This window comes from Manacus candei, unplaced genomic scaffold (genome assembly GCF_025592945.1).
Source record: "Manacus candei isolate 608988 ecotype Guabito, Panama unplaced genomic scaffold, ASM2559294v1 h1tg000043l, whole genome shotgun sequence".
In the NCBI taxonomy this organism is placed as follows: domain Eukaryota; kingdom Metazoa; phylum Chordata; class Aves; order Passeriformes; family Pipridae; genus Manacus; species Manacus candei.
The window spans coordinates 4581239-4842801 of record NW_026138091.1 but is presented as its reverse complement, the minus strand read 5'-3'; the positions used below and the strand labels follow the sequence as shown (position 1 = coordinate 4842801).

Here is a 261563-nt window from a genome sequence, read left to right as displayed (position 1 = left end):
TTTTTTCCTATTATTAAAGAAAACTTTCCTCGACTTGAAAGAAGAGGATAATTATAATCCATATGATGGCTAACACAGCTGAAAAAAGGTGGTGGCTTTTTCTGTTTCTCAAACTAAGGCAGATTCAAACATATCTTTGATTATTCAAACATAAATTTATGAATTTTCAAAAGGATAATTTTCCAAAAGCGTCTTGTTCCCTCCACAGTTAATGTTACGTTTTTTATTGTTGGATGTCCACTGTGACCTTTGGGGTTTTTTTTTCCTTAAGGATTCCTGAAGTGGTGTTTGCGTCTTCAGATCAAATGTGATTATTTTTTATTATATGGGTTTGCGGGTTTTTTAATGTGATGTGGAAATAAACAACATATGGGAAAGGGAGCAAAATAAGTTACATTAAAATACTAAGTATCTATGGTACTTTAAAAACAATTAAACTGAAACTGTGAACCTAAGTTATCAAAAAATTTATTTGATGATACAGTTGTATTCAACTCCCCGATCTTTCAAAAGTGTGAGATTCATGATTTTAGGATACTTCTCACCTATGAGCAAGGAACTGCTGCTTTGCTTCTTCCAAGGGGAAGAACAGTCTGGCTTTTTTTATTGATTCAGTAAGCATATATGGAGACTTTAAAACTTAAGACTTAATTTCATATTACACTCTGGGTTGAAGCAAGAGAAAGAGGTTTAAACAGGAAAAAAGGTGTAAAATTGGAACCATTTTTAGCTGATATCGTATTAATTTAAAAAATTGGAAAAAACCCGATACTACTTTTTTTCCCAAAAGGAAAAAACCTCAGCCCTCATTTATACACTCACACATGTAGCAAATGGGCAACTGAATTGACCAAGAGATTTCCAAACCAACAATTAAGGTCTGAGGCTTGTTTAATATGTTTTTACATTCCACTAGCACTATGAATAGGCAGATAATAGTATGCAGTTCTAAAAATACCTTTATTTAAGGTGGGTGTTTTTCCCCATAAACAACGTGCAAGGTAAGTTCTGAGTAGTAAACTGGGTGCTTGCAGCTACCACTGCCAATAGAGGCTCACAACAGCTTTGGATTTGGAAAACCCTTCTTTAGGATACTGATACTTACTATATCTTACTTTGTACAACAACGTGCAAGGTAAGTTCTGAGTAGTAAACTGGGTGCTTTTGGAAACAAGAAGTATTCCTGTTTCTGGTTTGTTCAACATACACTCACAGTCATTGCTCCATGTTGCGTGTTGTTTATGAATCTTTATTGAGTAGTTGGCTCCAGTTTCTCTGCAAATCCACTACCCTCAATTTCCAGGATTAAAATGGGTTTCACCAACTCGATTACCCCTACTGTTGCAAAAAAACACTTCTTATTTTAAATTATTGCTCAAACCACCCTGCTTGTGGAAAAATCAAGGGTACCAAAGAGTCATGGAGGAAGGAGTTAAGGATACTCCACTGAGGTGTTAAAAACTGAACAAACAAAAAAGCCACCCAGAACTCAAATCTCTTCCACCTTAATACCTGGTGCCACAAATACTTAAGCACGTGAGAACCTTCATGGGCTTGATTAACCTAATTGAAGACCCAAGTAATCCAGGGAAGCCTGCAGATACTCATATGGGTAAAAATATTTTTCATTTGATTGTGACTTGCAATGAAGTGTTGACTGTACGTGTGTTGGGATTCACGACCACACCACTCCCTCATGATATGACCTCTATGCAGTACATAACACATGTGCAGTTTAATCATATCACTTTGCTCCTTGTCATGTCTGAAATCCTCTCTGTCCCCAAGACAGTATTTTTTGTACTTGTCTGTTTCCATTTTACAGTTTCCATGAAAAAAATTACCAAGAATGTACCCAAAATAAGAACTTGCGCAAAAATTTTTGCAGAGTGTTAAGAGACTCTTTCTGTTGACCATGAAGAGACTAGAAAGCAGTCTTTGGCACAACCTAGGCAGCACTGGGAGACATAGAGGTCTGTGAGGCCGTCGCTTGATTCTGAGTGGCTTGTAGGTGGCCACTGCTATGGGAGAAGCTGTACAGTGTCTAAGTAATATTGTTTAAAGATACTTGTCACCTAGAAGGACCTTTTTTGTTTGAGGGATTTTTTTCTGATTGAAAATACTTCCATAGCTGGATATTAAGTGAAACGAAAGAGTAAATTTGATTGCTATCTGTCACACTCAAAAAAAGCTTCTAAATGCACAATTGTCATCCTAAGCATGAGGTAGCTTTTGGTTTAGGATCCTAAATGTAACAATTGCTTCTATTAAAGCAAAATGTCTGAGCATTCTTAGTTTTCAAATACCCTTTCATTTGTCATGACCCATAATTTATGCTAGTAGAAGTTGAATTCTGGTAAAGAATGCAGATTGGACTAAGCAGTTAGTCTGGGTTGACAGCTGATGCTTTTATTTTCATATATTATATGAGAACTGAAAAGGTGTAGCTGCTTTTGTTTCTCTTACGAGCATGCATTCTGTCATTTCCATAAATCTGAAAGCTTCCAGTACATTGAAAAGACCTGAGGAAATGCAGCTGGATAACTTATCTTGAAATTGTGGCTTTAATTGCTTCAGTAGGTTTACCTCTTAAAACCACTTTACTGTTAGAGGCAAACTTTTTTTTTTTGAAAGTAATGTTAAAGCACATTGAACGATAGTTTTGAATATTGATGATTCTGGATCAGCAGTGCTAACCAAGTTTGTGTATTATTTTTCTAGACTTCAGTTTATCGTTTGCATTTCATATTCTCTTGTTGGTATTAATGTGCCAATATTGGATGTGGGTATATGTCAGGTTTTTCCTGCTGATACTGCCAAAATACTTTTCTGCAAAATCACTTGTTTGAACTCCTTGTGGTGTAACAAACAATCCAGAGAAGTAGTCAGTTTTCATGGTTGGACCATCCTGCATCGCCTGTAAACAGTCCTGATGAGAAGAGAAAGCAAGGCAGGCGTCCTGAAGCCGCTGTGATGCAGACGTCGATGACCCTCTGTGGAAACCCTTCAGCGTTCTCTACATCTCTTCTGGACAGAAGGGCTGGTTTGGTTGTTCCAAATGATCTCCCTCCCTTGGAAGGCCCATTTACTTTGTGGTGGGCATCACAACATTGGTTTCAAAAAGGCGTTTTGTTATTGTACACAAAGACATTTGCTGTTGGATAGGCAGTTCATTTCTGGCACTTTGATGGAAGAGGTGTGATCGATGTCATGAGAAGCACTGCTAGGCTTCTGCAAGGAAACGGAGATGTGAGCCCAGTCCCAGCAACGGGCCGTGTGGGTGTGTGGTGGCAGAGTCCCAGCGCGGGCTGGGTACATGACCACGGTAGAGGCATTCTCAGCACCAACTGTACCAGGTGAGTCATCTGCAGTTGGCCACAGGTAAGACTGTCCCTTGGTTGTGGGGCAAGGAAGGGCCAAAAAAGCAGATAGCAACCTATTTTCCTGCTGTTGAGAATTTCATGCAGACATTTAACTTCGTATGGCAGCTTTTTCAGCCCTGGCAGCTCGTTATGCCCATGGTCCTGGAGCCAGCATCCTGACTCTTGTCCTCAGCAGGTGACAGTAGAGCTAAAATCTTTACAACAGGCCCCTACTACCCAGCTTTACTCTCTTACAAATCAGGCATTGGTGATCATTTTTCACTTCCAGTGGATCCAAATAGACTTTGAGACCTGACTGAGTCATTTATGTAGAACTTCAAAATCTATGAAATCACCTGGTGAATATTCAGCACCATTCCCAGTTAAAATATAGACTCAGCATCTCCTCCAGCTGTAGATGATGTAGGGGTTGGATGCACACAGGAGGACTAACTCAAGATTGCTGTGTCACCCAGTGATCTGTTGCCTTCATTTTCATCTGACAGTGCTTTATGTACTTCGGATCACAGGGAGCTGAATGGAGTACTGAAGGCCAGCTGCTCAGAAGGTAAGACAGACAAGAAGCCACAGTCCATCTACACTGGGAAAGCAAGGCTGGAGCTTCCTTTTTCAGGTGGTGACAAATCGACCCCATTAAAATTTTATTTTTTATACTATGAAAGCTATATGCAACAAGCCCCATCATTAGAGACTGCTGTCACCACAAGTGCTGGCAGCAAAGCCTGACTTATGGGAATGGATGAACAGAGCCCAGAACTAATCAAGATGAGTTCAGTTTCTAGTATAAACGCCTCCTGTAGGTTTAAGTAAAAAAAAAAACAAAACCAAAAAAACCACAGGCTAAGAGCTGGCATAGTATTTCAGAAACCCATTGATATCAGGGCAGGCTGCTTACAAAGCAGCTGGCCTGAGAGCAATGTGGTAGTGCACTGGTGCAAGCAAGGACAATATTTACATCCATTTATATTCATGTCACAGCATGGATTCTTAATAGCCTTCCTGCCAAACCTTGCTCAATAGTCCATTTGGAGAACCTATGGATCAACTTTATTTATAAAAATTTGACATTGCACTCTGCAGTAGGAAAGTGATTGAAAAAGGTGGCCAACAGAAAGTGCTATTTCCCGTATTTTTTCTGTATTTTTGTACCTTGTTGTCTGCTGTGTCATCGAGTTCAGCTGTCACCTCTGAAACTGTCACATTTTGTTCTAGCTAATTGCCTGTGATAAAGGCTACAGAATACAAATACAACTATTGCTTATGGTCCTTTGGCACCAAAGAGCTTGTTGTATTGCCACAGTGGGAAATGCTGGGTTATAACCAAACTTCATTTGCAAAACAAATGTGTTTTCTTGGATTGACTACTTTTCTTGCAGACGGCTTGGAAGGAAGCATTTCCTGGGGTGAACCTTCGAAGGTCAATACCTTCCTGTTGAAAGCAATTCCTGTGTGTGACAGCTATCATCTTGCTTCCCTATTAACTTCAAATAATGGTGGAAGAGACTGGGTCTGTCTCTGCTTGCAGATGCTGGGTTTGGGGCTGGCTGGAGTAGAGCACTTAACCCTGCAACCCCAAAAAGTCATGTTGAGGCAGGATGACATTTGGCCAACTCCCATTATGTCCCTTCTCGGTCAATAAGGTGAAAATAGCAGCTGCTTCCTCATTTGCACATATTTAATTTCTTTAATTTCAGATGAGATTCCTCATGTAGATGTAGAGACCTTGCAAATTTTTATGCAGGGGGGCTACTAAGCAGGATTTCACACAGGGTCTTCAGGACTTAAGCAAGCCACTAGCAAGATATTGGCTTAGAGAGAGTGGGTGGGTGGGGGCCTGCAACGCACCCAAAGGGCCTTGCCCCCCACCCCCTTCTAGATATTGTACCTTGCATGATGGTACCCAATATTAATCCGGACTAGCCCTCCCCAAGCAAATCTCCAGGGGTAGATAATCCCGTTGCAAGCTGTCCCTTTCCACCCCTGGAGGGCCCTGAATTAGGTCAGACTGGATTAAGTTTGCATTTTATTTATCTAATTTTTTTTTCGTGCTCGTTACACGCACACTCAGGCTCGGAGGAGGCGGGGAGGGAGGCGGGGAGCGGCGGGAGCTTTAGCCGATGGCAGTGTCTGATGCCCGGCGGCGGATGCCAGCGGCAGCCGGGCCATGGCGAGGAGCCGGGCGGCTTACGAGTACACGGAGGCGGAGGACAAGAGCATGCGGCTGGGTTTCCTCCTCATCGCCGCCGGCTTGCTTTCCCTCTTGGGTTTGGGTTGTTGCTGGCTTCGCCCGGCGCTGCAGGAGCGGGGCGGCGGCGGCTCCGCCAACTGCACGGTGCTGGCGGTGCGGCAGCTGGGGGAGCGCTTCGCCTGCACCTTCTCTTGCGGGGCCGCCTGCCGCGGCACCGCCCGCTACCCCTGCCTCCAGGTCCTGGTCCGCACCTCCCGCTCCTCCGCACCCGCCCTGCTCCACGAGGACGAGCGGCAGCTCCGCACCAACCCCAAGGTGAGACCTGCGAACGCCCTCCTCTCCCAAAATGCGGGGTGGTGGGTCCCGCCGCGGCGATGGTGCCCTTTCCGTGGCCCCGGTGCCCGCCTTGGGCGTCCCGGTCCGCGGCAATTGCCCTCTGTTCGGTGCGGGTTTTAATCTGAGAGGGGGGGGAGTGGATGAAGTCCCGGAGCATCCCTCCAAAATACCACTCTACTGTTGCTCAGCAAAACGTAGTATATCTCTATAGTGTGTGTATATATATATATATGTATATGTGTATATATATATATATGTATATACGTACTCTACAGAGTGCATCTATATTTATGTGTTGTGTGCATATACATATCTAGCATGTCAGGGGTGGTTTAGGCTCGATGTTAGGGAAAGGTTCTTCACCCAGAGGATGGCACTTACAGGCTCTCCGGGAATGTGGTCACAGAAACAAGCCTGCCAGAGTTCAAAAAGTGTTTGTACAATACTCTCAGGCACATGGTGTGATTCTCGGGGATGGTCTTGTACGGGGCCAGGAGTTGGACCCGATGATCCCCGTGGGTCCCTTCCAGCTCAGGATATTCTGTGATTCTATATGATATTCTATATGATATTCTATAGTATAACATACTATCAATGTATAATGTATAGTATACTACATACTATACTACACTATACTATACACTATCCTAAGTACAGTATAATGCTATATACACACACAGACTATATAAATACGCACACACACTATATAAATACACATAAATACACACACACGCACTTCGCGATCAGCCCCATTCATTTCCAGCCCAGCCCTCCCCCGTCCGGAGCGCAGCCCTCGGGCGGAGCGCAGCGGGAGCAGCGGAGGCTCAGCTGCCGTTCCCCGTCCCGCTGAAGCCCCGGGACGCCGGCGGGGAGCCGGGGAGAAATTCCTGCTGCCGGTGAGGAGATCTGTCTGCTCGGGCAGTGCCCGATGCCGCTGCGTGATCCAGAGGGTGGGGGGCTTCCTACGGCAACTCCCCGAAGCGCAAGGGGAAGTGTTAACGGAGCCACTGCTGGCGGGGCGTCGGGGAGAGGGCTGCGCCGAAGCAGAAGTTTCCTCCATGCTGTTTTGATTCTTAGACTTCTCCATCACCCACATGAAAAAGGACCGAGTGGAGGAGTCCTAAAAATTGCATCTTACAGCAAACTGGGGTAGTCTGAAGGCAACGTGTGACTTGTGCTTTCTCTTTCTTTAAAGGCAGTTATTCTGCCTTCTCCTTTTTCTTTTCATATTGGGTAAAGATGGCCTTGACAGAATGCTGCCTGAATGAAGGAGATTTTATTAAGTAGTTTCCAGAAGAAAAAAAAAATGTGATGGAATCCCCCTACCCGTGAAAGGACTTCAAGTCTTTCTGAATGTATTGGAGTGTATTCTGAGTGTATTGGAGAAGGAAATGTCGGCTTTTTGACTGAGATGTGGATGCAGCACAATGTCAAGGGGCATGTTAAGCACGATGCAGGGGTCTGCTTGCAGGGGCCAGATAGCAGGCTTGAGTGTCCAGTTGGTATGTGCAGCCTCACATCTCCTCAGTCATACTTGCACTGATCTGGCTCTGTCCCTTGGAAGGTGGATTAAATTGCAAGCTTAGGGTTTGAGGGTTGCTTTTTTCCCCTTGACAGCTTGTGGCCTTGGAAGGGTGGTTGGGGCAAAAATCAGCAGAGTAAGAAGCAGGATGGTAAATCTGCAAGGATTTGGATTAAATTTTTGGCACTGCTCAGAAATGATGAGTGATGAAGCTGCAGTGCTGGATGGTGCCCCATAGCAGCTTGTGAGGGAGCTTTGCAAATTTCACCTTTCCCTGGGAATGCTGCTGCCAAGCTCCCTGTGGTTACAGAGATGGGCTGTGAGTGCCTCAGCTGTCTGAGCTCCAGAACTTCTCTAAATATCTCTCAATTTTCAGGTGGGCAAGGGGTAGTTGGTAAAATGCAGGAGAAAAAGCCACCCTTTCGATGTGGGGCAAAGATGACATGGTGCTGCAGAGGGTGCAGTGTGGCTCTCCCTGAACACAGCCCAATGGCCCTGTTGTGGCCACGTCCAGCAGGGATGGGAGGTGGAAGATGGGAGGTAGGTGCTGAGCCATGCCACCAGAATGACTGGGCTCAGCAACTCCGCCAGCTTCTGCAGTTTCAGCAGAGGCTTTCAAATTAGACTGCGACCACAGTAACTTTCTGAGTGGTCCAAGTGTTTTGTTTTTACTTCTTGGTCCTGTTTTCTTCTACCGTTCTGGAAGTCTGGTGGGAAGAGAAGGATTACACCTGCCTGGGGGCTGGATTGCAATTCTGCAGGGAAGCACCCAGAGCTTCAGAAGTAATGCCTGCAAATGTCACTCAGAAACCTATTTTTATTTAACAATTAATTTTATACTAACAATTGATAAAGAAACAGGGCTCTGTGTTGGCAGTGTGGTACTTGCATGCTCTTACAAATATAATCTGTTTTCTTTACCTTCCTCCTTGCATCTCTAGATGTGGGCTGTTTACGCTGGCTATTGATTGTTGAGGATTAAATCTGATTTACCAGATGAGCCCAAGCTGAAAGGATGCTTTTTTTTTGATGTAACTGCATTCTCTAGTAGTAATTGAATTTAACTAAATGGAAAACTACATAGGAAAAAAAGAAGAAAAGTTGTTTAGGTGTCATCAGGAAAACATACTGTCGTAAGGAACTGAAGTCTGTATTTGTTGCTTTGGTTTTCCCTTTTTTCTGCTAGTTCAATGTCTGTGGAGCCAAACAGTTATACTCTCCTTTTAATTTTTGTTTTAAAATCTCACCTTCTTTAAAAGCTTTCAGGATTTTATGTTGAAATATATTAAGCAACAGAGTAGGAATCTGCTGAATCTAATGCTCAGGATCCAGTATGTATTTATGAATGAACACTTAGGGATTCATTAACCCTTCCTGTTCCCATCACCTTCTTGCAGTATGCTTCCTTGTGTTCATGCAATTTGACATACGACATGTTAAGCAGTTCCAACTATCTGCAAGGGGAAAAACTGACCAATTTTACTTTGAACAGTCTTTAAATTTTATGTTCTGTTTAGCTACTTCTCTTTGTAGGGTAGCAATTTTCCCCTGTAAATCAATAGTGTGGAAAAGGCATAGTTCAGGCTCCTTACAACACACAGTGCTGAATTAGTTGGCAGCTTCACACTCCCAAAAATCCCCAGTGCATTGAACTAAAAACCTTCTATTTTCTGTAGTAGAGTGGGCTGGCACTTCAGCATATTGCAGCTATGAATCTGTCTGTTCTAGCGAGGAGAAAACTGTTCTAGATGCAGGAACAATAATTTTTTTCCTCTCTTGCTTTCTAAGATAATCACATCATTGGACAGCCCAGGATTCATTTTAGCTCTTAAAAGATTATATAGCTGGGTCAGAGTTAATCCAGGAATGTATATAATAAAGCACCGGACATGATTACATTTGTGTTTAGTCCGAGAGATTTGTGATTTCTTTTTTTTCTTTTTTTTTTCTTCTTTTGATTGCTGTCTCAGAGGAAGAAATTTCATTGGAGTGACAGTAGCCTTTCTTCAGCTGCCTTGGTAGCAATAACAATCTCTGAAATAAGGCTTAAGGGGGATTAATTCCAAAGTCAAGTTGTCGCTATCACTCTCTGACCATCAAGTAAGTCGGCAAGTGCATACAGCCAGTGCAGGGACCAGGCTATAAGTTTGGTTCGGAAAAATGACAGGGGAGTGTGTCAGCTGCTAAAACAGTTTACTTTCTGGCTTTTTAGACTTTTCCCTTTCTATATTTGAAGTTAAAAGTAGGGTCAGAAGAACTTGCCCACTGTTTTGCCAAAGAAACTTTTATGGGAGTGACTGATAAGGCAGATGTTAGCAGCTCTGCAGCAGGACCTGGTTTCCCCATCCTTGTCCTTGAGCAGGGTAGCAGAGCAACCAACTACTGCTCCTTGTCTGCATTCCACATCTGCCCATGCTGCTGTCATGCTTCTTTCTGTATCTGCTCCACCTGACAAGATGATGTGCAATTATCTCTTCTGTGCACTTGTAAATAGAACTGGGATTGATTTTTGGACTCCCTTAAATATGACCCATGACAGAGGAGGTTCCATAACAAAATATGCCCAACTTTACAGTAATTATGGGAGGGTCTGGTGCATCTGGTGAAGCATCAGATCTGTATTTGGGCTGATACCTGTGATGGGCAAACTATGCAGATGCTGCCTAGCAATTCCTCTGGAAACAGCCCCAGGGGCCATGGATAAACCTCACCACCCACTTATCTCACCTGGGGCACTACTCACTGCCTCAAGCCTCTGTGATGAGTTGTGGGTTTGGTCACTCCTGGTGGGTTGTGCTGATGAAGCAAGGTGATCATCTGTGCTGACAGATGCAGGTGAAAATGAGACATGGTGCTCAGTTCTAGCTCCCTCAGGACACCCAGATGGAAGGGGGCAATTTTTTTGTATTAATGGAGTGAGTCCACCTGCTCATCTCCTTCTCCAATAGGATGGTTGTGGCAGCACTTCTTCCCTTCCATACCATGAAGCTCCCCCAGCAATGCATGGAGACACACAAAAATTTAGGAGCTCATATATGGTTTGGGGGGGGGGGGGTTGACCATGGCTGGACTTCAGGACAAGACACTTTATCACTCCCCTCCTCAAGTGGACAGGTGAAAGAAAATATAAGAAAAGGCTTATGGATCAAGATAAGGACAGGGGGAGATCACTCACCAATTACTGTCATGGGTAAAACAGACTCAACTCAGGAATATTAATTTATTGCCAATTAGATAAGGGTATTGTGTAGAAAAAATCAAATCTAAAAACACCTTCCCCCAACCCTTCCCTTCTTTTGGGCTTAACTTCACTCCTGATTTTCACTACCTCCTGCTCCCCAGGAGTGCAGAAGACAGGGAATGTGGGATATGGTCAGTTCGTCACACATTGTTGCTCCTTCCACCTTCTTCTTCTGCTCCAGCATGGGGTCCCTCCCACAGGAGACAGTCCTTCACAAACTTCTCCAACATGTGTCCTTCCCATGGACTATAGTTCTTCACTAATTGCTCCAATGCAAGTCCCTCATGGGGTCACAAGTCCTGCCAGCAAACCTGCTCCAGCGTGGGCTCCTCTCTCCACAGGACCACAGGTCCTGCCTAGACTCTGCACCAGCACAAGCTTTCCACGGGGTCACAACCTTCTTTAAGCAGCCACCTGCTCTGGTGTGGGGTCCACCACAGGTTGCAGGTGGGTATGTGCTCCACTGTGGATCTCCCTGGACTGCAAGAGAACAGTCTTGTCACCGTGGTCTTCACTGTGGCCTGCAGGGGAATCTCTGCTCTGACACCTGGAGCACCTCCTCCCCTCCTTCTTCGCTAACCTCTGTGTTTGCAGGGTTGCTTCTTTCAGATATTCTCACTCCTCTCTCCTGGCTACTACTGTGCAGCAGTTTTCCTTCTTCTTAAATACGTTGTCCCAGAGGCTTTAGCACTGTTGTTGATTGGAGTCCAGCAATGGGTCTGTCCCGGACCCATCTGGCATTGGCTCTGTCAGACATGGGAGAAACTTTTTGCAGCTTCTCACAGAAGCCACTTTTGTAGCCCCTCCACTACAAAAACCTTGCCAAGCAAACCCAATACACCTGAAGATCAGGTGCTGGCTTTAGTGGTGTGTTGTACTTTTGCAGAGATACTTACCTACAGCATCCTTACCACTTCATTTCATCACAAAGCTTCACAAACTGTGTGGCATATGATGTGGAGCTTTGCCAGCCAAACAAATGGTACGTGCTCTGTCCCATAGTTCACCAGCAGCCAGGAGGATGGCCTTCAACAAGTCACCTGGCAAGTGAGTTTGGAGACTTGCTCCTTGGTGACATTGGTTTGTGTGCTGTTGAACTGACTTACTTCTACTTATGTTTATTTGCATTTAAGACTTTCTTGGTCTTGCCTTGTGGACTGTGTCTTCTGGGCTTGAGACAGCTTCCCTCAGAACCTACCAAGTCTGTCTCCTTTTTCTTAAAAATGTAACTGAGTTAGGCAAGAATTAGTCTTTGAAAAGCATGAAATGCTACCTGGAAGTTAAACCATCATCAAGAGTTCAAGCCTCTGTTCTTTCTCTGTGATGTGGAAGAACATCTGCTCTGATGAAGGATCAGAAGGACCTTCCCACACATCTGCAGAGACACTGAAGTGGGAGCATCCTGCAGCAAACACAGACACAAATCTTACAAAACCTTGGGTAAAGATCTATTAGCAGTTCACTGACATTTTTATTGAATTGAATCCTGAGCCATCTAGCCAAACACTGGCTTTGACTGAAGAGGGAATATTATCAGCCTGATACTGATTTTGAGCTCTGTAATTGAAACTGTATTGGAATTCCATAATAATTTTATTGTTGCTATGGCATAGTGTAGGAGGTGCAATTACAGTTCCACGTATCAAAAGATGTGCCAAAAAGGAGTCTGCTCCATCAGATTTGTTCTGACTGTCTAACCTTAAGTGCTATTCTCCAACTTCATTGTCACTTATTAAAGAAAAAAAAATCAAAGCAATATAGCGTGGGATACTTTCACTGAAAATGGATGTTTCTGTGTGAGCTGCAATTGAGCATCAGGTGTCCTAGCTTGTTTTCAAACGGTTGGCATTTGTTTGTATTTTGATGGCAGTATTTCATGCCATGTCTTGTGAGGGAGGACTGTGTAATTAACGTTTCAGAAACTGCCTGTTGCTAAAGTGAAAGTTACAATCCCCTTTTATCTGACTGCTGACTATACTTCCGAGTGTGACACAGTTGCTCAAATAAAATCTCCAAGAAGTGTGCTTGGGAGGCTGAGTAAAGACAGATCCATCTCTTATGTGGATCCGAAGGAGACAAAATGTATGTTGGATTGGTGGGGACTATGCTGGCAACCCAGGGAGGCAAACAAGCTCCAGTATTTGTGCAGCAGGTGGTAAGTTCACATTAGAATTGGACCTTGGGTGTTCATTGTGGCTCAAGGCCTTCATCACTTTGAGTTGATGTTTCAGAGTGACCTCTGGGATTCATATTTGGACAGAGACCACTTCTCCCTTCAAGGTTGTTAATCCTCAACAGTCTCGAGCAGTGAGGTCATATCAATTTATGGTAAGACCCAGAGTGTCCCCTTGTGTTTTCTACATGAAGATAAAGAGGTGGAAATGTATCCAGCATGCTTTATGTCAGCTGTCATTGGGACTACTTGTGCAGAGAATAGTGTGAAGTTTGAGTTGCAGAGATCATTCACTGTTGTCCCTTTCCTGTAGGTACTGGCAATACTCCCACACACTGTCTTGCTTTGGTATGGGGAAGACAGAAGTGTTGAAGAGAGAAGTTGTCTGTGAGCCCCTTTACGTCTTCCAAACCAAGAAAAATCCCTGCCCTGAAAACCTCAATGTTTAATAACTTCATACTGAGCTAAAAGTGTGGGAACTGATAGCAAAAATTGTGAAGTAATCTGTGATGTAACTGTCCTGGGAGACTATTATAGCTTGATACTTTTCTGTTCAAATGGGCGTCTCTTGAGAAAAGGAACCTCTGCAGTTGTTTCTAAGCCTGAAACTCAGGATGGGGCTAAATAACAGTTCACCAGGTCATGAACTTCGTGAAGGATTCATGCAATATTTTGTAGGGGTGGAAGGTCTCTGAGGGACCCAGAGAAAGTTTAGCCAGGAGTGGTGGGGAGGGTGCACTTTCGTAGCAGAGAATAGCAGTAAGCTGTAGACACAAGAAAGAAACATTTCAGAGGAGAGAGGGAATATGCATATGTAACCAGTACCACAGGAATAGTGGTTTTTGAGACAGCTGAGGAAATTTAGGCAGAAGAATGTACATTGGTACTTAGTTGTTTTGTCTAGTTCTGCATTTTGTGTGCTGGCTAAATAGTGGTTGGTTTGGGGGGCTCTTTTTAGAGACCCCAGAAGCTGGGGGCTACCTACAAGCTGGGGGCTTGGGGAAGAGCAGGATGGTGACTCCAGTCAGGCATAGGCAGTCAGTGTACAATTGGTGGGAGGTTGGGTGTGCTAGACCCCAGGCCAAACAGGGAAGAGGGGACCAGCTGGCATGGTTGAAGTATGTTGGGGCTGTCATGGGGGCAGAGCAGAGCATTGCACTCAGGTGTCTTCGTGCCAAATTTGCTGACCCATCTAGCTGCTGCACAGATGTGTTAATGCACTGGGGGCATGCAGGAGAGAGGGGGGGTGCCTGCTGCTTCCAAAGTACGCAATCAAAAAAAACCACTGCTGACCAGGGAGTATTATCTAAGATGGCAATAACTGTATGCGATAAATCCTGCATTCTGGTTTCTGAAGTAGAATGGCGTTGCTGCTTGTTTCTGTCCTCTGTCATCAGCAGTGGAACAATCCTTGTTTAGGGTCATTTGAACAGGGAACTAAAGAGAGCTTTGTGCCATGGCAACACCAGATGTGGGTTCATGTGAAAATGGGAATCCTTGCACATGAAAAAGGCAAGTTCCAGTTTGGAAGCAGAATGGAAGACCTTGCAGATTTTTCCACTCTTAAGCATGGAAGACACTGACAACAATTGTACGTGCTGACAGAAGTGGCCAGATTTTACATCATCAGGGGAATAAAATCCTGAAATTTCTCCCTTCTCCCCGGAATGGCAAAGCTTCAAGCTGTTGTCTGGTGGAGATGGACTTGTAGGTCTGTACAGTTTGAGCATAGTGTGCAGCTGGAAGCAAGGTAGGCCCCCTGGGACACTTCACCAGAAGGAGAGGAAGCACTCACTCAGCACAGTGAGTCATGATCATCTTTATTGTCATGTTAGAGAGGGTATCTCTCTACTTGTTGTTACTGCCTTCAGGATACTGTGAAGAAATTAATGTTGTGACCATATGTGGGCATCCCTTTAGGGGCTTCCCACAGCCTACACCTCCCTCTTCCTCATCGTACCCAAGTAGGAGGCTTTTTAGCTACCTTCACAGTCACAGTTTTTTCTATTTGCAGCTTCCAGTTTTAAAGGAATTGGAATTCTCTGTGTGCACCTGAAGCCTTGGTGTCCATCTGTCCTGCAGGGCGAAAAGCCTTTGTGTTATCTGAGGATCAGTTAAGCTGTGTTACTCAGTGTGGTTCAACATCTCCTGTAATGATCTCCATGGACGCCCAGTACAAATAAGAGAGATTGTTCTTGGAGATCCTGATACTGCCGATATTTGATTCTGTGGACTGTTTGTTTTCTGTTGTTTAACTGGCTGTGGCTAGGAGGTAAGGGTGGTGTGTCAAAGACAAGACTTAGAAACCAAGATATGTGTGTGTGTGTGTGTGACCCGAAGCAGAGCCTCTGAAAGCCCGGTCCCAAGTGCACCAAGCTGTGGGAGGAACTTCCCTTGAGTTCTTTAGGTTTCGAAGCAGATGTGTGAGGGTGAGATCTGCAGATAGCTCAGCTGCATGTTCAACTCTTATTGACTTCTGTACAGCAGAAGCAGATGCTGAAACTTTCCGCTGAAGAGAGGCTTTGAACTTGGTTGCTTGTTTCTCTCTGTTGTAAGAGTGGAAGAACACCTTCTTTTACCAGTGGATTTCAGCCAGATATCAGATATCCCATCATCTGGGAAAGCTTGCTGGACTCTTTGAGTTATTTATTAGCATGATACTAAACAAAACTTGTGATTACGTGCCTCACTGAAAATAGGAAGTTATTAAAATCCAATCCTTGCGGCTGGCTAAGAATTCATCAAAATGAAACAAAATGAAACAATTATTTTCCCATTAATCATGCAAACCCCCAAGGTGTTATGAGGCAGTTTGGTTTGAAAATGGAACAAAATATGACAAAGCCTTTATTTTGTTTCTGAATACTGGCATATTCTTTTCCAGTACCTTCATGGAGTAACTAACAATTGAAGTAAATTTCAGCTAACTTTTCTTTTTTGTTTCTGTGGAGCTTGTTCTTATTATTCTCTGTCCATTTCAGTCATGCTGGCGTTATGGAAAATGCAGAGAAGTGATGCCCTGTGTTCCTGAGCACAGAAGTAACTCTGTTTTGCAACGTGTCTTGGCAGTGTTCATACATCCCTCCCTGTGCAAGAGATGATCAGGAGAACTCTGAGAACGTCACGTACAAGCAGAAATACTGGAAAGAGAAAGTGGGTTCTCAACCATTTACATGCTATTTTAACCAGCACTTGAGGTGAGTAATCTTCATTTGGCTAGGCAGAAGTGCTTATGCATCTGTTTAACAGCTGTCCATTGGTTCTGTTTGAAAATATATATAAGTGTATGCACATGTATACGCACATCCGCCCCCCCAAGTGATGTGGTTTATCACACAGAGCTCAGCACAGATCTCTGCAAGATAATTCTGTTGATGAAAAGCTATACAGAAAGCACAGGAGTGTTTTTATCACTTGAAGTAAAAATACAAAACTCTGAGGAAAGTTTTCCTTAAACCATGCAATTTTTATGACAAAATCATCTTGGCTTTTAACACTCAAATGGCAAATTTCTGGTTTGGAAATTAACATTCCTTCCCTCCACTGAGAAGAAACCCTTTTGTATTTGTGGAAGAAAAGGGAAGATCAGTAAATACTACAAACCAACTCAGGAATTGTGTTCACAGAGGATTAATGAATCAGGTATGTGTAATAAGCATTCATAGAACTGCCAGATTTCATAAATGCTTGCAGAACAGAAAGTAGTAAGCTAAAGCATCTCCCCTTCTGTTTCAATTCTTACTTTTACTGCTGATATTGATGTGACTTACAGGTGTATGAGGGTGACGTGGTTTCCTTCCTTCCATAAACAGACAGGGGAAGGAGTCCTTTTGCCTCTCTCTTTCTGATGGTGATATGCCAGGAAATAGAAGGTGATGTGGCAGCAGGAAGGGGTTAGTCCTACCCCACAAACACTTGGAAGTTAAACAGATAAGGGAGACCTAGGAGGGAATAGCTTGGGGCTTGCAGGTGTGATTCGGGGCTCAGTGTGGGAATGTTGGCACCGGATATTCAAGTTCGTTTAGACAAACAGGAGGAAAAGGGATGCCTGTGTGCTAGGACCTCGGACGAACTGGGGAGCTGGAGCAGGGTGGCAGGTGGAGAAATGCCTAACTCTCCTGTGGGTGGCTCACTGAGTGCCTTGGGGGCTTCAGGTTTATCCTAGGCTGGCTATAATTATTACCCCCTCCCTGGAGAGACATGCCCAGGATGACAGTCTGTTGCCCTGGTTAACTCTTTGTGGAGGGATCCCACCAGCGCTTTGTAGCAAAAATTGTTGTTCCTTATAGAGGGGAAAGAAGAACTGCTTACAGCACACGTAGGTAGGGCATCCTATGTGGTGACATCAGACCTGTCAGGGACCTTCTCAGGGGGTCCTTTGGTCCACAGGGTGCCAATGTTTGGGTCTGCTAATCACAAGCCCAGTTATAATTTTGGCTTCTCTGAACAGGCATGTGCTTCCAGTTCACCACACTGCTGAGACCTGGGACCTGCAACAGCCACTGCCTGAGTGAGCAGGAGAATCAGAAACATGGATTGTCTGCAGGAGAAGTCATGGCTAGGATTCATCTGAACTAGTGTGGACAGGATGCTGTGAAAATTAGCTTTTCTAGTCAGCGGAGAGAAACAGGAACCTTTTACCTTACCCCCAGATAAATGCCTAATATTGGTCAGATGCCAAGAGGTGTTTATTTATCTCCTGTAAATGAGCATAGGGTGGTAGGTGTCCAGAGCTATGTGATCTGGTTCTCACACTTAGGTGAAGCACAGACAAAATTTTTCTGAGGCTGCATACCATGTAGCATCTGCCATTCATGTAAGTTGACATTGAGGAATTGAGCAGCACTCAGGCAAGGTTTTTTCCTTAAAGATGCTGAATCCTATACTGCTGAATGTTCTTGCCAGTGCAATGGTTGACTTGAAATGCTGCGTTTTGCTGATCATGCAACAATTCATGTACAGCAGAAGACAGGCTCACTGCCAGAGATACTTGAAGATAGTCTAAGCCAAAATGTGTACACCATTTATTTTCTACTGGAGATAGGAATGAACTTTGGGAGATAAGTTTTGCTGACTAGGAATGTGCATGTTAGGTATACTTTTAGAGCAACAATGACTAAGCAGCTTGTGAAGCAGTAAAAAAAGCCATAATAAACTGAGGGAAAAGTCTGTTCACTTCAAAATAGAAATGGGCATATTTTTCTCACTCTATGGATAAGCTAGTCTTCTGTGTCAGTCTATATAAAACATACAGAAAATAGCTCCTTAGAGAGAGTACTATTTGCAGTATTAATAATCTCCCTTTTGAAAAGGCAGAATAAAATTCTAAGTAAATATATAGGCAATGAGTTAACATCATCTATTCTTCATCAAACTTAATTCAGCTTCATTGTCAGAATTGTTGCTGCATGCAGAGTGTACTATTAGGTAACATCTCCCTTCAGTTTGGTGGTGCACATTTCAACAGGCTACTGTGAAAAGAAAAAAAAAGATACAATTCTTACAGTTCAAAAGGGATGAGAAGCAGACTTGCCAATTTCAATCATTCTTGGTTAATATAAATTGAGATGCCCAGCAAAACTAGCTCTCTGACGTTTATCTTAGGGAAACTAAGAGCAGCTTAGCTTGGAGCTCAGCGCTTTACTGAAAATTGAGGTCTTGCTTTGCCACTGTAGGCACTTACTTTTAGTGTGCCACTCTTCTCTGGCTGGCAAGTTGCAAGTTGCATGGGAAAGTTGCTTTTCTGGACCTTTGGTGAAGGTGCCTGTGTGTTGGCATGATGATATTCCAATCTGAAGGAAGCCTTGCCCAGCAGAAGAAAAAATATTTTATATTTCAGAGCATAAAATAAAGGACAAATTCAGATAAAGTTCTCAGGCTGTTGCCAAAGGTTTGAGAAGACACTGAGCTCTAGTGCTTCAGTGTTCTGGATTTCACACCAAGTGTTCAAGGGGATCTGTTGGCAGGACCACATGCAAACAAGTGTCACAGCTGCATGTCCTAAAATGGGATGTCTGGGGAAACAGGTGGGATGGGGAAGATCCTGTCGCTTTATTTCTTCATGTTCCAGGTCTCACTGACATTCACAACAAGAACAAAAAATAAGATACCAAGGTTTCTGTCAACTCAGACCACTCTATCTCAGAGACTTGAAGGGCAAACGCTGTCCAGTGATTAGCAACAATCTGTATGTTGTTGGGGTACCCTGCAGGGTCCTTATTTATTGGGGAATAATTATGTGTAGAAGCCCAGAGTGCTCAGGTAGTAGGGCTGCTCATCTGTAAGTGCTGGAACATAAATCTTGACTTGCCTGTTACTTCACACTTTTCTAAATTAATTCTACCCAGTCAGAAGATGCTGTTGTTATTTCCTGTCCTTTCTTTTATTTTATCACCTGTGCAGCAGTGCTTGGGCTGGCAGGAAAGGACTTTGCTGTTCGTAAGACACAGCACTGCCCCTGCATGCAGCCATCTAGGTGAGGATCTCTGCATCTTGCAACAATAAGGGAAAAAATGACTGCTTGTCAGAGCGACGGGATGTGAACAACGGTGGGCAAAATAAGTGTATTGCAAACATCTTAATTCCAGATTGTTTGAATACAAAAAATATTTGTAAGATTACCCTATCCCATGCCCCCACTTTTGTCAGCTTTTGTTGTGTAACATAAGTTGCACAGTGTGGTTCATAAATGATGACTGAAATGTTTATGGGCCTGTAACTTTTTGGTCCTACATGACTTTTTGGTAATTCCTGCACTGCAATTCTTCCCATGATGTTCCATAATGGCTCTGAAGGTTCTAATGGAGGCCTGCTTTATCTGGTGTCTGTTTGAACTGCTTGGCAACACCTAACAGGGGTGTGTTGTATAATGAAACAACTAATCCAATCAACCTGGCTCAGAGCTCCACAAGGGTCTAGCCCTGAGCACAAAGTCCTGCTAAAAATAAGTCCTGGTCTCACCTTTTAGCAACGAAAACAAAATCCCTTCCTCGTTTTCTGTTCAGTGAAAGGGAAAGCTGTATTTTTGGGGTTGAAATAGAGACTTCTTCAGGGATATTTTTTAGTTTGTTCATTCATTTTTCACTCCAGGGCTGCTGCTGAGCAGTGATGGTGGTGCTGCACAATGGCCATCACTGTTTGCAGCAGAACAAGGTCCCAATGTCTAAGCAGGGTTTGCAAGTATTGTGGGTTTTTTCCCCCTTGGTCTCTTTCTTGTCTCTGCCACTGTTTTGTGCACAGATAACTGGTGTCAGGAGTTTGAGTGCATCCCCTCAAGAGGCTTTGCATTTACTGGAGACCTGAATGGCAGCATCGCTAGAAACAAGAGATTGCCCATAATGGACCTTGGGGGAATATGTGCAACCCCTCTGCCAACATCTTTGAACTGAAATGTTGTATGAAAGTCACAGAGCAAAGATAGGTTTACTAAATGCACTACACTTACAGGGACAAGGCGATATATTTAATTATATCTGCTGATTTTTACAAGGAAAATAAATAAGTTTCCAGGCATGACATACCTCGTTTGGGTTCAACATAAGTGCCTCAGCACCAGGAGAGTGATGCTGTGGGGGCTTCCAGCAAAGACATGAGGAGGTTTCCCCCAGGGACACAGCACTTTTCCTTTTCTGTTTCCAAACCAAACAACAAGCCTTCAGATTCTGGGAACAGGCACATCATCTTTAAAAAAGCAGCAAGAAAAAGTCAAAACTGCAGATTCAGTACATGCTAGCCTCACCATGCAAAACCAAAACAGTTACATTACTGTGTTTAGAGTGTCACGGAATCCCAGAATATTCTGTTGGAAGGCATCCACAAGGATCATCAAGTCCAACTCTTGGCACTGCACAGGACCACCCCAAGAAACACATCATGTTCCTGAGAGCATTGTCTGAATGCTTCTTGAACTCTGACAGGCTTGGTACTGTGACCACTTCTCTGGGAAGCCTGTTCCAGTTTCCAACCACCCTCTGGGTGAAGAACCTTTTCCTAATATCCAACCTAAACCCTCCCCTGACACAACTTCAGGCCATTCCCTTGGGTTCTGTCACTGGTCACCACAGAGAAGAGAGAAGCTTTGCTGAAATCCAAAAAGATTACATCACCTGGCTTCCCTTGGTCAACTAGTTGGGTTACCTTGTCATAAAAGGAAATTTAGATTGACAAGCAGGAATTTACCCTCATGAAGCCATTCTGGCTCTGACCAATGACTGTGTTGTCCTTCAGGTGTTTTTCAATTACTCCCAGAATAATTTCCATAATTTTGCCAATCACTGAAATGAAACTGAGAGGTCTGTTGTTTCCAGGGTCATCCTTTTTGCCCTTTTTGAAAACTGGGACAACGTCAGGCAGCTTCCAGTCAACTGGGATCTCTCCAGATTCCCAGGACCATGGGAATTGATCCAAATTTGTCCCACTATTTTTTTATGCCAAGAGTCAGTACCAAAAGGCTACATCCCAGAGGGTTCCGGAGTTTTCCTGGGTGTCAGATCACCATCCAAAAGTGCTGCTCCCTCCTCTTGACTAAAGAAGGGCATTTAATATCTTAATTGTGGTGCCAGTAGCCATTTATTGAAGTATTTTTGGAGGACTCAGTCATGTCTTGATGCATTGTCTGCAAAGATGCTGTGTGCAGTCGACAGTGAGTCACCGCCATATAAAAATTGCACAGGGACTCTTGCTGAAGCTAAGAATAGCAATAATACCCACCTGAACCAAAACCTCATCTTGAGGCTTAATTAAAGGCCTCTGTCTTTGACTCTTTTCCAAAAGGGAAATTCTTTTAAGTTACTAAGTTACAGTCACACCTACAATGAGTGTTTGGCATCCATTGCTGCTAGCTTTGGTACATGTTTTCGAAAACATTTAGGAATTTGTCAAAAAGATACCTTGCTTTCCCCAATCACACTTTCTTTCCTTTAACTGAATGCAATTTTCTAGGTTTTCTTCTTGCCCCTTATTTTTGAAATCTTTGATGAGTATCTGCTTAAAAAAAACAAACTTAAAATTCAATGTCACTTGTAAGCTGAAAGTTGTGAAGATTGAGTGCTCTCTACTTATGGCCTCATTGCCAACTAGCACTCTGTTATGCACAGATGATGATACAGTAAATATGAGGGAAGCAGTATTATACTTCTTGTGAAAGGATTTTTCTGTTCAGGTGTTGTCATTCTTATGGCATAGGCTGGTGAGTTTGTGCCTATAAAGTTATTACTACTTCATTCAATTTATAGTCTCCACCTGTGCCTGCCTATATATATTTAAGATTTTGGTTAAGCAGACTTCATGCACTCCACTATTGAATACACCTGGGGTTCTTTTGACAATTTTTTATGTTGCTGAATTTCAACTTCTTTATAGCTGAGCTGCTCATAATCAATCTTATTCTGCTTCTTACTACACAAACAAAGAGAGATGCATGGTGTCAGCCTTGGGGACTTGCAGGCTGGCACAGTGCAGAGGATCCTTCACATAGCAATTTTGGGTGAGAGATCCCCAAATGGAAATCCAGGTGCAATTAAATCTGGGATAAGTTGTAGCTTGACAGTCTAGCTCCATTAACTCCGTAAGGATGGATTAAACTCCATAGATTTGCAAACATCTCCATAAATTAACTTCTCAGTGAAAGAAAAAGAGGTTCTTCTTTCATCTATGGAGAATGCTTTCTTGGTGCTGCTTTCTGAGCAGGATAAAACTATTGTGGGAGAGACAGCACAGTCATTGAGCAGGTATCTGCTTCCATGTGCCACTGTGTTAGAAGAGCTTAATTCCCAGGGCCTGGCTGGATGAGCCTGGGTTGGCAGGGTTTTAGGCTGCGGGGTTTGTTGCTCTAAGGAGTGTCAGATTGCATTGACAAAGCAACACGTGATGGGAGAGTTCAATGTAAATGAGGACCAACATGAGTCAAGGCTATAGATATTTTCCTAATTAGAGAAAGTCTGTTTCTTTCCTTTGTAGGTAATTTTCCAGGGACTGCATGTGTCTGGCTTTAGATGAAAAAGCAGCAACAAAATGCAAATGCCATGAGACTGATTTAGTAACTGTTAAACTGCAAGGAGAGCAGAAAGAGCCAGAGCTGAGGAAAACCTGGCATCGGATTTCCCAACCGACTTCCCAGACTTGGAAGAGGCGGATGGACAACTGATGTTTCAGACACGTGGCACAGCTAAATTTCTGAATATCTTAAGATGCTTCCTCCTTGCTATTAGCCTTTTCCCTTGGAAATGCATAAACCTGTTACAGACCCAACCATGACTGTGTGTTAGATGCTGTTGATGGAGGCATGGAGGTTCAAATGTTTGGGGCAGGCTCCCCAAAGTGTCCCTGTAGTAGCCTACTTGGATGCTGCTGTTTGCAGCACCAAATCACAGCTTATTGTTGAAATAGCCATTGCTGGGAAGGGGCTGAGTTGGGAGCCTTGGCCACACGGGGCCAGGCTGTCGTCCTCCTGGGGATAGACTCTGTGCAGACTCCTGCCTGCCAGTGCAGCTGGGCTAGCCTGGGCCACCAGCAGTTCAGGGCTGAGGACAGGGACCGGCTCTGCACCCAAACCACAGCCAGGACTTACTTCACTAGGAGCCTTCATGAACACATCAGTGCTCCAAGCTAAAAGGGAAGCTTTGATTACACTTAACCCATTGCACAGGGCTTGATGACATCTGAGCTAGACATGTATAAATGCTGCCTGGTATTATGTTTTTGCTAAAGTGGTTTTTCCAATCCACAGTCAGTGTGATACTGTATCTCTCACAGCTCTTTGTGATGACCATGACCCCTGGAAGACCTGAAGTACCAACCCCCCCTCCTTTTTTTTTTATCCAGACAAACTTGTTAACCTGTAAACACTGCAAGTGGAAAGCTCTTACAGCCCACCACGAGTGCTGGTGATAAAATGGCAAACAAAAGCAGTGAATGAAATGGTCCACTTAATCATTTTCTAACACTGTAGCAAATAAAACACCTTTACTCTTTCCATGGTGGATGATTTCCACTAATGATGAGCTGATGATATTGAGTTGATTTATATTTTCTACATTTTCTGTTCCTGCTCTTCACAGGCCAGATGATGTGATGCTGAAGCGCACCCATGATGAGACTGTCCTCTTACACTGCTTCCTCTGGCCTGTGGTGACATTCCTGGTTGGAGTCCTCATCGTGGTCCTGACCATCTGTGCCAAGAGCTTGGCTGTCAAGGCAGAGGCAATACAAAAGAAGAAGCATTTGTGAGTGGCAAGGCTGCTGATGGAAAAGAAAAATCTGCAAGAAGATCTCAAGTGGGGAAACTTGACACACCTGCAGGTCTGCGGGGCACCCTTCGTCTCCTACCAGGGTCTGATCTGATGGTGGAGTTGCTCTTGCCTCAGGATTTTTCTTAGAAGACTACCCCATGAAATGCCAGCTAATTGCTTCTTCTGCTATGACAGTAAATAAGTATATTCTACCAAAAAAAAAATAATCTACACTGCACCAAATATGCTGTGTGCTGTTAGTGCTGAACTGCAGCTACCCAAGTCCTAGTGGAATTGAGACAGTTTATAAAACTCCCTGATGATGCTCATTTCATCTCTACAAAGCGATCTTTGCTAATGTTTAATATTAAATATTTAAAATATTTACTTTAGATAGACCTTATTTTCAAAATAATAAAATTTCATTGTTTTGGGTTTTTTAACCTTTGGAATTTTTTTTTATTTAAAAGGAAAAGCTTTAAGACAAACATAACAAACATAACACTGTGCTGAATTGTTTTTTTTTTCCCACTGTGTAGAACTTAATTTTAAAATTCAAACTTTAACTTCTGTCTAGACTAAGTCTTTCATCATCACCTGTTCATTTTGATGAAATGTAGAAATCTCTCAAAAGTAGTTATCAAAAAAATGAAACTATTATTGGAAAGATGATTAAATGCTGGATCTAATTTTATTGCCTCAGTGGTATTCAGTCCCTACAGTTGTTCTTGTCCCCTCTCAGATACACTCTTCATGAATGCTCTCAGACTGTAAGCAGCAGGAATTTTACATTAGTAGTTTTACATGAATATATTTTACTAGCATCTTCCCTCAAAAATGGAGTGCCTGTGCACTTGCTGAGGAGAGCCTGTGAGCAATGGTGTGATCCATCTCACCAGAATCCAGGAATAGCCAGGGAAGACAGAAGCTCCTTGTAGGGCTCTAGGTGTTTGCTGCTAAACTGCCCATCCCAGTCACACCAGCTCCATGAAGGCTCCCACGCAGGGGACGCTCCAGAAAATGCAAGGCAATTCGGGCACGGAATCTTGCTGAGTCTCCTTTCTCTGCTTGCTCCAGGTCCTCACTGTGTATGACTGGAGTACTAGCTCTCGTCCACTTGCTCATTGCAGAGATTTCCATATTTCTGGCAGTTTCCCTGGGTACATTTTTTGCATAGCATAGTCAGGGGCTGAGGCCAGAGTAGCTTCATGGCACATGTCCATCCCCCCACAGGGCTGGACCCCCCTGGGACCAGCTGTGCAGCTTTGCAAGGCTGAAGTGCAGCAGAGAAGAAAAGCTGTGTGGCTCAGTCAGGAAAATGAGTGATTACTGGCAAAGCATTTTAATTTACATTAACAATTCTGCAATTCTAAACATACTGTGCATTGTACTAATCTCTGATAGTATTACGTTTAAATACCTTGTGTTTCGTTGTGATTTTAACACTTAACAGAAGTATTTCCTGAGGATGAGAAAAGTGCTAGATTTGAAAGCCTGAAAGCTTAGTTGGCACAGTGACAAATCTGCTTGTATTGCCCAGTGTCCTCTTCAGATTAATTGTATTGTGTGTTTTCCAACTGATTTCCATCAGGCTTCTTGTACACATTGTGGTTTCCAGTGATAAGGGTGATATACGGCAGGGGCAGCAGGTGACTGGAGGTCATTCCCAGCCCCCCTTCTTACTTGCTATGTGACTTTTGGAGAGTACTCTGGTCCGGGTTCACACTGGGATAGCTGTTCCTTCAAAGGAATTTAAGGAAATATGTCTGTGGAGGTAGGAACTTGATGCTTCTTGGCATGTTACTCCACATGAAAGATCCAGTTCGTGTTGGTTGCACATGTTTAAGCACCTCCAGTCCCATGGATGAAAAGCAGTTCTTGTGAGAAGAATTTCCAGTTCTCTGTGTTAAACATCACCCCTTTGGAGATGCCTGTTGCCAGGCTCAAACAGATAACCTCTGTCTCAGCCTGCTGAGAAATATAGTGCTGGATATACAGGGTGAAGAGAGGCTATGAGCTCAGCCTGTTAGAGGAAAGCCTGCCAACTTCTGGAGGGGCTGTTCTGCAGAGGGCACTCTTTCATTTCACTTGTATCTTCAAGTTCACTTGCAAGCAAGGCCACTGCTTGCATCCTCTGCTATTCTCTTGCCTCAGCAACCCACAGAAACATTGCATCATGTGTCTGATTCAGGGGGTTAGTTACTATTATTTATACATATATATTACTTTTCCACACTATGCAAACCACAGAAAGCTGCCATTGTGGGGTGGTTTGGTTACCTGGCTAAGGTGATGGCAAGTTCTTTTTGTCTCTTTCCGCACGATAGCTTCTTACAGTTAAGGAGAATAACTCTGATTTTCTGCATATATCCATCCTTTGTTTTCCCAAGGCAGAAGGAAATACAGAGTGACACAGATTCATCATGAAATTTTAAGCCAGTACCTTGGGACTCGCAAATCCAGATTAACAAAATCCGCTCTAGCTTTGCTCCAGAAGCTTTTGTGACTGAATTGTACAGCTGGTTCTCTGAGCAAAAAGCAAGAAGCAAATTGAGCTGATGCAACTCACTTGATTGGCAATCATATATCTAAATCTGCTGGAAATGTCATTTGCAAAGGCCTCTGGAAGAAAGTAATTGTTGCAGAGATGATATTAAATTATTTTGCTGAAAGATTAACATCCCAAGTTAAACATCTAAATTAGTATGCAAAGACAGGCAGTATGCAAAGACTGGCATGGCAGTGTGTGATACTAAGGGGAAAAAAAAATCCTAAAATTCACTTTTCTGTCCCAGCCCGCCCCTCATTGATTTAGAAACATATTTGTAATCCCTGTACTTGGTTGTGGAAGCTGGGGATTTCCTTTTAGTGGATTATTCACTGATTTTCTCCTTGGCTTTGCAGATTTTCACTTTTGGTGGTGTATTCTCTGAAACATATTTGCAGCCAGAGTGGCTACTTTTCCCAGAGCCATCTGCAGAGTCAGTTTTTGCATTTTATTCAATATTTGTATGCCACTGCATTGAGGAATTTTCTTCTGTCATGCTGTCTACTGCTCTGCTTTAGTAAGACCTGCCTTCTCTTTCATGCAGTGCAATTACATACATTTTTTTATGTGGTATCTTTTCCTGTCAGCTTCTTAGGCTCATTTTAAAAGTCAAAGTAATAAGAGCATTTTTTTGTTGCACTTCCCCTGCTTTTTGTTGTTTTGGTGTTGCCAGTAATAGACAAGATTTCACAATATGTTAGAAAATTTAGCTACTGAATGAAGAGCTTAATTCAATGCTCAGAGTAGATGAGGGATGTCATGGGAGTATCCAGGGACATTTTAAAAGATCATTACCCACAATTTCTGCTATAAATGTAACCCTATGATGGAGGTCCAGCACAGAGTGCTGGATTTTAAGGACATTTATAAACTGAATCTTCAGTAGGTGCCGGAGAACGAAAGTTGGAAAGTGCAGTGGAAAGGTAGCCCAGGTCCCAGTTTCCAGACTTGTGCTTCCAGGTGGGTTTTAAGGGATTTGTCCTAGAACAGAACAGAGATGTCTGTGAGGCATGAGAGTGCAGGGTTCTCCATGGATCGGCCGCCTTGGCTCAGCCTGCCCCTGACCACCCTAGCCCTGGTGATGGTGTCCGTGGGATTTCCCTGCCTACAATTTGCTTCTGGGAGCTCTCATTCCTGAGCCAGGGCTGCAGTGTCATGCCCACAGGAGCAGGTGTGTCTACAGAGGGCTATCATGCATCTGAGCTCATTTCACACACTACATGAAAGAATCAGTCAAGCATGTGTTATCCAGTCAGAGTCCATCTGGGAAATGTGAAAGAGGAAACATTGGTCAATGTTTAAAACCCTTTAATAAATAAGGTTGTAGGGCTTAAGTGTCCTTGAGGAAGTGTATAATGCAGTTGCTAGGGGTTTGGGCCTTACTCAAAAAATTAAACCTATTTAAGACTCGCAGTGGGTCTAGTCCAATGGCAGGACCATGTGGATTGCCTGTGAACAGAAGGAATGTGCTGTGCAAGCCTCTTTGCTCAGCACTGCAAATATGGGAGCTACCTGCTGAATTGGGTTTCTGCAAACTTAAGCCTAAATGGCCAAAGTATTTTAAAGCCAAGAACAAACATGTGGAAGAGGAGACATCCACAAGAGTGTCTATTAAGAAAAGAAAAACACTCAGGCCATGGCTTATGTTTAGATAATCAAATGAAAGGAACTGCAGCTGAATTCCTAATTATGGCACCTATAGTATCATGCAAATATGGTCTTAATCCTGGGCAGAAATCTTATAGCCAGAGCTATTGAAAAATCAACTGATTTCTGTGTGTGGGTTCTCTGAGAATCAAAGGCTATTTGTTTTGGGTTTTTTTCCCTCGGCAGAGGACAGCTGCTATTCCTCCATTATCTTTCAATAAGAAACCAACCTCTTCCCTTTCTGGCATCTTAAGAGGCTGCTATGCTGATCTGTCAAGTTAACAGTCTTTGCTGCAGAGAGCATGAGCAGGAAAACCTCCAAGGGAATATGCGTGCAATTAATCATACTGCCTTGTCAGGTCACAGAACCACTGAATGAATCAACCCTGAAGTTTGATATTTGAGAGTCTGTGCAATTCTTGTTCTGGTTTGATATGCTGGTGCGAATGCTGCCATTGCTTGCACTATGTTTAATTCACAGCTCTTTGGTGGTTTAATGGTTTGAAGCATCATAAGCTGAAAAATCACTTTGCATGCCTTGGATGCATGGCTGGAGATGCTATACATATTTAAAAAAAAAAAAAAAAGAATAGTCAATTACAGTACATAGCTGTAATTTGTATGTAAAATTTTATTATAAAATACTTTTGGCATAGCTGTAAAATTTCATACACACCTACAATACAAAATCTCCAAACAGCACATACAGAAATCCACTGGAAATGTCTCCCAGAAATGCAGTAGTTTTGATATTGCATTAAAAAAAAAAAAAAAGCCATTTCTCTGTGATTTAATTTAATGAGTTAATGGAGTGTCAAACATTACTTTTCATAACATAACTACTTCGTAACTTTTCAGCTAGCATAAGGTTTATCTCTTATTTGCATGCCAATTGTCATTCACCAAAAGCTGTTGGAAAAAATCAACCAGTAAGCTCTTTCATATAACTGCTTGTTCTACAACCGAGAGTTTCTGGACAAAATACTTCAACTATTTGGATCCCATACAGCAGGATCAATTTAAAAAGAGATGTGAGCAGCTAACGTTTTGTTTCAAAAGCCCCAAAGAGCCAACTTTTAGGCCATTTTCATTCCCTCAATATAGGATTAGGGCAAATTCAGACTTCAGACAAAGAGCAATTTCTGATCATGCCTATCAGAACAATATTGAAGTCTGTCTTTTCATTGTTTGCAAGGCTGCATTTCAATTCAATATATTTCCATGCAAGATTGCATTTTCAATGCGTTTCAGTCCAAGAAACACAGATCCCTATACTGAAGGCTTGCAGAGCTGCTACTTGACTTGTTCAGGTCAACTGCTTTCAGCAGAGCATCAACCCTTCTCCACTTGGCAGGACAGCAGCTCTCCCCTAGCCCTTTCCCCTCTGGCAGTAAGTCAGTTTGTCTTGTGGTACCCACAGGAGAGGGGACAAAGCAGCCACCTGCTCTCTGTTGCCGTGCCCATTGAGGTCGGAAGAAGCAGCATCTCTAGAGTGTAATATTTGGCATTTGCCAGGGGCCTGGATATCAGGAACGCTGCCTGGATGTGGGGCTATGGGGAAGGAGCATGACTGAGGGTCATCAGGGAGAGAGCTCTCACCTAACGGCAAATGCAAAACATTGGAAGGGGTATGGGTTTGGCAAAGAGTGAAATCTTTTGTGGAATTCAAAGGACTGAGCTATCTTTACCTGCACTGTTCTTCTGAAGAAAATGTTTGAGATTATTAAAAAATTACCTGTGAAATTTTCAGGAAATTTGTTCTTAGGTAGGGGCAGATTAGTTTGGAAGGACTGAATATACAACAGTCAGTACATCTAAACAGCATAGATCCCTACTATTGTTTTCTGAAAAATCATCAAGAACAGGTCTGATACCAAAGGAAAAAAAAAAAAAAAAACGGAAAATGTGGAGTTAGCTAGTGTCTCTTGCTTTTGATGGATCAATTTTCAATTCTTATCAAAAATATAGATCATATGCTATGAATCAACAAGTATCTGGACAAATGAATCGTAGGCAGGAAATGATTCTGGTGTAAAAGCAAAAAATGTCCTGTGAACTTTGCTGCTTTTGTACAGCCAAACTGAAGATGAGTGGAGACACACATGGGAAGCAATACACCATAGGGAACATTTTAAGTACTGTCTCAAGATCTTACTGAAAAAATTAATTTAGATCAGGCTGGCAACAAGTGAGAAGAGATTGAAAATGGGCTGAAGAATTGCCAACACAAAGCAATAATGAACAGTGACATACCAAGCACACGTGTGGGACGAGTTGTCTCGATAGCTTTATTCATGATATGAAATGGCAAGGTAAAGTGCAAATTAATGGAATTATTTTAAATATGCCAGATCAAGAGATTTATGAGCTCCAGTCTGATGGGCAGGTGATTCAACAACAAATATAAAGAGGTAAGAATACCAGCAGAAGAATAAAATGTCTTATCTATTCCTGGAAAATATAAGGTAAAAATAAGAGGGACAGATCAAATATAATTTTTGATGGGAGGAAAAACCTAAGCAAGCAAAAATGTCACTGTAAAGCCTTCAGATAGCTGCTAAAAAAGCACACTGGTGCAATTGCTCCTACCAACCCTGGGTTTTGATGGCATTTAGCTGATGTCTTGGGCTGAAACTGTGACTTCTTGGGAGAATGTGGGGGTACCATGTTTTATTAAACTGTTTTCAGCGTATTTTTTCACCTGTTTTGCTCAGAGCAATGTATTTCCCATTCTTTTTTGTTGAAATTTCTGGCAAGTGTTGCATGGGAATTTTTTAGAGCAATTTGGGCTGTTTCTGGTGCCTGAGGAAGGAGCTGGAGCAGGCAGAGCCCAGTAGCAATAGCCCCATCCTGTCCTGGTCCAGGGAAAGCAGCGTAGCAAGTTTTTCTGCCAGCTTCAGGCTCTGCCATTGCAGCAGCTGAACCATCACACTGATTTTTCTTTCCAAAAAGCAACACATTTCTTCTACAAACCCATGCAGAACCACTGCCTAAACTCTTCCCAGGGGAAAGAAGTTTGCACAACTGGATGCAGCAAGCAGGACATTGCTGGGGCTGAACATCTCACTATTCACTGGTGTCCATGTCAATAGATTCAGGATGAGGTGGGGTTTTCCTCCAGGGTTATTTTGGGCATAAAACATATATTCATGCATGCAAATTACTTGACAGTAACTTGTCTTCCTCACTGACAGGACATGCATGTGTGCCCATAGAGTTCTTGCTGTGCCAAGTGAGCAAAATAAAAGAAGGTTTTGGCAAAACTCCATATTTCAAATCAGTTTTTTATTACCTTCTGTTTAAATTACATCTTGACCTATCTTGAAACTTTTTGGGAATTATTTCTTTTTTGTTTATAATACCTCTACAGATATACAGCCCGTTTTGTAGCAATAGGACAACTAATGTGTGGCTGCATAATGGAAGCTTGTTGTGGCATTAACTGTGCCTCAAAGTAAAATGGATGGGAAGTTCTTCCTCCTTTCCATCCTGCTATTGGAGTGATGCACATATGCTTAGATTTCCCTCTGTTGCTTCCTTCCTAAGCACCGTCTCTTCAGGTACACAAATACATATGTATTGTGTGGTAAAGGTTTACCAAACTCATCTTTATTCTGTATTCATGCATACTGAGTTGTCTTTCTTGATAATTAGCTTTGTAATGATCAAAGACATTCTGTACTGACTTGCATTCCTCCTCATTTTATTGTTCTTCTATCACTCCTCTCTAGCTCTTCTTGTGTTGCATTTTCAAGGTTGCTTTTATTGATAGCCAAAACAAAAAGGCAAAATAAAAGTGAAAAGCAAATTGATTAATTTTAAATTTATTTTGCAAAGACATACTAAAATTGCCTTTTTATTTTATTTGTTGTACATTCTGTGCTTTGCTAAATAACCTTGAAGACTGTGCTGCCAAGTCAAGCATTGCTATTAGCAATAGTCATTATGTAGCTCAAAAGCATTCTGATAATTTGGCCCTCTTCATTTAAACACTACCTATTATACCTTATGAAATCTGAGAAAAAAAGGCATAAGCAGTGCTGCAGTCTTGTTGAAAAAGAAGGATTTTCTTTGTCTTTCAAAAGAGTAAATTTCTGGCACAAGTATCATATTAAAATCTGCTCCATCGTTGGATGAGGAAGAAGAGGGCTGGCAGCAGAGTTATTAATTGGAGTTAGGTCTCCTCACATCCATGGGAAGGAAAAAGTTCTTTTACAGAAAGCTGAACTGCTACCTGCAGAGGTTAGATATGTGAAAGGTTGGACAGTGAAATAGCGTCAGATATGAAATGCAGGGGTCCTGGTTCCTCAGTCCCTATCCCAACAACTAGCCCAGTTCTTGTCCTTTACTGGAAACATCTGCAGGAAGACGCAGGGTTTGTGTTGACATTCAGCATTTCTGCACATCAGCAGCCCCATTAAATGCTATCAGTGCTCTGGGGAAACTGGCTCTGCAGGCTAGGGTGTGAGACTGAGTGGTGGTACTTGCTTCTGCTTCCACTGTAAACTTCAGATTGCTATTTGATGATTAAGGTGTGTTTCTCCATGCTAGCTGGGGCTGGTTCTCATGCATCTGAGGAAAGTGAGACAGGTTTCCCTCTCCTTTTCTCCCTCCTGCTGTCACTTTATCCCTTACTGTTCCTCTGAACAATGTCCTCACAGTTTGAACTAATTTTCTTTGAACTGCAGGCACTGCATAACTCATAGTTTTGCCTATTATTCCATCCCTAAACAGCTGCCATTGTTTATCTGGATGGTTTAAACTCTTTATGTTCAATTTATTAGTTTTTCTGAGAATTACCTCCAACCTTGTGTGGAAATATGCTCAGTGGTGGAAACAGCTGTCAGCTGTGGGGCTCCCCTAGCTCCTCTTGTGACGGTTTCCATTGCAAGGCAACCTCTGCCATTTCAGAGTGTGGGATTTCATGACCATGCCATTTTGCTAGAAAGAGGCAGCCCCATCCAACACAAGCCAGTGTAATTTCTTTTACTGCCTGGGTTTTGAATGTGGACATTTTTAATGCTGATCCAGAGGCAAATGTCATTGGCAAACACCTTTCCTCAGTTAGGTTGGTGAAAAAGCTTCCCTTCTTTCCTGCTGGATGTGCAGCAGCTGGGAGGCAGCAGTGGGCTCCTGCCACTCGATGCTCCTCCAGCAGGTCTGGGGACATGGCATTTCTGCTGCCAGCAGCTGTGGCACCTTGTCCTTACCAGTCCTGCCCCATCAAGCTCATGATGTGGTCTTAAATGCAAGGAAGACAGTGGGAGAATGGGCTTAGAGCCTCACACAGATTAATGATCTGTTATTTTTGGTGTCTTTTCCCCTTACATTTCAGACCAGTGCTAGGCTAAACTGTTTGCTTCAGGGTTCCATCTTGCCCAGAGCCCATATTTCATATCATTGACAGTTACCAAGAACTTGGTTAGGTCACACCAATTTCTGTGGCAAATCAGACCAGCCACAGCATTCTTGATTGTAAGTATCAAGTTGTAGGTTAGAGGGCCATTCATCCCTTCTTGTTAAAGGTCATTGCACAAGCAGCCCTTGAAGTTCAATTACTTCAAGGCCCATATACCACCCAAATCTGTGTCTCTGCTGTAAGATTTAAAATGCACCACTATTTTCTATAGCATCTTGCATGCCATCTGTTTTCCAAATCAGTTTCCTCAGCTGCATATTTAATTACTGAGATAAGAGCTAGAGGGGGGAGGATATGGAGTTGGAGGTAAGAGAAATTTGTTTGTGAAGCATCTGCACTCAATTCTCCCTTTCATTGTGAGAAGATGTGGGGTGGCATTTCAGGAGCAAAGGGGATCTGGTCACACTAACAAGATCCTCAGCTTCCCCATCTCTCTGGAGGGGGTCGATGCAGGGAACAGTCTCACCATGCTGGGCTTTCACGTACTTGACATAACACAGGGCATGAACCAACATCCATCCTCCTCCTGCTATCCAAAGCTCTTCTTTCCCTTTCTCTATTCCCTTTTTCTTTGAGGCCGGCACTCAGCCATTGGTCATACTTGCACCTATGGGAAAGTCAGTGTCAGACTTAACTTTTTTCAAACCCATTATTCCTGTTCCTCACAGACATAGGTGGTAGACTGGGGGCTGAGCTCTGATGGAGTCTCATTTTCTTGGGGCAGCCTGGAGGGACTTGAGAGGGGCAGGTTATGTTTGGTCAGAGCAGCTAGACTAAGGCAGTGGAAAAAAGGTCTGAGAAGCAAAAAGGGTGATGTTAAATAACTCATGCCCTGTTAGCTCATAGCTGCATAAAAAGTCAGACTCTCTCATGGAACTGACTGGGAAGATTAAAAATAGCTCTTTGTTTTTGTTGATGACAAGGTAATTTTAACACAGATCACTCCCTGATCTGCTGTGTTGAGTGGCAACAAGCAGAGAGATGTGGGAATAAGTGGGTGGCACAGGGGCCAGAAAGCAGGAGGTGGAAGAGAGTCACCTCCTTGGGAACAGCAGTATCTAATACAGAAAATTCAAGCGTGGCTTCCCTTTGCAAGGCTGAGTGAGGAAGGAGAAATGGGCTTCCCCTTGGTGCAAGGACCTTCTAGGCAAGGTGTGTGTGCTCCTACTTTCACTGCACGATCTCAGCAGCTCAGCCTCCTGCTCAGAGCATGACAGAGTTCTCTCCCCATGATCACACCACATGGTCCTTCGCAGGCTTTTTTTCATCTGGTCTCTGACAGTGTGTTGGATAGAGAAGAGAAATTAAGTAAAAGAAGTCACTATAATGCTGGTGGAGGTTTCTGGTGGCTTTATCCTTCTTCCTAGCTGCCTTCCCATCCCAGCATGGATGTATGTGCATTTCCCCCCACTGAAATGGATGCATCTTCCCTAGACAAGAGCAGTAGAAATTCACCCACAATATTTTCTATCTTTTCTTGTTTTCCTCTAATGGTCTCAGTACAACATATTTAGGTCTAATCCCACCAAAACAAACAGAAATTCATGCTGGACAACACTGCCAAGTCAAGAATCTGAAATGTTCTTACCTGCCCTGGTTCAACAACCACGACATACTTGACACCAGCACTTCCTTTTGCTTTTTTCCTCCTCCATTTTTGTCATTGAAACTTCTGGCATTGTAGAGGCAAGATTTTAGCTACCCTGGGAACTACTGGAGGGTGCTGAGGGGACTTGTTCATTCACCAGAAAGTTTACAGCAAATTTGTCACAGCCTGACCAGATCTAATTGGTGCAATGTGTAAAGAAACAGGCTCATTGGATATTTTTAGTGCTCTGTAACCTTTCTAGCACAGAATTGTTAGGTATTAATTAATTCCAGCTGTCTGCCAGTTAATTTTTTTGAAGTTGGATTCTCACAAATAATTTGGCTCCAGGTGTCTTTTAGATCCAATGGTAAGACAACAGGATGCTGGCATTTATCATGTGCAGTGTCTTGAGCATATCTTTTCTGACCTGTTTGATATTTTGGACATTATATACTTCTTTATCTCTTTATTGCCTTTGCAAGTATCTGTTTTTTTCTCCTAGTGGTTTCATTACTGCTAGTCATTGATAGGCAGAAGAAATGCCCCCAATTAACACATGGACCTTTCTGTAGCTGTCATTTGTTTGCATAACATTTTCTTCCTTAGCTAAGCTGCATGGAGCATTCTGAACACCTTCGCTTTGCTTTCTGCATCCAATTATTTTTACTCTGTGTTTTTACAGTGTAGCTCCATTCATACAAAATCTATTTGGGTAGCTTTACTACATGCCATATGGTCTGTATTTGATTTTCCAGGAAGTTTGGGTGTTCTTATCCATAATGCCCTTAGTCTCTTTTTAAATTTCAAGATTCTTTAGTCTTTGTGGTACGGAAAACAGAATTGGAGGGTCTTCTTCCTGTGCTACAGCCTCAGACCTGGTCTGGGCATAAACCAGATGCATTCATCCCATGTATCCAACAAGAGTGGGAGAGATCAGGTGATTATAGTGGGAACACATAATTTTTAACATTTCTATTATTAAGCTTCCAAAGTGAAAATTATTTACATAACTTTGCATCATGTGCTAATGTAAACAAATGGATTTGAAATATGTTCCTATTCCTATTGACATATATGTGTATCACTGCCAAGGACAGGGAGAATTTGCAAAGGAGTGTGATACCAGTGCTAATTCCTTCATGCTTGCAGACTGATGCAGGGATCTAGTGTTAGTGTCCTGTGGAGCCACCCAACGTGGATGCTTCCCTCTCTGAAGATGTCTTGCACTATTTTCCCCCAACACTTTGCTACATTGATGATTAATGGAGGTACTTCTGCTGAAAATCTCTTGTGCTTACCAGCTGTAGTCCTGGGGAAGAAGCCGAACTAGTGTAAGAACTGGGCTTGGGTTTTTGTTCAGCAACAGATCTCTGAGTGTGACTCCAAAAGGCATCGCTTAAATTCAGTTTTATTTTGAAAATACAGAGCAGTTTCTGAAACCTCTGAGGTGCGCACCACCTCCACTGAGCAGGGTGAAGATGCCCAACTCCTAGTCCATCCCCCAATGCAACAGGGTACAGGAATAGTAATCAGTTCATTTAAACCATGGATGTCTACATTAGGCACTGTAGAACTCTACTAAGATGATTGCTTTGTCAATATGTCCACCTTCTCTGCCTTTGATACCTCTGGGGTATGGTACTTCCAAACCCCTTTGGCTGCTTGGGGATAAGCAGTCATAAGGGCAGGCTGGGATGATTAACCTGGATAGACATCTGGGCTGGAAATGTTTCTGAGTAATCAGATAGAAACACTCTTGGTGTTTGCTCTTTCTTCTCAGTCAGTGAGCTTCTCCAGAAGATAGTTCAGACCTGAGCTGACAGAGGCAATCACCACACGTTTGAGGAACTGGAGGGAGCCAGGGTTAGGCAGTGGCTTGGTCAGTGTCTCTTAAGTGCAGCCTGTATACTGTGTGTGTATAACTCAATACTACTTTGGTGCCTGGCTCCCACATCCCAGGGACAAACCAATCATTTCTGAGCTGATGGAAATGCTACAGCTCCACTAAAAGTGGAGACAAGGACTTAGAGATAAGAAGGAAGTACCAGATCAAAGCCAAATTTATGCTCCTGATAACCCACTAAAGGGTTTTTATGCATTTTTTATTTTTTATTGGCCCAATCATCAGCTTTCTTCTGCTCAGGTTTTGGACCTATGCATGAGGATGCATGTGGGCATTGCTCAGCAAAGCATGTATAGTTTTAAGGCTTGGTGCAAACCAGCACAGCCAAGATGGATACATAGAACAAGGATACATACAAAAAAAAAAGAGATTCATCCTATGAAACAAGGCTGCTGGGAGACACATACCCCCAGGAGGGGCTCACTCAGCTCAGCCCTTTATGCCTGCCCTGTCCTTTAGAAAGAAGAGTTCCTCTTCTTGAGTAATGGATTAAGATTTATAAGGGCAGAAATACCTGCTTCGAGGCCCCTTCTTGTCCTGAGGTGACTCAAATTGCAGGTCTCAGGTGGCACCTGCTAACCAGGTTGTGTGGCATCACCACCAGGCTGTGGGGATGATGGGAAACCTCTGCATTTATCCTTGGTAAGAAGCAGCTGCTCCAGCTGCTCTCTGCTATTTGTTTGGCACATCAGCACACCTGGGAACTTCACCACCAAAGACACGCAAGGACAGGGCATGTAGTTTGGGAGAGATTTTGGCATGCGTGTGCAGAAGGTTGTGTAAAAAAGTGTCTGGCCCAGCCACCATAGCACTTTCCAGCAATGCTTTGTGCCTGGCATTTGGCAGCTGCATGAGGCTGTGGTTGTTGCCCTCTCGGCCCGGATCTTGACAGTGGTCTCATGCCCTTTGGAACGTGCACATCACCACAAGCCTCAGGATGGGGGCACTGGTAGAGACAGTGTGTCCCCATCATGTGCCTCTGCAGTCCCCGCCATGTGCCAGAGCCCCCCAGCTCAGGGATGGAAGGCCTCAGCATGGAGGGAGGAACCACACCAGTGCTGAGAAGCAGCTAGGCTGCCTCAGTTTCCTCTCTCCTTGAATCCTGAAGGTGTGTGCACCCACCTGGAGCATCCTCTGGGGGCTAGGGCATGCTTCTGCCACCCTTTCCAGTTGGGAATTTGGTTAAGGAGGGGTGGGGAGGGCCCTTGCAACTAGGCTTGGAGTGGACTCTCCCTGTGCTGATGGAGGGCACCCTGCCTGGTCAGTGAGAGCCATTAGGGGGACTTTAGCCTCTTTTGGGGGCCCTAGGACCTCTGCTAAAGCAAACCTGTGGGTGTTAAAATGATGTTTTCCCTGGAAACTTAAAGGCTCTGAGGTCTGCAAAAAGCTTTGCCCTCTTGGATCATGGTGCCTCTGTGCCTGCTTGGTACTGCTGACTACTACTGCAGATCTCAGGGAGCTGGGACCATCTCTTATCCCACACAAGGCTGCCTGTCGCAGCGAGGTTTCGCATGATGCAACTGACAGTAACCACCCACCTGGGGTATAGAACGGACGTCAGGCCCCTGCAGGAGCCAGCAGCTGCTGCATGATGAGCACCACCAGCAGCTCATTGCAGAGGGGTGGCCACCAGTGGCTCAGTGATCAGTACAGCCCACGGCACCGCTGCCCTCCTGGCGCCCTCCTGACACACGGCCTGGGGCACCCGCTGCAGAGCACACCCCCAGCCCCACAGAGCATTCACCCTGCCAACAGCAGAAGGGGTCCTTGCTTTTGCAGTGTCTCCATGAATTAACTGGAATGTAGTATTTTTCCTCTTTTTCTGCTGGTTTTTTTTTTGCACAGGTTGGGACTGGTATTGTACCAGAGCAATGTGCAAAACCTTGGCTACTAATATTTGAAATTTTCACCTGTGATATTTTCTGACACACTGGTATTGCCTGACACACGTCCTGCCTGCCGTAAGATGTCTGACACACACAATTATTTCTAATGAACGCCTAATAAAGCAAATCACAGTGAAGACAGGCACTGGCAGGAAATTGAAATTATGGTATGGCAAATAACTTACCAGACAAAACTGCCAGCTGGTAGGTATGAAGCCCAGATACAAATCCATTTTATAAAAATATAAAAAGTATATAAAGTCCATTTTATAAAGTCCATTTTATAAAAATAACAAGGTTAAAATCTAGATTCTGGTGATATTTTAACAGGAATCACCTACCGTGTTCTTTCTGAACTAGAAGATACTCTTTGTGTTTCAGTTTCTTTGCTGGACCATGTAAAAACATTCATATCTATCTTTGTCTGTAATGGTGGCCTTGTTTCTCCTGTGTGGAGATATTAACTGTACATTATTTTATCATTATCACTGCTCTTTTGTGTCTACATTGGCTTCAGGACAGAAGAGAGCTCAGAGATAAACTTTTATATCACAAACTAAAAATCTAACAATTCCCTCAGCCTTCACTACATATCCCCTCAGCAAACACTTCACAGTACAAAATAGAAGCCAATAAATCATTCTTTCTTTTAAATAAACAGAATTACTTGTCTTAAACACTTCTGATGACCAATTAAGAATAACTGAGACACTGAACATACTGCCAAGCACCCTGACCCCACAAGAATGTTAATAGTTTTTAAGAACTGTGGAGGGCAGGAGGAGAAGAAATACATTTGTTAAAAAGCATGGTTCAGATCCTCGACTGGTAGGCAGAGACGGACCTCCAGTGTGGTGCTAACTGGTACAATTGCCTGGTGAATGTCTCTAAAATAACAGGCACTCAAGTTCAAGATCCACTGTGGTTTCAAATATCCATCGCGTAACTCAGACAGTATCTGGTTTAATAAAGGAGGAGGGTGGAGAAGCAGAGAGGAGAAAGGAACAATGGTATCTTTCCACATGGGCACTAATATGGCCAGTGGGCAACAGCAGAGCCCCCTTCCCCCCAACAGGCTGAGGCTTCTGATGAATTTAATGTTCTCTGAAGACTATCTCAACTGAAATCAAACTGACTTATGACCTTTTCTCTGAGCAGCAGGACAACAACATCCATAATGCAAAGGCAGTCAAACAGAAGATGAGAATGTGATTTTTTAAAAATGAATGTTTTATTCATGAACTATTTATAAAATTGTGTAAAATATACTCAAATATATTTGTTTTGTTGACTGTAGTTAAAAATATAAAAATATACTTAAATGCATAAATTAAATTGACAATAGTAGCACAGTTCTGTGTTCATCCAGTGTTTGTTAGGAAAAGTCATTATAAGTAATTATATTGCATATGAGAACGGAATATGTGCTGAAGACGTTTTTCAGACACTTTACTCCAGGAAAGAATTTATGGCTAGACACATTTCAAAATTGTGGGTTTTTTCTTTGGCCATAGTGGTGCTACCAACAGCTGAGGAGTCTGTCTCTATCAGCCTGAGAGGGATAGTTGGAGGCACAGGGTCTACAGTGAGTTGCCGCTGGAACTATAGGTCCCAAATCTCGCAGCTCCAGAGCCCACACATCTGTGACAGGGCCATCATGGGAGTGGTAGTCATTCTATAATGCATTTTATTCACACAAACTGTATGTCTGAAGTATGGAAAGAAATCTGAATAAATGTTAAACACTTGCTAAGCCACTCCTTGGTCATGAAGCTGTGGCTGCAGTATGCAGTATTTCTGAATGTCAGATGCATTTCTCTAACCTGCAGCCCTGGGAGGAGATGCTAATATAGTGATTAGATGGTTACTATCCCATATACTAAATCCCAGGCTGAGGAGCTTGGCTAAGTGCTCATGTACTCCTCTGTGTCTTGTATTTAACTTCTGGTTTCAAAGTTAAAGCGTAAATAACCATATACAATACATAATATAAACTTAAAGCTCACACATTTTCTTTTCTCTGTTCTACAACTGAAAGGAAATTCATAGTATATCATGGCACAAAATAATATTTCTGGCAATTTTAGGCATTATTTATTGCTAAATAACTATAGCAGCAGAGAAAAATGTATAAAGTTGCACTTTTATGACATCTTCACAGTATGCCTACTTCTCTCACCCACTTTTGTGTTCCATTAGTAACAAAAAATATCATTTATCAACTCCAGCTATGTAAAATCATTTTTTCCCTACATTCGGTAGTGGATCTTGTAATTGTATTGCACAGATTAATAAACTCATTTATTACAATTTTTTCATTATTAAATAACTTTTAATACAAAAATTTGAATTAACCTAAAAGCCCAACTCTGCAAGTGCTTCAGAAGTGGAATGGTATTTTCTTCAGGCAAGCATTCTGGTTGACTTTCGTGAAAGTACTCAGGTAGCTTTGTGGACAATCCAGAGATTCGCAGGACTGGGCTCCAAGTGTGCAAATCGTAGCTTATGGATCTGCTACAACACTAGCCTTGCTTTATAACATTATTATTGGGAAACATCAAGAAGGGAATTCTGAGCATTATCCATGGACATTCAAAAGATATCTTTTCCCTTAAGACCTGTCTCTGTTCAGTACAGTCTCCTTCAAATCCATTCTTGTTACATTAACAATTTCCCATCAGTCCTGTTATTCAGCTTAGAGGCACAGTAAATATAATTAATTATACTGCTATGTAGGTGTTTTATATTAATAAAATGCTACATAGATACTTTTAACTTTTTCTCACTGGATTTACACTGGTTTCATATGAGCAGAATTGGTTAGAGAGCAGAACCAGAGCAATAATGTGTGTGTACTGTCTTATGTGTGACCTAGTTGGGCAGAGATGTAAAGCTGCTTGTGAGCACTCTGCCAGAGCACTTAAGGTCATCTGTCACATTAATAAGTGATGAAGAGGAAGATGCTTATGAACTGTGTCCATTATTAGCTGAGAGAAAAGATGAAACTAGTTGTCTGCTATGACATTATTGTTTTGGGTACACACGTGTGAACTCTGTAGATGCGGACAAGGGAGCTGAGAACGATAAAATAAAGAGTAGAATGATGTGCGTCTTTCTGAAAATGATGCACAACGTGCATACATGGTGTGCAATCAGACTTTTGCTCTCAGATCATATGTTACTGAGTGAGTTCCATTTCCCTCAGCACTAAAAAAATCACACAGTGATATATAGTGTGAAGTAATTTATAGGGTACATTTGGTATGTCTTCACAGTGTAATTAACATGTGCTGGTAACTAACATGGTGACCTTCGCTCCTCAGCTATCCCTGAAAAAAGAAAGGACTAAATGCAGCACATGTAACACAACAGCAGTTTTTATGATGCCTTAAGTCCAGTGGTTATTAGCAGAGTCAACAGTTGATGTAAAGCTGCCATGCTTGTTTGTCCTTGCTTGCTAACCTAGTTAATCTAGCAAAGGAAACAGAGAAAAAAAGGACTCTGCACATTTCTTTGTGGTTTTGCTTAGATCTCCCCTGTGAAAATGTCTTCCACTCTAATGCTAGTTCCTTTCTTTTTCAGTTCCAATTAAGGGTGGTGGATTTTGGGGTTTGTGTGGTGCCAAAGAGGATGTACAGGAGGAATGAGCAGTATTTTCACACAGAAACACCTAAAAGACAGACCAAGCTTCCATGTTTTGAGCAGCTGTGAAAGCTGATATGAAGGGTGGTTTCTGAGGTATATGAGGATATTTGGTCAAGAAAGGATGAGACTCCAGATGAGTAGGAAGGAAGAGTGACTATCGGGCTGTTTCCTTCTCTCTAAGAAGACCATAGTCCTACTGGTTCTGCTTTGGAATGATTTCTTAAGAAAACTATGTCAGAGCTGCCTGGTAGATTTCTTCAGCCACTGTCAGGCAGATATTCCTACAGCAAGGAGCATGCAGCTCCAGTAAGGCATGTGGCACAGGGCCACAGCAGTTCCTCAGTTAGGCACTTAGCCACTTATTGACTGGTTCTCAGAAGGCCTTCAAAAGTATTTATTTATCTCCAAAACAGAAGTTGAATTTAGGCAATTGTCTTCAGTAACAAGCTAAGTTTTCTCTAGGGAAAGTATAGGTAGATATATGAAAGAAGAATTACCAAGCCTCTCCTTTTTGTGATGGAGAATAACTATGTACTGCCTCTTCTCTATTTGTTTGAAGAACACTAAAAAGGCAAAGAATAGCTGAACAGCGTTTAGACCCTTGAGTGAGAAGCCTCTGCAGAGGAGAGAGGCTGTACATAGTCCACTTGGCTGGACAGGATACCTGCTGAGTGCTCTTTGATTTTACTTCTTCCTAGTCAGTAAATGTTTTGAGTAATGAGTCCCTGCCTGGGGCACGGGGAGTTAGAACTAGATAGTCTTTAAGGTCTCTTCCAAACCAAACCATCTGATGATTCTATGATTAGCACAGCCCTGCCAGCCTACATTCCCCGGCTTACCGACGAGCCTTTTTCCGTTCCAACTGCCCTGGTTGGTGGGCATCAGGCAACATTCATGTGGAGGATTCTTTCTATGCAGACATGCTGGGGCCAAACTTTGTGAGAGCAAGCAGCATAAAGCCAGTTGTGTTAATTGTTGGAGATATACATGTTTGCAATCTATCTACTTTTTTGGCTCTCATGGTACAACACTATTTCTAATGAGTTAAGGAAGTTGTCAGACTTCACATCCTCACAGGTCTGTTAACACAAATGTCTGAGGCATTTTTTGAACATTTTTCTTAATTATAATTATTCACACATGAAAACGTACAGACAGGTTGTGGTCTGATTCTGCTCTCTTAAACCAGTGTAAAGAAATCAGAATGTGACCTGTCTCCCCTCAAAGTATGTGGTGGGAGATAGGTCTGTTAGACTTCACTGCAGCATATGTTGTTCAATATTTTTCTACTATGTCACATTAGACTGAAACTGTTGCTTCCGGTGAGGTGAACCCTGTTTTGCTCAGTTGTTACTGAGTTCTGTAAAAGGTATGCCATTGTGTTACAGGTTATACCCATTTTTCTCAGATGAAAAGCAGTAAGTTTAAAGTGTAGAGTAGCATTGTAACTCCTATACAGGACTACTGTTCCCTTGCTTAATAGTAGCTTATTTCATCTCACAAACACTGAACTAGTTAAAAAAAATGAGGTTCTCCTTAAAGGATTTTTCCTGTGTCATGCCAATACTGCCCTAGATGCAGTAGTCCTGTTAGCCATTGAATTTAAAATAGTTTATGTAGAACAGTTTATAAAAACTGCGATAAGAAAAAAAATAGTATTATCTGAAGCATAATATTAATATAAACAATATAGAAAAAAATACATATTTACATAATGCCAAAATACAATTATATACATTAATACCTATTATATTTAAATTATATATCTTTTTAAAAAATCACCAGACCAATAAATTATACAGTCTCAGCAGAAAGGTCTGGCACCTTTCTGGTGCATGAAATACACATACAAAAAACCCCAAACAAACCCCCGAGTTAACAAGTGTGGTCACAAAAGTAGATATCTCTAACATTCTTAGTGCCTTGAATAAACAGCATCTGAAAGCAAGGAAAACTGATATTAGAAAAAGGAAAACAACACAGGTGGCTTCATGTTCAACTCTGCCAGCTGACTACAGTGCTCTGAGAGGAGGTTACGTGGCAGCAGCGCTGGCTGGTGACTGATGTGACAGCAAAAAGCAAATCCCACCTCTGCTTTTGCTAGGACTCTCAACTTATAGAAACCTGGCTATTTGAGTCCTTGGCCTCCTCCAAGCCTGTTCCACCTACTGATGACAACTCTGATTTCTACAAGCTAGATCAGGAAAATTGTTTTAATCTCTCATTATATAATCTCAGTTCCTAATGTCCAAATTTCTGGAGCTATTGAGATCCTGCTGTTTGACCCTAAAAACTTCTACAGACCTTAAGAATCAGCTCTACCAATGCACACAAACCACCTCTGCTTACAGCTTCTTCAAACTGGCTGTCTGGCCACGGGAACAGGAGGTGAAGGGCAGTGATAGTGCCAGGTTTGCTACTCCTGCAAACCTGATCAGTGAGGGACTGGATACAGGCTAGGAAAAAGAGCACAGCCTACAACCCCTACATTTTCCAGTCAAGGCAGATGGGAAGTCTCTTAAGGCTGCCTATATAGTCAACAGCAAATGAGGGTGATGCAGGACAAAAACTGAACTCCATGAAGGACAGAAGAGCGCAGTGAGCACAGCCAATGGCCTCAGCATACTTAAGGGTGGATGGTGTAAAGACTGGTGAGGTAAAAGCCAATACCCTGATAGGAAAGTGGTTCAGTTCCCCCAACAGCATAGGAACCATGAAATGTGAGACAGGGTAAGGTAGGAGCAGGAAGTGATATTATAATGACTAATAATGAAGGAAATAAAGACACAACTGCAAGAGTGACAAGAGCAGAGGAGTGCAGAAATGAAGGTCCAGGAAGAGAACAAGTATCAATGGTAAGGGATAACACAATTCCCCCTCAATTACATTTGAAACATTTTACAATTTGATAAACTTGCAGTTACCTCTGGGATACTCTGGATTCACATTTTCATATATTGGAAATAAGGGATTTTCTTGTTCACTGCGAAGTTTTCTGGCTCTTAACACGTCCCTCACACATTGATGTAGATACACATATTGACACTGCAAAAGATTTGTATTTAGGACACTCTGAGAAATTTTGTAATTTAATTTTCTGTATAGTGAAAAATCATTACAAGCGAACTCCCTCACACATAATCAAGGGTGGTGTTAAAAATGAAAATATACTTCTAAAATTACTCTCCTTTTCACACTAGTAATATAGTAAACTTTTGTGATCACCTGTTCTTAGAAATAATACCAGTCAAATATAAAGGAACATAATATCTTTTGACGGATCATGCCATAAGTGAAAGCTCTAGCAACTGCAAAGCATAATTTGACATGGTGCTGTGTTGGATAGCTACTATTTCTGAATGCTTTGGTATAACATATGTGTAAAAGAATTAATAGGTACAGGGAAGCAGGTAGAAGAGACAAACAATTTCCTGTTTGTTTTTTTTTTTCTGAAAAGAAATATTTTCCACAGAATTTTATTATAATATATAAATATTTCACAGAACTTTAACAAACCCAAATTTTCTGGCAAAATCAGTATTTTTTTGATCCAATATAAGTTATAAGATTGCTTCTTACTATGCAGCAAATAAGTTTTCTGAAGAGTGCCTTTCACAGAAGGGAACTAAGATGACATTCACAACCAAAGTAAGGAAGGTCAGCAATATTATTGACTACTGACTATTCATCAAACTACCTTAATAGAACAGACTGTTAAACTCCCATGCTCTGCTACTTTTTGTGGTTTATGATTAGTGTAACATGGTACCCATAAGTAGGCCGAGCATCTTTATATATCAAGGTATACGTTTTTAATATTACTTTTCTCTCAAAACCATCATTTCTCCAGTAAGTATATGCATTTTCTCTCCTCACATCTTTACTTATTTCCCACAAGAAATTCAGCCACTGCTCTGTGCCTTTTTCTCAGTGCTCTGGCTTTGGGAAAGTGAGAATGTCTGCTTTTATGCACATACAGCTGCTGTCTCTGTGGAGCAGAGCCCTGCATCCCACTCACCAACATGACGGAAAGTTGGCCAAGGCATGGAGACTTTCTTTGACAGAGACCATTTGCGACTGAAATGGTCTGTGTTACAGCTACTGTGCTGAGCACACTGCCTTTTAAGCTGATGCACACAGTGTTCTGTTACTCCTTGCATTTCTCCAGCTGCAGTCTCTTGTCTTAAACAGCTTTCAGCCAAGTCTGAAGCAAGGGCATTGTTTTGTTGTTGCTGTTTTTCTATGGATGAATAATGCCAAGTATGATGGTGCTGTGACCTTGGGCTGGAGCATCTCATTGCAAACAGTACTGTCTGCTGGCCTGTGCTCCACAGTGGGATTTGGCTTTTACTGTATTGACAGAAGGGGAACTATCTTTTATTCCAACCCCTAAACACATTGTGGAAGCCAAGACATGGACACCAGGAACTAGTGTCTTCACACACATCAAATGGAGTTTGTGGAGCAGATTTGTTCTTCCCCATCTCCCCACCTCCTTTACTGTTTCTTAAAAGATAATTCACTGCTCATTGCAAACTCTGAATCATCATAAAACTCAAGGATAAATTTACTTCATTTTTTGCAGGAGGATGAGAGACTGTATTGCTTGTGCTCCAAGCCACCTCGATAAAACACAGTTCCAAGTCAGAAACCATAAACAGGATGCAACTGAGAGTTCATATTAATAAGACTTGCTGAGAATACAGCAGCTCAGTGACTGTGCACTGACACAGCTACATGGTCAGTTTACAAGCATGTTACAGCTCATGTGTGAGCCGTAAAAGCTTTCAATTAGTCTGTCTCTGGGATGCTGATTGCTAATTCTTCCAGGGGCAGGACTGGTTACAAGAGGGATCTGGGTTCAACTTGAGTCACAGATGGTTTGGGGCAGAAGGGCATATAGTGCTGGTAGTGTGAAGGCTCAGCTACTCACTGTTGCTGTAGACATTTTTTGTGGGTCTGGCTGCCTTTTGTCTTAGACATCATTTCAAGTTCATGCCAAAGGTAGGCTTTGTATCACACAACTTTAGTTGTCTCTAAGTCTGGTGTCAAATTTAGGCTCTTGAGGTAGTTGCTTCCTTTTTCCAGCTAGGGAAAAAGAGCCACCCTCCTGAGATGCCTGTCCACCTTTGCAGACTATGGATACTGGAAATGTAGAAGGTGAGATGGATCTGTTTCTGAGGATGCCCAGACCAGGCAGAGAATCTGTCTCCCCTCCAACGAAGGTCTTCTGTGCTTAAGATACTTCCAGGAATCCCTTTTTGTGTGTGTTTTCAGTTGGGCCTTTCTTTATACACATACGAGAGACATTTATATTATCAGAAAACACTGTCACTGACATTTTTGTTTCCAAATTGCAGCAAAGAGCTCTATTATTATCAAGCTACAGGCAGACCCATCAAACTTGTTCTGATTCTTCTATTAATGTTTCAGGGAAAAATGTAAAGACTGCCTCCACAACTTGTCTTTATTAAATCAGTTCCTAAGTGTTTAGCTGGTATTAGTGTAATATGATTTTCTTGCAGTTTTAAAAACACAGAAGGAAATACAAAACATTTACCTTCTTTGCACTTTGAGAATAAATGTACTTGCTTTTACATAGTATGTTAGGAGAATGCTAATCAACTTTCCAATACCATTTTAATTGACAGAGCAGCTCAATAAAAAATAAACCACAAAACCACAAGGTCACAGTGGTACATCTAATTTTCTCTGCCCTCCATTTCTTTTCCCTATCACATCAACCTATCTGTCTGGTTTAGGCTTGTTTTCTAGACTCATCCATGAAGGACCTATCTCTCCTCAAAGATCATTTACTGGACACTGCCGTAAAGCAACAATGTGCTGTTACGCTTCTGCTGCATAATGCTGCTGGGACAATCGTGGGCCAGGGGAAGAAAAAAAAAAGAGAAGTCTAGAGGAAGCATAGCTTGTTATTCTTGGTCCTCACTTGTTATGATTTGGACCCACTGTATGAGAGCCAACGTAAAAAACCCTGAACTAGAAATTCTCACAGAGCTAAAATACATCTAAGTAGTATTTCACAGTGGAGTAAGTGCAAAGTGCTTTGAGAGCCTTTATGATGAGAGACAGATTGTTAGATACCGTAGCTGGTGTTGCTGCATAGAAGGCTATCCAAAACTTACCTCTGTCTGAACCATGTGAACACGGTGAAGCCTTAGATCATGTACTGCTGCATAAATGTCAACAGTGTCCTTTGAATCCAGCTGTTGCAGAATTCGGTCTAGTGCAATGAATGTGCCAGTCCTGCCAACACCAGCACTGGAAAAGAAAACAAGCCAAAAGACTGAAAAGCAGATGGATAAAAGCATTCAATATATTCATAGGATATTTTTGTAAAGTTCAGATCTCCAGGGTGAGAAGCAAATTGTTCAAATGGCACCTCTGAGACTTTATAACACTTTATAGTGGAATTTACTTAGGAAGGAGGAAGGGATAGTGATGGTAGAGGTACCTCTCCTACTGCCTGCACTGCTTTCTGCTTTGGATTAACTCAGTCATTGAGATACACTGAAAGACTGCATCGGACTCTCGAAAGAGTTTTTAAACCTCTTCTCTCCAGGAATACAGCTGTGGTCTTGTTTTCTAAAAGATCTGTAGGCCGTTGCCTTGTGGAAGGGCAAAGTAAGGAAAAGTATCAGTTCCCAGTAGCTGAACTGCCGGGAGGTGGGGTCTGGAGGCAGGAGGTTGGAAAAAGAAAAGCTGACTTGCTGATAACAGTAGAAATCTGACATGCTGCAGCACATGCTGTGTACAGGTGGGGTCATGTAAGATACATCCCTCAGCCCATGTAATGTGTGGAGGGGTCAGATACTACAATCAGGTGGTACCAGTGAACATATGGCTTTATCAGAAGATATAGTACCGCACTGCACTCACTGTCTCTCTGTGTAACCCTAAAGTCTGCTGCAACTGGCCAGTGGATTACGGATCAGGCAGTCCAGTTTTGTCTTTTTCGTATACATGTGTAGGGGTGGACTACAGATCAGAGGAAAAACTGCAGCCCTATGACTGCCAGAGATGACAAAAGAGCAGAACAGCATGAAAAGGCAGTAAAGAGAGGGAGTCTCAGTCAGAATGGGGGAAAGGATAGACCTGTCAGCTGATCTCAACATCCATATGTAGTCAGATTCACCCCAGGCATATCTTACCTTTTTAGAACACCCCTTAGTGATTCAAATGTTGGACCAAAAGACCAGCACATGGGAAATTTAAGAATGCAAAAGCTTATGAGCAGTGGTAGCTATTGGCATCTGTAGTTCTCTCCAGTGGTCCCACAGAGACATGGTGGTTCCCTAAGAATCATTTTCAAGGCTTCTCCAAAGTAAGGCTGTGGGTTAGTGCATGTGCCTTGGTATGACTGCTCTGATGTATCTGGACACTTAAGCTCATCAGCTATTTCTCAGGTTCTCTGGCTGCCCAAGGTCTAACAGGGATGAACATTTGGGAACTTCCCAAGGGTACGCACAAGAGCTCTGTGCCACTGACCTTTTGCTGCTGCACATACCTGCAGTGTACAATAGCTGGTCCTGTGTCTGGGGTCCTGTTGATATAATCTCTTACAGTTCTGACAAACTGAATCAGGGACTGGGTGGTCTCTGGTACACCATGATCTGGCCATACAGTGTAGTGGAAGTGACGAATGAGCCTTGTTGAGTCAAGCTGCTCTTCCTGTTGGGATTCAAAAGTGTGGGTCATCAGGACCAGAGAGGAAGGGACATATACAACATGCACCTTCAGAACAAATGCTATAGCTGCCACCAGAGGTGAGCTGGGCATGATGCAACTGTGTTACAGCAGAAGAAATTTATCCTCCCTAATTTAGCCTTGCAGGTGTTTTAAGCCAATTCATTAGGAAAAAAAGAATGTAAACATACACTGCAGATTTTAAACTCTCTTATTGTCCATTCTGGGAGCACTGATTCAGACAACATCTCAACGATCAGGTCTCCATAGTACAAGGAATCCTGATCGAGGGGCCAGTAGTGATCACACTTTACCTGCAGGGACACAGACAAAGACAGACTTAGTGTTAGAAACAGCTGTAAACAATGCCTCTCTTCAGCACTGGTAGAAGCAGACTTCAGACCTCCCATGTCTGAGGAGGAAGGAACAAAGGCAGCATCTGAATTCAGAGAGAGATGCCACTCCCTGCCATGTCAACAAACAGTGCCTGGGATGGGAATGGACTAGCATGGGAAGTTCTCATAATTGATGTTTGGGATGAAGGGAATGGGAAGCACTTCACTGATGCCCTCTCCTGGGGCACATTTTCCACATCAAGTCTTCTCAGACCTCTGCTTGGATAAGAGGTCAATTCCAGTGCCTGCTTCCTCACCTCTTGCTGAGATTTGACTGTAGGGTGCCACTTGGAGCCAGTGAGGTGCAGAAGGACACAGGTCCTAGTCTGCATTGGCTTTCACCCTCTCTTCAGGAAAAAATGGTAAACTGAAAGAAACTGACTGCTATGTGCCACCAGGTGATTGTTACTTTTTTGTTTAATCTTCTTATAGACCTATTCCCTGTCTTACAAAGGAGGCAGAACGTGGTCATACCTAGGGAGGTATGCTCCACTTGCACTCAGTAAGAGTGTGAAGTGCATGAATGGTCTCTTTGTTAGCCACATCAGGGCTTATATATAGAGATAATTTGATCTATTTATTGATCAACATTTGCTCTCCAGAGCTTATATTTAAAGTTGATCAGAGCTGATGTGATCAACAAGCATTTTTTGTTGTTGGTTGTACTGCATGCTTAAGGGAATTGTATTAGTGTTAGAGGACAAAGTCCTGGATTAGAGACCAGTAGCAGTGAGCTCTGTTCCTAACTCTTAACTTTGACATGCTGCATGATCTTGGGATAGTCTCTGCATCCTCACTTCACAGCCTTAATCTCTCTCCAGTCTTTATACTATACCCCTTATCTCTTACTGTGTATCTCCTTTTTGGCATTAGTGTGATGCAAATACTAGGTAAAAACTTTTAATAGATATTAGAACAGTAATTAATAATAAAGAAGAGTCACTGCTCACCCGGCCCTTCTCAACACACTGGGTTACCATGACAATATTGTGAACATTTTGCTCCCATGCCATCTTCCAGAACTCATCTTTCGTGCCAGGCAAAGGGCCCTGAGTTGCTATGTATTCCCTGCGGAAATTATTGCCCTGCAAATAAAGAGAACTCCATTAGTTTCCAAAAAGGCAGAAAAAAATATCTTCTAGCAACTGAACAAGACATGGGGTTGCAGCTAGAGCTCTGCAGGAACAATGCTCTTGCTGGGACAATAGTTTTGAGAACTAAATTTTTGCCTTGAACCTGGAAGCAAATGATTGGTTGGAACAGAGAGAAGAAGGAGACTGTAGCAGTATATCTAAATACTGTTCCTTTTGCGGTAGACAAAGCTTTTTATTTTTCTACTGTGCACAGCACAGTCTCAAGCAATTTTGAAACTGCAAGGAGCTTTTGCTTTATTTACTGTTTTTAATAAATTAGCTGAGTTCTGGCTTGAAATCTGGATTGCTAAAGCCACTGCTATTATCAATCATAACTCTTTGTCAAAGGGCATTATTTTAATTTCAGCCAGTTTCACCACCCTGCAAGGTGCCAATGCTGTCAGGATGAGCTACAGCTCCACAGTGAGGACACCACCTGCAGCGATAGCCACAGTTGACACCGTATAAAAGCAGCAACCTTTAAAAATGTGTCCTTGGCCAATTAGACTTGCTATCTTACATAACTATAGCAATCCAAGAAAGTGCCCTTAAGTGCTGGGTAAATCACTCACACTTAATTTAATGGCAGTCAGACACAGTCTTTCAGCACACCCACAAAATAAGTTTTAAGATTTTTAGCTAAAGTGAATCAATGAAGGGGGAAAGTAGCCCTAACTATCAAGCTTTATATTCAGTTTTAGATGAAGGACAAATTACCACTGGAGGAGGACTGTAAAACACCACCCTTGAGTCACTTACTGGTATGTAGCTTGCATTAATGTAGTCTGAGCAAGGGTCATCATCCACATTGGAAAGCTTCACTCTTGATGTATCATCTAGGAAGAAATCCATAACAAGTGGCTTAGGGCTAGGTCTTGATTTTCAGTTCTTCTCTCACTTAAAAAATGCATTTCTGAAAGGACTGGCAGCACTCTTACAAGATTTTATATGAAGAGCTAATTTAAAGGGAATAACTGTTTATGTTTTTATTGCCTCTTTCATTCACTCCAATGCTGTGGAGAGTTCTAAAGACTAGGAGATGGTTGGTAAGAAGGAAGCAATAAATATCCCAAATTTCCTCTGTTGAGCTGCACAGGATTTGTTATGACAACAAAAGGGCCACAGTAGCATCCCCCTTTGATCCTAACACCAGTGTGCTGTACTGAAAAGCAGTGCCCAGTTCTGTCCTTGAAAGAACAGTTGGGCTTTAGTGGTCCTCTGAGCTAACATGTGGAGCAGGCCAAACATCTCCCCTAGGTAAACTGCCTTCTGTACAGAAATAGAAAGTGTCTAAGCCACCGGATCACTGATTCATGAGATAATGCCACCTTGGATCTTAGTCAGGTGTCATTTCTTGTACAATGCAGGCATGCTGTCCAGCCTGGCAAGGTAGGCAGAACAGGGGATGGTATGAGGCTGTGCTGTAAGCACATACCACGTCCATTAGTGGGGACGTGGAGCAGTGAGTCATGTGGTGTTCTTCCTCAATGTTTTACCTCCAAAAGTGCCATGTAGGAGATTAAAGGGGGAAACTCTCAATGACAGACAAGTCTAGGCCTTGCCTTGGGAGAAGAGGGTTAACCTCACACATGTGTCTTACCATGCAGAATCACACTAGCTCTACACTGTACAGGAGGTTTGCTACATACTCTGAAGAACAAAGATTTGGCAAGGCTGTCAAAGAGCACTGAATGGATGATACTCCATATGTAAACAACCCTATGTTATTTCTATTATCCTTGTTACCAGCAGGATAATGACTGAATGTCCCTAATAGCTGGAGCTTTTTCTCCCTGGGCTGAATGCTGGTCATTACACCTCCAGTGTGAAACTAAATTACTGGTCTGTGTGAAGCCAGACCCCTCAAAGCACCAGAACCTGAGGTGGTAGAGATATTTCATCTCTGACAGAAGGGAGAGAAGGGATTGGTTGCACTCTCTTTTCCACTAGACTTGCTGAAACAAAGTGAAAAATAGCTGGTGTGATGCAATATTACACGACCAAACCTAAAACTCACAGGGTAATATATTATTGTATCGATTTTTCCCTCTGTTCTCTGGCAAAAGTGCTATGTCACACGTCTGGTTTCGACCCACATCTTTCAAGTCCTGAAAAAAAAGAAAAATAATAAAATGTGAGGTGAAAATAACTCAAGGACGTGACAACACAGGGGGAAACAGTGCTTATCAGCTCTCAAAGGCCATGACAGAGAGCGGTTGTTTTTTTAAAAAACAAATTGAAATTACATAGGTAATCATATTGTTTTAAACCAAGTACATGGCTGGCAGGTAATTTCCATGCTTTATCACACATATGCTGCCATGCAAATCTGATCTCAGCCAGATAGGTATCAGGCAGAGGCTGCCAACAAGAAGATGCTATGCCAAATGAAGAGCTGGTTTCTGCACTTGGACAGGTGGAGTTCAGCTGAAACACTCCAACTTATCTGGATTTGTGCGAATAAGACAAATGCAGACCTTCCTAATGCATTAACCTGTTGCTTCAGTCAGCCCACCCCTTCATAAAGCAAGTCCTTTGCCTAGGTTAGGATCGCACCTCATACTCCTTGGACAGAAGGTAGTTGGAGTCTGCTTGAAGTTTGGTGAAGTGTGCTTCAAAGTGACTGACTTTGATCGGACTAAAATATTCAACAGGAGGAAGAAAATCACAGGATGAATCACAGTCATAATTTATCCAGTTGGTTACCAAGAAGCTTTTTTAGATATTATTTTTTTCTTTTTACCTGGAAGTTTTTCGGTTCCTAGAAATGATTTCAAAAGAAAAAGAAACACTTCATCAGTGAGTGACCAGATGGATCTGTTCAACCACAATGCCATGTTAAAAAAAAATAAATCTGACTTTACCCTTTTTGCCCCAAGTTCAGATGGACTGACAGTGACCTCTCCCTGCGAATGCTCAGCCTTGCTGTAGATCTCTCATGGTCACTGCTGGAATAAAAAGGAAGGTATTCTGTTGTATCTGTTCTGATACTGATAAGAGTTGGTAATAACATAACTTACACTGGAAAACAGTAAATTGGAAAAAAAGGAATTTAAGAAAGTATGTTTTGATTCGTGGCTCTGATCGTGTGGCATTGCTCTTAAATGGGACACAGAGTTTTCTTGTATTTTAGCTTGGCAATAGTGATGTGGAGTGTATGTATGGCACAGGCAGTAAGACTATTTACTAGTTCTGAAACACTCACAGCCCAGTCTATCATTAAGGAGGGTGTCCTTTGCTAAGATGGGCTCTAAATCAGTTGATCCTCTACAGGCATAGAGGAACATATAGGGAGATTTTCAGAGCTGTAAAAGCTCTACAGCTTCCACCACATGTACTCTGCAGACCAGGCCAGCAGATGCCCAAGTTCATAGCAGGAGTAAGTGGCAGAACCACAGCAGGCTTTGGAAAAGCCACTGAAGTGGTACTTACTCCATACAGTTAGTGATGCCTTTCATCCTTTTGCTGCCATCTCCTCAAGACTCCTCCCTTAGAGAACACTTTCTCCTTTTGTATGATGTGGGAAAACCCTACTGGTGTAATTGCCATCCTGCTGGCTATATAACTTACAACAAGAAACCACATTCTATATGAAGTTTATCCATTTTGGCTAAAAGCTATGACTAGTCAGAAAACAGTTTTCTTTCAATCTGAAATTCTGGCACATGAAAAGTAAATTCAAAAAATACAGACTTTATTTAGTATCAGTAAAAGAACTGAATTTTAGATTTTCAGTGTTTCCCTTGTAATGGAAATGCTGAGGTTTTTTTTAAATTTCAGAAACCATATGGAATTTCACATCTCTCAGTCATGCAAAATGATTTAAACGGATAAAGCCTTTTTCAAAGTTGAGATAGAGTATTTTTCTTTTTAAAAACATATTTTAAAATATGAACTATTTAAAGTTCACTATTTAAGATTCATCTATAATGTAAAATACACAACTATAATTGAAAAAAAATGAGAAGTAAAGTTTAAACTAATCTTCTGGACACTGAGGAAATGCCATACTCAATATTTTTGAATTGAAATGATAATATCTAAATGAACAGTTTCAATAGCTTTCCATCTACAATGCAGATGCAATTAATTGGAAACATTTCATTTTTTTGACAAAACATTCAGTCTGAATGATAAACCAGTTTTTCAGATATATTCAGACTCCTAATGAAAACTAAGTTACAAGAATCCTCTATGACATAATTATGGCATCATTTGAATAAAAAATATATAGATTTCTTAATATGTAAGTTCTACACTTAGTGTGCAGAAGATGTTGGGGGACACAGATTTTGTCTGTTGAATAGTTCTGTGCATTCCTCCAATTTTACAGTTACACTTTATCTATTGTATTACTTAAATAAATATAAATTGACATTACTTCAGTAACAGAGACTGATAAAGGGAGTCAACTTACCCAACTTTCTGTCTGCAGACAAATAAAGCAGTAACAGCCACCAACATCACAATCAGAAACAAGCCAGCACTCACACCTTCAATAACTCCGAACAGAGGCTCTGGAAACAAAACAGTGTACTTATATATCTTGAGGAAAAGATCAGAAGACTTGGAGAATCGATAACTCTCAAGGGATCTGTTATTATCAGCTAAAGAAAATGGCTAAATAGAAGGAAGTGTAAGGCAGTTAAACACCTAGCTAAAACCTGGCCTTGATTTTCTGTCCTTATTTTTTCCAAACATTTCGCAAAATTTTTCACTCCCAAACACAGCAAAAGAAAGCACAATTATATGGGAGTTTGGTTCTTTTGCACTTTGAAGCTTTCTTGGTGATAGTTCACTGAGCATTCATCCTCTTCTCTACTGTCAGCAGCTCTGCAAGCAGTCCTCTGAATTTTCAACAGAAGCCAGATAAACCATGGCTCCAGCCTCATCTCAGAGCAGCCTTCAGGACATGCACAGCAATCCATTTTTGTTCCATTCCTTACAAATAGTTCTAGATACCAGAGTGTTCTTAGGCGCAATATATAATTGCATGGTACAGTCACTGATAACAAGCCTAAAAACTAACCTGCCTCTGTAGTGATGGGCAAAGAGAAGAAGGTATCTGCAAAGAGTGGTTTAGGAAGTTCCTTCGGGTCTTCACTGAAAAGCTGGGTAAAAGCTCGTATGCTGATCCTAAAAAAGCAGTATTGTTACACTTATGACTCATTAGACGTTCAGAACCAACAGGAGACAAGTAAGAACTTATTTGCCCCTTAGAGATAATTAAAACCTTTACACTCCCACAGACAATTCTTAAAACAGGCACCTGAGTTAAATACTAATTAATCAGTATTCTACTTAATTAATCATACTGATCCCTGAGTTAAATATTGGGGAACCCAGCTACTACAGGTGGAGGGCTCTGAGGTACCCTGGCAGAGGTAGCATATGGGCTCTGGCAGCTGGCACATAGCCTGCCTATGCCTGAGGGCAGACCTAGCAGAAGCTGCAGAGGGGAGAGGACTCAGAAATGCTTCTTGGTGGAGACACATTTTCTCTTCACTTGGTTGGGTATGGCTGTGCTAATGGAGATTTGCTATAGTCCTCTTGGTTCTCCGTGTAATGTGGGTATTTCCCAGACTGAGTTTTTGGGAAACGTGCCCTAATGAGAGCAGACTATAGTAGGGTAGCACTGTCTTGATGATGAAGCAGCTAAGAGGTATGATGTACACTCCTTGGCATGTGCCTTCTGTCCACGTGTCTTTTCAGTGAGAATACTGCAGATCTCTTGGGAGAGTATTTGCCTCTCCCAAGTGGTAGGGGCATGGCTGAGCCCCACTGGAGCTCATATTTGGTCTCACAGCCTGCGTAACTGCTGAACCTGGTCTTGGCAGTCACCGTCTTCTACACCCTACACTAACCCGGGCCTAGCTCTGGAGCCTACGGATGGTGCCACAGGACAGAATAACCTCCAGGTTTTTCTAGCTTGTTCCAAACGACTGGTGTGGGGCAGTGCTGCCGTACAGACTGAGTGAAGCGTGTTTGCCTTCTCCTGTTAAGTACTATTCTGACTTAGCAGATGGTATTAAGTCTTTCCAAAGAAATATTTAGCAGCTATAGGAGAGCTTCCCATCAAGTTGAGGCACATAAATAAACCTATTCACTGCACAGAGTTTTGTGCATAATTAATCATATAATATCCAAACTAGCGAAGGACTGGTTGTTACCTATGGAATGGGGGCATGGAGAAAGCTTTTATAAATTTACATTGAAATACAAAGAACATTACTAATCTACAGAAGCTCAAATGGATCAGGCATACAGACAGTACCATGCCTAATAATGTGACAAGAGCACAGCTACCAACATAAATCTAACCTATAAGCAGTTTGAGGCTTTAGAGGTCCATCACAGAATTTGTGGTGATCTGGATCACACTTTCCTCCCAGATTTTCCATTTCTCCTCCAAGCTTAATGTCAAAGGTTTTATAGTCGCTGTCCGGATTTTCAGCACATCTACTGGCAAAATAATTTGTCTGGTAGATGCGTATAGAGTCGTTGTGTTTGTACTCCAGGTAGGAAGGTAATGGGTGCTGCTCATCAGGCTTTGGTCCTTCACTACCTGCGCCATGTGCAGAGAAAGACAGAAGGTTCAGATGCCACAGCCATTAATGTGATGCAGTTTGTAGGCTCAACCTCTTGACAGACATTCTTATCCAATTTTCTATTTCCTGGAGGCTACCTCATGAATACAAAGCTACAGTGGTTAGGGTACCTTGTTTCTAGTATCAACCTTTCTATTATTTCTTTAGGCAGATTTCCTTGGAAGACCTCAGTGTAACTTTCCCAGATACAATGCTGATATAGGCATGCATAGGTCAAATTCAATGCTATGACATTTTTTCCTGTGCTGCTGGTGGGAGTTTCTGAGATTCAGATTCCTGGATCCTACTACTAGCTATTTCGAAAAGCAAGTAAAGAAAAACCACACACAGTCAAGTCTACTCTATATAGTGAAAAACAACTATAGGAAATGACAGGGGTTCCCTGAACATAAATTCACAATAATGGTTAAAGGAGTCAGGTAGGCAAAGCCATGGCAATGAGCAGTCCCTTTCCCAAAGACCTTCATGGCACAAGCATGGCAGAGCAGAGAGTGGAAATATTATCTCTGCTTTTTTTCCTAAGGGCTGATGGACAGAGAGATTAAGGAACTTTCATAAGGGTCACAAATACGTCCTGGCATGCCAGTAAATGAAGCCACTTCTAAAAACAAGGTATTAATTGTTGAAACATGCATCTCATTTCTCTCATATAGGTCAATTGTAGAAAGGGAGGTTTACATGCATGCCACAAGGACAATTTCTGTTCTGTTTTACAGTGCTGCATGCAAAGTAATTTTCTTCAGTAAGCAAACTTGGCAGACCTTTGACTTCTCAGCGTGGCTTACTAAGACTCTCCAGAAGAGTTGCCTTAGTGTTTCTGCTTAACATTTAAACTACCTTTTGAGATCTGTTCACAGCAAGGCAGTTTCTCCTGTGTCCACTGCCAATGGCATCCAACAAAAGTCTTCTACTATGGAAACTGTCTGAGCATACATGAGAATGCAACCTAGAGTATAGAAGCTAACTACTCCTTCTGTCTGAGCTCAGCAGTTGATACTCACTCTCTGAGGATAGGACTGAGTTCAGTTCCTACATCCCCAGGCTAGGGAACAAGTATAGATCCAAAACCTGTATGATACTCAGCACTAGGCAAGGAGAAACCCCTTTGCTGTGCGGTGATAGGGATGTACCTCCCCATGCAACTCCTATAGGCTGTAGAGAGAATAGTATTAAACCATAACACTTACCATCAGCCTCTCTCACAACCACAGTAAAGTACTTCACAGCTCCATTAGTATCACTAAACCAGCTGCAGTTAAAAGTAAAGTTGATGGAGGATTTGGTAATCAGTACCTCTCTTTTGTTCACTCGTATGTCTGGAGGTGGCTGAGGGGGACCTGAGTAATTTAAATAAATAATAAATAAATAAAAAATAGAGAGAAAGCATTATCTATGTACTTGCTGTGAGCTAGATCTAGTAAGGGAAATGTAATTTGTAATAAATTTCAGCTGCCTGGACCCAAGTCTGATTCTATTCTCTTTGCAAACAAGGAAGTGTCTTCACCTCCCACAGGGAAACTACCAAAAGATGAAACAAGCCAGCAGTGAGTTCACCATAATAACAGTGAACTCACTGTTCACTCATAATAACAGTGATCCTCAGTGGGAATTCCCGCAGAAGCACACATGGAAATGTATTAAAATCTTGTTAAGTCTATGAAATCAGAAATTGTAGCTACTGAAAATGATACAGGTTTAAGACAGACATTTGGAGGCCACTTAGCACACTCACTACAGGAATTTACCTATTTTAAGCATCTATACTCCTGCTTCCTTTTCCAGAGGAACAGTCAGCCAGACACAGCATTCAACTACAGAGTACCATTTTCCAGACTGACTGCAGAATTTCCATAGGAAATGTTCTTTGTATGACACAAAGGTATACCTTGAACAGTGACACAGCAGAAGTACTTCGCTGAAAAGCGAAGTACGCAGGGAAGAAAGTGCAGCAAAAGTGGGGAATTTAAGGATCTACATTGCTGAATCTTTTAACAATCTGTATTACTGAAACTATATTGCACACATGGGAAACATCAAATACGTAAAAAGGTGGCTAAATTTCAAAAGAACCAATAATTCACATATTTATATGTACTTCAGCTAAACCTCTTAGTTTAGCTAAACCTCTACAAAGCCTAGCTGCAATTTTTTGTATTCCCTTGAGGTAGGGTCTCCAGTGTTAACCAGGGTCTGGGAGAGCAGCAGTGTTCAAAACAAGTAAGTGACAACAAACACAGGTGAAGCACAAAACAATAACAAACGTGAAACAGCTAACCTTCCAATAGGACTCAGTCTCACTTCTTGTGACACAAATAGCTAGTTTTTACTACATCTGGATTTGCAGCATTCTTTGTGGTAGAGGAAGGAGACTACAAGGTTGCAATTAAAAGGCAATTGATGGCGGAATGGAGGTGAGTTGGTGACTGAACTCTGTAGCTTAGCTCAATAGCTCCCAAAGCAAACATTACTTTTATGATCTAGCATTTCAAAAAAATATGGCTTTTAATAAGCAGTTATAGAGGCATCCCTGAATATAGGCTTCCTGGCCATCCTGTAATTTTTGAGAAATTTAGCCCTAGAACAGTTCAAGCCTTTGCACTGAATGTGCCATTGAATCCTGAGGTGGTGCAAAAACTGGAGCAGCTCTAGGTCAGTGATGGCAGGCTGTTGATTGCAGTGATGCCTGGTAGTTCAGAGGCACCAGCAGATGCTACTGCTACCCTCTACTCAGCAGCCTACAGGTGGAGAAACTGAAGAAACTGGTTCAAAACATATGCTATGGATATCTGTGATCCTCCCTCAGCTAAAATTCCTGCAGGTGATTTGGTCAAGTAGCACCTCAGAAGAGTGTACAGAAACCCAAAGAGAACACAGTACCACAATCCAGTGTGCTTATTGATGCATATTTGTGCTGAGGATGGTTTCCATCCTCCAATCCGTGAGAGGAAATGGCAGACACAGGAAGCCAAGCAATAACCATGAAGACAATTGAAGGCATGTGACGATGAGGACAGGGATAACTGTTTATGTTTCTCAGGCTATATTTCATGAATGAGCCAAATAATTGGGTCTGGTAATGTAATGAGAGGCAATATAGCCAAAATCCTGCACTGTCTGTCACAGCAGGGACCAAAGGACAGGTTCAGTCTACTTCAGCCACAAGATTGTAAGTGCCACACACTGGCAATTGTGGAGTTCAGAACTCCTTTTGCTGTCTAACCAACACAAGCAACTGCTTATTGCTGCTCACTGCCTCTCTTCAGGGCAACCCAGAATTCCACTTACGATCAATCATTGTGATGGTGCTGTCTTCAACTACTTCACTCGTCATGTCTGCAGAATGCACCTTGATGGACACCAGGTATCGTCTATGGGGAACGAGGGTCATGATATTAAGTAGAGATTTGTCTTTTTCTATCCGTTTAGAAAATTCCACTTCACGAGTGTCCATTTTTTTGCATTCAATGCTATACCCATCAAAGTCAGAATCAGGAGGAGTCCAGGAACATGCGATGGCAGTAGAGGTTTGGGGCCGACAGTGAAGACTTTGTATCTTGTCTGGTTCTAGAGAAATGTTGAGAAGTTTAAGCTCAGTGAGAAAAGGGACAGGCATCGTACATTCTCTGCTCACATTACAGCTCCTAGATCAGGAGGCTGGGATTCAGAATTCCCATCTCTCCTGCAAATGTGTGTTGTCTGATTATTATGCAAGGCCCTCTAACTCATTTTAGCCATCTGAAATCAGATCTAGTGACATCAGCCCCACTGGTTTGTGAAGCTTCAGTAATTAACTGTGAAAACAAGCCAAGAAAACCTACTCACTGAAGTCTTAACAAGAACAGCAACACTGCAAAGCAACGGATTTCTAGAACGCTGTTACAACTTATTTGGAGGTTACATGTGGTCATCAGTACCAGTCAGTATCGATACTGTCATCTCATGACTGATCTGGTTTCCTGGGTAGAACGTGGTGTGTCCATATTACTAAAACATACCACAGACGTATGCTTCATCCATGTAATATGGGAGCACCATTTATAGTATGTGACATATAACAGAAACAGGATATCCCTTTCAGATGGCAGACATTACATTTAAGTGATTAAATACAGGTGAAATTTTAATTAATATGCTGAATTAAATCTACAGAGCTATACAGCTTATTAAACACAGATATCAGTTGAGAGCTGAATCCTATCCCAAATGACATGAGGATTTGTCAAGGCTCAGTTATTTTTACAATTCCAGGTCACTTTTTCAAATCAGCCTGTTACTGAGGTTGCTAGAGATACTATAGATCCACAGACACAGACAGAAACGCAGAGCAGTGAAATACTGATGCCAGTTTCAAATCTAGTATGGCACAGTTTAATTCATCCTTCCTGTCTTATCATTCAGAAATATTTTATTTCAATATCCTACTGTCAAGAGAAGTTTGCATATTCAACCTTATTTTACCCCTGAAACTGATTGATTCAGGCTCTGCAACCAAACAGTCCCACTCTGGATGTGAGATGTATGTACATTTTCAATCTTTCAAACAGTTGACCTCGCACACAGCAAGGGCTCAGAATGTAGCTGAATTCACCACTGAATTCATGAATTAATTAACAGAGATTACTATGTAACAAATTGGTAAGATTTAACAGTTTTGCATCTTCTCCAGCTGAGTGTTAGGGTGCAATGGGAATTGTTACTTACTCGTTCTCACACTTGCAGACTGTGACTGACTGTATGTCTTCCAGTTGTCACCACTGACAGTTCTGACACTGAACTCATAGAGTCTTCCTGGTCGCAGGCCATAGATGATACGTACTTTAGATTTGCTGCTGCTGTAGGGATTGAACACTGTGAGGGGATCCTTTGGAAGCCACTGCAACTCAAAATCGTCATAGTCTGTCCAGTCTGGAGGACCCAGCCAGGTGACTGATAAAGAAGTGTTTGCAACATCAGTAAACGATACAGTGTTAGGGGGGCTGGGTGCTACACAGAAAGATGGGAAAAAAGGAAAGAAGAAAAAGAGATTCTTAACAAATTTTTACACAAGACAAATAAGATGAAACATGCATTATTTTCTTCATGCAGCACAAAGTAGTCTGTTATCCTGTGTACACAGCCAGCTACCACACCTGTGCTGATGATGGTCACTTTCATGGACATTACATATTCCTGAGCCTTTGGAAGAAAAACAGTGATGACTGTTTTTCTTTCACTCTCCATCAGTTTAACATACTTAAGGTTATTCTTTATCTTTTCACCTTCAATGACTTATGTAATAAATCCTTTCTCAGAATAGGTCTGTTGCATAGTTGTGAACTAATATGAATTCAGACAGATGGGACAAAAGAAGAAATCCCATACCTGTTCTTCCTTCAGCGTTTGCTGTGTTGATCAGGTCACCACTGTGAGTCACCACAACCAAAGTGTACTTTCTGCCAGGAGTGAGCCCCTGGAAATGCCACTCTTTCAGGTCTTTCCTTTGCCAGGTTTCTTTCTGTGTCCCATTTGGGTTGTAAAGATTCAGCTCATAGAAGTCAACATCTCCTGCTGCTGGACCCCAGGTGAACCACAGACTGTCTGTCATGTTTCGGTTGGAAGCCTTGAGACCAACGACTGGGGCAGGTACTGAAAAAAACAGGAACAAATATTTTTTTATGTAGAACATCCTTAGGGTGAGAAGAAGCAACCAGACCTTACACTTATCCTGTAACAACAGTCATGTAATAAAACTAGTAGCCACCACAGCTGGCCAAAAAGCCAGGAAGCACCAGGAAGCATCCTGGTAGCATCAGGAGCTGATTCTTAGTTTGAATGGCCACTGTTCCCAAGAGAGGTTGAAATGTTTATAATGGACAGTTTTTCAAGTGTTAAGCAGCTTTTTCCCAGTCAGTGTTTGGAAACATCCAATTCTGAGACAGTTGAAGAAAGTACACCACTGCACAGATACAGTCTTACGGAGGGGTTACTAAATGGTGCCTCACTAGAATAAAGAAAGGTTTCACAGGGTGCTAGAGTTGCTAGAGCTGTTTAGAAAACTCTGCTTCCCACATGTGGCTGAACAAACACAGAGCTGCAGCCAGAGCTCCCACTGGGAAAAAAGTTTTATTTCACTAGTAGATTGCTTATACCATTAACCTGACTTGGTTTGCCTTTTTGCCTTTTCCACTCATAAACCAATACTGCTTTCAGGATGGGAGGCAGCCATTTCCCCTTAAGGCTTAAGCAGCATACATTGATATGCTCTTTTCCTGACTTGAGTTCCTAGGAACTATTGTAAAGTTTTTTGCTTAATTTTTCCTGCTGTAACCATGTCATTCAGAATTTACCTTTTTATTTAGCTAATGCTTTTTAAACATAAGAGACAATTCTGATATTTCTAAAAGTTGCTTTAATCTAGTATGAGCATCAGACTCAGACCAGCTCACTAGTGTCCCCCATGAGCACAGGTGGTTTTCTTGGATGTTCTTGCCTGTTCTTCCAAAGATAGATGACTCATTAGTGAGGTCTCCACTGTGGGTAACAATCACCATTCGATACATCCTGCCTTGACGTAGGTTCTGGAATGAACACTGCTGGAGGTGCTGCTCTCCTGAAATCCTGTCATGAAGGGATTTGTCTGGGTTGTACAGGAAGATGTCATATGAATCAAGTTCCCCTTGCGAGGTGGTCCAGCTGAAGGACAGTCGGTCAGTGGTGTTCTCTGTGACTTTCAGATTTGTAACAGCTGCTGGAACTGCAAAGAAGGATAAATGTAAGAGTAAATACCAAAGAGTCTAGCCACTAAGCTGAACCTTTAGTAAAGTAACAACTCATGGCTGGAATACATCTCAATTAAGCCACAAGTAGCTAAAAAATATCAACAGCAACTGTCAGAAACAAGAAGAAAGCATTTATGATATGCCAGTGAATCTTCTCCAATACAATACTTGTATTTCCCAATGGGCCTGATTCTCCAGTCTGTACTCACACAGAATTGTCCATCAGTTTCAACAGGAATCTTCAAATGAGTAAAGACTGCAAGCAAGACGTGGCACTTGGCTCTGAGTTTAGAGGTGTACATTAACATCACATCCTACACTAAGAGCCTCGAGATTATGATTTAAAAACCTGATGACAATAAAGCATTCAGGTAGTTCCACAACAGACCAACCGAGGGAAGCATTCAGCACTTTGGTTTAACATCCTTATTATGAACCATGGTCGCATTATTATGATAACAAATTTCAGATTGACATACCAAGCACATATCAAGAAAAATGATGCATAAATATCTGGAGTTTGTTCCTTACTAGAATCTTTCCAGAATCAAGATATACAGATGATTCATGTATTTAATGATATCTGACTGAGGGAACTATAAATAAACCAAGATGTTCTAATTACCTGTTCGGCCAACAGTTTCTGCACGCTTACTGAAGAGCCCACCACTGACAGTCAAAACTTGTATTTTATACTTCTTGCCAGCCAATAAATCTTCAAATTTGTGCTGTTTGGCAGCAGCTGGCTCTGATTTGTTGCTCAGGAGGACTCCTTGTTCATTCAGGAGCAGAATGTCATATCTCTCAGCTACACCAGGAGCTTTCTGCCAGGTTACTAACAAGGAATGACTGCTGTAAGCATGATCAGCTAATAATTCCTGGACAGAGGCTGGAACTGGAAACAATTAAAGGCAGGACATTACCAGGTGAAATACAGACCATTCAATACACAAATATGAGTGAAGTAATTAATAGAACATAACTTCATACGCTTTCAAGTTCACTTGTGGGAAAAGCAATGTCTGCATATGTTGATCAAAACAAATAATTCCTAGACATAAATACAATCAGACAAATGTAAAGAGCATCATGGACATCTGAACTGGGCATGGAGAAGCAAGAGATATCTATAAACTATCATGAAAAGAGGGAGAAGGAGAGTGAGATGAACCGACCAAAACAGTTAATAAAGGTATATGAGAAAAAAATGAAAAATAAAGTGGTAAATTGGTGCAAAATAGTGGCACAGAAAAGAAAATGTTAGCCAGCAGCTGTTGCACAAGGCCACAGATAATTAATACATGTAGATGCTAAAGAGAGAGAATAGATTAAAAGCAAGCTGTTGCATTGTTTTATATGTTCTGACATGCAGGATACTGGAGCAATATCATGCAATGGGCTCTGCTAAAACATAAGAGGGATGGCACTGCACTCATCCTATGAAGGCAGACTTTGGGCTGGGGACTTGAATTCCATGCACATTCACCCAGGTAAAGCTACTCAAGTGACACATCTCACTGGTATTAACAGACCCATGCTAAGTGTTTGCAAGAGTCATGACTCTTTGATATAAAGTCCAATATGTCACTCATGAGTCTGGGTGTCCCCATACCCAACAGTACCTTCATAAACATTATTGAATAAGGGTCAGTTTCTGGGAAGACATAATGCAACTTGCTCCTTATCTCAAAAGAAACATACTTGTTCTCCCAAAAGCTGCTAAGCTGTTGTGCAAGGTGCCACTGTTAGACTGCACCACCACCCGGTACTGCTCCCCAGCTTCCAGCTTGTGAAATGTGTGCTCAGAAACATGTTTGGAGACACTCTGGGAATCAAGCTGATGGTTTTGCTGAAATATGGTCACCGTATAGGAATCAACATCTCCACCTCCAGGAGTCCAGCTCACTTTCAGGCTGTTTGTCATGCCATTAGGTGACACGTGAATGTTTCTGACCACGCTTGGAACTGAAAAAAAAAGGGAACAAAAAGGCACCTGCTCACAAATTTCCTGTTTGATCCAGACTTTCTACTTTCTACCTTTTAATGGCCACAGCAAATGATTCAAAGGACAAAGATCATTTACAGGAACGAGTAATTTCAGACACTGGTAAACACAAGTAAAGTTGAAGACATTTGTGTAGGATTACGCCATTTTAGAAAAGCAATTCTCTGTTTTCATAGGAGCAAAAGTAAAGAAAATACAACATAAACAAAAAAGTTTCTGCCTCCTTTTATTTGCATAACCTCCCTCTTGTCCAAATGATATTTTGAAAACATCTCAAAAAAATCAAAGCTCTTCATGTACCCTTAGTTAATTAGCCATTCTGCAGTTATTATCTCACCCATTCATTTCAGGTGGGTAACAGAGGTGTAAAATAGTGATTTAATACAGATACTGAGCAAACAACTGGTGTGCATGGGAATAACAGAAACCCAAACGCTGACATTTCAATACCATTCCCATGCAACAAATCAGACGATCTGCCAATAATCAAATATTGGTAACTGTGACATTTGTTTATTAAGCAACAGATCAATTTGTTTGTAGTACTAGTGTGATTTTCAATGAGATCTGATGTCTTTGAGCCAGTGTTACAGGAGCTCAAATAAGATCATGGTTCACCTTTGATTTTCAGTGCTTCATTCTAGAGAAGCCTCAACACATTTTAAATACTACATTATTTCTTACTTGTCAGGCCTTCTATGAAAGTAGCACGTTGTGCATCTCCACTGATGGTCAAGACAAGAATTTTGTACAGACGTCCTGGAGTCAGAGCTGTGAACCAATATTCCTCAATGGTGTTCCCAAGGAAAATGGGTGGGAAGATCTTCATATCATTGAAGAGGAGTTGAATCTCATATTTATCAACATCCCCCTCAGCCTTTGACCAAGTTACCTGCAGATCTTCTGTGGTCCTGTTACTAAGAGTCAGTTCCTTCACTGACTCTGGCACTGAAGAGGTAAGAAGAAAGATAGGACACGTCTCAGTACTTACTAACAGATCACAGCAAAAAGCTAACACCTCTGAAGCCACACTTCTGAGCTAAAACTTTTCATTCAGTTCCCTAGGAAAAGCAGTATATTGCAGTTATTTGGGTGGTTTGCACCCCATCTAACACTGGAAGGTCCCATTTCAGAACAGGAGTCCCCAGTCTATCAGCATATAAATAATAAATGAATAATAATGGAGCCTGCAGGGAGTTTGCCTAGCCAACAGAAACTGAGTAAGATCTCATGTACAACAAATATGGTGCAAAGAGGTCTGAGCTAGCGCCGAGCCAAGGCAATCCATCTGTGGGATGCAGCACCACAATGTGCAGTTTCCAGCTCCTGTCAGACACACGTCAGTTGTTTTTGCCCAGTGCTACATCTGTGTTAATAAACTCAGTTGTCTCAGCATGGCTCCTTAACTCACATGCAGTGCTAGGTGAAGACAGGTAGATTGCCTCCAGATCCCTGCTGTCTCACGACTAGCCACCTTACTAACCCCTGCTCCATGCTCTCCAATTCCAGTTCTTGGGGTAGTTTGAGTAGACTAAGGTCTAGTCTATCTTCTTCTTTATACATTTCCATGACCAGAAAAAAACCTGTCTTGTACATTCTGGCATAATTTAATTATAAATAGTAAGCTTACGTGGAAAACTGTACCAGTTTTCAGTGGTTCAAGATTTGCTTTCCAAAATCACAGCACAGGTCTCTTCATTCACTTTTTATATGTTTGTAACTTAAAAGCTGGTCATAAACTAAATACTACTTTCTGTATTTGGAATAATACACATTCGAAGAGACACAGCAACATTCTATGTTAAAATCATATCAGATTTTTGTGCCTGGGTATGGGAAATAAAAAAAAAAAACAAACCCAGAGGTGTCTCAGAATGTTTCCAGGGTGTTTACTTACTTGTTCTGCCATAGACCCTTTCACTAGTTTCGTATTTCCCACTTCTTGTGCTGACCGTGACACTGTACTGCCTCCCTGGGACCAGATTAGTGAACACACATTCATTTTCATCCTTTGGGACACTTTTTGTTTGGATGAAATCGTTGTTGTTCCTGATGATCACTTCATAATTATCAAAATACCCAGATGCATGTAACCAGGACACCTTCAAGTAGTCACTTCTGGCTGAATTGCTGACAGTAAGTCCCTGAACACTTGAAGGGACTGAAAGAAAAAAACACAGTTAAAGATTCATAAAGCAATAACTTTCTGAACTAACTGGAGTTGCGGTAGTGGACTATATTTGTGGTAATTACCAGGCTTTTGTAAGGAAGTTGCAAAAAGACCACAATGTGGATTTAAGCAATAAAAGAGTAACTGCGGTTTCCAGGCTGCTTTACATCACATGACAATGGTTTGCCTTTCCAATTTTTGGTCTTAAGGAACTTGGTCAGTTTTGCTTATAGTACTGAGTTCCACAGGTTCACACTAATCCTGAGTTTAGTCCTCCATATTTACAGGGCTGTTCCTTGAATTTTCACTTACATCATGAGAAGACTAAAATTCCTTTAACTTGATACTCTTTGTCATTTTAACATCCCTTACCATCTTTCTCTTATTCTACTGGTTTACCAAGTATAAAGTCTCAGTCTTTTCAATCCTTGAGAAAATTTTAAAAAGCTTCCCATCATTATTGCCATCCTTTTCTGAGATTTCTCTATTCCTGTTATAATATTCTGGAACTCGGCATGACCAAAACCATAGACACGTGTGTTACAACACTAAAACCAACTGACATGGATGTTAGTCGTTACTGTAATACCTTGCTAACATTGCACTAGTTAGCCTATCCTAACCTGTTCTTTCAGTGCTTGAGTAGCTTTCTGGGGAGACGCTCTGCCGGATATACTTGAAGAGCCAAGTAGAGGGGTTAAGGGCAGAACAACACATTTGAACCGAAACTGATACATGATTTCTGCTCACTCCTAAGGACCGACACGATTTTTATTCACACTAAAGAATTTCTGTAGGACATAAAGCAGTAACAAGGGTATAAGAATAAAACTAAGTCTATAAAGCTGTAATTTTATGGTTTGAGCCTCCAATCCCTATGTGTCTATCCCAGATTGATCAGATATTGATAAATCATTGAATGGCTATACAAAGTAGTTACAGTGATTGGATTTGTTCAGAGCCTCTCTTTACCTGTTCGTTCCTGGCTGAAGGTATAATTTTCATACTTCCCACTCTTTGTGGTTATCATCACTTTGTAAAGTGTTCCAGGAGTAAGGCTGCTGAAGGAGCATTCACTGAAGGATTTGGGAATGGTGAGAGTCTGAACAATCTGGTCATGGTGAGAGAGTGTTACCAAGTAACTGTCTACATCTCCAGAAGCTGGCAGCCAAGACACACTGAGGTAGTCACTGCGACCTGAGTTATTTACAGTTACTCCAGTCACGCTGGAAGGAACTGTGTAACAAAGAGGAAAAACAAAAAAAGCTTTAACTAGGCAATTTTTATTGTTGTAGGAATGCCTGGAATACTATCCCCTGCAAAATAAGCAGTCTGGGACTCCTGAAAAGTACTGCACTGATTCCCACTTGGCAACATTCAGCTGCTTTTTTGAATATAGTGAAGGAAATTGTCTTTGGTGGTGTGATCCCAGCGCTTCTAAAATCCCAGAAGTTGAGTTATCCTCTCAAATTGCCATTCCGCAGTAACAGCAATAACTACTGAGGCTGGTAGGACCTTGAGGCCCATAGCTGAATGCGTTTCATTTCCAGTGAGTTCTCTGACGCCTAGTGGCCAAAACATGAATGCCACTTGTTTTTCAAGGTGAGCTCTAAGGTTCCACATTGCCAGAACTACCATCACTCATGTACAAAACTCTTAGAGGTATTACATTGGCAGAGCTTAAAAATAATGAACTGCCACATTTTCACTGGACTCTGATGCACTGAACTGACTTACCTCTGTAGAGGGGCTGGCCATCAGCTGTCAGAGACAAAAAACTCAGATTTTACAAAATGTTTATGTACTTTAAGCCTTTTAGTATTATTCTTCTCCAGTTGTTTTTTCAGGTTTGTTTTTGTTTTTTCCCCTGAAAACAGTTGTTTTCAAGGAGAACATTGGAGCAAACTGCAGAATGCTTGGCCTTTGCCAAATTCACATAAAGGGTGAAATTGAACTGTGTTGTCAAAGTTTTCCTCTATCTAAATATCCAAACAACCGGTACTATATTTCATGAGTCTTTAAACTTAGAGAATTTGATGCAATAGTAAATCCTGTGCTATGCAGTACAGAAGAGTGTCATAATGAGTAATTAACCCTGGCGGACATTCTTTGATGGTGCATTAGAGAAAAAGAATGGGTCATGAGAAACTGAAACACAGATTCATCCCACTACCTTTAGGCAGACAGTTGGCACACCTAAGGAAGGAGCAATCACTCTACACCACCATGTAGTCAATGGAACAAGAAAGTCTCTTCCAAGGAGTGATTCACCACCACAGCTGTACATTACTCTCAGGGTATATTTTTGTCTTTATTACAGAGTGATCCTGCTGTATGGAATTCCTGTTGTAGGCAGAGCAGTTAGCTCCCTAAAGCCATGTTTACATGACTCTGGACCCACAGCATGCCTGAGGTCACATACAGGAATTATATAGATGAAAGTCCCATAATTCTGGATTCTCAGTGCAGTGGCTTAATCACAAGCCCATTCTCTTTAATAAATTCATCTTTTAAGAACTAAGAAAAGACATGCTGGAGTATTTTCCTTTTTACCTGTACTTCCCTCTGCAATCTTTTGCCTTGAAGATATCCCTCCGCTGACAGTGGTGACAACAACTGAATAGAGTCCTCCAGGTTTCAGAGCATAGAAGTGATATCTGTTGGTTTCACTGGGAACAGTGTCATTTTTAATGACAACATTCTCGTGAATCAATAGCACTTGGTATGAGTCTACATCTCCCGGAGCTCTTGTCCAGTTGGTGAATAAGCTGTTGGTTGATCCCTGACTTGCCACAATCAGATCAGTCACTTGGGCTGGCACTGAAAATAAAATTGTCTTAATATTACTGAGGAGAAACAAAACAAAACAGAATCCCCCAAAGAACCCAAGTTTAGTCACACTGAGGAAGTGCATCAAAAGAACATTCCAATTTGCAGCCAGACTCAACAGGACTAAAAATAATCTAACTGTGGACTGCTTCCTGTCTGTTGGGATGTGGTCTATGGGAAACTAAGTAAGTCACAGAAAGGTCTTTCAGGCTTTAGCACAGCTTTTCTCAGCCAGACCAAAATTATTCAAGATCAAGGAACTGGAAGAGATGGCATTTTATAAATATCATTAAACAAAACCCATAAATTTAGGAAATCACATGAGTTCTTTTGATGACTATTTCAAATACAGTATGTGTCTTTCATTCTCCCTTTCCTCTCCCATTTTCCATCTTTCATTCCTAATAAATGGCAAGCTTGTTTAAGGAATACCTCAGGCACAGTCATCTATGCTGTGTTAGACCCCTTAATTTTGGGCATAACTGAGTGGGATGGTTTTGGTTTTACTTTTTACATCAGAAGATCTGCAGGATATCAACTTTTATAGCATCAAAAGATGAACTGTTAAACAAACATAACATTTATCCAAGTATAACCTCGTTAATCTAGTCAGACCAAAAAGGATAAAGAAATAACAAAGGAATGTAATATGTTGCCCAAACTTTACTGCAAATCCTCTTTTTTTATTTAAGTTGACAATATTTGGCCAAAGCAAGGAAATACAGTTACTTCTTGCTAAGTATTTCTGATTACAGGACCAAGCACAACTGAAATACAGAAGATTCCAACTTTATAAAATATGATTGCACTCTTCATCTCCTTTTACGTCAACCTTTTTGCATACATAGTACTGGATTAGCAATCATTAACGAAAGCTATAAAATTAGGCATTATAAAACAGAAAGGATTTTTGATTCAGTTTTTTATCAACTTTACATTTTTTTTCAGCTATCATGACCCAGTAAGCTCCAACAAGACACTGAAGTGCCACATTTCTGCGCTAGACGCACTTTTAGTGGTACCTCAAGTTTCACTGGAAGCTGACCAATCTGGGATGCATGTAAGACCTACTACTTTTGACATATTCCCAGCAATATTTTTAAGCCTGCTGTTAGGAAGATTCAGAGGTTTGGAATGCTTATTCGAACCTATGCTCAAATTAACTGACGTTCATTCCTTTTAACTCATTTTCAATGTAATGTTGACACACTATCCCTGTCTGATGGGTTTTGGAGTATTGATTCATACTAGTGAAGTGGGACACCATAACCTTTATGCCTGAATAGGCCTCCTAAAGGGGCATAAGTCAGACGGAAGTGAAATTCCAGCTATCTAATCACATAGCAGAGAAATGAATGTGTAAGTTAAACTTACCAGGCCTTGGAAGGAGTAACAAAATTTAAGCAAGGACCACTATCAAGCCATTGGTATGATTAGATTCAGACACTAGCAGATTGATTTTCACTGTGCTGTGCCAGACCAGAGCTACATTTTAAAACTTTGTTTGCACTGGAGAACCCTTAAGTCAAGCAGAGTAAAGCATCACATATGGTTTAAAACTTGCACACCTGCACAAAATTAGCACCCTGCAGGGGGTGGGAATGGGACCTTTCTTGTGACACAGCAATCATGCCCATAACAGATACATATGCTGGAATCCAAAGAGTAGAAAGATTCAAAATACATCTTCAAGGTCACATATGTTTTGTGTCTGTCACCCTCAGAATGTTCCCCCTAAAGTAACATTTTCTGTATGGTGATGTTTGTTTTTTTCCCAGATGATGAATGCTTTGAATCAAGGAAGTGACCTTCCTGAAAGTACACAGTGAAAATTTTTCTTCTTATATGGAATATTGTGCTAATGTAGATTGATTAGACATGACATAATACCTCAGAAAACTGTTTTGCCAGGAATTACACATCCATTTCCCCAAAATATTAAATAAGTACTGCAAGATAACAGTCAGTCAGAAATCAGAGGCTCAGAAACACAACTTTTGAAACGAACATAAGATCAAGATGTTTGAGATTTAGACACCGAGTTAATTCATACAAAGCAAAGAAAATCATTAATAGTTAACAGAAGAAAAGATTAAAACAATTTGACAATACCTGTTCTTCCTTCCACTGAAGTCCAGTTGCTCAAAGTCCCGCTAATGGTAGTGATGGTAGCTGTATATTTTCTTCCTGGTACCAAGCCAGTGAAAGTGAATTCCTTAGCTTCTTTTTCAAGCTCTTTTTTTATGATAGTAAGATCACTGTCTCCCAGGGAAACCACATAGCTGTCCCATTCTGCAACAGGGGTCATCCACATGACACTAAGTGAAGATTCATTAGCATGCTTCACACGGAGCTGGAGAACAGGCTCTGGAGCTGTAAAGGTACACAAATATCACAAGGAGAACAGGACTTTGTAGTGAACACACTTGCCATGCCTCGAGCTGCTGTGAGGAATCTGTTCCCTAAGACAGATATGTGACAGCAAGAGAGTATTTGCAGTCAAGAGGAGAGTCTTTACCTTTCTCTAGGAAGCCATTCTTATAAATCTAGTATTTGTGTTACTCTTCCAGCAAAGGGCTGTAGCAACAGACTTCAGCAATGGCTTATGGCTTAGGTTTAAACTTACGTAAGGATATATATTTCAGTATAAATGGAAACACAGGGAAGTCAGTGAACTTCCTCTTGAACTCTGGGTGCTAGACAGGGATATAAGACATTTGTACCATAAAACAAATCTTCACTAATTTAGCTCTAACAAACAAGGATGCAAATTATAGGGTCAGAGTGACATTGATTTTGCAGTGGTTTATAGCTCAGTCAAGTTGAGAGACATTTCAAACTTACAGTGGTATAAAAGAAAGAATTCCATCAGTGAACTTCTGTGTGTTCATGTGTGTGTGTGTGTGCATGCATACACAGCAGGCATGTTACCTAATGTAGTCTCCAATTGATTCTGTCCCTCTCACGTTGAAATACAACTCACTTTCCAAGGCTGTGGGTTTATGTAAGAGAAAATTAAATTACAACAGGACCTAATTGCTATGCTTCATAAAAGATACACTGTGGACCTGACTGTGGGTCAAACACAGTTGTGATACACCCACTGCTGGGTATTATCTAATGGACTATGTCCTAATTACAGAATCATAGAATCACTTAGGTTGGAAAAGACCTCTAAGATCATTGAGTCCAACTATTAATGGCTTAGCTGACTCAATTAAAAGTAACACCATAAACTTAAATTATTTGCAACATATGTCAAGGTAAGGAAGGTGAGATTGTGCCTTGCTCTGACCAAATTTGCTAGAAGTTAGAGAAAGCTTCAGTTCTGTAGTTTCTACCAGTCTTGCTGTTGTGTGAACTTAACAAATTACGGTCTCAGGGAATGACAGGTAAGGGTATAGCAGGATAGAGTGGCCCTATCTAATCTCCCATTCTGCAGTGAGGTAAGGCTTAGGCTCGAGCCTTACCTCTTATTCCCCCTTTAGGTCTTCTTTCCTCTGAATTGCACTTATTCTGTATCCATAGAGCAGAAATTCTAGCAATTATATTACAATTATTTTTTAAATTTGAAGCAATCAGATGTGGCTTTCACTAACAAACTGCGAAAGAATTCCACTCTGTCCTTGAAGTATACATGGATTTCCTTTGGAAAGACTGACTTGAACCGACTAACCTCATTTTCTTTATGGAGCAAAGGAACAAGAACTGGTATGCTATGGAACAGCCACACTAATATACACCTCAGGAAGCTTTGGTTAACACTGCTGATATTCTTTATACAGACTGGCAAAGAAACATACTGATGAACAATACAGGAAGACCTGTGCTGCTCTCTTTAAGAACTTTATAGGGTGCCTCCAATCAGCTACAAAATATAACAGGTGAAGTGCAGATGTAATGTAATGCCCCAGTCATGACAGAATGGTGATATAGTTCCTAAAACTTTCACTAACAAAACAATTACCACAAAAATAACCCTGAAAATTTTCACAGAACTGCTAATACCAATTGTTTCTGTAGTTTACAAGGGAGCTCCTTTTTACTGTATTAATGTGAAATTCGTCTATGGATTCCCAAGTAGTCTTTGAGTATTCACAGCCCAGCTGAACATTTTGCACTCTCACACTGCCTGGATGAGCACACTGACCCGTTCTCCCCGTGCAACTAGTCTTGCTCTGCAAATCACCGCTCTCCACAACAACATCCACGCCGTACTCCCTCCCAGGGATGAGCCCCACGTCGCAGATGAGGTACTCGGTAGTGTTCTTCTCGAGGGTGGTGTTGAGCAGCAGGGCCGTGCGGTTCCAAAGGAGCAGGTGGTACCTCTCCCAGTCTCCCGCAGGGGGCAGCCAGGTCACTCGCAGAGACCTCAGCCAGCCACCAGAACCGGCCTGCAGCTCTGAAACGTTCTGGGGAACTGGAAGAACAGAGCAAAAAAGTAATACTGAAGTGGAGTACTTCTGGTGAGACATAACTGCACGCTGGAAAAACATGTCTTGCAGCATAGCTATTGTACAAGTACTTGGACCAGCTAGAGCAATGTGAGGTATCTTGTCGGAAAGGTTGGCTTTCATTTTAAAGAAAACTTTTACTCTTCCCCACACAAACCACTCACTTTTTTCCTGCTGGTTTCTGACCTCAGAAATGGGAAACCCTTCTCAGGGCAGGCAAAATCTCCCCTGTGTATTTCTTGGATGCATCTCTTGGTTTTCAGTTAGCTTCCCTGTTGCTTCCTGCACTTAAGTTCATGCAGAAACTGTCAATCAATTTTTCACACCTAAAGTCAAAACCTCAACCGCTATGGGTCAAATTCTAGTCTCAGCAGCAGAAATGCAAAGTCTGATGGCTTATTCCACAAAGATAGCTTCTTCCACCTTTGTATGCCCTAATTCCTCCCAGTTGTAAGGTACCAGTTAAAACTGAGGTCAATTAAAGCCTCTACTCCATCCTGTCCTGCACTTCAAGGGTCCTGAATTTACATGCTCAACCTTCTCACCCTACTGCTGGAGGTCACACTGGACCACTGAAGTTTTTCTGATTTTCATGAAATAATTAAATATTAACCATACCAAGCAGAGACTGGAAGACAGATGCAGACTCGTAGGTCAGGATACCTCTAGCTTAGTATTACAATATTCAGAGATCACCATTGGAGCCCTGAGATCATTAGCAAGTATTAACTGTAAACTACTAAGGCTAGAATCATGCTTTCATGTTTTATCTGGCTTAGTTAATACTTAATTGCTTAGTACCTAGCACAAGATTGCAAGATTTCTACCAGCACCACAAAATACTCACCAGTTTCACTTCCTATGGGTATCTAGGTATCAAATCTAGAACTCCCATATGCCAGTGAATATGTGAGATGTGTTTCAATCTCCGAGTGAATAAAAGCGCACTGTTTTGTTAGGAAGCACAGATGTACTTACATCATAACAGATAAAGTTCAGCCTTGTCAGGCTGGCTGGACATCCTTACACCTGTATGGTACAAAGTTTTAGTCTCTGAGATATCCATATTTCTCACCACAACATTCCTTGGCAGGTTCTGCTGTTGTAGGTACCCTCTCAATACACAGTAATGTGTATTATGTTCTTGGGCACCTGGCTCTCTGAGTTACAGAGGGATCCTAAGAGTATCTATAGACCTGACTGCCTGGATTCAGAAATTTATCCTTAGGCCACTAAGCTTCTGCTGAAGTGACTCTGTTTTCAAAGCTCTTGGTGTCTATGGCAGAGTCAAAGGAAGGAATTGCACATGATCAGCATCCTTGGAAATGGGACTTCTAATCTCCAGCTTTCAAAGCACTGGGTCTAGGTCACAAATCTGGAGATCAGTGGCATTGAGTGAGGCCTGAAGCTCTCCTTTTAGATGGAAATGGTAATGTTAAAGGACTTAAATGGTAGGCTAGACCAACAAAACAGACATGCATGTTACCAGTCCAGCTTTGTACTTACTGGACATGAAAGACTTTTCAGGGCTCTACCAGCCTGCACTGAGAATGGGATAGCAACTAGATATGTCAAGGATGTGCCTTTCACATGAGATGTTTAGTTGTAGACGAGAAATATTTTCTAAAATAAATATTCAGCTCTCTCACACACATACACATTTTCTATTTTTTGGCTCTGAGTCTACTAACAATGTATGTATGCGTTCTTCACCCACTTTTACATTTTTATCATCTAACTTCGAGTTGTGCTAGGCTGGTGTGGAGAATATGATGGATCTCTGTGTCCAGTAATGCTGTGGGAGAATTATGCCAGGATTTTTCAGGTTCAGAACTCATACAAGAGATACTTGAAAAAAAATTATTATTTCTGAAAGAAAATAAGAAACTCGTAACCCAGCTCTATCCAGGCTCCCACATGCCTTTGTTAATCCAAGCCGTATATAGTAAAGAAAGCTGAGACCTAATCTCTTCTGGTTTGCAGATTTGTGTCTGGAAAGAGCAATAAGACTGGACCTTGCAAAATTACTTTAAAACCTGTTAATAATTTGACTACATGCACACTTCCCCATAACGTAACTCCTTCTATATACTATGCTAAGTTGATTTCAAGATAACAAAGTTGGTCAGAAGTGCAGTTGTGTGCAACAGTTTTGTAACAAACTCACTTAACTATAAGGTCCAAAATGCACTACTGTTGCCTGCTTACAAGATATGCTGGAGTTGCTTTTGACTGACAGATTAACTATTGCCAGAGAGTCAGAAAGGGGTATTCCTGAAACAATATTGTGCTCTTTATCTTATTTTGCCTGGAATCCAAACCATTTTCTCTTGCAGTGATTTTCTACAAGGCCAATGTAGGCAAAAATAGCATTATTTACAATATTCTTAGTGAAGCAGAAGACTTACATGTCCTGCCAGTTGCCATCCCATCAGTAAACAGTTCACCACTGATTGTGCGGGCAGTAACCTGATAAAGACGTCCTGGAGTTAGCTTATCAAAGTGAGTCTCGGTGATTGGTGGCCGCACAATTTTGACTCCTTTAACTGATCCAAGATGAGACAGAGTGATATTATAGAAATCGAAGTTTCCCAAAGGCTTTCTCCACTTAACTTTTAAAGCATCTAAGCTGTCATCATTAGTCACTGTCAAATCTAAGACTTCAGCAGGGGCTAAAAAAAAGAAAGTAAGAAAGAGAATAAAATACATCCACCACAAAACATGTAAGACCTGTTGTCTCCAAACTTCCATAGTTGAGTTTTGCTGTTGAACAGTTACATGAGATGGAGTACGAACAATTTTGCCTGAACAGTAAAAGGGCAAAGTCTGGTCACAGGGAAACTGAACCCAGCCCTGTGTAAGACACTGTACTTCTGAGAGAGACATGTCTTATGATGACCGCTCTTACTTCATGGAACAGAAAATCTTTTAGCCATGGCTGCACTCACACTAGTCACTTTGACCATAAAACAGATCGTGCACACGCTCCTAACAGATGCCTGCATACATTTCGGTAAACATTATGGCATTACTGCACCTACGTCTGATTTACACCACTCTAAACGGGATTTGAATAAAACTCCTTTATTCAAATGCTCCACCAAAAGAAAAGCATAGCCACCTCCAGTATCTTAATTACTCAGGCCTGAAGCACAGTAGGTACTGAAATGGAGGACTGTGCTGCAAGCTAGATGGTGTGCGTTTACATTCCAACAATACCTGTGAGATTTAAAATTATTGCACCCCACAACAGGAAGAAATAAAAAAGTCTGAAGAAATAAAATGAAACAAGAGTAATCCCCAAAACAGCCCAGTTGACAACAGCGCTCATCTGTGTGTCTTAGACACGACAATATTGTTTATGTAAATTATGTCTACATGATGACATTTCTGTAGGAGAAACTGTACCTTGCTCTTCCCAGAAATTAAGGAAAGCAAAGGCTGTTTTTGCCTATGTAAGTGTTTTAACTATTGGACTCTAGTAGGATGTCATCTTATCTTTATCTTAATGACCACAGAACACTGTCCTGAAAAACCTTCCTAAAAAAAATCTAAAACTCAAGTTCTGTGGATCAGTATTTCTTTGTGAAAAGAAACAACCCACAAAACCCCAAATCAAACCAAGCCATCAAGCAAACAAAAACCCCAAACAACCAAACAACCCAAACCCACCAACATTCAATTTTAAAGTTCTTAAGCTGCTCCACATTTTTTTTCCACTTCCTTTTCAGGAGTGCAGCTATTTTGAAATTCAGAGAAAAAAAGCCACAGAAAATATTTTTTTAAAAAACTCACAAGCTCTATATCTCCCATTCAGGTCAGTATGAATCATGGAGTTAAACTGTCTTTAGTACTTTCACTTCAGTGAAATAACCAGACTACACACTGCCCCAATTCACTGAAGAAGTTGCTACAGGAGTCAGGGCACTGGGGCTCAGACTGTTAACACCTAACTTTACATGTTTAATGGAGCTGCCCACATTAAGCAGGGCAGCTAAATTAGCTGCAGACACACTACGAGCTAATTTACCTGCTAACTTTGTTGAGTGGTAACTTAAGGAGTTAAATAAGCTTACGGTGTTTCTAACTTGGAACACGAATCACTTTTTATTCTGAAATATGTCCTATAATATTATTTGATTATGGTCTTAGCTTCTTGTTTTGTTGTGATGAATTCCTGTGAAATCATGCCTGTCCGGACTGAAAACTGCTGCTCTCCCATCCCACAGCCTGGGTTATGATAGAGAGGTTATAAAGGTGGCCTGCTGTAAGTCCTGAAAAAGTGTAGGAGGTCGGAGAATCTTCCTGATGAATCTCATGAACTGGGACATGATTATCTAGTAACATCAGCCTGTAACAATTCACATGCCCAAAGCCAGGAGACCATGAAGCATGGATAGTGTCTGTCTTGACACTGACTTGGATATTTTTCACAGGGGATTGCACTGTTGGTATAGAAAAAACACATGCCTAAGTTCTAACCGTTATCTCCATGATCTCAGCAATTTTGAATAGATTTACTTTTGAAAGATGTTTGGTTTCTTTAGGGTTAGTGAAAACCCAGTCCCAAATACCAACACAATACCAACATGACTCCATTCCATTCTTAGCAAACAATTCTTTATGTTAGTCAGATATTCCTGTTTTATTTCTATTTATCATCAATAGGTACTTCCAAAAATATATATAAAGATCTTGCCATGTAGAAGAATTATATACATTTGCTAATTTCAACATGCAGAACTGCAGACTACTGTATGTGGTTTTAATCAGATGAATCACAGTAATAAAAGTCCTACCAGTATATCCACTTATGTGAAGTTCTGGGGTAGTCTTATTTCCAGCGACTGCACTGAGGACAATGTTGTATTTATTCCCAGGGATGAGATTAAAAAAAGTATTTTCTGTTTTTGAAATGCTTCCTGGTACGGAGACTTCTTGTATCTTTTTATTATCATCATCAAATAATATTAGGTTATAGAAGTCCACCTTTCCTGAGGAAGGATCCCATTGAACTTCCAAGCTTGTGAGTGTAGTCTTTTCCTTATTAATTTCCAAACGAGATGGCGGCAAGGGATCTGTAGTTAGGAAAAAAAGAGAAAACTTAAACCATTTCTTGCATTACAATTATCTGAAATTTTACACAACAGCACAAAAATTCTTCCAAAACTCTCCCTTTATCATCATCGTGCTGCCAATACTTTTCAAAATGTCTTTTTCTTTCGATTTATAAACACTGTGTCACTGAAACCTGTCTACAAGAGAGTCCTGCAGAATTCAGAAATGTTACTTTTCTGTATTGGTACACACTCATTGACACGTAGCAAAACACTTCCACTGTGGATGTTTATTACAAGCTTGGAAATCTGCTGATAGTAAAACTGTAACAGCTTTAATAAAAACCAGCAAATTACACTCAGTGCCTCAGTATAATGTAGCTTTATAGATACAATGGCAGCAGCAGCTTTAATTTCCTAGCACTCACACTAAACACCATCACTAAACACTTTATCACTAATGGGCGTGAACATTTACACAATTTTAAGGGCAACAATCCTTTGTTTTTAGTATTAGCTTCAACTACTTCAAACAGAGTCTGGTTGCTTTTATTCTTCAGGTGTATTACATCACTCACAAGACTTCATGCAAACTAAAAAGAAATGTATTACATCTTGGTGTACTAAGGTATTGACATTTATGTCTCCCAATAAGGTTAAGCAATTGCCTATTAAAAAGGTATCATAAAACAACCCAAAGCAGCAAAATCAAGCCTTCACAAGTTGGGAAGTTAAAGGATAAGGGTTCCCCATCAATTTAGGAACTAAATTTGCCTTCCACTCTGTGCTACTCTTCCCTAGCATCAGACAGGGAATGTATGGTGCATCCGGGCTGAGAACTGCAGTCTCTATATGACCAGCACCTTAAACACAGAACCTTAAACACAGAAGAACAAGACCATTTTTCCAATGCAGTCATTGCTGCTTGGTTCCCTGAACAAAGCAGACAAAAGGGTGTGAGATCACATAACTAAAAAATACACTGTAAGGGCTAAAATGACAAAGTCGAACCTACACCCACCCTACAAATACAGTGGCAGGAGAGCCTAGGACTCTTTAAGCTGCTTTTTCTTCAAAGCCTGGATGGTGTAGAGGGTGTAATTGCTTCATACAAAGCTGAGAACATTGTGGTGCCAGCTATTGGTGGTGGTATGCTTTATCAATCAAGTATATTAGGAATGTCAAAGAAGCACCTCGTTCTTTGGAGACATTAAAAAACTGACTGGATATAGTCCTGGGCAACTGGATCCAGGTGGCCCTGCTTGAGCAGGAGGCTTGGACCAGATGATCTCTAGAGGTCCTTTCCAACCTCAACCTTTCTGTGACTCCAAAAAATACTGTGTCCCTTTGAACCCAGGTCTCTGCTTAAATTCAAATTCTTTCTTTGGACAACAGAGATGTTAGTGCTCTTCAGAAAAAGAGATAAAAATTAAATAAAAAAATCAATCAATAAAATGAACTGTCTTTTCTTGACTGCATTCTTAAAGGCCAAATTAAATCTGCTTAAATCTGAAAAATAAAAAAAAATTAAATTAAAACTCAAGTCAAAGACTAAGCACATAAAACTTCGGGCCAAATAGATAAAACTTCACCCAACTACAGCAATTGAAACAGGAGGTTTTAATGAAAAGTGCCAGGAAATCTTAACAATAGGCTTGACTACCAGCTCCACCTATAATATATACTAAGCCACTAACGACTATTATGTTGGCAAAAGTGAAAAGGGGGGTTATAATCTCATTCCTTGAAGGCAATTGTTGTAATCAAAAAGGTCAAACTTTGGGAGTCAGAAATAAATTCCAGCACTAAATATGATCAGATCCACAGCCAGCTGAAAAGGGTTTTATTTGGCTGACGTTGAGAGAAAGTCATGATAACTGTCAAGAAGTTTACCCTCTTTCTGACAAAGTTAGAATAAGGTTGACTGTTCTTCAGTCCTGCATAAGTAATCAACATTGTAATCTGTATTATTTGCCAAATTTGACAAAAGAAGATATCTACATTTTTAGAAGCACTTATACTGTCCTGGGTAATCTGTCTTCTAAGGTGCATGAGCAAAGAAGAAAGTTGCGTGCCTAGAAGGTGAAGTTCAGAAATTCAGACTTTATCTAATCTATCTGGTCCAGAAAACAAAACACTCAGTGCTTTGTACATCCGCTAGAACAAAGGAACAATGAGACTGGGAAGTGCCTGGACTGAAAGAGCCCTGGATGGAAACAAACACTTAAAAAACCATTTACATTGTTATACAAGTCTCTGCTGGCAATGATACAACACTGATACATCACAGAAATGAAATACTTTCACAAAGATATTTTTATACCATTTGATAATATATGAATTAATGTCCCCTAGTCTACAAAGGCATCTTTCAGAAGACTTAATGGTGTTTGAATTATATTGCAACTCCATTTTCACTTTTTGGGAAGAGGATACGCTTTGTGTGCACAGCTGCTGCAGATCCAATTCACAGACATGATAGATATGGTTATGTCCAACCCCAATGACATGATTCCCAAGTACAGCCTGTAAGCACAGAAACACACCCGCACAACACAGGAGAAAAAATTACTGGGAGATATGAGCCCAGGACTGAGCAGTGGGGAATTCCTGCCAGTCTCAGCCATCTTCCTACCAAATTATCAATTTCTTTCCTAGTTTTCCCTCTTCATAAAACAGTAACCTACTTCATAAGGACTTTTCTGAAGATTAAGTAGAGGGCTGATTGCATCATCTTAAGTACAAATATCCATTTCTTTGGGATGATATGCAACCTCAAAAATCTTTAAAACATGGTTATTTATTTACTTCTTGTACTCTGTCTTTTGAAATTATGATCATAACCATTACATGATTATGGATGATAGAATTATACAGTCCATAGTTAGAGTTATGTCACATATGGCTCCTACAGATGGCTAATAAATCAGATTTGTCCCAAATAATTTGAAATTTACAGGAGTGAACACATGGCCAAGGCATGTCTCTGGCATTTACAGAGTTACATATTACAATGAAGAAACACTCTACCAGTCTGCACCCTAGAAGGCAGAATTTTAAGTTCTTTTCATTCAAATATTTAATGGTTTTTCTAATAAAAAGTTATTTACCTGTTAGTTCTCTCAGTACAGAAGGCTCGGATTAGGCAGTGACATAATATATCACGGTAATATTTTTGTAGAAAACAATTTTGAAATAGCATTTATAAGCCTACATTAGAAGACATATTTGAAAGCAGGGTAATTGCCAAGTTGTTTTTCACAGCTCTCAAGATGATATTTCAAATCTGAATTTCAATTCAGAAATTTAACTGTAATTTAGGATCTGTTCATATACTACTGTTTTTAACTAGAATTTTAATTAAAGACCTAGTCATTCACCAAAATACACAGTTACACTGGTGCACAGACATTCGGAGAGTTAAGAACTTAAAATGTATTTTATCTGAAATCAGGAAAGACAGAACTCTACCATCTTTTGTCATTGAGCAGCTCTCAGTGACAGAAATAGTTTTACTGAGAACAATAAAGGATATAACATGAAAGGACCAACAGTTGTGTGTGTTATCCCAATTTTACAATGTCAAGCATGCTGACTAGTTGTATGGTGTTATGTGATGCTTCATGTATATATGTATATAAAAAACCCCCGTAACAAATTGTAGTTGCAAATAATAATGTGAAACAAATATGCAAACTTGTGCCTACTAACATCTGTACTCTCAGATTTGCAGTGGAAAATTAGTCTGTAGCTCAGAGTTGATAAATGGCGTTATCAGCTTTTTCTTTCTTGCCTGTTCTACTAAAATATCAACTGTCCCCACTGTGTGTGTTTGCATGTCTGTGTATCCCTGGCTTATAAAGTGCATATGTGACTGTATTGTGCATCGTTTTGATCTATTTTACTTCTGCTCTACAGGATTAAATACTTGTTGTTTTGACAACCCATAAATCAAAATTTCTTGAGTAAAGAGAGTCCACTTTAGTGGTCTAATGTGGATTGTTGTACCAGTATTCCATACATTATTAGATTTCATGTCTCTGCATCCATAAGAGAAATAGAAGCTGCTTTTCTACTCAATGATTCACAAAGGTGAATCTGGTGTTACTTGAGAGTTTAAGCAATCTTGGTGAGCTGCACCATTATTCTACTAGAATATTAAACTTCCAAACAACACAGATTGTGATTTTAATGTGACATTACATACTCAAAAGGCCAAATGAAATTAGGAATTTGATACTCTCCAAGCCTTCACATTACCACTGCAACTACAGTATGCAGTATTCATCGCTTTCACCTTGAGTTCTTAATTGGAAAAGTTTACGTGCAAAATTTAACAAAATATTTTGAATGTTATGCACTTAACTACTCAAGCACTTTGTATAAGAAACTTGATGAAAACTGAACTCAGAACTGGCACATGAAAATTTTAACAGGATTGAATCTGAGCAAAAAGTTAGTTTTTGAAGTAGGTATATAAACGAATCTGAAACTTTTTCTGTCTGCATTTATTGTGTCAAGATGATACAGATGTTCAAATCTCATTTTGCAAAAGATAAACATATGAGATGGGATTCCTCTCCCTTCAATCAACTAAACTTCAGGTTCCTGGTTCAATCCAGCTTCCTTTGATAGTCAGTGGAAAAAGCTGGGCACCTTCAAAGTACAGCTTAGCCCATGTTCCTTAGTAAAAGAGCTCAGAAACGGAACCTCACTGAATACCAAGGTCAGAATCATATTTTTAGATGGCCCATGGCAGCTCAGTTCTGCTACCATTGAAATCAGTGGAAATTTTGTTTACAATATGGCTGAACATATGGCTTATACTTCCATATTCACAGGACGATTTCCAGAAACACCTGCCTATGGACACTCAGGCTCACAGTAGATCATAAACTAAAACTACTGACATCAGAGCTTGAAGAAAACTGGTTTATAATGCTGCCCCTAGTGGAAACTTACAGAGGATTGATCCTCTCTCATTCTTCATCAAAAAGCTTAGTCTGTACAGTACAATACAGGTTGTTGACAGGCATAACAAAACCATTCTTTAGAAAAAAATGACAAATTTTGGATTTTGTGCATTTTACTGCATCAAGCAATGCAACTTGTGATTGAATCAAGGGAAGCAAGGAACCACAGAGCATTATGAGTACTGCTTTTTGCAGGAAACCTTCATGGTTCTTCTATTCTTATTTCTTGCTTTTGACAGATCTCTGCTATCCAAAATCCAAACACAAATCTCACTTCAACTATGGTCCACTAATCTGCAGTATTTCAACTTAAATCAGACTTTTCACTTTGATGTCAGCTATGAAATATGACTCTAATCATCAGTTGCTATCAATCACTTTCATCTTACAGCCTTGCAAAATCTATTTAGTGATAAAAAATTAATAAATGGCATGTACAAGCTTCTGTCTAAACGATTATGCATTAATCAAAATACGTTCTAAAGCAGTATGTTTTTCTCTACTTCTGTGCAAGTGTTCAATAACAGAACTTTACTATACAGAAATGACGGTGATTTGTACCCATCACTTGATAGCAGTTGATCTATTCTTTCAATTTTCACATTACAAGTCATCAATATTAAAAACAGTTGGTATGATGCACAACACTGATTTAAATCACTGTCTGCAGAGAAATCATTTTTCATTTTTACCAAGTGACGTGACTTGTGCTTAATGTATAGCTATCACACCAGCAGACTTGTCACTAGACTTTTTTTAACTTACCAAAGCAAATTAATGGAGGGTATTTAGTACATTTGTACAGTTAATGCAGGGAAAAAGCTCTGACAGAAAGTGATATCTGTGAACAAGTAATTATTAAGTATTTGGCTACTGTAATCTTCAATACTAATACTGCAAAGTATCTCTCTGAAACTAACATTTCGGGAGCAAATCGGGGAGGCATTTAATGATGGACCTTCTTTACAGACATCTCTGTTTTGGGTCTTGAACTACCACCATTAAGAGGTTGGACAATATTATATTTCATCATCATAAAAAACCCCCCCACTGATACAGGTAGAAAGAGTTCAGTTCTGACACTGCAGCTGTTGGCCCTATGCTGTCCATTGCTTCACAGCTGAATTGTTCACATGCACACACAAACACAAATGCAGAAAGGGAGCCTTCCCTGGCAGCACTCTGTCAGACTACTGGCTCATTTTTTACAGTCAGTCATGGATGTGACACTATAAGTGCTCTGCACACAACTGTACATCATAACACCTCACTAGTGATATCCAAGGAAAAAACAGAAGCAAGAAGTTTCAGCCTTTCTGACTTTTAAACTGTGGTTGGACAAAATAAAAGTATGGAAATGGGATAAAACGGTAAGTTATCCTTGAAGAGGATTTACCTGCTATGAAATAGACTGTATTTTAAACACATTAAACAACCTGTCACTTGAGTAACTATGAAGACAATGGGGTTGCATGAGCACAAAGAATGTTATGGGCTACTACTTCTTAAAGCATTCTTCTGACCAAGTCTCCTCACAGCACCTTCTCCTTTCAAACCTGCTCGGCTAACTGTTGGCAGTGTTTTCTTCTGGCAGTGGGCTAAGGAGGACTTAAGCGCAGGGCTGCTATGTTCAGCAAACGCTGTCCGTTTGCCGCAGCTGTAAATGCATCGCCCTCCTCCTCTGGGAGCAGGGCGAAACAAGGGGACGGGAAGGAAAAGCCCGGCGTCCCTCCCCGTGCACCTGCGGCGCCCGCGCCCGTACCTGTCTGCACGGAGATGTTGAGAGCCTCCCCGCCGGAGAGCGGCTCGATGTGGAGGTGGTACCAGGTCCCGGCCTCCAGGCCCCGTAGGGTGCAGTCGTAGGTCCCGTTGCCCGCGTGGGCGGGCTGGCAGCCTGTCGCCTCCCCGTCCTCGGAGCGCCCGCTCAGGCTGAAGTTGCAGGCGCGGCCCGCGGCGCCCCAGCGCAGCCGGACGCTCTGCCCGAAGACGCGCCGCTCCGTCAGGTTGGCGCTGCATCCCGCCTGCCCCAGCGCGGCCTGCGGAGAGCGGGGAGAGCTCTGAGAGACCCGCCGGCGCCTCCCGGGCTCAGCCCCCAGCCCCGTCCCCGAGCTGTGCCGGTCCGGCGCGAACGCACCCGAGTGTCCCGAGCTGCGACCTGCGACGGGAGACCCTGCACCGCCCCCCTCCTCCCGGCCGCTCACCTTGGTCAGGGCCAGCGCCGTCCACAGGGCGAATCCCGCTCCATAGCTCAGCATCGCCGACAGTTTTTAACCCCGAAAACCCTCGCGGGGAGGGGAAGAGGAGAAGGGACGGAGGGGTGGGGTGGGGGGCTCTGAAGAAGTGAAGTGGCGGCGGCGGGCCCCGGGGGCCCCCGCTCCCCGCCGGGCTCCGAGCCCTGTGCCGGGCCGCCCGCCTGCTGCATGCGCTCGGGGCTGCCCCGGCCGCCGAGCCGCCTCCCTGACACCGGCCTGGGTGGGGGGGCTGCCCGCCCGTGGCTGAGGAGGAGCGGGGAGGCGGGGGAGGCGGCCGCCACTTCCCACGCTGCCATTCTGACCCGGGCTGACTCTGCCGGAGCCCTTCCCGCCGACTTCCGCAATCAAGAGGCGATTTCCTCGCGTCTCGCTGCGGGGGGTGAAGCGCGGCGATCCGGGACCTGCCGCCCACCGGGCAGGCGACCGGCCTCGGGGTGCCGCCCCTCGCTCCTTATGGATCCCACCTTCCTCCCGGCTCCTCTCCCACCCCACCTCTCTTCCTTCCTCAACGCTTCCTCTGCATGCCGGCTCTCCCCTGGGTCTTGTCTTCCCAAGCGTTCCTGCTGGTGCATGGGGGCCCCTCAGGCGGTGCCGTTGTTGCTGGGGGGCGGCACTCTCACCTCACGCTGGCTGCACCTCACTTGACGCTGCCTTGCCTTGTCTCATGGTTGCATTGCCTCACAGCCTCCTCACCTTGCATCTGCCTCGTCTCATGCCCATCTTGCCTTACAGCTGCCTTGCCTCATGTGCCTCCTCATCACACCTGCCACTCCTCATGGTCACCTCACCTCACACCTGCCTCGCTCCATGGCCACTTCATGTCGCATGCCTGCTCTCCTCATGCCTGCCACTCTTCACAGCCACCCCACCTCCTAGCCCTTCTCTTGGCCTCAGCCATCACTAACCCATCAATCCAGCTCCTGTATCCCAAACACTGATGTTTTAAGGGGTTAGCTATAGACCACCAAGGCCTCCATCCTCTCCCTGGCCCTATGGCATTGTGACCAGAGGTCTTGTGTTCAGGAGAGTCCCAGCAGAGCCTGACACTGAGCTGATGTCTGCAGCAGAAGAGTAGTCTGTCTGTGAGCAGTCATCTCAGCTTGTTTTGTTCTGCATCAACCTGTGTCCTTGAAACAATTCCTTCCCACATCCCCCAAATAACTCCCAAGCTAAAATTACACACACCATGGAAAGCAAGAAAGTTTCTCTGTTTTCACGTTGCACCAAAAAAGCTGTGCACAACTCCAAGTTGGCTGCTGTAAAAATGGAAACTTGCCATTTCTGCCATGCATGCCCATTTCCTCCTTGTTTAGGTTTCAGCCTCTTAAAAATCATGTATATGTGTATGTGGGGTGAGGGAAAAGAAATGTAGCCAGAAGTGTTTTGCACCTTCAGATATTCAAATAGCAGCCATGGAGTGAATTTAGGATTGCATAAAGGGGAAAGAATTTGACATTTACTTTCTTCAGTGGGAATGGCACAATTCTGCGTCTTTCTGTACTGCATGATGCATGTGGGATTTTAACTTTTAAAAGCAGTACCTCAAGCAAATTGAACACTGTATCACTTTTGCCCCATTTTAGGGAGAAAAAGGTTCTAGGTTTACAGATGCTAGTCTGCCTTTTAGGGGAGCTGCTGCTCTAGGATTTTTCTGGGCAATCAGCCTGTCAAACAAGATACAAATGTCTGAAAAACCTTAGCTCTCATTCTTCTGTTCTGAAACCAAAGGTCTGAGCACTCAAGGGTGTTACCCACACTTACAGAAAACTTCATTTGTCCCAGTGGAACTCTATGCCTGGTCCTAAGTACACTGTACTGAAAGTGCTGGGCTCTATTCTGCAAAGCTTAGGATGATTAATAACTTTATGAACATCACCTGAAGTGACAATATAAATATGTATTGATTATTATGCCATTCTCAAGTCCATCGCAGAACATGATCTCCCTCAGAAGAGATGTTTCACATACTTCAGACAGGAGGAGGGACCAAGCCCCAAAGAGCTAGCACAGGGGTAAACATACCATTGATGGGAAACACAAGGTGTGTTTCTTAGACCTAAACTGGGATTCAAATGATATAGATGTCTGGTAATCATTCAAGGTGAGAGAGTTTTACAGTGTGATTCCATCTTTAGATGATCATGGGTTTTGGACCTAATGGCATAAACCACACTAGTATTTTTCCAGCACTAGAGAAGCAGAGATCTGAAGGCTTATTGGGATGTTTGGATTACTTCAAATTCCTCTCTGTAAATTATAACATTGCAAGTAATTTGTGTTTTCTTCAAAAGCAGAGCTCACATCATTATAAGGAGTTTTGAAAACATCCATAATCTGAATTTGCAGGGAAGATATAATTCAGATATTTAGGTGTAAGTTATTTAAGCTGATGTAATATGTGAAAGGGAAAAAACATAATCAACACTGCAAACATAAAATTCAGGGAAAAAAGTGGAACCTACCACAAATAAAATTTAAAGAGTTTTGGAAAAAATATTTGTTTGTCTCTTCCAGATAATGTAAGATAATATGTGGAGAAAAATGATGCTATTGCTTCTCACAAGTGCTCATAATTTAGAAGTTCCTACTTTATTAGTCTTATTCTTGCTATCATAGAATCTTTATCTTTTTGCATTAATAGGGAAGAACTGGTTTATTACTGGTTTTGAGACTTCCTTCTGTATGTTATCCAGCAAAAGCTGCTGCAAGGGTAAGGTCTGACACAGATGCCTATGCCAGCACTGCAGTAAAACAGGAGGGTCCATCATTCACTGGTGGCAATATATTTATATAGAATAGCCAACATAATGCAAGTAATTATTTCCAGACTGGTATTGCATAAATGGGCTTTTAGTAGATCAGCAGTCACACAGCCTTTAACACTTACTGATCTGTGTGGCAAGCCAAGAAATTAATTAAAAAAGAAAAAAGAACTGTAAATGAGTTTTGGGAGTTGCCGGACGTGTCTCTAATAGCAGGCTCCAAAGTCCCTTTCAGACACTTTCCCAAGGTTTCCTGAGTTGGTTTTTTTTTTAACACTAGCCTCTCTGTCTCTCTAATCAAGAGGAAATGGGCTTTGCATAGCTTTTGTCATGGATTCAAAGTGCAAGCTGCAGTTTTACTTGAAATCCAAGGCAGCTCTAAATCAAACATTTTGTTCAATTGAAATGTCACTATTGTCCCCCCAAAACGGGTATGCGCACAGCCAAATAATATCAAGGCTTTACTTTTACAAACAAGAGGACCCAGCTTGGGCAAATGCAGTTCATAAAAGGTATTGTCTTCCTCACAACAATACTCAGCACTCAGTCTACGTGTTTTTGAAGTATCGTGTTAAATCCAGTTAATCCTCTAAACGTTCCTGCTAGTTTGACAAAAAATATTTTTTATTCCATTCTAAAGACTGGGAAACAGAGATGGAGGCCATAGATTTTAAGTTCGTGTGTTGGTATATCTAGATTGGTATATCTGATTGGTATATCTAGATTCAAATGTCCAGAACCAGCTAGAGGCTCCAAGGAAGAGCTATTAATTCTTTTTTCATTGATATGCATATCATCAGAATTATAGTTTGAAAGTTTTGACCTAAGCAATTGCTCAGTGCAAATGATGTCATCAGGAGGTGAAGTGGGGTAGGAACACAGGAGGCAGTAGTTTCTGCAGTTCAAATGGTACCATTCCTCTAGCTCTGGTTGTATTATTTAGTAGGAGTGCTGGAGGCAGTCTGGCTAATACCAGATTTTATAGGACATTTCCATTTGGAAGTAAGCAATATTTGGTGCAGGAGGTATGCTATGTGGACAGAAGGCATGAGGAAATAAGCTCAGCCTGCCTCCGGAATAATCATATTTTACAAGGACTGCTTACATCAGCTGGGAAATGGGGTACAGTGCTTCCATCATCAGCTCAGCCCCTTCCCACCATCAGCACTAGAACAGCAGTGTCAGGGTCCATAAACCATTGAGTTTACAGACCCTGACACTCTCCACAGCCTTCCCAAATACAAAACACATTTCTTAGTCTTATCCACAGCAACACATAGTAGTAACTGAAACATGTTTGCCTGACCCAATACATTGAGAGTAGTGTGGTCTCCTGGAAGAGAAGCCCCAGGGAATTTAGGGATTTTCAGTTCTAAACCACTATGTGATGATAGTGATACAGTGACCAATAATGTCCTGCATGCTTTAGCTCTAACTACCCATGCACATTTTGCCAGTGGTGATTCCAGGTTTGCTCTCAGATTACCGAACTAAGTCTTGCAGAAAAAGAAGACTGGAAATTGATTTGGAGGTATTGAATGCCTGTCATGTCTCCTCCTAGAGCTGGGGCTGGCAGCCCCATTCCCCTGCTCTGCCAGGGCGGTTTGTGGTTCAGCAGAGCAGAGATCAAGAAGCACCTGTCTGTCTCCACTCTGCCTGTCAGTCAGTAGATAGGCTGGCCATGGCCAAGGCCAGGATTCCTTTTAAGGCAAGTTAAAGTATACAGATTTCTCTTGCTTTGATCTGTAAACAATGTCTGTAATTTTAGGACCCAATTATCCATAAATAAAGTCATTGCATACTGTAATTCTTAGTTTGTTTGGTTTTGTTTTGGTGGTTTTGTTGTTGTTGTTGGGTTTTTTTGCGGTTGTTGTTTGTTTGTTTTTTAAGCCCACAAAACATCCACCTGTAATAGCTATCAGGGTGCACAGAGTGGAGGAGGCTTAATAAAAGTCAGTAATTCTTCTGTCTTACCTCTTCTGTAGTGCTGTAGTATTGAAGAGTGGTTGTTGGAATCCAGGCATTCTCTGTTACTGCAGATTTCAAGTCAAAGTAGAGCTTTTCAATGGAATTTTTACTGAATTGTTCAGTCACATTTCTGATTAACATCTCTGTGCTACTCTTCAGCATATTTTCAGGCCTAGAAGTAACAGCATTTGAAGAGGGGGATGTGGTTCTACTACTCCATACAGAAGTGTCTGCATCTTGGAGATCTAAGACAAACAAGGAAAAGTAATTAAAATCAGCTCGACATTTTTATAAACAATTCAGTAGATTCAATAAATGTGGCTGATACAACTTCTAAGTAGTTTAAGTGCACCTGTCAGTTCTATAGGGTGTTTTGTTTGTTTTCAGTGCAAACATGTATTTTTGCATCAATAACGAAGTCTGTGCCAAACAGAAAGAAAATAATTTCCCTGAACATTCCTACCATTCATTTTAAGGGTAGTCCATCAGTGATTCTGAAGTGAAGAAAGGTTGTACTTTTTCATTAACAGCACAATTTTTTCAGTCACAGCTTTTTCACTTGCTTGGACCTATTAAATGGCACACAGGATCAGCTTTATGTTGTCAACCCCCTCCCCTGCTTTCTAAGTGCACAGGCCAGATTCTCATCTGTCTTTTGTTGGTGTAAGTTTAAAACATGGCTTTGGTCAGGATAATCTTTCAAGATGATTTGTTTGAGATAATTTTTTTTTTGTTTGAGATATTTGCCCAAGATAAGTTCCTTGTGCCCACATTCCTTTTGCTTTTGAAAATCAGGCCTATGCAGAGACCATGCTACTCCCTGACTGCTGCCTTTCCGAGGCTCAGATAACAATCTATCACTTAACTGAAGTATCTGTAAATATGATGGTGGATTTGCTTTTTTAGTCACGTACCCTTCAGAGAAAGCCAAAGCTGCAATTAAAGCTCAGGAAAGATTTTACTACACATTTTTCCTCCACATTTTCATGGCTCTTCCTCCCCATTGGTATGTACTTAATATCCTTTCTTTGTGGCCGTGAGGGCAGGGTTCAAGCTGTGGTGGCCTCTACATCTGGTAGCATCACATTTCAACTAAGCAATTGGAATTACATAGCTGCCCTGCCATTGCTGTAGCACAGCGAGTGTGCATTGGCTCAACGCCCAAGACACTTTGTCAGTCCTTGAACTGGGGTCTCCAGCCTGACAGAACCTTGTTTGCTGCTGATCCACTGGGCTGGTTGCCATTTATAACAATTTTAGCTCACAAATCCTCTAAAAACAAAGAAACGATTGGGTTAAATTGCAGCAGAAGCTTCCAAATGCAATTACTTGGTGTGAAATTATGATGTCTTAGCAGGCCAGTGTGTGTTTAATTCTTACCCAAAGGATCAGTAGATGAGCGTCCATGAAATCAACATGATGGTTTTCTTGTATATGTGTAAATACATATGCTAACACATTTATATAGAGAAATTTGCAGCGCTCTCATTTGCACTGAGAAAGAAAACTGAGATTGTAAACCATAGTATGAGGCACTTTTCATGCAAGTGTTTCCTGTGCTTGATGTGTACCAGAGCATTTACCATGGTTCTGGATCTTTTTGAAAAGTGTTGGTTCGCTGGAATGGGTTGATACCCAGATTAAATGTTTACCCTCCTTTTGTCTAATTGTGCTCAAGCTCTCATCAGCTGCTGCAACAAACCCATTAGCTGACAAAAGCCCAGACTCAATCTAAATTCCATGTCAGTTGCTGTTTCTGGGAATCTCCTATTAGTCGTGGATCTCTGAAAGTCTGCAGTAGGCAACTAGAAATCCTAGCCCCGAGGACTTGGAAAGAATTAGGCCTGTGCCTCTGTGCCTCCCAGATATCTCTGAGTTCAGCAGGGAGTAGAACCTACTGACAGCCGAAGAAGTACCTGAGCAGTAAGCAATGGCTCAGGAAAAAGGGCCACAATTGGGTTCCTAAATATAGATTGACACACCCAACTTAAAAAAACATTAAAGAAAAAAATCTTGGCTTAATTTACAGACAAATAACTCTGATTCCAACAGGAAGGCTTTTGCATTCCAGGGCAATTGTGCTTTAGGAGAGCTGCTCCTCCATAAAAGGGAAGCTGGTGCTGCCAGCAATATTTATGGGACTCAGCAGCCAGGAATAACTGGCATTCTTGGTGCAGGAGACAAGGGGAGAGCTCGGCTGTCCTGGAAGTGAAACGCTTGGTCCTCAGGAAAGTTCCACCAGCCCAAGGAGGTACCAGGAACAAGCATCTGGTCACTGTACAACCCAACTCCTCTCATTAGAGCTTGGAGCTCTTCTGGGTTTCCAGATAAAGAATCTTTCCCAGCAAAGACTGACTACAATCTGTTACCTGTAACATATGGATGTGTATGGCACTATGCCATGCTGGAACTTCAGATGTATGTAACAGCATTTCCCACAGGTCCTACAGGATTGACTAACAGGGTTTATATCTGCTCTCACTTCAAGAAAGTCAGAATCCACGTTTATATTCTCTTTCTAAGTAAAACACTAGTGTGGTCCTAGCAGAAGGACCCTCATAGCCCTTCTTCAATAGCAGGCACTTTAAAAAAACCCTACATATTATAAGGCCCATGTAAGAAGATTTCTACACAATTTGAGTTCCAAATTTTTTAACCGGAAAAAACTCCCCTCTTGTCTGGACACTAGTAAAGTACACAGAAATCTCAACAGTGGGATTTTTCAGAAGTGTTTAGCATTGTTCTAGAAGTCTCTTTGGAAATCAGTCATAAAACTGTCTATGGGAACAGAACAGCAGCAGTGATACTGACGTTGATCACTAGTGGCTGAATGATATACAGCGTGTGAACATAACATTGAAATCATCAGTAGCACACCCAGGAGAAATTATGACATTCTGACTAAATGCATATTTCATCCATGGGGTGTGCTGCAAACTGCATCCGTCCGCACAGCAGCAGGCTGCTTACAAGAAAAGGAAGCCCGTATGTTTTTCATGCATGATTAGCAAGAGCACTGATTAGTTGTCAAGTACTGAGAACCCTACAGTGGTGCCTTCAGACTTAGCCAAGCTGGCACAGTGCACCTTTCTGAAATAGCTTGGTTTTTTCACCAATCTACCTACCTTATTAAAGCACAGTTTCAGAAAACTAAGGCTGAACGGCAAGCGAAACATAAATTAATCATATATCTCGTGCATAAGAAACAAAAATACTTCATAAGACTGCGTATAACTCACAGCAAGACTTGAAACTAGAAGGGGTTGCTTTAAGATACCTTTATCTTTTTAGCTAACTACTTGTAAATAGACTGCAAAAATAAAGACTATTTAAAAAACATAGTTCAGATTTCTGTTGTATGTAAGAATATGACAGAACAAAATCCACTAAATGTCCTTTCTTTGCCATTCAATGCAGACCTTTCAAAAACTGCAAAATCTGTGCTGCTTGAAAACTTTTTACCTTCTTTATTTGAATGTTGTAGAAGTTAGCAATATTTGTATCTCATGTCAGAGGTTAAATGTCTCCAAACTCCAGTCTAATCCTGAGCTGCTCTTTTACTTGCTTGTTTTTGAAACGCTGAAGTAGCCACTTAGAGGCTCTTTCAGCACCAGTGGTAGCAGAACATCTCAGATACATCTCTGATGATAACACCACTGCTGTACCAACCCAATTTCTGGCACTCTGGATAGTCCCAGCTGACGCTAAAGTGGATTTTTGGTCACTGAAGAGCATCCAGACTGCATTAACTCCATGGATTACATACACGTCTACTGAAGAGAGTTCAGAAAGTTACCTCTATGCAGATACCTAGGGCTTGGTTCAGTTGCCTAAATCTAGTGGAATATGAACTGCCCTCAGGCCCTCTGCTCAGGGCTCTCATAACACCTATGGGAGACCTATGTCTTTCTGGGCTGGCAGTCAGAGATCAGGTGGAATATCCTGGAGTGTCTCAAATGACAAAAAGCACCTATGTTGAGACAACTGAAATAAACCCTTCCTTCAGACACCTATATTTAGACACCTCAAACCCTCTCCAGCTTCTACAGAGAGGTCCACACAAAATAAAGGGAGAGAATGTAATAATGAAAAATACCAATAGGGTTGTCTGGAATTGACATCTTCATTTGCACTTCCAGGAGAAGATGAAATCATAAAGCAGGACTTGCCTTAATCCTGATTGCTCTGGGAAGCTGTTCCTAGTGTTCCATTTTTTCCCTATGAAGGTATCTGAGCTGATTTTGTTCTATATTTCTTGTGCTGTGTCTCACTGAGACTTTGAAAATTTACAAAACCCAGAGACCTAGGTACACTGTAGATTTCTCCATTTCTTTTTAAAAAATCTAAAACCACATTTATTTTGATTTATCTTATAATTTTTTTTAACGTTGAAATGTTAGGCGAAATGAACGTTTGTCAAATGAAAAAATGATGAAAAAAATTGGTGATAGCTTCTGTCAGTATGATATTGTATTGTGTACAAGATTTTCTAATTATGTCCAAGGATTTGATACTGAGGCCTCTCTTTGTCCAGATGGAACTCAGCAAAAGTGGTCAGCCATGTATTGCTTTGACCAAAGAAAGAAGGTTCAGTTAATATTTGATATTTCATGGGTTCACATAGATGTTAGCAAACTCTTTTATTTAAAAAATCCTATGAAATAATATTTCAGAGATATACAAATGGATTTGAATGAATTTTTTTAGGAAAAATGTTTTGGGTCAGCTCAAAGGTGGAATGAAAATATTGATTATCATTGTTCTAATTTATCCTGGAGAAATTTGTAAAAGATACACACACAAAAATCTAACCTCTAGTGAACCTATGGATGGATTATTGCAGTCACTACAAACACTAAAGGTGTGGAAAAATTGAAGTCTAAAGATATTTACATGATCTTAAAAACAGATAAGAGTTGCTGCCTTTTCTGTGATTCTGCCACCCTTCTTTGGTGTTCTTCCACCTTCCCAAGAGTCCCAAGAAAATGGATGTGTCTTCCCTTTCCACATTCTGCAGTTGCTACTGCTGCTCCAGTGGTTGGGAGTGTGCTTGGAGTGTACATTGCTCTGGTATCTGCTGTGCTCCATCTCAGCCACTGAAGCATCAGCAGTTCTGATTATGAAGTAGGTAAACTTAAAAGGAGTAAGGGAAAGAGAAAAGTCCACATGAAAAAGAAGATACTGGGCAAGAAACAAGGGTGGAAAAGGAGGAAGGAACAGTGTGAACGTCAGATCGCACATCAGACTTTGGCTCATATGTAATATCTGATATTTTGTCTATTTTAGAGTGAAAACAAAACAAGGGAGAGAAAGATGCTCTAGTTGTTATTTTAATTCCTTGTCCTACATGTTTTATATCTTTGTAGATCCCACTTTGGTTCTTAAGTCCTTGGCAGATAACAGTAAGTAATAAAACCTTTCTCCTCCACAAAATCAACTACTGTTTTGAATGTTTTGATATCCCCAGCTCTAGGGCTGTCCCTACCATGTACGATATGATAGAAGAGAAATGCAATGAAGAGCATCATATTACAAAACAATTTATGTCACCTTTTGCATCCAGACTGCTCTACAGCCCATGTGACAGTCTCTAGATCTCTGCATAACTGCAGTATACAGCTTGGCATTGTGTCTCCCTATTTGAAGTCATTCTCCACTTAGTGAATAATTTTTGGTCAGCAGTGGTTTTGAGGTGTGTTGGCAATATTTGAGGTGCCACGTAGCATTGCATCTGTTCTTTAATTGGATATTTTATTGAAATTAACCTACCCGGAACAAAAGAAGCTTGTAAGAATTGCTTACACAAGTCAGGAGTGACATCAGTGTAAGTGTGTCAGCATTAGTGGTGCTCTGGGTGCTTTCCAGATAAGAGAAGGCATTTGTTCTGCAAGTGTTATTTACCTGCAACAGTCTTCATCATCCTGCCATCTACCTCTTCACCTCCCCCATCTTTTCCTCCTCCCTGTTTCCATTCCTGTCCCTTCTCCTGGTTTCTGGGCTTAAAGAAGCTCTGAACCCAAAAGTGAGCTGGTGAAAAGAAGGCCTTAGCACTCCTGAGACTACTTCTCTCTCTGCCCAGAATCTCCTCATGAATTTGATGGGAAGTGAAGCCTTACTTTCTCAAGGGAGTTTGATATCTCATGGCCCTTCTTAATGTTAGCTGTTACAGCTGGAGGTCGGATTCAAACATGGGTTTGTGTGAGAAGGACTGTTTGCTGTCAGATTTAAAATCATCTCTGAGTGAACAGAGATGGGATACATCCCCAAACTGAACCTGATTTTCACAAATGGTCATTGAGGTCAGGACTCTTACAAAACATGTACATCCAGATACATCTAAGATGGTTGATTTGAAATCCAAATCCGAGCTCAGCCTTTCTCCACTCTCAGAAAAATCATGTTTGACACTGAGTAAGGTCCAGAATAAAAGGTAGTTACAGTTGTTGGGTTTGGAGCTTGTACTCTATCTGGGCTGATAAGATGTTTAGGATGCAATTCACTGAGTTACTCCTATGCCAAAATATAATTATTTTTATGAGTACTATGAAAACAGAGGGTAAATTATATCAAAATATGGTGTTAGTCATGAGTAGAAAAACAGCCATCTCAGCTCCAAAGATTTTGCTCAGTTTTCACTACCTTAGATAAATATAGACCAAATATATTATTTTAGGCTAATCCGCTGCTGCTTTTACTGAAAACAGATAGATGTTCTTGGAAGACTAATTTTGCACATTCAGCATTGAAAATTTTGACATGCACAAGGATATCAAGACCAGAACTGGGGGCATTAGATTTTGTTCTTGTAGTACTTATCATTATTTCAAAAACTAATATCTGTGCACTGTTTTCACTCTTTATGGGTTTCTTACATTCATGAAATTCTTAGTAGGTATTGAGGATTATAAAGTTCTGTTGATTTCTCAGTAGAGCTTCTCAGAGCTGTCAAAAATGAGATAAGTGACACACTTAAAGAGGATTTACAGGCCTATCTATGGAGAGAATTTTAGGAAAATTAAGGTAAATTCATTTAATGACCGAGCACAGTAAGTAGATGAGAGGGTGCTTTCATATCTCATGACAATTTTCTTAGTGCTTATTGGTCTTAAATTGCCTCTCCTCTGATGCATGATTAAGAAAACGATGCAAGGTTACTTTAGCTTTGTTAGGCCACACTTCATCCAGCTATCTAAAGGAAATAACACTGCCTGCATACCTCATCTGAACCGTTCAGTGTCTCTGACTAAGCTAGCCATACTTGCCACACAGGACTTCAAATGATTTTGCCTTTTTAATCTCTAACATGTATGGGAGGACTGGGATGGCATCTTGGCTGCTTTTCCATTCCCTGATTCTCTAAGTTGTCCTTTCAGACCTCCACTCAGGTGAATAGTCCTGATCCTTTGAGTAGAGTTCTGCAAGTGCAAATTTGCTGAAAGTAGTGACACCCTGCCTTACAACAACTAGGAGGTTAGAAAGAACGAAGATTTGATTTAGACCTTCTGAAAACTTGGCTACATGGAAAAGTATTGGGTCATAAAACTTTTTTTTTTAATCTTGTAAAGGCAAGAATAAACTGTGTGTTCCCCAATAAAAAGCTCAAGTCTGTAGGTTGTTCTTATTTACTATGAAGAACTGCTTAATAGTGTGCAAGAAGAATGTCAACAGGATTGCCAGGAAGGACTGACAACAGAACATTGGAGAAAGTGTTATTAAGCAGTATTCAAACCATTTTACCTTCCATTTTGCCATGGACACTCGCAACTACACAGGTATATAGATATGCATCTGTAATGTGCACAGACTCATGCATCTCAAGGTGCTATTACAAGAATTTCTGAGATTTTTGATTCAGTTCATTATTTTCAGTATTTTGAGTGTTCTCATATATATGGCATCTAAGGGCAAAATGACACTGAGTAAACATACAAATGTGTAAGCCATGGCTGTTCTAATGCATTTGGGTTACTCAGAGAAATAATTGTGCATGTGTTTGATTTTTGGATGTCTTCTTGCTCTTGACAGATTGAATCTGGATTTGTATGATAAAATGAATGGGGAGGAGAAGAACTTTCATACATCCACATTTTTTAAAAGGACTAGGAATTAGTACCCACAATTCTGTTTAGAAATGAAAAAAGGAAATGACACAATAATAGTGAGCTGAGCTTACACATAAGCACTTTGATCCAAAGATTGTGAGTTGAGAAAAGGAGAGACATCCTGAAAATATAAAGTAGCTTAAAAACTCCACCAGTTGTGACAAAGACAGCACTCATTTCAGCTGTTCTTTCGTAGTTCTCTAAATGATTTTCAACTATCAAAAGCATTTTTCTGTATGAATAAAACATCAGAATTTTTTACATTTGAGTTAGCATAACAGAGACATTTTTGTTGCCAAAACTTCCAGGATACCTCCTTGAAGGAGTAACTCACCTTGCTTTGAGCACAGATTTACATAAACAGGTTTTCCCGTCTCACTGGCTTCTAGCTGCATCCATGTATGAAGGTATTTTTTACTCTGCTTGGCCATTACCTTCTGACCTTGCTTTGTGAGAAAAAGAGAGCTGTTTGCCACCTTCAGGAGCCCGTCCTCGTGGCAAGTCCACCTGACTGCCTGGGGACAATCAACAATGATGCTGCGAGAGGACAGAGCAGAGCGCGTAGAGATGCTCAGGCACTGAGCAGATTTCACATGGAGGAGCCTGTCATCTGCTGTCCACTGCCACTTCTGGTTGAGGTTTGTCATATTGCACTTTTCCATAATGACTCCTCTCTTTTCTGAAAGACACTGCTGTTTCTGGACATGGATAATCAGAAACCCTTCTGGAAGAGCAAAATTCCAGAAAAATACAATAGATTACACATGGGTATTTAACAAAAAGCAAATTCTTGATGATTTAAAATACATCAGCAACTTAATCTCTCTTCCCATTTTCTATGTGTTGAACTTTTCATGCAACATTCTATAAGTTGAACCTATTTAAAAAAAAACCCCAAACACACTAGCCACACGATGCAAGTGCTAGTAATGTAAATTATGAGAGTACAAAAAGGAAACTTGTGGTAAGGTCATTATGGCCTTCATTATATATAAAAATGAAGAAAAAATTAAACCAGATATAAAAGAAATCCAAGAACTATTAACTTCAAATACCAATTCTAAATATCTCATTTCCTTTGCTTGAAAGCATACAGAGATCTACACAAGCTCTCAGTCTCTTTTTCAGTTTTACAACACAGACATTTTAAAATATAATTTACTGCCTGGGAGTTGTTTTAGTAAAATTCATAGTGTTTCTGAAGAAAACATATAAGAAACATATAAGAAAACATATTCACAAATCTGTGTGCTTCTCAGTGCCTGTGTCATTACAGGAACGGAGTTTCTTTACTGATAGGAAGTACATCTATGCTACTGGATTTACTCCAACGTCTCTAGCTGTTAGTTTTGTGACCATTCCAACCCATGCAAGATTAGCTCTCTGGGTCACCACGCTTAAAAGATCAACACTAGATACTCAAATGAAGAGAACTACAATGCATTCATCAAAACCCCACAAAGTTACAGAATATGGAACTGATTATTTCAAATGCAGCCTCCCTACCATATCATGTTTGGGTTTTTCTCTGTTTATAATCTCAGTTACTCAAACATTTCCAGCCTCATTAGTCACAAAGTGCTAAACCAAACATGTATTTATTTCCCTCAGTTGATATTTGTCAACCCCCTATTTTCACAGACCTCAGTATTTTCTGACTAATCATCACAGAAAGCTCCTGTCTCTGAAGTCACACAAAGTCTAAATAAATAGGAATGTCCCCTTTAAAGAGTTTGTCCCAAAACTCATCTCCTGGATTGTCTATCAGGAGATCTTCTTAAAAAAAGAAGACGTATCTCCAGCATAGAAGGAGACAGTTTGTTTTCCTTTGGAAAGAAATCTAAACAGAACGGGCTATGTTGGCCCTGCCCCCCATTCCTCTTGTACGAACCACAGCGAAGAGGTGACTCATTTTTTTTAAGTCACCGGCTATGCTGGAGGGCTCTACTCAGTGGCAGAAGGAGCAACACGGAGGAGGGGAAGGAGGGAGAGACACTTACCTGAGAATGTCAAGGCAAGACAGGTAGAAACCAGGACGTGAAATAAAGAATCCATTTTCCCTCTAGCAACTCCCCATGCTTCTCTTAAAAAAACCCACCTCAGATAAGTGAAGCGAAGGCTAGGAAGGAAATGTGCCTTCACAGGGGGAAAAAGTCAGTGACGAGCACTTCCTTCTATTCAATTGTTTTGGGGAGTTTTACAGCACTTTGTCCTTTTATACGATTCTTCAGAGTGTACTAATTGGTTTATTTTGGAAAAATACAAGCAACAGAGAGAAACGTTTTCAAACACCTGGGAAACTTAGAGATTATATTGAATCTCAGACTAAAAGAAAGGGATTATACTTTTGTGTAATTTGTTGCCTGTGAAATATTACAAGTTTGCAGGTCATCTGGATGTTGCAGGGTAAATATCTGCTGTAATATCCTGGGAACAAACACATATTTTTTGTAACTATACACAATCAAGCAAAATCTCAATATTGATACTTCTAACTCCACAAGTTCTAAAAGCCAAGTGGAGGGTGGGGGAGAAGGGGAAGAGGAGGAGGCAAACTTCTGGTATCTGTATCAGATCTTACAGAAACTCCCCATGAGGAATCAAATGATGGTGGGTTTGCCTTCCCATCAGGTGGTGCACCTTGCTCCATGTCAGTGGGATATTGCTATTGCATGTGTCCTCTGGATTGGTTCCCAAGTGCTATGAAGCCATGGTGGAGGCTAACCAAATTGTACTGGCTTGAACCTGTTTATGGGGGTACAAGAGTGTGTGGGGCATTAACTACTCTAGGCAAGAATAGAGACTTCAGTTAATATTTTATATCAAGTTTAATTTATTAGCAGTATGAAGCAAAGTCAACATCACTGCATTAAAAACTCAATATACCCTGTAAACAGACCTCCCAGTGCTGTAAGTCATAATGCCAACTTTGCATATCTCTTAAAAACAAACTCATACTGAACAGTAAAGGAAACAGTCATAGCAGCATTTTCTTTCTTGTATAACCTGTCATGGAACAGTCCATATCACTAAAGGCATCTATCTCTTACTGAAAGAGATAGAGCAGATAAACAACATATGCTAAAATTTCCATATTAATAAAAGACATACAAATATTTAAAATCCTTACCATTTAATATATCCTACAAAGTTTGTTTTAAAAGCAGAATGACTTACACAATTTACAAATACACTGGATTCAGGTCTGTAGCAGAAGCATGTTCTAAGACAATCAACAGTATAAGGTAAATACAAACACACTGAAGAACAAACATTGTGCTCTGTAAGACCCACAGTAAATACACATTTAATAGTTAACAGTATGAAGAACATATATTTCCATACAAATTATTAACTGTTTTTGAATATTTTCAAAAACAAGATGTTTAATTCTTTTTTTATTATCTCATCTTTTTTTAAATCCATAATTGAACACTTGCGATTTTAGCAGCAAGAATATTATGTGGCCAAGAAACAAGCTCACCACATAATCAGTAATAGCACTTTACATTACAGTTGACAGTCCATTCACAAGACAGTTTGCAAACGTCAAAGCATTTATACACTTGTTAAACGTATCTTCTGTAGAAGTCCCAATGTCCATCTGACGGCAGCAGTAGCACATACATACATTCCATATGGCAGATATCAGCATTACAGAATTAAACCCACCTTTAGATACATACACAAAATCCGTGTGTACTTTCAGGACAGAACCTTCTTTATAAATCATTTTTGGGAAGCTCACAATACATTCATATATAGTAAGGGTCCAGCAATCTCCATACTTTTGCCAAACCGTCCACAATCCTTTCAGAAGTTGGCCTCAAAGCTGTCTTTCCCACTGCAGTAAACTCCTTGAAGAAGCTGCTGCTAGGTAATGAAACAAATTACCTCAAGAGACTGACATTCAGTTTTACACTCCTTGGCTTCACTGGACAGCTTCTGCAGAAAGTCTGCTTTCATACAGACTCAGTGCATGGTGCACAAATTCATACTGCTCACTGGTCTGAACCATTCCACCCCTGGAAAGGAAACACACTGGGCTGAAATCTTATTGTTAAGAATGCAACAACTTCCAGCCTCTGACAGCCCCATGACCACCAGATAATACAAGCCCTTTTGTCAATTTTTGGCTTAGAGTTTGCTCAAGTAAGTGGGAGATTTGGCTAAGCAGAAGTACTTTCATCATAACTTACACCATCCAGCACATGCCCAGCAAGAAGAGTTCCTAGTTCCATCAGAGTAAGAACTAGAGAAGAAAACATCTGGTACCTACATTATAAAACATACATTTCAAATTCAATACATTCAAAGAGAATTTTTCTCAATCAGTTGGGCAAGGAAGGCCAGATACATGGATGCAGCATTACCACTGATGGAGCAAGGAAATAGTCAGAATCTGGCCTTTCATTTTTGTCCTTTACTAAAAATGTAACCTTTGGTGACCTGCAGATCGTCTGTGCAGAGAACAGCTCTTCCTGTCCTCTTTCTAACGCGTACGATGCATCCTGTCCAAACAGCAGCCTAAGACACTTTGCAGCAGTGAATCATTTCACCACCAACAATACAAAAGAGTTTAACTTGACCATAAAAAGGACTAGTTACAGCCAGCTTGGATTAAATGCCTACATTTTATACATTCACCTGATAACAATCCTTTTTCAGGTCTAAGTATGAGGATCAAGTCCCATATGTCAGTGCCAGTTGCAGTGTGGTAGGAAGGGGATGTCATACTGGAGGTAGGTGTGATATTTACTATAAGTGGTACCATTTAACTCTGAAATTAAACTGAGCCTCTTTCTGTCAGTACTGAGATATTCCAGGTCTCCCTTCTCACGGAGTATAGCCTCAAGTTTACTTAATTCCACTTGTGTTATCTCACCTGCCAGGGTATTCAAAGCTACCTACTCTGCTTCTAGAACAAGCCCCCGGTTCATCCTCAGTGTACCCTGGAGCAATGAGCTACCTTTGTGATGATGAAAGATTAAATGGCCTTAGCGGGAAGGAAGACATTAAGATATGTATCGTGTTTGGCTTCAATTATATCTTCATTGAAATATTCAAATTTGTGAGATATTTGGATCCAGAGCACTGCTGAAGCCAGATATCTTACAAGGACAGACTCCCATGAGCTCTCTAGCAACAAATACAGTACTGATATACCAAGCTACTTGAAAAATGGTAAAACTGCCTCAAAAAGTATCGTCCTTTAGTATTAGAGAACTTTATCTACAACAAAGCGTCCTTTTATTTTCCTCAGTGCTACTGGGTAAATGGCTGTGGCAGGCAAATCATAATTAAAATAATATCTACTTTTTTAAGCAAATGACCAGCTGTCTGTGTTCCCCCAATGAGCTCAGGCAAATGTCGAACATCTTTTAGTGAACTGCATGTCTATTATGATATGCTATTCCTAGGAACAAAATCACAGGCCCTTCAGTGGTTTCATCTGGCACAAAATATGGGAAGCCGCATGAGGAGCAGCTGAGGTCACTTGGTCTGTTCAGCCTGGAGAAGAGGAGACTGAGGGGAGACCTCATTGCAGTCTACCACTTCCTTGTGAGGGGAAGAGGAGAGGCAGCCACTGATCTCTTCTCTGTGGTGACCAGTGACAGGATCTGGGGCAATGGCCTGAAGTGGTGTCAAGGGAAGTTTAGGTTGGATGTTAGAAAGAGGTTCTTCACTCAGGTTGGGCACTGGAACAGGCTCCCCAGTGAAGTAGTCACAGCACAAAGCCTGACAGAGTTCAAGAAGCCTTTGGATGATGCTCTCAGGCACATGGTGTGACTCTTCAGGATGGTCCTGTGCAGGGCTAGGGATTGGACTCGATCCTTGTGGGTCCCTTCCAACTTGGCATATTCTGTGATTCTGTAAAAATGCAGCAGACTTTTAGCTTTGCCAACAAAGACACAGATTCATAACTCTTGGCTGCCTGTTGCCTTCAGCTGCTTGCCTCTTTGCTTGTCCCCTACCCAGAGATCCAGCCAGAGACTGAAGGTGATGGGAGGGCTTTGCTCTGGTCCTCTGTGCTGCCTAGTCTCCTTTCTTTCTCATCACTGCTGCATCCTGCTCTGCCCACACAACCCCTTTCCAACCAGCTTCCCTCTCTGTCTCCCCCATTGACGTTCCCGCAATATGTTCTCTAAGGGAGTGCACTTCCCAGGTTAGATCAGCTGTGTGGAATGGGTGGAGGAAGGAAACATATCCAGGCAGAAGGACTCAGCAGGAAGGGCAGGCTAAAACAAGTTTGACTGTACTAGGCTGTTTGAGGTGGTGATCCTTGCTCCTTCATCTTCCTTACTTCTGTTGAAGTACCTGACAAGAAGGCATGTATAAGACTGGCTTGGGCTGAGCCCAGCACTACCCCATTTGCTCTGTGTTAGCAAGCATAACCGAAATGTTATCATGCTTCTGAACCTTGTGTAGGCAAACCAATGCACACCTCTGTCAGCTTAAGGACACTTGAGTCTTATACAGAGGTTCAGACAACTTAGCCTTGTCAGTGCTGTTATACATGGGATTCATAGAACCATAGCATCACAGAATTGTTTGGGTTGGAAGGGACCTTAAAGACCACCTAGTTCCAAACCCCCAGCCATGGGCAGGGACACCTTCCACTAAGTCAGAAGGTTGCTCAGAGGCCCATCCAACCCAGCTTTGAATGCTAACCACAACTTCTCTGGGCACCCTCACAGTAAAGAATTTCTTCCTAATACCCAATGTAAATTTACTCTCTTTTAGTTTAAAACCTTTACCAGTCATCCTATCACTACAGACCATGGTAAAAAGGCTTTCTTTGTCTTTCTTATAAGCCCCCTTTCATACTGAAAGGCCGCAAAAATATGTCCCTGGATCCTGTTCTTCTCCAGGCTGAACAGCCCCATCTCTCTCAGATTTCCTTCATAGGAGAGGTGTTCTATCCCTCTGACCATTTTCATGGCCCTTCTCTGGATCCACTCTAGCAGTTCCATGCCTTTTTTTGTCCTAGGGACCCCAGAGCTGAATTTCTGGGCTGGAAGTGCACATTGCCAGCTCATGTCCAATTTTTCATCTACCACTATCCCCAGGTTCTTCTCTCCTTTGTTCTTGTGCAAGGCTCACATCTAATAGCAGGGAATTATCTGTGAGCCCCAGACATCAGTTTGTGCAAATAGCTGTGTGGAAGAGAACTTCAGGAGGAAATCTGCTCAAGGAGGGAGGTTTCCTCTCCCATGTCCCTAGTGCCCAGAAGGGATATACCAACAGCTACAGCACCTCCGGGTGTGCAGCCTTCATCCTTTTGCCAACCTGCACTGCCAGCTCCTCTGTGAGCTGTTGGGCTTTCAGTTTCTTGGGGACTATTTGGGATGGTGCTCAAAAGAAACAGTCTCTGGTATCCTGAGGGCTTGGGGACCAGGACCAGCTTTGCTTGGGTAGCAATGGGTTCATAAAGGGTCCTTTACCCTGCCCTCTGGTTTGCTGCTAGTGCAGCTGGATGCAGTCTGCTCCAGAATGAATGTGATATAGGGTTTGGGATTATTTTTTTTTAACCTGAAGCGATTGGTCAAAGCACTTCAACAATGAATTGACGCACACTGGAAACTCTTTTCATCCTGTCTGAGGAGCCAAGAACAAAGTTATCGGATGTCATTCCAAGAATGTGCCTTTAAGGTTAAGAATGTGCAAAGTTTCTCGATGTCACAGTAAGTCTTAAAGATGCCTCACATCAAACATTTCCTGTTTCTGTTGCGAAACATAAAAAATGAACTGGGAAAAAAAGCAAGCCGAGCAGACCTGTGGGTTTGTCTTTCTACAAATTCACATAGAGCATGGTCGTATTTCCATCCTGGGTCAAGATTTTGAGTGGGTGTTCCATTTCCTCATGTTAGCTCAGCACTGACCATTACTGTCAGATTTGTTCATCCCTTAACTTACACTGAACAGCTAAGAAGAAAGTGGTACCTGGACATACTTACCTAGGAACAGCTCTGTCCTGTCTCATTCCCTATTGGAGCCTTATTTAAAACTTTGTTTCCAGGGAGGGTAATTAATTAAACTATTTTGCAACATAACTTTTTTGCCACCATATGCGATTTGTCTGGATGCCTGTTTGGTTTTTACTGAATATCCTGGCAATAGAAATGTTTTGGTAAGTCACTACAGCATCACTGTGAGTCCCGCAAGCACAGCTCTTTCTCCTATTGCTTGGTTCTCTTTGGTAGAAATGTGGGCATGGAACCATGTGATAAAAAGATCACACAAGTGGATATGCCTGAGTATGCTCATTACATCAGTAACCTGAATTTGGATGGTGAAGCTCCGAGCACGAGCCAGCCTGTCCAGGAACCTAGTCGGGGTCAGATATCATGGATGAAATAGTCAGTGTACCTCTTAGCCAGGTTTCTGGATCCCAGGTGGTCAGATAAAACCACCCTTTTCTGCTGAACTTTCTTTTTTTTCTTTTTTATGAGGGCAGTCTGATGCACAAAGAATAAATTGGAGCTTAGCTGCTCACCAGCATAATGAGGAAGACAACCTCAGCACTGCTCCTGCTCTACTCCATTGCTAATGTTGGTCATGCTGGTACGTAAAGTGTAACACAGCTATGGATGGCCACAGCCAGCTCTTGCAGCCAAGTCTAGAGGGCTTTAGTTCATTTGCCAGCTTCATGACAGATGTAAACACTCTGTCTCATACACTGCCTGCCAATAACCACCATGTCAGGACTGGAACATCAGGGGAGGTTGGTCCCATGGAGCTTTGTCCATGCAACAGTGATATCTGGTCACTTTATGGACCTGCAGTCTGCTAGGGCTGGCAGTGGCTACTGTAGTGTTTAGGGGCCACTAAGCTTTGCCTTAGTAATCCTTGCTATAAACTGACTGCCACGTGAGTGAGATTCATTCTGCAATATGGTCAATTGGAAAAAAAAAAGAAAAAAGAGGTTTTGATTACTGAGTTTTACCCAGAAAAATGTCTTTAAAAATTACAATAGGGACATACTCTTCGTCTCAGGTAATGCTTGAGAATATAAAGCATTTTAAGCAAGATCTCTGGAGTCTATTTATATAATCTGAAACTTGAAAAATTACAGAAATCTGCAAAAATCCAATGCTTTATAACAAGCTTTGTGTCACGGAGATTGCTGTTATGAATGTTATATTTGGGTCAGATTTCCATTCTCTTTCTAAGTTTATCTAGGATACTAATATGTATAAGGAAGTTCTTTAGTCAGATCCACTCAGTGAAATTGTGTTGTCAGTTATAATGCTGAAAATTTGGCTTATTTTTTTATGTCTGAAATAATGACATTAAAATGATGCAGCTGAAACCAGAGTTTGCTTCCACTTCTCTACAATGGAGTGTAAAAGCAATAAGAAAAAGCTTATCTCATAATAGAAACACTAAAACAGAGGAGAACGCTACAGACCTTTTTCAATAACGTGAACAGATAATCAGAAAAGAGTGTTGGAAATTTGGAGTTGATAATTTAAAACAGACTAAGCATTTTTCCCTCACCATTTCCATCTCATTTTGTTGCTTTCTGATTTTTAGGTCAGTAACTTCCCTTGGAGAATTGTACACTCCAAGTGGCTCATGTTGCCCTGTAAAGATCGCATTACAATCTCTAGTACGATGAAGTCGCATGAGAGGGGAAGGCAGAGGAGGTGATCCATAAACACATTCAACTATATGGATTCCAGTCCTTCTGCAATTCATGGTTCCAGTACCTTTCAAGGCTCTTCAGAACACAAAAATTCTGTATTGCCCCTTTGACCTAAGCTCTTTTTCAGCATTTGCACTCATATGGATTTTTTCCATTTAAAGAAGAAATGCATGTCAGGAGCAGTTAAGATACTTGCAAGGTGAGTAGGAGAGGAGACTTCTCTGTTCTTAGTTCAATCCTGTTTATTTACTTTATAAAAAAAACTGTTTCCCTAGGCAGAATAAGAAAGAAACATACAATCAAACCAATAGTTTCCATTGTGCACAATACCCACATCCTCCTTTCCAACACAAATCTCTCTTCAGCCATGGTTTCACAAAACAAAGCACTCTGCAACAATGGTGCCTTACACTGTTCCTGCTCCCAAGCTGTGAATTCAGTCAGGGAATTGAACTGACTTAAGAAAACTGTGCAACAAATGCCTTGCTATTTTCTTAGGCTGAGGAAATCTGCCAGCTCAATTCAAAAGGACTCCCAGCACAGCTGAGGGAATAGCAACAGCACCAGATTTGCCTTTCTCCAGTGCTCAATGAAACTACACACTGAGTGAGCCTGGATGTCCCTGTCAATCCAGGCTTGAAGATAATCCTTTATTTCCAGACTGCCCCACATCTCTTGTGTCCTAGTGAGATCATGCATACAGCAGAATGCAAAGCAACATCCAACTGTGAAAAGGTTTTCAGAATTATTACTGAATCATTACTGATCATTACTAAATCGTTTCAGTGATGATTTCAGAATCATTTCAGAATGATCACTGATTTATGGTTCTTCTGGAACTCACCGATCCACTCGTAGTTGGCAGACAATGCTCAATGCATCTACAACTCCCTCTTCCTTCAACTGCTGACAACCAATGGCCGTGGCAATAAAACATCCAGTTCTGCCTATACCAGCACTGAAAAGAAGGCATATTTGATAGGGGAATGGAATTCACAGATCAAGGAGTTAAGTGCAAAACACTAAATAGATATGAAAACACTAAAAATATGAAACATGGAATTTCTAGAACCCACAGTTCCTGGGTGCATGACCAGCAAGGCTGGCTTCTCAGCTCACTTTGACTGAAATGAAAGTGTGCACTGTTCCAGCAATCCAGTTGTGGGTAATTGTGAGACATTTTTCCAGTTTGCATACAAGTGTATGGTAAGAAAAACAATCTTCATTAGCACCACAAAGTCCAAGTATTCTCTGGCCCAGTCCAAGCAAATGATGGAGATATGCACATCATTATGGTGGAAAAGCCCACCTAAAGGCAAAAGTCAGTGTGGCTTTATGTTTAAAGCCCTCAAAGTATACAGGGGTTCCACTAACCATATCTCTAACCATGAAGGCAAAAAGGACCTAGACCCGTGCTGATGAAGTTAACTCTCTCTCATGTGATTCTGCAGGAGGCAGAAGGATTTGGTGCTGTAGCTCTCCAGGTTTTCTTGATGCCTGCTGGGAAACAGGCATTTTGGCATTATTTTTATCCCTGAGCCTTCAACACTTTTGAGAATCTCTGCCCTACTCTGTTTCTTGCTTAAGTAATGTGGAACTTAGTGCAGCTCATCGCTGTCATGCTGAATGGCATGAAAATGTGAGGAAAATAGTTAAAACACGGAGTTGGCATCCCGATCTTCATAGCCCTCTCACTCAGATAGAAAATGGAGTGTGACTAGAGTCACACTGACTAGAAAATGGAGTGTGACTGAGTTTTGTAGATCATAGTGTAGTGAATATATATATTGCTGAGATGTCACTGAAGAACTATGAATTTTAATCACAACTGAGATGATATCTGTATTTAATCATTAATAAATTCCTGGTCATGATTACAGACGTTACTGTCATATCACACATGCCATTCTCCTGAAGACCTTCATTACTGAAGATCCTTACCAGAAAAATGGGACTTTCAGTAGCCATCCATGGACTTGTGCATTGTTCAGGGAAACTACAATTCCTGATAAAAACAGCTACATAAAATTTGGAAAAGCTGCTTATTCATCACATTCTAGCTTTGAAAATTTCAAAATGATGGGTGGTTCAAATCTGGCTTTCATTTCTCTAAATCTCCTAAATATGGAGTTGAAAAGAAATTCTTCAAGATTAGTTCTGCTAACTAGTTCTGCTCTAATGTACTTTTAGGAAAAAAAGGTACTATCCCAACTGTAAGAGATGTATCATCACAGTTAGGAGACAAAGCAAGTAAGGAAACACTGATTTTATTTTTACTTTCTATTTTGCTTCCTCTACTTCTTTCCACCAGTATAACAAATCCAGTGCTACTTCCTACTACTTAAATTGCAACATGGGGCAATGAATCAATATAAAGCAATAAAATAGAATTAAATTAGAATTATTAGAAGGACATTCTCTGGTGCATTACAATTTGTGTGAGTTACACTCTGCTCTTGAGTACTGAATAACATTTTGCCTTTGAATATCCAACCAATTACCTTTGTGAAAATGTTCTCAAATTGTAGTACTGATGTGTTTTGGTCTCCAAATTTGTACATGATGTTTGCTCTTAAAAATTGACTTGCTTTGCAATATTTTAGCCAACCTGTCACAGGGCACTGCATCTGAATTAGGTATGTAATCATGCAACAACACAAAAAAGTAAGCAAATCCTAAATAAGAAACAAAAGGAAAATAATTTTTCCAGCTGGTCTTTCAAAAGCAGAGTTCACTAGCAGAAGCAGGGAACAGTTCAGAACAATTTGCTAGCAACAGGGGAATTCTCTCCAAGACTCAAATCCTCAGATATGAACTGAAAAAGTCAATTAGCATGAGGAGGAACTGCAGAATTTTGCTCTTCCCCAAATACATTCTTTGCTTAGGAGGACTGTTTGATGTGATTTGCTGTGGCCTTGCTTTGGGCAGTTAATTACCTGCAGTGAACAATGACAGGCCCTCGGCCCGGTGATTCCACCCTGTCCTCTTCTACATCCAGCATGAGCTGCAGCAGAGGCTGAGCACTGTCAGGGGTTTTGTGGTCCGGCCAGGATGTGTACCAGTAGTGTTTCACACTCTGGGACTGACTCCCTTGCTGAAAATAACATGAAGATTGTATAGGAACATTGGTAGTGAGTAATTCCTTCTATTTCTTTCAACGTTATGGTAAAAAGACAGTAAAAATGTTAAGATGGATTTAACAATTTTTTTTTGTTAGACTTGGAGGATGCAATTGCAGGGAACAGATATGCTTCCAGGCACCCAATTGTGGGAAGGTTTTGTGCACCTCAAAACTTGTTTTTTAACAGTTGTGTAAGTTCTGCTTTGTCCATCTGACTAGTGACTTCATGACTGTATTTTCAACTGGGAATATTTGGAGGACTGTGTTATATCAGCAATAATACCTAGAGAGAATAGCTTGATCTAAGCTTCTGAATTTCTAAATTATTATATATTTCTACCTTTTAAGGTCATTATCTTAAGGGTCTGATATTAAAATTAAGAGTACTTAAGATAAAGATGCAGAAGAACTGCCCTTCTAGATTAATCAGACATCCCAGTGTGTCCAGTTATTCTCTCCAACAGAGGCTGCTACCACTTCCTTCAACAAGCAAAGGGGCTTGGGCAATTTGTATTGGACAATATGACTTCTGCTCACTTCTCAGTGCTGGGGCTGCAACACCAAATAAATTTTCCCAATCCATTACTTATTGTAATGCTATGTCAGGAGCAGCAGATCAGTTTGATAGCAGGTAAGTGTAATATGGAGAGTAACCCAGAATAGGAGCATCTACCTTATTTTGCACAATTAGTGTTTAGTCAGAATCATGAAAGCATGAAGATTTCCTTATATACTATTTGTATTTTTAGCTTCTCAAATGGGTTATAGATGCACTCAGGACACAACATCAGCAGTGTATCTTTTTTAGATACTAGTTCTTTCATTAACTAAAATCCCTTTACATTGCCTTGGCAATGCTAAAAGGGCCCCAAAACAAATGTAATTTATGAGAGTGAAACTTGCACTCTTTTTAAAGTCTTTTTTATTGCCAGAGAGATACAAAGTGGAAATACCGTAAGTATTCCAGTACTTTGGTCCCAACAATACCTTGCAGCTGTGAGCTTCATAGCTCAGTTACTCCTCCTGCAAAAATGTATGCCCTTTAAACAAATCAACATTTTAACATCATTTAACATTAAAAAAAATAAAGCATTATGAATGATGTCTCTCAGATGCAGATTGTTACCTTTATTGTAAGCTGACGGACAGTGTAGTTCTTGCATTCTTGTACACTGTTAACAAGGACTTCAACCTTCCCATAGATTCCTCTTTTTTCTGGCCAATAAAGCACACATTTCTGTAAAGCAAGCATCAATGTCATCAACAAACTGGATCCTGGAGCCACATTCATATCTAATTTTTACACAGAATGTATTTTTCTGGAAAGTCCTGATGAATTCAACTGAAGTATGAATTATGTCTGAAGTATTCCTAAATAAGATATTGCAGGGTTCTTAATTATGTGGGCCTGGTTTTCAGGATTTGAGTTTTTCAAATATAGATCTCTATCACTGAACACTTTGAACAGCTGTTTTTATTCTTAAAACCTCAATGAAGTTCAGTTAAAGGAATTATTTTCCACATTCAAACTTCCTAGAATATTCTTTAATTCATAAAATTAAACTTATAAAGTTTTCTCTTTCCAAATGGGATTTCCTTCTCAGTAAGAGATTCAGGATTTTTCCTCTCCTCATAGGACTTCTTATCCTCTTTACTCTCTTGGGCCCTGATACAAGAAAGCATGTAAATGTGCCCTTAGATCTTACTGAATTTAATGGGATTCAATATGCATGTTCAACTATTTTGAAGAATCTGAGTTGTTTACCATAGAACTTTCTGGAAATGAATGCTAAGAAAATCCATCAGTCTTGCTAGAGCTACACAAAACTGTATACAGAATTCTTAATGAATCAGTAGTGTTATACTATTTCAGCAATGGATCTGACAAGCCTCTACTAAAAAGAAGATGAAGAAATAGTATTTAGAATATGAACCACTTTATTTTTCCCCTGAAATAGTTTGCTTATCTTCAAGTCAACTGCAACTTCATTTCAATTAGAGTATCTCTATAGGCTATGTGAAAACATATCTCCCTGTTGTATAAATGTTTCTCTAAAAAATAGATGCTTATTTCCTTAAGAGTGTAAGATATTTGAAAGTAACATTTTCTGAAATAATGCTGGCCAGTCTGACTTGTTCATTAAATAAGAAAAACACTCCAACAATTAAAGAAAACATTCTGTTTTAATATCCAATGCACAGGTAAAAAAACCCACAAAAACAAACAAATCAAACAAAACACTAAGAGAACACTAAGAATCCCAGAAAGAACTTGTCTGTACTTCCTCACAAACTGTTGCTGAAGCAATTAGCATACATGTAGACAGCAGCTTACATTATGCATAAAAATTAACCAATCCCTTTAATATAATTAATTTCCATAAAGCATAACTCCCAGTAAGTCCTGCTAAAAATGATCCAGAAAAACAATCAGTGAAATGCAAGGCTTTACCACCAGGTGTAATATTTTAGCTACTACTCTACTGGATAACCCAATAGCAAATTGAACTGAATCACCTCTGTTGTATAAATACTTTTCTAAAAATAGATGCTCATTACCTTAATAGTGTAAGGTGTGTGAAAGCCACATTTTCTGAAATAATGCTGACCATTCTGACCGGTTTCGTTCAAATCCTGTCTTTTGCAGAATTACTCGAACATCCTAAATTTGCTGTCTCCCCGAAGAGATCAAGAATGGCAATAAAATACTCAGAAATCGGAATGAAAAAGAATGTTCACAAGTTCCACAGTCTACCCATGTGACATGTATAGCTACTATCATCTGCCAGATCTGCAGTTCGTGCCCCTCCCTGGGAGTGTAGTTTTCAGTGCTAATATGGGAAAAAGAAAAGTCTAAATACACAATTGTACCCTGACAATCAACAATAGTTGAGTAAACTCCTGAGACTTCTTGATAAATGTGAGCAGTGACTGCTCACTACAAAGCCTTCAGGCACTCCAGAAGAGTGTTTTTCTTGACTCTTTCCCAGAAATGGAATTGGCAACTTGTGCTGGGTGGACAATGAAATGTGGCTGTTCATTAAAATAACTTTCATTTAACAGTTCATCTACATTTAGTGAGATACAATGGATTATTTTTAACACTGTTGCTGTGCATCTTTTAAAAATACTGTTTGTTACTGCTTTCCAAAATAGCCTTGAAAACACAGGTTGGATAAACTGGTTCAGGCATTTCTAAGGAGATAGGTATTTGGGGGAATTAACATGTTTTTGAAAGTTCATTGCAAAAATGGGATAAAGATGGAGATGGGAGGGATAAAGTTATCATACATAAGGAAAATAATTTACAAAATCTCAAGACCATTGTCCAAAAAAAGTAAACTGCCTCACGTTGACACTTGAACATAAAAGAAAATTGCAAAGGTCTCCAGTAGGTATATTTAAAACCTGTTCAAAAGTTAGACACAGTGGATGAGAAGTCTGGTGTTCAGCCTCATGTCCACAATCAGTAAAAACTCATTGCATATCGTATATATCAAAAAAAAAAGGAAGAATTCACCTGTTCTTATACTCACACAGTCTTTCTTTGCTCTTTCTGCTGGTCCTGATTCTGTTCCTTGCTCTACTTTCAAACTGCAGTTTCCCTTTCAGCATATTGATTTATACAGCACTTTCTAACTAGGTAAATAGGTCACGTATTTTGTGAGTTGGGGTTGAGTGTACAATCCCCTCTGTAGTCAGCAAACAAATAACAGTTATGAGTAGGATTTCTTGAAAGATACTTTAGTTTAAATAAAAGGAAAAATCCTAACCAACTAGCAAGGCACCCTTGGGAATCTTCTTACTTTCATGTGGAAGTTTTCATCTTCCTGCCATCTTTCAAAGTTGTTAACTTTGTTGTAATAAATGATTACTTATTTCCGAACTAGTGCCTGACCTTTTTTTTTTAAATAAACCAAAATTCTCTGACAACCATAAAGTTTATACAAGAAACAGTATCCCACATGACTTTTAATTGATTTCAGCCTTTGTCCTTCCCTCTGTAACAGGGTTGCAGGTTTAGGCTCCCTGCATTCCCTGTCCTGTTTCCTGGCATGCTCTATCCCATGCTTGCTGGGCGCCAAGCTTCATGGGACCACTCCTGAAGTGGATCTCCATAACTGAGTGGGATCTGGCCCTGCCTTGATTTGGTCCTGGCACTTGCAATTTGCCACAATCTATTTTTAACCTGCCAGAAGTGCTCCTATTGCATCCTGGTCCCTAATTCTGTTGGATGGAGGAAGGCTCTCTCATGTGACACGACATTTACCTGCTTTACATTCCCTGGATGTGGACCCTGAACAAAATCAGTTTAACAATTCTTAAACGTGCAGTTGCTTTACTTCAACTCTGCTTCTTGTGTATTTTTTCATATAGCTATGCCTACAAGTTTACACATTAAATGTCCCAATAACCAGGACAACACACAACAGTAACAAATAATAACAACAAAGCTTCAATGCCGGAATCCTTTTTCACTCCTGCCCTCTATTTACTGTCATACTAACTCAAGCAGGAGAGGTATACTTCAAGAGGGATTGCAGGATTTGCCTTCATATACTAAAATCCTCAAAGTTAGGACCAAATCTTTTTAAGTTCTTCTAAAACCTAAGATATAGCTATGGTATCAATACTCAACTTAACTAATAAGTAATTTTCAAAGAGGCTTATGTGTAAAAGGTAGAAGGTAGGATTTCCAAGTTCCCAAATCTACTCAGCTATGTATGCCTATAGACAAACTGAGGGACAAAGTGTTACATGAAATATATGAGCTTTAAACAGTGAGTTAACAAGATCATCCTAGATAATTACTGACTGCTAAAAAAAAATTACATTATCTGAGTTGAATAAACATGCATCTGTCAGTATTAGTCCCTTCTACTTGCAGAATGCAGAATTGCACAGTATTCTTTATTTATGCTTCCCAAAATACATTTCCTGGTTAACAGGTAAAGTTGCTGGTAAGTTTTGAAGGCAGACTAAATGCATATTATTTATGGAGTACATAGCATAACTACAAAAACCAGCTGAGTTGTCTTGAATAAACTCAGTAATATATGAAGATTATATTTGCCTTGGGAGTAAAGCTTTGTAAGATTGTGTCTTAAAATATTACTACGGAATTAGAGATGGTCACCTTCAGTTAGTGATTTACCTTATCCTCTCAAGAGTGGGATGGATCACACTCTGAAGGTGACTACTGCTCTTCAGTGAGCAGGGGGGATACCTAGATTGCTAGAAGAGATGTGTTTTTCCCAGTATTAACCCTAAAATTACAGCTCCTTTGCTATGGACTCTCCTCGCACAGGTAGATCTTCATTTTGTTCAGACATTGTGTAGTTTTGAGGATAGGTTTTACAAATTCTGATTAAAATATCAGAGCACCCATAGTTCTTTCAGCATTATCCTTCCTTACAAATCAATCCTCTTTTTTTAATCAGACTTCAGAATGAAAAAGAAAGAAAATCCAATCATTTAATGCTGCATTTTTTCTTTGTACAGCTGAAATTAATATTTTGCTCAGCACTCTATATTCATATTATATTTTCATCCATCTTGCAAAAACTGTTACCACAGCAAATCTTAACCATTTTTTCATCCGATATATGGAAGTAAATCTACAGAAACCTTTATTCATCATCATTTCACACAATTCCCATGGTTAATGCAAATTTGTTACATCGATATATTGAACTAGGACACTAATGTCTAAAAATTTTACTTATGTAAAATAAATAAATTTATTGTTGAGATTAACGTTTCTCATGTGTCTCTCATTTGAGAGCTTCTTCATTATACATTAATTCATACATTACAGTACATTATAGCTCAAATGGAGGCTGACTGGTGTTCTACCAACTGAGGAATATGGCTTTTACACGAGAGTCAGGTATAGAGGTTTATTTGTTCAGGGGTGGATGTGGATGAATATGCTTTCAGATATGAAAGTATTTGTTTGTGTGTATACTGCAGATTTACCTTCCTGAAAATAATGGAAATAAAGCAGACCATGGAGAAGAAAAAAATATCAAGCGCTATCATGCTAAATAACATCTGTTCTTACCTTCTGTACAGAGAGCAATATTTTAACAGTGAAGATAATATGCTGAGCATGCCCAATAACTAAGCTGTTCTCTTTTCAATAGCAAGAAAAATTTCAGGGGGAACCTGCTAACAGTGGGAGAGTCCTTAGGTTTCTAGACAAGGCAGGACAGCTTGCACAAACACGGTCTCTCTATATAGCCTGGGAACGCCTTGAGATTCCTCACCCTTTCTATTAGGAGGAAATTACCATTGCCAGGCACAACAATGCCGATAAACACCAGTGCCTAGAGCCTGCGTAACTCAGGTAAACACAGGGCTTCCTGACATGATGAAAACCACTGGGCACTTCTTTCAAGTCATTCTTCTTACACAGTGTCAGATGTGAGTGTTTAAACAGTCAGCATTTCCTCACTGAAATACTTACTCTTTTGGTTGATTAGGCTGGGCTAAGTTTGCTATGCTTTCATGTTTAATCTTAAATGTAGACTTCTGGACAGTTGTTTGAACAGTCTAGTGCAAAATGGCACCTGGTTTGGAAATACATCCTGGGACATTTTACAGGACCAACCTACTTTTTACATACAGTTTCTTAAAATCCCCTGGATTTTAAGCTTGTGTTAGAAGTCCAAACTCACAGTGACAAACAGCACTGAAGAGTATGAGAAGAGTATGTCTACTGAGTCCACATTTAAATGGGGCAGTGAGTTTGAGCTCTGGGAACACACTTATACTCTTGGTCCCTTGATCACTCAGACTGGAAACTTTGCTTGAATAAACACTGTTGCTCTATCCTCACATGCACATGAGTTTGAAGAGCAGGGGTGTGAGTGTAGCAGGGTCAACACAGCCCTGGTGCTTACCTGGTAAAGTGCTGAGACTTGATTGAGGCACCTACCTAGAGCTGGGAATTGTTACCAAGTCTAGCATTTTGGACTCAAGAAAAAAGTCCAACTCCTTTATTTCTATCTTGCTCTTGTCCTCAAGCCCTGTAAATCACTCCTTTAACATTCAGTCTTCCAAAACAGAGTTTTGTGTTGGCCCTCTGCATGGGAGAGTGATTTTTGTTCCTAATGCTTGGTAGTCAGAAATATGGACTCTGTCACAAACAAGGAAAGCCTGACAAAAATTTACCTGAATATTAATTAAGGTTATAGAAGATGTAGTTCAGAATGGATGCAAAAGCCACAGAACGTATACCAGGCAGTTAGTTGGCCATTAGCCATTAAAATGCAATTGTCACCTCCAATTGGTACTAAAGTAAAGAGCCATGTATTTCCATTCTGGCTAAGCTCCTCCACAGTGTTGACATCTGGGAGCCCAAACTGTATTTCTGGGATGGTCCAGAAGATTTGTAACATTTGGAATGGATTAAAAACTTGCCATTATAGCAAAGTGCAAACTTCCACCACGTCAGGAAAACTCTAATCATAATATTAACCATCTAGTCTTTATATACAAGAAAGTAAAAAGAAGTACAGAAGTGACCAACAGGTAAATGAGGTGTTTCTTAGAAATTTACAAACCCAACAGCACAGATATAGAAAACAGAATTCCTTTTTGTGTTTTTTTAATACATCCCTTATGGTGTCTACATGATTGCACTTGGTGTATTTGGTTACCCCACCATAGACTATAAACAGACCCTTTAAGAGCTGCTAGCTTCCTTCCATATCTGCTAAGGTCCTTTATACAGTATGCAGCCGTAGGAATAATTTCTCAGTTTGGATAGTTGTCATACCTCATTTTTTTCTTTCAGCTTTGTGATCATAACAATGACAGGGCTGTCTTCTTGCCAAACCATCTGCCAGAAATCATTCACGGTATTAATCATGGGTCCCTGAGTTGCAATGAAAGCTTTCTCTTTACCTCCATATCCCTGGTTTAGAAACAAACAAAAAAGTATTTACTTTAAATTCATGTGGTCAATCAATATTGCAGGTGAATGTTCTAAAAGTGCAGAAAAATTAATCTGAAATAAAAAAGTTATTTGAACTGAAAGCAGTTATGACTAACAGTAGAGCAGATCAGAAATTTTTCAGTAGAACAGTTTTTCCTCTGGAAACTACTGATTTGATGAACTTAAATGGTCTTGAGAACACATTAATCCTCTAAAATTTCCCTGCTTACTTGGTTTCTTTTGGCTTACTCCATTCTCCAAGTTGTTGGGGCTTTCCATCATCTATCCCTTTAACCGATGATTTATATTGCAGCAGTGTTTACAAGATAGCTTATAGTCAACAAGATACAGGAAAGAAAACGAGAACTATAAAACTGGTTTCTACAAAGATTCACGACCGAAAAAAAATATTTAAAATACATGAATGCTTGTGGAGTCACAGGCTCTGCTATGCATCTTTGCTAAGGGAGAAGTGCCTTTATGTGAGACTTTATAGGAGGGACAACATATCAGTATAGGGAGTCCCAAGACACATACAACTGTGTAGGAGGTCAAAGAAAGGTCAGGCAAATAGTGGGAAAGTAGAGGAGAGGGAAAGCCAAGAAGAAATGGGAAAAACAAGACAATGAATTCTTATTTTCAGGGTGAAAAGGAGAAGTTATGAGTTTGTGCAATAACAGGGATCCCAACAGTAATGCTGAAGGGAACGAGTGAATGGAGAACAGCTGGAGATGGTGTGGGAGCCTCTAGCCTTGGGTCTTCCTTTTGGGTGCCTTTCTCCCTGGCAGCTGGTACTCATTGCACGAACCAATGGGATAGATCCTCAGCTGTCCTTCTACTCACCAACCTGCCCGAACATACTTTGTCAAAGACAGGTCTGTCAGGATCCAGCAAGCCTAATGATTTTTCATACATGGGTGGGAAATTTCATTTCATTGCTGGGTTGTATTTTTTCTACAGTTGCTGGCAGTTCAACTGGTGTTTGCAGCAGGAGAAATCACCATAAGTGGGCCTGAAGAGTGGTGATATGGGGAAAAGGGAGACCTCAGAGGACTCAAAATGTGACCAGCTCATGGAAGAGCTGCTCTCCAAAGAGAACTGCTCTGCTTAGTTAGATGATGATGCCTTCTTACAGAATGCTGAAAGTCCAGGATGCAAAGTGAGGTAGGGTAAGGGGCATGGGAGATGTATGGAGGATGTATGTATATATTAATGTACTGTTATTTAAATAAGCAACACCACTGTAGAGTTCTGGGGCCAAATTTCTGCTGCAGTATTACATTTATTCCAGCTGAGGATCTGGATAATAACTCTAATCAAAACATTTAATTTTGCAGGTAAGAGGACTACACTCCTAAAACATGACTGAAGTAGTTTCTTAGTAGTCTATTTAGCATACATGGTGTCATGAATTCAAGAAAGCTCTGTGTGTGTGTGAGATCAAGGACTATAACATAGCTGACACTTAGAAATAATGCTTTCCAACAGGGTTCCTGCTGGGGAAGACTTTGTGTCATGTGACCAATACAGGGAGTAAAATGTGAACAACTGTGTGTGTTGTGGGCACATGTATATTTAACATATCTGTTTATGCTCCTTTTCACAAACTTATTACAGTATTTATTTAATTACTTAACTGTTGATTTCAGTTCAATCTATCAATTGATATATTGAAAATATTGGTATCTGTTACTGTTAAAAGGTAACCCTCTTTTCTTTATTATAAGGCAGTAAGACAATATTAAACAGTAAATAGCAAAGTAAACAAATAGTAATGCATGTATTTCTTAATGTTTTTTATAAACTATTGGATAATTTTTTTTATTGCAACCATTTTAGTACATTCATAGCTATGTGATCTTTGTTACAAATGGCTCATGAAACTATTTCTATCACACTTATGTAGACAGACCTGGAATTATGAATGATGATGGGTAGGAATAAAGTGAGTGGCACCTGGAAAAGTCAGCTACTCACATGGCAATAAAATATTGACTCAAAAGTTCATGAAGAGTGTACATTTACTTACCCTAATGTAGTTAGCATTTATGTAGGTACTCAAGGAGTCAGATGGATTTTTTGGTTTCAAATACACTCTGCTTAGAGGATCTAAGAGCACAAGGAAGACAGAAAGTGAAAAGAAAACCCATAGTTAGAAGGCTTCTACAGAGAATCAAAGTCTTGCTGAAGAAAAGAATCTACTATTACTTGAGGTTGCCAAGCAGTAAAGCATTATGCACCAAACTCTTCCCTCTGCAAAGGATCATCACATGTAGCTAAGGTACCCCAATACTGCACAATGCTGCGCTGTGGACAACCATCTCAGCAAGCTTTGCACATTGAAGCAGCACTATAAGGTCCAGGCAATGCTCAGCAAGGCCTAGTCTGCCCATGCTAGTATCAAGCTGACCTGCCTAGACTGTGACTCTGAAACCTTTGTCATGTCATTGTTCAATTACACCAAGTCCTTTGGATTTGACTTTGGTATCTTTGCCTGAAGCTGTAGTGTTCAATGACTACATTGGACAGTTGGACTTAAATTAAGAAAAGTTCCCTCTGCCTGGGATGAAATCAGATATGTGTTTTTTATAGCAATTCAAGTTCACTGTAAGGACCTGGACTAGGTAATCCACATCATTCCCTTCAGTTTTGTGTCCTCGAGGATCTGACACAATTTGTGATCATTCATGTGCACTGGACTGGAGACACAATGCCAAAATACAGGAACATTTTTCTTCACATTATTCTTTCCTTCAGTCTTGGATGATCTAGAATGGAGCAGGGGCCAGTTCTGTTGAGTAGAGAGCTGGAGGTTACTAAATCTCTCCTGCAAAGGAAGATTTTGCTTACTCATTTTGATGATGTGATCCCCCGTGTAATACCATTTTGGAATTAAAGCCAGTAAATTTTCAAGTGCACAGTATAAAAGAAAGGGGTAAGCAGAAGGGGAGTGAGAAGGTGAGCCTATTTTGTGGCTGTCTAGAGACACAATTTCACTTTCTTCACACCTTTTCTCAAAAAATATTCTACTTTTAACAAAATGATATGGAGATATGTCTGTGCTTAAAAAATATCTTTTCTTCTGGCAATTTGCTTAAATAATTAACTAGAATCAGTGGGGTTTTGACAGTATACAGATACCTGTTGGTTTGGAAATAGTCTCTGGATAGCTGCTTCACTAAGTGCAATCTAGGCTATGTGTTTAAAGATACATATGCGGGCGCTGAGCTGGAAAGTGGTAAGAAAACACTATTTATTGTGCGGTCCTGCTGTTTATATAAGAAATATATAATTGATGTACATATGTTGTAGCAAAAATTGGTATTTTCAGAGTTGCTTTTGGGTTTATTTTGTGACTTTTCATCCTGTTCCTAAGAACTAGATAAAACCTTTGCAAATCAAAGGAAGAGGAGGGATGATCCCAAACATAAATTTCCCACTGGAGGTCACAGGAGCATCTTGGACAGGAATGGAGCCTTTGTAGAACCCAGGCTGATGTTTTGGAGCATGTTTCTTAAAATATGCAAATGACTGCATGACTTCTAATTCAAAGTCTGTATATGGAAGTCTTGACTTCTGCAGTTAGTAGCACTACGTGAACCCTAATTAGCTTGTGTTAAAATCTCTTCATACTAGCTTTTCCAACTTTTTTCACTTAGAGCTTTTTTTTCTCTTAACAATATGAGGACAGGAAACTTCTCATTCCTTTTCAGCAGAGTGGTTATTAGCCATTTCCACAAATGCCTCAGGCTACGTGGCCTTGAAAAAACACCCGCTTCCTCTAGCTCACACAATGCTCTGATTCTGGTGTCACTTGACCTCTACCTTAAAAAACCTCTTTCAAGCAGCCTCAACATCCAGTTTAATTATCACGTCTTGAGATAAATCCCTCTGTTACTAGGGAGCAGTCAAATAAGTTTCACAGTTTCTGAGACCTCCTTCCAACTCCAATCAACGAAACAAACACTGCTTCCGAACAGGAATCTTTTATAAATTAACAGTCACGATCAGTTACGAAATAGGCAAGTGCTGTAAACTGAGCTCTGAGATGAGGAAAACCTGAGCAGTGCGAAAGATCCAGAGCCACTAAGCAATCATCAGACATAAATGGAAGTCATTAGCTTCCTCCTGAATGACAAATACCTTAGAGGTAATAATCTTTTCCCCAAGGATGGCAAAGTCTGAGAGTCTGAAGTTACAGGAGAAAGACAGATGGCCGCTGCAAGGCTGAATTCATCAATGTTTTTAAAGCATCTTGAAATGCAGCAGAGGTGTTAAGCACTTAATATTACTAATAAAATACATCTTCTACAATTTTAACAGAGGTAAAATTACTCCTGTATTCTTCCACGTATCTAGGAAGTTTGGAGTAGTTCTCCCATAAGAGTAAAAGAAGCTTTTTCTAACTCCATCTTTAACAAATCAATATTGTCCTGAACTTACCACACTGGAGCAAGAGGACGGTCTTAAAGGGGCTGTAGCTTGCTCCCATGAGTCTGCCCAGTGCAGGGAACAATCAGGGCTGGACAACCTCCTGCAATGCCACAGATACTGGAGGATCATCCACTCCATGATGTCACTTTGTCATGAAAGCATGGGGTTTTGTCCCATTGCAAAGGCTGTGTTCATTGCATGGTGGGTATAATGTGCTGTGGTCATTTTTCCTTCTTCCATTTCAACTACTATGAACTGAATTCAATAGGGCATGGGTATGTTTGCATTTGTAGCATTTCCAAGGTAAGTCCTTTGTTACTCCTAGTCCTATCCTAGTTGCCTAAACAACAGCAAGACAGAAATACTGTAAGAAAGGCTGTCCTTAAGATGTTTCTGGATTTTTTAGCAGGAAAGGAAGACAAAAATTTTGTGAGGCAGACTGCTCTAACACTTGCAGCCCAAAAGGTCATAAATTTTTCAGATACTAAACCATTCTGAAATTCATTCTTCTCTATTTTGCCTTGTTTTGCTTGCAGTGTATAAATAAATAATGGGTACTGGTATTACTTGGCAAATACTGTAATACAGAACATTGAAGAATCATACTAGACTGCATTCCCAATCTCTGCCAGGTAGGGAACAGGCTATTAGACTTGCAAATAATGCAACTGCTTCAAAACAACTCATATATAAAACACCTGTAAACTATGCACCATTTTTTAATCCCATCTGAATTATTTCCTGGTAATTCCAATATAATCCAGGATTTCTCAACTGAAAATTTAAAGGATTTATCATGGTGAGTGCTTCTGCATTTAAAACATGCTTCAGCATTACAAAATAAAGTTTCATCCATGCAAAGGGAATCTTTTTATCTACTAAAAATATGGTCTGCCTAATATCCAGTCTAATATAGATCAATTATTATAATACTAGCTATTTACAAATATTATACATGCTATGATACTGGTGACCACAACTAGGACACATTTTGTTGACTCAAATGGATATGTAAAAGTCCATTGATGAACCCTTGTTGAATTCCACTAAGATTCAACTATTTTTCTCTTCTGATTTGTATATATGATTTTTTTTCTTTAGTCTCTGAAAGGCTGCTGTTGGCCCTATTGCCTTCATTATGGAACAAAACTGGAGCAAATCTGACTGTTTGTAGTCAGGACTGGGGAGTGCAAGGGATTTTGAAAATTCTCGGCATCAGAAAAACAGTTTTCTAGCATCTGTCTATATGCTTTCATAATAAATTACTTTGTTCATATGATTTAAATTTAACTTTCCCCTTGCCTTCAGTTGGAGTACCAGAGCCAGTTTTAGCACAAGTACTTCAAGCAAGAGCTTGTGGACTTTGTGGTCTGACCCCCTAAGTCCTTTCTATCTTCATGTTACTGTGAATCTGCTGTTCTGTCCAAGGCGTTTTCATGAAGACTTTTGACATGAGGTTATTCTTCAGAAAGGGATAGGGAATGGTAACCAGGTATTACACACACATAGATACCCACAGAATAGTGTTAAGCCACTGGCTCCTTTGTAAGCAAAAGTCCACATATAGTCTAAAGTATCACAGGAATTATGCTTCTGGTTTGATGTAGAAAAGTGAGACAGGAAATAGAAAACATAGAGGTCTTTGAAGCTGAGGTCCTGCTTCAGGAATATGTAGTGGGGGCTGCAGGAGACAAGCAGGCAAAGGTGAAGATGTTGACTAAGAGGATGAGGAAGGAGCAGCAGGGCTGATATTCTGCCAGAGGTGAGAGACTGGGAAATCTGTGTGCAGGATTGGGAACCTGGTCAGAGGGAGAGAGACATACTACAGACTGGTGGCAGAGGGAATGCAGCAGAAGGTATGGAGCAGAGTTTAACAGGAGCAATGGGGGGGGTCACAGTCAGGAGGAAGGTTGGAGAAACAGTGAATTTTAAGGAACTGCTTAGCCACTTGCCTCTGATCCCACACTGGCCCCGTCATTAGTTGAATTAGAATATTATTATAATGCAAATAACATTTAGAAAACTTAAAGCGGCACCCTAGTGTTTGCATAAGAGTGTTGGCTATTTTATACTGCAACTGAAACATCTTTCACAGCAATGTAACATTTCCTGCAGTTTATAGTTTTCTATGTAGAACACTTTTCAATAGGCATTAGTTTTATTTCACACGAGTGTGTCTGGCTGGGTAGTATTTGCACCCTGTCACAGAATTATCTCTTGGAAAACGAGAACATCCTCCAAAGCATAGAGGGTGGAGCTGGCAGGACTGGGCATTTTTAGGAGATAATCCATCAGCTCAAACGTCACTTGTCATCACAGGTGCCCCGATTCAAGAGACGCACCCAGTGCTGGGAATGGAAAAGCTGATGCGGGTGTATGAAGCAGCAGGTTGATATCATCTGAGCAGGAAACCAGAAAAGCTGTTCTATTTAATCACTCAAATAATTTCCAAACCCTCTCAGACTGGGTGTGGGATGTGCTAGTATTTATTATGAGCATGTGCCACAATTCTCAAAATATCTTCTTTGAAAAAGGCTGGTGCTAATGCACAACAGACCTTTTGACTTCTGTCAAAGACAGTTACAAAGGGCCTGTCAGTGAGTAGCTGTGGTGCACACCAGCAGCATGCTTGGATTCAAAATGTGCCATGGAGCTGGCAGCACATCTCAGTTAACTGGAGGTGAAGACACACAGGCACGCTGGTTCTCAAAGCTCATCAGCATTAACCACAGCCCAGCTGTTGTGTCCCAGTTCAAAATACATACTGCAGTGAAATAGGACTCATTGCATTTGCCAGGTGTTGCTGAAGGTGAACCTGATGGTGGCTGGGACAGCTGGGACATGAGATGCTAAGGGAAGGGAGAACTCCTTTCAAAAATCTGCCAGTCAGGTGGAGGGAGGCCTGGTGATACCGTCTCCACTGCAGCTGATGGCAAAAGTCCTGCTGTCGTCAAAGGGGTCAGGATTTCACCCTCCATGTACATCCTGTTGACACTGGGCCAGACTCTAAGGGATGCTGAATCTTCTGACTGTTAGGTATATAACTTGCATTAAGTTACTTTCTTTTTTTATTCCCTTTAACATTTCTTGACTGCACTCAAAGGCACACAGCTGTTGGTTAAACAGATGAACTATCCTTGAACACAATGGAAATTTTATTGGAGGCTGAAGAGAAGCAAGGACTCTATAGAAGCTTCTTTCCCAGCTACATATCACATTTCTGAGACAAATCTAGAGGCTGAAGGCCACCAGTTTTCATTAATTTAACTGCAAGGCCATTGTATGCTGTGAACAAATTACAGTGTGTTCAGGCTTGGTGAGAGAAAATTCATCATTTGAATTTGAATTACTAACATGTAACATAGGCCCACAAGGACAATCTAGAGACGATTAGAAAACAAATTTCTAGTTGATAGGATATGCTGTCATTTTAAAAGTATTCTTCATTCCAAACATAAGCAAAGAGATGTGTTTACATTTTTCTGTGGGAGTGTTCTGCAAAATTTGAATCGCTGAACTTTTTCACTTTGGTGATGTCAAAATTTATAAAAACTCAACTATTCATGTCTATATTTAGTGCAATGTTAAAACTTCTGCAGCCTATTTTGAAACAGAACACAAAAACAAAATGCTCAATAAAAGAGAAATGGAATATCTTATTATCTGTCAACAAATGCTATGAAAATAGCTGCATTTCAGAGAGATGTATTTTGAAGGAACACTATTCCACTGAAAAGCTTTCAATCACCTCTAAGTATAACAAAGCAATTGTTATATGAATTTGGGCCAATGAAAATACAGAAGCAGTATAGAAGGCAGTAACAAGTTTACAGCAACAAAGAGACAACACCGTGTGAGGGTGGCTTTCTTACTCCCGCAAACAGATTTCCCCAAAGACAATTAGCACACAGAGAAGAAAACCCCAACCACCAGAGGATTTAAAAAGATGGAAGCCCACTAGAACAAAGGATAAGTAGCACTTGCTTTTTGTAGTCTGAGTTTTTTTAGTCCCAAGTAGCTTCCTCCAACCAGAGGGAATTCAGCGACTGCAAGACAATTTGTGCTGTGATGGATGAGCTACTGCAAGGCATGGCTCATCTCTCTCTACTCATCTGCCTGAGTTGCCTTTCAGAGAAAATCATCAAGCACTTCAGAACATGGCTGGGATGCTGCCAACATGTGTACCTACTAAGGCATCCAATGAGATTTCTGTATTTGCCAGTCCTACAGCACTGGGCTTCTGTTTTCTTTCTACATAGATTACAAATACAAGTATGAATGGGTACACAACAAGCAAATATAAAGACAGCTGGATTTTCACAGCAATATGTTCCCAAAGCAGGACTAAACGTCATATAGGAAACCATGGGCTAACTCACTTACTTGGCAAAATTGTTTTATAGCGATTTTTAGTTCCATGACTCGGGATGTCAATTTCTTTGGGATCCACAAAATTCATTGGTATTTCCTATAAAAAATAAATTAAATCAGATTGATGTTTCCAAAGGAGCCATGCAGGAAATTATCACCAGAAGGCCATCTGCTCTTACACAACTGTCTTTTGACATCAAAGTTATTAAGAAAAAAAGTGGTTCCCACCTCAAGCCTGTCAACACCCTTCCTTCAATAAACACAGGGAGTTGCATATTGAAGGGGTGACTTCCAAGGAACGCTTCTGATGAATTATTAAAAAAAAAGTTTTTACGGGATTAGGAGCAAGGTTAAAATGCACAGTAGTTCTAGAAAAGTGGAGTTCAAAAGTGCAGTACTGTGTCAGAAAAGAGCAATTTTTTACATAATTGGGGGAGGAACTTTGAAAATAATTAAATATTAATATATGGCAAACATTTTTTTTAAATGTTGTGCTAAGTCCTTAACAATGTCATTCAAAGACTTCACTTGTCTTTTATTTAAACAACTAGAATGAAGTGCCTTAGTCTTTTGTATTCAATGACTCAAAACTAATAAAAATCTAAATCTATTTTTCTTACTTCTCATTTTGATCTTTTAGTGACTGATTTGCACTATCTTCTTTAAATATGCAGATGTGCAAGTAACTAATGTGACAGTTTCCTTGATGTGCCAAAAATATACAAATGATAAACTCCCAATGAACTTAAAATCAATGTTTTTCAAGTTGTTTGTCAGCATGAAAAGTAGAAATCCCCCAATTTTACATGAACACGATGTTTAACTTCTTTTAAGGGAGGATAAGAATAATTTTGATTTTGAGGTCCCAAAACAGTGTTTTTACAGTTGAATAAAAACAACCCTCTTAAAATGGCAAGATGAAATATATACTTTTTTTTTTCCTGATTGTGGGGGATGTTTTACCAACCAAAACAATCTGGCAAAATCACATTAAAAATTCTTCAGTTGACTCAAGTCTTCATCTTTTTACTGAGTTTTTTTTTGGCCACCATTCTTTAAATTATCTTAGGGTAAGCTGGAATTTGATCTTCAGTAAATTAATTCTTCTACTTAAAAGAACAGCAATTACTAGAGATTTGGAAATTTCATGCTAGCCTGGGACATTTATCCTAAGAGACAACAGCATATTAAATAATTGCCTCTTACAGTCACATAGGAACATGAGGAGGATCTTTTGGCTTCAATCACTGGAAAATTTACTCATATATTTTCCTTCAAAATCATGTGGTTTCTAATTCTACAGGTGCAGGCCTGCCCAGGACTTTGGCACAGATGAGATGCATGGCCACTGTCCTTCAGACACGAACTCTGTCCTGCTTAGCATGACTGACTTCTGCAGGGGGTTTTTTTAGAGGAACTGGGATGAGGCCTCTAACCAAGGATGCACCAACAGCAGACCTTTACACAGGTTCACCAAACAGGGAAAGCTCTCCTCTCGCTTTTCTGCTTAAAGAGATGGCAAAGTTAAGTAAAATTTAGAGGGTTTATAATGAAATGCTGTGATTTGTTTCTGCTTCCCAACATGATACTATGTGAGTCTGTATCGATTCTTATTTTTCTACCTTCTCCGCCTTATATGGATGTGTTTTGTGGATCTTCTTTATTCTCCCTCTTCTTCCTCAATCTCCTCTGTGCTCTTCAGCTGACTCCTCAGAAGAAAGACTTACTGTGTCAGGCCAACCAAAGTGGTGCTGCTAAGATACTCCTTCCTAGCAGGTACTTCACCCAGTCCTTTTTCAGCTCCCTGTACTGCCATCTATATGATGCTTTTGCTATGTGTGGGATATTCTCACTTGTAAGACTTCACGCCTGCATAAATTTCATCCCTATTACCTTAAGTCAAACCATTGAAACAGGAGCCAGGCCTAAAAGAGTTAACTGAGATATCTTGGCCTGCTAAGAAACCCCAATACCTGTTTTGCTAGAAGAACATTTTAGGAGCACTGGTTAATATCACGTTCTGTTCTGCTCACTGGACCAAAGGCCTTACTATAGAAAGAATAGGAGTAGTACACACAGAGTAATAAATTACGTAATCTAGACGTTTGAACAAGATCTAGAAGGCCAAAGCCAGGATTTTGCAATCTTGAAGAATTCAGGTCACCTAATTGGTCAAATTGAGGAAGACGTCCATGGTGACCACCAGAGGGATGAAGGCTTGAGGAGAAGACCTCCAGAGCAGAAGACTGGCATGTCTGGAAAGACTCCGCCCAGAGACTAGCCTACTTATTAATATGTATGTTAAATGATGTAACCATGTATCTAAAGTGTATTAAATGGCTTGGTTTTGCACTTCCAAGTCGAGCAAGTTTGTCCAGTGTGAGCTGGCTTGCTGCTCTCAACGCTGAATAAACAAATACCTTGCTGCTTAAAGACACAAAAGTCTCTGAGCAGTTCTTCATACCGGATTTTTCGGATTCACCATGTCACCTCTGTCCTGCTTCTGATGTCACTTTCTCCTCTGCAGAACTACAAAATGAGCTCCCACACCCTCCTCATATTTATCTCTGACTTTTACCACTTCCCAACAGTGATCTCCATGAGACTCTTAGCCTTGGCCCTTGGGGTCCAAACTGTTCCAAGTGGCTGACATAGAGCTTCCCTGCCTCAGTTCTGGGTTAGTATAAAGACCACCAGTGAATGGCTTCTGAAAGGTTTCCCTGCTGAACTATATACCAAGAGAGAGCAAGATGCTAAGCCTGTGTTTAATGTGATCTGTGTCTGTCATCTACAGAGACTGGAAAAAGATGTGTGAGGAAGAGAGAGTCCTCTGCCTGCCCAGCCAGCGATGGTGGTCAGTGAGGCTCTCCCAGCTGCCCGGCTGTCTCCCTTGCTACGCCTGATGAAATTTTTAAATAGTTCATCATTTGTCCAGTTACTGACAGATGCCATCAAGTTGAAAACAGAAACGCATTTCTCTGGGCCAACAAGGCCCATTAATAATATTCATCACTTACGTCCTGTAAACAATTTCTAATCAGTGGGCTCCTCCCAGTTGTAAGCACTTGTTAGGCCAAGGGCACAGACAGAAACCTGACAATACCTCGTGGATCACAGCCACAGACAAGTCACCTATTCAGAAACTGGCTGTGAGAAACAAGAGATTATTCTAGAAAAAAAATAAATCAGGATTTTTATTTATTAACAGGGGAGCAAATAAGCCCAGCAGACTGCAAATAACATGAACATGTGAAAATTAGCGTACAAAATCTGTGGCTGGATAGGCTATATATAGAATTGTTTTACTAAACGCATATATTTAATTAAATAATTGCAAATAATGTATAAGCTGCACACATTCATGAACTCAGTCACTCACATGCAATTATAAATGCATGTGCATACTGTTCATGGGTTACTTTCCCTCTCTGAGTAATACTCTTCTAATAACAACTATCCTGGCTCACATTAGCCTTTCAATGCTACAACTGTTCATACACTTGAAGAGATATTATTTGGGTCTCTGAAAGAAAATGTGGCAAAATTTAGGAAAATTGAGGCAGATAGTCATTATACTGATACCTCTATTTTTATGAGGACTAATTTTTATAAATTTAACAGTCTGGCACTTTTCCATTCAGGACTGTATTTCCTGCCATTCCAGTATTTTGGGAATAATAAATTTTATCTTTTGTCACCAACTTCAGATATTCTGTCTTTTGAATAGTAGCAGCTCAGGCTACTACATAAGTATATGCTGGGCAATTTATATTTCTTCCTCTTTGCAAATCAGGTATATTCTCCCAGCTAAAAATACCCCAATTTTTTGTCAGCATTATTAAAAAAAAAAAAACAAGAATACAGCTTAATTAATATTATGTAAAAATGTTTTGCAGGTAATTTAAATATTTTACAATAAAAATAAGTAATGTCCCCTTAATTGTTAATAAAAAATTAGGTTTTAATTAAAGAACTCAAAATAACCTTAAACTGCTCATGTTTAGTTTTCCAGAGATACTTTGAACATTTTTCATCTTTTTTCACACTTGGAAGTTTTTCATGGGAGCTAATAATTTTAATGTCCAAAAGACTGTCTTACTGTATTTCTTTAGCTAGTTAAAACAAGCTGAGTGAGCAGAATGGGTGAGGCTTATATATGGCGTTCTTTGCATGCCTCAAGTTCCTACTAAAGCTATTATACACAGCAAGGAAAATAGTAAACAGATACAGTTCAACAGCTTCATCTTGAAATATGTTGCAAAAAATGGATTAAAAATGGAATAGGCAAGTCATGATCTTTTCAAAAAAATTCTGTGGAAACACTGAACAGCCAAAGTCATGTTGTGCCCCACTGAGAGACAAATAAAATGTGACTCTATCTACCCAAAGCTGTGCACAAATGCTGTGTGAGAGGATTTGGGTAAACAGGATTCTATAAGGTGCCAAGTTGTCTGTACAAACTGTCTCCTAACGTGGGGGGTTTAAGCATGACGAAGTTATTTCTTCTGACTTTCCTGCCTAAGCAGCAGAATAGCAGAGAACCTATGGCATAACTGGTGATAAAAGTATTTTAGATGCTTGTAATTTTTTCTGTGTACACTGTCTGACCACTTTTTGGTAAAAGAATTGAGGGATTTATTTTTCTTAAGCAAATGACTGTTATTATAAACCCTGGTTTTTAAAAGATTAATAAAAGGGCTGCTTTGTAAGATGATATTATTCACAGCGAAAAGTGATTTTTAGAGTAAGATGGCATTCATCATCTATTGACTTACATGCAAAAATTGGAAAAAAAATGAAAGCCAAGGGATCATGTGCTCTAGTATGTTTAATAAGAAGTGCATTGTTTGTATGTCTTTGTTAGACCTGTAGTCTGCTCAAGGGGTTGTATATGTCTTCCAGCTCTTACATGCCTTGCTAGGTAATACTTGTAGAAGCAAAAAAAGTTAGGCTTAGGTTGGGTAGCTGATCATGTTAGGTTCCTCCTCTCTGGTATCCTCTGATAGTAACTGGTAGCAAGGCATCTAAGGGAACTAGAACAAGACAAGCTTTTCTTTGTATAGCACTGGTCATCTGATACTGCTCTTTTGGCATGAAAACCCATGAATATTCACCTTCTCCTTGCAATTAGGATTTTATAGACTTCTGTTAGAGCCTCTCATAGTCTCTTCCCTAGGCAGAAGAGTCCTGGGTCCTGGTCAATTTAGTATCTCCTGATACAGCAGCTGCTCTACTCTATAGTTATGTTCATCATATTCGGTATGTGCTTTGAGATGGGGAGATTGGAGCAGCCTGCAGTTGTGAATGCATTATAGATTTTTTCCAGTCTCATAAAGATTCTGTATTATCCTGTAGTTATTTTCCCAAGATTCTTAGCTTTCTATTTCAGAACCCATCAAAATATACAAAATTATTTTCTCCCAAATGCATAACATTTTATTTATCAACCTCGGATTTCCTCTGCCTCATCACCATCATAAAATCTTTCTGTAATTTTTTTGAAGTCTATTTTTAATTTTACTACCCAGGGTAATCCAGTGTCATCATCAAACTTCACCATCTAACTATTTATTCCGTGTGCCAGATGACTTACGAGCATCTTTCTCAGTATCAGCTCCAGAACACATGTCTCTGGGACTCCACTTGTGACCTCCTTTTACACTGAGAAGCAACCAATCCTTCTGGTGCTGCACTGTATTGATTATTCCTTACTCGATTGCATTTATTCGTATATCTATTGGCTTCTTTCTTTATTTTGATTCATTCCAGTGTCTCTGATTTAGACATTGGATTTCTAGGCACGCAGTTCTCTGAATCTCTTTTGGAGTCCTTCTGAAAAAGTGCTGCCTCTAGCCCTCTGATTCCTCATCTGTTGAAGCATAAGTATTGGTTACACTTGGCCAGTTAATACATCAGTAAACGCACATACGAACTCCTTTAGGGTTCCTGAGTGACCACTAGCTTACTCCAGTGAGTAATTTTCATTAATTTTATTGATTTGTTCTAGAATCTCTTCCATTAATGCTTCATTCTCAAACAGATCCCCCAGTGATCTGCTTAAACCTATTCTTGCCACAGATGTAGGAAGTTCCCTAAGTTCTTCTATAGTCAACACAGATGTAAATAATGCAGTCACTTCTCACCTACTGCTTCAACTTCTCCAGATCACTTTTCTGCCATTTTGGTCATCAGTTGATCCATGTACCCTTTGGTAAGTTTTGTGCTTTTGATCTGTTTAAAAATGAAGTTATGATGCTTTTAATTCAAAATCTGTTTTGGCCTGCCTTACTCAGCTTTCACATTCAACTGGCATCAGTTTATGCTCTTTTCTAATTCCCTTGTAAAAGATGCATCCTTTTTTCTGATAGCTTCTTTTATTTGAGTGGTTTGCATTACCAGCCTTTTTCAGAATCACAGAATAGGCCCAGTTGGAAGGGACCCACAAGTCCAACTCTTACCCCTGCACAGGACCCTCCCCAAGAGTCATACTATGTCCCTGAGAGTATTGTACAAAGGCTTCTTGAACTCTGCCAGGCTTGGTGCTGTGATCACTTCCCTGAGGAGCCTGTTCCAGTGCCCAATCACCCTCTGGGTGAAGAACCTCTTGCTAATATCCAACCTAAACTTCCCCTGACACAGCTTCATGCCATTCCCTTGGGTTCTGTCACTGGTCACCACAGAGGAGAGATCAGTACCTGCCCCTCCTCTTCCCCTCACAAGGAAGTTGTAGACTGCAATGAGGTCTCCCCTCAGTCTCCTCCAGGCTGAACAGACTAAGTGGCCTCAGCTGCTCCTCACACAGCTTCCCCTCAAGGCCCTTCACCATCTTCGTTGCACTCCTTTGGACACTCTCTAACAGCTTAATATCTTTCTTATATTGCAGTGCCCCAAACTGCACAAAATGTTCAAGGTGAGGCTTCACCAGTGCAGAGCACAGGGGGACAATCCCCTCCCTTGACCACCTGGCGATGCTTTGCCTGATGCCCCCAGGACACAGTTGGCCCTCCTGGCTCCAGGGCACTGCTGACTCATATTCAACTTGCCGTCCACCAGGACCCCCAGGGCTCTTTCCACAGCACTGCTTTCCAGCATCTCATTCCCCAGCCTGTACAAAGAGCAAGGGCTGCCCTATCCCAGGTGCAGAATCCAGCACTTTCCCTTGTTGAACCTTATATGGTTGGTGTTTGCCCAGTCCTCTAACTTGTTGAGGTCTCTCTGCAAGGCCTCCCAGCCTTTAAGGGAGTCAACAGCTCTTCCTAGTTTTGTGTCATCTGCAAACTTGCATCCCTTCCATTCCTGGGTCCAAGTCATTTATGAAGATGTAGAAGAGCACAGGGCCTAAGATGGAGCCCTGTGGAACCCCACTAGTGACAGGTCACCAGTCTCATGTCACCCCATTCACTACTACCCTCTGTGCTTGACCCGTGAGCCAATTGCTCACCCACCACATGATGTGTTTATCCAGCTGTGTGCTGGACATTTTGTCCAGAAGGATCCTGTGAGAGACAGTATTGAAAGTTTTAGTGAAATCCAAAAAGATTTCATCACCTGGCTTCCCCTGATCAACTAGGTGGGTTACCTTGTCATAGAAGGAAATCAGGTTGGATAAGCAGGACTTTCCTCTCAGGAAGCAGTGCTGACTGTGACCAATGACTGCATTGTCTTTCAATATCTTCCAGAATAATATTATTCTCTATAACTTTACCAGGCACTGAAGTGAAACTGATAGGCCTGTAGTTTCTGGGGTTCTCCTTCTTGCCCTGCTTGAAATTGGGACAATGTTTGCCATCTGGGACCTCTCCGGATTCTCAAGACTGCTCAAAAATCATCGAGAGAGGTTTTGCCATGACATTAGCCAGCCCTTTGAGGATTCTGGGATAAATCCCATCAGGCCCCATAGATCTGTAGGGATCCAGCTGAGGCAGCAGATACCACACAATTTCAGGATCGACTGGGAGTTGATCATTCTTGCAGTCATGGTCCTCCAGCATTCATGTAGAAGACAGATGCAAAGAAAGTGTTAAACGCCTCTGCCTTGTCTCTATCCTTGTTTGTGAGGTGACCATCCTCATGTTGTAACAGGTTGATGATATTTCTGTACTGTCTCCATTAATGTATTTGAAAAAACTCTTTTTATTGTCCCCCACATTTCTGGCCAGCTTCAACTCCAACTAATATGTTGTAATGTGCTTTCTCTGACTGAGTTTTTCTGCTCTGACTTGTTTCTACCTAGCCACTTTCTTCATTTTAGATTCTTACCCTTTGAAATGATAAGTACACTTGTAAAGCACTTCAGTTTTTTTGGTCTTGAGTATATTAGGTTGATGTATGGCATGCTTGTTAAAGATATTTGGACCTTGAGACAAAAGTACCTTTTGGACAGGGACTGTGGGTGTCTTCGTCTGCTCCAAAAAGTAATTTATAGTGACTAAAAATTTAGTGCTCAAATTGCAAACATACATGACGTTTACATGGGAATAAACAAAATCTCCAATTATTACTGTGTTTTCTGTCACCATAGCCTTCATGATCTCTTTGAAACTGTCACAGTGTTACAGTGCTGGCCATTTGTACTGTAGCTTTAATACGACATTTGTCCCATCTATGAATGGAATTTCAAACCCAGAGGAATCTGTTTTATCCGTGGATATGACTGACATAAAACATAAATACCACCTTGAAACTGCCTAATCTGCCCTGTGGAAATTAGTTGTACGTTGACATTAAGGTGTTGCCTGACTATTTTTTCCCCACAGTTTCTGTTGTTCCAGTTATGTCAAAAATTCTCATTTAAAGCTTGTTGTTAAACTCACCATGAATTCTGTTTGAAGTAAATGAGAACATGCAACTGCGTCTCGAAGCTGCTGCCGTGTCAGGACGCGGCCAGCTGACTGTAGGTATTCCATCGCTACTTTTTCTCGTGGGGTTGGCACAGTGATGAAAGGTTCAACACTTCCCAAGCTGCTCATATCCAAAGTCAGTGAGACATTGGACCCTCGTCTGCATTAGAAAATAATTAACACAGTTATGCGAGATCTGTGTTACCATAAGTCCCATTTTCATGCAGCTGATCCTGAATTATTTATGCACCTTGACTTTCTGTATGGTCCCTGATAGATTTGGGTATGCAAAGACTGCAAGAGTGGCTTCACTGGTAGCACTGAGTGGCCAGAAAACCAAGACTATACACACTACCTATTCAATCTAACAACCTGCAAGAACAGTGCACTAGGGAGCAACTCTTTGGATTATTCTTGGAAGCAGAGCTGTTCCCTATATGCTACCTTATCATTACGAACGTCAAATGTGAAAGTGATAGTAAGGAAGAAACGTTTCACAGAAAAAAAACAGGGAATATATTTCTAACTGATACATATAACAACCTGAAACAAAATTCACAGTTATGTCAGGTGTATGTTTAAGAACCTACTGAAATATATAGAATGGAGGGAGAAAAATTGATAAAATCAGCAGAAATAAGTGGAAAGCCAGCGCAAACATTGTGAGTACCAAAACAGCAGAAAATGTGTCATGTTAGGTAGGAGGGAAGGGCAAGGTAATAAACAAGCTGTGTCCCAGGAGAAGGAATGGTCACAGACTTAGAGGGGTTATTTGGAAATGCCAAAAGTCTCCTGCAGGACAATCACATTCATAACATTTCAATTTCTATAGGAAAATAAAGTTGGATTCTACAACAACTCTGAGCTGTGAAAATACAAATAGAGCACATTCCAGTGTGCTTGGTATGTGCCCTATTCTTTTTGTGGCTTTCTCCAAACAATGTTTAAGAAAACTGTCTTTTTTCATAGTTTCAACCCATCAATCAAATGTTATCTACTCAACTCTTAACTTTAGGCATACTGATTGCAATAGATCCATGCTCTGTGAATTGTGATGACACAAATCTCTAGGCATTAATCAACATTTTTGTGTTTACTAAGCAGAAATCAGTACTATAAGACTGACAGACTCAGCTGTCTGAACTGGACTAAAGTCACTCAGCTCAGTGTAAAAGTCTGTAACATTTACCAAGCAGCTACGCCCATACAGAGATAGGACAATGCCAGTTCGATTCCTACCTCTGCATATGTATACCTCTCCATTCATGTATACTTATGGGCAAGTTCTTTGGATTCTAGCTGCTCTACCATGCTCAGATATATACAAACAAAACATAAGATTGTCTCAAGTCTCTCCTAATAGTCATCCTGCCAGATCAGAATACAACTCTACACTTTGACCACTGAATAATTTATTATCCAGTAATTACAGTTTTTATGTTAGAACTCTGCTTGGTTGGGTGCATTTCTTATCTGCAGAACTCTGCTGGCTGAGTGTGACTGCACACCTCTCTGGACACTGGAGTGTTGTTAAGATATAACTGTCCCTTTTACAGTAATACCACATATTATTATAAATATGATACAGACATCATCAGATAGTATCTGTGAGGCAAGTGCTATTAATACTGGGGGAATGTTTTCCTCTATAGAATCACAGAATCATTAAGGTTGGAAAAGACCTTCAAGGTCATTGATCCAACCTTTGATCAAACACCGCCATGGTTTAGTGTCAACTAAACCATAGCACTAAGTGCTGTTTCTGGAATACTTCCAGGGACTATGACTCCACCACTTCCCTGGGCAGCCTGTTCCAGTGTTTGACCACCCTTTCAGTGAAGAAATTCTGTCTTATGTCCAACCTGAGCCTCCCCTGGTGCAACTTGAGGCCACTTCCTCTTGCCTGTTGCTGACTGCCTGGGAGAAGAGGCTGACCCTCACCTTGCTACAACCTCCTTTCAGGTGGTTGTGGAGAGCGATAAGGTTTACCCTGAGCCTCCTTTTCTGCAAGCTGAAGACCCACAGTTCCCTCAGCCATCTCTCACAGGACGTGTGCTCCAGACTCTTCACCAGCTTCATTTCCCACCTCTGGACAGGCTTCAGTACCTCAATGTCTTTCTTGAAGTGAGAGGCCTAGAACTCAACACAATACTCCACTGGTGAGGTGCAGCCTCACCAGTGCCAAGTACACCAGTGCTGCCCTGGTTGTGCTGGCCACATCATTTTTCATAGAAGCCAGGATGCCATTGGCTTTCTTGTCCACCAGGGCACAGTGTTGGCTCATGTTCAGCTGGCTGTTGACCAGCACCCCCAGGAACTTTTCTGCTGGACCCCTTTCCAGCCACTCTGCCCCCAGCCTGTAGCACTGCCTGGGATTGTTGTGACAGAAGTGCAGGACCAAGCACTTTGCCTTATTAAATCTCATACCACTGGCCTCAGTCCATCGATCTAGCCTGTCCAGATCTCTCTGCAGAGCTCTCCTACCCTCCAGCAGATCAACACTCCTGCCCAACTTAGTGTCATCTGTGAACTCACTGAAGTTGCACTCAATCCCCTCGTCCAGATCATCAATAAAGATAACTGAGAGCTGGGGTTGTTTAGCCTGGAGGAGGCTCAGGGGAGATCTCACCACTCTCTACAACTAACTGAAAGGAGGTTGGAGCCAGGTGGGGGTTGGTCTCTTCTCCCAGGCAGGTATCAGTAAGACAAGAGGACATGGTCTTAACCTCCGCCAGGGGAGGTTTAGGTTGGATATTAGGAAGAAATTCTTTACAGAGAGGGTAATCAGGTATTGGAATGGGTTGCCCAGGGAAGTGGTGGATTCACTGTCCCTGGAGGTTTTTAAGATGAGACTGGATGTGGCACTTAGTGCCATGGTCTAGTAACCACGGTGGTAGTGGATCAAGAGTTGGACTTGATGATCTAAGAGGTCCTTTCTAACCCAGCTGATTCTACGATTCTGTGATTCTATGATTAAACAGGACTGGCTTCAATACTGAGCCCTGGGGAACCCCACTAGTGACCAGCTGCCAACCGGATGTAGCACCATTCACCACCTCTGGTCTACATCAAAAGTTGCTTGTGTTAATACTTGCATTTTACTGGTCTTTCATTATTCATTGTTGGCCCACAGGTATTTGTTTGCATGCACATTTGAGCAATGTAACCGTATGAGCATAACACATTTTTTTTGTTCAGGTACAACTCTGATGCACTTTTCTTCCTCTTATACATTTAAGCAGTAATTTTTTTTAAATGAAAAGATTTATATCATGTCAGTCTGCGTGAATAGAAATTACTCCAGTCACCTGTCACTCACCTGTCACTTAGCACAGCAAAAAGGAACAATGGCCAAGAGACAAGGCCACCTGGTAGAATCAGTGAATCTCACATTGTGCCATTGCGTTCACAAGCCTACTTCAGCTTTACTTCAGCTTAGGCGATGGGTGGGTGGCAGCAAAGGCTTTGCTGCCCAGGCCCACAGATGGTAACAGTGAGTCAGTGATGGAAGTGGAGGTGGAAGGGGCGAGAGGTAGCTGAGGTGTCTGCAAGTGGCTGGCTGCCTCCAGGGCTAGATGGGGACAATTTCTGTTGTCACAAGGAAGTGTGTGGGGTATGATTCTGCTATTTTGCTAAAAGGTAGGCAGAAGTGAAGTAGCATTCTTAGCAGAAATAGCGAGTAACTGATATATGCACAAACTACCAGTATTGCTCTGTGACTTGCTACACACCCTGCATGGCACTGAAGCCCTGTCTGGCAGTACCAGCACTGACGCCCAAATCCAGAGCCATGACAGCCTGGGAGGTGGGCACACCATGAGCCGGTTATGGTGGCCGCTCTCAGCTGGACTCTGCAGGAGGGTGCTGGCTCACATACCCATCCCATTTCCCCAGGGACTACCGCTGCCTGTGGGACAAGTCAGTCCCCAGCTCCAGGCCATTTCTCAAGGAAAACATCCTGTTAGACCTCTCTGTCATAAAAACTCTCCTGTACAAGCACCTCTTCTGACTGTGACTAGCAATTTCTTCCATGGAAAAAGGCAGTCTCTCAAACAGGTGGCTCTGAGGGTATATATCCCAAATCCAGTCTTTTGAAAACCATCCAGAAATCCAAAGAAGAGCTGTGCAATGAGTCCCTGTGAAACTGTTTAGGCTACCTTTGGTTGACAAATGGGTAGCAATTTAGACCCAGACATACTTCTGGGAGAGCCTACTGGGATTTCCTAATATAGAGGAAAAATATTCTCATTGTCCAGTAACAAAGTACAGTGAAAATGTTAATATTTTCTTTGGCTTTTACATTGTTATAACTGACAGTCTTGGCAAAAAGGCTATTTCCTTTTTAACAACAACAAAAAATATACCTGATCTAATTATAACTGTGAGTTTATACCTTTTACCATTTATGGGGATTATTGGTGAATACTGGTGTTGAGGATCAAATAACTTACTCTGGAAAGAAGAACTAATTTTTAGGTACATATTTAATGCATTAAAAGCTACATTTTTGATTGAATAAAATCTGAATATAGGGCAAGAAATAGTTACCTGAAAGATAGCAATCCTTTTAGAAAGTCCATAAGAGGATATATAATAGAAATAGATATATATATATTTATATAGAAATATATAAATATGAGCATCTCAAAGAACCCTTTTGAAATATGCTTCAGTTAATAATTTTTTTTAATAATGTTTACATACATTAGCAATACTAACGATTACCAATATTAGCATTAATTATGCAAACTTCTTTATTGCATTCTTTATGCTATGGAATAGGGCTGAAAACAAGACATACTGCATTGTCTTGAAAGATGAGGGAGGGTCTGAACCCACTGTATGCTTGTATGTTCTAATAGAAGATGTTTATAGTCTCAGATCCTCCTCTGGACTCCTTGGGTTCTCTGTGTTCCTCCAACAGTTAAAGTCTTCACTTTCTGTTGAAGAATAGAAAGCAAAAATTCTCTTCTCTTTTACTACCTCGATGGAAAGAGTTTATGTAGTGAGGTCACCTTTTCCCACCTTATTGGAAGGGATTGCACAAGGCAGGCCACAGAGCAACAAGGAGCCCATTTTTAGTAAGTATCTCTTGTCTACAATAGGTTTTGAATAAAGAACTCACAATCATACCAGTGACACTTCAAGTCAGACAATTCATTTTTCTTGGACATATATATATATATAGAGAGAGAGAGAGATATAGATATATATGTGTCTGTGTGTATGTGTACATGTGTATCTCCTACTACATACAGGTATTTTTCCACTTCAAATTAGAGTAAGGGAGCCATACACATGGGGTTTCCCTTATTTATTCATATTTTCTACCTTTTTTGACATTTAAATAACTTTATATTCTTTATGTTCCCCATGTTAATAGTCCGGGCCAAATTAGAGAAGACTTTGTTACAGTACACCTCTCCCAGCATCCTCTTGTTGTGTTTGATGGGGAAGAGCACCATGTGAGGAGTCTGAGGAATTGTAAACATTTGCAACAACATTATATTAAAATCATCACGAGACTAACGCTTCTGAAGTTTCAGCAGCTGGGATAGCCACCTTATTGGGTACGTAAGTGCTGTCAGGAAACCACTTATGTCTGTGCATTGTCTAGAATCCCAGAGAGGGGTTTTACTACATACTCACAGCCTTCTTTTCAATTGGATAACACAGACAAGTCCACTGATGAGAAGTCCCTGGAGTATTTGAAATAATACATCTATAGAAGTAGATTTTATTACAGACCATGATAAAAAAAAATTAAAAATGCAGTATTTGTTTGAACACACTCAAAAGGAAACTCCACCTGTCCACCTCAGAGGGCCAACAGGTTACTAAAGCCTATTAATCATTAGTGAGGTCATTTCCGGGTCTTCCCTGACCCTAAAATTAAGCCATAGATGGTGATTATGAAAATCCAGTTGCCCGACCTGTTTTCCCAGTTGTTTGTTTAAGCTAGGTAGTTTCTTTAAATACACATTCCCATGTTTATTCAGCACTCCCAAAAAACGCTACACCCAGATTCCTGAGCCTTGGCTTCTCCTTCTCTCTAGTGGTTTTGGAAGCAGCGGTGGTGGCTGCTGCCCTCCAAAAGCCATTGACCTCTGACCTCAGCGCTGTGGACACAGGAGGTGCTTCTTCCTGCACCATTGGCCCTCCATCTCTTGGCCAAGCCGCTTTGCAGCCGAGGGGGGAGCCGTGTTGGGCGTGTGGGGGGAAGAAAGCCATTAATTAACACGAAGAGTGGCGCTGGCTGTGGCTGCTGGGGAGGGATTTTGCTTTGGGTCCTCAGATCCCGCTTGTACCAAGGAACACTCTGCAGGGATACTCTCCCCGGGTTTTACTAAAGAGAAAAACACCCCAATTCCCCTGTGCATTTTGTTTCTGAGGTGCTCACAGACTAGGCCTAGACATGGGTCCTGAGTCTCTCGCCTTGCTGCTCCTTCTCAGCCGCAAACGCACGGGATGCAGGTGGGTTTTGCACTGCTGTGATTGCACTGGGAGAGCACAACTAGGCACATGCTTTCCAGCACTTACTACCTTACTGGTGCCAGACTTTAGCTGCATATCTAGTTTTATGTTTCAGTAGAGCGATTCAAAGGAAAAAAAAAGCAAATTTGTAAACAATAGAAAAAATACTGGTCTTGGCTTTCTCGCTGCTTTTAGCAAAACAGCTAAGAGAAAACATGGTCACACAGATGAACTAATGTGACATGTAAAGCTGTGGTGATGTGTGAAAAGTAGAGTAACTGAGAAAAGGAATTAATGTTGATATAAAATAAATAAAAATAGCAAACTCTGACTTCATAACAAAAAAAATCAGCGTTGAAAAAAGAAAAAGTAGAAAAGCAGAAGTACAGAGAGGTTAAAATAATCTTTGCAAAGGACTGAAGATACTGCTGTTTCCTTCCAGCCTCAAGCAAACACTAATACAGATCTTCTAATAAACAGCTGAGACATTTCTTCACAAATGAAGATCTATAATATCCATTACAGACAGTCCTCAGAAGGTTAAGAGATGGCTCTCATTTGAAGTGAAATATAATATGATAAATTTTAAAGTAACGTTCACAGTATTGTTAAATAGTTGCTTCTAAGAATACTTTAGGTATTTTTCAAAAATGTATATATATGATTCTTGCTCTGTACTTGCTATCCTGAAATACATATCCACTATGCGCTGCTGATATGACTGGACATCTTGGGAAAGTAGAGATGAATGAGAGTATGGTTATATCAATGGGTGTCATGATCTCTTGATTTGTTTCTGACCATCAGCATACTATCTCAAACAAGCCTTCTAAGCATACAATAAAGATCCATTATTGATCACCTCAATTTGAAAAACAAACATTTGTGAAGGACCAGGAATCAGAATGGGAACAATTTCAGAAGTGGAAAAAGATCTACAGCGATTGAAAGGACTTTATGATACAGACTTTACAGTTATTATGTATATACACATTGTATGCTTCCCCAAAATTTGTATCTCCCGGGCATGTTAAGGCTTGTCCACTTCCTTGCTTTCCTGCGGATTGGCTGGAGAAGCTGCAGAGAGGAGGCAGTCTCCATTTGCCCTTTCTTTCCCTGGTTCCTCCCCGTTCCTCCCTCTTTCACCTGTGCCCCTATCCTGATTTGCTCTCTCGTTTGTCTGTCTCATGCCCCACCCTATGTTCTGGCCCTTTCCCCCCTGAACTGATAAAGAATCCTTCGCACGCCTCAATAAACCATTCTACCTGCACCCTACCTTGTCTCCCGAACCTGTGTTGTGCCACAGTCCCATCCCCCCTTCGGACCGTGGCAAAGATTCATTTCTTCTTGGGTATACATTCTTTTCTTGGAAATTTAGAGCTCATTAGTTTCAGTTTTCTGTTGTGCTGCAGCACATATTAAACAATATTCTGATAGAAAACTCCACGAGTTCTGATAATATACAATACCCATTAATATAATTATCCTCTTATTTAGTCTTGATTTCAACAAAGGACATTCTATATCATCAGTATTAGTTTGAGAAAATAATTAAAAATCATTAGGTAACTGTGTGAATGTCATCCTAATATTTTCAAACAGTACTTATTACATATATTGTACTTTTCATTTTTACACTCCTAGGTGCCTTATACACTGTCATACAGATGCTGTGGGCAGACCCACGATGAAAACTCAGTTTCTCAAATACTCTGCTTCACCTGCTGACAATTCTGGGTTGCTGCTGGTTTTCACTTGAACAAGGGCTGCAGTTTTTAGGAAGCTACTGAGACCTCAGGTTATCAATACTTTTCAACAAACCAAATCTATATCATACCCAGACTGAAGTACTCAAAAATCAGAAGTTGCAATAAACCAATTAACAAGACCAAAGGAGAATTAGAGTTAGAAGCAGGACTAAAACCCAAAGTTCCCTAAATCTGTGTTATTTCTTAAGTAATTTTGCAATCAAATGCCATAGGTAGTCTTCTATGAAGGAAATTGATCTCTAAATGACTTGAAGATTCAGTACTATTTATGTCTATAATTTACTTAAAAAAAACAATTGCAGAGGAATACAAACTGATTTTGATAGAAAATCTGTAACTATGAATATAAAGTGACTGATTTACTTTACATTATGGCCAGTCTAAATTTATACTGTTACCTTGAAGGATCTATTCCGCTCAGCTCATGTTTGGCCATTTTGTAAAAACTTTACGATGCACGAAACAAAAAATTCAAGACCTGAGTTCTACCTTCAGCACTTGGATGTGCAGGTGGTCAAAACTTGATCTTCACCCCTTTCCTGCTATCTCCTGACATACCAGCGCTAGTTAAAACACCAGAAATTACCTACTGACCTCCTATCATGTGTGGGAACAGTAGACCTCTCTTTCTCTATAGGCTCCTGGCCTAGTTTCCAAAGCCTTATTCCTTTCACAGATTAACCTTCCTCTGGCTCTGATTTTTCCTCTCCAAAGAGGAGATCCTGGACAGATAGGTAGATATTAGCCCAATTTTCCACAAACATGCTTAACAATTAAATGGTTAGTATTACTGATATTTGTATTATTTCTACTCTGTCTCGCAGTCATCTGCACCTGACACAAATCCTGTAGCCATTGGTATGGGCAGCCCCATCTCACCAAACAAAGGACTTCATTTACAGGGGGTAGTGTGGACATAAGACTGAAGCTAATACCTATCACCAGAAAGCGACAGATTGAATATATTTAAGCTCAGGACTGTAAGAGAGGCAATAGGATGAAGTGTGCATCTTGTAAAGAATATCTGCCACTTCTGCTCATGTTTGCTCTGCCACACAGCTCTCCTCATAATATTCCAGTGCTGCATTTTTATTTTTCTCCATTTATTTATTTTTTATTTTTCTCCACTTATTTATCACTTGAAAAACTGATGAAAAACTCTGAGTCTGAGGATGCCTCTGATTCTGAGCAAGGCATTTAGAAGGGATGACAGCAAGCTGTGTGCCTACTGAAAGGAGAAGAGGGATATATGGCTGCTGTGAGGCAAGACTTCCAATCCTCTGCAGCTTCCCAGCTACAAGAAACCTCCTTGCAGCACCTGGCAGCATAATCCAGCCCTCTCTGAGTCCACAGAAACTAATCAGGAGCCTCAGCTATAAAGTTTTAAATAGCTTTTCTGGAAACTGGAGGCACTTCATGTTCTCTCCAGAGGGTCTGATCTTGTTCCCACAGACATGAGCGAGAGCAGGACAATACCTCTAGCACTAAACTGCAAAAATTTCTAAGGATCTACTCACAGCTCAGCAGGTTAAAACGAGCTGAGGAAACAGTTTTGACAAGTACTTCTGGATTAAGTTTTAAGCAATCAGTATCTGGTTAGGACAGGAATGGCTCAATATCCTGTAGAGGAAAACAGCTGACATGAGTGTAGTTTCAACTTTCCCTCTTTTAATCAGGCTTTCTAATGTACTGCCAATTCACTGCTGTTCTGCCCTCGATAAGGCTACACCGCTCAACTACGGGAACTGACTGTTCAAAAATGCAAAGCTTATACAACCTCCCATCTTTTCCTGTAGATTACTTGTACAATCAAATTGCATTTTGTCACGCAAACTTCTCTCTTCAATAAAATTTGAATGGCAATAAAGTTTGAATGGCAACATAAAGCTCTGTTTCTCATTCATAGTCACATATATGTGTCTCCAGTGTGACTGAAAATTGAGGGAAATGTTCAGAAGTAAAAATAAATGAAGATGCCAATTTGTTGTGCTTATTTGAGCTGTTTATTCAAAGAGCAGAACAAATGTTTACTAATTTATGGTTAATTTTCTTTAGACGGGAGAGCTTTAATTGAACGCAGTTTTGTTTATTGCTGTTATTATCTCCTTGCACTGCAGCATTGCTCTATTTCATACTGGAGGCCTCATGTCCTGGATGACCTGTTCTCTCTCTGATTAATGTACATGCTAATTCAAACCAAGCTACAAGGAATATAAACAAAAGGGATTAAAAGAATAGGAAAATGGAAAAGAGAATGGAGAATAATAAGAATTGACTGCTAGGGCTCCACATATTAAAAAAATGCACAACTCAAGGAGCTCAGATAAAGCATTTATTTAAGGTAAGCCAAGAACTGTTAAAAAACCCCCACATATTCTGTCTGCTGTATATTTTCCTCAAAAACTAAGAAAAAACCAGTCTGCAAAATACTTTTGTCATATTTGTATGAGTTGCCCCTCTAGGATTTCAGTTCGTAAGTACCTCCATGACACCTTGGAGGAGCTGTAGCCATGCACCATCATTGTCAACTTAGACCTCTTCTCCAGGTGCAAAGCCAGGTTACTTTTCCCAGCACATAGAAGGCTCACTTCTTTGGTGAGCACTACAGCATGCCCAGAGGGTGCTTGCCTGCATTATACAGAGAACAGCCTACCTAGGAGAACTGATCTAATCAATGAGGATGAAGAGGTGCAACTTTACATCAATAGCTTCTAGGAAGTGGTTTTTAAAGACTGCTTAACTGAAATTCTTTGCTATTTAATTGGTCAGCCATATGGTTATACAAATTAATAATGGATCTTAGATTTTTCATCTTTTAGATAGAAAAAATGTTGGGGTTTTTTTTCATATGTAAGTCAATTTAGCTTCATGTATTCCATAATAATTAATATCTTAAGCACAAACTCTACTTCCCTCCTGCAACTGCTGCTCATTTAAGGAATATCATTTACTACCCTTAAATCCAAACAAGCAAATATATAATCTATTCACACATTAATATCCTTCAATACTCTTTTGAGGCTTTAAACAAAACCAGCTAACCTGGAAAAAGACATGGGCAGGAATATTTGCAATGTAAATGGGCAGTATCTTCAGACAGTATCAATAAGAGAAAATTATTTTTTATTGTGACTTGAAGACTAATCAGTACAATGAGTTCTTTCCTGGTGAGTTTGCCATTTGGGAAAGACAGGAAGGAACATCTGGGAAAAGAGGCGTTTACTACACTCTGTCAACCTTAAGATAAAAAAGCACATTTCTTGTTTATTTGACTTGGTCTTCATTATCTTTAAACTACTGCAAGTGTCACACGGAAGATTTCTAAGAAGACAAATGAATTGTTAGTGCACTTTGAAGAAATTACTAAACAGCAGCAGTTTCTGAAGAATGTAAAACCTCCAGACTCACATTGTTGCTCAACAGAGCTGCGCCATCTACGGACATTTCCAAAGGGATCTGGCAGAATGGCCCCACTCAGTCACACCATCTAAGACTGCCTGTACAGACCCCAAATCCTTGTAGCTCATACACTTCAGAACACACAGTTCCATTTCCAGGGTAACTTACGTGCCTAAGTTGTTTTATGAGTTGATGGGATTTAGGTTCTTAGAGACAGGACCCCTCTATGTGCATTTAGATCTGCTGTTTAGCTGCTTCTTAAGTCTCCAGAGCTGACACCTAAGCTAGGTCTATAAACCTTTCTCTCTTTCCAGCTTTTTTTTCTTGATCCACTTTCACAGTCTGGCTTTCCAGCCTTGCTTTCTACGGGAAGGCTTGCTCAAACAAGTATATTAATGTAAAAAGGGCCTGGATTCCCTTTGAAAATAAAGTTTAAGAAATCCACTTAGGCTTGCAATTTGAAACAGCAATGCTTGAATGCTTTTAAGACAGTTGTAAATGTCTGCATACCAAGATGTACTTTATCTTGCACTTCAGAGGTTAGATAGACGTTTAAAAGGGCCCATCTAGAGCTGAAGGGCTGATGAGGAAGACAGGCAAGTGACCTTGAGCTTTTTTCTGCAGAGCTTAACAGATCCCTTTAAGTCTACAGCCCTGGCCACTGCCTGTCTTCATCAGAGACATTCCTATAGGGGACTGCATAGGCAGGGCTCTAGAGAAGGGAAATGCATCTGTACCTGTGCCCAGAGATGAAGGCCAGAGCAAAGGCTTTCTGGATCTACCTTCTCATACACACCATCAATGAGTCAGTACAGATGAAAAATTTCAGAGTGAAATAATGACAATTGCTTCATATTAATAGTCTTCTATTAGCAAAAGATTAATGACATTAAGAAACTTAAACAGCTTGATTTAAATTCACTTCTATGAATTTGAACAGGAGAGGGAAATGTGAGGATTCTGACAAAAGTAGTTTCCTCTAAATGCACACTGCATTATGAAATAAAGAGAAAGGAGATAACTCATATCTGAAAGATAAACCAAACTCACTCCTAATCTGACCTCCACCTCATCTATCTTGGTACAAACCCTCTCAATACACAGGGCTCCATACAGCTAATGGGTCAGGTTAACATACATTGAAGACAGTAATGTAGAAATATGAACATAAATTTGCTGTACCGTGTAAGGCCAAAGGTTGAGCAGTATCCTGTTTTCAATAATGGTCAGCAAGAAGAGGTTTTAGCAAAGAATGCAAGAAGGAATTACTTATTACTTGATTAATACTGTTACTCATTTTTAGTACATCCTCCATCTTCTGGCACTCCGTTGTTTAGGAATGTCCTGAACCAAAGGGTGCTTCCCCATCTATATGCCTGGTGTCCTCTCTTGTATGATTTTTTCTACAGACATCTTACTTAGCCTTATGACCTCTGCACTGCCCCAGGATGATAAACTTTGTAGCTGGGAGCCAGGCAACAGTGAACACTCTACATGGGGACTAGAGGAGTATTTAAACCATCTACATTTGCAAAAAATCTTGTGATGAAGCAGAAAACATTTATTTTGTTTTAATCTAATCAGTAAATTGCAAATGTATTCTCTGTAGCCAGAGGGTTAACTTGGGGATTAATTACAATACCGGCTTTTTGCTTTTCACAATGCCTCCTTCTTTTGCAAACCTATTCAGTATTGTGGTCTGTGGGCCAAACTCTCTTCCCAGATATCTCTATAAATCCACAGAGGAAAAACAAGCTAAATAGAGTTTAAAGTGAAACAAGCCCATGCAAATTGTATTTATTAACCATTGTGTATTTTTCTGCCCTTCTGATTGTTTTCCTTAATTTCTTGTAAGATTATGCTTTTAGGTCCACTATCAAATCCAGGGAGAGAAACTGAAAGCCTCTGGACTATATGCAGCAGTCCTCTGGTAGAATTTTTTACAACTCAGGAAGGATTTGAGACATTTCAAAAACAGGAGATACAGCTGTTGGGGGATGGTGGGAAGTGGAAGTGCCAGCCCTGGCAGAGGGGCAAACTCAGCTGCCTCCTGCCCAGCACCAACCCTGTCTTTCACTGGCAGCACAGTTTTCCAGGGAGCTACTATTGGTCATTCTGAACCATCAGGACTGAGTTCCCTAGAGAAACATTGTACTTCACGACATTTTTCTGTGTGGGAATTATATACAAAACTTCCCCTTCTGATTCCTATCGCATATTTGAGCGGTCATTTGAAGTTGCTGTGTTCTGGTTTGCTCTTGTTATCAAATCACAGTATTAACATAACAAGGATAATTATAGGTACCATAAATTAATAACAACAATACACTCTGTTTGTTAAGCATCAAAGTATATTCTTTGATAGGGAACATAAGGGAAGTCCCTGTTGCAGAAAGAAATATCAGTTTTGTAGTTTCTTATAGACTCCTCTGGTTAGAGAAATGAATGGAGAGTTCAAGAGCCCAGGTACTTTACGAAGATAGGCACTGATTTGAAATACTATCTTAGATCAGTCACTTAACCAATGCCCCACTTGTCTTAGTATGAAAATCATAAAAAGAGTTGCTGAAATGTCTTGGCCATACTTAGCTAAGGTTCAAAGTCAGACTAAACTGGAGCATCAGCTTGGATGTGATGGTATCAAAGCAGACAAATAACTCTAGCAAGAGCCTGGTTGAAATGTCAGTGTTGTATGGAATCAGCTACTGCCTCTGGGCAGTAATTCTTTGGCCCAACCATTCTCATAGTATACTTTGGGCATCCTCATCTCTGCCATGATGCTATTGCTTCTCTACTTCCTGAGGCATGTTTGATTGTCTGTACACATTTACTATCTTGTCTGATATTTAGAATGTAGGTCTTTTGGACAGAACATTTCATTTTTGTGAACTTATGGAGTCTCGCACATAGGGATCCTGATCTGTGACCAAGGCTCTCAGGTACTTTATTAATAAAAATGCTGAAGAGAATTTCCCACAAGAGCTGAGAAATACTCTGGCCCACAGATTTACATGCAGTATTCTTTGAGCAGAGGTGTATTTGCAAACAAGGGACATTTCTGCTATCTAACAATGTTAAGATTTCTGTACATACTAGCTCTGACTATGTAAGAGATCTCTTCTGAATATCCAGAACCGCATTCTTCAAAAATGAAGCAGTAAAATTAGTCAACTGTCATAATTTATAAGTGTTCTCCTGACACTACACAGAAATAAAATTAATTATGATTGCACTCGAAGAGATTTGTGGTCTGGAATGTTAACTGATGGCTCTAATATAAGCTGGATGTAAGTGCTTCCAGCACATGGCTTCTTGCAACTCAAAAAAATACTTGGATATCTCACATTGCAGTTTTGGAGCCACTTTGATGTTTTTCTTTTCTTTAACTATTTTCTGTGTCTGTTCATAATATTTTAAATTAAGGGGAACTGAATTAAGATCAGCTTTCGGTTGCCCTGTAGAAGAAATGGCATGATCAGAGATAAATGCATTCTGAAACAAGAAGAAAGGTATTTTTGTTTTAACTTGAAGAATTAAACTTTTTCAGACATGAATGGGGAGACTCAAGGACACTTTTCTATAGAACCCCCAAATGTAAAAAATCAACCTTCCTTCTAAATATCAAAACTCTGTATATCTGATATGGTTGCCTCCTTCTACACTGTTTTCCCGAAACCAGTACTTGTGGGTACTAGTCAAGGGCTCATGAGATATTTCCTGCTTAGAAACCAATGTCATAAAGAAACTGGTGCTCCTCTCTTGCCCTTTGCCCTTACCACAGAATTTCTAACCCACCATTGTGAAAAGGCGATATACTTGGTTGCAAACGTCACAGAGGACACATCCTGCTACAGGCTGAAACAAGGTGCTCAGAGCATTCAAGCCCAGCTAACACACATCTCCTCACTTTCCCAGATGTCCAACTCTGCCTGCACATTAGGACAGCTGGTGAGGCAGCCACAGAAACCATGTCTGGATGGTCAAGCATAGAAAAGAATTGGAGGCAGAGAGGTGCTGAGGAAATCAGTCACTGGAAAGCTGCATAAGAGTTTAACCCTCTGATCAAACAACACTTAAAATCCCAAACCTGCTGCTCAAGAAGAGAAGGGGATTATTCACACAACTCAAATTACTCATATACTCAGGGTAACAATGGTCCCTGTAAATCTAAGCCTCAAGAAGCATTTAAATATTAACATGGATATTTTCCCTTGGGTTCTTGTGCCACATGTGACTTTTCAAAAGATTGGCTGGACTAATCACTGCAAAACCACCAAAACTGTCTACCAGATGGCAGTCACTGATTAATTTTTCTTAACTTAAGCCAAAAAGGAAGAAAGTGTGATGGGTGGAGCCGTAAAGACAAGCACAATCAACATCCGACCAAATAGGGTTTCCTGTCACCTTGGGAACAACACTGATTGGCACTGCAGTTTCCTGTGTACAAGCTAAAACCAGTAGCAACTGAAGTAACAAGAATAAATGCCAGATAAGAGACGACCTGGGAATACAATAAAATTATTATAAAATTTCTGACTAAACCACAGAGGACAGTAAAGGCAAAACCAAGGGTAGGCATGGACTGCACACTAAATGCAGTACTCCCTGGTACATGAGAGCAGAGGACCATGAAGCTGCATCAGAAAATTTTTTCTAAATACGGATGGGCTAATTTGCCTGAATTATGCACTCCCAGAAGTGAAAGTCACATTCTTTGAAGAGCTTTTAGTTCCTTGCAAGAGAAGGAAAAAGGGATGTGGGACAATTTAAAGCCGAGATGGAAAAAGGAGTGGAAACATACCATCTAACCCACACTAATCTGAAGTCATTTGTAAGATGTGCCAGAGACACAGGGAAAAGGACTGTGGGTGTAAGTTTGGGCAACGGTACATATTTGCATTTATTTAATTAGATGGTAACTCCCACAGAGTTTTGCTTCAAAGACCTCTAACCACAACCAAAACAGCTTTCCAACCAGCCAGGAGTCAAATAGTTAAAGTACGTTTTTTATAGAGTCTTTGTTAGGCTGGTGCCTGAGTTCACTTCCCCTCCAGAGAAAGGGGAACATTCCTGCCCTCTTCCTACACTGCAGATAAGCAAAGACATCTGTAATGGGCTGGACAGAATAGACATTTGTGCGACTTAAAGGTCTGGCACATGCAGAAAGTTTTTAGAGTGACAGTGCACTAACAGAAATGTTTCACAAATGCAAGTTGGAGGCACAGAATTATTCTCTCTTGAGTGATGAATCCACATGCTAACACAGACCTCTCAGGCACTGAGCAGGAGACCCTCAAAGTAGGATCCCACCTCATGTTCCCTGTTACTTAGAGTTAGCTTCTTCCACCTCAGTAGGTGAAATTTTCAGCCCTTGCCCTTACCCTGTCACCCAGAGTGCAGGTGCCAGCAGTCAGAGTGTGGCTTTCCAGCTAGTTGAGATGATCTGAGGAGAAGGAAACCACAGTGTAGGGCTGCAGGGAGACCCTGCACTGGAAAGAGAATTACTAAAAGGCCATAAGCAACTGCCCACAATCAGGACTGCTCCCCTCATGTCAGCTGCTACACCAGCTGTGCACTTCTTCAAGTGTAAGCTAAAGCTTCAAAAAAAATCACAGTGCCAGGAAACAATCCCAGCACTGAATGACAGTGCTTGTGTATCAAGCCTTGCAGCTCCGGGTTGTTTTTAGCCTTTGACAACATGAGCACTGGAAAGCAATTCACTATCACAATTCGGGAACAAGCATGTGAACAAACCATTTTTGTAGTCTGCATCCATTCCCCACTCTTTTGAAGGTAAAGTGATCTTGGCAGTATGGACACAAACTAATTTCTGCTAGGCAGCCTCAGGGCAGTAAGTGTTTCTGGGTGTATTGAATTTATAAGTGGATGTCCCATCCCTGGAAGTGCTCAAGGCCAGGCTGAATGGGACTTTGAACAACCTGATCCAGTGGAAGATGTCCCTGCCCATGGCAGGGGGGCTGGAACTAGATTTTCTTCAAGGTCCCTTCCAGACAAAACCATTTTATGGTTCTATGATTCTGTGATCTTACAGACCAGGACGTAATATAGCTGAGAAGTGTGCCAAATGAGACAAATGTATTTTTAAGTCCTTGAGAAAATGGGTTTTTTTTGTTTGTTTGCTTTGTAATTATATTCCCTCACTCTTCTTAAATGATGTAGACAAATAGTAGCAGGTAGGACTTTTGCTGTACCTCATGTTAAGGTTCTCCTCTTTGCTGCATCTCTTCAGATGGACACAACACTCAGTCATCCTCAATCCAGTGGTCAGGAGTACAGCTGGAGGAGGTTTATATGCCAGGTCCAAAGTGCTCTAATGAGTTGGTGCCAGAGACACACCAGAGCACAAAAGTTCCTGCCTCCCACCTCAAACTCAGTTTACCAGTCCCTGGTGCTTTGCAAATTCCTTCTGATAGGAAATCACCACAAAGCTGTTCTCCAGCTCATACTTTCGTGTTCGCAAATAGCTGTGTTTAAATAATTACAATGACATTTTCCTGAAAACAATCCCTAGGATTTAAATTAGGAATGCAGAAAGCATATTCAGCACCACACAATAGGGCAAATTTATCCTCCAAATCTATGCAAACCTAGTATATTTTAGCCAGGAAATTCAAGGCCTCTTCCTGTAAATATATTAAGTTCCCATGCTTGTGCAATAAACTACAAAACCTGGCATGTTTACAGAAATTGCATAAATGGCTGGATCTATAGTTTAATAATTCGTGTGTCTATGTAGAATGACTAATAAAAGAAAATAGTTACCAATATTAACAGTGTGATTTTTCTTCCACCTCCAAACTTGAAGCCCAAACTATTCAAGATTTTCTTTGTAAAGGTATCAAATACAAGATGTTTCTGAGGAAGAATGCTGAAGTCAGACAGAGAACAATAATTTCTCTCATTATTGGGACTAGATGTGTGTTTAACTTGTGCTAATGTTTCAAACTTTTTCCTTTGGCAGTGATTTCTACAAACTCCTACGGGTTATCTGAATCTACCTTTTTAAATGATATAAAAAATACATTGCCTTTCCTTTCCATCAGAATATCTCTTTTTGTCATGTTATAAGGAAGTGGTCAGAAATGAGCATTTAGCAGCATTATAATGCACATTATTTTCACTTTTATTTCATTATACTTACAGTGAGCTGTACTCACTGCATGTCTAATGAATACTTCTTAGAACTTGAGAAAGAATTTAGGATCTTTAGGACGGTAAGAGAAAGCTCACTGAGTACAGTCTATTAACTGAAGCATAGAGTTTTTACAGTATTACTTGGCTTTGTGGGGAAAAGTAACATCTCACAATCAGAGTTCAAGCCAAAATTCACTCATCTGTTATGTTTGTAGGGAGCTACACTTGACTGATTTAGATGATTTTCCCCCTACTATCTGATGTCTACTGATTTTCTCCAGAGGTTGCTGACTTGGTTGCACAGTGTCTGTTGAACAAGGCCAGTGAGCAGCCCCCTCTCCAGTTTTGCTCTTGCTGGCTCTTCCCAGAGTAACATCTGTTTTCCTGTGTCACAGCTATGTCTCCATCGCACAATTATTTTCTTTCACATTTTAAAAATATTTTATTATTTCACTTATCTGCCAGGTTTTTGCTCTATTTGCCAAGTTTCTTTCTATCATAGTCTCCACTCTCTTGTATTTATTTGCAGAGAAAAAAATGAGCACAAAGCCCATATGAAATGTTACCTGCTCTGAAGGAGAGTTCTGTATGCCTATGGCATCCTGATATGTGACCATGAGGAGCTCCTCCTTTTAGATAGAAAAATTTTCTGATGAATATGTAATAGATTAAGAAAACACAGTGCTGTGATTTTTTCCACTGATTATTTAGATGTAATAGCCAGAGTTTTAGGTCTTTGTGGCTAGGATGGAATACAATGCTTGAGAAAAATTTCCAAAGCACTGTTTGTGGTTTTCAACACACAGTAGAAGAGATATTTTCCACATTTTCTTTTCTTCCATGTATTTTTGCATAATAACTAATTTGAACAAAACACCATATTGCACACTAGTTAGTTGGAATACAGTTTTCATAGTCATAAATAATATGACTGGAACTGGAATAAATAAACTGGAACTAAAACTCACAGCAGCAAGGGCCAGAGGAAATGTAAATCCAGCTGTAATACTGTGTTGGTGTGGTAACATTTATATTTATATCCACCATGCTTGTCATTTAGCAACTCACTGCTTGTACTAAGAATCTTCAATGCTTGATATGTCAGAAATAAATTTAAAATACCACATTCCATTTCACCAGATTCTGGTTTTGGTTGGAACCATTCATATCAAGATGAATTTTGGGTCAACAAACAGAATAAAAGGAAGCCTTACTCTGCTAAAGGAAAAAGTATATATTATTCATATAAACCTATAAAAGCCTAAGTAGAAAAATAAACACTGATGCAATATTCATGGATGTGCTCACAGAAGAGAAAAGGATCATTTACATTCTAAATTCAGGCATCGGCGCTTCAGTTCATCACTGAAGACACCCACAAGAGAACACTCACTCTCCTGCTCCTTTGGTCAGTAACAGAATGGTGTGGGTTGACAATGGAGAAGGCCTTTGCTGCAAAGGAGCAGCAGTTGTGAAAACACCAGAAGAGAGCAACTTCAAAGCATTCTGTACTGAACAATCCAAAGGACGCCAGGAGGCTGTGAAGACAGCTCTTCACTTGCCTGCCTCAGCATCAATCATTAATTGTAATAGAAAGGGGGCAGTGCCTCTTTGTTCTGACAGTCCTCTCACCTCCACACCTGTCAGTTCATCCTTCACTCTTGGCCACCACCGTTCCATCCCTTTCCCAACTGCAAACTGCACATGGGCACACATCCCTGATCAGCATCTAGGAAAATCATAGAATCAGAGAATAGTTTGGGTTAGAAGAGACCTTTAAAGGTCATCTAGTCCCACTCCCTTGCCATGGTAGCGACGGCTTCGGTTAGGTTAGGTTGCTCAGAACCTCATTCAACCTGACCTCGAATGTTTCCAGGGATGGGGCATCCACACCTCTCTAGGAAACCTATAATCAACTTATATCTAATCTAAATCTACCTTCCTTCAGTTTGAAGCCATTAGCCCTTGTCCTACTGCAACAGGCCCTCCTAGAAACTTTCTTTCCATCTTTCTTATAAACCCCATTTAAGTACTGAAAGGCCACAATAAGGACTCTCTGGAGCCTTCTCTTTTCCAGGCTGAACAACCCTAACTCTCTGTCTGTCTTCACAGAAGAACTGTTCCAGCCCTCTGATCATTTTTGTGGCCCTTCTTGCTCCAAAAAGTCCACATCCTTCTTATGTTGGGGGCCCTGGAGCTCAATGCAGTACTCCAGGTGGAGTCTCATGAGAGTGGAGCAGAATCGGGAGCAGAATGGTCTCCTGAGGCCACTGGGGCAGTTATCCTGACTACGTGATCGCCTTCCGTCCTCCAAGAGCTACAGCCCAAGGACAGAAGCGCTGGCCGGCGCGCTGCCGGAGCGGGGATGCGGGGCAGCGCTGCCCGCCGGCTCTAGGTGTCACCCTCTCCGCGCCCGCGCTCACGCACAGCCGCGTCCGGAGAGGCGCGTGTGTCTGTGGGGCGTACAAATCATCTGCGGCATTCTACACATTTGATAGTGCAAACGCTGCATAATCTGCTGGGCGTCTGAGCTTTATAGAAATAGCTGAGTAAGAGCCTTTCCAGACGTGCAGAAAAATATGTTCGTGGACTTGGCTCTAGTATTCAGAAGCACAATACATTTTAAGAAGCTGGACAAACTCCCAGAAACATTTTTATCCGTGCATAGTTGTCCATAAACAATTTGTTTGCCTCTGTACTGGCCAATGCTATTCCTATTAAAATGGAAAGGTTCCGAGAGCCTGAGGCTAATGTGGTGCTTTGTGAAATTCAGTTCCACTGTATTTTTGCATTTAGATCATAGAATCATATAATAGTTTGGGTTGGAAGGGACCTTTAAAGGTCACCTAGTCCCACTTCCCTGCCATGGGCAGGGACAGCTTCAACTAGATCAGGTTGCTCAGTGTCCTGTCCAACCTTACCTTTAATGCTTCCAGGGATGGTGCATCTAGCATCTCTTTGTGCAAAGTGTTCCAGAGTTTCATCCTCATTGTAAAAAACTTCTTCCTTATATCTACTCTAAATCTACCCTCCTTCAGTTAAAAATCATTATCCCTTATCCTGTCAAGGGTATGCCTCTCAAAGTAGCACATAGTGTGCAGAGCAGGGAGAGCTTGAGAGGCAGGCATAGAATCATAGCATCTTAGAATAGTTTGGCCTGAAAGGGACTTTCTAAGGTCATCTAGTCCAACACCTCCCTGCAATGAGCAGGGACATCTTCAATGAGATCAGGTTGCATCATCTGACTTTTCTGTCTCCTGCTTCAGAAAGTTTGTCACAAACTTCCACCTAGATGGCTAGGCACAGTGGTTGGCACACTCACTGGTTTGCACCATGGACCGTTGATTTCTATTCAAACAGATACAGGTCAGGATCATACTGGGCATTTCATGACTATGGATCACACTTAAGGAATCAAATCAGGGACCAAAGGAATCTCCATGCTAAGTTTTTCAAGGAGCCTGCATATCCACTCTAGCCTGCCAAGAGCTTCTTTCCCCGGCAGAAACCAAAATCAGGGTAGCAAAAATTATCGAATGAGTACCCTCAAGCTGTGGTTTTGGACAGGAAGGGACCTCCTGGGTTGATCCCGCTCCATATTGACAGAAAAAGAGCTGTCAGTAGACTGTTTAGTGCATGGTTTGCTGCTTGCAGTGTGTAATGAGGATAGCCAAGGCTGTCTAGTGCAAGGTTTTTGTTGGGGCAGAAAGGTGGAGAGGAGTTTTAAATTGTCCATTTACCTGGTCATCAGATGACATCTGAGGCAAAATGCATTGATGCATTATTAATTTTTGCCTCCAGTGCTTCTGAGTGTCAAAATATGTACAAATTTGTTCATAATACAGATTATAGTAAATAAATGAGAAATACATGCAATAATAGTTGCTTATGTAAAAGGAGCTGAAGATAAACTATTCCCTAAAGTTCTCTCCCTCACATCCCCAGACCTTTGTATCACTGAGCTTGAAATAAACTTAAATCACCATTTCTTAGAAGTGGACTTGTGCTGATAAAATCTAACTGCATTAAAAATGACAAAAAGAACTGCACAATGGGATGTTATCACAATGACTTTCACTTTTCCATGGTGGTTGATTAGTGTTCTTTTACAGTAGAAACTAAAGTGCTCAGTTCCTTCAACTTCTTTTTCCTTAGTAATAACCTGAAATTCCTGGTTTATTTGACAAAACATCAGGTTTGTATCTCAGCTCTCCATTTTGACATACCTGACTCAGAACTTTGTCCTTCCAAAGGATAAAATTAGGTTTAGGAGTATTAAATGCAGAGTTTCTATCTGTGGAGGTGGAAATTAATATCTTAGATCAATAGTTTTTACTTTCTTTGTTTGTGCTTAACTACAAACTACGTCTACAAATTCCTTTCCCCTAATCCCTCTGAACTACTACATATGCTGTGTTAGGTACTAAGCATTATAAATGAGCTAGGTGATCCTCCTTCTTGTGAGCTTTATTTTTAGGGTCTTGTGAAAAGAGAAGAACTATCAAAATGTGTTTACTTGCTTCCTCCATTCCTTTTTTTTTTTCCCTGCAGTGATATCACTAGATATTTTATGACAGCTCTGCCTTTCAGCATCTTTTGCTGATAGAAGACTCAGTCCCCCTCCCTGAGCTCTATCTGTCATAAATCCATGTATAAAATCTCTGTCATCTATGGTTCGAGCTGAATCAGGGTTACAGCTCAGTTGAGAGTCTTTACAGATGAGTCTCTTCTTGGTCTCCACATGGTGTCTGTTCTTTCATTTATTGTCTGTGCCGGGGCAGAAGAGTTCAGTTGCGTGGCTGCATGCTGCATTAGTTATTCAGAGCACTGATACTTTATGAAAGTGGCCTGAAGCCATCAGACAAGAAATTATATAGGTTTCAAACAGAGGAGGGACAGATGTCAGTGTGCATCCTCCTGTGGGAAGAATAACTGGTTTTATAAAAAGAGCACTGGCCCAGTTTTTGAAAGGTACAATGAGTGGCAAGGTTGGGTGCCCAAGTATTTATGAGGAACTGCACACAAGGGTTGGTTTCATTATTAATCACTTCTTCCTCTTTTTTGTAAAGCCTGTAGACTTTGAACTGTATCTTGACTATCATGGAAGGCTGGACTTCAGAAGAAAAATTACCTAAATATGATAATGGAAACACTGTACGAGATTGCTAAATGCACTCAGTGTAAATATTTCTTTTTTCTAAGTTTTCCATGTGCTAGGCACTCCCTGACAATGAGAACATCCTTTGCTGAGAATACATTACCAGCCCTTGAGCCATCTGCCAGGATCTCCAGGATCAAAACAGGCAAAAATCAATGTAAAATGAAAAATTATTGAAGTAATCATTGGAAAGGGGAATAAACTAATTAGCAAAAAGAAAAGCCACTAATGTAGTTAATCTCAGCCCAAAACTGCACCTTTTTGCATGACCTGAACCTCTGGTCACATGAAAAGGAAAGGAGAGAGAGAATACCCATGAGATAGATATTAACACACCAAAATCTCTCTTCTCAGATGTCTATATAGCAAAGTCTCCCACTGACTGGCAGAAGGGAAACATGAATCACAAAGCATAAGTTTAAAAAAGCAGAATAAATCCTGAATGCGCCAGGCACCATCCTACCTTTCCTGGAGCCCCACGGGTTTCATTCTGAAAGGAGAAGGACTGGCACACAGGGGAGGTTTGAGCTCAGGAACACACTGGCCTTGAGGGTCCACTACAACACTGACAACCTTTGGAGCCTGTTGAGGCTGGACCATGTTGTTGGTGGTCTTATACTCGGACTGAGATGTCTGCAGGGGAAGGGGCGACAGGTGGATCTCCTGCTTCTTTTCCTTCTCTTGTCTCAGTGACAACTGGATCTTCTTCTTTAATCTGTACAGAACCTAGAGAAATAAAGAGGAGAGCCCAATTTCAGTTGCCTAGTAAACAAGGCAAGGAAGGTATCACAAATGCTGGATAAGATTTCTATATGTGGCTTGCATACCTAGAAGGTAAGTCACAAATTGTGTTACACAGCATTTTCCACAACCAGAAAAATATTTCCATTATGTAAACTTCAGGGTGTACATGTGGGCAGTAGGGATTTTAACAGTTCTCACTGTGAGTCAGTAATTATTTGTAATACTAGCAGTTGTATTATTAAAGGGACAAATAACATAGAATGGAAATCAGTCACAAAAGACACTGTGAAGAAGGAAGTAATGATAGAGTAAATGTAGAAATTTTTTTGAGCATTTTAACACAAGAGATGCAATGGTACAAAATAAAATAGATGCTCATGACATATTCAGGTGCAAATCACTAATTATAGCAGCCTCAATTTGTTTTAAAGCAGATGTTCTTGAAAGCACTTACTCATCTGGCATGGAGCTGATGCTTGAACTTTACTAGGTCACTTTTGTAATGGTAGGCTGCTACTACTCTGAAATACTCCTCAGGATAAGGATATGCCCCAATATCCTCAGAGAAACGCTACCTATTCTGGAATAAAGCTGAAGCGATGAGTGGCCTAGGAAGTTATTTAAGCATCTGTTCAGAAAAGCCTGCTTTATAATTACCTAGGACATACTGTAATATCAGGATTCTCTGTCCACCTATTGCTTATGACCATGGATGTCAGACATCTGCATTAAAAGCTTTTCAGAAGTTGTACTGATCTTCTTCCATCAAACTCCACACCGACATTGCTGAACACTGGCTGGGAGAGGGCTGGCAGGTAACATGTGCTTGGTAATGTCACTCCAGAGGAACCCACGTTACACCTGTTTAACACATCTTATCTCTTTGGAGGACAATTGCAAAAATGATTTCTGAGCTGTAGTTGTGCCATTTTTGATGTGTGCCTTACAACCTATGATACTTACAAGAATTACTATCATAAATACTGCGTAAGAAGGTGGAAGGCACTTACACAGTTTTTTGAAGATGTCTGCAGATATCCTTATACTTTCCACTCTGCTTTATCTGTTCCTGTAAAGCATTTGACTCGAATCCTTGCATAATGGCAAAGCCTAGACCAAAGCATTTTTTCCTCTGCAAGTCAGAAGCTCCTTGACAGCTGTTAGCCCACTACTGCACATAAAGATCTATCAATCCATAGCTTACCAGTGAAGACTGGATATATCTGATGGGTTTGTTTGTTCAAGGATTAGCATTAGAGGTTTAGCTGGGATCTAACCTAATGTAATTAGCAATACACCCATTAAACAAGACTTAGCTAAGTAAACCATCTGTTCATTCAGAAGAGTTTAGAATTGCATGGATAAGATCTCTTTGCCATTATTTTGCAGAAAAAGCAGCCCTACTGTGAAGCAAGGGCACAGGTATTGATAAAGATAAAATGGAGGCTTGAAATATTTTAACTCTCTTTTACTCCACTAATTGCTTTGGTTTAATTTGTTTCTAGTAATCTGCAGACAAACAGCTCAGATATTCACAGTTGTGACAATGCTCACCCTACCTTCTTGTCACATACTTTCACTCCTTGGAGACCCAAGGAATTGTGGTTTTGACTTCCAAAATATGGACAAGTATTATTTTATATCCTTTTTAATAATCTATTATTAGACCCTTGGTAAAAAAGACAGCTTGAGAGTAACAGAAGTTGAAAAAAATCTAAAGAACCACATTTGATCTAAGTGCTAACACACCTTCCTCAGAAAGCGTGACGGGGCTATCATCACTTAAAGTACTTCCTACTCCACACTTTAAAGGACCTTTCCAAGTAATCTACAGATGCAGGCTAAACTTTCTGCTTTTGGACTCTTTAAACTACAAATAACCACCAATGGACAAATAGGTGCCTACCCTGTAACTCCAATAAAAAGTCTGCATTTTGGCAGTCCCATATGGTTGCTAGAGCCAAAGCTACTCAGGATGAGCCAAATGCCATATAGTGTGATAGATTGCAATGGCTGAATTTGAAATACTGAATTACTACTTTTCATAATCTGCCACTCTGACACACACTAAGTGGGATGAAAAACAATGTGAGCTGTTTCTTAGCTTTACAGATTGCACATACCCCATGTATCAGCAGGTCCCAGCAAAATCTGAGACACTGTCCATTTACACAATCTAAACAGTAGCACACATAAAAAAGATACAGGTTGGACTTGGGAGGCAACAGAAGGGTGAATGCTTGCAAAAAAGACCACAGCATCACAGTAATTCCATCTGGAAGGGAGTTCAAGGAGTCTACTAGTATTTACCTCTGCCTTAAGTTCAAATCAGCTACACCCAAACTATTTCTGACAGATGATTTCTTAACGGCTGAAAACTCCCAAGCTTCCCCAAGCAACGCAATTCAGAGTCTAGTGACACATGCAATAATAAAAATCTCTTTAATGAGTCAGCAAAATCACCCTGTGAAAAATTTGCTCCTTTTCCAGTCCCCAATGGAGAAAGTATTATATTGTTCCTTATCAAAGCCTTTGAAATCTTTCTGTGTTTGGGAACTGTCATGTTTCTGCTTGCTCTTCTTTTCCCTGTAATAAATAAACCAAATAATTTCATGTCTTCTGTGTCTCTAATCATTCTTGCATCTCTTTCCTCCTAGAATTGCCTGACATTTCTCACAAGTGTGGTAGAGAGAGACCACAGAGAATAAGACACCATACTACAACCAAATTATTACCAGAGCCAAGCTGAATTCAGATCTTAAGAGATCATATCCTCATTCATACATCCCAGGGCAAGAAGTGTAATTTTTGCAACACTGTTATGTTACTCATTTACCTAAGTGTATGTTCTCTGGTACTGCTGAAACCTTTCCTAAAGAACATATTTCCTACCATATTTCCTTTGCCATATATCTCCTATGTTGTATTGATGCACATGATTAGAGCTCTTGTCCCTGCCAAGCATCATTCTTTGTCCTTCCCATCTTCCTCCAGCACCTTAATAATATTTGAAGTTCTGATATTGTCCTACACAATGCTAACAATTCCCAGTACTGTCTGTGCATTCCGGATCATTAATGAAAATACTGTGTAGCACCAGGACAAGGACAGGCAGCATTTTCTATACCCTTCCAGTCAAACAGTCAGTAATGACCAAAATATCTCTTCTCCAAAGTAAAAAGTTAGTACTTTTGGAGTTACCCTTCTCTTTTGAGTGAGATGGCATGGAGAAATGGAGATGACAAGGAAGTAAAAATTATATAAAGCAACAATTTTCTGTGGTAAAATAAGTGCTTTTCATATCTTAGTGAGACTTTAAAAGATGAAATAACATTTTGTTATAAATGTGATCATTTTTTAATACCTTCAGTTTAAGCATTCTTTCCATCCTGAGGTTGTAAGTGGGAAATCCATTGAAGTTAAAGAAAATTAAGTGTGTTTGAATATATCAAAAGACTTCAAGATAGTATGTGTTTATAAATGCTGATAATTGTCAGAGAATTCAGTAAACACTTTTATTTATGCACCACAGAAGAATTACACAATTCAGAGAAGGAAAATATGTAAGATACAACATTGGAAAAAAATGCAAAAATTACCCTATGAAGGTCAGTGGTGGTGTAGTGTTGTTAATCTTCTATGTGACCACTGCACATCTCATACTCAACATATTAGAAGTATGCCTAATGCTCAGAAACTTGGCCACTGAACTCATACAATGTGAATGGTAAAGTTGTTCAAAAATACGATTACTCCTTCATGTACTTACTAGTCATTTCAGTGTAAAATTTGTATATTTGATACATAAATATTGACACATACTCTAACAACTGTGCACTGATAATTTTGTATCAATGTGATGTTGCTTTTACTATCCTATAAAACTGCAATATAGGCAGGTAAGACCTCAGGGATCTTGGGACCTTTAGTAAGAAGCTTGAGAAGTCATCACTCCTGTTCGTACAGTTACTCTGCAGATTTAAGAGCCTGTTATTTATTTCTTCAGCTTCCTCCTAGTTACATTCTTCAATTGGACTTAAAATACATCAAGAAATGTGGTTCTTCAAACTTTGATTTCCCAGCACTACAAGAGAGACCAACTCTTACCTTGTAGCTGAGTTTTAAATAGCTTTGAGAAAACACCTCTGCTGTAAAGAATGTGTGACCCTGTCCTTCGGACTGAGAAAACCATGATGCAAAACCCAGGAAAAAGACAGTAAAAAGGAAACTTACCATTAAACAAGTCACTAGAATGACAAAGATGCTGAGAAATATGACAACTGCATAAAATCCTTCTTTGCTCCAGATCTTGTCTGCTTCATGCTGGTCTTGCAAAACATTTTTCTTTTTTTAAGCAAAGAAAGAGAAAGAGAAATAAGTTACACTGTAGTATGTGCAGATTAAATAGCTCTCCTTGGGCATTAATCACCCCCTCAGGTTTGTCACAGTTCACATTCCACCGTATATGACACTCACTTTGAACGTGGCAATTTGCACACTCACCCTGGCCATGCACCCTGCCTGCTCCCCGCCTGTCAGAGCGGGTGGGACGCAAGGCTCCCAACAGTACACAGCGGATCTAAGATTCTACGTGGCTGCCGAGATAATCCTCCAGCAGGAGTCACAGGCTGGTTGAAGGTAAGCACACAAGACCCACTGTCTTTCTTGGAAATTACCTGGTCATTAGGTGAAACATCAGTGCTCCCACCTGGGCTTTGGGAAGCACTCGCCCTGCCTCTTTCTTCCCAAAGCTTATCTCCAGCCCCAGCACTCACAAGCCACCTTCCCACTGTTTACACCTGACACAGGAGCAAAGGGCAAATGACTGGCTGCTTTGCCTTCATGAGCCAGGAAGCCCTGACACTGTCACCTCTAGGTTACACACACACATATGTAAAAAATACTGATTTTTATGAAAATAATATCATTATCTATCTATAATTCTGATTATGCTTAATCTCATTATCTTTGGTTTCTTGCTGATAGTACATTTCTGAAACAGCTGTGCACACTAAAATTTCCAGAAATCCTGGGGAACTCCTGGGGATTATGAAATAATTATAATTGTAAAAGCATTTATTTTTGCCAGTGTGGAGATTTGGCTGGACTATTAAATTACCAGAATTCCACTATGTTTTCAAATATACCCTCAGTCTAACTGCAATAGACTATTTAGACTAAAATATGCTGCCTTGTGTTTCTGTGAGCACAGTTCAGTAGACATTGTGCTCCCAATTTTCAGCTGCTTGCTTTTTTTTCTTAATTAAGTATTTTCAGTACAATTCTCAGACTGAGTAAAAACAACTTCTTAAATTCTGGTTTCCACTGTAAATTCAAGGTCTTGGTGTTTCCTCTTCACTGAAATTCCCCAATGGCTTTAATCAAACTTCTTGTTTAACTAGTGAGTCATCTTCCCATCCCAAGGTGGCCTTTTTTTCTCTCTGGGGACATTGTGTAAGAACTGGCAGTTTTTCACAGAGAAGAGTTCTTCTGTTTAAAGGTGAGTGGCTGCTCAGTAACTGCAAGGACCCTCTAGCACTTACATGGGTTCTTCATGCTCCAATGTCTGCTTAGCCACTGATTAGCCTGCTCTTTTGGGCAGTTAATATATCAAGCAAACTCTTTGTCTTCATCAGCCTCCGAAACACAGAAAGTCGTGATGATGACAAATTACTGTGGAAAAGCTTCCTGAGGAGCAGGAGATAATGGCTTGAGGAAGAGAGGACAAGCTGACAAAAGTCTGCTGGATGGTGGATCCCAATATAGTTTTCATGGTTCTCCTTTCAGCATGGGTTTGTGCCCTGCTTGCTTTGAAAAGGCTCAAGACAATCCAGATACAAGACAATCCACAGGTCATACTGCCACAAAATGCAAACATTTAGAGAGGAATTTGGTAGCATGGCTAATTTACAGAGACTTGCCTGCTAAAAGGAATGCATATGTGTAACTGGGAGTTGACTGCTTTAGAACTGAAAGCACAATAAGGAAAGAGTTTTCTTTGGAAGTCATAGCCTTGGGGACCAGAATGGAAATCCTTCATCTCATTCCGAGCAACTACAGAAACCAACCTTGTGAAATTAGTATATTTGTGTGTGTATAATCATGCAGTGTTTCATGGTCTGGGCTTTAAAATATTGCAGGTATTGACAGTTTGAAAAGATTTGTAAGTGTCAGTCTGATGTTTAACGAGCAACTTAAAAACCAGGGCTTTCAAAGAGAAGCTGGAAATCTTGCCAAATATTTCTGCAAAAATTGTTCCTAGACATATTTAAACACTGCTGCCACTGTAGCGGGGTGCAGCTCTCCAAGCAATCTGCTACCTCAGCACAACAAGGTTATTCTGCTGCACTCATGGCACAGGACTTGGGTCCCAATACTGGCTCAGAGCCCAGATCTGCAGCTGCTCTGCATTCAGGACCACTCCTGTTGAGCTCCATGGGAATCCAATGGCAACAGCAGCAGCTGCAGCTGTGGCCCATTAGCTATAAACTCAGTATTTGACCCTGAGTGAGTTACCTGATGGCTTTCCGGTGTTTCATATCTCTCAGGAGGAAATCTAGATAAAAAGCAGGAGCTGAAGGAGAATTGGCCATGCTGACCAATTGTAAGTCAGTAAATGCTGAAAGGACAAATACACTAAGAAGTAAATGAAGAGCTGTGGTGGGGAAAAAAAAGTTTTCCCCCTGGAGTTAAAAAAATGGTAACCCCAGAGGGGGTGGTGTCCCTTGGGGTTGAGCCAATCAGCACTCCTGCAAAATATAAACATATTACAACCAGACTGGAAAAGAAGGATGTTGGAGTTGTAGTTGGAGAAGAGTGGCTATGTTCTGAGACCACGAGGAGAGAGAGAGAGGGGCTCGGAGCCCCACTGGGGGCTAGGTCTGCCCCCAGCCCCAGCTGGGGGGCTGCAGAAACTTGGAACAGTGTTAGACTGGGCCAGGTATCTGTAGCTAAGGGCTGGGGGAAGTTTCTCCACTGTGAGCAGCAGCAGGAACGGCAGCAGAGACAGCAGTGAACGGAGAGACTGTGGCTGAAAGCCAAGAGATAAGAAAAGCAGCAGAGGCGGCTTTCAGCCAAGCAAGAAGATACAAAGATGTCTAATGCAGAGAGAGACAGAGCAGGACAAAGCTCTACATAGAGCTTTGGGGTAAGAACTGAACCAATCCCCCCAAAACCCCTTTTGAGACTCTTCCTAGGAGGAGGGAGATGGACTCTGGCTTGAGAGAAGTCTTGGAGTGCAGCAGTACCGGAGAGAAGAGCTAAGAAGCTCGGAGACATCCCAGAGCTGGACCGGGATGGCTGGATGGAATGCAGAGGGGGTGACCTTGGCCCCCCCCCCGCTGCTGCCAAGCTGGCAGTTCTGAGACAGAGCACAGGAGCTCTGGTAGAACGGTTGAGGTAAAGACTTTGAACTGAAAGCTGCCCTAATGTTCTGACTCAGAGGTAAATCCCCTGAGGAAGGGACTTTCACGAAGATGCCCCTGCACTTCGTGATATGACATGGTGAAGCGAGTTTTGTCCCTGCATTACAGTCCACGGGCGAGACCTTCGACTGGAACCGAAGGGCTGAGAGGGGGAAAGGAGACCCCTCTTGTGTGTATTGGACAGAGATTCCACTATGATAACTCCAGTTATAGCTGCTGCTGCATGGAAGAAGAGAGGCTGCTGCCCTGAGAGTGGAAAGGATCTTTCCTTTCCCCTTCTGGACTTTTATTGGAAGGAGAAGAGATTTGATCATTTGTAAATACTGATTTATCATAGGAGAGATAGTATATGATGTATATGATTATATATATGATTATGTATATATATGTATATGTATATATATGTATATGATTATGTATATGATGTATTGTAATATTTATTTGCATAGTGATTGTAATATAATTCCCTTTCCCCCCATATTGAGTCTTGTGTTGTGTCTGGAAAACCCATCTCACACTGGGTTGAGTTGCGGGAGGGGGGCTTGGACTCGGGAATTGGATTTTGGGGGTCTCAAACTACGACAAGAGCTAATAGGATTTTTAGTCTCAATGGGTGAGAGACTTAAAAAAACTTTAATTCATTAGTGTCACAACAGTTTAAAATATTTAATAATGGACTTTGTATACATAATTGAGTCTAAGAGAATGAATCTCTACAATGTTTGTCTAATGCTATGTGTGTTCAGGATACGTCTTTCCCTCATTTGTCCTTCTAACAATAACATTCAAAGAATATTAACAAATTCTGTAGAAAAGGTAAAAAATGTACAACCCAACTTAAACTTACTTGACACTCCATTTTGAAACACTTTAGTGGTACCTTCACCTAACCAAGGAAATCTCTCCCCTGGATCTAACTGGTAGACAGCAGAATCATTGCTTAAGCTTCCTCCTAACGACTGAAGAAGCTGTGACCTCCAGTAACTCATGCCCATGATAAGGAATTGCCTTCTGACACATCAGTGCTGGTAATTCAGAATTTTGTTCCTTTGTCTGGAAAAACTGATAAGAGGGACAGTAATGGCCACGCTCATTACAAATTGCTGACACCCAGGAAAAAAGCTTGCAGGATGGCCAAATGCTAGACGAAAAAGAGAGGATTCTTGTCCACAACCACAGGTAATAAGCCTCCTGCAGGAAGATGTGCTGTGTCTCAGTTAACTGATGTTACTCCACATTTCTCTCCCTCAGATGGAAACCTTTCCTGTCTCAGAAGTCCACCAAGACTTTCAGACAGTTTTTGAGGAGTGGGAATGTACCACTAAAGGGTGGAGGATATACTCAAACTAATTTGCAAAAATCTACAGCTAGTAAAGGTGGGGGAATATCAGAGAAGGTGGGGTGGCAGGGCAATTCCAGTAGCTTGGGCAGCATCAGGTCCTAGAGCAAACCAGTATACAGGAGGAAGGCATCATTCCCTAGAGTTTGATTCCATTCCCTAAGGAATCTTCACAATCGGGTGAGTCTTTCAGTCAGAATTAGCCAGGTTAACTTAAACTGTTTAAATTCAGCATAATTCGAGGTGCGGAAAAATCAACGTATTCTTAACAATGCCATTCAATCAGTAACCTTACTGAAGTTAATGAAGAGTGCCTGCACACAAAGGTATCTGCTTTGCTCTGAACTGTAACAAATGTGTTTAGAAAAAAACATGTTTTTAAACTTTTTTTTTTTTTTTAAAAGACACTAAAAATCCACTCTGGCCTTTCTGGGTTTACTATAGAAAAATAGTGGAGTATTTCTATAAGCAAATAAAATGAGCAGCCAGCTTTTAATAATAACAAGAGAGACATTGACCTGTAGTAATCACTGTGAAATCTGTGACTGAAAGATCTTGCTGTGGTATCAAGACCTGCCAAGAAAGGTAAATCTTCACTGGAAAATAGGTGAATTTGCAAATTGGGTCAGTTAACCCCAATTAGTTCCTCAGGCTGAAACACTAATGAGACCACAGCAAGCTGTAGGTCTGAGCTCAGAGGAAAGCTTACAGGGAGCTGGGGATCGAACGCAAGATTAAAAAGGGTTCATGGAAGTTCACAATAACTTTGTTTTTTTCTGTGAAGGCACGTCAGGAAAGGCTACGAAGAAATCATTTCCACCCCCAGTGAAAACATGCAGGAATGCTCAGGCTCACAGGACACTGGATAATAGCCACTTAACCATGTCTCCCATGACAGGCCTTCCCCAAGACTCTACCTTAGGCACATATGTAATGAAGTGCTGTGATTTTACATCCAGGCTGGCAGGCCTACAGGGCTCCTGGCCCTGTTGGGGTGTTCTGGGTGCAGCTGTGCAGGTGTAACACTACATCTGCCTTGCCTGATCATTGGAGCATGACCCTGTGCTCTGTTTTGTTCCCAGTGCCTCTGTCAGTCCAGGCTGTTGTAATTTCTAAGATACTGCTTTTGATCACTTGTCCTTACAGTTTCTGTATGCTTTAAGTGCATGATTGCTTCCTTTGATTTCTTCTCTAATAAGTTAATATTACACATTTCAAAGGCAACCAACAGAAGCTTTGTGCAAGGAGGTTGTAATGATACATTTTGGGATTGCATAATTTTGGAATGAACTCTGGAATTTCTCCTTCAGTGACACAAGTCCAGCTGGCAGATAGCTTAACTCTCAAAAGATGTAACCCTTATTTTACTTAATGTAACTTCAGTTACTTTTGTAATTTAAAACCACTTCAAATTCTCTTCCATTCTAGTAAGCTCTGAAATCCAGAAGTATTTTCTTTTTTTTCTCTGAGCAAATTTAAAGACATTAGGATGTCAGGATTCCCACACCATGGACTGCCTGAGTCATTGAATTTAGTGCTACCATCAAGCACCTATTTGGTACTTTGTTCTGGAGAAGTCTGTTACTGAACCTGTACATACCATGGAACAGCACACAATCCTAAATCCCACTTCAGACACAAACTTTAAACCATAACAAAAGAGCAAATGCTACAACTACAATAAACCATTGGAAGAGCAAGGACATATGAAAGGAATGGCAACGATTCCTTTAAATTTTCACATTCCCACAGGTACATATCTCATTCTACACCATGCAGCAAAGTACTCTAGTGGTTCCTACAGCAAAAACATACAGGGGAAGTGCTCTTTCAGCTACTGCAGAATAAGCAACCGGGTTATAAATTTTTAGGTAGGCAATTTAATTGAAAATAGATCAATCAGTGATCAATGTATCAGCAGATGTGAACCAGCAAATTACCTCTGTAATGAATGGAAATGTAGTTCCAGCTACCTACATCCACTGAAACTTTTGCTGTTTATGGTATCACATGGGCTGAGACTTGGAGCAGAGAACGTCAGTTTCCCACATGGGTTTTCCTACACAATCTTGGTAATATTTCTTCAGACAGGCTAATCTCCTCCATCATTAACCCTCTACAGCTGGGGGTCTAGTTTAAGTTAAACCTTGTTAAAAAGAGTCAACCAAGCAATCTCAGGAGAGGTGTCTCAGAAATGGGATGAACTGCCTGTTGAATGTATCTCTTTGTTTACTGTAGAGAGAGAGCCAGCAGACTTTCAAGCTTTAGATAGCTCATACTGAATATATAGCTGAAAAAGGAGAAAAATTTCAGCCCTAACACCTCTGTGTCAGCCACCCATCTAGAAAGATGAGTGTACTGCTTCCATTCTGCACAGATACACTGATAGTGCACATACAATACTGGCTGTGAAGCACTCAGACTTTTGGGGGCAGAGTGTACAATTTATTAGCTCATGATTTAATTAGGATTGATACCTCAGAAATACACACACACAATGGGAAAAAGAATGTGTCAAAGCTATGTAAAGCTTTGTACAACTGTATCTTCCTTCAAAGTTTTGCCTGTTTTGGTTTGCTGTTACTTTGTTTGGTGCAATTTGTTCTTAGAGCAAGTTGTGAGAAGAGTAAATAAGTAAGTAGTAGCTGACCAAGTAAAGATTGTATGTTGCTGCCTTTTAGTTGTTATTTTCTGTGAAGTCTTACACATGTAAACTACTGAGATACAAAAGGAATATCTGTTAGTGCAAAGCTGCATGATTTTTCAGGATTGGTGCCTTAGCTGTATAATCTGCTATCAATTGAAATATTAAAAGAATCTCTTGTTTCTTCAACAGTATTAGAAAGAGCTAGAGTCTGCACAACTTTGATTCTAATAATCCTTTTCTAAATGACTCCATCTGCTTGTCTACATTTTTTCCAGAGAAAATTCAAATATCTGAACACTCCATCTTGAACTATAGCTAACTCAAGGTGAGATCTTGACTTCAGTGCTGCTTTTTTTTTTTTTCCAGCATCTCTTCATATCTTGATGACATTTCTCCATTCATCTATTATTCATATATGTTCTTGCCCCATGTCTACATGAAGTGTTATTTGTAACCGAAGCACTTGGAACAGATACTTGCATCTATCCCAACTGTCAGACTCATATGCTTCAATTACAAAGGAAATTCTGTTCTAAAGGAAGCTTAGCTCAGGTGGCTGATGGGTGATATAAAGACTTGATTTACATTTGGACAGCACTACTTTGCTTTGTTTTGTATTAGAACAGCTAACAGTTGAGAATCTGCTAATTTTGATAGTGGCAGGTTGAACATGAACTGGCCTTGGTTTTGTATTCTAGATTCTTAGAGTTAGAATACTTAAAATCAGCAAAACAATTTCTAATCAGTGGAAATACAGGTGGGCATAACAGCCAGTACTGATTCAGCAGTGGCTCAAACATAGGTCTGGATGCAAAAAGCCCAGGAACTCTATCCATACAGGGAAACATAGCTCATTAGAGTATTTAATTTTTTTCCCCCACTCTTTCGGACATAGACATCTCCTCTGTCAAAATGGGAGTTTCCACTGAAAATGCTGATTCTTGATAACATGATTGAAGCTGCTTGGCCCCTGCACTGAATTCTGAAGGTCTTTATATGTAGGTAAGGGCTTCTAATAAGACATTAAATAAAATGCAATGTGATTTGACCATCTCTATGAGCTCAGTGGTTTCCTTTCCTAAAGGACTTTGCTTTTTTTCATTTGTTGTGCACACCTTAAATGGTCAGCTCAGAGTTAATGTCCATCTCACTAATAATGTCTCAGACACAGTGGAGATGATAATGCAGTCTCTGCTTTGAAATAGATTTTTTTCCCCAAAAATTGATGAAGTCATAAAAATAATAGCTACAAGTTTTTTTACCCTCTTTTTGGAGCAGGTAAAGAAAATAAATCCCTCACCTCTCCTGAAAATAGAAAGAAGCATGGGTATAATGTAAAAATTCAGTTTTTCAAAATAATTTCAGACACAAGTTACATGGGTAGTAATGGTCACACCTAGTATCTGCATTCCATTTATCACTCTACTGAAATTGTTATAGAGACCTTTGTTCTGTTCCCTACACTTCTCTGAGAACCTGAGAGCCTTTGCTGACCTCACCAAGGCTTTCGATACTGTGAGCAGGAAAGGTCTATGGCAAATTTTGGAACACTTAGGTTGTCCCCCCAAGTTCCTCAAAATGATCATCTCACTCCATGAGGATCCAACACAGCCAAGTTAGATATGGCAATGCACTTTCTGAGCCCTTTCTAATAACTAATGGTGTGAAACAAGGCTGCATTCTCGCACCAACCCTATTCACAATCTTTTTCAGCAGGATGCTCCAAAGGGCCACGGCAGACCTCGATGATCAGGACGGTATCTACATTCGATACCATACTGATGGAAGCCTATTCAACCTAAGGCGACTGAAGGCCCACACCAAGACCTTAAACCATCTTGTCCAGGAGCTGCTTTATGCTGATGACACCGCCCTTGTTCCCACACAGAAGCAGCTCTGCAGTGTTTAACATCCTGCTTTGCAGATGCTGCTGAGCTCTTTGGGCTGGAAGTCAGCTTAAAGAAGACAGAAGTTCTCTATCAACTGAAGATAAGGAACCTCAGGAAGTCTTCCATCATCCCCATATCACCATTGGCCAATCAGCGCTCAAATCAGTTCACAATTTAATTACCTAGGTAGCCTCATCTCCTCGGACGGTAAGATTGACAGAGAGATAGACAACAGGTTAGCAAAAGCATACAGTGCCTTCGGAAAGCTTCATAAAAGAGTTTGGTGAAATAAACACTTGAAGAAAAGTACCAAGATCAGTGTTTACAGAGCCATTGTGCTGTCTACTCTCTTATGTGGATCTGAATCATGGGTCATCTACCACCACCACCTGTGACTCCCAGAACACTTCCATCAACGCTGCCTCTGTACAATCCTAAACATCCACTGGTCAGATTATGTGACCAATACATCTGTTCTAGAACAAGCAGCAATCACAAGTATTGAGGCCATGTTGCTGAGAACACAGCTGCGATGGGCAGGACACATCTCAAGGATGAAGGACCAACCACTGCCTCCCTAAGATCTTGCTTTATGGTGAACTTGCCACCGGTTGCTGCAAGAGAGGAGCCCCGAAGAGAAGATACAAGGACTCCCTGAAACAACATCTCAGCCTTGACCATATTGATCAACATAACTGGTCTACTCTGGCCTCCAACCAGGAGGTCTGGAGACACACCATCTATAACGATGTGGATGCCTTTGAGAACGCACGCAGGATCACTCTTAAGGAGAAAAGGCAACGCAGAAAGAATTGTGCCTTGCAGAATTTACCACCTAAGGAGTCTTTCTGCTGTGTCTTTTGCAACCGGACATGCCTGTCTCGTATTGTCCTTTTTAGCCACCAGCGCGCCTGTGTCAAACGTGGGTAGAGACCTTTCCCAAATCTTCGTTCATGAAGCCAGCCATGATGATGATGAAATTGTTATACCTGCTGACTCACACTAATAGAATGAAAGTCCTTATTCCCACTTCCTTTTAGGCAACTCATGAATGCTTAGGATCTCAACTCTGATTTCAATGGGAGCTGAGCTGTGGGAGGAGGACGTTAAAGAGTAAATAGCTCATGAAGCACCACAAAAGTAATTTAACAGGGCTAGCTGGATGGAGCTCTGAGCAATCTGGTCTAATGAAAGGTGTCCCAGACCATGGCAGAGTGGTTGGAACTAGATGGTCTTTAAAGTCATTTCCAACCCAAACTATTCTATGATTCTATGATAATTGCCTTATAGTAGTAATGCTATCTTAGCCTACCCATTTTCTACTTCATGCTTGAGAATCTCAGCCTGAAAACTACCAGGGATGTAATAACTGCCTAATTTGTATCAAAGTGCATGTTAGAAAATTGATAACCAACCTCAGGGGAGACCTCTGTTATTCCAAACTGAGACAAACTCTGATGCAAAATATTGATATTAAGGGAACGCAGCACTTCTTCGGACGGGAGCGCCTCAGAAATTCCTGGCTTCCTGTGCAGTGGGGACACAAACAGTTCTACACAGTTCTTCTTCCCCTAGGGAAAAAAAAACAAAAGCAAAACCACAGGAAGGGTCTGATATTAGATAATCTCTTCTGACTGTAAATTACAAGTATAATTCCAAAAACAAAACTATGAGATACAAAGGCTGCAACCTGCTCTGTGAGGAGACCATACCTTTTCCTTGTCTCTGTAAATCCCAGGTAACTGTGCAAGAAAATGCAAATACTGTATGTGGGCAGGTATGCTTTGTCTCGATCACTATTGACAAGGTAGACTCTTCTTGGGTCTAGTACCATTAAACAAGACAGGTCTGTGTAACATGATGATGGGAGAAGCTGTGAGATGGGGTCAAGGGCAATGTGCCACCACGGATTTTAACAGATAGTTGAGCTGAGCTGAGCTGAAACAGGAATGCTTAGGATATGCTGTGATATTTGGACATTGCTTTCTAACCTCTTTTCAACACATTGCAGATACATACCACAACAAAGCATAAAGTCCTTTTAGTCGACTGCAGTGCAACTCTTAAAAATGGCACAACAAAATGAAAGGACCAGGAAAGCTTTTTTTACACTTAATGGGTAAGCTGAGAATGTCCACTCTCTCATCTATTAACTCTTGCCCAGATGTCTTTGGTGCAGTCCTGGCAGCCTAAGAGGTTCTGTATTAGAAATGTCAGTGATATTTCACTCTGTTGCAAGGGAGCAAAAGGAAAGACTAGCAGAGAGTTTCTCTTTTTGTAATAGACTGGAACAGCATCTGAGACCAGTGCTCCAGACAGCATAGATGCCCACAGAGGTTGTGGGAACCCTGTTTCCCCAGGACTATGGCCAGCATAGCTGACACTGTTACATAGACTCCAGACCTGGGGGATTCTACACACATGAGGTAGGCATGGAGCTGCTATCTGCATTGGTGCCTGTGCAGGCAGGAACCTCACGGTCTGGTTATTTGCTATTCATCCTTATGGGATGGGAGAGATCAGTTCAAACCGGGATAATACTGATTTCCCCTGCCTCCTTCCCATCACTTTGAATGCGCATCATTATCTCCACTGAAGTGAAGAAAAAGACATCTTTCACTATTCTTAAAATATCTAGCTTTGCATTGAGAAGTAGAGCTGCACAGAAAGGGACTCTTTCAAACATGTTTGCCCTAAATATCTGTGCTCTCCATCTGGTCAATAAGATTGGTAAGGGCACTGGCTACTGGTGGGAGCTGAAGAAACTGATCTGAAGCTGTGGTTCTACTCAGTCTCTGACAGGGGTAGGTGACTGGTGCTGGGTGCTGAGTGCAGGTGGCAGGCATCAGGCAAGGCTTGGTAGGGATGCAGCATTCCCAGTATTTTGTGCATCCTCTGTTTACAAGTTCCTCTGCCCATTAAAGGGCCTTTATGGGAGAAGGATTTACTGGAAAGGTTAAGGAGACACTGGAAATACCCAGTTAATACTTCCTGGCACACTAGGTGTTGCTACATGTAAGAGGTTAGCAGGGTCTCTGCTCTCCCTGTGCCCAACCACATCCAGGCTTCCAAACTCCTGATCACTTCTGAGAGCTGTTCACTTGGCTGGGAGTTAGCTTACCTCACTTCAGTTGCCTAAATTACCTTCAAAGTCAGTGGAGAGAGATTGGCATCTCTAGAGAATTATTTAATCCATCCTAAAATAATTGGATGGATTTCAATGCCTCTTCCTCCCATTACCCTTCTCTATATTGCTTTTACAGGAAGCCTAGATGAGTAGCTTAAACTACACATAAATGAGGTGAGATGAATTTTGATGTGCTCTGCTTGATTGCTAGCACCCTTCATGAGAGGAACTGTTTCATATTAGAAGGATGAAAAGTGAGAATAATGTCTCCTAATATATATTTTTCTTCCTTGTGAATTTTGAATTCTGTGTGATTTTTAGAGCAAACAGGGCAAAAGTTTGCTTGCTTTCTTATATCACTGAAACATTAACTCACAGTAGACCTTTACAGGTGTGGAGAAGACTACTTAAATAATAGTACTTACCGTATTTCAGGCTATATGAAGGTGTAAAATGACATTACCTCTTCCCTTAGGTCACAAATGAGAGAAAAAAGCAAAAAGCAATGGAGCCAGTAGGAAAATAAACTACATATTTCTTCTGTTTAGTTACATAATTTCCAAAGAGCATAGTAAGAAAGCTACTAGGTGACTCAGTACGTTGAAATACTCCAGAAATATCTCAGACTCCAGGACATTTTTCATTTAATTGTGCTTTTCTTTAAATATGTCTTTAAACCTTTCATTCTGGTCAATGGGGACAAAGGAGATTTAGCATCACTTGTCATGAATGACTGACATCCCGATGAACATGAAAAGGGCTGAATTGCATTCCTATTGATCTTTTTTGCTGTATTTTTTGTGAGATCCTTTCTCATAGAGACATTATTTGAAGTAGTTTTATAATCCTTTTTGATGCATACAATCCTATCAAGTTTTCAAGGCAGGAAATACTTTTATGCTGAACTTGTCAGTTTTCTTCTCTAATATTCAACCTGCATACGAAATAAAATAACTCTTCTTCCCTCTGCAAAGTGAATTGAAGGCTAGCAATACACACATGATATTGAGTTCTCTTGCCTCATGGTAAAACTCATGAAAAGACAACAGTGTTAAGAATACATACACAGAAAACCATAAAATGACAATCAGTTTAAAACAGTCTTTGTTGCTAGAAGCAAATTTATTGCTATCTTTTGCAAATAGGATACCATAGTCTACAAGATCATTTCGGAGCATAGCTTATTACAGCAGAATAACAAAGCATGAATATTAATATTGTGAGAAGACATTTAATTTACTAATGGAAAGTCTGAGGTCAAATTGTGAAGATGCCTTTGAAAGAAAGAATCACGTGTATTTTTTAAGCAATATACAAAACATGGTTAAGTGTCTCAATGAACATGACATAGAACTGCATTAGAATGAAAACTAGGAGATGGGCAATCTGCTTATGAATAGGATACAAAAGAGACTTATCTGACTTTTTTTTACTATAGCTGAGAATAGCTTCTTTTCAAAAGAAAATTTAAATAATTTTGTAATGGAGATATTTTTCTGTAGTACAGTTTAAAAAAATGGAAAAAAAAAGTATCTTTCTGTCCTATTTGATTGCACTTTTCCACATTGACAGGAAAATAAATATAAGAGAATTTAAATAAACAGGTGCATTTTATCATACACAGTCCTTTGGTACTTACAATGAGCCTGTTGATATGAACTTGCTGAGGTAACAGTCCTAGTGCTGCTGCTACTCCTTGGCGAAATATCCGAAGCAATGTGATATTCAGCTTGTTTACATCCATTTGCAAGGTCTGAAAAACAAAACCAGTTCAAATGAACACCTTGTTCAAGACATTTAGTTCTCAAGAAGACTGTTCTCTGGGACTCTCCACTAATTGTCTTTTTTTTTTTTTCCCAGAACAATAATCTGTGCAATCTACTTGCATCACAATATACAGTAAGTCCAAAGATAAATTTAAGTACCTTAAATGCTGCTCATTAGCAAAGTACCACCTTTCCTCAACTACACTCAAAATAGGTTCCAGAGGTTTTTGGCTAAATTCCTTGGACAAGTCACAGTGTTTAAGATATCACAAGTACTACCTTAAAAACAAAAGTCAAGCATTAAACACAATGCACTTTTAAAGAATGAGGTGTTGGATTTGCACAATGAAGAATCACTTTGAATACTATATTAGCATTTCTCCCTGAAGGTGAAGAATGAGTCAGACATAGTGAAATTATACAACTTTCATTTTGATTAGTGCTTTCTGAGATCAAAAAAGAAACATTCTGGATACATTACCCATACTTGAATTTCCTAAAACTTCCTCCTGTGAGTCAGAGGACACTATGATTCCCAGCAGAGGCAAACTATATCACTGAAGCATTTTCCTTCTGTGTTAGAATTATAGTGAAATTTAAAAGTTTCCTCAAGTTCAGATCCTTCTTGTGAAGTCAGTGTAATTTTACCCAGGAAATAATTTAGGTTCAAATCTCCTGTTTCCAAGAAGACCCAGATACAGAGTCTTCACATGATGCCTGGTGATCAGTACTTCCATGTGGTACTTTGTAGTCCCTTTCTTTGCAGTGGAGAAGAGAGAAAAGATGACTATGTCAGATGGCCACAGAAGGCTGGAAGGCTTTCAATGCTTCTGGTAATTTCTGACAGGAAGTTGGTAAGTTCTGCCTCAACCAGTCGACTTGAGATAAAAAAGATTTTTTTAATTATTTTAAACTTCCTATTCAGAGCCATAGGGCAGCTTGCTGCTCGAGGATACAATCAAGTATCTCCCTTCCTAAACTGGGCTGCCTAAAGAGAATTAAATATCCATGGGGCAGGTATCACACTGGAAATATGGCTATGGTTCAAAAAGAAAGGCAACATTTTTCTCAAAGAAAAACAGCATCACACATTATGATTTGTTCTTTAACAGAATTTATAAGCTATGATATAAAGCTATAAAATATTTGCTTTCCTTTTCCACTATAAATTTGATTTTTCCATCAGAAAAACTGAGTGGTTTTCTACTTTTCTCCTCTTTTTATCATTTTTTTACACTAATGGCATTGTCAGGTTTGGATGAATCAGCTGAGATCTGCTCTTACGACAAAGCTGAGCTTCAATTAAGCTGAAAGTATCGAATTCTTCAATTTAAATTAGCCTTTGTACCCTGGTATTTTCAAAATGCAAAATCTTCTCTTTGCTTCTTCTTGCATTAGACAGACATCCTCAGTGATTGCAAAACTGCTTCAACTTTACCACTGAAATAGAGAGATGTCTTGAGAGGAGACATATGGAGATATAAGAGATGTGAGCACTTTTTCTTCTGTACCCCAGACTGGCTCACTCCAGCCATGGCACACCTGACAAGAATTAGTTTGCAGCTTTGAAGCTGTCACTACACTGAGAGAGCCTGGTCTGAGGATCCTGAGTAAATGAGAAAGGGAGTAGCTGCTAAAACAGAAAGGCTGTCGTGAGGGACCCTAGTGATCCACTAGGATAGCATAAAGAGTGCAAAACTGCTTGCCTAAGTCAGTGACTCTGAGTTATGGGGATAATACTAACTGTTGTTACCGAGCAAAATCAGCAAGCATAAAATCAAAATATATTCACTTAAACATACTTGAGCCAGGGATCAGAACACATTAATTGATTTATTGTTATACAGTGTGTTAAGACCTCACTGATAAAAACACAGAAATGAATAGCCAGAAAAACATCTAGCTTCAGAGGAAATAGAAGATCTTAAAGAACTTTTAAAGAGGTAATAAATTCTTATAGATTTAGTATGCTGGGATTATGGTTCATCATATCCAGGGACAATAAAACATGGTGAAACTCCAATATCTTTAGGAGAATCCCATTTCCTTCTACCAGGTCTGAATTTGGTCCACTGTGCCCTTTAAAAAATAGTCACCAAAGGCTGCAGTGTGTGTGTGTCACTCTGTAACAACTATGTTGTCCTTCATGGTTCTGGGGGAAGCCTGAAGACTCCAATATTCTGTCAGTCTGGCAGAATTCTCAGCCTGCTGAGAAATCTCAAGTGGCCTTGCAGCCAGAGATTTCAGGACCCTTTTAGGAAAACTTCTAAATGGGTGGGAAGAAATTTGTCCTTAAGCCTTATCTCAGGATTCTTCTTGTGCAGCAATAAAGATTTTTTTTTGTGACTATTCATCCAAAAAAACCTCCAAGAAGTAGCTGAGGAAGAAGCATCTCATATTTTTTATAAGAACCTTGCCTTTCTCTCCACTGAGGGGATCTGCTTCTCATTTGCTGGTGTCAGTGTGAAGCTTAGTTCCTTGGCAATTATAGCAAAAATTAAGTAAAAGTACCATAGGCTGCCTTTTTCTGCATCAGACAGCACAAGAGAATACATATGCCTCTTCCTATCAATAGGAAAATTAGCAATCCAGAATCTGTCACTTTAGGAATGGGATTTCTAACTGAATCATTGAAAGAGAATGTACAGAAATGCTTAAGATCCTGAGAGCACCTGCTTAAGAGTGAGCAGAACATCACAAGAGCTCTGTGCTCTCTATTACCCCTTTTTTTTTTTTTGCACTGTATGTATAAAAGCATAAAGCAGGAGGGGACCAGACTGGAGACATATCAAGTTCATTATCCTGTGGTCAGCTCTGGATTCTTGTGGAAAATGATAGGAACAGGGCAAGATTAGTGTTTTCCCAAGTTCCTTCTGACAAGATCACAGCTAATTAATTGCTATTCAGCATAAGCAATGAGTCTCCTCAATTACAAGAATGTTATCATACTGACACTATCTGGGATGAAGGCAACACTTGGGGACATTATATTCTGAACTTTGGCATGCCCCTTCGAAAGGTGACTGAAATTTAAGTCGGACCTGAGGGTCCAGTGTAAAATTGCCTTTCTGCAAATTCTTGACTATAAAAATTTTTGTTGAAAAAAACGAGAAAAAAGAAAACAAAAACAAACAAACAAAACTGAAAAGAAAGAAGATAGAGAAGAGAAAGGAAAAAAGTCTTAACTATTCCGATCAGTAGAAAATTTCTAATATTATTGCACCATTCTGATGGTATGCCTTGATACTGTGTTGACTATAATCCACAAAGGTAGGAGATTAGGATACAAAACTGCTAATGGATGAAGTATAAATGTAACAATACCTATACATTAGACAACACTATAAACTGTCACTAAGAGAATGGTATCCTAGAATGCAAACCTGTCCAACCATTTACAGAGTATAATTACACAAATGAAATCATTATGAGTTCTCACACTACCTGTAATAAAATGTGAAACTAACCCCTGTAAAGTTATCCATCTAAATAAATAAAGCACTAACACAGATACACAGGTTGTGTCTTACTGTGTTCCTCCAGCTGCTCCTTTTTCTTTGGAAAAGAAAAGGCTGAAACATCCCAGTAAGACAACACTAATCATTTACCTTTTGTTCATCTGTAGTGTTTATCATGGATCACAACTACCTCCCCAAGGAGGTTACAGCTTTGAATCTGCTGCTGCTGTTGGCAGTAGCGACTTGTTGACCCCACAGGAGGACACCCTGGAGGACTCATTTATCTGAGCAATTACCGACCTGGATATTGAAACTGTAGCGACGGTTTCTAGGTTTATCTGATCCAAGTAAAACAGGTAGTTTGAAGTAAAGGAGTTTTCTACTTGTAGTGGAAAACTTGAGAAGACAGAGTTCCAGAAAGGGAAACTCAGCACGCAGAACCATGAAAGATCATTCACAACTGAAATCCTGCAGGGGCTTTTTGATGAAGATTTTCATGTTAAAGGAAAGAAAAAAAAACCCACCAAAATGCTAACATGAAAGGGATGAATGTATAATACAGTTTCTGAAACAATATTTTTAGGATATTACAGTAAATCATAATTTGACAGGTCAAGTTCTGCTTCTTAAGAAAAATTCAGAGATGCCTCCCTTTCTTATATTTCACTTATTATCAATTATATCCTTTCTGCAATGAGCTTCAAATCTACCATTCCTTTTCTATGCATTTGTTGCTCCCCTCTAAACTCATCTGATCCTATCACCACAGATGTTTTCTCAAACCTCTAGCTTACGTGAATATACAGGAGCAAAAATAATCAAGAATGAAGAAGATTAAAGGTGAAAGTATAGGCCTTCACAATATTTTCGCAAAAAAAGATGAGAAGCAAATCAACAACTTACACATGCTAGGAATTTTACATATTTAAAGGCCATTGGTGTTCAGTTCTATTTTGTGCTAAAACAAAAATAAACACCCCTATTTACTTAAGCCAAGCAAAAGAGAAAGCTCAGAAAAGAGTTGTCTTACCTGCCTGTGCTCCACTTATTTATATATGTTCTAAGAAAGTTAACAAAAATGCTATAAAACTGGAGGGGGGGTGTGTTTTGTGCTAAAGCAAATACTGAACTGCAGCCAAGCTGTGAGTCCCTCTATCTGAGCACCCTGCTCTGCTGCTTGCACAGTGACAGTCTCTATGGTTAATTAGTGTCACAGTGTTTCATCTTGTCACCCTCATCAGACAGTCTCAGCTGTACAACCAAAAAAAGGACTACAACAAATCTGGCAGCAAACTGTGAAAATACCTGCATTTTCTTTCTATTTTTCCCCTTAAACACATTAAATTTTCCTTCCTGTTGCTCTTCAATGATTTGAGATTGCAGGTACATAGGGCATCAGGTTAGCCCATTTGGCTGGCTCAGGTGCCTAATACACATCCATAGAAGATTTTGGCTTTTATAAAACTATGTGAGTCATGTCACAGCAACTTTACTGTCTCACATAGTCCATGAATTCCACGGGAGCCAGTATGTCCCTAGCCATCATTATGCAACTACAACAATGCGTTTTGCCAAGTGTCACTCCAAAGGCACTTTGCCCTAAACCAAACTGGTATCTGAGGTGCACAGCCTCCTCTCCTGTTTACCTCTCCCTCTACAATGTGATTTTCTTCAAGAGGAAAGACCTGCCCTTTTATGAGGTCCACAATAAACTTTAAATTATGTCTGTAAACTAAGATAAAATTCTCCTGAGTATAAAATCAATTATTCTAGTGATTAACTAAAGAAGATTCATGTTTCTATATATCAGCAGTTGTCTACAGTGACCTACTCAAACTTACACACATAATATATTTGTGCCAAAACACAATATGAATAGAAATATAAATCTTGAGACACTTAAATACTTCCAAGGTCAGGAAGCAATTACCGAATAAAGTGGAGTGAAAATCACCTGAAATAGCAGAAAAATTACAGGCATACATTTGAGTTTACAAGAACCAGTGAAAAGCACTAAGAAATGCTCTGGACCTGGAAAATGCTTCTGTTTAAGTCACCTGATTTCTAATGAGGAGACACTGAAGCTGCAAAATATGCAAATCTGCCAAAGAACCCCAGATTTCACATGCGGACTGCAAAATTCTATGTGCTTGTCCAAAGAGTATTTGGGTAATGAGAAAAGAGAGCTCTAAACTGGTTCTGTATAAACATTAGGAAAAAGCAATAGGAATAGGTTACTTTGATTGCTTCAGTCCTGATTAGTCTAGAGAGGTTTGGTATATTTGTCTGTTGCTTTTCAAGATGTGACATTGTACAACTTTAGTCACATTTTTGCTAGAGAAAAAACCCCTCACATCTTACACAGAAAAACTTTGTTTAAAGTAAGCATAATGTTTCCTGGAATTATGCATTTCTCATGTAGCATTAAAGAACAATTTTGGCTCTTGATCAATTTTTCATGAAAGTATATACATTTAAATATTTATGCACGTTGTGAACTCTCTGAAATAAATTAAAGACAGAAGTAGCCCTAATGAGAAGTATAGGGTTAATCCAATTAGTCAAGGCAGCTGTGTGGTCTCCCCTCATACTGATTTTCAAGTGAATATTCATTAAAACATGAGAAAATGAAAATTTATAAAAAGAAGCAGTCTTTCCCACACGTGATTAATCCACAGACCTTTACACCACAGGAAATTGCTGGGGCCAAAAACTGAACATGAGGCAGGAATGGGACTGGATGCTTAGACGGATGTTGAAAGTCACTAATGTCCCTGAAAACTGTTCAGAAGACATACTACAAGCCTTGTCATACACTTGACTACCATACCTGTCACTATCAGAAACGAAGATGAACATTAGTGCAACAACAACAGGAGAAGTTTCTCAGCATGCTATCGCAAGGTTTAAGAGCTGGCCATCGTCCTGGGCTAGATACTGGGTTTCATTTAAGTCCTGTTTGCATGTGTAGGTACCAGCTGAGGACAACCCTAGAGAGTGCTGCATTGCAGAGGATGAAGATGCCATACCAGGTGCTGAGGTGATGCCAGGGCACTCCGCTGGCATCCATTGCTCAGACTGGCAAAACTACCCTGGAAGCGGGTGGGTGATATGACTAAACTGGTTTGCCTCAGTTATGTGACAGATTTACACTTCTTTTTGCAGGGAGAAGAACTAATTTCTTAGATGAGATCAGCTGATTTGGGGCTGATTTGACCAATTCTGTGGGAAGCATCAACACAAGAGTGAGAAATGTCCCATCTGTGAGGTCTGGCTCTGGGCCATGATTCCCTCAATTCCCTCACTGAGCTTTTACATGCACTTGGGCAGTGAGTCAGTCAGCTATAGAAAGACTCTATGACCTTCATTGATGATTGAAGTGTATGAGAATGCATTCAGTCTATTAAGGATAAGGTTTGTTAATGCTTGTCTTCGAGAGGTGTACTTTGATTTCCATCAGTTTTGCATTAACCTCTGGGCTTCCAATCTCCAAGCAAAAATGAGGGCCAGCTCTTTCAGTGTGGTGTTACAAAGTAAGGTGGATTTACTGATCACAACTAATGAGAAGACACAGAATAGTCTTCTTTCTTCTGAAGGAGATCTCAGAAGGTAGGTTATTTCATTATCCTGGCTTCTGAGTCATGTGGGTCATTGCTGTAACACAGTCTAAGGTAGTTAGTGGGGTGACAGTCTGAGACCATGTGTTAGACAGCCCTCACAATGCTCATTGCACTCATTTCCCTTTACCTCTTTCCTATGGTATCATTAATGCATTATCATATGTTTGGAAGTCAGAAAGTATGTACAGGTTCCAAACACCTAATGCACTATGGTTTGCAAGAGACTACCATCCCACAGCCCCGTCTCAATAGGGGAGTAACCTTATCCAGAGCCCAGTAAAGTTAACAGGACTTTTACTGAGTCTGAGGGTTCCAGAATCTCATATCCTAAATGCCCACAGAATGCATGCTTGTCATTGATGAAGGATTGTAGGAGAGGCAAAGAAAAAGCTATTTATTGTCCACGGGACAGCCATCATTAAATAATACCAGTCCTGAAAGGTCTCTGTATGGTCAGAGCCCTTTGGAAGGGGGAAGGAGAGGGGCAGAAGGCTGCAGTAGTTCTGTTGGGCTTCATGGCAGATTTTTCTAGAGCATCCCCCAAAAGTTACTTCCTGTCTTTTTTTTTTTTTTTAATTAGGAGCTGCATTTCTTCAAAGACTCAGATTTACTTAATCACAAAGCATATAAGTTTTCTTAAAATAACAGCTGAAGTTAATTTCAAAGCTCTGATAGTTTTCTAGGCTTTTTCCTTCATTCATCCACCTCTCCCTGCCCTCCTCCCTTATGGCAGACGGTTGAAAAGGACAAGATGATGGAAAAGTACAAGACAATACAGAGAGTTGAAAACACAGGGAGAGCTGGAAAAGCTCAGCCGAATACTATTTCAACCTTTTGTTCTTTGAGAGTCATGTATAATAAGTTCCATAAAATTTTCTTATCTGTCCTTATTCAAGATTAGCAAACAATTTATTCCTTCCATTACAAAAGAAATGCATGGTGCTATTACGTCTGACATAACTTTTATGCACATCATGATTGTACCAGTCACATCCTATTTCATCATCCCAAAGCCAGATGTAATCCTCAGAGCAAACAGATCCTATTGAGCCTGTTCAGCACAGCACTTTAGATTATGTCTTGTTTCTTCTGTCCAATTATTAAATCTCTAGGCAGAGCCAGTGTAAAGCTCTAAATGCCAGAAAACCAGTATTGTTTCTTCTTGCTCTTTTTGTAAACCCCTCATTTTAGACGTTAATTCTGTCCAATTATTAAAGCTCTAGGTAGAATCAGTGTAGAGTTCTAAATGCTAGAAAACCAGTATTGCTTCTTCTTGCTCTCTTTGTAAACCCCTCGTTTCAGCTAGTTGTTTTTGTTGCAAACAATTCTTAGTTACTGAAGTTAAAATTCCTGTTAAAACTTTGTAAAATGGTCCTCAATACATCAAAATGCCTTCCAGATATAAAAAACCATCCTAAAATCATCCTTTTCTTTTTATCTTCAGAATTCTAAATTTAGTTTGTAGCAGAGACACACACATATATATATATATAATATAATAATGAAGAACAAAGTAGAAACCTAAGACAATACAGCAACTTCTATATCTTCCAGGCAGTGATGTGGACAAAAGACTCCCACTGACTTACTCTCCTTCATAATCTTTCTCTTTTCTTTGAAAATCCAAGTAAGATTTCAGTACTGCTGACATCCTTGCTTTCTCAGGCATTTATTTTCAGATGAACAAAATCTGCCTGAACACACACACAGTGGGAATGTTATAGAAAGAAGCAAATACTTTCCCTTTTTTTCTCATAATCATAGTTCTTTGCAGTTCCTGGGCACAGGAGGAATAAAATTTGAAATACATCTGAGGAGGCAAAAAAAAAGAAAAAGGTCTTAAAATACATTCTATTCAACTAGAATCGAGGCGTTTACACAAATGGCTGTTCTTGTGCGATTCCTGAATAAGGCTCATGTCCCAGGGCAGTCTGGATTAATTGTCTAACACAACCAAGACTTTCAAAGTAAGAACCGATTCTTAGCCTTCAACTCTTGACAGATCAGGATCCCATTTTTAGGAAGCAAATATCAAATAATGAGGGCTCTTTAGTGTGATGCAATTTGTCAGTATGTTTTGGATCTTTATTTGTGTTCAGCCTTTTAGCTCAAATAAGTCTGTTTATAGATATTATCATCACCCTAATCACAAATTATTGGAATAAAACTTGTATTACTGACTTTCCCCTACCTACTTTAGCACTCAAAATCAATGTGAACCAAGAACAGACAATACAAGGCAACCTTGTAATTTCTGCCTCACATTTCTTTTACCATTTCAAACCTCAAAGAAAGCTAAGCAAAATTAAGCAAAACCCTCAGGGACCTTCAATTTTTTCCAAGACAAAACTTGCATTACTTTGGGTTTTATCCTGTCATTGATTCATGTGTCTGAACACATCACTTTGTCTCAAAGTTTTGGAAAACCATTACTAGAAGTTCAGAAACAAGAAAGCAGTGAAAGACAATCTCATGATTTTGGCAACTGTCTCAGATCTTTGACCTCCTGGAGCTACTAATACTGAATGTATTTAGAGGCTATGAGATACAAATTCCCTTTCTCATCATCATCTGGTCAGACTGGATTTTCCTCTTCTGAACAGAGAAGTCACAGCTTAAGGGAAAATACTAACACCAAGTCTTCACAGATTTAAGGAGAGTGTTACCTCAATGAGTCCTGTAAATGCTAATAACAATATTGTATTTTTGACCAACAAGTTTCTGGCTTTGAAAATGCAATACATACACTTTGTCCTAAATGTCCCAATACAATCCTAAATGTCCTAATACAGGACAAGTTTTTTGACTCAACTCTTGTCAAGTTTTCTAAAATGGCTTTCAGGCTAATTTGGACAACTTTTCTTAAAAGAGGACTCCACTTGTGAAGTCAAAGATGAAGAAGCTGTGCTGTCCTGTACTATGAGATGTTACTGCTCTAAAATGACTGGGAGACAGAGCCTAATTAATGAATCTTCAATTTCTGTCTTTTATGTTTGGATCAGAAGACCATTCTGTCTTTTTTAGACAGGCAACACAGCTGTCAAAGCCAACCTCAGATGTTTAGAATGAGAAAAACAAATTTTTTTCTCCTTTTATTCTCAGAATTGATCACTCTTAAAAGAGAATATAAAAACTGTTTGCATGCAGTTCTCTCATTGTCACATATACACAAAAGCAAAACAATTCATAATTCTTTCAGTGAGAAATAGCAATAGCAAATTCGGTGGGTAAGATGTCCTTTTCTTTTGTTCTTTCTTTTTTTTTAGTTATTTTTTTAACAATATTCTTTAAACATAGAAGTAATAATCTCTCAGATTTCCCCAAGTGACCATGAGCAGTGCCATTTGTGTTTGAGAGGAACTGCTCCTCTCTACAAACACCACAAGTGTACCTTTATGCACACTTCCTGCTCTTTCCTGCACTCTGGAAACCTGTGAGGTTCCCAGTGGTTCTGTGGCTGCTGCTTTGCATGGGCAGGAAAAGATGCCTGTGAAGAAACCCTCAACTTTGCTGAAACCTAGTGCATGGCTCCGATCCAGAGCAATATCTGTGTTACACCTGTCAGATCAAAACCAAATCCTGCAAATAATGGAAAAGGACTCATAGACTTCATTAAAAAAAACCCAAACAAACAGGACATCTACCTTATTTCCTAGGAAAGAGACAACAATAGAATCTATGCTTCTTAAAAAAAGGCCATATGGCTTCTATCTCAGTTGGTATACGGATAAAATTCATAGCCTAAACTTATCAGTGGAGGTGAGTCTACCTAAACTAGATCAGAATTTAAGTGCAAAAGCAAAACAAAACAAAAGCTACAAAGCCTCAGGAAAACTGGAGGAGCATGATTTAAATTTGTATATTTATATGTTATACTTTTTTTTTCACAGTATCATGCAGAGAAAGACAGGAATTTCATTTGAGACTATGGCTATTGTTGTCTATTTTTTATACCTAATGTCTAGTTGTAGCAATGGACTTGTAGCTTATTTTGAGAAAACATCTCAATGGGATCTATCATTTACAAGATCTTGTTCCTGTTTGCTATGATAAGACAGAGATACATTTTGCAAACGGTCCTAACCAGCAACTGTTTCTGGGAAGAAAATCCACTGACACTATCCCACTGAAATTCATCTGACTACCCGGGAGACGCTGGCTGCATTCAGTGGAACACAAATGCGCCAGGCCTGAACAATCTCTGGTCAGTGCACAGGACCACACTCAGTGGATCCCATCAGTGTTGGACTAAACACATAATATACTCTTGGCCTTAATATACTCATATAAGGCCTCATACGGCCTTAATATACTCTTGGCCGTATGAGGAGCGGCTGAGGTCACTTGGTGTGTTCAGCCTGGAGAAGAGGAGACTGAGGGGAGACCTCATTGCAGTCTACAACTTCCTTGTGAGAGAAAGAGGAGGGGCAGCCACTGATCTCTTCTCTGTGATGACCAGTGACAGAACTCGAGGGAATGGCCAAAGTTGTGTCAAGAGAGGTTTGGGTTGCATATTAGCAATTCTTCACCCAGAGGGTGGTTGGGCACTGGAACAGGCTCCCCAGGGAAGTGGTACAGCACCAAGGCTGACAAGAGTTCAAGAAGTGTTTTGACAATACTCTCAGGCACATGGTGTGACTCTTCGGGAGGGTGCTGTGCAGGGCTAAGAGTTGGACTCAATGATCTTTGTGGTCCCTTCCAACTCAGCATATTCTAAGATTCTGTGTGATTCTGTGAATTTACTGGAGAGCTTCAAAGAGCTTTATTTCCTGCACTACCCTCACTTCCCACTTCCCTGCTGTGTTTTCCCTTCTCTTCATACAGTGCTGACAAATCATGTATTTTGGACTGCTCTGATGTCCCATCTCTCACTCCAAAGACAGAGATGCCACATTGTTGTGCAGCAGTCTAAATGTATATATTATATACATTCACCCTCTCTCCTGTCAGTCCTGAACAGCAGAGCCCCTATCATACAACTCAATATGAGGGTGTAATCCCACCCACTATATGACCCGACAGGATAGCATGACAGAGCACCAGAGATGTACAGCAGGGCTCAGCCCCATCCCTTACCACAACATTGCTATCATGGCTTTGCATATAGCAGCAAGTTCAGCTTCACCAGACCAGGCTGGATCCGTTTGTGCAAGAGCAATACAATTGCTCTATATATGTGTTCACAGGATTTCTGGAACTCCAGAAACCATTATACTACAAAGCACGGAGAGTAGCATGTTACCTCAATGAAAAATGTGGTAGGTTACTACTAATGTGGTACCTGATTGCCAAGGTCATTAGGTTTGGCAGGGCTCATCCTCAGTCTCAACTAACTCCTCTACTGCCTCTTCTCTTTTAGTTAGAACTAAAACCAACAAACCTGCCTTACCAGCTTCATCATTAGATTGTGTCTAGTGGAGGAATGTTCAGTTCACAACCTGAAACAATGCTGAACAAAAATAACGTACCATAAATGGAATAACCCCATGCTGGGATGAACAAAGAAACAAAAGATTAAGTAAATGGCTCTTCCAGCTTCTCATTTCTATGATCTTTTTCACATTAAAAATAACATTCCCAGAAAACCTTCCAGAATTGCTGAATTAAATGACTGGAGGGAAAAGAAGAAAACAAAATAGTAAAAAATAATGAAAATTAACATTTTATAAAGAAATCTCTGTGCTTTAAGCAAAGGAAACAGTAAGAGGAATTCTTAAATATTCTTTGTAAATATTCTTTGTAAATATTCTTAAATATTCTTTGTTGTTGTAGTAAAATGGTTTTCAAAAGGTGATTTTTTTTCAGTTTTAATTTTTCCCCAAATTGGTACTTCAAGAAACAAGAGAAATAAAATCAGTGAAGCTGAATGTCATAGCTGAGAACCCTTTGCCCTCAATTCTTCATCTCCCTCTTGTCACAGGATAATCTGAATGAGATGGGAACTTCGTCATGTCAGATGAATGGTGTCTTTTTTTACCTAATATAATTTGAAAACATATTTATGATTCATCAGTCATTTACAATTAGGCTATGATTGGAGATTCTAAGCTGTTCATTTTGCACCTAACTGTGAAGTTCTTAAATTTCATTGTAATTTGGTATCCTGTGTCTTCTCCTCTGTCTTCTGTCCTAACAGCTAATATAGAGATTAGACAGATCATAGAGCAGCTCACAAATGAGAAAAAATATATTTTAAAAAATACTTTGCAAAATGCAATGAATAAATAATAATGTCTTTCAATTTTGTAGGAGTCCAAATAGATTCAATCTTTTACTTGAACAGCCATTCTGCCATATATGTAGGTAAAAAATCCAAATCTTCATTCAGTGATTCAAACCTTTTAATTTTAATATTTTTGAGATGATTTAGCAAAAGAAAGTAAAATTGATACCTATATAAGAAAGGTGATGATTTTTGTTATTTAAAGTTGTTTTTCACAGACCTTTTGCACAAGAAAGAACCTGCTAGTTGACAGTCTATGTTCTTAAGGAAGATGAATCTTTGGATATATGAGACTTTTTAAGGCCATATCCTTAAGATATTTATGCATACCTGTGTATTCAAACTTCAAGTACAATTGAAAACATGTAGAGCTTTAATTATTAGTAGAGTATGTGATTGTTTGCTTTAGACTGAAGAAGTATCACATCTGGTTGCAAAGAGAAGCCACAGTGCCATTCTTGGTTCAAAGCAGGTACTAAGAAGCAACAACAGACTGCCTTAGAAACTTGGAAAAGCAGAAAGAGAATTGGGAATACAGGCTTACTATTATCAATGTTTGCTTCCCCAGTGTGAATTCTACACTCAAACATTCAAATTTCCTTAAATAAACTTGATAAAAGGGATCATTTCACACCACTAGTGATATTTGCTCTTCTGTAGTGCCTTTAATTTGTTTTTCTGGATATGAGTTTCCTCTCCATAAAAAGGTTGTAAGTCAGGGTTTCCTAAAGAGCCTTATAATGAATATGACCTCAAGCTGGGCCTGCATATCTATCTACAGTGAAAACCCAGTTTCAGGCTGCTTGGAATTCTGACAACAGTGATTGTGGCAGTGGCAGTGCTACCCCAGCCTAGCCTCTTGTCTGACATATTCCTCAGATTTTGAAAAGACAGTTTGCCCATGACAGGTCCACCTTGTAAAGTTTCCCCTGATTATGGCCACAAACAAAAAAACCCTTTAGGAGAGACAGTGAAATATTTTTTGAGCTACAAATATAGTCCAGCCCTGTAGGAACACCTGTTGCCCTGCTTTCAAATCCAGAGAGTGCTGACTTCTAGACACTCCCTGTTTATGAAAACCCAAAGGCCTTCCACATGTAGAAAAGTGCAAAACTCATGAAAAGACTAGAAATGGAATAATATAAATTATACTTCTGTGAAGAAGGATCATTTTTATTGCTTTAGACAACTGTATAAATATTGTAAAGTCTACACGATGTACTGTAAAGTTTGCATCAAAAAAAAGAAGTCTACATGAACTGCTGGCAACGGCTAAAGAAAGAAAAACTATCAATGGATACCTAGGGCCAGTAGACTTAAGTTTACTTGCTTTTTTTATTTAAATATCAACAGGGATGTGCATTGAGATGGCAAATTTTTCATAATTATAGAGAAAAGAAAGGGGATTCTAGAGACCTTTGGAGGGATAAGAAATCATTGGTGATAGTAATTTGATGTATATATTCTGTTCCAAAAGTAATCATACTGGATGTTGAAAGAGCAAATCAAAGGGTAAACCTGCAAATATGCTGGAACAAATGACCTCTTTCAGGAAACTGCTCCTAGCAACTTTGTACTCTGTGCCAGTCAACATGCTTATCAGAGGTCTGATGAGTCACACAAAGTCATACAAAAATGTGAAGATAATGCAGAAGCTCAGTGATAACTCAGAATAAACATTAGGGTAGGTCAGACACACCTGGTGATTCAGGTGAAGTTCACCGGAACATCATGTAGCTAATACGACTAAACTCAAGACAATTAAAATTTTGGAAAAGTATATATAGTTCACCTGTAAAGAAATAAATTTTTAAAAGGAGTGATTAATAAAATGAGTTGGGGTTCATATCTGATAAACAAATGAACAGATACCTCCAGGAAAACATGAATATAATCCCTACTCAACCTCTGAACTGACTGGAAGTTGTATAGCCACATCAGGGAGGCAGTAAAATTCAGTTATTATATCTTTTATCATGGTAATCGACAGAGAGGACTACATGCAGGCTGTCATTTTCTACCACTTTTCAATTCATTAATGTCTCTCTCATGCTGGTGATCAGGAACATGACCATGATCATGACCACACACATTCAAATGCACACAGCTTCTATGGGATGTAATGATTTTGTAACTCTCCAGATGCTTCCAGTCCTGTAAACACTTATTGACTTTGTTTCTACTAATGAGTTGAGACTTACCCAGGCATACAAAACACCTGAGGGGCAACCTGCACAGACTACAATTAACTGTTGGTTCCTGTTTCTGTTATTTAATTAGTAACATCAATTTTGCACACTACACATACTTATCCCAAAACAGACAGGCAATTACCAACAGTCATCAAACCCTATTTTCTAAATTACATGTCAAGGATAAATAATTTTAAAGTACAAAAGTAATGTAACCAAAACATTTTTTTTATGCTGTGTCTCTGCTGGATAAGCCTAACAGTTTTGCACATTAAATGATAATTCCTACTTCTGCTTAGGATCAGTGGACCCAGGATATAATTATTTCATAAAAACTGTTCTCCTCTGCAGAAATCTCAGAATATGCTTTCCAACAGAACAATGTAAAGATGCAGAGTGTGTATAGAAGTGAGTTTGGCCCTGGAGCACCATGTACTTTTTGCTATTCTCCATAGATATACACTGAAGAGGGCAAGGTGTTCAGTGGTTACTCAGGGCTTCAATGTCTCTGTTTTACTTTGGATCCTGTTTCACCTGTCTGCAACGAATGGGTGCCTTCTACATCACCAAAATGAGGAAAACTAAGTTTCTTAGGTTAGCTCTTGCCCTTACAAGCTGCAGAGGCTAGACACTGTAAATCAGCAAGTGCTCCAGGTTTCTGTTGAGGCTGAAGTAAGCTGGACCTGGGGATGAAGTGAAGATGTCTTTGGCAGTGGCAGAGGTTTGATTTAGGCAAAAGCTCTAGGCTTCTGCTGAACTAGGACTATAATGTTGAATCCAAGCATTTGGTATTCCTGATGAACTTCAAATAGACAGAGAGTTGTGATCTGGGACCCACTGCTGCTCACACAAGCACCAAAGTAAACATACTTTACCGCCGTGAAGACAAGGACTCCAAAGCAGTTGCTGAAACTTCATGTGGGATTGCTTAGCCTGGAGAAGAGAATGTACAGAAGGGACCTTGGCAATGTGCAAACAAAAAAATCTGATGGGAGGGAACAAAGAAGATACTTCCAGGCTCTTCTCAGTGCTGCCCAGTGACAGCACATGGAGGCACTACTCAAATTATGTAAGCGTGAGTTCACAGATACTGAACTCAATAGCAGTGCCCCCAACAGCTTCTGTAATACAGGCTTTAACCCTCAACCTTGCTTCATTTGTTAGAAATGTAGCAGGACAGCATTTGGGAGCTGCAGGAAGTTTATCTCCTCAGACATTGTTATTAAAAAAAATGCCTTTTTTTTCCTTTAGAACTTTCTAGAGATCACAGTACTCTGCAGAAGCTGTCAGACTGGGATAAGCTTCTGAGCCTAAATATGAATTAAAGTTTACCCACTGTTTCTGGGTGCCTTCTCACCTGCCCAGTGTTTCTGATGCAGGACCACAAATGTGCCATGCAAGTACATAGTTTCAGATTGTCTACTTGATCATTTCTGACCACAGTCCTTTCCCTCTATCATTTGTGAAATATGAGATTGAACCTAGACCCAGGATGCCAAAGACAATTGCCTATGCTAATGCTTGTTCTATTTCAATCATTACACTAGGATTAAGTCTACTTTGTTGTACCAGATTTACTATCACTGCAAGGCAGGACACAATCAATTTTTTTTCCTTCTGGAAAGGATACCTTTAGGCATATAGATCTTTTAGACAAAGGATGAAGAGTCATACAGGATGTTGTTTGAAGACAAGAACTCTCTACATATGATAAAAGCTATCCCCTTATTTTAGTAGGTTTATCTTACTCTTCCTCACCCCCTCACCAGCTGTTATTTTTCTGTATATGAAATGTATCCAAACCATTTCACACATGCAAAAAAACCCCCAAAAAACAACCAACAAAAATCCCAACCCCAAATCAACTTAGGAATAGACTAATTCAAACATATGACAACATGATATCCAGAAAAACAGTCACTTCAGTCATTCAACTGATAAATCAAACACCACATCGTTAGAATTGATTAGCAGGCCATTGCAGAGATTGACAAATGGCAAAATAGAGTGGAAAATCTTAGCTGGGAGATGATAACAGAGCTGTAGCTTCTGATGTTGTCTATCCTTCCCTTCCACATCCTTCACAGTCTCTAATGACATATCTTTCAGAAGCACAGTTCTGTATATTTAGAATAATTTGAAAATTACCCATGCATCGACTTTGAATGTTCAAAGTCCTTGGAAAAGGATACAATTTCATGTAAAATTTAGTTATCCATATTTTCACATAACTGCAAACTATTTCAGAGACATAAAGATGACAACAACCCTATGTCCACAACACCATAGTGTCTTTGCAGCATCAGAGTCTGATATTTTGTCAGCCATTCAGTACTGAATAAATAAACTTTAAATGACATAAAATAAGATATAAGACCATTAAATGACCTCATTCAGGCTGAGGGCTACAGAGTACTTTGCCTATCATGATAAATGCAGACGTTGCAACAGGAATTTATCAAGGTAATGTTACTTTGATTACTGGGGGAGATCACTCTTGTGTTTTAAGTGCACTGAAAATCATTCATAACTATATCAACATCCCTGCAAAAATCAGAAAATGAGCTGGATAAAATATATATTATCTTGCTCCACATAAACAGAAGTAATGACAAAATCTCCTGGTTTTGACAGTGTGCAATAACAGCACTCTACCATTAGCATGTATTTTTTTTACGGACTTATCATCACTTAACTCCTACTGCTCAGCTGTCTCTCTGTATAAGGTGTACAGAACATATACTAACAAATTAATCTCCATAACAAGTATGTTTTCCTCTCTGTCAACATCTTGGTGGGAGAAAAACAAGGTTTGAGAGATACATGTCTGAAAACAATAACTTTCTTCCAATTTGGTGCAATAAGTAAGCAATATTCATTATTCAAAAGCCCTCATCCAAGCAATCAACGTTAAATAGCAACTCAAATTCCAAAAATGTAACCATCTTCCTAGCCCGGACAAGCACCAACTGAGCAATACATATGTTTTCACTGAAAGATTCTGGCCAATAACAGATACATTGCAGTTCTGGAGAAAAGGTTTCAAAATATGGCATATGACCCTGAAGGGCTCTGGCAAATGGCAGTCCAGAGAACTTGTGGGCTGGGGTAGCATGGTACAGTTGTGATGTTCCTACTCTACATAGTCTACTCAGACCCTGTTCTGCAGAGAGACCACTGATCTCTTGCCTGGGCTGGTGGAACAGAACTTACAGCCAACTTGCACATGCTGTAAAGACGGACTTCTGGTTCATGAAAAGACACAAAGGCACATTTGCATTAGAATGCTGGACAATGAATTCATTAGCTGTGACACAAGAACTTGTCCTATTTATGCTCTTCCTCAGTAAGGTTAAATAAAAGCAGCCAAGAAAACATTAATTTCAGCATTCAAATCTAGCAAAGCCTGGAAAACAACAGTGATCAATATCTCCTGTACAAAATTCATGATTCAAAAAGTGTTATTATTAGTGCATAAATCAAACCTAGGCATATAACCAAAATGTGTTCCAATAACTCATCAGGAGAGTGTGTTCAAGATCTGACTGCACCTGATGGACCTGGATGCCCCTAAGCTATCTGCAGTGGGATCTAAAGGATGTTGCAAAACCCCTATATAATAGGGAGGCAGCTGGCAGATCTAGAGGCCTGCTGTGCTTCCTGACCATTCCTGAGACTTAAACACAAATGCAGTGCAAAACTCCAATGTGGAAAAACATGGTAAATTGCACAAAGTGATTAACCACATTAATCCAAATATAATCAATGTGCTACAGTGTTTCTCCTAACTAAAGGAGGTTTTAAAATATTCATGTAATTTACTGTTGTATCATCACTTTTTGAGTGGCTTTCTCATATAACAAATACCTGAACTACTAGCAAACTTCTTAAAAGAACCAGATATGATGTTCATTGGTGTCATTATCTTATTTTAACAATTAATACACTGAGCAGTACATTGAATCATAAAATATGAATCAGACAGAGAGAAGAGTTGAGATATTCTTTTTTTAGCAGTTGTACAGATCCTCCACCATTTAAATTAACATGACCAATGCAGGGTGAGGAAAAGAAAGACAAGGAAAAGTATTAAAAGAGTGAGAGGCAAAGATTTGATTTAATGATATAAAAATTAAATAAAACTCCTGAGATGTCTTGTTTCTGTAAAACTGCAAGGTGTGGGAGGAAAGTGATTTGTAGCAAAAATTTTATGCCTTACTGTATTTCCTGACAGAAGCCTGTGATTCACAGAGATAACGGTGAGTACCTTTCATCTAAAAGCATGTCTAAGTACATTACAAACTGATTTACAAACTATACACAGCATTAATTATACACAGTTCTGCCATTTATTACAGAAATTCAGCTATCAGTGGGAGAAAGAGAACAAGTAATGAAGGCAGGAAATTCTGAGTCCATGCTCTATCACCCCCGTCCTCACAAGCCCACCCTCAATGTTTTCCAGTGAATCTTCCTCTTTTTCTGATGGTCATGATGAATAATGACCTGCAATAAAGGCAGAGTGTTTAAGTTCTGCAAGACAGAGCTCAGCAGGCCTGTGAGATGCCCTCTTTTCTGACACATAACAAGTAACAAACGACAAACTGCTTGCCACATCCCCCCAGTTTGCTTGTCTGCCACCAAATAATGGCTACCTGCTGTTACTGATACCATGACAGCAGTTATCTTTCCTGCTCAGGTGGAAGAGATGTACCTTTTGGAGGTCAATATTTCTGTTTCAGCCCTTGTTGACTGTAGGGCTGCAGAAATACTCAATGCTTCCATCTATCTGACAAACTGTGTAAATGAAGCAAAACTATAAATTTTGACTTCCCATTGAAATGAAGACCCAAAGGAAAATCATTTGCTGCTAGCTGGCATTTTCTGTTTGTCATTTCACATTTGGGCACACATAGAAAAAAATAAGGACAATGAAAAACCAGATTTTGTCAATGTTTCCACCTATCCAGAAAGAGTGAAGCAGTCAGAAGTCTCCATGTTAAGTGCAAGATGTAAGGCCCACTACTCTGCCACACTTGTGGCTGGGGGAAGACAATTGCCCCAAGAGAAAGTGACACCCACAGGGTCAGTGGGTCAGTTAACACCCTCAGCAAAGGAAATCCTGATTTCTCTTTCCAAAACTCTTCCATTTTATAAAAAGCACATTCATCAGTAAATGGTAGAGTAACACAGTCTAGCCTGGTGGTTAGGACATTAACCATGCTTCCACGCTACAGCTCCTGTCCTAGTACATTGCTGATCAGCTCAGATTGGGTAAAAAATTGTCGTGGGAAGACAACGAAAGCATCTAATGCAGAAATCCAGAAAAGGCACTAATTCTAGAACACAAATCAGTTTTATATTAAAAGGACTGAACTTGTACAGAAAAAAAAAAGGAAATATCTGCATATTAAAACTAGTTTTTGCTACAAACATTCTACTTCATTTCAAGATAGCGCTGCTAACTTGAACACTCCCTTCTGGTGAAACCAGAGGATAGAAGTAAAATGTCTCTAATTAAAACCTGAAGCTAGAATATATTGACTTCTCAATTGTTACTTGTCTTTTACAGTTAATTATTCCCATTATCTCAGCAAGAAATGTTCCTTTATATTTGCATACTACTTTTATCTATTATCTTTAATTGCCCGGCTCATTTTAATTATTAGCATGAGAAATTCTGGGGTTGCCAAAGAAGTCCCTTAAAACAGTGACTGTGCTAAAACTCCCAAGATTTTCTTAACTGTCTGTTCATTAAAACCACTTCCTGCAATTATTTCATCATTTTTGACTTTGTTTTAAAAAATGTACTTTCTGGACTTACAAGGTCAAGAACAATCCTCCTCAAATGTGAATGAATTTTGAATCATGCAGAGTTGTCTTCCTGAGCTTTCCAAACACTCTACCATTTATTTGGGAAACATAACTACTACATATATCTTTCTAGGACATGGAAAATGTAATTATTGGTATCATTAAGCACTGCTAAAATTTTTACTTTCTTCCTAATCTACTTAAATTAACAAGCCCATGTTCCTGCATGTATTTTAGATGCCAAAACCTGTTCTGTTCTCTAGCTGGTCCATAAACTCTATACAACATTTTTCAATTTCTCCATATAAAAAACGAGAAAGACTTAAACAGAAATAAATGTAAAATGAAAACAACAGAGATGATGCTGTTATGATCATTTCACCCTTATTCAAGAAAAATGAACCTTAAAAAATCTGAGGGTACAGTTCCAGAGTTGTCTGCTTGCTGTCATAATGTGATGCAGAATCTGGCCTTGCCACTGGCTTGCCACACAGTATCTGCCACTGTGCTATATTGAGATTGAAAGAGGAGATTAAAAATAAAAAAAGAAAAAGAAAACACTTTCCTCCAAGATTTGTTAAATCTGTTCATATAATTTGGCCAGTGCAAATGGACAAGGAGACATTGATCAGTTTGCTGATTTGCACTTGAGGGAAATTCTTGTTCTTTGGTTGTGCTAAAGCACAGAGCATCCCAGTGCCCCTCACCACTTCTCTGCCTCATCTAGACTCTAAAATCTAGTTTTAGGTCAGTGAGCAAAGGCACTTGTTTTTCTTTGTTCTAGACATCTTCATAATCAAATCTATTAGTGCTGATTTAATAAACAGATAAAAGAGAAAACAGGCAGTGTTTTAAAAGAATGCTGTGAAAGATTTGTCAAGTATGGTAAGTTCAAACATAGGTCCTTGAGTAACTGATTTATTTACTTCTGCCAAAGCTCTTCACTATGCAGCTCTTCTCTGTGGTCTGATCCCAATAAATTTAGACAATCCTTCTTTTTCAGATGCAAAGCCCTGTTGCAACCTGGCACTTCTGTGGGCTACTTCTTGGGGAAGTGTGGGATTGTTTATTGACAACTGTAATGCTAGGTTTTAAATCACTTTTGCATAAGCTTCCTAAAGTCTATTGGTTCTAATCTTGAACCACAGAATAAGTAACAGCCCACTGGCAGATGATATTATGCTACATGTTTTCACACAGCCTAATAGGGCAGAATGTGTGCAGTGGAGTCATATATAACATAAAAATCATATCTATATATAAATTTTAGAGGGATAGTGAGAGACTTTTATCTAATACCCTTAACAGTGACTTAATAAAAACAGTGTCCCTGAGAATAAAAGGACACTTTTACTTCTCAGAGAGCAAGCAGAAACTCAGAACATCTTGCTAGAATGCAGATTCAATTAAAACCCCACAATGCTATTATGAAAGGGATATATACCAGACAGGCTCAATTTCTTAATAAACTGAGAAGAAAAAACAGAGCAATGATTTTTCAATTAGTTTCAGAATCAGTTTTGAAGCTATCTAGGAGTGGAAAAGAACTTCTCACTTGCACTGATATAACACTGAACTTTATTGAAATGATAAACAGCTACAAGTAGGTACCTGAAAATAGATGTACCTGTTAGGTCACTGGGCTAGATTTGTTGCTAGTATAATTTCTCTGAAGTCAGTAGTGCTATATCAGCCGTGTAATTCATTCATCATGTTTTACCACCTACACTTCATTTTTTGGAATAATCAGACATATTGTGCGTGGTGGACATATGGTGTAGTTGCAAGCCAGAAGATCTGCCCTGAAACTATTTTTGGTTATTTCCCTCTTTCCTGTCACAAAACCAGAAATGTGTAACAACAAATACTGTCACTGAACGGTCGTGTCTTCTGTTGTAGCAATTATCCTGAATTACCCAGGGATCCTAATTCAGTACACACAATAAAAATCCTGTTTAGCATTTTTCATGACACTAGATGGTAGTGGCAGTTCATAAAAAAAATAGTTCTATCATCCTGAATAAGAAGATCTAAGACTGCAAAATGAACATAGGCAGTAATCTAGCATTTATTTTCTACTGGCAATAGTAGAATGGTGGATTTTTTAACCCCTTTCTAATATAAAGCGGTAAATTATTCCTATTAATTAATTATTTACAAGCATCAGGAAAGAAAGCTTTCCATGAAGTCTCCATAAATTTTTCAACATGTTTGTATTTAAGAAGAATGATATATCAATTCTTCTAATATGACATTTAAATAAGTATATTATTTCCAACTACTGTCAAAAACAGTTTCCAATATACCTGAGTGTATCATAGCACCATAAAACACCATAAAACCATAGAACCATAAAACCCTGTCCCCGTCAGAGAGAAATGTAACTATTCCTTCTCTTTATCTCTAGTATGATGATCCCTACTCTTCCAGAGTTACCTAATATTTTAATGACAGTAGGAAACATCTTTGCCTTGTGCATTCCTTCTCCCCTGTCTGCTGCATAATTGCATTTTTCCCTGCAACTGGGAGACAAAAGCACCTTAGTGCCAATTAGCTTTTCATACCCTTTTAGGTAAGGGAATCAAGGCTAATTGAAACGCTGTGACAGTTGGGTTGCGGCCAGTCAAGTAAACACTAAAGAGGGTGTGAGGTAACTGATCAGTCATCCCACAGGCACTGACCACCCATACTAAATATGCAGAGAGGCACTCTAATAATCATTCTAATAGTATCTCTATGCAGCATCTCATCATAGTTCTTTGTAGCTTGGTGAAGTAACTATTCTTTGCTAGCAATGGAAATGTGTGTTAGAACATTTATCCATATTATTTATTTTACTAAAGAGCCTTAGGAAACAAAGTATTCACGTAGAAACAATCCTGCCACTGCTAGGAAGGGATCACTGTTAAAAATTCCTTGCCTTAAAAATGTTTTCTTACAATTCTTGACTTATGCAAATTTAGAAAGTCCTTGGAAAGGCTTAAGTCCTTTATACTCTCAGTAGGAATGAGACTTAGAAACTTACAATATAAAGCAAATCATTTGTTGAAGAAGAGTCAGTTTAAGGCCACTCTCTCAGAGCTGGAAGATGTTGTGAAGGGTAATCACAACCTCTGTTTCTCATCAACATGTCTTTTTTTGCTCGTCATCATCTCAAACATGATATAATTACAGCTGAGTGCCTGATGTTTCCTTCTGCATTCCCATTACTGACAGCAGACTAACTGGCAACTTACAGACAATTTCAGACTAGTTCATTTGTATTCTCCTCTGATTTTTGAAGCTGTCAGTTTTGGAGGAGCCAGAGGGCCCCAAGCAACTCAGGAAATAGGCATCCTCCCTTAAAGTAAGTTTCTTTCTGTCTAACAAACACTCAGGCATAGTATGAATTATGTGTCAAAGTGCCAAAGCAGAAAGGCTGATGACTTTTTTGCTTCTCCGCTTTTCATTTTATCCAGCATCATCAGAAATGTTCCTGTTGTTCTTTTAAACATCAGGTCTGCAAGACTAGAATAACTGATAACTTGCTGACAAGTAGAGCTCATTCCATTTACTTTATTCTCTGCTAATATCTGCACCCTTCTCATTACCACCCACATTCTCTGAAGGCTGGTGGGAGGATTGCCATAGCCAGGCAGGAGATATTGACCTATATCTCATCATGAATTCAGTTTCTCACCAAAAACTTGCTCTGTCTCAAGAGAATTCATTCACTAATGCAGGAAGCATTTGCATATGCAGTTATATCATCAACAGCGAATGAACTTCATTAACACAACCAGTACAGAACCACAAAACCTTTAAAGAGCATCTGAGCTCCTTTTTTTTATGTAATATTACCATTTATTTATTTTTCTAGATGTACCCCCTGTTAAGAGTCTTATGGCCAGTGTGTTTTATAATAAGAAACAACTCAGAAGGTTTTATTTCTCTGAAGACCACATTTATTGGTAGATTTTTTTCCCATTATTTTTTCCTGTCTCTAATAATATCACAGCACAAGTAATGAAGAAGAATATTTGTCCAATATAATCTCATAAGTAATACATTATTCAGTTAACAATTAACAATTAATGGAATTGAGATTCAATGTTTATTTGCTCTTTTCATTTCTGTTTCTGTGTAGTCATGCTATATTTAGTAACAAGTGCGAACAGCTCAGCTTGTGCTGGGAGGCTAAGACAACTTTTTAAATGTATGCAATATATTTTCTCCTGCTAAAATAGACAGGTTGAAATAATAATGTTATGTTCCCTCAAATAATAATGTTATGTTCCCACTTGGGCTTTCTTTTCTCAGCAGGGAATATAACTCCTGTACCTTTCTATGACTTCATAAAAAATTAAACCATTTTTGAGAAATATTTTCCCCAGTTCACTGGAGAACTGAGTGGGAAGAAGACTAGAGAAAAACACAGAAATTGTTTCAAGGTGATTCTTCATGTGACCTCCTTGACTGTCTGCTTTCACATAGCTTTAGGATATACACATACTTACATGGGAGCACTGAAGTAATTCATCTGACAAGTGCTTACTGAACTGTTATGAAAAAGGTATACAGAAAACACGGTGGTGGGTGCAGGTCGACACTTTTCAATAGAATGATACACAATATTTGATGGAAAGGACAGACAGTCCCATCATGACACAATTTGGAATGATAGTGGAAGCTTTTTCACAGGGGTAAATGGGGAAGACTGAAGACTGGATTTCTCAAACATGCCCTTCTGTGGTGTCAACAAAGGAAGCAGTAAGTTTCCTCATAAACTCGGGAGGGGAAAAAGTAGGGACCCAATGAGTGACTTTTGGAAAAGAAGGATATAGATGAACTGACTACCTCCACTCATTTATTGTCAGCTGTCAATCTCTGTGGTGAAGTGGAAGGTCTAGAAATTTAGTATTAATCATTAGGAAAGCAGTATAGAGGAGTCACATGAATAAATCTAAAGTCAAGAATACTAGTAGTGATAGCCACTATTCCCTTTCCCCTCCCTCATTCTCTATCTAGGGATGAAATGAGTAGAAAAGACAAAGGAAATGAGGCAGCAAAAAACATACGATGAAATGCAAGATGGGAAGGAAATGATAGAGAAGGACTAGAAAGAAGTGATTTTTAATCACCAACGAGTAATGCAAAAATAACTAAACTCCTATCACCTCATCTTCAGTGAAGAAGCCAAACAAGAAATATGTGTTCCTGAAGTGATAATTTTTGAGGGTTGTTTGTTTGTTTTTGTTTCTTCCTTCTGTCACTTCCTACCCAGCACTGCCACATATCTTCTTTCCTGCAGTATCCGCCTCAACACCAGTTCACACCTTACACATAACCTCTCATGACAGCCCAGTATTACCTCAATACCCCAATACTGAGATAACCCAGTGAGAATATCACCTCCTCAAACATCAATGGAGTGCTGAATTGCTGAACAAAATCCTGAAGGTGAAAGAGATCAGCACACCTTGCAGGACAGTAGCTGTACGCCACCAATACCATCAGGACATTTCCCACTGAATTCAGAGAATAATGAAACAAATCCTATAAAAATGAGATTTGTGAATGCACTTCTTTTACAGAACAGTTTGTTCCATATCAGGGAGAAGCTACATCTTCGGTAGTTTTACAGTAATGAAATTTTTCTGTGACCTTTTACTCTGTCTCTTTACATTACAAATAAATGTTAACATCCTACTAATTTGGATCAGTCTGGCCTTCCTAGCCAATAGTCTCCAAATATATTTAAAGTTTTTAGGATGACAGGAGGTGGGAGGTTTTCTTTGCTCTGAAGCAGTCTGTTTTCCAAATAATTAGTCACTCTGATTCATCATTTTGCAGCCTACCAATGAGATAAGCATATATTGCCTGTAGCTATTTATTTAGCTTTATTACAGGTAAGAAGGACAGACAACAACCAGGAATAAGTGAACAAATATTTGCAAGCTATGATTACTGCATATGAACTTTAAACAGATAAAGGCATAGTAATTGAGATTATATATTAACAGAACTGAATTACTGACGAGGCTGTTTATTTCATTCAGAATATGCTGGGAAAGTTCTAAGCATGTTTTCCATAAACCAAATGTGGGTTTTTTTTAAATCCAAAGAAATTAATTGTTTTCTAAGAAACATTTTCACTAGGATTTTTAGTTTTCTCTGCATTTTCAGCTAAGAACTGGTATTTTTGAGTGCCATTTAAAAGAATATTTTGAAACATCTTGGAGAATAGAAACTGCATGCCGACACTAGTAGCTTTAGAGCTAGTTTAGCTACTGGCCAAAACCTTTTGCTATGTTTTTGTCCTAGTTTTTCTCAAAAAGCAACCTGAAAATTTGGTCAAAACTCTCTGACATAATGTTATCATTATAAAAGGCTATTTCTGTAAAATACACTGCTTTAGTAGCCTCCCCCTTTTGTCCCCCCCCCCAATTACTTAAACTCTTAACATTATAAAGACATAATGCTTTATTCAGAATGAAAAGTTCATGCTTCCACCAGTTTTAAGGTTAAAGAACACTAATAATTTTATCCTTAATGACCTATTTAGAGACCTCAGCCATCAATACCTGTATACTATCTATGCACAGATAAAAGGCATTGTTGAATGAGAAAATACTTTTAAAAAACATGTTTTATAGAATTTCTTCCTTACACCAAATAGTTTGAAGTTTTTCTGCAATTTATGAACCATATCTACAAGATCAGAGAAGTCTTTTGTCCCTCACTGCCTTCCAGAAGGCTAGAAAAACATCTCTGTGCTTTTGGGTAGGGGGCTCTCTCTAGATCAGCTCTGCTGCTTCTGCCAATTCTGTGGAATTAGTGCAGCAAGGATAACACAGTTCAATAGCCCTAGTTCAAAAGCATTCACATTTTCAGATTACTTTGTTCCACTTCACATGATTTAATGCATGAAGGATAACATAAAGGCCTCGGGGAATTCTTCTATCTCCTCGGTGCTTGTGTGATACTTGCTGTAATGGTAATGGGAATTACATGTGTGCATCCATGGAAGAATACACCATGGCTTTTAACATAATAAACAAAGAGCAACCTAGAAACAACTCAGTTTTTTACTTCAGTGCAATTTTGCAGTGTAGATTTGAAACATATAAAAATCAACAGGTTTTTAAAACAATCACTACTCATTGGCCATTGTGATAGTAAAATTCTCTACCAAAACTAATACAGGTGTTTGAAATCTGATTTGACAGACTTGTTTTATGAAAATTAAGTATATTAAGCAGCATTTTAGAGATTTGTGCCATAACAACCCTACCTAAAGATGATATATATTATTGACTGTATAAAAATATATACATATGAGATATATATATATATATAAAGTGTATAGTTATACACACATTTATGTGTATCTGGGGAACTACAGGACAGTTAGGTGCTATTTGGTGCATGGACACTTCGTGCCGCTTTGAGGAAAACATGCTGCTGAACCACACACATGGGAAACTGCTGTGGAGAATGGTTTCAAAACAGAGGATACCACTGAACAATACCATGCACACGTATGCATACATACAAGAGACAGAACATATTACATATTAGTTGAACTGCTTTGAATGATGACCTCTTTTCCCTGGAATGCTGGAAATTGTACTTTTATTATTCCACCATGCAGCTAGATATGTGTTTTTCAAACATATTGACCTTTTGTAATTATTCTATTCCAGCTTGAAGTGTCTATGCTGTAAATCAGAGACACACACATATATAGTTAAAATTGGAAAAAGAATGCTTTGAAAGTATTAAATACATTTGGTATAATTTGTAAGCTAGAGAAACTCTAGAGTAGAGAACATATTGTGTGGAGACTAACTTTGATTCAAATTCTTTTATCCAGCTACTAAGGCAAGGCCAGGAGTTAAACAAGATAACAAGATGACATCCTCTGTTTCTGAAGGAAGTTTTTTTCTCTGAAAGATACAAATATTTTTTAATTTAAACCAATCCACTTTTAAGTTCTTACCATGCCATTAGAAATTTTGAGACAGGATCGACACAAGGCCATTAACAAAAAAAAAAATCAAAAACATTAATGAGAAGGTCTGCTAATCTGAAAAACACAAATATATGGTGTTTGTGAAAATGTCTTTCCACTACAAAGTTTTTGCTCAAGAGATATTGACCTGTATCATTCCCCTGAAGACACCCTGAAGAGCAATTCCCCAAGTATGCAATCTGCCAGCGCACATTCCTCAGCAGCCACACACTAGTCTTTGATTGTAATTCCAGAATGCTGCCCTGTCACCTGTAAAACCTCATCTTTGCACTGCCCTTCATCACCATCGTATTGCTACTGCAAGGATATAGAATTGACAACATGACAGACATAATTAACAGTTCTTGTGAAAGGTAGAAACCTTCAGGAGCTTCCAGGAGACCTAGAACTTTCCTGGTTTCTCCACAACAGACTCAGCAAGATGAACTAGAATTTTAAGAGTTTTTTCTCATAGCTTGCTTCTTTCTTCCACTTAAGAAAGTATATAAAGTCTAATATTCCAAAATTTCAAACAGATGAGAATATTGTCTTCCTAATGCAGATTTAATTTTTATTCCTTAACTATGACTCATCCACATACAATATCACTACTTCAAATAAGGGACAATGCACAACAATGTAAACAAAACCTAGAAATTCCTTCTGCCCAACTGATTTAGCTGATGGAGCTGGTGATCAATAAACTGTTGACACTGGTGTTTGTAACCTCTCAGAACTGCAACTTGGTACTTGGCAGGTTGGAGATGCTTCTCACTGCAAAGACAACAGCTACTAAACTTTTCCAAATAATGATTGTAATCCACAGGAGCAAAAAAGCTGTCAGCCCCAGAAGGGCTGGTTGACATATTCTGCCTTAAAGTTTTCCCACTAAAAAATAATCTGGCCTTATTTTTTATCAAAGAAAGTAACATTTGAATGTTATTAATATGAAATTTATAAGTAAAACCCACCCAACAAACAAACTGGCAAACTTGACCTTATTGCAGTTGAAATTCCTACACTGACTTAGTTTTGGAAAACAAAAAATATGATACATCTTTTTTCCTCTCTAAGCCTTCATCCCCCATCCAAGTTTTTTGTCATCTACTGGAATAGAAGAAATTATTTCCAGCTTTGCTATTTATTTTCATTTCCTTTCCAGTTTTCTTATTTTTTTCTCTGTGCTATTTTTTGCCATTGCTTATTTAACTTATTCAAATTGTTTCAAGTTTTTAAGACTTACAGAATGCAAAATGAAAAAAAAAGATTAATAAAAAACAATCCTGAAGAAAAGCACAGGTACAATTAATTGTAGTGAAATACATAACAGCAAAAGAGAAAATAAGAAGAAATTGTAAAATTGGGGGGTGCTTGTTGAAAACTAAGATAAAGTGAATTTTGATCTAATGCATTTATACAATTTTCTATAGACTATCTACTGTTTTGGAGAAAAATGCCAGAAAAACATTTTGAAAGTTTTTTCCTTTAAATAGGAAAAAAAAAAAAAAGAAAAAAATGTACAGGAGTTTAAAAACATGGTCCATTTCCTTTAGAACTAATATCCTTTGCAAGAGAATTGTTACAATTTACTACCACTACTGCCTACAGAGTTTCTCCAGTTTAGGATCATTACCTGCAGTGATAACCACCAACCTCCGCAAAATACTGAAAGACACGTAAAAACACAAATAGAGTCTTACCAATCATCCCCTTCTCATAGCTTTCTCTTTCCCAAGAAAACATGGAGATGATACAAGCTTTCTGAAAACAAGGTACTAAGAAAGAGAAGGATTTCCTTGCCTGTGTAAGACTACAAAAAATAAACTTTGACCTCTCTGATCTGCCTTGTTTGCTGAACAGTCTGTCATTCAACAGCTTCACATTGAGCACCATGCATTAATTCTGAATTTTAAGTTTTGATTGGCAGAACTGAAAAATCTGTTAAAAGGGATGGAAGCCTGTAATTTCATGCCCTTCTTTTGCCCTACCTGCAACATCTGTATGCAGCACCTTGTCTGCAAATTAAGACTTTCACTCAAAAAAACCCAAAACAGATTCACAGTTTTACTGATAGTTTCACGAAAATTATTTCTTTACACTGTCATAGAAGCAAATGTAAATTTGTTTCTACTAGATACATTTCTACTAGACCTCATCAAGTCAGATTTTTATGATTATACTAAGGTCATGGCTTTTTTAATAAGAAATTATCCATCTTCATTAGGTAAAGCCAGATCCAAACTACTGTACTGAATGTGCTACCTGCGACATAATACCAACAAGCCTGTATTGTGATTTTTTGTTTTCAGTGTTACAGCTTTAAGGAGGCATCCTGCATATAAAATTTCCATTCTTAGGAGCTCCAACAGTACCTAGCATTAAAAGAAATGAGCTTTCTAGAACTCTGATTTTAATGTAAACTGTGTGTGATTTTGCTCTAATGTAAACTGAATTAATTTCTAAAAGTTTGCAGTGAAAAGCCAGCCTATGATTTTTGCTGTGAACAAAGAATTATCTGATTTCAGATAATACAGAACTAGGAAACACCTACCATATTTCTGGATCAAGTTTCTTGCTATTGAACTCAATCATGTCATATAAACCCATTATAAACTTAAACTAAAAGAATCCAAAAAGCTAGGCAATTAAATCAATATTTTTTGTCCATGAGACTCAGGGATTCTGCATCTTCCTTGCTGTGAGCTGTGGTGGACAGAGCATAACAAAATTTACTTGGGAAGCCCTTTTTGTATATACATATATACACATTCAAATAACAGTTTTAATTTTTTAAGGCCTTTCTATTCTCAAGTCATTACTATTCTATTCGAGAAACTCATGAACTGTTAATGAATGTATATTTGCAGCTACCTTGGTATGTGGTAGAATCAAATAATACCCTGTCTAAATGGAGGGGCAACCAAGGCATAGACAGCCTGGTCATGCACAAAATCTGTGCTAGAGCTGATGACCAAACCAAGATCGCTGTGGGCAGTGACATGGGCTAACTACTATTCCATATCAGGATTCATAACGAGAGGTCTGGGGCAGGATTCCGCTTGCTTGCTTATGCTTAGCCCACTTTCACATCCAAGACAATATGGGAGCTATTGTACCTTTATTCCCTCCTTCTAGTAATTTAGGGATTAGGGATGTAATTCAAAGTAAAAAAAGACATGGGTCAAATATTTTCCTTTTACAAGGAGGCTTCAAAGCAGATTTCCCAAGAATGAGTGTTGTCTAACAAGCCTGAGGTTATTCTAGGACTTCCAGAATTCCCCATCTACTTTTGAAGCCATTTCAGTGTAGCAATTAGAAGCCCTGACTTTTGAGAGAAGATATAAAAACAAATGTGACTGTGACTCTGCAATTTAGAGACTCCTTTAGGCACAGAAGGAGGCAAGTCCTGTCTTCTGTTCCCTGGTTTTTATCCAGTAAATATCTAATCATACCAGTACTTGGTAATTTTACTTAGCTACTAAAAATTAGCAAGTCTTTCTTAGAAAATAATAACCAAACACATTCAAAAAGTACTCATTTTAATTTACAAGCAATAAAGCAACACCTCCCACTGAATATCTCATCTCATTCTATGCTGAAGTTCCTGAACAGAATTTCATTCCATCTTTTAATATTTAATACATTTCAGAGAATTAAGAATGAATTTTACTCTTGTTCATGATGATTAGTAAATATATACCATTTAGCATATATATAATGCACCAAACTTGAGATACTGTTTATGACAGAGGCCTTATTTTGCCAGCTGTTTTATGATCTTGTGTCTCAGAGGACATTTGGTGGCACCATTCACACTTGGGCGGAAGAACCATTAGAAAAAAGTTTCATGACCACATGATCCCTTCCTGTGCATCAAATGTCCACACATGCCCCCTCCTGAGTCACGGCATTTTGAGGTCCAGTGTGGAGAAACCCAAACAGCTTCCCAAACCTTACAAGTTAACCATGGTTATGGCTACCATGTGATGACAGCATACTGCCTCCAATACCCAGTCTAGCTCATTAAGAGCTAGTTCTTTGTCATATGCACCACTAATGTGTTCTTATTTGCTATTCATGAGAATGCTCTTTATAGAGGTTTAAAATATGGAGGTGTTTGGGTTAAATATCTAAGAGTGTGGTAGTTTCTTAAAGATGAGTGCACCTTGACAGATTTGTAGTTGTGGTCAGAAAAAGGTGTGTTGGGAAGCTGCCCTGCTCCAAGGGCAGAATGCTCTGGGGCAGAGTTCCGACCCTTTCTGGAGATCATTCTTCTCCTAGCCTCCTCCCTAAACTGAATCAAACAAGCTGCTTGACAAGGCCATGGTTACCCAAGTAAATTACTGTTCTCTCATGTGCCTCCTTCTCTGCTACCACTTCTATCACAGGTATTTCATCGCTATTATTGCAGCAAGAGGAGCACAACCAAAAAGAAAAAGGCTAAAACTGAAATATGGGGGAGTTCAGCTTGAATGAGCATTACAAGATTAGACAGATGCACTTTTGTTTTATTTAATGTTATTATGTGATATGGCAAGTTATAGAAAGAAAAGTAATTAAAGAACCAGGAACATTTTGTTCATTTATGCTACTCTGCTGAAGAAAATATTTTCCTGGATCTTTGCCTTTGTGAATATATTCCATCTATCGTGGACTCCGATCCAAATGCTTAGAGAAAGAACTAATGCGCTAAGTTAGGAGAAATGCCTTTTTCATTGTGTAAACAACCTTCAAGCACTGTTTTGCAGAACTTATGTACAAATGCACTAAAATACAAGGATGCCATTTAATAGACTTAATATTGTTTGCCACTGATGGAGCCAAGCCAAATGTAAACAGATTAGTTCTCTGAAAATCAGGAGTTAGGTCTGTCCTCAAAAAAAGCATGTCATAAGTGCTATAAGCTCTCCTGAGAAGAAAGGAAGGACAAGACAAGTACAAAGTATAGTTGCATTCTGGGTAGCCCTAGTGGTCTGAAGTCTCAGTCAGGGAGGTCTCAGGCAGAGCTCAGCATCACACTGACTAACAGCAAGTACTGTAGCTATCAGAAAGGTGTTCTGGAATCACAGATGTAATCCTGACAGCGATTCAAAACAAAAATGTAGCTGTCCATGCTTACTGAAATCTGAGAACTTCACAGTGACATACTCATGGTAATTTTAATAAGACTCAAAATGACATCATATAAGCTGACAGAGCTTGTTCAGTCCCTTCTAAATTCCTCATTCATCTGCTGTGCTGTAGCTTTCATTTTCCTATGTACTGAGGTATCAGTCCTGTCCAGGCAGAAAGTACCACTGAACTTGAGCCTTCTTTTTTATCATCAAAGCAGGAATGAACACAGTAGCATGTCCTCTGTGGCTGTTTATCTAAGGCATGTTCAGTTTGAGCTTGCACCCATAGGATGGGACCTTTGGCTCCCTTCCTTCAGTAAGAGACAAGAAAATAGATGCCCAAGCATTTGAACAGATCACCATAGACACGAACTAGATGTGGCTAGAACCTAGGACAGAATCACCTACAAACAGGTACTTTTCATACACCTACACGTTGTAATCCACACCAAGGAAATACAAAAGCATACAGTCACGGAGGTACACTAAGCATGAAAGAAAAGTATTAAAGAAATAATAGTATAAATATTATCTAAGAGTTTTTTCCATTTTACAGGTATCTTACACATAATACTTCAGAGCTGCTGAATTGTCCCACATTTCTTCTAGCCATGTTTTGACTTAAAAATAGCACATAAAATACTGTTAAGTGAATGTATATACGTATAAAGACAGGTGTTACTGTCAGTAAACACAATTTATAGAAGTAACAGTAAGAGGATTTTAACTCCTCTAAAAAGAGTGTTAAGGAAGTAATTTTATTTTAAAAAAGGTCATTGCTGACCAAAACCTATCCATGTTTGTAGGATATATATTTTATAGAAGTTTAGCGCAAGATTGTAATATTTCATGACTACCATCACTGTAGAATTAATCAGTGCTAAATTGGTCTGTAAACTGAAATTCAGGTCATTAAAAGTAGAAGACATAGTAAGCATTTTCAAGTAACTACAGTCAAGAGTCCTTTTAATGGAGCATGAACAATATATTGCTAAAATAGAGTTAAGTCACAACTTGGCTCTTATATCCTTGCTTATTTTATACCATTCCTTCTGATTTCAAGCACAAAACCTATCTAGAAATTACAAGTACTTACATAATCAGACTTCATAACTGCCTTTACAGTAGGCGGTATATATTCCTACATTCAAGTTAAAAAAGCTGTGCAAGAAATCTTGTCTCCATTTCTTTTTCAGCCAATGTCTTTCCTGAACACATGCAAGCAGTTTAATAAATACAGTACTTCATGAGATTAAAGAGTAAGAGGTAATCCAGGAAACTATAAATAAAATAACAAGATTAAGTTATATATTTAGCCTAGTGGACTGAAGTAACTTTACTTTGCTCTCCTGGGCTAAAATGCATGTAAAAGCTTTCACTTTCACCAACCTTATTCCTGAAAGTTTCTTTACATTAATATCATGGTATATCACAAACTCAAAATACTTTAAAAAACAGATATATTTGGGATGGAAAAAAAAATTTAAAATTAAATTATTCTCCTATTGGTCTAAGGATTTGAAAATCTGAGTATTATTTTCTAATACTCAGGCTTGGAATAACCTTTCATGCCTTGTTTACTGGGCTATAGCAGTAAACATTTATTATTAGTATTTTGGTTGATAGCTGTTTGTGAGAGACAATAATGCCTGGTGGAAACAGAAAACTTTGCAACCAAAAAGTCAAAATAAAACACTTAAATTTCCATGCAATATGCCATCTTGAAATACAAACACACAAACCTACATAAATATACGACATGTTTTCAAGTAATAAATATGAAGTGTTAGTGGATGTCTTAATTTAGGAAAGGCAAATTCAGCATATCCACCAAGATAAGGATGTCTGCTGCTTTCAGAAGTGCCCTGTTTTCTCCAAATTATTTAAAAATTTTATTCTATCCAAATCCCTTCCTGCCTCCTTTGGTTCCCACTGATTTCCCTTTACTTAATCAAGCTTACACTGCTCAGACACCAGAAGGCAGTCCTCTTATTAAGACAGAATTCCTACTGATTAATCAATCTATGTATCTGGTACGAAAACTTACATAACTGCTCACTGATTAGGAAAGTCACATGCATATACTAAAAGACAGAATCACAAACACATCAAAAAGCAAAAAAACAGTATCATTTCCTGTATCATCATTATCAGAAGGCACTATTAATGGGCAATAAAAAATTATCTGTTTTTAATAAGGATTTTTTAGATACCATTTATTTTTTTAAAAAAACAGAAGATAACAGAAATACCCATAAATAAATTTATACACATTCAACAGAAATCTTCAAGGCATCTTGCAAAACTTTGTAACTACAACTGAAAAGCAGAAGGCTGGTTATAAAACCATTATTAAAATTAAGCACTGTAATCAAGTAATACATTGCCAAACATAGAAACATCTGGAGGGTCACAACTGTGGTTATAAAATTAACTGGAAACACAGAAAATGAAAGGAACACTTGGACATGGGTCCTGCCACCACTGTTTGCTGTCTCTCTATCCAGGGATATGCCCCCATGTAGACCTGACAGTGTGAATGCCAGGGGTGAGATCTTTCAGTCATGCCAGGGAATTGCTCCCAGCAGGGATTCAGATGCCCTTCCAGCAGCTTAGTCATCCCAGGGAAAAGGAGGAAAAGGTATCCTGACTGTGTTGTGGCATCACTAAAACTCAAGTTATGTCTTTGAATTAGCCACGATGCTTAAGGGCACACATGTTGGCAGACTTGCCCAGGTCCCACTGTGGGTACAGTCAGGGACATGGTTATCTTCAAACTGGAGGGCAGCAGCCTAAGTCCCTACTAGAAAAGAGATACCTCACAGTCCTGCCGTAGCCCCCAAACATGCATGGCGAGCTGATAGCCAAGCATTTGGCTGGAAGACGCTGCACAGCAAGCTAAGGGAGCAGCTGACAGAAATGAAACACCCTGATGAATACAGGGGCCATGACCAAAGTCTGCTCCAATAGTTACCAAAGTTAAAAGAAATCTCCACAAAAGCCACAATCCTTCAACTCACTAGTTCTGTCAGTTCTAGTTACTTAGAGTCTTTTCTAGATAGGTAGGTAGATGAGAACATATTACTTTGTAAGATTTATATGACTAATGTATTTACACATATAAATTTATATAAATTACAAATATAAGAGACCAATTGTTATCACTTCTACCATGCAATGTATGATAAAGATTGACTGTTTCCCAAGAGAAGAAAAAACACACAAAACTGAGATGGCAAGTAATTCCTGTAATTTATTTTCATAACTATAGCGCTCAAATACTGTTAATATAATTGCCATTTATTCATGATCTTATTACACAGTGGTTAATGGAGACTTGGGAAATGCATACAGTGTGTGTAAATTGCCTTTAATAAAAGCAATTAGACAGTTGAATGATTATTGTTCATTACCACCTATGAGTACAGGGACATCTGGTGGACAACACCGTTATTTGATAATTTTCTATGTGTTTTCACTAAACATTTTCCTCCAAAACTCCAGAGTAGAAATTCAATCTATTCAATGGCCTACACTTAAGAACTGCTGCATACTTTTATATTGCTAAGTGACCTCTGACATGCACACATTACCACAACTTAATCTTAAATTAATATTTACTTTAGCTGAGAAAATTTTTTATTGTCTTTAAGCAGACATTAATTTAGCTTTGTTAAGTCAAAATTCATGTGGTAAACATTAGCCTTTTCAAAGAGAAAATATATTTTTTTCTGTAATACTTTATCAAAACCAGCAAAACTTAACCTTGGACTTCAAAGTATACTTTGGTCATGAGTTTGAATAGGATTTTTCAGAAATCAGTTATATCATAATTTAATTTCAGGTCTGTAAGTACCTGGGTGTAAGTGCTTCACAATAATCCCCATAGCATTTACAATCCAGAAGCCCATGGAGCACCGCAAAAGCAAGGCAAACCTATACCACGAACAAGAATACTCTCAAGTTGCTTCCTCTTAGCTTAACACAAGCAAATAAGCAAATAGGCTCACTCACAGTGAAGACCAGCAGTTACTTGCCATGAATACAATACATTTAAAAATATCCCCAAAAAACAACAACAGAACCCACAAACAAACAAACCAATCAACAAAAAAACCCTTAAACAAAACACCATCAGACCAAACAACTAAAACCAGAGCTGAGAACACCTGCCATACTGTCACAATGGGTGAAAAGGTGCACATTACAGTTCAAGAAGATTTTGCATAGCCACGATGCTGTCAGAGATCTGGTAACAGAGCAGCCCTGGGCAAAAAGGAGCATTCACAGCAGAGGGGAAGACTATCAGCGGAACCAAAGAAAAGTGTGGGCTACAAAACATATAAAAATGGAGCAAAGTGCTTTGAGACTAAAAGAATAAGGGAAGGAGCAGAAGACAAAGGTGAAACAAAAACCAGAAGTACAAAGTGATTAGGTAAGCCAAGACCCTGGTAATAGCTTGGGGTAAAGGGTCACACTGAAGAGATGCAAAAAGGAAGATAGAACAGTAGAGGGACAAGTTCACAGGCAGAAGTGTGCAGAAGACCAATGCAACACACCAATGAGGAAAGAAGAGCACTTCCAGTAGCTCAACAGGGACATGACCAAGAAAGATGAATGTGCTATTTAAAGTAATTTTCCAAGTTTGAATTTATTATGAAGGATTTTGGAGAAGATTAGATATTTGCCCTATCAATCACAGCCTGAAACTCAACTGCATCTTAAAAAAAAAAACAAGGGTTAGGTGAGGAAAGGATATGACTTCCACACAGCAGAGTCAGAGAGGGAGTAGATGAAAGAACAGAATCATTGGGGACTGGTTGAATGGATAGTGAGGCAAATGGCTTAAATAGGCACTACAGACTAGGTATTTTGGGGGCAAGAACTCCATCAAAAAAGAGAAGGATAAAAAAGGGTAGAGAATACTGCATGGGATGCACCAAATGTTTAGCCAAAACAGAAAAGGATGAAAAAAAAAAGGCATGTATGAAAAATCCAGCAATGTTCTGAAATGCTCTTGAATGCATTGCATGCCTGATTAACTGGAGAAAAATACAAGTTTTATACTGGGCAACATAAAGCAGTTAGGACTCTTATTCTTGTAAGCTTCACATCAATTCACATCAGTAGTATCATGCTCTAAGTCCCAGTAGAAAATATTATTCAGGAAAGAATGAACAATGCAGAAGTAATGTAGTGCAAGTTTGGTTGAAATGATTGTCTAGTTGGCAATGATTTTAACTAAATGACTCCTGAATATACATGGGGAATTTTTAAAAGGCTTCCATGGATAATAAGGGATCTTTCCAAACAGAGAACGTAACAGAGTGTGCAAGATTCACAACACTAAAGTTTTATTCATTCCTTTCTGTTTATGTAACTTGTCTGGTATTGCCTCTGAAAACCAGTTTCTGCCTTTCCACTTTACCAGAGAAAGTACATGGACTGCATGTGATCTTGTCTCTCTGTACAAAAACATGTGTCTGAATTTCCTTCAATTTTTCTTCTCTAGCAAGAGTGCAGAATCTCCCTACTATCTATGATGTACAAAGAACTCAATATAAACTCAGTATAAACAACTCTGTGTTGAGACTTGTGCCAGTACACTGCCTCCTGATTTTGTACAGACTGTTAGCAAATGAACAGCTAATAGCTCCCCACTCCTGCTCCAGAACTTCTTGTCAAATTTTGAGTTCTAAACAGCTGAGAAATATTATATTGCTGATAATCTCACTAAGGGACAACCTGCTGAAAATCTGTAGAAGACTGATTTACTTCAGAATAAGCAACAGATCTGTGCTAGAGCTTTATACTGGCTATGGGAGACCCCAGCTCAGGTCCCTCATCTGTATATGCTTCAGAATGGAGAGTTATTGCTTTGTCTTCCATATGCCGCATGATAAATTGAATTACTAGACTTCCAGACGAATCTGTCTCCACTAACACTGCAGATTCCACTCAGCTGAAATAATTAAATAAAAATTAATCTGGAAAGAAGAGCAAAACATTTCTGTGTCTAAAAAAGACTTGGCCTTGGAACTCCCACATATTGAAGACGACCAATCTCAAGTGCACTGAAAACACCCCCTGCATGAGCCTTTCTCAGGTCTATCCTACAATGTAAACAAAAGACACCAAATAACTTGACTTGGATGATTTAACCAATTTCCCCCTCGTGACTGTTGTCTTCTACCAGGACATGACAAGAGGCACTGGAACCTGAGTACTCATTGTAGCTCTATGCCTTGAGCTTTGGGATTTCTGTGATACGTGACTCTCATTTCCTCCTTCCCTCCCAGTTTAAATAGTTCCATTTTCTCAGAGTGAAATTTTTTTTACGTTAAAAATTTACCTCAAAATTATTTAAAAATTGAATTTATTTTCAATATACTTCTGCCTTGAGTTTTTTGCCTCAGAAGATTTCATTCATTTCAGCAGTTCTTGGTCAGCCTCCCATACTGTTCAGTTGCTACAAGGAATGTGTGATCCACTCTCTAACTAATGAGTTGTTAGAGAGTTGGTTGGCAGCTGATGTAATATCAAAGTGAAGGTATTTTTGTATTGCATCAGCCTCAAAATAATTTTGAAAGAAGTCCACAATTAAAGAAAAGGGATTTAAAAAAGCAAAGATGTAGCTTCTATGCTAAAGTAGACAAGCCAAGAAATTACTGTGTACCAGAGCCAAAGATTACAGTCAATGCCTTTCTATTACAACCAAAGAAACTACAACAGTAGTAACATGGCCAAGAGAGCAAAGATCAATAGCAGTAGAGCATTGGATGGAGAGGATTGTAATAACATTATGACAAAGAAAAGCTAGCAGCCTTTGCCAAACTTGCCAAACTCTGCTTGACAAAGATCGATTACATGAGAACAAGAGAAAGGGTTTCACTGTGGGTGCGAACATCCAAGTCTGGCCTAGAAATACACCCCCTGGCCTAGAAATACAGTCAGTGCTCAGTAGTCCCTGGATTTCAGTTTAATGGCACATGAATGTGGAGACACCAAAGCTGCTCTTAGGCAGCAGTAGCTCACAGTCAGCAGGATACCATAACTCAACACTGATATTGATGCTCCTCATGCTCTGCAATGCATTTCCTGGCACTGGGACTCCAAGGGATATTTTTGTTAGAGTCAGCCAGGTCTGTGCATTTATGCTAGGCCTAGGCTAGCAAGCCCTGAAAGATGTGAGCTAACTCTGTGCCCAGTACATCTACATCATGGTCTTACTATGTTATATTGTTACATTACATTATCAGGGTTTTTTTTCATTATCTACAACATTCCTTAGTCCCTCACTTTGAATGAAAAACTGATTATAGAAACATTCTACTCTTAACATATGGACAGAAATAAACATGATCCTTAACAATAACCTGCCTGTCTCTACTTTTCCTTAGCATATTTATCACCACAAAACGGATGTGCTATTCGTACTGAATCACATTATTGTCAGACCGAATCTTGTATATTTTTAGAACCAATACTGTAAATCCTGTTTTTTGTTAAAATTTTTCATAAAGTATTTTATTTAAACAGCTCTGGTCATTTTGACATAGACATGTACATCTCTGGCAGAGTAAGCTCAGGTCTCACATTAATTTCAGCATTTATGCTGTGCTCTCATTTTATAAGAGTGATGCAAAACATTTATTTTGGCTATCTTCTTAATAAGATTAGACCACTATTAAAGGCGATAAAAAGAGACTTCAGATTAATATGCTTAAATACAAGTGAAGTGAAAGAAAAAAAAACACCAAAAAAGGTATTTTTTTGTAGTGTTCCCCTGTTTCTACTGGCATGAAGGACTGTGCATAGAATGAACTGCCTAACAAACGTCCTCAAAATCTCTGCCTTTGAAAGAGGAAACAGGCTCACTCACAGTCACTGTAAGAATAGACCATCTTACTTTTGTTATTGTACCATACAGCCATTTGAAGCATTTGGAATTGTTTGGGCAATTCAATACTTAATTCTATAAAGACAATAATATTCCATCATGCTTGCTGAGCTAGTTAAAGTAGAACACAAATAACTTTCATTGACCAGAGGAAGAGAGTAATTAAAACAGAAAAAAACCCCAAACCCCATAAGTAAAGTAGCACTGTTCTGCAAGTATTTTTAATGTATCGGGCCCTCAGCATTCTAAAATTAATTAATGCTTTAATGAAAGTTGTCTGTTATCTGACTAACAAATCTAGTTTTTCTAATACCCAGCTACCCTGGTTTTCAATTAAGACTCAAAGAAAGAGTTGATGAGAAAGGACATCATAAATGATTTATGGATGTCCTACTTTTGTGTATGGTACATTTATTATTCTACTTAATGCATCCATATGGTTTTTTAATTCATTCATTACCAAAAGGCTCACATTACAGTTATTTTATTAAAGGTGGGTAGAGCCCTTCCCAAATTTTCGTTCGCGAAGCCTAGCCATGATATCCACTTTCAGGCAGATTCTTAGGAAGCATATTTAAAAATTAAAGCTACAATTAAATTTTTTATTTAGTCTGAGAATTTCAAGTCATGTATTTATTTAATTATTTTCCTATTAGCTATTTCTAGAGGGATCAGTTGTTATTGTTTTGTTTGGTAATTTTTTATCAATATCTTGATCAGCATTCAACAGGCTTCTTGCTATTTCATTATCTGGGTGGCCTCTTAATTTGCAGTTTATGTTTCCTTGTTTGCTCAACTCCAGTCAGTAGTCACTTGTTCCAACCACAAATGTGTACAGCATGTCAGAGAGATGTTCCTATAGCTATTAACCACCTTCCCCCCTCCCACCGCAGCCATCCTTTAACAGAGGATTTCTACCAGGGTCAATCCAGAAACCCTTAAAATTAAGTCTAAATCTCTCAATGATTTTTGAGTGGTCTTGGGAATCCAGAGAGTTCTTAGTTGACTGGAAGCTGGTGAACATTGTCCTGATTTTCAAGAGGGGCAAGAACGAGGACCCCCAAAACTACTGACCTGTCAGTCTCACTTCAGTGCCTGATAAAGTCATGGAGAAGATTATTCTGGGAGGTATTGAAAAACATCTGAAAGACAATGCAGCCATCGGTCACAGTCAACATGTCTTCCTGAGAGGAAAGTCCTGCTTATCCAACCTGATTTCCTTTTATGACAAGGTAACCCATCTAGCTGATTAAGAGAAGCCAGCTGATGTAATCTTTTGCATTTCAGTAAAGCTTTCAATACTGTCTCTCACAGGATCTTTCTGGACAAAATGTCCAGCACACAGCTGGATAAACACGTCATGTGGTGAGTGAGCAATTGGTTCACAGGTCAAGCACTGAGGGTAATAGTGAATGGGGTGACATGAGACTGGTGACCTGTCACTAGTGGCATTCCACAAGGCTGCATCTTGGACTCTGTGCTCTTCAACAACTTCCCAAGCACATGGGCACAAGACTGGAAGGGATATTAAGCAAGTCTGCAGATGACACAAAATTGGGAGAAGCTGTTGACTCCCTCAAAGGCAGGGAGGCCCTGCAGAGAGACCTCGACAAGTTAGAGGACTGGGCAATCACCAACCATATGAAGTTCAACAACGGGAAGTGCCAGATTCTGCATCTGGGATGGGGCAACCCTGAATGTATGTATAGACTGGTGAATGAGATGCTGGAAAGCAGTGCCACGGAAAGAGGCCTGGGGGTCCTGGTCAACAGCAAGTTGAATATGAGCCAGCAGTGCCCTGGCAACCAGGAGGGCCAACTGTGTCCTGGGGGCATCAGGTAAAGCATCATCAGCCAGTCGAGGGAGGGAATTGTCCCGCTCTGCTCTGCACTGATGCAGCCTCACCTGTAATATTGTGTGCAGTTTTGGGAGTCACAATATAAGAAAGATATTAAGCTGTTAGAGTGTCCAAAGGAGGGGAACAAAGATGGTGAAGGGCCTCACGGGGAAGTCGTATGAGAAGCGGCTGAGGTCACTTGGTGTGTTCAGCCTGGAGAAGAAGAGACTGAGGGAGGACCTCACAGCAGTCTACAACTTCCTTGTGAGGGGAAGAGGAGGGGCAGCCACTGATCTCTTCTCTAGGGTGACCAGCGACAGAACTCAAGGGAATGGCCTGAAGTTGTTTCAGAAGAGGTTTGGGTTGGATATTAGCAAGATGTTCTTCACCAAAAGGGTGGTTGGGCACTAGAACAGGTTTCCCAGGGAAGTGGTCACAGCACCAAGCCTGACAGAGTTCAAGAAGTATTCGAATGATACTCTCAGGCACATGGTGTGACTTTGGGGGAGAGTCCTGTGCAGAGTCAGAAGTTGGACTCAATGATCCTTGTGGATCCCTTCCAACTCAGCATATTCTGTGATTCTGTGTTAGTAGGCAATGGACAAAGGGGAGAGGTCTTTAACTAATATAGTTACAGTTTAAACAGAAAATAGTGGAAGAAAGGGAGTAAGTACTATTAATTTTCAAGTTAATCTCTATTGCCTGTATACACTTTTACTATGGTTATTTAGGCAGAGCCACATATCTTGTAACAACATTTCGGAGAAAACCTATGAGAAAGCTTTTGGGGATTGTAGTGGGCTGGCTTTTGGATTTTTTTAGGCCTTTCTTAGCAACAGGGGTCAGATATCCAAGGAAGTATTCCATATCATCCTTTAGCACAACACAACATATAAATAAGGCACAGATAAGAGAGCTCGCTCTCTTCTCTCTTATGGTGGCTGAAGGCAACAGGTCTCTCTGCAGATGGTCTTTGCTTGTATAGGCCAGGGCCTGCCTGCTCAGACCTGCCGTTATCTCCGTTCCCTTCGGGAGGTGTGGGGGAGTTGGTTGGTGCTTTCCACAGTTCTGCTGTCTCGTTCAGGGAAGTATTTAATTCGTTTTTTTGTGTTTATTTGTTAGCTCTTTATTAACGGGGTACATTTGGAGGATATTTGGGTTTTTTTAGGGTTTTTATCTCCGTTTCCCCCTCCCTTTTCCCTTTTTTCCCCTCGGGAGCTCCCTATCGTGTGTACAATATATTCAAATTGTATATATAACTGTAAATATATGTAAATATATATTTTTTATATAATCCCATTTTCCTTTGGGCTTCTTTCGGCTTTTCTGTGGTTCATTTTTTTTTCCCTCACTTGAAAGAGCAGGAGAGGGAAGGGGACAGCTTGGACTTGGCAAGAGAGCCAGGCCAAACTGATACAGGGACAAGGTCTGCTTCATCTCTATTTTTCGTCATCACCTCAAGACAAGGAATATAATTTCTATATTGTTTCAGCTTTACTTTGCCTAAAGAATAAAAAGGCTCTAAGAGTACTTAAGGTCATTCTTCAACTAACCCCAAACATTTTTGTTTTAATGACCTGTCAGCTCTGAAGACTGTACCACTACAAAATTACATGTTACAGTACCTGAAAATAAACTGTTATAATGTGAAATTATTTTTTCATTAATTTGAAATATCATATCCATTTGTAAAGATTAGCCTCCAGAGTTGTGTTCTTAATTAGACAACATATCATGTGTTGCACAAAGAAAGCACATCAGCAATTTGGCTAAACAGTGCAGAAAGCTGTGTTACCAGAACACCATAGGCCTGTAAAAGAAGTGATCCTTATTTATTTAAGTGTGTTTTCAAAAAAACCCCCAAGATTACTAGTAATCTTGTACCAGCAAAAAGATAACTTCTTATTCTGAAAACACCAGTGGAAAAATTAGTAAAAAAATTAAATTCAATTTAATCAATAACATTTTGTAAATCAAGCAAAGTTTGCTTTAGCATATGATAAAAATCTTGATTTATATGATCATTGATTTCTATACTACAGTTTATTACACAATGACCATTCCCAAGGAGAATGTGTAATCTCAGCCAAATTTGTACAAAGCAGACATTCCACTATTATTCTCCGACAGCTAATAAAGGCTGAAATGTAAATTTGTTTCAGTTCATGTTTAAATAAACATTGATATAACATATGTAGTCAACCACTTTCCTACTCTATTAAACAGTATTATATTAGCAGTCTTGATATATATCCCCAACTCTTTCATGATGCTTCTACCATATACTCAATTTAAAGCAGTCTATCCACTAAAAGTATTTTCCACCAGTTTATTGTGGTATAGAGCCAAGTAAGAATTAGCTCCATTACAAATTGTCAGTCATGTCTGACCTTCAAAGGAAGGACAGTAAAAAAATCACTTAAATGCTTTTAGCAACAAGAACAAAGACAAAGAATTTGTACCTCTCTGCTTACCTCCTTGGGTTATTCCTCTTTCCATGAACCATTTTGATACTGAGGTGACTGAAAAAACATCATTCACTTGAGAGCTATGCTATCACATTCAAACTTCAATATCCTCTGAACCTGTGCATTTAATTTCAGAATTCAATATTTATTTTTTGCAAAAGGGATGCCAAAATGCAGTAATACTAGATCTATGAAGTATTTTAAAAAGAGTGTTCAGAAGATCATCTTCTGTTCCCTAATATTGTTTGGCTGATTCAAAAATCTCACTGTGTTTTAAATATATCACATATGAATGTCATGATGATATAAAAAACATTTTTCTTTTTCAAAAGCAATTTTCATAAGGCTTATTATTTAATGGGTTACATACAGGAACACGTTACAAACCATCTATTAAGGAACTTTATAGAAGCTGTCACTTTTCCTAACAACAATGTCAGAAGTGAAGAACCAAAAAGATTATTCCAGAGGCTGAACTGCCAGATCCAACAAAACATTGACTGATAAGGAAACACATGCTGTCTTGCTGTCTTTTTATCTGAGTTCCCTTTATCTGCCTTTTAAATGCTACTGCAGGGGACTTGGGTTTTCACAGAGATAGCTCTCTGAGGGTGCTAAAAGAATTTTTAAGAAGACGAAAAAGTGCTTCTTCATTCTTTACTCCTAAACATTATTAATACAACGCATAGATTTATTGTGGGAAGTAGTCACTGATTTTTATTGGTGGATCTCATGATCCCAGTATGGCCATTTAGTTCATTTATAATTTTGAACATCAAGCATGTGTGATTCTAGTGATGGAGCCTGTAACTCTGCATGCCAGGAAACTTTCCCCTTCCTTAGTCAAATTTAAGCAGTAATAGGTTTCCACTCACTTGTAAAAGGAAAAGAGAACACTGATGAAGGTATAGCAATATCCTGAACTTCCACTGAAATACAAGCCTGTCTGTGCTGTTTAGAGTAACGGAGTTGGTGCAATTTCAAACAGTGAGGAATCCAAGGCTACCTCTGAAACCAAATGCTGAAACACCGAAAAGGCAGTTTGGACACTGCCAAAGAGCTTCTGTGTCTTTTCTTCTGCAATTCAGTAGAGCATGGCACAGAAATAGTACAGAAGTCTATTTCAATCAGAGGAATAAATGGGGCCACATAAGAAACAAGGAGACAGCAGGGGGGCCTCATGTTGTTTGTTTGTGAGGTTTTTCTCCCTCTTTTGGAGACCCATTCAAAACACATACAAGAAATTTGTACTGAATCAGCCCAAGATCAATACTTCTCAAAATTTTCAGATCAATACTTCTCAAAATTTTCAGTTAGCTGAAACAATGTGGTTTGGGTCAAACAAATCATTTCATCTGTGAGTATGAGATAAGTGGAGCTCAGTGACTAGACCATATGAAATGAGAAAAACCTCAAATTCAGTTTTCTGTACCTCCTTTAGAGCAAGTCTTCGAGCCAGGTCTCCCACATTTGGGTATACAGCCTTTCTTTCACATTTCAGTTCCCCCAAAGCTCTAAGAAATCTTGAAAATGCTTAAGCAACAGTGAAGATATTTGATTTGGCTGCAACTGTATCTAAATTAAATCTAATTTTATGGAAAATCTCTGTTTAAAAAATAAAAATAAATTATCAATTAATAAAGATTTTCCTGGAGGACAAAACTCAAATATTTGAAGAATGAAAAAACATGAGCAGATTCTGTTCTGCTACACAAAATTATTTAATTTATAGCTGGGACTGGCTAGTTATATGAATACACAGCTTAAAGAAATATGGAACAACTGACACCTTCTTTAAAGATGAACTGCACAATGTTAACTGTCAATGAAACTTTAGGCCTTAGCTTAAAAACATATAACATACCTGCTCCTGAAATCCAGTTTTCATTTAAACAGTCAAGCTTATGAAGAAAACTAAATTGCTCCAAGAAACCTCTCCCCTTCAATGAAAAATGCAGGAAAACGAATACTTTGTAACTGAGGAGGATCGGGGCAATTTGTGAAAGGTATGACTAGCTTTTGTGCAAGCCTGGCATCCCACTGAATGCTACAAAAGTAACCCCGAAGTTGCCAGCAGTAAGAAAATCAATCAAAGCACCGGACTGCTGAGTATCCCACTAACATTCTTTTACCATTTCGCAAGTCAGATGATAAAAAAGTGCCTTAAGGAGGTTTTAGTGCATGTTACAACCTAATGCAACCGTTCCTGCTTTCCACAAAGACTGACAGCAAACACAATACCATGATAATGGTTCAGCATGCAATTATCCCTGTTGAAGTGCACAGAAGGAAGCAGAAAGCAAATGAGGCCAACTAATGCAGACTCTAGATTTCTTTGTGCAAACAAAATCCAGAATGACAGAGCTGCAGGCTACTTAGGTCTATTTGCAAGGCTTGCTGCAGATATGTTATGTCAAGTATAATTATTTATGGAGTAATATAATGGTGAGCATCAATCTCTTACTAGAAGGTGCACTTGAGACTAGAAGCCAAATACTGTGAAGACCCGATACGAGGGGTCACAATGTAAAGTGTAAAGGGGTACAACAGTGATTATAACAATCACACGGTATTGACTGATACTGCCCACTATTAAAAGGTGTGATTAACATTTAGAGCTTGTGAACAATTCAGCACTGTAATTATAATGACATCTTAAAACTTCACTGTCTTTACTAAACCCTATTAGCACGGCACTTGTCCTCTGTTGTTCCAAGCATCCGTCAAACATGTGACCTGGAAATGGAGAGAGACACACTTGACACCTTACTGGATTCTGAGATCTTACTTCTCAGAACGTTCCCTTGAGAAGTCACTGCAGAGACATGATTTCTATTTATGTCCTTGGCCTGGCCCAGTGCCAATTCCTCTCTTAGGCTGGCAATAACAGATGTTCAGTGACAAAATGGGACATCTGACTTTTTGTTATGTTTCATAGATAGTTTGGCTGTTTGCCCCAGCTCTGTTTGACCTGTCATTTATGGACTACTTGTTCATAAATACTTGTTCACTCATACTTTTTGCCTTATTCTCAACCCATTGTTTTAGTTTAATATACTTTCAAAAGTACTTTGACCACCTCTTCACAAGACCTACAGAGGGAGTGAGCTTAGGGTACTTCTACTGGCTGGGAGGAGGAGGATGCAAAGAGCCTTCTGAGTTCCAGCACCAAGCTGTGTGTGATCTTACCATGCACCAGAAGGTAAATGGTTTTTGGAGTCAGAATTTGACAGACTCGAGGCTGAGACCCCAGGTTCAGGCACAGTATTCAAATAGCAGGTCCTTAGTCACTTTTATTATTGCAGTATAGTATAATTACATCTAGAAATAGAACTACATAGGCATATGTCTACACCTATACCAGTGAAAATTAGGACATTACTGTACAGGGCTGATAAAACTGCCATTTTGAATAAGTTCCAAATTAAGCATAGTATAGTATAACATATCATGCAACACATGAGGCAAGGCAAAATGTACATGAGCAACAACAAATCACTTGCTTCAGAAAACGTGCCTCTTCTTTTGTAAGAACATCCCCAGTCTTATCCATTCCTCCTCCCTTCCAAATGAAGAATGACTTTTAGTCTGTGGTCTCCTAAAAGCAGTCCTAAATTTCTGGTCTAATGAATCGCTCTCAGCTATCAGCGTTTCTCACAGACTTCTATGCACATCTATCAGACTGAAACTGTAACATTTAAACACACTTTTACAGAATGTTCACCATGGCCTTACTGGGACACTTAACTGGTTGGATGCTGAGCTAGCAGAGGCTGACAGTATTTGAAAGATGGAAGAGTTCCTACCAAAGAAAACTGAAGAAAGGAAGAGATTTCATCTTATATCAAGGCATGGTATTCAGCATCAGAGAAAAGAATAGTGAGAGATTCTGGAAAAACAGTCAGTCAGTGGAGTGGACAGCTGGGGAAAACTGGAGCATGTTGTTAAGTGAAAAAACATTATCAGAGCATCTTCTCTTCTTGGGATTCTCAGAAGGTCATTTACCTTCTGGCACACAGAAAGATCACATGCAGCTTGATGCTGTGACTCAAGAGCTCTCTCACTTCCTACTCCTCTCATTCAGTAAAACTCTGTTACTTAGCCTTGAAAAAGAGGGTATCTTGTATTGTCAAACTGCCAGTGAGAAGAAATATGCATTTTTCATTTTAAGAAATTCCACAGACATTGTTCCATTTTTGTGAAAAGAAAACTGTATTGAATGTCTCCACAAAAGATATAGCTATAGGTAAAACATTTTTTGGACTGAAAATGATTGGAAGGATTGGTTGCCTTCACCTTTCTATCAAGCCCTATTCATAGAGTTCTCCTTATGGCAGTCCAACAAAACCATTCACTAGAGGGAATTTCAATGTTCAGAAGAAAGTGTATGTTGTAGTGTGGTTCCTATTGTTTTGCTGATCTAAAGGAAGAAGCAAGTGGATGTTCTGTGTGTACCTAGATGAACTTAGAAACAACATTCCACATGGAAGCCATGGCTTCACAGAAAGAACAAAGAATTAGAAAAACAGACATTTCCAGCAGAAAAGAACTGTGGGAATAAAGAAATAAAATTTAGGAACAAATAATATAGATGAATTCTGGGCTTTGACACTGGTAATTAAACCAGATGCATCAGCATTAAGGGAATGGAAGGCAAGCAAGCAAAAGATGTATCTTTTCTGAGTTTGTAGTATGAGGAAAGTTATATAAGAGGATATAGCAGTACTTTCAGGATCAGTCTGACATAAGTGTAAAAGCAGTTCTGCTGTGGTTTCACAGCCACGTGGTTTTCACGCACCCGAAGCCACCTTGAAGCAGCCCACCTACTTGAACTGTGCCTAGATTTGGAAAGGATTTTCACATTATTTCACCATAAAATGTGTTGTTTAAGCTGGGATCAGCTCCAGATTAAGATGTCACTAAACATACATGTCTGCATGTATGTTTAATATATATAAATAGGTAAAGTAGTCAGTGTGCAGTTGGTGCTTAAGCACCTACTATCATCAATAGAAATCTTGTCACTACAGTCTCTTGAAATTAGGGAACTCATCCTGAAGCGGGCATTGTACTAGTAGATTGTACAAGTAGATTAAATGCATCTGGTACTGTTATCTGGCTGTCAGAAAACTGAGGTGGAAATGGCCCATGTCAGTACTAATCTCCAGAATAGGAGGATCACATGTAGTCTGCCTACTGGATATGGTGTCTGACCTATATTAACTCCCTAGTTATCCAGAAAGTGTTCAGAAACATGCTAGATAGCTTAATAGATGACCAACAGAGTAGATTTTCATCATCTATACTGAAGCTTGAATACCTAGTTCACACATGAATATCTACTTATAGATACATACATTTGCATGCTTTACTCTTCCACTGAATCCTCTCTCAAAGCACTAGCACCTGAAGTTCTTCTTTGTGCTCTTCAGAAGGTAAATAGTTCAAACATTGGTGACAAAATAGATGCAATGGTATGGGAAAGCTATAGCTCTCAGGCATTCAGCCTTACATAAAATGCCATGGAAAAGGCAAAGAGAAGCTCTGTGTGGCTCTCTGTGAATCTTATGTCCTGTTGACATTTGCTGAAAGAAACTAATTAAATCAATTCAGTTCAGTAACACTCATGTAAATCAAAAAAAACTGAAGAGATGCACTGAATTTTAGGCTACAGCACAGTGCTGTGACCTTTCTGAGCAACAGAAAATGAGACAGATTTTCACGTTTATACAAGAAGGAGTACAGTAAGAGTAAGGTGTGAAAGGGAAAATCTCGATATATTGAGCAAGTTCATTACCGTCATATTTCTGAAATATTTCACAGGATACAAGTGAAAAAAGCATGTGAGTAGCTTGGTCCAATCTTGGTACAATACACCTGCGTGCCTGAGAGAGATTTTAGACAGGTTACAAGGGATGATGCTTTAACATCTCCATGAGACTTTAGACCCAATCTGAGCTGTAACCTTTACTACAAGTCCTTCTGCTTTTCTCCCAAGTTCAGCCCTAACTACATATATGTATGTATGTCTTTCAGTTTTTTAATAAGTATGTTAGACAGCATTTTCTATCATAAATGGTTATCCACACTGTATTTCCAGTTTCCATGAACTGTCTTCACCTTGGTGTACTCACATTCGATATTGGAAAGACTTGGCATAAACACAAATAAACATTTGGAGAACTTGTTCATTGCACTAATAACTCTCTAATATGTTCAGTGAGTACATAGTTTCTGAGATCCAAAATAAAAGCTTACAAATAGACAACTCTCAAGTATTACAAAAGGATTATGTAATTCTGTATGTTATCCAAGCAATTTTCAGATGAGTTGGTCTTACATCATGTAGAGAGACAGTTAAACAGAACATATGGGTAAGCGCTAAGGTATTTATAGAACAATCAAAATGCTTCTAAGAGCTCTGAATTGTGCTCACTTCCCTCAACAAACTAGTTGAACTGAACACACGCACAAAAACAAACAACAGGAACTTAATACTAGGTAATGAGATGGAAAGCCTCTATTAAAATAAAACTCACTCCCAGAAAATAAATCCTTCTTCCTCCTCCCTTAGGCAAACAAGCACTACAATTTCCCCAGTTTCAGTAAAATTACTTCTTAACATGCATTCTTTATTGTTAGTCACAAAACACCCCTTTTTGACAGAATACCTGGAGAGTTCTTGGCTTCATGCACTCTGCTGTGCATTGGTAACATTTTTTTGTCAGATAGTTTAGTCCTTAGCACAAAATGTGATCTTGTAATAGTTCTACATTAGGATCCATTCACCTTACCTTTCCACCTTTATCATGAAGAAATGGATCTTGAGTCACTGAAATTAGATTGAATTTAGTTTCCTCCCCTTTGCAGAACCAACAGAATATTGATTTATTTTAAAAAAAAAAAAAAAGTTGCTGGCTTTCATACGAAATCCTAGTGTGCACCTGTCATGTAACTGGATTATAGGAAGCAATAACACTAGTAATTGCCCTTTCAAGTTGAGTAACCAACAACACTGCTAAAGGCTGGAACAAATAGGGTCAGCCAGGGCAAAACAACAAATGTTGACTCTTGCCCTACATGATAAAAACCAAAAAGCAACAAGCAGTAAGTGCTAATTAAAAAAAAAAAAAAAGAGGGAGCGATATATGAGCAATTCAAAACAAAACAGATTCTCTTGGCAATGACATTAACATCACAATCTTCTTCAGGTGACATTCAAGAAGAAGAAACAAAATTTTGAAATATAGAAATGTGGAAGGAGCATGTCTGCACTTGGATGATGGCAACCATCATGCTGTGGGACAGCTGCCCTTTTAAGGAAGACACCTTCAGAATTTCTGATGGTAAGATAGTCCAATCACTGTCTGAGTCTCAGCATTTTGGCTTTAAACATAGGCTTCCCCAAAGACTTTTTCTGAAAGGATGACATTAAAAACAAACTAAAACCACTGTCCTTTAGTACATCCAGAGATAGCTGAAGATCCTAAGCAATAAACAGCTTTCATGTCATGATTAGCTCATGCTGCTATACTCCCCTTAAAGCACATACGGTTCTCAACCAGAACAGAAGGCTTTAGAGCAGCAGCTCCATCCTAGAAATGGAGTAGCAAAGCTTCATACTGAAGTCACTTAATGAGAACTTAATATAGATTTAATAGACCTTTTTTATGTGACTTTATGTGCCAATTGGAAATCTGCCTCATTTAGCTTTTAATGCAGGCACAGAGCCAGTCAGCTAAAATCAGTGTAGCCCAAGAATATTTTGCATGATTCTTCCACTGTAAGTTGAGAACTGCAGGCCTCCAAAAGTGTGCAAAACTCTACTCAAATAACAGGTCATAGGTAGGAATGTCATATAATGAAAAAAATGAATGGCCATGCATATTCTGAGTTCCTTGCACTAATAGAAAGGTTTCACCTTCACAGGAGCTGAAATAATGCTTGCTATGGGAAGAAGAGAGCAGGTACCTTCACTATGGAGTTGGCCCTGCTGGCTTAGCTTAGCTTCGGGGCATAGATGTATCCAGCTTCTTTGGCATCTTCTCATCCCGATCAGTACCATTCAGTACTGGGAGTCTGTTTGCAGTTTGCAAAGTCGTCAGTGCCTTATTTTGCTCTGATATGGACACTTTCACACAACTGAATCTAGTCCACTAACGATGGACTAACTTATTTAAACTCAAATAAGGAGGTCTCATTCATATGGGATGCAACAAGTCCAGAGCATAGCTTTTTGAGCCTAGTTCCCTGATAGTACTTTATAATTATACTTTATACTTTATATTATAGCACTTAAATATACTAACATATTTATACTAACTTTATCATTAGACTAATAAAATTACTACTTTCTTTTTTCCCTCATTATTCTTTTCATTGTCACTAGTCTTTCTTGTATTTAGTGCATTCATGAGGGCAAATCTCTAGAGTACAGTATGGGGAACTCATACAGGATTCTGAAACACTTAATGCCCTAGTGTTCTATGCTCTCTCTTTTTTCTTTGTTTGTATAGGCCATTCTCTTTTAATCTAGCATTTGCCTCTGTACAGAGCAATCTACAAGGTTCAGTTTAATCTTTATTAGTTCACCCTAATGAGTGCATGAGCCATCATGAGTGGCTCTTCTTCTCTCCAGGAAGGAGAAAGATGAGCCCAATCTCATCTGCATAATCAAGTAGGGCTGACTATGCACCAGCATGAGGCAGAGCAGTGTCCATGCAGAACACATACAGACTGTGCTGTGCACCCCACAGAGGACAGCTCTACTGACAGTAGGCTGCTCCACTGGCCTCAAGGGTGAGGATGCAGCAGGGTGGCACCGGTACACCATTAAACTGACATGCCCTTCTTTCCAGGAGGGAGCACTGCCACCACATTTTTGAGAATATGAAAGATCATATACAGAGTTAACTGACAGAGGAGGGTCCCCAGTCCATATGTCCCAGAAGAAGGATATATGGCTTAAACCAACAAAAACACAGTTCTTATTCTTAGCAAGAAATAAGCTTTTTTTCAAACCACTATGTAAGCCTAATGATGGATTTACCAGAGAAACAGAAGTGAATAAAAACTTTGTGTCTCTTTGTGACTCTTTTAAAGTCTCCCTGTCATTTGTAGTATTGTTCCCTGAAGTACATATACTTGTGCCCTATGCAGAATGAGTATAAAGCCCATCCAGCAAAAGTGATGCAAACATCAGGCAAGACAAGAGGATTAACAGCATTGGAGGCAAAGGTAAGTTCTTTAGCTACAGAGAAGCTATATTCTGCACTGATTCTTCAGATTGCTTGTTGATCAGAGTGAGCTTATATGAATGTAAATTCCACTAGTATGGAAGAAATTCAAGACATGTGGTCATTATTTAGATTTAGATTATCAGTCAGGCAGTGGAATACAAAATCTGGATACCTAAAATTACAATCTGTCTATATTTATCTACAGGCATATTTATTCACAAAAAATCCTCCTCCAGAACCCAGAAAAAGTCACTTACCACAATAATCACATTCGTTGTAGGAATCGGGAGATTCTCCACTTCCAAATCTTGACCAGTCATTGCTAACAGATTGAGGGATGGGTCATAAACAGATCTGGGAAAGGCTGATTTAACTACTATCGCAGGGTGCAACTTGCTTATTTTGGTGTGGGAAGAAGAATGAAAATTTTTCTTGGAATCCTTATAACTGTTTGTATCCAGACTTTTCTCCACACTCTGCACATGGTGATAAATAAACACAGGTTTTCCACTCTTTCGCTGATGAATTGCCAAAAAGTGGTCATTGTCTTCAGAAAGGCAGCCTGTAGAAAAAGAAGAATAAGTTTAGAATGTCTCGCTAAGCAATTCTGTAGATGGATGGCACTGGAAATTCAATGAGATCTTCGGGTTCTGCGAAATTTGAAAAGAATACAAGAATTCCATTAAACCCCCACAATGCATTTTCTATAACAACAGGTTAACAGCACTACAGTGTACTAAGTATGTGAACTGTATCCCACTCTTAAGCTGAATTTCACAGGGCTTTTTAAAGTGTTATTTATACTTTTAGCCATGGTTACATTTCAAAAATTACATGAAAGAGCAGAGCACATGCTGAGCCAAGTTCAACTCCTTACTGGTGTCAACTCCAATAGGAAAATATATGCAGCTGACTTTATGATGTATCTAATCACCCAATAACACCAAAGATGAGAACTGCAGTGATCATCTTTTATATATGGGCACTTAAAGAGAAAAGGCCAAGAACCAGATTAAAAAATCTGACTTAAACATGTAAAAAAGAGAAAGTTCAGAGAAGTCCATAATCATAACTCTGCATTCCTTGTTCGGCTGCTTATATCAGGAAGCCTTCTACTCCCTTGTGCCAAATCTCGTTATGACCCAACCTTCACTCAAGCATCACCGGGCCAGCCAGTGGAATATCTGGCTCTCTGAAGAAGAGACAGAGGTGTGTGGATTTAGCCATACCTTGCATAACTCGGTGTTGGGCACAAAGAACTCTCTTAGATTACAGGACTGGAGACAGGGGACTCAAGCATTTCTCTAACAAGAACAGGCTGAGAGAGTTGGGCTTCTTCAGCATCTAGGAAACACTGAGAGGGGCCCTCATCAATGCCTGTAAGTATCTGAAGGGAGCGTGTCAGGAGGATGGACCCAGGCACTTCTTGGTGGTGCAAGGCAATAGAACAAGAAGCAATGGGCAGAAACTGATGCACAGAAAGCTCCACCTGAATATAGAAAGAACTTCTTTACAGTGTGGGTGACCAGAACTAGGACTAAATTTTTATTTGTTTTTGGGTTTTGGTGGTTTGGGATTTTTTTTCATGGATGAAACATATTGAATCTTCAGAGCCTTTAAGCTGAACAGAATAGCTACAACAACCAGTTCAGTTCCCATTCTGAAAGACAGTGGATCTGACCAGAAAAATAGGCAAGGATCCGCTCCCTCATAGATAAAAAGTAACCGAAGCTGCATTAGTCACCTCCTGGAAGAGCACTCTAAGAAACCCCTGTGGTACAAAAGGGACTTTATGTTCTAAGGGAAGTGAACCCAGAGAGTTCACTCTGATCAGCCTGGAATTTCCTCTACAGATGCTGTTGGAGTAAATGGCAATGTTAAATTTGGGAGCTGATTTTTAGTTAAAAAATATAAAATCTATGTTATTTTAATTCTTATAATGAGCTATGAAGAACAGCTTAGCACCAACAACATATTTCAATTTAGGGTAAACAAGAAATCATTTTGTGCTATTCGGACTGAATTTTTTCTCTGATTTTTTTGCTTCTGTAAGCAAATCCAAATAATCATTCATTTGTACTACTCAGCGCCCTTAGGAGGTTTCAGTGCAGGTAATTACATTCTGTTGACCTAATTTCCTCATGAAATTTCAGTTAGGGAATTCAAGGACAATACCTTATCTTGCTATGGGATTGCTATGCATCATTGGAAAATGCATTCTCTGGCAAAAGTGGGTCTATGTCTGTAGGCGGTGAAGCAATTAAGAACATACATGAACAGAAAATTAATAGTACTCCTCTTTTAAATGGTTAAAACAGACACAATTTCCTGGATGACCACTGAAGTCACATGTGTACAGCTGTTGTCAGGTTTTGATTGGGAAGATGTCTGAGAGCAGGAGAAAATAAAAGAGAAACTTCAGGGTATAGTCTTAAAGATGGCTGAATTTCAAAACTTGTTAAGCTTGATGGGATCTCATTAAGCTTTGTAGGTGTTGGCTTCATTGATAAAATCCTAAGGGCTGGCCTTAACTAGCAATTCAGAGAGTTGCATCAGTGGCAAAATGAAAACAAGGAAGCGTCAGCACTTCTCATTGTCAACTACTTCTCACAGTCTCCTCTTTACTGGATTTATTTTTACATCTCCTTCCCAGAAAACCAGTATTCCAAAACTGATAATAGATTATACACAGAAATGTAACCACAGACACATTTGGTGTGTCCTCTTTGCTTCCTTCATTCCTGTTCCTTTGCTTCTGAGGGAGTCAAATCCCCTGTGATTCTCCTGAAATTCTTTATATCCAACTCACTTTAATATTCCAAGTTTCCCTCTTATTTCACTTATTTTTACTGAAAGAAGCAGAAAAATATTATAATTGACTAGTAGCCCAAATTCTTCACTGAATAATATTTCTGATAAAACAATAGTTAAAGGAACCCCCTGAAAAGCTCACTTGCCTATGAACTCTCAGTACAGAATCACCATTTGCTACTAAATTCCAGCAGACTTGCTTCCATTAGATTGATAAATGTCACATCAGTAACAGGAGTCCCTGCAGCCACACATGGTCCATTGCAGTATATTTTCAAGATGGATAACAAAATGTATTTTGGTAATGGCTCAACCTGTAGAAATGAGAAATTAACAAGTCTAACTACACAACATAACACTTTATACTCACAGAAAAATTTTCTCATCGGCTGACAGCAGGGAAGTTCAAATATGTTCCAAGAAAATTATTAGGCTGAATTTGGTTGTCTGGGAAGTCCACATAGCCCCAGTATCATAAGTACGTTACGTGATTTACAGTGCCCCATATGAAAAACTTCATTAACCCTAGTAGACTGTGTATAAGGTCCTAACCACAACCAGACCAGCTCTCGAACTGCCATGGAAGCCTCAGTTGACCTTAACAAGTAGGCCACTGTGAAGGAGCAAGATTCAGGATGGGAGAGGTTCCAGGTGTGGAGAAAGACATACAGCAATTGACAGGACTTTATTATATGGACTTTACTGTTATTATGTGGTTTCATTGTATTCACATTACACAGTGCACAGCCTGGACATGCCTGGTCTTGCCACGAGTTGCCTGCTCCCTGCTTCCCCGCTCCTTTCTCTGATTGGCTGAAGAAGCTGCAGAGAGGAGACAGCTGCTATTCGCCCCTTCCACATTCCTCCCCCCTTTGCCTGTGCCCCTATCCCGATTTGTTCCCCTGTTTGTCTGTCTCATGCTCTGGCATGAGACACCCCATGTTCTGGCCCTTTCCCCACCTGAACTGATAAAAAATCCTGTGCACGCCTCAATAAAGCCTTCTACTTGCACCCTACCTTGTCTCCTGAACCCATGCTGTGCCACAGCCCCATCCCCCCTTCGGACCATAGCAGGCCACCATTGATACTACAGGGGAATATAAACTTCCTCTTAATCTGATGAAGGAGTAATATATTCTTGATTGACTCTTGTGGCTTTAGCTCTAAACACAAGCAGTAGGCATCAAACAGACACTTGGAGAATTAAGTAGTTAGAAACACCAGCACTTCTGCTACACACCACCTTTAAATATTGCCGCTCTCCAACTATTAAGTAAGAGAAGACTGGGATTACTGTATCAAGTTCTGTACTTCTACATAAAAAGAAAATGCTTCCCTGTGGCTCATAGGGAAACTGGTAGAAGCTATGAAGAACTGGAGTATGATAATAAAAAGGTGATTTGAGGGCCTTTGAAGCTTCAGATATCCCAACATAGACAAAAATTCAGTAAATTTGGCCTAGGACAAGGCTCAAAAAAAAGAATTCCTAGAGGTTTCTCCTCCGAAGCTTAGCAAACTTTATCCTAAAGTATGTCTAACATTCTGCTCACACTACCATCTTGAACTCTACTTCAAGATGCAGTTATTTATGATTCACTTAAAATATTCATTCAGTGCTGCTATTACCTTTTAACTAAAATAATTGTATTCCTTCTCCAAAAATTTACTCTCCTCAAGTGTATTTACAAAGAATTGTAGTTTATTCTGCCTTAGCATTGAGGAGAACAGATTATATGTTCAGATTGTGATTCCATCCTACTACTTCTAACCAAAAAACCTCACCTCTTTGTCAGTTAAGTATAGCTGTCTTCATGTCAGCCGGTCAAGGGAGGTGATTGTCCTGCTTTGCTCTGCACTGGTGAGGCCTTACCTTGAATACTGTGTGCGGTTTTGGGCACCACAATATAAGAAAGATATTAAGCTATTGGAGAGTGTCCAAAGGACAGCAACGAGGATGGTGAGGGCCTTGAGGGGAAGCCGTATGAGGAGCGGCTGAGGTCACTTGGTCTGTTCAGCCTGGGAGATCTCACTGCAGTCTACAACTTCCTTGTGAGGGGAAGAGGATGGACAGCCACTGATCTCTTCTCTGTGGTGACCAGTGATAGGACCAAGGAAATAGTCTGAAGTTGTGTGAGGTTTAGGCTGGATATCAGCAAGAGGTTCTTCACCAAGAGGGTGGTTGGGTGCTGGAACAGGCTCCCCAGGGAAGTGGTCACAGCACCAAGCCTGGTAGAGTTCAAGAAGTGTTTGGACGATACTGTCAAGCACATGGTGTGACTCTTGGGGTGTCCTGTGCAGGGCCAGGGGATGGACTCAATGATCCTTTTGGGCCCCTTCCAACTCAGCATATTCTGTGATTCTGAGATACAGTGGAAAATATTATTTCATTATTTGCTCCAAAATTAACAATAATCAGTGGTTACTTTCAAATTCACATCAGAATTTCTCTGAGAAGCAGGTTTGTGTCTAGCTTTGTTTCTAGAAAACAATCTAACTTTTCTTCATGTAAATCATCTCATGTAATAACCATTTCAACTCTCTTTAATAACAGATGCTGCACTAAACTTTGGTAAACTTTTAAATTTTGTACCCTGAGCTCCCCATGCTCTTTTTCTTTCTGTTTGCTCACCGCTCTGAAAGATCCTCTTTGTCCCATACAAACTTTCTCCAAACCTATAAGGCAGCCCCAGATTTTGGACAAGTTCAGCTTTATCACCTGTTGCACCATGGTTCATTACTTCTTGGACAGCCACCCTAGTCACTGTGAGAGGCAGGTCAATGTACTTATGTACTTAATGACCATTGATCAAACCTCACCAATAACGCCAAAGTTCCTACAGCTGGGATATTCATTGTCTGCCTCTTCTTAGACCATTGAGATAGAAATGGACTCATAACCTGCAGAGCAATTTGCAGTTCTCTCTTGTCTATATAAGGGCCAAGAAGGTGCTGGCCCACAGGAAGGAGAAAACAAATGCTAAAATGCTAAAATGCTTAATATCATGCTAGCCATTTAGGAGCATGGTTCTAACTCTTTAGGAGTCACAGTGACAATGAAACTAAGAGAAATGTTAACTACTGGTAACTCCAGACATAGGATGAACACTGCTGTAGGTTTAAAAGACTTCTGTCTCTTTGGGGCTATGAAGATTGTCCCTTCTGGTGCAGGCAACAGGATCTCTCTTTGGCTTTGCCTTTAAAATACACGAAATCTATTTTTTTATCCCTATTTCATCTACCTTACCAAGTGAAAAGAAAAAACGAAAAAAATTAGAAAAAAAATCCCAAACAAACCAGTAAACACATCAAAAGGAGTCAACATATCTGGTGGGAAATAAAAAAGTTTTAAATTATGTTGAAAGCAAAAATGAAAACAAAAGCTGTCTGGAGACAGTATGCCTTGCATCTGTATCATCTAGTTAGCAATATGTCTTACTATCAGGAAAGGAGTACATCAATCAAACCTAAATCTCATTAGCACAAAGCTATGCAGTTCTAGCTAAACACAAACACTGTTCAACTTTAGCATGGTGCACCACAAATTATTGACAATAAAATGCAGTTAAACAGTGCCTAAAATATGACTTGAACATTAGCTGGACAACAGAATATCCTTTCAAAAGTGTTTTTGTGAGGTAAACCAGAGAAACCTGAAAAGGAAAAAATATGAATCCACTTGCTGCTCTGGTAACACATACACGAAGAAACACATTGAAAATTTTGGAACTGACAAAAAAATTCACCTGGGAAACTACTTTCCCACATATTACAGAGGGATTTGCAGGTTGTGATTGTTTCCATCATTCAGAGATTTGTGCCAGAACACAAAGCCTGATCAGATCCTTCCTTCACACCACAGCTTCCTCTTTAGACAAAACCTGTTGGAGCAACACAAATTAAGCTATTCCCTACCCAAAGCAGGCTGCTAGACCTAACAATCAGGCATACTCCTGCATAGCTTCTCACAGCCTCCTTCAAGCAGATAAATTTCTCAACCCTGTTGCTTTGTTCATGAACAAAGATGAGCACACCTTATACAGGTAAGCGAAGCCAAAAGTTTATTGTTAGCATAATGAAAATCTTAACAATCTAATTCAAGAAGAATTGTTAGTCTAGATCTAATTTTTATAGAAAAACAAGGAATACAGAAAAAGTCACAATTATAGGAATGATACAATTTAAATTGTCTATCCCTTTCCCTGGTGTTAGTATAACTTCATGCTTCTCTGGGTCCTCAGGTCAATTTTTTCACACTGGTGTTGTCAATGAGGGGATGTTATGACGTGGTGTCAGCATCTGGAGTCCTTCATCAGGAGGAGTATGATGTTCGTGCTGATGGATTCTTCTTCCTCCTCTCTTCTTTCTTTCTCTTAGGGCCTTATATATATATATATATTTGTTCTCTAACATGCATTTATATCTACTCTTTCTTCACATGTTCTGCAGATTCACGTTACACCCGAATTTACAAAAAGTGGTGCCACATATGGATGTTGGATACTATCTCTTTGTTCTTCTTGTTATCTTCATTAACACCTAAAACCAGTTTTCTCAAACTCCAGGACTGCATTTTTACCTTTTACTGAGCTTTTTACAGCATGGGGTCTTCAGTGCCAAGATTGTGCCCCATCTCTTATCATCCTGTGCCTGCACTCCTCTACATCACGTCCGGTGCCTCCACTCTCAGTGCCTCTGTCTTATTGCTCCTGTGCGGACTAGACTAGAGTTTTACCACACAAACATAAACAAGATTAAAACAGATATGAATGCTTGATTAATTAGAAAAACCACTGCCAGGGCTAACACAAGTAAAACAGGCAAGAAAGTTTGGGCAGAGCAGGCCTGACAAGTCCCAATCATGAGGCCTTGCAAACTCAGGGCTTTGTTACTAGCAATGGCAACACCTCATTACAGGGCCACGAAGTCACAGTCCTTCATAGGAAGGGTTCTGTGCTTTCCTAGCTAGGTCCTTTGCAGCAGAGGTACCCATGACACGTCAAAATTCACAGCAAGTAAACGACACTAGAGCTAAGCAAGCACAGGACAGAACAAATAAAAAATCTGGAAAAATATTTTTATTTGCCCCTAAACACCATGTTCAGAACTTTTGACCAAAAAAATCAGACAAAATCAATTCATACAAAATGCATGTTTTGTATGTGCATGTGTGTGTGCAGGTGTATAAAAAACTCGTGTGTGTGTGTGTGTGTGTGTGTGTTATCTGTGAGAGCAAGCAAGTGCACACACACGTGCACACACACATGCACACATGAGAGTGGGAGAACATGCCCAAGAGAAGGAGAGATGGAAGAAAAGAGGGAGAGAGGGAGGGAGAGAGATGATTGCAAGGATTATTTCCCTTTCTAATAAGCAATCTGCTGAAAATAGAAACAACTGTAAATTGATTTTTGCTGAATTTGTCCTTTTCAGTAGGAAAAAAATAATGCCGTAACCAAAAATATCCACAGCTACAGTTAATTTGGATTAAGCATATGAGTTGTATCTTTTTCAAAAAGACACTTTGTATCTCGTTTCATGGGCCTGTTGCCTGATATATCAATACTGAAACTAGATACCACAGACCATTGATTTCACTAGATCTACTCACATGAATTAAGAGATGAGCTAGTGGTCCCAAAGGCACTGAAGTATTCTGCCATACTTATGCCCCAGCACTAATGTACTGTACAGACTTTTTTTCCAGAAAGTGTGAGAAAGTAATGCATCAGTTTGCTAATATTGTGTTTACTGTCATTTTTCAAATGAAGGTTGTGGATAAATTCTGCTCTGCATAAAATGGATGTAAATGCATAGCATTTACATGCATAGCATATCCACGAATTACATAGTATCTCCACAGAAATCCATAGCTGGTATGAAGGGAAGTCAACTTCAGTTGACTTCTTACAGTTTGGGCTCTTTTCTCAGCAGTAATATTGCTGTAGAAAATCCCACTGAGGATTTCTGCGCTTCTGATTAACTTCTTCAAGTATTTATTCCAAAGCCATGCTGAAAATCCTACAGGACAATGACTGTGCTTTATGGAGTAGGAGTCCTACTCCTCCTTCTATCTCCCACATCAAGCCTCATAACATCCTTGTGGAGGGGGGCCACCACTAAACACGGCCACACAGTTATCTCATTAGCCTCCTTCTAGAGAGACATACTCCCCCAAGAGTCCAATTCATGGATTTTCAGCAACAATCCTACTTCACTCCCCAGAGAAGCTGGAACCAGCCTCTGCTGCCTAAGATGGTTCAGTCTTCTGATAATACAACAAATGAAATTAGTCAGAGATTCCAAGACTACAAATCTTGATCATTTCCTAGTGGATGTACTGAACATAAACCTCTCATTGAAGATGATGCCTTTCCAAATTATGAATCGTAAGAATTTCCACACATAAAAACATTAAAAGAATCTCTTTTCCAACTAAATACTTCCTCAAAAACATGAAGTTGGATGCTGAATTATAAAACTATTTCTCCAAAACAGAACATTTAAAGAGACAGATGACTACCCTCTGATTACCCAAGAGTCCACTAATAAAAGACAGAAAATTCTATTCTAGTAAAAACACCCACTCATGGGCAGCAATGTGTTTTCTAAAGAAGGCAATTATAAGTACCAGCTTCATTTACATTATGTTAGTGTAATGAAGCAGAATCCTTACACATTTTTTAAATCAATAGCTCCTTCACTTTCACTCAAAATGTATTTAGAACCTAGAATTATTCACTCACTAGTACAAGCTTACTGAAATGGATCTGATGGCAAATGCATTTTGTGCAGATCTCACCTCACCACTAAAGTACAGTCTCCAGCTTTTCTTATTTTTGTGATAGAGCTTGTGCTTTTATAGAAAATAGGCTCCTCAACACTTAAGTATGAACTGCAGTGCACTTAATTTCCAACCATGAGAATACCACACAGTGCATGTTTGACCAGGAAAGCTGAACTCAGCAGAACTTAGTCAGAACACTCTGTGGACTGTGGTAACAATTAACTGAGAATTAGTCTAGCATATTTATAACATATATTTCTACACCTAGCGAATTGCACCCAAAGGAGTGTTAGTTTGTAGTCAAAGAAATTTCAGTTCTGATATAAGGATTCCTCCTGTTATTACAGCATTGCCCCAGGAAGATAAAATTCCACTATTTCCTACCCTGAATTTTATGTGATTCTGCTGAGGGGCCAGAAGAATGGATCAATCAAGAGGCTGAGAAAAGAATCCACATGCTTCCTCTCTGAAAAGGCTAGTGGGAAAGTATTGGTCTATGCTGACTTAAGGTTGGCAATGCATCTCTTCACTGATGAAGAGAATAATATAATCAGGTAATAGAAGCTCTTAGCAAGCTAATGTAAGGCCTTTGCACAAGAAACCATGGCTTAGATGACCTGACCAAATATTCAGTTGTTAACTCTTTGCTTTTCCAGGACCAGGATTTGTTCGTCTTAAAAGTAAATTCTGCAAAAATTCTTTCTTAAAGAGAGATTTTTAATGCAAGGCAGGTGGTGGGTTGATATGGTGATTGTTAACTGTGTAAGTTTTTTTCTAGTCCAGTTGGTTTTCCTAGCCTATTTCACAGAATCACAGAATCACAGATTTGCTTTTTCTCCCAAATTTCCTGCAACTGGATATTTAATTCATCATATATTTTAATTCCATTAATTAAATTTGTTAAAAAAGAAAATGGGGTGAAACAGGTAATTAATTGAGTAATCTGGATGACTCAAATGGCTTTCTAATTACAAGTTAATCTAATGCATCACTTGGTGTTTTTGCTACCACCTGCCATTCTTTTACAAGGAAACAATGCTTCCTCGTCACTTTGGGAGATATTAGGTTTTTACTGCAAGAACATGAAATAAATCATACATACTAAAAGGCAGTATAACCTTTGCTGTCGTACACTCTCATGCAATGCATAATGTAAGTTGAAGGTTCATGCTGACCTGTAATCAGTCACTACAAATTTAGGTCTTCCTGCAACAGCAATCTCTATACGGGTTGATTACTTAACCTACTGCACTCAGTGGAAGGGCCTAATTCTGTTTTCAGAGATGCGCACACAAGTGTCTGATTTCAGCTGGCAATATATGCGTATACTAACAGCACAATCAGATTTAATTTTCTGTTTACATGACTGTCATGCTATATTGGAATCAGAATCTAAGTCAACCTAGTAAAACGGTACCTTTTTAAGCACATGAAAATTCCTGATCATGTTTTTGACAAGAACATTTTCTAGTTTTTGTGAGAATATATATGTGGCTATCGAAACACAACTGTAGTAGAATTCTCTTTCCACAGGAAACCAGATTTGCTATATGACCTGGATTACCTTTCCACTACAAAGCACTACTTAAACACATTAATTCTTTTTCCTGTAGCATTAGCTCAAGTAAATGTAGACTTATGTTTTCTCTAAAATCTATTACCACCAACTGATATCAAGGGAGATTTTCTTAATATCTGCTGACAGTGTCTTTACCATTCTCTAGAAACATGCCTCATATAAATTCAACCTCAGAACAAAAAGCCAAGCAGTTTCCAACACATTACACAAAAATTGACATTTGGGATATCATTTGTGACCTAGCGAGTGGAATGCATTTGGTGATTTCACATGAACCAAAGCTTCAAAATCACCATCAATAATTCATAAGTCTAGGCTATACATAAAAGACATCCATAGTGGTAGCCTGTGTAAGATTAAGTTTTCTATTTGCAGCAGATGAAACAGAAATCTTAGCATGTTAAGCTTCCTTTGCCATTTCATTATTGTGACATTTTCAATGACTTCCAACAAGAGCAAGTTGTATGGAGGCCTGACTTAGAGGAAGCACAGCTCTTGTGTGCAGTGGGAACTGTGCCCAATATGCAAAGGTTGAATTCAACTCCTGTCCATCCTCTCCCTTGTCTTCTGTGAAATAATTATTTTCCAAGATTGCCCAGGGAACAAAGTAACACCATATAAACATCTATTTTCATCTCTTCTTTTCATGATTAGAGACATTTGCATAATAAAGACCAAGGTCTCTTTCCAAGCATTCCCAGTAACAACGAAACAAGTAAAACTTAGTAAGGAGAGTAAACAGCTTACTGGCAGAATATGGCAGTTTCCATTAGCAGCATAGAAAAATGAAGAACAACACAACTAATGCAAATTTCACTATTAATAGAGAATACACTGATAATAGAAGACATAGTATGTCAAATAGAGGCTGTATGCTAATTTGGTACATATGGTCAATTTAATACATGTTGTAAAAGAACAATTCAATAGCAGCTTAAGGCTTTTATTAAAACGGATCACAAAATGCTCTCTATCTTTCAGTCAATAATCTCTTGCACATATGAATATAAGGTATAACAGAATGAGCATCCTAACTATAGATATACAGGAAAGAGACTCCTGAGATTTTATGAAGTGTAGCCTAATATTCCAAGGCAATAAAATACCAATAACTGATACAAACCACTTCTCCTGACAACACGGGGGGGGGAAAAGCAAAAAGGAGTGCCTGCTTGCTGATGTATCCATATAAACAATTATTTTCATAATAAAGCTTAATTCAGGAGGGGAAGGAGAGGGTGGAAGAGAACAACATAGATGTTCATGTGTTTATGCAGTTCTTCTACATTAGAGACATGAAGTTCAATTATTTCTTTTAATGATTCTGCAGTAAGATAATGCAAATAAGTTGCACCTTAAAAATCCCTCCTAAAAGCAACCTTACAAGGAGCAAAAGAATCAGTACCTGCACATTTAATTGTGGTTCCTAATTAAACTTAATTGAACTTACAAGCAATTTACTACTTCAGAAGTAGCTAAGCCTGTCATAAATGATAAAACGAAGAAATTCTTCAACTTTACTTAATTGAGAACTTAATTCAATTATACAGTTACCCCAGATTTTATTTCCCTCCTAAGAATATATATGCTGAAGTCTGTCCAGGAGAGAGGGGGGCTCTGAACGACGAGCAGTTTCTCATGGCTTAGCGGAAGCATGAGATTTATGCCAGAAATGTAAGCTCTGACTGCTGGAACGAAACTGGCAGTGGGACTTCATGTACGTACTAGGGCGCTCATCGTTCTCCGCATTTCTGAATGAGGCACACGTTTTGCCAGCAAAGCACAGAGAGGATTTATTAGCACCGCTACAGCCGAAATGCCTGCTGCTGTCGCAGCTGAAATTTCCCTTTCTAAAAACCCTGCTGCCACGAGCACATACAAGGAGCAACGCCTTCCCCCCAGTATTTAAAAATTAAGAAATAAATGAATGAATAAATAAACGAAGAAGAAGAGGGGATGTAGAGAGTCCCGATTTTCTGTCGCTGCCCCAGCCCCCGGCCAGGTTCTCGCGATCCGGGGCCGAAGCGCGGCCGCTCCGCGGGGCGCTCAGCGCGGGGCTCGCCCGGGGCCGCCGCTGTCCGCGGTGCTGCCGGGCGCTCCCGCCAGCGCTGGAGGAGTCCGGACCGGGGCAGCCGCCGCCGGACCGGGACAGCCGCTACCTCCCGCCTCCCGCCTCCCGCCACAACAGGTGCGCCGCCGAGAGCAAGCGGGTGCCCGCCGCCGTCTTGCCCGCCCCACTCTCCGGCCGGGGCCGCCCCCGCTCACCTGCGGTGCAGAGGTGGAGCAGGAGGCAGAGCGCCCGGAGGCACGCGGCCGCCCGCCGCCGCATGGTGCGAGCCGAGCCGAGCCGAGCCGAGCCGAGCCGAGCTGGGTAACGCCGCGACACCGCGTCCCACTCCCCCCGCCCCCGGCAGTGAGCATGCCTGGGAGAGCGCTGCGCATGCGCAGCGCCGCGCGGGCGGCTGCCTTCACCTGCCTCCTGCCTGGCGCAGGGTGAGGCGACGGGCGAGCTCGGACGGTGGAATAGGGCGGGATAGAGGAGGCTGGGGCTGGGATAGGGAGATGGGGCAGTGCAATGGCCGCGAGGAGCCGCAGGGTCCACTATGAGAGGCAAAAAGAGATCTCCAGTTCCAGCCACATGTTCGGGCAGGACGCGAGAATGGGTGATGTGGGATGATTTCTCCCCCAGCTTCCTGCTGAAGTAGCAGTCGGGGCTCCTGCTGCACTGGAACGGTGGGGATTGCGTGTCCCCGATATTGCAGCGCCGATGAGGCTGATCTCAGGAGTTTGGGCATATCTGGGAGGACTTTGACGGTGTGTGGGTTTATGTTTAGGGTGCAGGCAGTTCTCTTCAATGTGTTGTGAAACACATGTTGTAAAATAACTAGTTTGCTAAAACTGCATGATGGAAATCACAGCTGATACAGAAATAAAGAAACAACCAGCGAACTCCAGGCAGTGATTCAGACCAGGCTGATGCAACACCTGCTCAGGAGACACTTATGGAATTTGATTACATGAGTATCAGAGACCCACACAAAGAGGCCAAACATGAAGCAGCTCTGTAACAAGGTCATTTTCTGGAGGGTAACCTTGAGAGCCAGCTGCAGATGTGTCACACGGCAAGTGATCCATCTTCGGGAGCCTATGCTGGATGTGGCAAGCAGTGCATGGGGACAGTCAGGTCTGCAGCTGAAGTGATGCGTCCTAAGTAGAAAATAACAACGGTGATCAACAGAGCTTGCTTGCCTCCAACTGGCTTTAAATGAGCCTTCGTGCAGAAATTTTCTTCTTACAAAGATGGGAAGGGCTGCTCACGCCCTGATATCTAGATGCAACTGCATGTGTGACTGTACATATGCAAACGAGCTTCCTTTGCCAGCCCCCACACGACTGTTCACACACTTATAGACAGTCAGATCATTCAGTTGACAGCAGTGTAAGTGAAAAAAGGCTTGGGTTGGAAGACAGCACTCGATCTTGAGCTCTGCCGGAAACAGGGAATTAAAATGATCAAGGGGTTTTTTGAAGAATAGTATTTGAGCCCTGTCATCTCAGTCATATCTTTTGTAAGTATTGTGCCTCAGATGCCCTGCTAAGTTGTGAGATTTCTGCTGCTTCCTCTACTGTGATGAGAATTTGCTGCGGGTATGTACAAATTACAGCACATCCTGTTCCAGTTTAATCCTGTTAGTTCTGACTAGTAGAAATAAAAGCTAAAAGGAGTGAAAGAAAGAAGTCTTATCTGTGTGGTGCACCCCACTTGTGCCCCTACAACTGCCATTCCTACGTGCCCATGCCTCAGAGGTACACGTAAAGGCAAAACAAGTAGGGGACTATGTTTACTTCCCTCAGTGAGTTGTGGAGTACAAATTACAAGTTAGCCAACTTCTAGGAAAAGATTAAAGAAAAATTTACTTTCAGTCCTCTGAAAGTTTTGTTGGTTTTTGTCCACAAGTCCTCACTCTTGTGTGTTCTTTGTAAGGATTTAGGGTCAAATATGTCAACAGGATAACTTCACTGAAGCTAATGGTATTGATTTTTCCCCATGTGGTTACAGATGAGGCAGCTGTGGTTTCACATGATTGAGTGCTGTAGCATTATCTACTCACCTCACTTGCAGAGCTCTAAGGCACAAAAACCGGATGACTCACCACTACCCTGTTAAGGAAATTATTTTCCACTGAGTAAATGTCTTGAGATACTGTTTTGAGCCCACATCCAAGAAAACATTTAGGCTTCCAACTCATGCATAAGCTAAATTCAGTGGGAAGCTAAGACTAAATGATTTGCTGAATTTTATATCAATGCATCCTTTTTAAAAGGCAGTCTTGTCAATGCAAAATGGAAGCATTACTGTGGACTGGGAAGCTGTTACACAGAAAGTGAGCTAACACATGTTGCATCAGTTTGAATTCTCTAGTTTTACTGAAATTTATTTATTTATGTTCCACATACGGAACATGATATTAACAGTGGAGATCATTACTGTGAGGCTTATAAGAGAGTGTATTAAGTCTAGAGCTGAATTAGTTTTCAGCCTAATACTGAATATTATCAATAATTATAAGTGAGGGAAATGGTGTGGAATATTGCTAATTCTTTTCAATGTTTTTTCCATAGTATCTTAGTCTCTTCTGATGTGACAGATTGAACATGCTGCTTAGAAGTCACACTTGATATTGGTTCCAATTAAAAGAGACTGGTCTAAGTGTTAGAGTCCTTACTATTTCCCTGCCGTGTCGCACTGAGTAGACCATCTTCCTTGTCTGGGAATCATTTTGCACTAGACTTTCATTGACAAAGTGAAAGTCTTACAGTAGCTTTAAGTGAAATCTAAAACAATTAAAGCCAAATTCAAAAATGATCTTTAGTTTAAGAAGCAGAGATACATAGATTAGTAAGCAGAAAATAAATCTGAAGGAGAAAGAATCACACTTTTGTCTGCTGTGAATAATAAGAATTCTCATATGTGTTTCCCTTAACAAGCTTCAGCAAAGAAGCTGAAGCACTGTTTTGTAATAAATGAAAACACGGAGGAGGAGGAGGAGGAATAAAGACGAGGTTATATGCATAGATCAAAGCATTCTTTGGAGAGATGAATGCAAATCAGAAAAATAACTACTTTTTGGTGAGTGCATGTGTTAATATACAGCAATCTCAGCAGAGGAAAGCTTATGGCATGTACGATTAGGTCTCACATTAAATGGTGTTGCTGGAATGGGAAAAGGGCTTCTTTCTACACAGTGCAGAAAGGTAACTGCTGCAGGAAAAGTGTCAGGGAGTAGCATCTGCTCTTAGAGATTGCTGGTGGGCAAAATCATTATTGCACCATTGCAAATGCATCATATTCTTTAATGAGTATTGTCAATATAGGATTACAGCCTTCTAAAGTGGTCTGAGACTCTCCAGTGTATTTTTGGCATAATCTGTAATATAGACATGAAAAACTGACACTGACTCAGCTGAGAGAATAAAACCCTTGATAGCAAGAGGGAGAAAGAGAGGATGCAAGGCTATTTAATTCTCTGAGCTACTAATTTTTGGCTATTTTTGTAGATCTGAAACTTCAAGACCATTATTCAGAATTTGGAAAGACCACATTATAAGTTTTATATAATTTAATTTTTTTACTGAAGAAGTTGACTGTAGCTCAAATCAAAACAATTCACTCCTGTTTGATGAGGGTGTTTGGAAAGAATCAAATGGATTCAGGGGTATCCAACCAAAAGCTGCCTGTTAAAGACCCAAGGCAGACACCTGTTAATCTGTAGTGTGAGCAGCTGAAGTACTGAATGAGACCTGTAAAGGGCTGGGGTAGTCCTTACCAGTACTGAGTACCCAACCAGTACATGAGTACTTGCAAATGGATTTAGCTGTGCTGTTTTGACTCTCTGTCCAGATCCATTCAAAGCAAGTGTGTGGAACAGCAAGTGACAGCTCTGATTTAATACAGCCCTGGTACCATATAACCACTTTCTCTGATTTCAAGTTCTTCTCTCTTTTATGCTATTCATACCAGAGATCAGAAAAGATGTCATCCTCCAATATTCTGTGAGGGACATCAAGATTTATAAAGTCAGGTACTTCAAATTACAACATAGTCAGAAAAAGGTGTAGAAAGAAATTTCAGATTATCCTTAAAAGGCCTTTAGTCGAGGCTAGGAATATATCTCTTTCAACTATACTTATTTATATAGTCAGTTATTTGATATGATATGCCTTTCTCAGGAAATACTAGTAAAAAACCCTCAAATATGCCTGTGTGTACACTAATATGCATTTAAATATGGAAGGCAAGTTACCCAGGGTTACTACAGCACATTTCTACATGATGCAGGAACTAGCTAAATTCAAACCTCTCAACACAAAAGTAACTAAATTTGTTTAAAGATAAGTAATCAAACTTCAGACAACTCTAATCTCATCCATAGATGCCAGCTCTAGGTTAAAATCAGATTCAGATAAGATGAGGGAATTTGGGCATTTGTCTGTTTGCAGTATTGGTGTCAGATGGTTACTTTGATGCTGTATTTCAAGAAGTGGAGCATTCCTTGAAGTAGGGAATAAAAGCGAAATCAGTCAAAATCTTGTTAATTGAATATGCAATCTTGTGGAAAGTTGTCTTTGTTCTCCTAGCCCAAGTAAACAAGACCTAACTGCCAGTCATCTCTCTCAGATTGATTTAACATTCAGTTAAATCAAAAAAATTTTACTGATTTTTTATTTCCCTGATTTGGCTGCCCATTTGCTTTTCAGACAATATTTCTAAAATATATTTACAACTAAGAGATGAGGTTTCAATGCATCAGAAACGTCAGCACCTTCAACTGGATGACAAGAACATGAACAGGAAACTGTCATCTGTCAATATGTAATTGACATTTATGGAACATTAGGGGATGGGAGTCGTAGCAGTTGTCCTCAGTAAATGACAAGTAAACATCTTGTATAATTAATATTCAGCCTGACACTGTTCTGAGATTCAGTGGGTAGAAGAATTTTTTCATTAATTATTTTTCTTCAGGTTATCACTTGTTTAATTTTTTATTAGACACATGACATACTATAATTGTAAAGATCTTAATGTAATTGCACTATCTGGAAACTTTAGATAATTGACAGGACTCTGTTATCTCTTCATGTCAGGTGAAGTTATACATGCCTTTGGTAAGGGAGAAGGTGCCTGATGAAGGTAGACATCTCAGGTTGGGCCCAATTAAATCTCCAGGTAAATTCTATCTATCCCTAACTACTTGTTTTGAAGGTTGATGGTTGTTTTAAAGTGTCAGATCTTCACCCTTCTACTCACACTGTTAGTTACGCACACAGACAACCTTATTGAAGTTCATTGGTGCCCTAAAAAAAGTCTTTTTCAGGGACTAGTCAAGGTCATGAAATGGGTACATAGTTTTGTTGAGAGCTGAAAGTGTTATGACTCAGAAATAAAACAGAATTTATTCTTTTGGTAGGAGTCAGAGAACACAAATAAAAATTTTGGAACATCTGCAATTTTTAAGTCTCTAAGGTTTCCTGCCATCCTCCACTAGAGAGTACTTTTCTTCTCTGACTTCTTCTAAGGTCTCTAATTTTTTAAAAATTGATACTAAATTTTCCATGTCTTCTTTAAAGACTTTGTCTAATTTTATTGCAATGAATTTGACTCTACCTGTAAATGCCAAGTGGTACCCATTAAAGTGATACTATCTCTAATATATCCAAGTTTTTGATCAAATGTAAGAACCATTCTGATGTCACCATATATCTATCTGTTGTTATTACTGTAAAATGTTGTCCCAAATTTGAGAAAGTTGTAAGCACTAACATTTTCACTGTGTGTACTTGAGAGTTTCTGGAGGGGTGACTGCTGTTTGTTTACACCTGGAAGCAAAATTCCCTCAAAATTTTGTCTGCCCTGAATATTATTCTGTTCTGGTTGCTGGCTGGAATGCTGGTGGGCCATTCCATCAGAACAGAAGTGTATGATTTATTGCAAAGGTAGAAGGGCTGCCTTGTAAATGCTGTTCTTAGCAGCAGGGAGTCATAAGGTGGCAGGATGGAATACAGGGAACATCTTCTACCTCTTCCTGTTTTAAAGAGAAGCTCAAAGAGAAATATTGAAACAGGTATGAGTGAAAAGGAAAATATTAGTTACATGAGACAGCACAGGCATTAATACTCTGCTTCAGTCTGACTGCAAAAACAAAATCTGAAGTACAGTATTGGATGGGGCAAAACATGATATTAGGTGAAAGTGGTCAGGGAAATAGAAGGAGATGGCAACAGAAGAATGAGGGTCTGTAGACAGTAAAGTAAACATAGTTTGGAAAAGAATGCAGATTCTTTGTGGGTTGAAAAAAACATGTTCCAATTTGCTGAGCAGAAAGTAATTTTATCCAAACAAAGAAATAAACAAAGCTCCCTTCTACAATTTATAATCTGGAGAAATAAAAGTGAGAGGCCAACATTTAGTAATTGTTTCTCTTAATGCTACTTGAGGGACTCCAGTCTTGCTCCCCCAGTCACTTGGGCTTCTTTGCCCACACCTAGGGAACACAATGATTAAAGACAAGGAAAATGATTGTACTTATTAACCATTACTTTTTAATTGATAAAAAGGAAAAGAAAAATTAAAACAAAAACACAAACAAAAGAAATGGCTATTTCATTTTGATTCTTTTTATTTATCATTTCGTGGAAAGGCTTTAACAAAAACTACATCTCTGCGTGTGGTCTAACCATATGGGGTCCAGAACATCTACTTCTTCCCAGTAGGAACAAGTCTTCTCTTAATGTAAGTAACAAAGACAACCTATAGGTGGATCAGCAATTCCAGCTAAGGCTTGATCAGACCTATGTATTGTATCACAGACAATCTAACTGTAGGGTTATAGATGATCGACGGATAGAAACTTTAAGTCTTACAAATTCTGAAGAGTGTTTCTGTAAAAGCAAGTGATTTGGGTGGTTGGTTGTCCTTGTTTTGGCCAAGGACAGGGTTAATTTTTCACAGTAGCTGTGAGGGGGTGAAGCCTGGAGCCTTGTGGGCATGTCTAGGTTGTTATTCTATAGCACCCACATCATCACTGGGAGGTGGAACTAAGGGACTCTCTCTTTTGGGAAGAAGGTGGGCATGGCTTGTGGTCAGCGGAAAGCATGGCAATGGAGGGTCTGTCCCCCGTTGTTTTTCATTGTCCCTGGCTGGGTGAGCATTTTTGCATATAAACCACCCTCTCTTTGTATGCTTTTTATTAGTATTGTTACTGTTACTATTAGTTTTATCTCATTGCTGTTTCCAGTACATTGTTCTTATGTTCTTATCTCCACCCATAATCTCTGCTTTTGTGGTTTTCTTTTTAGTGTAAGTTCTAAATTGGGGAGTGTTGTTCCTAAATCACAACATTGTCAAAAATAATAACCATATAAATATATCTCAATAGTCTTATATATATATATATACAGTGTTCTACTCTGGCCTCCAACCAGGAGGTCTGGAGACACACCATCTATAACGCTGCTGATGCCTTTGAGAACGCACGCAGGATCACCCTTGAGGAGAAAAGGCAACGCAGAAGGAATCGTGCCTTGCAGAATTTACCACCTAAGGAGTCTTTTTGCTGTGCCTTTTGCAACCAGTCATGCCTGTCTCATATTGGTCTTTTTAGCCACCAGTGCGCTTGTGACAAACGTGGGTAGAGCCCTTCCCAAATCTTCGTTCGCGAAGCCCCGCCATGATGACATATATATAGTCTTGCTAATGTTCTCAGTTCCCCTTAATATTTCAATTTAAATATTAAATCAATATCCTGGTAGGACCTTCAAACTAGGTATATCAGTAGATAAGGAATTGGCTGGATGGTCACACTCAAAGAGTTGTAGTCAATGGCTCAGTATGCAGATGGAGACCAGTGACAAGTGGCATTCCTAATGGTTTGGTATCAGAACTAGTGCTGTTTAACATCATAATTGGTGACATGGACAGTGAGACCGAGTGCAACTTCAGCAAGTTTACCGACAACACCAAGTTGTGTGATGTGGTCAACATGCTGGAGGGAAGAGATGACATCCAGAGGGACCTTGACAGGCTTGAGAGGTGGTCTTGTGAGAGCCTCATGAAGTTCAGTAAGACCGAGTGCATGGCACTGCACCTGGACCAGGGCAATTCCAAGCACAAATACAGGCTAGGTGGAGAATGGATTGAGAGCAACCCTGACGAGAAGGACTTAAGTGTGCTGGTTGACAAGAAGCTCAATGAGACCCAGAAAGCCAACCGTATCATGGACTGCATCAAAAGAAGAATGGCCAGCAGGTTGAGGGAGGTGTTTCTTCCCCTTAACTACGCTCTGGTGAGACTCCACGTTGTGAGACCCCACCTGGAGTACTGCATCCAGCTCAGGAGAATATGGACCTGTTGGAGCAAGTCCAGAGGAGGGCTGTGAAGATGATCAGAGGACTGGAACGGCTCTTCTATAAGGACAGGCTGAGAGAGCTGAGTTTAATCTTAAGAAGAGAAGGATCCGGGGAGACCTTAGAGCAGCCTTTTAGTATCTAAAGAGGGCTACAAGAGAGCTGGAGAGAGAATTTTTACAAGGGCAAGCAGCAATAGGAAAAGTAGAATGGCTTCAAACTGAATGAGAGTAGATTTAGATTAGATATTACGAAGAAATTCTTCACTGTGTGCGAAATGAGGCACTGAAACAGGTTGCCTAGAGAAGTTGTGGCTGCTCCATCCCTGGAATGTTTCAAACCAGGTTGGATGGGGCTTTGAGCAACCTGGTCTAGTGAAAGGTGTCCCTGCCTATGGCAGCGGGGTTGTAACTAGCTGATCCTTATGATTGCTTCCAACCCAAACCATTCTATGATATCAATCTAATTTCTTGGCAATGCTTTACAACTTTGTCTTTCAAGGGACAATGCAGTCTTGTCATAATATTAAAGAAATATTCCTTATAAGAAAATCAGTGTTCCCAATTGGTCTATTTGCAACATTTTTTGTTTCAGCATTTAGGCAATTTCTTCATTTATATTAGCCAACAGACACGCAGTGAAAATCGTGGTAGGTTTGAGAATGGGAACAAATACTTTCTTTGGCTACTTGTTTTATAATCTCATTTTTTTATAACTTCAAAAAAGGAGCACATCAGAACAGAATTGCGGGCTTCTTACTCTCTACAGACTGATTATCTACATCTACTACTATTACACTCATCATATGCTAGTAGTATATCACTACTTTTTCTTTTGTTTCTGATGAAAATAATCTTTTGTTTGTTTGTTTTAAAGCCTAGAAACTTTCTGATATTTAACTCTGTCATAAGGTTTATTTTCCTGAAAATAAAGTTTTTTAAGCCTTCTGAGATAGACCTTGCTCTTTCCAGTGGCATGCAATGGTGACCTAACTCT

At 40.0% G+C, this 261563-nt stretch overlaps 3 protein-coding genes across 12 annotated transcripts; 1 reads left to right on the top strand and 2 right to left on the bottom strand.

The window, feature by feature from the left end:
• Positions 1-5508: 5508 nt before the first annotated feature.
• Positions 5509-24693, top strand: KCNMB4 (potassium calcium-activated channel subfamily M regulatory beta subunit 4). Its single transcript, XM_051795903.1, has 3 exons — positions 5509-5886; positions 15913-16040; positions 23901-24693. The coding sequence occupies exons 1-3, from the start codon at positions 5548-5550 to the stop codon at positions 24067-24069; spliced, it is 636 nt and encodes a 211-aa protein (XP_051651863.1). The 5' UTR covers positions 5509-5547; the 3' UTR covers positions 24070-24693.
• A 15581-nt stretch (positions 24694-40274) lies between these two features.
• Positions 40275-104035, bottom strand: PTPRB (protein tyrosine phosphatase receptor type B). Of its 5 annotated transcripts, XM_051795878.1 has the most exons (34): positions 103881-104035; positions 102215-102604; positions 93785-94023; positions 88559-88832; positions 81566-81844; positions 80968-81211; positions 80280-80293; positions 79175-79438; positions 76463-76732; positions 74425-74685; positions 72037-72303; positions 70456-70719; positions 69211-69474; positions 67998-68261; positions 67010-67273; positions 65934-66203; positions 65020-65283; positions 63912-64175; positions 63252-63533; positions 61836-62114; positions 59738-59887; positions 58264-58507; positions 56972-57078; positions 56360-56459; positions 54807-54890; positions 54686-54703; positions 54499-54580; positions 53960-54050; positions 52702-52778; positions 51760-51894; positions 50606-50728; positions 50236-50399; positions 48854-48989; positions 44659-45752 (listed from the first exon to the last, which is right to left on the bottom strand). In XM_051795878.1, exons 1-34 carry the CDS (start codon positions 103933-103935, stop codon positions 45606-45608), a joined length of 6630 nt encoding a protein of 2209 aa, XP_051651838.1. In that variant the 5' UTR covers positions 103936-104035; the 3' UTR covers positions 44659-45605. The 5 variants fall into 5 exon arrangements, with proteins under 5 accessions (XP_051651834.1, XP_051651836.1, XP_051651838.1 ...); XM_051795874.1 differs by lacking the exons at positions 80280-80293; positions 80968-81211 and adding an exon at positions 40275-44645 and having other exon boundaries at positions 45632-45752; XM_051795876.1 differs by lacking the exons at positions 80280-80293; positions 80968-81211 and adding an exon at positions 40275-44645 and having other exon boundaries at positions 45632-45752; positions 54807-54887.
• Positions 104036-104689: 654 nt separating this feature from the next.
• PTPRR (protein tyrosine phosphatase receptor type R) lies at positions 104690-252545 on the bottom strand. 6 transcript variants are annotated; one of them, XM_051795889.1, is made up of 14 exons: positions 252426-252545; positions 239244-239548; positions 183002-183115; positions 179651-179806; positions 169170-169280; positions 164656-164918; positions 140211-140397; positions 131410-131494; positions 124622-124701; positions 122434-122571; positions 115777-115887; positions 114466-114623; positions 112374-112487; positions 104690-105905 (listed from the first exon to the last, which is right to left on the bottom strand). In XM_051795889.1, exons 1-14 carry the CDS (start codon positions 252487-252489, stop codon positions 105812-105814), a joined length of 1980 nt encoding a protein of 659 aa, XP_051651849.1. In that variant the 5' UTR covers positions 252490-252545; the 3' UTR covers positions 104690-105811. The 6 variants fall into 6 exon arrangements, with proteins under 6 accessions (XP_051651849.1, XP_051651851.1, XP_051651850.1 ...); XM_051795891.1 differs by lacking the exons at positions 239244-239548; positions 252426-252545 and adding an exon at positions 237719-237735; XM_051795890.1 differs by lacking the exons at positions 239244-239548; positions 252426-252545 and adding an exon at positions 214129-214244.
• Positions 252546-261563: the final 9018 nt, after the last annotated feature.

What these genes read in the sequence shown, in the direction of transcription:
- KCNMB4 (XM_051795903.1), top strand. Translation starts at nt 5,548, where the DNA reads ATGGCGAGGAGCCGGGCGGCTTACGAGTACACGGAGGCGGAGGACAAG. An exon ending in AGCTCCGCACCAACCCCAAG is followed by an intron (nt 5,887 to 15,912) that starts GTGAGACCTGCG and finishes GTGTCTTGGCAG; the next exon opens with TGTTCATACATCCCTCCCTG. An exon ending in TATTTTAACCAGCACTTGAG is followed by an intron (nt 16,041 to 23,900) that starts GTGAGTAATCTT and finishes TGCTCTTCACAG; the next exon opens with GCCAGATGATGTGATGCTGA.
- PTPRB (XM_051795878.1), bottom strand. Translation starts at nt 103,935, where the DNA reads ATGGATTCTTTATTTCACGTCCTGGTTTCTACCTGTCTTGCCTTGACA. An exon ending in ACTACAGCACTACAGAAGAG is followed by an intron (nt 88,833 to 93,784) that starts GTAAGACAGAAG and finishes CGCTCTCCGCAG; the next exon opens with GCCGCGCTGGGGCAGGCGGG. An exon ending in AAGCCTCAAACTGCTTATAG is followed by an intron (nt 57,079 to 58,263) that starts GTTAGATTTATG and finishes CTGCTTTTTTAG; the next exon opens with GATCAGCATACGAGCTTTTA.
- PTPRR (XM_051795889.1), bottom strand. Translation starts at nt 252,489, where the DNA reads ATGCGGCGGCGGGCGGCCGCGTGCCTCCGGGCGCTCTGCCTCCTGCTC. An exon ending in CTATAAAACAATTTTGCCAA is followed by an intron (nt 124,702 to 131,409) that starts GTAAGTGAGTTA and finishes TTGTGCTCTTAG; the next exon opens with ATCCTCTAAGCAGAGTGTAT. An exon ending in TCCGTCAGCTTACAATAAAG is followed by an intron (nt 114,624 to 115,776) that starts GTAACAATCTGC and finishes TGTTATTTTCAG; the next exon opens with CAAGGGAGTCAGTCCCAGAG.